Below are 232,956 nucleotides of genomic sequence, written 5' to 3'. Positions count from 1 at the left end.
CGTGCTTCTAAAACATTCATGTCAAAAGGATGCCTCTCTATATTCATTTTCCTTGGATTCAATATAAAGCATTATTTTGCAAACAAGCCAAATGACAGAGATTATACATAGTCCATAGATTAACTTTCTCTCTAAATAATGTGTATACATATACACATGCATCAACGTGTTGGCACATATAAGGCATTTTACTCAAATATTTGAACATTTATTTTTATTTTTGTCTGTCCTGGTGATGGTTTTTGGGATTTTCTCAAGTGAAAAGATATTTGCAAATTGATAGAAGTAAATCATCACATTTACATTCAATACAAGTTGTTACCGTGTCAGCCTCAAAGTTCAAAAATCACTCATTGCCACCTCATTTTGACAATATGCGAGTTTATATATGTGCTTGAGGCTCACATTTTCAAGTAAGTTGATGCCATTCTTACCACGTTTTGAGCACTCTAATTTATTTAGAAGATAATCACAGAAATCAATATACATTTTGAAGTACTATACTACAATAGCTACATGACCTCAGTACTGTTTTTCTTCTACAACATGCTACACTTGTCAAATATTGAAGAAAACACCTCCTAATATGTAGCTCCAGAAAAATTGTGTAAACATATATATATATATATATATATATATATATATATATATATATATATATATATATATATACACACCATATGCCTGTCAATTATACATGCTTGAACATTGAAACTCAAGGTTGCATGTATGCTATTTCGTCGCTAGGTGGTGCAGCTTTTACACATTTGAGCAAATTCTTTTCCAGTGGCCTTCTACAACATGTATGGATATGATGAACACTACACAATTTGGAAGCAAAAATGAACGTGTTTTTAATATACCAGTACTCTAATATATTTCTTTGCCTAAGTAAGTAACCCACCACCAAACTAACCATCTAACTCACTAACTTTCTTGTGTCTAATTGTGGTGCTTCATTGTGTTGATTGCTCGTCAACCCTTTAAAGCTGAAGAAATAATATTTATTTGTAGTCATTCGCCATATAACATTTTTTGCTATATATATTAAGGTTAATGGATTAGAATATAACATCTCACATCCATGCAGCACCAATATTGATGTTGTAATAAGATCTTTAGACTTAACTATATATGAGCGCTTTGATAATTCCTATTTATTTCTGTAATTGCTAAAAATGTATCTGCACATTTTATGTAGTTATTGTGCTGAAATGTCAAGATCTGAACTTTTGTATTGCTATATTGCTACACCAGGCTGCCTTCATGAATTTTAGCCCAATGCTAGTCTTAGTTCACAGTTTTAGTAAGATTAATAGCTCTTTTTCTATGAGTATATGATAAATGTTGTAATCTTTCATCGTTTTTAATCAATATTTAGATTATCTTTATTTTTGTTCTTGTTCTACTTTCTACTTTTAAATATATAGAATTACTTTGTGATTTTAACTTCCTACCCCTTTTCATATATTAGTATGGTGGGATAGTTGGTTTGATTCATTTACAACTGTGTGAGTGCATTCCTCAATAAATCATCAAATGAATACAAGAAAGACTACTTTTGGACATAATGCTCAATTTGACATTAAAACTTGATCTCTACAGTACTTAAACACATAATTTTTTTTAGGTTGGTTAAATCCGCTGACCCAATTAACCATATCAGAAAAAAATAGCATTTAAAAATATAGGCAAATCCTTTGTCAATTGAAAGTCTGTACAAACTTGAAGCGGGGTGTTGCGTGGAATATTTTACTGGCATACATGGGGGGGGGTTCAGACAATGCAGTCATTTTGCACAGCACCTGTCCTCATTTGGGTCACGGATGACTGTTGACGTTGGACCTGAAGGGCATTTATTTATTGTTTTAACCCCTTAGATAGTTTTGTATGACAGCAAAAGATGACTTCAGTGCATTTCTTAAGTGGACCGGGTTTAAAACTGACTACGCAAAACCATATGAGCGAACGCTTTAAGAAATGAGAAGGAAAAAAACTCTATTGTCTGAACTAAGCCATGATGATGGAGAGATAAGCTTCTTAGATCTTGTTTCCTACGGCTTGTGCCCAGAAAAAACTCAACTACCAAAATATCATGAATCATTATAAATGGAGGGCAGTATCCTTGAGGAGGGTAGTGTGCTGTTAATCCGTCACTTAGTTGTCAATAAAAATGCCACAACTACTTTAGGGGACAGCATTTAAAATAAAATGGAGTCAGAGAGTGTGATGATGCTGAGCTATGATGAATGCAGACCAGAGTCAAAAGGTCATGAAGAGTTGGATAACTGAGTTTGATTGACATCTGAGGAATGACTAATAAGCACACAAACTGCTCTTTGAGCTTGCATTTGGAATTCATCATCAAATTTTCATTTTTTAACAGATTTTGGCGGTTTCAAACTCATTTATTTGTCATCACTGTCACATTAACATATGGGCAGAGATATGCAATTTTAAAAACAGCTAAACTCCAACTTTGCTAACTGCTGCTTTTGTCTTTTACAGTTATTTTCAGGCTTCCCTGTTCATAAAGTCCATCTTTATGAACAAGCAAGGGGGTGAGATAAGGAGAAGGAGGGGAGAGAGGGAAAGAGTAGGGAGGGAGAAAAGAGAGAGAGAGCGAGAGAGAGAGAGACTGAGGGATGTGGCATCTCTTCTTCTCTTGCATTTGGTTTACGGACAGCGGAGAAGCAGCGACCATGCTGTGGAAACTAGTTGAGAATGTCAAGTATGAAGACATTTACGAGGTAAACTTATCAACTTGTAAATTTGCTTATGAATTCCAAAGGGTGAAACTTGTCATTTTGAAGGTGCATTATTTTAATATGGATTACATGCATGTGTTATAATATTAACTGGACAAAAAGGTGGGCAAGGTTAGGATTTGATTAATATATATTACAAAGACTCTTATATAAACCAACAGAAATTGCTGCATAATGCTATCGTTCAGGCGAGCGAGAAGTATGTAAATCGTTTTGGCTTTTATCCCAGAAGTATAATGGAAGAAAATGCAGCCGAATTGCTGCAGACGTGTGGGGGGGAAAGGGCCCCTCGCCCGAGCCCAGTGGGAGAGCCTTGTCTCGTGCCGCACATGGCCTCTCTCCCACGGCCACCCGAGTGTAAGGGAGCGCCTAATGTCATTAAACAAGTCTCCGTGGAGGGCATTGTGGACTTTATTGCGCCTTTTGACTCATGACATGGTTCACACGAGCCCCGCACGTGCACGACTATACTTTCTTTTGGCTAATAAACCAAACTTCCGCTTCATTGGCTTATCTGGAAGAGTAAGGAGAGTGAACTTTATTTGTCAACATGGAAATTTAAGGCATATTGTATGTATTTGTAGTTGCACCATGGTTTGAATGCTTTTCTGTTTTTTTATGTGGGGCCATACAACATTGTATGAATGTTTTTTTTGTTTTAATTATTTTTCAAACAATGTTTCATATGCAGTATTAAAATGATAAATGTTAAAATGTGGTATATATACATGTGTTATAGAAAGTATGAGAAATATAAGCAGCTGGTTTCAGAATTTCCTATGGGTAATCACAGCCAAAAATGTACTTAACAGTATTTTCCGTAAAAGTTTTGTACATTTGAATGTTTTTCATAAAATATACGATGTACTCTACATATGTTTGTAGATATATCTTGTCAAAGGTAAAGCTTGAATCTGCCATTAATAGTAATAATCCATTTTAACTTGCAATGTTTTTTTCCAGATGAAATATATTTAAATTGTATTTCAAAGTATGTTTTGAAAAAGTTGAGACTTTAACTTAATGTTTCGCTGATAGTAATATACGAATAGATTTGGGTATTTGTGTTCAAAAATGTGTGTTTTGACAGATGTGGGTTTTTTTTAGTGATGGAGGAGTTAAATTGTATTGGAATAAAAAAAGACAGCCTCCTTTAAGATGGTGTATTTTCACCTTTTGTGGGTGTGTCTTTACCTGTGATAAATGGGGTGTATTTGTGATAAATGGTTCAAAACCAAGGACTGAGACTTTATTAGATTGTTTAAAAAGACATTTACAGATGTTTAGGATGCTTCATTCATGTCAGCGTGTCGCCTTTTCACGCGCATTAATAAAAGTATGCATCTCAGTTATGAATAACAATTACACAGGGAAGGGTGGGGGTCAGAGAGAGAGAGAGAGAGAGAGAGAGAGAGATGGGATGAGGGAAAGGGAGAGAGAGAGGGGGGGGGGGGGCGAGGGGGTGTGGAGGGAGAGAGAGAGATAGAGAAAGAGAGAGAAGAGTGAGCAGCCCCTGGAGGTGTTTGGAGCGGCATATGCCCGGGATCTTCGGGACTAAAAAGTTGCCGTTTCGGTCCGTTTTGTTGTTTTAGTGAGGCTGGTTGTCCAGATGTTGGTACATTCTTATTGCACGGCGGTGAGTGCGGTTTTTTTTTGCTCATGGTAATTGATTTCGCTGCGCTATACATTTTTGTCCTTCAGGGGCCATTTGGTTTTTTTTTCCATTTTTTTTTAAGTTACTAATTTTTTCTTTCTTTTTCTCCTCCCTCAAGGACCGTCATGACGGCGTCTCGAGCCACAGCTCGCGCCTATCTCAGCTGGGCTCGGTTTCCCACGGGGGGCCCTACTCCAGCGCGCCGCCCCTCTCCCACGCGCCCGCGTCGGACTTCCAGCCGCCCTACTTCCCGCCGCCGTACCAGCCGCTGGCCCACTACCAGAGCCAGGACCCTTACTCTCACGTCAGCGACCCGTACTCGCTCAACTCGCTGCACCAGAGTCAACAAGGCGCGTGGGGGGCGCGGCAGCGGCAGGACGCCGCCGGGGAGCGGATGGACGGCTCGTCTTTGCTGGCCCAGCCGAGAGCCTCGCTGCCGCAACTGCCTGGATTGGACCCCCGGCGGGACTACGGTGGGATGAGGCGGCCAGACGTGCTCTTGCACGCCGCTCATCCGGGGCTGGAGCCCGGGATGGGCGACGGACTCTTGCACGGACTACACGGCCTGGAGGATGTGCAGGTGAGTCGGGGAAATTCATCCATACTAGTAAATCATTTTAATCCGTTATCATTAGTATTATAATTATTATTTTTAATGTGAATTATTATTATTATTTTTATTTATTGTGCATTATTTGTGGCGTTTTTAATGGTCGAAAAGACATGTCCTTCAAACCGAACAATAGAAACTTGGATATTGACTGAGGTTATACATTATATATTTTTTTACTTGTGAGGATATATTTTTTTAGAAAGATCAGAGGTCAGTGAATTGAGGTGGGCCCTCAGAGTTGACCCCTGAAATTATACAGCTGTGGTCTGAAGAAAAAGGCCCCCAGGCTGAGAACAGGGAGTCAGCCTTTAAATTACTTACTGTTTAATTGACTATGGCTGTTTCATAATATAGAAAATATATCAACAGTATCGGAAGAAAGAAACATTAAAAATATGTAATGTATTACATATTATTTTATACGCAACATCGATCGATACGCATGAATGAAATTGAAGGCATTTCTCGAATTTTCTCTTGTGCTGTAAACTTAAATGATTTAGAATTTCAAGATTATCCATTATTATATTTTATTACTATAGAATATGTTTTTTTTCTCATGGTGTGAAATGAAGCGGGGTTGTTGGCTGTTGGACAACGATTGAATTTACCTAAAACACCCAAGGCTTAATTAAGTATGACGTTAAGTGGGCTATTACAGTGTAAACTATCAGTACACAACGAGTTCATAACATGGTCTGTATCTGTCTTGGCACTGACAGACCATTGAAGACAGCAACGGAACCAGCATACTGGATCAATCTGTTATTAAGAAAGGTAAACTATATGCATGTGACTAATGTGTGCATGTGAATAATTCATATCTATCAGCAAAATCATTAAGAACTGAAATATAAATTTGAATCTCATTTTATTTGTTTATATGCATAGTCGCATTCCAACAGTTCTATTTATATATATATATATATATATATATATATATATATATATATATACTATATATATATATATATATATATATATATATATATATATATATATATATATATATATATATATATATATTTGTGTGTACCGTATATGCGGGCAGCCCGGCGGATGAGTGGTTAGCCCGTCGGCCTCACAGTGGGGGACCTGGGTTCAAATCCAGGTCAGTTCACCTGTGTGGAGTTTGCATGTTCTCCCCGGGCCTGCGTGGGTTTTCTCCGGGGACTCCGGTTTCTTCCCACATTCCAAAGACATGCATGGTAGGCTGATTGGACACTCTAAATTGCCCCTAGGAATGAGTGTGAGCGTGAATGGTTGTTTGTCTCCTTGTGCCCTGTGATTGGCTGGCCATGAATTCATGATGTCCCCCGCCTCTGGCCCAGAAACAACTGGGATTGGCTCCAGCACCCCCTGCGACCCTAATGAGGATAATGTGGTTAAAAAATGAGATTATATATATATATATATATATATATATATATATATATATATGTACTCCTAATTTATTTGTTTTTTAGTTTAGTCATGTCAAATCATATTTTCAAACACATTATGAAGTGACCAGTGAGTGTTTTATTATACGGTGGCGACGATTGATACTGATTCAGGCAATGCATGATTCCAAAGCATTAAAGTGGATTTCCAGCTGTAAAAATGGCCAGTTGTTCCTGCTCAGTGGCTCCACGAAGGGGGTGCTGTAAAGCGGGGATAACGACCCCTTCTACCCCCCCGCAGAACGCCGCTGACAGGCCGCCACGCGTGCAGGCGAGCCGCTGATGATGTGCAATGATTCACTTGCGGGATGTTGAGTGACTGAGATCCCCGCGGGGCATTTAAGCCGCTGATGTAATAAATGGCACCGCTCACGGAGATCTCGTGAGCTCGTTTAGAGCTAATCTGCTGTATTATCCCCCGTGGAGCGATCAAAAAAAATAATCACACCGGCCCCGTGCAAGCATGCGTGCGTGGGCTTGGCAGCAGCGGCGGTTTGGACGCCTCGAACGGGCATTTCAATGGAAATAAGATGAAGGATGTCCGTAAAAATGGCCGTGCTTGGTGGGGAAAAAAACCTATGTGGTAAAGTGTAACAACCCGGTGAACAATATACGCTCGATTGGATTGCAGAGTGGAGAGTATTAACGTTTGAAAAATAAAAATAAAAAGCAGAATATATTCACTGGCACAGCATAAAATATAATCACGTGCAATATTTGGGAAAAAAACTGATGAAAATGCTGCAAATTGTTATTTTTTATTGACACTGCAGAATGCACTCACTGGCACAGCATAAAATATAATCCAATATTTTGCAAATATGTGATGAAAATGCTGCTAATGATGATTTTCATTGACACTGGTATAATTCAAGTGTTTAAAATAGATGCAAAGTGATTGAAGTGGATTATATATATATATATATATATATATATATATATATATATATATATATATATATATATATATCACATATGTCCATTTAAAATATAAATTTTACTATACACTTCATTTTATGCCTTAAGGCATTTGTTCATATATATATATATATATATATATATATATATATACGTATATATATATATATATATATATATATATATATATATATATATATATATATAGATATAGATAGATATAGATATAGATACGTATATATACGTATATATATATATATATATATATATATATATATATATATATATATATATATATATGAAGAAATGCCTTAAGGCATAAAATAAAGTGTATAGTAAAAATTATATTTTAAATGGACATATGTGATTACATACTGAAAAATAATTTGAGTCGAAAAATAAGATTAAAATTTGCCCTTGTTTCAGTACCCATGCCACACAAGAACTTTGGTTCATTGATGCTGGGCAAAGATGGCTTGATCGGTGGAGTCAGCGTCAACATCAACGAACTTTTCTGTTCCGTACCGGGTCGGCTGTCCCTGCTCAGCTCCACCTCCAAATACAAAGTGACGGTTGGGGAGGTGCAGAGGAGACTTTCCCCACCTGAGTGCCTCAATGCATCCTTATTGGGGGGCGTGCTGAGAAGGTACACACACACACAGATCACTTGAAGCGTCCCTGGTGGCATCAGCTAAAAGAAATCATTTACGCATGCGTGGTATGTAGGTATGCAAATGTTGACGTTTCTCCATTTTGACAGAGCAAAGTCCAAAAACGGTGGGAAATGCCTGAGAGAAAAACTAGAGAAGATTGGATTGAATTTACCTGCTGGGAGACGCAAGGCTGCAAATGTCACGTTACTGACGTCACTCGTGGAAGGTGATTATGAGAATCATTTGTTTTAACTTGATTTAAAGGTGTGGCTGTTCAATTTCATTGCCAGTTATTTTTGGATAGAGAGAGATAACTGGGATTAATGTAAAATACTTATTTTTCATCACCTTGATCTAGGACATGTGTCAAAGTGGCGGCCCGGGGGCCAAATCTGGCCCGCTGCATCATTTTGTGTGGCCCGGGAAAGTAAATCATGAGTGCCGACTTTCTGTTTTAGGATCAAATTAAAATGAAGAGTATAGATGTATATTATATTTCCTGATTTTCCCCCTTTTAAATCAATAATTGTAATTTTTTAATCCATTTTTTCTGTGTTTTTAGTTCAAAAATCATTTTGTAAAATCTAAAAATATATATAAAAAAGCTAAAAATGAACATAGTTTTAGATCTATAAAATACTGAATATTCAGGGCTTCTAATCCAGTTCTTTTAATCCATTTATAATAAAAAAAATCTAAATATTATATCTAAAATGGTCCGGCCCACGTGAAATCAAATTGACGTTAAAGCGGCCCGCGAACCAACCCGAGTCTGACACCCTTAATCCAGGATTTACTCAATATTAACTCACATTTTTGAGGGGGTCATCTCTGCACATTTAAAAAGGCAGACATTATTTAACTATCTGAAAAGTAACCTTTGGGTGTAACCATGACTCCATACAAAATTATTATAAGTTATATGTCTGTATATACTGTCATATTGGAAGCTATCAAACAATTTGTCTGGCCACCAATTCAGGGCATCTCCTGCCTTGCCTGGTAACCTTGGTTAGGTTCCAGCACCCCCAATGACCCTTGAGAGGATCTGCAGTTCAGAAAATGAATGAATTGAAGAAGAAAAAAATACAATTTGTCTCTGACTCCCATTGCTTTTCTGCAGGCGAGGCCGTGCATCTGGCCAGGGACTTCGGCTACATCTGCGAGACGGAGTTCCCCACCAAAGCCGTGAGCGAATACCTTAATCGGCAGCACGCCGATCCCAACGAGCTGCACACGCGGAAAAATATGCTGCTGGCCACCAAGTGAGTTTGACGAACCGTTTGATTGGATTCTCCCTCGTTGTCTTTTATGGACACTGCTGTTTGCTTTCGACTGATGATAACAGCATTTTTCTAAAGCAATTTCAAATGGAGAATTTGTATACATGACTATTTTTAAGTGAGGGAATAATGAACATTTGTACTTAATTCAGACAGTGTCACAGCCTGAGAAACATATTGCCCCTGTTTCATTTAAATGACATAACTGGACACATTCTCAGGTGGAAAATAGGCCATTCATCACATCCAAATGGGGGGGTTTCTGGTTTCAGGAATTAGTGGGAAATTAAATCCTCCCTTCATATTCCAGGGCCCTCCATGGTCCTCCTCTTAAAAGATGGCCTGAGGGAGCAAAGCCTGCTGTGTTATATATATATGCCTAGTCCATTCTGGAGCAGTGAGCATGCAGGCAATGACATTTGGATATGGGATTTCATTCATAGTTTGATATGGTTTTAACCTGGAATAAAATATAATGTTTGATGTTAAAAAATATCACCAGTTAATGCAAAAAAAAAATCCATTGCATTAAATAGCTCCTATATTAACACATTTTATTTCAGGCAAATGTCAACCCTGCAGGATGAGCACTTTTGCACATTTTTAGTGTCTTTAAAAGATTCATTTACATGAAACTTATTATATTTTACGTTGAACAATTTGATAAGCCAGGTGGAGATCACTGACATTTAAAAATACAAGCTCAGAGGTTGTTAATGTAAGTGTGACCCCACTTTTTGTCTTAGAAACAATTTATTGGACTGATATCCATGTAAACTCACCAATAATAATCCATTTTATTGATGTTAAATAGAAGAAATAATTCCCATGCTTTTACCTTTAGCAACTGAGCAGCAATAGCTGTGAAAATGTCAAATAAAATAAAAATAATAATAACAAGTCTGGTGTTAAAACGGAAAATACACCTGATCTCGACATGCATAGTCATTCTGTTTCCAGGATGATGTCTAAATATTTTGCATCTTAAATCTGTTCCTTTTTAAGGTGAAAATAAGTATCATTATAAAACATTTTAGAATGTTTAACATAATTAAGAAGCTGTATTTGTTAATGATAATCAACATCTGTTGAACCCAAAAAATGTTTCCACAAATATGTCTACAAATAACTTTGTATTGACAAAAAACACAGGCGAATATCTAAATAATCCATAGTAGGCGTCTAACAAAAAATAAATATGATCAAATTAGACCCCTCCCCCAAAAGAACAATAAAATAAATTGGGTTTCATGAGCGCAATTTTTCTACTACTTCTGTCTACTAGATGCTTAGTATGGCCGTTCTGTTCGCTGGTGGTTGTTTGATGCTCAGATGTGAACCTGCTCCACTATACAGTGTGTTGGGGTGCCTCTTAGAAATTCATTATTTATCAGTGAAGTGTTTCAAGTCATCAGAAAACAACAGCGAGGGCCTAAAGTGTAGCCCGGGGTGGAGACTTTTTCTCTCTACCCAACTAACCCCAGCTGGGCTTGGCCTGCACCGCCTGTCACTCATTTGCTCTAGTGCTGCCCTTAGGCCTCTTCAGTGTGTGTGTGTGTGTGTGTGTGTGTGTGTGTGTGTGTGCGTGTGTGTGTGTGTGTGTGTGTGTGTGTGTGTGTGTGTGTGTGTGTGTGTGTGTGTGTGTGTGTGAGTGTGTGTGTGTGTGTGTAAGAGGGGGCGGGGCTGCAAAGATCCCTTGAATATAAATTATACCCTAAACCAAAGATTTTTTTTTTAAGTTTAATGCAGTGCCCAAAATTTGACGTCAATAGAAAAAAGCTATTCTTACATATAAATGCATTGAAATAGAGGAAACCTTTTTATTGTGCCAATTTTCAACATTAACTGCTTTTAAAATTATTTTTAAGAGGAATCTAAAATAAATGTTTTGTAGTTAACAACATTGAGACACATGCAATTGTTAAATATTTGTATATGTGTACAAATGGGCTTGGATGAAAATATATAAAAAAGATGTGTCCTATTAGAACACAAATATGGCTGTTGGAAAATATTCATGTATATTCTTTTCTACCAAATTACTGCAATGTAATGTCAGTACATTTTTCAGTTCCTTGTGACTTTGACAATAAATGAATAAATATGTAAAAACTCTCCAGAGAACTCATCTTGCACAGGAAGAAGGAACACAGGGATTTACAAAGTGCCTTCAAGTACAAAGTCAGCTTCTATATTTAAACATGCAATAAAGCACAAGGAATGTCACATTAACAATGCAGCATGTGAGGGAAAACGCTCTGCATGTTTTTGTAAACAAATCAGCATTATATTAAGTGAACAAAAGCTAAACATCTCCAATGACATTTTTTCAAGGATAGCTTATGTACATGTAACCAATGTGCATGGCACTGTGTATTTAACTGGTACATTTTAAATATTAACATTTTCTTTCTCCCACACTGTGATATAAGATCAACTGCAAAACAATTCATGAGCTTTCATCACCAGAAAACACTTGATAGAATCTTTTCTCAAGTCAATGCATTCATGTTTAGAGAATTATTCTACTAATTCCTACATATTTCAAATGCATGTATTATCCACGATCCTGTTGAATAGTAATGAAATGAAATACCTCTTTTTCCAGACTATAAGTCACCCTCTTTTCACAGTTTGGGTGGGCCTACGACTAAAACTCAAGTGTGATTTATGTTTTTTTTATAGGTTGTAGTTATCTGACAAACTGTTATGTGAGAGATGCCTATTTAGCATGTTGATCTTTTTATTTTTTGGGATAATGGAAACATTCCAAGACATTCTATTGACGCTAGCATCCGTCTTTTTTTCTGTTCTTCCCTCCAGACAGCTGTGTAAGGAGTTCACAGACCTGCTGGCCCAGGACAGAACTCCCCTGGGCAACTCAAGGCCCAGCCCCATCCTGGAACCCGGAATCCAGAGCTGCCTCTCCCACTTTTCCTTCATCACGCACGGCTTCGGTTCCCCCGCCATCTGCGCCGCGCTCACGGCCCTCCAAAACTACCTCACTGAGGCCCTCAAAGGACTCGACAAGATGTTCCTCAACAACCCTCCGAACCGACATGGGGACAACAAGGCCGATAAAGAGGAAAAACAGCGGAAATGAACCCTGTTTTTGCTTTATGCCAGCGAGACTAAGTTGCCAAACGCGGCCTGCATGAGAAAGAAGGCGAATGGAGAACTTCAGAGACAAAGAGGGATTGTTCATCTGCGTTACCTTCTTCCACTCCCCCGAGGATATGCTGGTTGCGGCGTTTCATCCATTTTACCAGTATGCAGACTGAAGTGCTGTGTGCAGCAACAGACATTGTGTACGCTTGTGTTTGTCTCCACGCAACAAAAGCATTGTGAGTATGAAGATAGGTGATGAGCTATCTATCTGTGAAACAGATTTGTTGGGTCACTAAGTAGAAGGGAGGGCGGGGTAATTTATGCGTGTACATATTTATTTATATTCATTTAAACGGTTGATTTTGTAAATAGGTGCCCGCTTTTTTGGAGTAGGCCTATTTAACTGTAATTTGATCTTTGTGAGTCGCCAGTGGATCGGGATAGGAGGGAATAGGGACTCATCCAGTGTTTTTCTCTTCTTATAGAGCTGTTGTCATGGTGCTGATGATGGGTAGACATGCTTTGAATTGTCCTGTGTTTTCATTTCTATCACACTGATAATAAATCATGTGTTTTATTATGAGAGGTATGCTGTTGTTTTGTCAGTGTTTTAGACTTAAAGCAAACTGTAGTCGTCCTCATGATGTTTTAGACTTGACAAACTAAAAATTGTGACTTGATTTGATGAAACAGGCCCAAATAAGGAGGAAGTATAAATAAGATGGGAGATTTTAACTCATTTTTGGGAAAAATAAGGGAAAAAACCAACAATGCCCCTTTTATTGGGATCACTGTAACATTTATTTGTTAAAACTGAAAGCAGAGTTGAATCGTTGTTTTTACATGATGGGCCCTAAACGCACCGCTTGGCTGATTGGTCGTAAGTTTGGACGCCTTTACACGTCATTTACAAGCGTCATTTTTGGAAGAATTTCAGCCAGCGAATTTCCAGGTGCTCCCCGGAACACGTTCTTTTCTCGGCGTGACGTGAGGACACGCTGCTGATGGCCAAGCGGATCCAAGGTAGGACACCTTTCCACGTCATTTACAAACATTATTTTCGGGAGAATTTCCATCAGCGAGTTTCCAGGTGCACACACACGCACATCCATCCATAAATCACGCTTTACAAGGATTATAGAATAGATAAAGCTTGATTTAAGGATGGGTGGATGGTTTATGTTAACATTCTCATGCTATGTTTGTCCAAACTGAGCATCGTAGACAGTTGAACTTGTAATGGTGGCTAGAAACGTCTAATAAACCAGTGATTTAACTTCTTTACCTTCTCTAAGTGGGTAAACTCAAGCTTTGGGCATTTGCAAGGGTTATCGATGAGTATGCCTGACTAGAAATATTTTAACTTGGTACTCTCTTGTGGCAGTTTTAAGCATTACACTCTGCAGATTTTCTGCTTGTTAGTTGCATAAACTACGCAACAGAACTACTTTTGTGTCATATTTTCACTTTGGTTTACAATTTTTAACAAAAATAACACCCAAACATTGCTTAAATAGGTCAAATTCGTCATCCTCTCTTTTGAAATTGACCATCAGTTTTCCTTACCTTTTCCTAAAAGGCATACTGCTGCTTCTGTATACCTAATTTGACAGAAAATTAGTCAATTATGCATTGTTTCTAACCTATACATTAAAAAAAAACATCAGATGCATGATGGAATTGGAGAAGGTGATGTAGACAGTGAACCTTCACATGAAACTGCTTCTAAACATTTCATTTAGTACCATTTATAATGCTCTTGTTCATCCATGCATTGCTTATGTACAAAATCGTTCTAATTGGATTTAAGGAGAGAGCAATATAACTATTCGCTGCAACAACTGAGACTCATTCATTAAAATGGAAACTATACACTATATAGTCCATATCAATTCCCTGACTGTAAAACATTACAACCCTTAATGTCTGAGCAATCAGTTTGGACACTTCAGTAGTGCAGTTAAATTTCAAAACATGATGCAATTTTTCATGACGCCATCATTCTAGGAGGTGATCCTAGTACAATTCCAATACTTAAACGTACTAGACAAATTAATATCTTGTTAATAACAATCAAATGCACTATTCAATAGGAGTTCTACAACACTCCCATCAAGAAACATCAATGGGGTGTTATCCCATTTGACTAAATCTGGATAGAATCGAGGATTCTTTAATTGTTTAATACACAGGTGTCAAAGTGGCGGCCCGGGGGCCAAATCTGGCCCGCCACATATTTTTGTGTGGCCCGAGAAAGTAAATCATGAGTGCCGACTTTCTGTTTTAGGATCAAATTAAAATGAAGAGTATAGATGTATATTACATTTCCTGATTTTCCCCCTTTTAAATCAATAATTGTAATTTTTTAATCATTTTTTCGGTGTTTTTAGTTCAAAAATCATTTTGTAAAATCTAAAAATATATAAAAATATTTTCTGTTTTCCACTTTAATATGGAACATACTGATTAAAAGAGATTTTCCTTTACTAACAAAAAAAAGATCAAATAATCTAGCATCTAGTACACATGTCAAAGTGGCAACCCTGGGGCCAAATCTGGCCCGCCGCATCATTTTGTGTGGCCCTGGAAAGTAAATCATGAGTGCCAACTTTCTGTTTTAGGATCAAATTAAAATGAAGAGTATAGATGTATATTACATTTCCTGATTTTCCCCCTTTTAAATCAATAATTGTAATTTTTTAATCATTTTTTTCTGTGTTTTTTAGTTCAAAAATCATTTTGTAAAATCTAAAAATATATAAAAAAAGCTCAAATAAACATTGTTTTAGATCTATAAAAATGGAATAGTTAGAACGTTTGATCCAGTTCTTTTAATCCATTTATAAAAAAATAATTCTAAATATTATATCTAAAATGGTCCGGCCCACATCAAATCGAGTTGAGGTTAATGCGGCCCGCGAACCAACCCGAGTCTGACATCCTTGGTTTAATACATGAATGTTTAGATTATCTTGCAAGAGGATCTGAAATGATTATCCTATAGTGCGTCTTGGTACCAGATTTAATACCCAGGCTATTTTCTAGTGCAAGGTCCACCCTTACATTGTTGTGTTACAGCAGAAAGCGACTGTTTTTTGCCTCACACTGATGATTACAAGGTTTTGTTGTTGTTGTTGTTATTGTTGTTTTTTTGCAAACAATAAGGCTTTGGACCAAGACAACACCAATACAGCTACTGGTAATAATCTACAAGATACTGATATTTTCATCATGCAAGAAGTCTGCAATGTATTCCAGGGCAAGCCCACAGTAGAATGGATTCCGGGGAGATAATTGGCTGCATTCTAGAGGCCTCTCACTCGCACGTGCGCAAGGGGAAAGGAATTGTGCCTTGGGGGTCTTCTTCTGTGTTGGCTATATTCTCCTGTGGTGGCTATCTCGCAATGTGCTAATGATGAGAGAGCACATAACACGGGCTGCAGCAGAAAAAGAGAGAGAGCGAAAGCAAGAGAAAACTGATTTAGATTTGGAAAGCAACATTATTGGGATTTTTTTTAACTGTAGAAATTAGTACAATCGTATCACGTTATAAATTATCGGAAAAATAGAGCGATAGACAGAGAGAGGGGGAGAGTGAGGGGGAAAAGAGAGAGGGAGAGAAGGGGCCTGGGGCTGAGTGTGACCCATGGAGTGGAACTCTGCGTGACGCAGGTGCAGGAGTTCAGTACCCGCACGTCCGCAAGCGATTCCTGTTCAACAAAAGGAGAAGCTACTGAGGATCAGTGGCTACACAACAAAGACAGGTTGGCTGGCTGCAACAATGATTGTGCATAGGGCCAGCATGACCTTATGATAAATTAGATCTCAAGACTGTATAGTGAATGCATATTTTGAAAAGAAACTTTTTTTTTTTTTTACATTTTGTCACGGTCTAACTTAATGCATCTGTTTGGATTTTTAGGGGTTCATGAGATTTACCGATATATTAGATGCATTAAGGGCAGTGTGCAAAAGTATTCCGCATCCGTTGATTTAATATGTGCATGACCACACCTGAACACACCCTTTGCCGCTAATTAAAGCATATATTTGCATTCCTTTTAAATATGGTACCTTCACTTAATGCCTTCTTGTTGGGAAGCAGATAGATGCAACAAGCACACTTCAGGCCAAAGGCTGTGCCCTCTCCCAGTTTACTTGTAATCTATATCAACAACTCTGCATTAATTAAATAACCCTGATAAAAATAAAAAATAAAAATAATTGGGCTCCAAGGATCAATCGATATTGACCTATGGTACGTTGCAACCAAGTTTCAAGACAATCAATTTACGAATAACAGCAGAATAGAACGTTTATGTTATTGCTTACAAGAAGAAGATCAAGAAAAACTACTAAGAATTGAGAGTTTCAGCAAGCCCATCGCCACCTTTTTTTTTAAAAACCATTCCATTCATGCTCTGTGTTAAGAATATCATCATGATAGAAGGTAAGCTCATCTGTAACAACTTCAATGTCCCTGCTGTAAAAAGCATCCACACAGCATGAGCTCTTTTTGATAGATTGAACCATGCTTGTGAGATAGGAAAAGGTTTGGATATTTTTTTTCTTTTTGACCTGACTCCGCTTTAAACTCCTTCAAACGTTGACGTGTATATTGTTTTAGTTAGCTATATGCAGAGGTTTGTTCACAAATACATGCTAAAGTAAGCTCTTTTGTAAAATCTAAAAATATATAAAAAAGCTGAAATAAACATTGTTTTAGATCTATAAAAACTGAATATTCAGGGCTTTTAATCCAGTTCTTTTAATCCATTTATAAAAATAAAAAAATCTAAATATTATATCTAAAATGGTCCGGCCCACGTGAAATCAAGTTGACGTTAAAGCGGCCCGCGAACCAACCCGAGTCTGACACCCTTGATCTAGTAGATATATAACACAACCCCTACTATTATTATATTACTACTACTACTACAGCTCTATCTAGTGGATGATTAACACAATCCCTTACTACTACTGAATCGTATTATCCGATGCGCCTTATATATGAAACAAATTTTAAATTAAGCCATTTATTCAATGTGCACCTGAAGCTTAAAGTGATTCTCATGCATCTGATTTCGTTTGTTTGTTTTCAGTAAACATGACACAAAGTGTTACTTTACGAGATAAACTGGTTGACAGATCCAGCTGTGAGAAACTGAGGCCATAAAAACTCCGCACATGTGGAAGTTAAGTCTCGCATCCTGTGTCGGCCTGTCATTTTGCCAAAAAAAAAGAGTGAGAAAGCACGTTGCCATCAGCAAAGCCTCTCAGCACTCTGTCACCCAATGGGCTGTAAAAATGCTTATCCTACACACACACATACATGCAGACAGCCGAGTGCAGGTCGGGAGTAATTCCCGCTCGCAGCACTGTGCTCCAGGCAATGAAGGCGCTGGATATTTCATTATTCATTAATTTACTGTTTAACAAATCCTGTCATTACTGAGCCGGAGCGGCGTTCTCTGTCTGCGCACACACACAGACGCACAAAGACACAAACACACACGCACTAAGGCATAGTAGCGGGTGTCAGGCGTGGCAAATGGGCCTGTTTGATCCTGGCCTTCTCAACAAACGTGTAGAGACCCATGAATAATAAGAAACGCAGAGCTTTGGCGGAACAAGTAAGCGTGACACCACCTCACAAAAAAAGCCCTTTAGCGTGCAGCAAATGTCCGCTGGGGCCTGCAATAGACGCCTGAGGTTCTTTATATGAAAAGACAAAACAAACAGTTGGCATAAGTGTGATCGATATGAAAGGCAGAGCCCCAACCACACCGAGGTGAGAGCCACACTGGGCCATTTCATTTTTTTTGTTTTTTTTTGTTGCAAATGTGAAGGTTAGCCCAGCTGCTGTTTACTACCGATGTTTGTCTTTGGCTGCTTGCCATAAGAAAGGAAAGGCGTTGTTACTGCTATTATTACAGAATGTCTGCCTCTGAAGTTTTGATGGTCGTATGAATCTGGCTTGCACCTGCGTTCCTCAAAAAGCATGTAATAAATATATATAGGAACAAGACAAGACAAATGTATAGTCAAATTGATTTGCTTTTTGTTACCATATTTAGCAGCGGCATAATTCCAATATAGTAATCTATTTGTGGTACTTTGATTATGTTACTGACTACATTGTGTGACAGAAAACTAGTAAATGTATCTGAATACATTTCTAAATCATGGCAAGACATGATGGAGTAATAATACATTGGAATGAAATATTTGTACTGTTTTCCTCTCTAAATGTGCTATGAAGAGAATTCATTACAAAGGTGTTTGTTTGTTTCAAATGTGACAACACATCATTTTGTTTTGGGGGAAATAGAGTACTATAAAATAAAATAAAATGTGCATTTGCTGCCAGAATCTTGTCGTTAAAATGTGAACCCGAACGTTCTTTTGGGGGTCAGCCGTGGTAACTATTGAGCTAGTGCAGATAAGTTTGAGGAAGTATTGTGCATCTACGTAGATGCAACTGAAGCTTCTGTATGATACATGTGGAAAGCTTTTAAAACAGCATGTGAGACAATTTTTGTGGGAATGCCTTGACAAAGTCAAAGTATCCCATATGTTATTGCCCGTTTTTTTTAAAAAACCTTGGCAACATAACCACTCCCACATTTCAGACCTGATTCACACCAGACCCACCACGAAAACGCCATTGATGGTTATTTTTTTTCTACCAAAAGAATCATCAGGAAGAGACCTAGACTTGCTTAAAGGATTAGTGAAACCAACAGGAAAATGGACCTGAACTGACTGCAAAAATCAACAGAAAGTGAATCAGAATCACTGGGGAATTGACGTAGAATCCATGGTAGCATATCAACAACCATGACGGCATTCCCACTTAATTTCTCCAGAAAAGTCTAGTCAAAGAAAAAATACAATGTAGTCGACAAACCCCACCCACGTTTAGTCAAAGCTTAAAAATAGTAATAATCCAAAAAGAAAACAAGTAACATTCCAAGAGGAACGCACTGCGTATCTTTTTGCGTTGCCCCCCCAAGTACACCGTGACCTGTGGGTGGTCACCGGCTTGATGTCATTAACATGTGACATATGTAGAGCTGACGAGGAGTGGCTGGAGGCCCGTGTGCGCCTTCACGGACGGTCTTGTGTCTGCGGGGTCTGGCTGAGTGTGGTCTTTGTCAACAGTCGAGCAGCGAGTCAGTGTCTGATGTTACGAGTCAACGTGGGGATCAGTATGCATGACAGACAATGTGCATGGATGGTAGCTCAGGGTGTGAGTCGTGGCTGCTTGTTGTATTGGGAGGAGGGTGTCGGGGGCGGAGGGCTTCAAGGAATGCTGGCAGTCAGAGTCCCTTAAGGACAATTTGAAGATATTAAGTCAATGTGACACAGTTGCTGAGCCAAGGAAGCTTCCCAGACGGCTCAAGGTCACATAGAGGAGGACGCGCTCATGTCACGACGCCACAAATGCTCATTTGGAGAAAAACGCCATGCTACACCATCATACTATCATGTGGGTGTTAAAAAGAACTGTACAGGTGATATTATTCATACTGCAGAAGAGTGAACAGCATTTTTTTCATATTATCTTTATTATATACACAACAGTAGAATGTGTTGATCTGGTCATGTGACAGGTTTTGCTGAGGAATGCATCTATTGTCGTTTTATTTTTAAATCGTAACATTGCAAGCAATGTTCCCTCTAATTTTTTGTTTGTCTGGGCAGAAAGACAACCTCCCTGAGCATTCCGAGTACCGGTGTGAGCAACATCATCATTGCTCGCTATGGACACACACCAGTATCACACCTGTCATAAGCAGGTGTATGTCTACTACACATAAATGATTTAGTAATAATAAAACGTAATGATTAATATCTATGAATGGGTGGCCAGGCGGATGAGTGGTTCGCGCGTCGGCCTCACCGCTAAAAAATAAAATAATAAAATAAAAAAAATATTGGATTTTATTTTGTGCGCTCCATATGATTTGCTGTGCGCAGAGAAGACGAGAGTAGTGCACAATTGCGCACGCACGCAGCTTAGAGGGAACATTGATTGCAAGGATAATAAAAGGACTTGAATATGGAAAGTCCAATTTTGGCATTTGACGAATATTTATTAGTAAAATATTAGTATTCGAATATGTGGTATTGTACTATTTCGGGGTGTCCAATGTGGGGGTCCAATCCTGTCTGCGGGTTGTTCTGCCTGATAGGCACCTGTAGCTCATTCACCCGCACATTGAGAATCTTGCTTTTATTTTGACATTGGTGCTGTAAAACTTGATATTCGCAAGTTGTGTGACCGATGTAGCGCACTTGTTTTGCCCATATTCATGTTTGCAGAAACATTTTCCAGTCAAAATGGCGCCATCGATGGCAGCCAATGAGTTAACAAGAGAGTTATGATTTGCTTTACTAATGACCCTTAAATGCATGATTCCTTCATAATATTGTCACTTTTCTGGAGCGATAGCAATTGATTTGCACTATTTTAATTGCAACATTGATTATCATGAATTATCTTTTATTGGACATTTATATTTACATGTTTTTTTTGTTTTGTTTCCTAGCTGCTGCTCTTAGCTGACTGGGTTAGGTTCCAGTGCCCCCCAAGACCCTTGTGAGGATAAGTGGTAAGGAAAATGAATGAATGAAGATTTCATATGATCTATTTAGTTCTTACAAATGTTGGTGAAAAATTGTATAAAAGAATGATGAGATGTTTCTGTATGATAAACAATCAACTTTCAATCATTTTACATAACCCTTCACAACTTGTCAAACTATTTTGATAAATATAAGTAAATATTATAATAAATATTTTTGTTTTGTGTTTAACCTGCGTGCAGCTGAGATCGAGCATCCCCCACGCAATTCAATACGCATGTATTCCAGAATCCCTTGAGAATTTGTTATTATTAGATCTTTATTGTTTGAAGCCTGCGTGGGTCAGAGCAATTACAAACTAATGAACACAAATGCTAAAAATTCATTACAGGCCAGATATAAGACAACCAGACTTTTAAAACAAAACCCCCAAAAATGAAAAAAGCAGTCTAGAGAGGGGACCAAAGTCTCTTAATCCTGCCAAAGGCTGAATAGAAATACTATAAGAAGGGATATCGCCAACAGTTACGACTCAATGCGTGTGAATGACAAACATTTAGATGTAATAAAGTAGTCACTATATGAGAAATGTGGATTCACTATAGTCTGCTAATCTGAAGACATTTAAATGAGTCTATCATTTTTGTAAAAATGTATAGTATATGTATATTTATATATATATGTATATGTGTATATATATACATATATATGTATATATATGTATATGTATGTGTATATATATGTATGTGTATATATGTGTATATATGTATATATGTATGTGTATATATACGTATGTATATATATGTGTATATATATGTATATATAAGTATATAAATATATATATATATATGTATATAAGTATATAAATATATATATATATATATATATATATATATATATATATATATATATATATATATATATATATATGTATATATATATATATATATATATATTTCTGCAAAAGCTATTAGAGTGCTATAATTATTATTATTTTTCTCTCATAACAAGCGGACCAAGTAAAAAATTGTGCATTATTGGACTATTTTCTTGTGTCAAAAATTTGAAATAAAAACATTTATTTTTTTAAAAATGAGAGCAAAATTAATGCATATATATAATATTAAAAATGTCATATACAATAAAGGCTTTTGATTTGATATACACCATCATGACAAGGCTCAGAACATTATGAGTAGTTAAAACAGTTTCTCAATTTTCAGTCTTAGCATGGAAATATTTGAAGCCCCATTTAATTGATTGACCTTGTTAAGTACCCCTCCAAGCCTGCTGGCATTATGAATTGATTTACTTTCAAAAGAAACATTTGCACGGTTCCTCTTAATCCCTCCTTTTAAATAAACACAGCTCTTGTGCACTGAGGCGTGTCACTGAGAATGGAAGAGCAAACACAAGCACTCATTGGCCTTTAGTTTATCTTTTGGGCTAACGAGTTGGTTGATGATGTGAATTTTCCACTAGAGTTTGGTTTGTTCAGTCTTCCTTTTGGTTATTTACACTGCTTCGGCTACGTTACTCAATTGTTTTTTTAAATACATGAAGTGCTGCATACGTATGAGTTATGAGCAGTTTAAGAAACATTCACAATTGAACAGCATTCATCATTTGATCATGCATTAAACAAAGTCCATGTCAGATCAATTTAACCTACAAAATCAAATCGCCATATCTTTCAGTCTCTTGTGTCCTTCCAAATTATAATGTAAATGCCTTGCAAACAGGTAAGGCGTGACTGCAGATTTGGTAACAACAATTCTGGCGAGATAGGAAGAGGGGAGCGCGTCTGATCATTTGTTATCGGAAAAGATGATGAGGGGGAGAAGAGACAGTGTATTATCTGCTGTGTTTCAGATATAATAGAAATTCATCTTTGGCTCACAGACTGTGTGAAAGAGAGAGAGAGAGAGAGAGAGTTTGCCTGGGGGCAATGGAGGTCTCTGCTCGGTGTCTGAACAAAATGCCTAGTCTGATCGAGTGTGCAAGGCCATGAACCAACCATCTGCCCCTATAGCATCAAGCGCACCCTCATAACACTTCTAATACTCTTTATATATGTGTGTGTGTGTGTGTGTGTGTACATGGGAGTGTGCGTGCCTATTAAGGCTAGACAGAGATATAGCCACAAGTCCAATTCAGTTGGAATGCACAAGAAACAAAAGCACTGTCGAAAAGGACTGCAATTAAGAGGAAATATTTCAGAAAGACTTTTTATTTGTAGCAATAATTGTCTTGAGCAATAGAGAAAATGGATGAATGGATGGATAGGTTCAACACTTGGATGCACTATTTATGTAAACTGTATAGAATTTTTCAGAACACTAGGGAAATAATTACCGTATATACCATAAGTCTTAAATTTTTTCATAGTTTTGTTGGACCTGTGACTGATACTCAAGTATTTTTTCTCTCTCTGACCACTGATTGCTTCTTATTTTTAGTTTTTTAGGCTATAGTAATAAAAAAAAAACATGTAACAGATGCCCATTTAGCTTGTTGTTCTCTATTTTACAATCGTTTTAGTGACATATCTTGGCTCTTGGTTTCTCATCTCATCTCGTTTTCTGAACCGCTTTATTCTCACTAGGGTCGCGGGGGGTGCTGGAGCCTATCCCAGCTGACTTCGTGCCATGACACCCTGAATTGGTGGCTAGCTAATGATAAAATAAAAAAGAGGCCTCCCAAAAATGGAATTTATACTCCAGACTTAGATATTTTTTCCCTCTTCAATTGTGCATTGTTTGGGACTTATACTTAGGGGAGACTTATAATTTAAAAAAAAAGATACCTCTGTTTTTTTTGCCAATTGGGCAACAATTTAAAATAGATCTTTTTTTCTTTTCTGGGAGATATTTTAAACTTATTTTTGGGTGTGGATAGTTTTTCTCTATTAGGTCAAGTTTTTTTCTTCGCCTTATACCTATTTACTGTTGTTCCTACATACTCCCAAATAGTAAAACCTAATAGTATTGGAAAAATAGACATTGCAATCACACCCGTTTCGCTCTTTTTTTTTTTGACTATTTGAAAAATATTATATAGCAACTTACATGATAAGCACAACTTCTGTTCTATTTTTTAAGAAAGCAGTGATCTATAGTCCCAAAAGTTGACTTGATAAAGAAGAAAGACCAATTTTGGATTCCGTTTCAGTTCTTCAGGGCTAAAACAACAATACTTGTGTTACCCAGTGTAAGAATTTATGGGTAGTATATTGGGTAATCCAGCCAATGAAACTATGATATCCACTTTGGCTGAGTGTGAGACAAGGAGACAAAAGGGACCATGGTGTGGCCAAAGGGCTGCTTGGGTTACCTTGGACATCGTCACAAGGGCTTTTCTTGACGTCTACCGGAGAGGACAGGAGGAGGCCCGGCTGTGACACTCATCCCATCTGAAGCCTCCATCTGTACTGGTGTCTCCCCACCAGTCAAGTAGCCAAACACACACGTATAGCCAGCAATGCGTATGGTTCTAATTGATTCTGACAGTGCTCACATTCTGTTAGGCCCCACAGTGTTAGTGCATGTCACTGACCATAACCAAAACATACACTCCTCTAAAGGAGCTACACCACAGGACACAAACGCGGACACCCGAGGAACAGCACAAGACAAGGGTGTGGGGAGGGTGTCCGAGGGAAGGAGAACAGATGCCTGCGGGTCATGTCATGTCTCTGACATTAGGGCAAAGTCAGGGGCAATGTAGCCAGTGGAAACAAAGTAAGTAGCCATGCTTTATGATGCACTAGGCCAAAATATGTTGGATCCAGCATGACTGCTTTGCCAAAAAAAACAACGATAAGAAAAGACTGTTCAACTAAGAATGGGCATTAAGAGGAGAACAGTGGTCATTCTTGGGCATCTTTCAATTTTCTCTAATGGTATAGTCATAATCATAAAGAGTTTTCTTTTGAAAAAATATTAGGAATTTTGGTGGATTATTCCTCGTTTCTTTTTCACTCTCTAAATATTTGTTGATCAGTCACAAATCAAAATGTATAGTAACTGGTTAGTGACAAAGTATTTAGCAAAACTTTATAACCATATACATTCAGAATAAGCTCAGAATTATGCAGTTTTTCTTGTCAAAATGCTTTATTTTCTTCACTTTGTGAATGTTGCACAAGTTGTTGAAAAATGAATGGGTACAATGATAACTAAAATGTGCTAAATCTACACTCAGTGCATAATAATAGAGAATAATAGAAATTTTGTCAGAAAATGCCTAAATTCCCTACACAATTCAAATCGATGATTGTACTGATGCTAAGTTTAGCACTTGTGTATTTTATATTCATAGTTTTTTTTATCTTGTCTTATTGATCTCCTCCCCATCTCTTTTTCGTTTTACAAACTAAGTAAATTCAAAAATATGAATTGGATCTGTGTTTATTCTTACCAGTGAGTATGAAATCCAAAATAAAGATGGCAAGAAAAAGACCCATCTATGATTACAAAAACTACCTCATTGGCTGTCAGTACGGTAATACTCGTGAATTATTATAATAGTCCAGTTTGAAAGCAAATAATATTCGCCATGTTGAAATACAAGTAACAAATGCAAACTGAAATCCCCTCTTTACCTTCTTTAACTCTTTCTATCAGATTTCAGAATTTTATTTTGAAACTGTGCCAACACATTTAGAACTACAGCCTCCTGAAAATTGAAAGACAATGGCACTAATAGAGCGAAAACGTTTCCTGTGCGGCAGTTACTCTTCTGAGTCGTTGCACATAGACACAAACACACATGCACGCAAGGAACAGATTGGGTTTGATTGACAGCTCTGACCTCAATGTGCATTTTTCTCCTATCCCGCAAGGCACAAACACACAATCACGCAGACAAACAGATAAACACACCTTACATGTGTGTACAAATGTCAACTGACAAAAACTTTTTTTATCAGTTCATGTGGTGAACGTGCATGTATATTAGTGCATGTACCATTACTGGAGAAGAAACATTTAATCTCAAGTCTAGTTCAGGTTTGTGTGTTTGTGTTCGGTGCAGCATAAAACGAGAAATGCATCAACATGACTTTAGTTTTTGTCACTCTGGGTTAAGGGTGCTCAAGGATTTTCAAGGACATCTTTAATCCAGTTAAAGGTAAATTAATAAAGCTAAGGGTTCATTCATTCATTCATTTTTTGAACCACTTATCCTCACAAGGGTCATGGGGGGTGCTGGAGCCTATCCCAGCTGACAGCAGGCGGTGGCCAGCCAATCGCAAGGCACTAGGAGACGGACAACCATTCATGCTCACACTCATACCTAAAGGCAATTTAGAGAATTCAATTCGCCCATCAGGCATGTTTTTGGAATCTGGGAGGAAACCAGAGCACCTGAAGAAAACCCATGCAAGCCAGGGGAGAGCATGCAAACTGCACCCAGGAGGACCGAACTGGGATTGAACCCAGTACCTCAGAACTGTGAGGCGCTAGCCACTCATATCCCGGGCCTAAGAATATAGGAGTAAGTTCATTTTAGACCACATGTGTCAAAGTTGCGGCCTGGGGGCCAAATCTGGCCCGCCGCATCATTTTGTGTGGCCCGGGAAAGTAAATCATGAGTGTGAACTTTCTGTTTTATGATCAAATTCAAATGAAGAGTATAGATGTATAGGGAATATTTCCTGTGTTTGCTCATTTTAAATCAACAATTGCAGACGATTTGTACAAATTTGAATGTCCAAAAATGATCTATCGATCAGCATGATTTGAAAAAGCTGTCAATTTATTAATCAATTAATTTTGACAGCCTAGTTGGAAGACATACTGGGCCTCCGGATGAAATCGAAACTACAACGTGGCCCGCAACAAAAAATGAGTTTGACACCCGTGTTTTAGACCGTCCAGAATGGGGGAGGTCTCAAAATGTTGCTTGCTTTGTTACTGCATTTTACTCTTGGACAATAGTAACTAAAATTGCCATTCCATTATTTGTGGATGGTTAACAATTATATTTAGTCGGCATACACATCGATGTTAGGAGCCTTATTTTCTCTTCTTTTTGTCAGGGTAGATCATTTGCATTCATTAATTAGGGATTTACAGTAGAGAGCATGCGTGGTTTATAATTATGCCTCTGGGCTGATGAGATGTTTTGCGAATGAGCCAGGTGGTTGTAAATCATTTTGAACTTGTTTTAGACACATCTAGGATGTCAAAGATAAAGCTTTCATTTAATATCCAGAAATTAAACTTTAAAACGGTTACAATAGAAAGTTTGACTTTTACCATTTAACATTGACAGCAGTATTATTTTTAAACTAAACCTTCAGTTTGGGTTTGGGTTTTTTTCATCTTCATATGTGGCTTGAAATGCAGCAAGCTAACTGATTTACAAATAGTGACTAATAGATAAGTTGTACATTTATGTGATAGATCACAGTTCAATTAGAGTCTTGAATCAGCCAAAAGCTACGGATAGGGACAAGTGGTTCATATACTGTGTACAGACCACTTACAAAGGACATTGAAATATTGTTCATATTAAAAAAACTAAAGATCGTCATCAATTGTAGATCTTTTTTTTTATTATTGCCGTGTACAGGCAAAACAATCTGGCCGCAGTGAGTCAGGTCCGTAGGTTGCTGCACATTGTTTGCTCTCAGATGTTGGCTAAGAACGGCCAAAGGCAAGACAAAATGAGTGTTAACAAGAGGGGATACCAGCCGCTTCCAGCACTGAGTCTCCACTCGCTTGCCGAAGCCCACAGTGGGTGAATATTCATCCCCAGCTCTTGTAATCGCGTTGACTTAGGTGCGAGTGAAAGCGAGGATTCGTATTTAAAGCCTGCAGGGCTTCACAGAATGAACACTGCATTGTTTGTATTGAGCGAACTAGAATATTACTGATTTGGAATATTGTTGCTTCTAATACAGTTTTATTTTCATTATATTCACAAGGCAAATACATCAGAGTAGGTTGTGTTTTTTATGGTTTAGTAATAAAAAGCCAAAGAGTAAATAAATAATATTATAGAAGATTTATAATAACTTCCTCAGCCATTCCCAGTCAAAATGCTTACAGGTTTATTGCCTTCAATGGCAGCCTGAGAGTTAATCTTTAAACTTTCTATTTGAGTTTTCCAAGAAAATGCCTCTGAAGTTCTGCAATTGATTCATTTTACGTTAAGGCATCGGAAGAGAACAGATGGCAGCAGCAGTGATTCAAATTGTTCTTGTTATTTCAGGCAAAATCGAGAATATTCCAGTCCTGTTATCTTGGAATCACATTTAATTTGAATGAGTTGACTTAGTCGTTAATATACTTCATGCTGTGATGTGACTGACATGAAAAATGGTGACAAAGAGAAGCAAAGCATTTGTGCTCTTTTTGTAACTTAAAAAAGAAAACTTCATTATAGCTCGACACACTCAAACAAACAAACAAACAAGCAGATAACGAAGGCGGTTCGGGAGATGGGGGTGTCAAAGTAGAAAGCGAGAGGGGGCTCACCATCTTCTCTATTAAATCAGGCTGACAAATTCTCGCTGTTAATTTGCGTTTGGTTAATTAACTAATTACTGAGGATGTCTGAGGGCGAGGCTGTCTGTCAGACTGTATCAGTAATTATTTTCATCGTTTTAATTAGACTCACACATTTCTACTCTCAATTTCTCATCCCCTCCAAATGTTTAATTTGTGGGAGCCCACGCTTTATGACAGCAATGCGGGTCCTCTTGAACTTCCATATATATAGATTATTTGTGGTAACCTATGAAATCGATCAGAAATGTGCCAAACAGTTGAAAAATAAGTTATACTATTGTATTTGAACGCCACATAATGAACAATGTAACACATCGAAAATGTGAGTAGAACTGGACCATCATCTGTCAAAGTTTTAGTCAGGCTCTATTGCATGAAGACTCTGTTAAAATTACTTTTGCCAAAGCAAAGAATGTGATTTATTGTTTATACAATGTATTATGAAGTTCCTAATGTGTATTCATTCATATCTATGGACAATTTTGAGAGGTCAAATTAGCCTACCAAGTTCCTAATGTGTATTCATTCATACCTATGGACAATTTTGAGAGGTCAAATTAGCCTACCATGCATATTTTTTTTAGATGTAGTAGGAAACCAGAGCACCTGGAGAAAACTCACACATGAAAGTCTGAACCCACCCACCAGTGATTGAAGCCTCAATCTCAGAACTGTGAAGCTGACATACTCTTCCATGATGCCCTCCTTATGTGTATGAAATGATCCATTCATTCATTTTTCTGAACTGCTTATCCTCACAAAGGTTAAGGGGGTGCTGGACCCTTTCACAGCTAACACTGGGGACTCGCTGAATTGTCTGCCAGCCAATCACAGGGCACAACGAAATGGACAACCATTCATGCCCTCACTCATACATAGGGGCAATTTAGAGTGTCCAACTAGCCTACCCTGCATGTTTTGGGGATGTGGGAGGAAACCGGAGTACCCGGAAAAAACCCACGCAATCCCGGGGGGAATATGCAAACTCCACACAGTGAGGACTGACCTGGGCTCGAACCCACAGCCCCAAAACTGTGAGGCAAACACGCTAACCACTTTCTGCCGGGCCACTGTGTATGAAATTATGAATTTTAAATGTAGTTTACGTTTTTTTGGTCTGGTAATTTATGAATGGTTACCAGCAGCCCTCCCAGTTAAAATGAATTTGACATCTAATCATCTATAGCCAATGAGTTAAAATCGCAAATTTGTCATGAGCCCTCTTTTCATCTCATTAACAACATTTTTGATTGGTCACTCTCAGACCTCCCAGTCAAAGACTTGAATGTCTGTCTCCATCAGTGGCAGCCACTGACTAGTTCATTTTAGTTTGGCTCCATTTTTTTCCTTCTTTCCAAACCTAGCTACAAATCCTGATGATCTCAGTACTGTTACTAAAGGCCTGTAATATAACAGTTTGATTTAAACACCCATCCATTATTCCCTAATAAATACTCATCACCATTGTGGCTTACATTGTATAGTCAAAGATAAAGTCTAATGTACAGCATATATGTACATTCCATACAAAACTCAGACCAAAATCTCCACGGCTGAAGTTGGAGCACTCAGCAAGAACACTAACAACTACTACTTGTAGAACAAGTATTGGTTTAATGTTAATTATCCACAGCAGATCCTCTGAAATCACCATTGTAACCACAAGAGTGATCAATAAGCCATTTCATAAGAAACATTGAAAGTTTTGCAATGGAATGTTAGAATGCCTGCAAAAAAAAGTTATTTATGAGTGATATATTGAGGGGAAAAGCAGCTTCATCTGTTGTCCAAAGTCATTATCTCCAAACAATATTTGTTAGATGTCTGCCTTTAACTCCTCAGCAAAAATAATCGAGGTTTGTTTGCCTCAAAGACATAAAACAAAAAAAGATCAGTCACAGTAATCAATAAGAGATGTATGATTTCCCCCGTGAAAGCTAGAAAGTGCTATTCTTATAGATTGGTGGATCTAGAAAAGGTTTTCTGTCTTTTAGATGCGTATCTCAGCAAACATTTATTAAATATGTGTTTATCAATTAGGTTATTTAATTAGGACCACAGTCTTCAATCACCATAGGAAACAGGATTCATTGTTGCAGTTCAGAAATTGGGTTTCTTTTTGGGTTATTTTGTATTTACTTTAACTTCATTTTCATTTAACTGTCTAACCAAAGAATCTCAAGAAGATTTTTTGATTTTTTTATGTTATAGTACGGCACAAATCTTCTTTAACATTACCAGTAAAAGCAACTAACATCGTCTTCATGTTTAGTTCTTAAAATGCCCTAACCAGCGTTCCTCAAGATTTTATCAAGGTTAATGTAAGAGTTTCAAATACATTATAAAGCCACCTTAGACTAGAATTTAATGCTAACACAGGGTCAAATATCATAAACAACAAAAATCAGTCTCTCTTAAAAGGTCTGAAAATTTCTCAGCTACACTTTAAAACCACAAAGATGTCCAAAACTTTGTTACTTTTGACTTGCCTTGTCTTTTAATGGCTTAAATATTTCATGCCGGGAATTGGTTGCCTGATCAGCAGTTTTACGCCAGGTCAGATGGAGGCAGAACGGAGGCTGTAAACAGCAAGCAGATCTCTGGCAGAGCGGCCAAACGGCAGATTTCATCCCAGGAAGCCAACTTTAGAAAACGGGCAGAACTAATGAGGACGCTGAGCGAACACACGCACACACATACATAAAACAGGCATACCATCCACACCCACATCCACACACAGCGTCTGAGCATTTGGAGGCCCCAGGGCCCCGGGGCCAGAGCAGCCCAGATACCTGATGGGAGCAGGGACATCAAAGCTGCAGGATTAAAGAGAGGAGAGGAGAGAGTGCCTTAGGCAGGAAATGCTAACTTATTATCCGCTTCCCAGCTAATCCTGTTATCTACAGAATATAGCTGTGTTTAACCCCCCTACACACCTCCCTCTGACAACACACACATATGGCATACACACAGAATGCAGTGTTTTTTTGGGTTCAACAGTCTCCCAGAGCACCCTCTGGTACCACTTGGAACCCCTAAAAACCATCTGCTTGTGAATCTTTGTTCGAAATAATGTAAACGTACCAAAGCATCTTTGGCCGTAGAAGTTAACCCAACAGACTGCTTCCTCAATGCGCTTCACTTTTTACCAGTGACGTAATATACCCCCTGGCAAACATGCTGTGGGTCTGTCGATTGTGATCGCCTCGGGCCAAAAGAGGAACCAAAGCATTTTTTATTTGTGTCTCAACATTTTCCAATCATAGACACTGCTATATTTGGAAAATAGCTATTTAAAACAATGTAATGATTCACATCTGACTTTCTCAATGCTGGCATTTGATCAATTTACCGTAATTCCTCTGCAATTACAAAAGTATAAAAATTAAGCAGTGGACTTTCGTCAGCTTCTAAGTTAAAAACCAAGTTTCTGTTATTATCATGGTGATCCTAACTCAGGGGTGGGCAAACTATTCCACCATTCCAACCCATAAAGAGGACACTTTTTCGCCAATCTGGTGTCCTACATGTGGAATCATTGGATTGCAGTCAGATGCATCATGTTTTCTGCAGAAATCTCATTGGTCAAAGTGTCTGTGCTGGATCGGTTGGATCTCACTTCAGTGTTTGGACAAAAATGGAAAAACAGTACATGAGAAGAAAGTCAGAATTCTATCAATCCATTTTCGATAACCTTTATCCTGACTAGTGAAGTTAAGAGCCTATTCCAGATGCTTTCAGGTGAAAGGTTTGACATCTGACACCCATTCAGACTCAAATTCAAACAATTCTATCTCAGAGTAGGAATAGAACCCACTATATAACTCTAACGGACAAGCCATAGGTTTAACAGACTGTACGGTAGATTGACTTTATGGAAAACCAGTTCTGTTTTATTCAGGAATAAAATCACAAGAGGTTTTGCAAACTAGTTGAATGGTGATGGTGGAAATTTACTTTGACTGGAATCATATATTTTGTTTTTAATCAACTCAAAGTTGCAGTTGCTGTTTTTTCTTTTACAGATATACTAAAATGGTGTCCTCGGTTGATGTATATTATGCATTGTATGGTTTCTAGAGAATAAGGCTACTGTGGCCAACAGTTTTCCTGTAATATTTTATCATTATTCCTATTTCATTCCTGTTTATAACCTTGAAATTTCTGATTATATTGTAAAGCATTTTCAGATTTTGTCTTTTTAGGACTTATTTTTGCCAAGATTGTACTCTAAAACATTTAAAAACTTCATTCCCCTCAAATGTGACCATTAGTTGACCTTGACCTGTTGTGAATAGAAAATGTCCTAATATCCCATACACCCATGAAATTACATTGACACAGCCAGCGTATGAATAATTTAATCCACAATGTATTCAGTAAGTTTACAGTCACTTTGACCTGTGACCTTAAAATTCAAATCAGTTCATATTTCTGTCCAATCACATTCCAGAGCCAGATACACTAAAATTCCCCTGTGGTGGATATTCATAACAATACGGAAGAATGTGAGGCCACGGTGTCCTTGTCTTTTCACCTTTGACCACTAAAATCTATTTAGTTCATCAGAAGGTCACAAGAGTGAGTTGGTGTCAAAATTTGGCAAAAATCCCTCAAGGTGCTTTCGTAGATGTACATGCACTAGAATGGGGCGGGCAGGCAGACGAATGGCTGGACAACCCGATAACGTTAAGCCTGCAGCCTCAGCTTGTGTACAGAGGCGCTAAAGTGCAGAAAGGGAGAAGCTGAAAGGAAAGGGAAGTCCTACCATATACTGTTTATATGAATGGGCTACTCTTAAAAAAAAGGATGAAAAAAAGTATACACTTAGCTAATGCATGTTGATGAAGTGAAATTGTCATTAGGCTAATCAGCGCTAAACTAATTGGGAGTCATGGACCCTCCTATCTACTAATTCTAACCCTAAACCCCAGCCCATATCTGCCAGCAAATAGAAGAAAAGCTGGCGAGAAAAAGTGAGGGAAAGAGTAGAAAACCGGAGTGAGGTAAAGAGAGGAAGAGAGAGATGAAGCCTAATTAAGAGTGCTGGGATTTATGCAAATGAGACTGTGCTGATATGGTAATCGGAGCCTGCAGGGCCGTAACAGGCTGTGTGTGTGTGTGCTTGCAGGGGTGTGTGTGTTGTGTGTATCTACGAGGCTGACAGCTGGCTGTGAGGAAGGTCAGAGCCAATCAGGCTCTTACTCTAATGCACACTGCCCTCTGGCCACTGAGCCTTCTTTCTCGCTCGTGTGCTCTTCTTCACGCTCTCTCTCTCTTTTTCTCGGTGTCTCTCTGCCCAGCGCCATCATCCCAACCACTCCCTCTAACTTGTCTTTCAGAAGGCATCTTGACTGCGGACAATCTCAAACTTGCACTTGTAGTAATTGACCATTTATCCGATACAAGGTGTTGAGTTGAGAAAGTTTCTTCCCTGCCATCGTAACGGCGTTAAAGCACAGTCGAATTTGCTGTTTGTTGGATGCCCTACTTCATCATGGGGTTAGTTAATTGTCAAGCTTCACTTAATATCATGTCCAATTGGCTATTTGATCATAATGACTCTCAAATGTAATGGAGGGAATTTAGATAGTTCTTTATAAACACTATACAGGTGTTGAAAGCACTTTACAAAGCCTAACATTCACCTGTTTGAATACTATCTATTCAACTGGCTCAAATTAGCCAGATGTACTGATCAGGAGGTAATTTACTGGCAACCGAATTAGACCACGGGCCAAACCAGAGTTATGTTAAGGATACTGAGTTAGACTGTCATTTAACATATCATGAATAGGACAATTAATTAAAAATCTTAACACTGATGCCATGGACACTAGAGAAGTTTGCAGGATTAAGATACTTAGCCTTGGAGAGTCTGATTTTTCATGCAGTATCATCTTGACAATGGCCAAACAGGTCTCCACCTGTTTGGCCATTGGAAAACAGTTGAATTTGCTACTCTTTGTTAGAAATACTCAATTTCCTCATTAAAAGAAGAGCAAAGAAGAAGTATTTCATACTGTGAATTACTGTGAATTGGTTGGTGATGAGTGTGAAGAGCCATCATCCAATATGCAGCCGTATCATTTTTTAAGGTTCCTCCCATGAAAATGGTCTCAATTGGATCTTTCCCAGATGGATATTTCCATGGTGGATATATGGAACAGTCCATCTGGTGTCCTACCCCCCATCAGTTGTGAATAGAAAGTCAGTTTGTTAGTGGTTAGATAGCAGTTTTACAAAAGTTGCATTATTAAAATCCATAGTACTTTTTACTTTATTTTCACATGAATACTTCCTGTGCTTTTCCTTTATGTGATATTTTTGATTAACCAAAAATTTGTGTACCCAGTGTCAGTCATGCAGATTTGACAATTTTAGTGGCACTTTTTGGTTAATAGTAGAACTTGGGACGCATTTTCTTATGGTCAATACATGGAGTAGGTCAATTTTATTGTTTTTTGACATTTATTGTTTTAAATCTAATAGGCATTTTCCTTTCCTTCCATCAGGCATATCCCCCAACTCTGCAAATTCACAACTTTCTGGACTTCTGCTCGTATATCCTGCTGTCTTGGTACGTTCTACCTTCTATGAAATACTTAATGTTCATTTATTTTGCTCTTTCATAATGTTTCTCCTTACTCCAAAGCATTTTACGTATTTTTCTCCATGTGTTAAACAGTAACAAATATAATGAGGATTCATTGCAAATGAAACATGATGGGTAGAAGCTCCTCTCCAATGTAATATTCTGATAGTAGTGCCTTTACATGGCCTGGTACTGAGAAAAAGGTTATCTCGCAGGATTATGCAAAACTCTGCATAATAATTGCTCCAAAATAATTAAACTAATATCATTTTCATTGGGCCAGTGAAAAATATCAAGACAAGAGACTGTTTCTTCTCAATTGGTTATTTCATCACATCTACATTTGGATTTTTTTTGTGACTGTTTTTCTTTTGGCAAAGAAAATTCATTTATATTGTGGTGCGGCTTTTTAACGTCCTGCTATTTTCCCTTCAATTAAATACTGCAGCCAGTCCGGTTGCCCTAGTTATGTAATCCTCCATTAAAACAGGTAGTTTGCCAACTGTTATCTGGATAAACACCTTTATTTGGCAAGATGTAATAACTTTGTTAACACATTTGTGGGCATCCATCATTTTACTACAAGCCAATTTTTATTAGATTTATCTTAAGTGAGTGTATGAGCATTATAAAAAAAAAATAGGAAAAAAAACACGCACCACTTGTTAACATTTTTTTGCACAATCCAACTCACTTACACAGCATACATTAAAACAAACATACCATGTTTCATGTCAAAGCTAATGACAGAACAACATTCAACAAATTTGCCATCACTCTTAACAGCAAAGTGCCCAACTCCTCCCTTAGTTTGTAGACCTCACAGGAGGATATTTTACAGCGAGGTTTTCCATAATTATTAAATGTACACACATACACACACACAGAACCCAAGGCCATGTGGTCATATCAACACATCTGAATGTAATCCAGTTAACACAGTGTCCCAAATGACTAAATTAATCAGAGAAATACTATCTGCCTCATCTCTTTGCACTGCTTTGATGTGCACACACAAACACACACACACGCACGCACACATTCGCGTACATTTTGAGTAGAACAGTGATCGAGCTGAGAAATGACTTTACCTTCGCACATAATAAGACCCCAATCCCGTGGAGGGGGCCTGTGAGATACTAGCGATGCTCCAACAGCCCCAAGGCCTCGGAAACACACAAACACACACTTCCGAGTGCAACGGATCAAAAAGATGCATAGTTTCAGGGCTGCAGATAGATAGGAGGAAAAAAAGAAAGCATAGCACAAAAGAAGAATCAATCCTTGCTTTCCGTCCAAATGACGCTATTCTTAATTGGTGACATTACTTTGTAGGCACAACAAAGGCAATAGTGCTTTTAACTCTTCTTATCTGTTAGGCGGATGTTAAATCAGTGCAACAAAGGTGCAGTGTTTCGAACTGTTGAAGTAGGAATTTTACAATATTCTTTAATAACAACTCGTATTCGCAGCGAATGTATTTTTTAGGTAGAGTTGAAGGAAGAAGGCAGCGTGACAACAAGCCAAGCTTCAACTTTCTCATCGAAGCAAGTTGGAACATACACTGCTTAAGGCTAGCCAAAAAAACGCAATTGTCTCGCACATATTTTTCAGGCTGGTTATTTAAGGTCATACTATGTGTAGATTTACATTGAACATTAAATACAGTGAAACATTCAAACCCAAACAATTGGGTCCTGGGTTTGATCCTAAGTCGGTCGTCCTGTGTGGAGTTTACATGATCAACCCAGGCTTGGGTTTTCTCCGGGTAGTCCGGTTTTCACCCACATTCCAAATAATGCATGGTAGGCTGGTTGAACACTCTAAATTGCCCCTAGGTATGAGCATGTGTGCGTGCTTGTGTATATATATATATACATGTGTGTATGTATGTAAATATATACATACACATATACATACACATATATACATACACATATACATATATATACATGCATATATATATACATACACATATATACATACACATACATACACATATATATACATACACATATATGCATATATATACATACGCATATACATATATATATACATACATACACACATATATACATACTCATATACATATATATACATACACATATATACATATACATACATACACATATACATATATACATATATATATACATACACCTATATACATATAAATACATACACATATAAACATATATATACATACACATATATACATATATATATATATACATACACACACACACATATATATACATACATACACATATATACATACACATATATATACACATACATATATACATACACATATATACATACACATATATACATATATATATACATACACATACATTTACATATCCTCATTAAGAATATGTTAGTTCTTTTTGTATATCTTGATTCTCACATTGTTGACACTGAAGCCAACCTATAGAATGACAATGTTGCTCCAGGTTGTTAGCATTGTCACACGGTCCAACATCTCACGAGTGCTTTGCGTTGATTAAAAAGGAGCATATTAGCAAGACTCGGTGGCTTAGAGCTAAACCGGTACTCAGAGGCTGGAACCGCCATTAAAATAATGAAAGCAATAAAAGCAACAACAATTTCAAAACCTTTGGAAAACATTTCATAAACCATCAGGAGCCAATTAGAGAAGCCAGCGCAGGCTTGCTTGTGCTTTGTGTACGGATGTGTGTGTTGGGTAATAGAGCGTTGCAGCGCCCGGCCCGGTTGTGCCCCGCAGGCCCGACCTTCTAATCATTATCTGTCTGTCTTATTACGCTCCAAACCGGGCCACTCTTAAATAAAATATGCAAAGGTTTCTTAAATGATGACCCGAGGCTGCGCGCGCCGCCGCTGCTCTACATGCTGTTAATCTGAGAAATGCAAATTCCCTTCGTCTCACACTCGCCTTTATTAACTTTTTTGAATTTAAAATTCCACGAACAATGAGTTCTGTCAGCTTCTGAAATTATATTTTCTCTGCTCTTTTTATGTGCGCACGGAAGCGAGTTTAGAGCATGAAATTACCAGGGGAAATATGAGTGGTTTCATCTCACCCGCACAATTTAATTGGCTGCTTTGCAATTATTAGTTTTTGCTGCTAAACTTTTTTTTTCTTTTATTGTTGCTGTTTCCTTAAAGGGGACGCTCACAACAGGAGATAGGGGGGTGAGGGGACTACGTCTGGCTGGCTTCTGTCTGGGTGTGCGTGTTTGTGTGTCGGCAATTTCAGAACCAACGATTAACCCCCGACTCTGATTGGACATCTACTACCATGTGATTCATACAATTCGATAACAGGATTTGTATTACTGATGCGGAGAGATCAGAGAGAACTACAAATGATTGGATCTTCTTTTCATGGACTGAATTTACCTCATATTTGAAGTTCATGAACTCCAGATTGCCCACGCAGTCAGGGTCAGTTCGTATTTCTTTTTTTAATCAGTATTTCAATATTATTTGCTCCGGCAAAAGAATCCAAACTTTTTCCTTCCCTCTAGTGTAGAGGATAAAATCCCTCTCATTTCACTTCTTTGGTCTAGCAGATTCATAATCAATGTAATTCTTTCATTTTCCTTACCGCTTATCCTCACAAGGGTTGCAGAGGGTGCTGGAGCCTATCCCATATGGGAACAAGGTGACCTGAATTGGTGGCCAGTCAATCACAGGGCAATAGGAGGCAAACGACCGTTCATATAATTTATTCTTATAATTATGTAAACAAGGGCTTTTAACATTTATCAGACGATCAGGACGTCAGACACCATTGAAATGTACTTAATGCTACTGCAGCCTTTCTATGTAAATCCATTGCAATTACGTTGATTGATTGGTCATGTAAGTGCAGTGTCGAAAAAGTACCATAAGTACCGGACCAGAATTTCATGCCAGCGATTCGAAAAATACCAATGCAGTGTCATTCCACCGTATTTCAAGAAAGGCTGATGTCAGGACTGTTAAGGGCGAAGTTAATGAAAGGCATTTGTCCAAGACAGTAACAATAACTTTAAGCATCTTGTCCTTGAAGTCAGTTGTTGATTTCTTTTGTCCCTTGGGTCATTGTCCTGTCACATCATCCACCTTCTCTTAAGATTCAATTGGCAGAAAAATAGACAGACAAGGCCAAAAAGTAGTTCCAATCCATATTGCCTAGTCTACCACATTTCAAAGTCTGCATAGGACTTAACTCATTTACTGCCAGTCCCACTGTGTAAAGTATTTGTACAGTATTGCTGTGGTACTGGAAAAACTTAGATTACGAACTCTAATTTACTCTTTGATACGCATTAGGGATATTCTGTATTAGGGCAATGCTTTTTGGAAATCATAGTATATATTTACATCGTATTGATAAGGCTTTAGTTCACGTGTCAAAGTGGCAGCCCGGGGGCCAAATCTGGCCCGCCGCATCATTTTGTGTGGCCCGGTAAAGTTAATCATGAGTGCCGACTTTCTGTTTTAGGATCAAATTAAAATGAAGAGTATATCATTTTGTAAAATCTAAAAATATATTTTAAAAAAAGCTAAAATAAACATTGTTTTAGATCTATAAAAAATGAATATTCAGGGTTTTTAATCCAGTTCTTTTAATCAATTTATTAAAAAAATATCTAAATATTATACCTAAAATTGTCCGGCCCACGTGAAATCAAGTTGACGTTAATTTTGTTATTTTATTGCGTAATTAAAAATAACTTTAACAACATGGTTTTACTTGAAAGCAAAAACTCAAATGAAACGTATCTAAATCTTAATTTTTCTTTGTTTTGGTATAAATAAATAAAAAGTTAACAAGCAGCAAACTTTTGTGAGATTCTGCGTCTTTCACAAAACGTCATCGAGACTTATCATGAATCTTATTGAACAAATGAAAAAAAAAGTTCACCTCAGGCTTGCGTGGGTTTTCTCTGGGTACCTCCCAAAAACATGCAAGGTAGGCTGGTTGATCACTCTAAATTGCCCATAGGTATGCGTGCTAGCATCAATAGTTATCCGTCTCCTTGTGCCCTGCCACCGATTCAGTGAGTTAGCTGGGATAGGCCACAGCTCACCATGTGAGGATAAATGAAAATGAATGAATGAATACGCGGATAATTGTTGTACTGAGTTGTTCTCAGGCGCATATATCAAGTCTCCTTAAGTTTCATGAATGATGTTGTCACTTCATGTATTTTCAGGTCAAATATTATTTCAACTGATTGAACATTTATTCATGTTTAATTGATAATTGCGTGGTGACAGATTGATATGGATGATGTGCGGTAAACTATTCAGTAGTGAAGTGAAGGCGAGCACAGAAGGGTTTATCTATGCTGCGATATTGTTGGTATTGAATAATTCAATGATTTTATCATGCGCAACCACAACAAATGACTTAATTATGCTAATATGAGCCGGAAACTCTCAGAGAGTGTGAGTGTCAGTGTCAGTGTATGTGTGTGTCAGCAGGATTGACAGAGGCCTACGGGCTTCAGCACTGAAACGCTGATCTGGAATTTCACATCCTTATCCCCAAAGCCTTAGGACTCACACACATAGATGAAGGTTTTCACACATACTCACTTTAACACTCACACTCATACATATACACCTAAAACCCATGTGTGTTCATTTCCCAGGTAAAATAATGTTTTTATGACCACAACATGACAATAGCCTGATAACACCTGAAACTTGCTGTTCTAATAATGTAAATAAGAAATAGTTCACCTTGTCAAACACTGGACAACAGTATTTTCTATGATATGATCAATTAAAAATATATGAATCCATGCTTTTCTCTATAAATCATCAAGTGTTGGAGCTTACCTGGAAATGTACCAAACCTCATTTAATGCAGGCAATCACAGATTATATCGTTCACTAATTATCGACTGGTGAATCGATGCCCGAAAGTGAGTAGTAGCAGAACCATTTAGGGTGGCGAACAGGTAGTAAAAAAAACTTGCACCTGGTCCTCACTGAAATATGGCATAAATAGGTGTTTACTGATTTTTATTGACGTGTTCTATATGCATGCCTGAGATACATTATTCATACAAATATAACTGACAACCTGGCCATTTTTCCTTTCATTGACGATGCCCATCAGGTTAAATTCTGTTTAAACTTGAATGCTATGCATGACTTTTAAAACAATTTAAAATAACTTTTTGGGGAAAAATGCACACAACAAATGAATGATGTTGCACTTTCCCTAAAACTTGGAGTGGAAAATATATTATGTAGATCCAATCAATAAATTCGGTTTTACTTTAAAATGTTACAGAACCAAAAGACAATTGTTCTGCTATTAAAAAAATCTATTTTGAAAAATGGGTGTTTAACAAATAAAAGATTGAGTTTACAAAAAGTTTCTAATCTATTAGGATCCGACAGTTGTTTCTGGCCACCACAAAAAAATTCAACTCACTACATTGCACGGTTTGGACAAACATAGGGATAAAATCTTAACATACACACACACACACACACACCAATCCATAAATCACGCTTTATAAGGATTATAGATAACCACTTTGGAATGCTATGAAAAGGCTCTTTTCACATGTAAGGATGTTTAAGAAGATTTACACTACAATACATTTGAGTTAAAAAGCTATTTTTGAACAATACATTTCCTTTTGTTTCTCACTTCAAAAATATAAAGCTTATTGTTAATTAATTTGTTGATTCATTATCCGTACCGCTTACCCTCACAAGGGTTGTGGGGGTGCTGGAGCTTATCCCGGCCACCCTGAATTGGTGTCCAGCCAATCGCAAAGCACACTGAGACGACGCTTGAATTTGAAGACTCGAAAATATATATATATATTTTTTAAAAAGCTTAAAAATGCTTTTAAAGCATTTTTTTTTCATCCATTGCAATTTCAAATGTTAAGCAGCACCTAAATTACTTGCCATGAAGATAGCAATGTTAATACACACTCATCCCTAAAAGCCTGTGGGCAATGTGCACAATCTTCCCGCTAGTCTTTGGATTTGCATACCAAGTCATGCAGAGCTCATAACAGTGAGCAACACACACATACTGACTGACTAAACAATTGTTCAAATGTCACCATCACCCATTTATACGCTTTCTACATAATAATGGATTTTTGTTTGTGAGAAAGTAAACACCAAGAGTTCTAGAAATGGCTAAAGTTCATTTTTGTCAACCTAACTTTTAATGAGACTGCCCAGCCCAAAATTTGAACCCAACACGCTAAAATACTTTAAGAAAACCTACTACTTTTTTAATATGAGGGAATGTTTGTCTGTCTGATCAGGTTGTTTGCAGGTTAAACTTTGACTAGGACGAACATGGTTGGACAATCCATGTGAAAAGTTTACTTGATCGCTTGTTATCATCCCAATAACTTAGAAAGTAGATGCAGGGCAAAGAAAAAGGGTAAAAACAAGAACCATTGATCACCTCACTGACATGGGAAAAAAACTTTTTATTCTCTCTTCTCTTGTTGTCCAACTCATGAGGATAAAAGGCAGCCATTCAGAACCAATGGTCGGAAAGCATAAAGTCTCTTTAGTTCATGAAAAACACAACGTGATGAACTTCTTTGAAGTAAATATTAAAAATGACTAATTCAACTGTTGTGTGAAGATCTAGACAGTTTGAAACATTAGTACACAAGGGCCAAATGGCTAGCTACATTATGAATAGTCACTTTTTAGGGTCCAATGATATTTCTTGGTTCTTAATAACCACAAAATTGCAATAACGAATGACACGATTTACAATGTTTTCAAATGTTTAATGAAGTCTATATGATACTTAAGACTGGGCAAATAGAATACTATACTTGCGTCATGCATTAACATCTGAAACACTAAAAAAAGTTTGTATCATTTGACATTTTATTATGAACAAGTTTAGTTTAAAACAGCATGTTTCAATGAAGCATAGAACACACAGCATCAGTTCAGACAAAGTAATAATTGGATATGCTACTATGACAATTTCACTGTATATAATACCTCACTGTTAAACACAATAATCTTGTCCTAGTTATTATGATTATATTTTTAAATAAAAGCCCAGCGCTAATCATAGTAATCCATTTCTTCCTAGACTTGAATGACAAATATTCATGTTGAAACTTAGATTCCATTTTAAAAAATGCTTGTAAAAGTTTAATAATCAAATATTATATTTGATTTTAAAAACGTTCACTTGCTGGTGCATTTGGTGCATGGTGCATATTACAGGTTCTTAATTTTGTGTTGGGAAGGACTATTTTAAGACAGGCTATCTTTTATCTGAAGTCCTTCTCTTTCATGTTTTAAGTACATGAAATAGACTCCTCACAGTAAAAAAAAAAACAAAGAAAAAAGCTACGCCGTGTTGATTAAAACGCTTTCTGTTTGCATTGTTCCCTGGGTGCCCTCATTAGTATTTACAGAGTATACACCACCAGCAAAGCCGAGACAGACAGTCTATTTGATGGAGGCCATGAACATTTTTATGGAAAACAGCTGTATTGAATCTGTTCCAGGCCTTTTTTCTACCTCATGAATGCAATTTCCCATGCTGCACCGCTCCAGGCTCCTGGCACATCTCGGAGGTAGCACGCTCCCTTTTCTCTCTTTGTGTCTTTCTTTATTGCCTTCACACACCTTATTGCCATTCGCCAATTACCGACACACATTTTGGCAACAAACGCACCATTAATTGAAACATTTAATTAGCATTAAAACCAGCAGTAATTAACAGCTTTTCTGCTGCGCTCTCTGAGCCAGGCTCAAATTCTATTAGACGGCTCCCGACTTTGCCCGAGTAACACCGAATTTTTGCAGAATCCACAGATGTGACTGTGTGTGTGTGTGTGTGTTTGTGTGTTGTGTGTGAGTGTGTGTATTCAGGCACACTCACGGCCTCAGGTAAGGGACCTCCGTGAGGAGTCAAGCACCAAGGCCAGGCCTGCTGGGTGCCCAGGGGAAACGAAGAAGAAAGACGTTTGAGGAGAGATGAGAAGATGAAGAGATGTAGGGGGGTTGGGGGGGGGTCTGGCCGAGATGGAAGGGAAAGCTTGAAAGAGGGAGAATAAGGTGGGAGGTGAAGGATGGACGAGAGGGGAGGAGAGAAAGAGTGACAGAGGGATTAAAAGCGAACGCAAAAGAAGAGGTGGTGTGTGTCAACCAAGGCACACACTCACTTGCAAATACCGTGTGTGTTTGCACAAGCTCGGTGTGCGTGTGTGTGATTGTGTGAGGCCTACTTGGAGTCGAAGCAGGGGCCTGGATTAGTGGCGTTTGCCAGGGCTGGGGGGCAGGATTAGCAGGCTGAGCTGCTGTCTGATGCCGCTCTGCCACCACTAATGGCATTATTAATAGGCAGCTAAAAAATTCATTAAAAAATCCATTAAAAATAAATGTGTTTTACATAAGACTTTGCCCCAGGTAGAAGAAGAAGAGGGGGGGGGGGAGAAAAAGGGACAGTAGACGTGGAAGGGGGAGATTGTTAGCTCGGAGGTCAGCTGAATATCAGAGCCACACTAAACACACAAACACTTGTCTGACTCGGAAGATTTGGTCGACTGGGAGAAAAATGGGGATAAACCAACAAAATGCACAGTTTGTGTGTGTTTAACCCACACATGCATTCTCATGTGTTTCCATCATAGATTTGGTAATGACTTCAATCAATGACAAATGTAAATAGTCCAATTAAAATCACATTTTGTTTCTAGTTTTGTTCGTTTAATATAGTGATGAATGTTAATAAAATTGTTTCTTTTGAAAGAGAAAAAATGCACATTAATAAATGACAGCTCTAGGTATGTAGCAAAAAGCAGCAAAAAGACAACAAAACCAAAATAGAAAAGTACATTGAATTACAAATAAAAGTAAGCAGTTTAAAAGTTGAATTTGTTTAAAGTGTTGATAAAGTTATCATTCTTGTTTTTCTTTCACCTACAGTTATTTACTTTTTAAAATAAAAGTATGTAATGGGCACAATAAAACTAAATATGCAAACATGTTATGTCTTAAAATTAACATTGAAGTGAAACGTATGATAGATGTTTGGCTCATATTTATTATGAAACATTAACGTTCGATTTACTATCCTAAAACCTAATATTCCAGTTTTTCCTTCGTTTAGAATATGTTTTGTGCAAAAAAAGGATAATAGTAATCATTTTAAAAGGAAAAGAAAAGAAAAATGCACAAAGAGAATTAAATTTGTCGAAAGTCACTTAAGCTAAAAATGTTGTGCAATATGAATGTTTATTTATTTATTTATTTATTTTAAATCCAAACTCTAAATTGTGAGTGTGAGCGTGAATGTTAGTGTCCCCCGTCTGGTGCCCGTAGTTGGCTGGGTTAGGCTCCAGCACCCCCTGTGAATCTTTTTAGGATAAGTGGTTCAGAAAATAATCAATAAAAATAATGTAAATAATTATGTTACCACTAAAGGGCAAATTATATAGATTTTTGTATTAAAGAAAGCCCTGCTAATTTATACCTTTCTTTTAGACGAAAGCAGTATGCACGGGGCTAACTTGGAAAAAAAAATGTCTGAACAATCAAATCGCAGGGATTGAAAAATTGACTATTTCAAGCTTCTTCATATCTGAAGTCAAACATTGGATTTTCAGGAGAGCACACAAATAGTTTCATCTCAGAACATGTATTTGAACTTCTCGTGTATCAGTCCTCAGCCATGGAGCATTTGCTAGGTAGGGGGGAAAGGATTAAGAATATGTCAGCAGTAGGAATCTATATTTACGCCAGGGAGAAAAAAAAGTTATTTGTCGGATTTGGAGGGGGAGGAAGGGTGTAACGTGAAAAGCGGGGGAAAAAGCAGCGCCCACTGTGCAGAGAGACAGAACCACAAGTCAGCAACATTCACACTCAACGCAAACATCAAACATCAGGCAACACAGGCAACGAGACACTTTGATCTCGCCATGCTCCGCAGGAAGCCGGCATCTTTGGAAAATCCTCCAAATGTAAATTAATTTACGCGAGAAAAGGCCCCCAAAGCGCTGGTGTGCATCCCAACAGCACGGAGGGTCCAACCCAAACTCTGCAGCTTAGCCTCCGGAGACACATCAACCCTGGTGAGAGAATCTAAACTTTGCACGCTATGCCCCGTGATCCAATAGCAGGCAGAGTTTCACTTAGCTCTTGAGCAGATGAGCAAACACTTGAGTTTTCCGTCTGCGTACTCAGCATTGCTGTCAACTCTTTGAATTCAAAGGCCGTTTGTAGTACGCCAGGATAGGGCCGGTAAATATAAGCCACTAACTAGGTGTAGAAAGAACAGTGTAATATCTAATGAAATTCTCCTCTCTTTAATTCCAGAACAGTCCATCCAGTAAAAAATTAAAAAAAAATTCAATTACCTCAAAAATATATATTTAGCTAAGGTTTAGACATTCATAATAAAAACATATATCATTATTGTTTCGTAACTGATTGTAAATTTAAATGTATTTGTTCTACTTTTGTATAACTATAACTATTGTTATTATCCACGGCTGTATAGTAGGTAGGTAGAAACAAAAAGTTAAAGTAAAGGATATTAAAAATACTAGAAGATTTGGAAATGATTGGTTATGGTTTTATTAACCACAGACACAAATAGAAATGTATAGTTTAAGAAGATTGGAATCTATTCAAGCTGGCATTCTCCATGTGTATTATACCTTCACGTGGAAAAAAAATCTATGAGCATTATAGGTGAAAAAAAGAACATTTTAGAGTCTTGTAAAGGCTAATAAAACTGGAACCTTTGCCCAAATTACAGGTTTCAACTAAAAGAAACCCAGTAAAAAATCATGTGATTTGTCACAACTGAAAAACAATACAAATCTCTAGCTTGAACATTACTTCAGGTTTTATTTAATGTTTCACAAATGCTTAAATGTGGCCACGAACCCACAGAACGGACAATATCAAGTCATTATGAAAATTCCCGTCAAACAGGCATTAAAAGACTATTGTAATGCACATTTTTCACCACTAAATACTCTATTCCAAGCGGTAGGAGTACACTTTTCACTGACTTGCTCTGGCTCATCAAGCAGTGGACACAATGCCAAACATCCACATAAAATGCCTGGTGCAACATAAAAATATCTCATTAAAACACACATGGTAGCTCATTAAACCAAATCATACATCGTTAAACGGGTATTCCCAAAATGATTACCCTTGTTGTTGTCATTGCAAGTCTTAGACAAAATATATTATTAAATTTTTATCATTTTTTTTTCTATCTCTCCTATCTGCTGGTTCAGATAACAGTAATCAAAAGATGATCAAACTACTCCCTACTTTGCGTAGAGTTGAATCATAATAAATCTCTTTACGAGGGGCCACATTTTGACCTCATAAAAATGACTATGATCAAAATCACGTACGTCTAAAGGCCTATTTCCCGCGGGAAGCGAAACTTCAGCAACGTCATGACGTTAAAGTGTTGGAAACCCGGCCTCGGGTCACATGACAAGTGGCAAGTGTGCTCGGCGAACTGTCTAAACATCCTTGGGGTTACAGCCGAGCACGTGTGTGTCCTCGCCCCGGTGACACGCTTGTCTTTACCCTGTCAGTGTAGACTATGTGGAATATACGAGTCCACCACTCTTTCCTCCCCCTTCTCCCTGAAAGACGCGCCACATACGTCCCTTGTCCCTCCAACCTGCCTCAAGGTCCTATAATCTTTTTACAATGTGTTGAAACAGAGCAATAAATCTGTTAGCTTACAATCTAATTTCCCTGGCCTTTTCCAGGAATCCTCATAAACTTTTGGCGCCCCCATTAACAGCCCTATTGAATCAGAGTGCTTAATCTGCTTCCAGGTGAGGGGTCAGAAAATGAATGCTTTGATATCCATCAGACTGACGGGAGCAGAGAAAACTGGGTGAGGGAGAGCATTGCAGAAAAGGGCAGCGTCTCTTCCTCATAGGTCAATCGCAGCCAAGAGAGTCAGTCATCCACTTTTTTCCTGAGCGCAGCGCTCATTTTCCATTTAATATGGACATCCAATTAATGTGACCACGTCTGAGGCAGCCTGCGTTGCCTTGAATTATTGCCCATCATACCCCCCAACAATGGCCCGATGAGAGAGAAAGGAGAGGAGATAGAAGAAGATGACAATGACAGGAATATGCGTGCATGGATGTATGAACTTGGCTGTACTTGGTGCAGCGACGTGAATGTTTCGGATTCTTTCATATTTTAGAAGGCACACTTAAGAGAAGCCTGAAAAGAAAAAAAACTAAAGAGAAGAGAGGGAAAGAAAAGGAAAGAAGTGTTTTTCCAATGGAGTTCATTTTGTTGCTAAAATCATGCATTGCCCGAAAATTGAGAAGTCAAACAAACTCTTCTGATTTGTTAATGTTGACTAAATCATTAATCGTCTTAGTCTGGGGGTACACAGTCGATTGGTCGCCGGTCTTTTGGTCGCCCGGAAGGTAAGTGATAATTACCATTTAAATCGTTGCTCAAATTCCCTAAATACAAACTGCAAATTACTATTTAGTCATACTTAATGCCCTATTAAGACCAGCGACCAATCGTTCGCACACGTAGTCTCACAGACCTAATGTCTAACACATACTTTCAAAAAGATTGAAACTACCAGTGTAAAAACAAAGATTCCTATGCATTTGAATTTCCTTAATAATTCAATGATCTGTAATGTACGACCCCTGACTTGCGCAAAAAATGCCGATCACAGCCATATTTAATTCCCCAATACAGCAACACCTGAGCCATGTGTTCCAGGTGTTCTATATGTTGTTAGGACAGAAATATATTCCCTCTATTGTATTATGATGTCCCATCTCCAGACCCCATAATCTAAATGATTGCATTAGCGAACCAATACTTACCACGAGGTGAGATAAGGTTGCGTTCAATATTCCTGGTGTGTGTGTCCATCTGACCAAACCGTATTAGGCTAAGGTGTGTGATATTAAACCTGGAAAGTAGTGTCTTATTGGTCACAGCACTGGGAATTTGTCATTGTCATTTGTAGCTCATTATCCAGTTAACACCGAGTGGGCACATATCCAAAGGACGTCCCCTTGTGTTCTTTGCGGAAATGAAACTTGGTCCAGGAAACTTTTTGCTGTCTCTTATTAATCCTGACTCACTTTAATGTTTGGGATCCATGCCTTGAAGTTCCTAGCTACTGGGGATGCATCAATATTTTAATCAAATTTAATCATTTATAAGCCAAACAGGGTGAACCGGTGGTTGAGTGGTCAGCTCGTCGGGCTCACAGTTCTGGGGTCCTGGGTCTGAATCCAGGTCAGTGCTTCTGTGTTGTCTCGGGGTACTCCGGTTTCTTCCCACATTCAAAAACATGCATAATAGGTTGGTTGGACACTCTAAATTTCCTCTAGGTATGAGTGTGAGCGTAAATGGTTGTCTCTTCGTGCCCTGTGATTGGCTGGCCACCAATGCAGGGTGTCCTGAAGTCAGCTGGGATAGGCTCCAGCACTCTTCGCGATCCTTGTGAGGATAAAGAGGTTCAGAAAATGAATGAAGCCAAAGAGAAAGGTGCATCTGCTACTAAATTAACTATTATATTCATCCATAACTTTTTTTAACCAATAGGTGTGCAGTCAGAGACTTCTTATGGTACAACTGGGTTTTTGCGAAATTGGGCAGGACAAGTGAAAAATACTCAAATTCGACTGTATTATTGGTCACATGATGTACAACACACAGTACAGAGAGTTATTCCTGAGAAAATATGAAAATCTAATAGACCTTGTGGCAAAACTCATTTAGTTATTTTTAAGGAAGGGGAAATGTGCAAATGATTAAAAACAAATATCTCTGAAGAGCTTTGCAAATTCTCTTTCCCTGCTCTCATGTGGCTCTCCTTCACAAATAAGGGACTTACTACAAAGATTCAGGAAATACTTCTTTTCTGAGCCTCTAAATCCTGATGTTTGATGCTTTATTATTACAAGTCTGAAACTTTTTACATGCATTTTGCAGAAACTTCAGAATGGAGAAGTCAAATATACCAAGTAGTCATGTCAATGGATTAGAAACCTTGCAGAGAATGTGAACAAAGTCAACCCAAGAAGTCACTTAAACATATTTTTTTAATTGTATTTCTCTTTTTTTTCCTAGAGTCCAGACATGGAAAAAATCCAAGGGGAGGGAGAGTGGTATGGATTTCCTGCTGGATGTATGTCAGCAACTTGGTATGCTTCCCCTGTTTTCAATTTCACTCTCTTCACTTCTGACTTTTCAAGACTACTAAAAAAAAAACATCCACTGATTTAAATCACTGTGTCATATTTCCTCAATGCTAAAACCTTGTTTATCCAAATGTCCTGTTATCAATCTTCATTTCTGGCCATGTAACAATAGATTTTTAAAATCTTAAGCTACCTTGTCTGAAAGGTTACGCAAATTTACACGAGTCAGTCTGTTTTTGTACAACTGTGTCAGTGGAGATGGGTTTTAAAAGAACTAATGTTCCCTGACATCCCACGGTTAAAGTATCATAGAAGCAGCATGATCGCCTTTGGCTAGTGGGAAAGAGACTGCCTGGGGGCTTTTTCTCTGGGCAAAATTGTGGGGGTGTTTATGTGTGCATGGTGCCTTTCCACATGCAATATTCTCTGTCATCATCTTAAACAGCTAAATAAGATGTTCGGAGGGGTACTCGGACGATTCGCCGAAAGACATTTCGCCGACGGACGTTTGGCCGACGGACAGTTCGCCGAAACGGGATTCGCGCAGACTAGAGGGCTTAGAAAACAATACCTGAAAATGCCATGGAGCACACTTTTACTTCTAGTTTAATTTTAAATAATTTCCCATTATTTTAGGAAATATATATTCAAATTGATTTGCTGAGAACCTTAATTCAAAGATTAATCTCAACGTTTTCTATGCTGGTGTGAGTTTTCTGGAGTAGGATTTCTGGATTTACAATTTCATTACAGTAGTACTTACTGTTACTACTACTTTATTTTCTCTTTCTTCTGTCACGTACTGTTCTGCGTGCTCTCTAAATGGCTACTACTTTAAACGCAAGGATAAAATAAAAAATATAAAAAATTGACAGCACATTGTAGTACGTACTTGTATTTAGAAATATGTCCAGCGGGGGGCAGTACATGCCCTTGTTATTTCTAAATGAATGTTATCTGTAACGGGCCGTATATGGCCCGCGGGCCGTATATGGCCCGCGGGCCGAGGTTGAAAAACATGTACACACACGATCCGGGGGCGGGGCGAGCGCGCGACTCACGTTTCGGTGAAATGTCCGTTCGGCGAACTGTCCGTCGGCCAAACGTCCGTCGGCGAAACGTCTTTCGGCGAATCGTCCGGTCACGGTTCGGAGGAGGACAAATCAGACATTTCTCGGTCGCCAAACGGCATTACGTCCTGGTTCTGTGTCCAACTCCTTCTTTAATGAAGGGGGAAATTAAGAGCAGGGATGAAAGGAGATGAAGAAATCCTTGCGATAAGTCGACTCTGGTTATCTCGTTATGCTTCCCTTTCCCTTTTTCTTCCCCCCTCTCGCGTACTCGCTTTGGCGAGGTCTCCGTGTGCCCGGGAAGTGCGCTGCGATCTCCATTAGTAGCGATGCCGCAAAGCTCGGCGATGTAGAAAGTGGTTTGTTATTGCTGAAATAATCGAGATGATTTCTGATATTCTCTGCTAAATTATTCAAGTGTTTCGGGCTCAGAAATTTGAGCAAGTTGCGTTTTTTTTGTCGTTTTACACTTTGTCGTAGCAAGCGTTGAAAAGCAATTGGTAGTAACAATGTCCCTCTATACTGGAGGCCTGTGCTTAAGGACTGCGCTTGTCTAATTAGCATAGAAATTTTCATCCTATGCAGAAAAAGGCAATTAAGTGCAGACCACAACATTGCTGCATGCATGCTTCTAAGATGTCGGTTTTATTTTTCCTTAGTTTGTTTGGAATTCACTAGCTTTTTAGCCGCATAACCCAAAAATGTTTTTGACTATAATTGGATGAGTAGCTTTAATATGGCCCAAGGACAAATGAATTGTTGGAGGGTTTTTTATATTTTATTTTTTAGCAGAAGCTGTTTCAAGAAAGAATGCCAATCATTTTTTTGCAACACAATCTCCCAAAATGATTTTGTTTTAAACTGATTTGTTGGTTTGGTTTGACCTACAGATGACTAATCTCCCACTCTGCATTAATAAGTATGTTTTGATTGCCTGAGGTGAGCAAACAAAAAATGGCTTGCCCTATTTCCATAAATCTAGAGGACCGGCACATCTGCTGAGGAAGAAACATCATTTGGTGCAAATCCGCTTGCAACAGGCAGTCCTGGTCCAAATGAAGAATTGTCCTTTTGTCAATGAAAACATTGTGAAGTGAAACAGCCGAAACTTCCTTGGAGCAGGTGTGTATATAATATAATGTATATATCAAGGACAATATTCCAAAATTGCATATTGTAATGTGTTTTTGCAGCTAGTTAAAAGGAGAAATCTGCCTTTACTGTGTAGATCATATGTGTCAAAGTGGCGGCCCGGGGGCCAAATCTGGCCCGCCGCATCATTTTGTGTGGCCCGGGAAAGTAAATCATGAGTGCCGAATTTCTGTTTTAGGATCAAATTAAAATGAAGGGTATAGATGTATATTACATTTCCTGATTTGCCCCCTTTTAAATCACTAATTGTAATTTTTTTATCCATTTTTTCAGTTTTTAGTTCAAAAATCATTTTGTAAAATCTAAAAAAATATATAAAAAAGCTAAAATAAACATTGTTTTAGAGCTATAAAAAAACCTGAATATACAGGGCTTTTAATCCAGTTCTTTTAATCCATTTATTAAAAAAATCTAAATATTATATCTAAAATGGTCCGGCCCACGTGAAATTAAGTTGACGTTAAAGCGGCCCGCGAACCAACCCGAGTCTGACACCCTTGGTGTAGATGATAATAAATAAATATGTTTGTAAGCATTTTACATTTTTCTTAAAAAATAAGCTTTCGCTCCTGTCATTGTAAATTTTTGTATTATAACCATCAAGTGCCCTGCGATTGGCTGGCAATCAATTCGGGGTGTCCCCCGTTTGCTGCCCATTGTTGGCTTGCATAATCTCCAGTGACCCCCGCGACCTCTGTGAGGATAAGCGGTATGGAAAATGAATGGATGAATAATCATTACTTTATATTACAATTATTGGCATTGTCACACAAACAGGCTTGCAGGTAACAATGTTGCTAATTTGTGGTATTTTTAGCTTTATCTCAGGGGTTGAAATTAACAGTTGATGCAACTGGTATTCCTGAGCAAGTTGGATATTTGTTTTATTCTGTTCATATCCAAACAGGATTGCGTGAGGAAGATTGAGATATTTAATTAAGCGTAATTATTTTGTACAAATATGAAAAGGGAGGAACGACATAAATTGCTCAATCCATCCTGTGATTTCATGTCTAGTATATAATGTGGTTACCACGATAACATTGTAACAGGTTTGCATGAATGTTGTGGGTCACTTATATATTTAATATTTGAAATATTTTTTTTTTATTGAATCAAAGAGATAGGAATGAAACCGATAATACCACCCTACCAAAATTAAATTGTAAATGTAATTTCTAATTACATTTGAGATGTAATTTCATCATTGGGGCCCTAACAAAAGAGAAATTGCATTTTTAATATGATTATGGAATATTTCCAATAAAAAGCTACTCTTATTTTAGTTATGTATTTATTTTTATTTGGTTCTGATATGGTCTCAGGACATAAATAGATTAGATTAAATTAGATTAGATAACTTTATTCGTCCCGTATTCAGGAAATTTTATTGTCACAGTAGCAAGAGGGTGAGAGTAGATTCATAAACTGCATGTTTTAGTATTGTTTAATTGGTTATTCAAAATTAAAAGGCTGTGATGTAACATGTCCTCAAATTGTGGAATGACCTTGTGACCAATTCTTGTATTGTGAGTAAAAAAGAAGAGCTATAGCATGTTTCTGCCAATGTACAGTGAAAAGTGAGAGGACAGAAGGGTCAGCATACACTCCAGTAACATGGTGTCTTATGAGAGCCCAGTCAGCAGATGAAGTCATTTCACACTCGTCTATGAGTAAAATGAGAGCTCGATGATAGTGTCCAACTTACTGCCAGTGGAGCTTTTGATCTTCCCAAGTGGTGCAGAACCGATCTTCTGTCCAAGTTTTTTTTTTACAGCAAATCAGTGACGGACCATTGGAATTATTTTGTGTGTATTTCAGAAAAGCTGCAGAGCAAAGAGTTCAAAGCTCCAGAACCCAGTTTTGATGAGCTACTACTCGGAAGGGAGCACATTAACGCTTGAGTGTCCCATGCTTCAGTAAGTTACATCAAATCACACACAGAGAATAGATGTTTTTATGTTGGGAAGATGACCATGTAAAGGTGTAACAGACTGAGAGAGGAGCTTTGCAAATGTTACCTACAGGTGATATTAACCTGCACGCTCGCTTACATACGTTGATGCTGATCTGGTCTTTCCAAAGACACTGGAAACAAATCTGGAATTTGCAACTAAAAATGACATTAACCACAATTGCCACACTTTACTAATGCGTCTACAGCAGGGGTGTCAGACTCTGGTTGGTTCGCGGGCCGCTTTAAAGTCAACTTGATTTTGCGTGGGCCGTACCATTTTAGATATAATATTTAGATATTTTTTTAATAAATGGATTAAAAGAACTGGATTAAAAGCCCTGAATATTCAGTTTTTTTATAGATCTAAAACAATGTTTTTTTAAATATATTTTTAGATTTTACAAAATGATTTTTGAACTAAAAACACAGAAAAAATGCATTAAAAAATTACAATTATTGATTTAAAAGGGGGAAAATCAGGAAATTTAATATACCTCTATACTCTTCATTTTAATTTGATCCTAAAACAGAAAGTCGGCACTGATGATTTACTTTCCCGGGCCACACAAAATGATGCGGCGGGCCAGATTTGGCCCCCGGGCCGCCACTTTGACACGTCTGGTCGACAGAGTCTAACTCAATTAAATGCTCCAGCATTTCTTCTATCCCCGAAATACATTCGAAACATTAATAGCTGGAATCCACTTTCTCGTTTTTTAATTGTCTGAAAGAATATGACAACACACAATTCCCAAGAAACAAAGAAGACACAACTAACAATAATAAATTAAAAACAGGAAAAAAAAGTTTCAAGTTAAATGAACACAAAAAAAAGAATTCCTTTAGAAATTTGACTTAAGTAAGAGTAATTGAAAACACAAGCAATAAATTCTAGAGTTCTAATGTTTACAGAAAAGGGAACAGCCACGTTTGTGTATAAGATTGAACACTCTTAAAAGCAATAAAAAATTATGTATAAATACATGTGAATGAATGGAAATATATTCCTACGTCAAGTCTTAGTCTTGCACAAAATAACGTTAATGAAGCAAACGCTTTCTTCTAAGCTTGCCACAGTAGATCAGATATGTTTTTAATACACCAAATATTCATTTTACGGGTAAAGCATTGTCTAAAGATGTACTCCATGATCAGGACTTATTTATTAAACTAAAGTTAATGAGTCAAAGTAGAAACTCAACCCCTCCACCTCACAAATGTGTTTATGTGGTGTGCAGAAACATGCAAGCAGGAGAGTTGAGCCATGAATCATAACTATTATCATTAGGTTAAGCATCAGCTGAGCCCGAAGGCGCTTTGAGATCTATGTGGAAAAATAGCACTTTAAATGAGCATGATTGTTATTATTGTCCTCCAAATGAGCGTGATTAGTATTGATGTCTAAATGAGCGCTGGGGTTATTATGGCTGCGCCGATTATTGTTATTGTTCTGGCGGCTTTATGAAGGGAAGGCTTGTCCTCGCTTCGTTCACTTTTAATTCCACAGGCTGTCTCTTTAACTAACCGTAGAGCCACATGGTGCCCTTGACACGCGTGCACTCATCCACACGAAAAGAGTAGAGACAGAACATTTGAGCAAAAAAACAAAACAAAAAAACACAGGTAAGAAGAAGAAAAGTGTGCAAATGTTGTATTTTAAAATAGACAACATTTATTCAAATGGGCCTAAATCACCAAAGGATTTCGAGGGGCTTGAAATATTCATACATTCATTCATTTACGGAACCGCTTATCCTCACAAAGGTCGCGGGGGGTGCTTGAACCTATCCCAGCCAACTATAGGCACCAAATGGGGGACACCCTGAATGGGTGGTCAGCCAATCGCAGGGCACAATAGACGGACAGCCATTCATGCTCACAATGCATGTTTTGGAAACCCGAGTACCTGGCGAAAACCCACACAAGCCAGAGGAGAACATGCAACCACCAAACAGTGAGGAACCACCAAGGATCGAGCCCGTAACCCTTTAATCCGCCCCCCCATTAAAATATAAAATTATTAATAATATATGAAAGTTAGGATGATAACAAAAAAAGTTAAGTTAGTGTAGTAAAACATTTTTCTCAATTTTCTTTATTCCAGTTGAAGTCACCAAGAAAGGCATGACTAACAAGATAATGAATAATGAAAATTGATTGACAAATGGATGGCGTACATACAATACATGATACACATATGTACATCTCACACAGGTAAGAATTTTATACTCATTAATTTGTTTGTTATCATACCAGTTTCTGTCTTGACTGTCTTTTTTTAAAAGCCAAATAACAACATACAAAAGCTCAAATGGATCAAAATGATACTGTGATATAATTAACCGAGATAAAATAACAGTGAAGTGTTTTTACTAACTTTAAAATCTTACATTTTTTCTTGCTTGCAATGAAAATTTCAAATTCAATTAATGCAGCTTCACGTTAAAAAAAGTATTTTATATCCAAATGTTTTTTGTTGTTGTTTTTTTAAGGCCACAGGGGCATTTGACTTGAAAGGTTCCTATTATATCACAAACAACATGTTCAATGTTGTATGGGGGGGTTCATACATGGCTGTGTGTTGGTATGTAAGGGCAGCTGTCAGATCCATTCGCTGATTGGCGAAAATGACAGACATCACCAAGTGCCGTGGGTAACTTGGAAAAGAGGGGGTGGGATGCCTGCCTATCATTCACTGCCAATCAGGAGTCCAGTCAAATCAACTACTAGACCACACAGAAACACATAAACAAATAAGGGCAAAACATGTAAACAGCATCCATACATGCAGAGTTAATGCACAAATCATAGCGTTTTTAACCTGAAACAGAGTTGTCATTTTTTATATAAGATTTAGAAAGCCACAATTGCCCATGCATACGGAATTATTCAAAAATATCTTCAAAATAATGCATTCTTATTTATTTCCTGATAAAATTCCCCTTTTTTAATTCAAAACTTGTTTTTTTAAGTCCTTGGACTCATATTTCTATATTGTGTTGAAAAAGCACATGTTGCTTTATATACACATGCACTTTGACTTTCTCACAAACACACACACGGCCACCACAGAAGGACATTCAGTCTGACAGAGTAATTATGACGTCCCACTGGAGGACGCCCTGGGCTGAGAGGTGAGAGTTATTGATCCCTCACAGAAGGAAATTTATCAATGTCCAAACATTCAACTCTGACAGGAACCCAATCCAAATAGAGACCAATGTTCAGTATAGAAATGTAAAAAAAAAACTTTGGAAGAAGAACACCTATTACAAAAAAATGCCCGCTAATTAACTTTAAGGGAGAAACTGTATATATGATATATGATATAATGTTAAATTCAAACTTAACTGACTTAACAATTAGTAGCATCTTTTTGCGCCTGAATACAGCCCTAATAATTCCCCTGTGATCAGAGTGACATTTCATCACTAGTTGTGGGTCAACAAAGTAAACAGTGCTGACAGACTGATAACTTGGTACACGGTCGATTGGTCGCCGGTCTTTTGGTCGCCCGGAATGTAAGTGATAATTACCATTTAAATCGTTGCTCAAATTCCCTAAATTCAAACTGCGAATTACTATTTAGTCATACTTAATGCCCTATTAATTATTAGGCTAAAGAAAAGCTCCAAATTTCCTGGACTTTTATTCTTTTTTGTTGGAGAACTTGTTAAGACCCTGACTGACGTAGCTTCTTAAAGGGACAACGCATGTACATACAAACTCTTATACACTCACACGTCGGCTCAGTGAAACTGCTCATGTCCATTGTTGGCTTTTATTGATGCGTAGACCGTGTTGTTTTACCTTGTTTTGTCGCCGGTCTTTTGGTCGCCGGACTTTTGGTCGCCGGACGTTTGGTCGCCGGTCTTTTGGTAGCCCGTTGTTGCGGTCGGGGCGACCAAAAGACCGCGACCAAATGACCGGCGACCAAAAGACCGGCAACCAATCGACCGCACACGGATAACTTTATCAAGATGTGTTCTTCCATAAACCAAAGTTACATCATTTAGCGTCATTCGTATAAAATGTCAGAAGCGACAACATAGTTCAACTCAAGTGGAAACACAGACAGTGTGTGTTTCTTATTAAAAGCCCTCCCACTGTTCTGTTTGTGGGCGCGTGTGAATACTACATTATCAGTCTTGTCTCTCATCGACTCAGTCGTCATACAAACACCTGTGGACATCTTCCTGCACCCCCGAGGTGATCTCCTCGCCTTCATTTTTCTCAGACAATGAGTGGAATCATTTCCCCTCGCTTGCATGCCTCTCCATCATTATCGGCACACAATTATTGATCGGGACCTCGACCGCTAAATTACAACCTATTTATCAAACTCTTTCTTAAAAGATGTTGATGGAGGGTGTTTACACTGTATGATCTATTCTGGAATTTTTTTTCCTGTTAAGTCCATTCATTAGCTGAATGCAGATGAGCCGGCCAATCGCTTACGGGGATTCTACCGCTGCATCGACATTAGTTCAAGGAAGCATCCAGGTGAAATCTACAATGGCGAAGTTAGAGAGCAACAACAACGGTCTCACTTTTTTTATTTTATTTTAGTGTTTGTCCCCGAGGCCTATCCCACTAAAGAGAAGTAATTTGGCTTATCTTATCCCAGAGACCTAGCAGCTGCTTTTTATTCTTTTTTGTGAGGTCTTTTTTCTCATTTAGTCCAACAAAGATTGTCCTCATAGATTGACCTTCTCTTGTGCCTGCAGGCCGTTGCCCTCATGCCAGTAACTAGATAACACACTCTATCAGAGATTTGAGAAAATCATTGGGAAAGCAGTGGGGCTGATAGTGGCATCAATCCTAACCTGACACTAGGCTGGGTCAACCATTTATCTCTGCACACTGCCTCTGGTCACAACAGCGGCCATCTTGCGCCGCAACATCCTTCTTTAATAACCTTGGCAGCGTCTCTTTGCAGATTGAGAGGCGCGACGCCACTCATCACTGCGGCTTTTCTACGCATTTTGACCGCAATCTTACACGGGCCTTCTCTGCACACAAGCCCAATAAGGGTCCGAAACTGAAAAACTCGTTAGCTTTGGAGTTAATGGTGGCTACACTGTCATTGATTCCCCTCAGTGAGTGACTTAAATGCTTCTATATTGGTGGAGGGAGAGATTCCCAGAGGCCTCCTAGAGCTCAGATCATTGTTTTTCACTTACTAACAATGAACTTATGATCAGATTGCTGCAAGGCGTTTTGAAAAAATGCCCTGTAGGATCATTAAAAAAAGTGTGTGTGTGTGTGTGTGTTTGTGTTTGAGGCCGGCGAAGCGGCAGCAGCAGCGTGTCCGAAGCTCATCTCGATGCTCGGTGGCGCAGATTGCGATGAGTGGGGAGGTTAAATGGGGCGTCATCAATCTCAATGAAGTGCAATTATTTTCTCACTTATTAATCATTGCGGGCTAATAGCTAGTGGCAAAGCAACGTCTGCCATTTGTCAAACTTAGCAGATTTCTGTAATTTTGTTTCCCCGACAATGTTTGTGTGGATGTTGGCAGATATCTATGGAGGGATGCAATAATTCTGTGCCTCAAAGTGTCTATCGCTTACCTGCAATGCCCAACTAACTTAACTTCTTTGGCCATGTGAGTGATTCACTCCATTTCAGAGCTGAGCGACCATTTCATGGTTGGTGGCTTTATTTGCAGGTTGCAGTACAGACTGACTGTGGATACTTAACCACAACGAAATTCACAGATAGACCCAATTCTGTATTAAATACATGGTTAGCATTTCATCTTTGCAGGAAGATGTGGAAAATCACTTCAAAATAATAAGGGACAATGGAAATTATTGTAAGACAGTAATACCTATGAATTTGGTTTGCTTTTCTTTAAATCATATCTAGTTTAAACAGGATTATGACTAAATATAAAGCAGTCAAATGATTTTAAAGCTAACCCGTAAGACTTCCACTTGGTTGACTTTGAAAGGATGAACTCTACAAGTGGGGGCTTTCATTGTGATATCAATACAGAAGGAAGGGTATGATAGAATGGAAGAAAAACATGGTGAAGGCCACATAATTAAATAACTGCCTTATAATGCTGGGAAAATTTTATTGGCCCGTGCGAAAGTTGTGAACACGAAAAAAGGAATACCAAAACAATATGCTACCTGATTAGAAGTAGGGTTACAAAATCATCACTCATTTCCGTGTGCGGTCGATTGGTCGCCGTCTTTTGATCGCCGGTCTATTGGTCGCGGTCTTTTGGTCACCCGGACCGTGACAACGGGCGACCAAAAGACTGGCGACCAAAAGACCGACGACCAAAAGACCGGCGACAAAACAAGGTAAAACAACATGGTCTACGCATCAATAAAAGCCAACAATGGCCATGAGCAGTTTCACTGAGCCGACGTATGAGTGTATAAGAGTTTGTATGTACATGCGTTGTCCCTTTAAGAAGCTACGTCAGTCAGGGTCTTAACAAGTTCTCCAACAAAAAACAATACAAGTCCGGGAAATTTGGAGCTTTTCTTTAGCCTAATAATTAATAGGGCATTAAGTATGACTAAATAGTAATTCGAAGTTTGTATTTAGGGAATTTGAGCAACGATTTAAATGGTAATTATCAATAACCTTCCGGTCGACCAAAAGACCGGCGACCAAAAGACCGGCGACCAAAAGATCGGCGACCAAAAGACCGGCGACCAATCGACCGTGTACCCTCATTTCCCACCACTAACTAACAAACAGGACAGAAAGATAAGGGTTAAAATTAGGAAAATTAGGGTATGGCGGGGCAGCATGAAATTGATGTGCACCGTTAACACACTAAGATAAATAACCTGTGAATATTTGATGGATTTTGTCAAAGTTAACATCCTAATATTCACTGTTATTGTGATTACCAGCACAAAAAGGCATAACCTAAAATATGTCTAAGTGCATGTTAGTCCTGCAGTGTACAGAATATAATACAGAATAGAATATAATAGAGGGAAAAAAAACCCGGCTGTCCTTGAGCTAGCTGAGCCGGCGCACCCACTCCGTAGGGGACCTCGCTGAGGGGGTATCATACGCGCCCCAGTACCTAGGGCAGTACCCCAGTCACACTGTGACGCCTTTACCGGTCCCCCAGAGTATGAAGAGTGGATCAGACTCTCCCCCAGCAGCCCCTCACACACCCACGCAATCACAAATGAAGCCATAGTATAGTATACACTTAACAATTATGGTAGAAAATGGATTTGAACCAACCAACGGTTTAAAGGGTCTGTGGACTACTTTGATGGATATGACATGAATGAGCATTCTCTGAACAATTTAAAACATCATTAGTTTTGCTTTTTACTCACATTAAGAGTGTACTGTTGTCATTAACCTCAGTGAGCTTTTCTTCACCAAAGGCAGATTAACACTGTTCGGGAGTAGCTTTTTAAATAAATGAGAGCATTTAGCTGTCAGAGAATCACAAATGAAACCTTTGAATGTTCATTCATTAAAATTCCAAAAATTCAAACCGTGACAAATGAAATTGTTGGGTAGCCTTCTCTAGACCCACAGGACATTCACTGCAAAAAAACATATAAATTCAACTCTACTACTTAATTTATGAATACTGCATTTCAACAATATATGATATTTTACTAGGTAAAGAGGGTCATATGTTAATGACTCAGATATTGTAGGATTTTACATCACAAATAAAAATCAACTATAATTTAGCTCCATAGTATTTGTGTGAGTGAAATGGTGAAAAGGTTAACCAATATTATTAAAAGCAATAATTTAAAAAATATACATTCATAATAATAATAGTTGTGTTTTATTTCTTTTTTTAAGTATGATTACTGAACAGTCCCCTAACAAGCTATTGTTTATGTTCCATTAACTAAGCTCATTGGAGGTCTTTTTTTTCCCTCTCCTTCTTTCTCATTTTCTGAACCGCATTATCCTCACTAGGGTCGCGGGGGGTGCTAGAGCCTATCCCAGCTGACTTCGAGCCAGAGGAATTGGTGGCCAGCCAATTGCAGGACACAACCATTCACACTCATACCTAGGGGCAATTTAGAGTGTCCAATCAGCCTACCATGCATGTTTTTGTAATGTGGGAGGAAACCGGAGTACCCGGAAAAAACCCACGAGAACATGCAAAGTCCACACAGGTGGACAGACCTGGATTTGATCCCTGGACTCCTACTGTGAGTCCGACGCGGTAACCACTCATCCGCCAGGCCGCCCCTATTTGAAAATGGGTTTTATTTATTTATTTTTTGTATCTTGACCTCAATCATAAAGAATATGCTTTCACCTGAAATATATTGTGGCATTTGAGTGTAAATGAAACGATAATGTGATCGATAGTATCATAGTGATGGGGTGCAAGTTCAGTATGAGCGCATTTTCACACTCTGTCTTGAGTGCAGCATTTTATTTTAAAAATTGCAAAAAAATATAATAATCTATGTGCTGTTTTTGAGTGACACCTAGTGGCCATATTGATCACACACCATTTCGATGACAAGCAATTTTCAACCAGTTCACACACCTTTTGACCTTATGCATGAAACAATGGAAATGAAACATCCGAAGTTCATTTTAAAACCCCTTTAAAGAATAATATTGTGTCATTTACAATAATACACTGGGCACGTGCATCCAAAAACTTTTTTGTCACTCAGTAATAAAAGACCCACTTATCTTTTTTACTCCTAATTTTAATCATGTTGTTTAGAAAGAAACAATGCTGCATCTGTGGAATTTATTGCCGTTATGAAATAATCACAGCTTCCTGTAATGTTATAGTTTTACCGCTAGAGGTCCACCTGCATCAAGAATAAGAAACAAACACATAATTACTATACTACAGTATATGTAGTAATATATAGATGTATATATGTAGAATTATATATTATTGTATCTAATTTTCTGAACCGCTTTACCCTCACTAGGGTCGCGGGGGTGCTGGAGCCTATCCCATCTGACTTCAGGCCAAAGGCAGGGGACCACCTGAACTGGTGGCCAGCCAATCGCAGGGCCCAAGGAGACAAACAACCATTCATTAGGTAAGTTTTACAGTGTATATTTAACTAATAAGTCTGAGATAATAATTGGCGAAATTAATCATACCTAAATAAAACATGAGTTGAAATTGCAATACATACACCTTAAATAGACCGAAGAACAATATTTTATCTCTAGTGGGACAAGTGTCTATTTTGGTATAAAAAACTATTAAAGGTTTCTTTTTTAAATGTATATATTTTATCCAAATATTACTTTTACTTTATTTTATGGTTCGAAAATGGCTCCTGAGGAAAAAAATCTCCACACCTTGCTACTCATATAATAGTCAAATAGTTCACTTTGGGACATTACAAAAAATCATTTAAAGTTGATACTTCCAACAATTATAGGCTTTGTAAACATATTAAAAATGATTGCCACGTTCTGTACAGATGTGGTCAATATAAATATTTAAAAAAATATAAATAAAAGTGATCAAATCTAAAAAATAAAATAAAAATCTCAGTACAACATGTAAACATACTGTTAGTATCACTTCTCGACATCCAGCTTGACCAGACTATATTTTGACAAGCGTTGCCATGGCAACCGATCCCTTTCAGAGCCTCACACGTGGTCCACATAACTCCGCCCACTTACACGAGGATTCCAGGCGTTGACTCCGCCCACCGAGCTGCAAGTAGACGGAACAGAAGATAAACTGTAGAAAACTGGGCAGGGTTGGACTACTGTACGTGACGGACTTCCTTCAGGAGTGAATGCACGACTTTTAACGTCGTGTCGCGTCGCCATTCTGCAAGCTTTGCCCAACTTGCCCGGATCTGTCCTAAAAAAAAAAGTCGAAAGGAATGCACGAAGATTGTTGTTTTCCCACTTCGCGTGCAATGTTTTTGGACGTCGCCGTGACGCGCAGAGTGCAACTTTTGCAGCATGATTTCGCCTTGCAGCCTCCGGTCGTGTGTTGAACCCACGCGAGACTTGCACATCGTGCCCGAGCAGGTGTGAGGCGCCGGGCGTAAACCGCCGTGGGAAACCGCAAGGTCTCCATGGAGCTTTTACGGCCTCGCTGGTTTTCACCATCCGCCTTTTGAAGAAAAAAAAAGAAGAAGAAGAAAAAACGAGACATTCGAGATGAGCCAAGAGCAAGAGGGCATTTCCTTGCATGTTCCTTGCTTCGGGGTTTGTCCCGTCAGGGCAGGTGATGTCGCCGGGGAGAGTACCGGCACCACCCGGGGAAGAACCACGGCAGCCTCCCCGGGTGCTGCGGTTCCTGCAGCCGGGACTTTCTGGCAGGATTCCTCGGTGGTGGCAAGCGGGGTGCACGGCCACACTTCCGGGAGCTGTGCGCCGGATGGCGGCGGTCTGTTGTCCACGGGCAAGTCGTGCAAAAGCAGGCCAGTAAGTGTCGCCTATGTTTTCAACAATGAGCCGAACCAGCAGAACAACGCCGAGTGCATGGCCCTGCAATGCCTCAAAGACGCGTGCGAGGCGGTGGGCAGCAAACTGGAGACGGTCCACTTCGGAAAGCTGGACTTTGGGGAGACCACAGTGCTGGATCGCTTCTATAATGCAGGTAAAGAGTGTTTTTTGACTTCAGAGTTCAATGCATTGTCCTGTCATAATGGAATTATTCATGCACAAGTGTCAAACATAAGGCCCCCAAACTTTATCTGACACTACTATGGGCACCATTTGGGGGACACCCTGAATGAGTGGCCAGCCAATCGTAGGGCACAAGGAGACAAACAACCATTCACGCCCACACTCATATCTAGGGGCAATTTAGAGTGTCCAGTCAGCCTACCATGCATGTCTTTGGAATGTGGGAGGAAACCGGAGTACCCGGAAAAAACCCACGCAGGCCCAGGGGAGAACATGCAAACTCCACACAGGTGGACCGACCTGGATTTGAACCCGGGTACCTCACTGTGAGGCTGACGCGCCCTATTTGGTACCAGGGATTTTAATTGTAACATGACTACATATGCTGGAATGCTCTTGTGTCAAAGGTCATATACCTGGGGAAGTGGATGCCTGCAGGACAGGTTACTTGGGGCTTATAAATTAGATTGTCATGCCACTATTTGAGATTGCACAATTCACAAAGCTGTAGTTTACTCTCGTTTGAGTGCACGTGTTCATCAAAAAAGTGCATATTGTTTTGGATCTGCATATATTTAAACTTTTGATGTAGCTTTGTTTAGTGAACCTCAAAAAGGTCAAGCGTTTCAAACCTCAGTGTAGCTTCGGTCATATTAAAATAAGGCAAGAAACATTTGTCCCAGTGTAATAAAATCAATACATGACTGTGCTTAAAGTAAAAGTCAAAGTAATATATCACAGGTAAGTCATATTTCATAATAATAACACTGACTGCACAACTTAGACTGGTAAACATTACTTTCCTGGCAATTCAGTCACTATAGGTTCCCCTTTTTTCCTTTTGTTTATCTTGTTCTGAACTTCAGTGGAAATATTTCATGGTTCACGTGGGAGGGCTGAGGCATTTTTTCCCAGAAACACACAGTATCTGCCCGTACACACTATGTTACCTCTTCCTGCACAAGCGCGTCCCAGTGAGTAATGAAGGCTGGGCACACAAATGATACAGCGGGTTCCTTGCCAGACAACCTGCACCTGCCTGTGAATAGTAAGAGACAGTTTGTCTTTGTCAAATTGAACAAGAAGGTGTTGGCCTTTAAATATCTTGTCACGCGGTGTTGACGACAAGAATAATTTAGGCTAGAAGATGAAAGCAGGAAGGGGGCATCATCCTTGAGTGTATATTCACAAGAAAGTGAAAGTTGCAGAGCTTTCAAAAATGAAAAACCTGAGGCTGCCGCGTTATGTTTTTATCTGTTTTTGAACTGATAATGCATTTAAACACTGGTTTACAGTAAGCAAATGTGCGGTAGTTTAGTTAAATTTGTATCCTCTTTCTTGCTTAACAAAGACAATCTGATATTTTGGGCTTGATGGACAAGTAGAGCATGTCTTATTTTAAGTAACAGCTACTTTTATGATGACAATCACTGTAGTACGTATTGTACTTGTAGTTAATGGAGTATGCCCATCATAGAAAACAAGAATAACTCAATTTAACAATAGGACTGGTTCATCTTGGCTCACGCTCTGAACTGTAGGGAAAAATGTGTTTCACTGAAGAGTTATAGTCTCTAGTGTAGGTACGTATGAGTAATATTTAAAACAAGTGCTGTAGAAAACATTCATCCATTCATTTTCTGAACTGCTTATCCTCACAATGGTCATGGAAGGTGCTGGAGTCCGTGACCGGACGTTTGGTCGCCTGGACCCAAACAACCGGCGACCAAACGTCCGGCGACCAAAAGTCCGGCGACCAAAAGTCCGGCGACAAAACAAGGTAAAACAACACGGTCCACGCATCAATAAAAGCCAACAATGGCCATGAGCAGTTTCACTGAGCCCACGTGTGAGTGTATAAGAGTTTCTATGTACATGCGTTGTCCCTTTAGGAAGGTACGTCAGTCAGGGTCTTAACAAGTTCTCCAACAAAAAAACAATAAAAGTCCGGGAAATTTGGAGCTTTTCTTTAGCCTAATAATTACTAGGGCATTAAGTATGACTAAATAGTAATTCGCAGTTTGTATTTAGGGAATTTGAGCAACGATTTAAATGGTAATTATCAATAACCTTCCGGGCGACCAAAAGACCGGCGACCAATCGACCGTGTACCCTGTTGCTCAAGGTGAAATTACTCCTTGCAATTCATATTCATTCTTCCAATCTCCCTTCCGTCTTTTGTTGTTATGATTCAACAACATACAAACCTTAAGACTCTGCAGCACCAATCTGTCAGTGGATGACCTGGGAGTCTCCGTGCTGCAATCCCATCAGCTGGCCCACCTCTTAGGTTGTTTATCCCCTCTTGTTGACTCTGCATGCTCAGTGGCATGTCAGGTGAGAGAGCGCAAGGTCGTAACGAATTAACCCTCATGTTGCTCAGTGGGAAACTGCCTTTGTGGCAGAAATGCACTCAAGACTTTTTAGCCTCTTCTCTTCAAGAAAAATAATTTCCGTTTCCGATTTAAAAGGAATACATTTTGTGAGGTGGCTCGGGCATCTAATGAGAATGCTTTTTATATTTACCTATCTTACTGATTTATCTATTTATCTATTCTATTTATGGTCTATTTCTTACTTGTGCCTTGCTGATTTGCATCTGCTGTAAAACACTTTGTATTTCCTTGTGTGCAATTGTGCTTTTCAAATTAACTTGCCTTGACTTGAATGTAATACTCCACACCTGTAGCCAAATCTACAAGTCGATTCCAACAGAGCGTTTCAAAAAGGTGCAAGATCAGACCAAATAACACAGTAAGGCTAAAAGTAACAGATCCTGTTCTGACCGGATCCAACACAAATGAACCCTTGCTTTAAAGTCATAAACGTAGACAGATCCTAGTTGGGAGTTAGCTTGTTCCTCCTGGTATGCCGGTCAGCTGGAGATGAATTGGCATTCTGTTCTCAGAAAACCTACCCCAACCCTCCACTCCCTCCCTTCCTTGGAACCAGTGCGAGTTGTTAAAGAAAAATACATCAGTGTGTGCAAATTTAAATGGACGATAGGGGCAAAAAAGGACTAAAAAAGGACTGAAAAAAACTACTAAATTGGTATGACATGCATCATATGCTTAAATTGTATTTTCCATAAGAAAGGAAGCATTTATCTTCCATTGTTGGGACAGCATATAATTGCCTAAATAACTAGTGCATGCTTTGTTTCTATTCGTTTTTCCCCCCCGAAATTGTTTCCTGACTTAGCGTGCCTATCTGGCTTTGCATGTATTTGAATGTGAATAGGAATTGAGTCATGTTCTTTCTTCTCATGTGTGCCAAGTGTACGTTGGATGTCAGCAGCACGTGTTTGTCTAGATTAACAACAACCTTCCTCTACTTGCAAAGTGGTACGGAGTCATATATGAGTCAGGGAAATTCCCTGAGCCTGAGTTTAGCACTGTCTCTTCATACCTGCTGCTTCCTGACCGGCAGTCCATGCAAAACACACTGTACCGTACTATTAGCCTATCTATTGAGAACCCTAGTAAACTGTCTAAACTTATGATAAAACAAAAAGATCAAGTTTCATATTAGCTTCTCATGTTACACATTTTCTATCCGCAACTCACAATGAGCTCTGTTCTTTGAGAAAGTCATGCACTGAAGTGAATACTTATGCACATCTTTTTAGGACAAAATAGATTTTAAAAGGGTCTAAGGTTTACAGCCAACAATCATTTTCAGTGTGACATGTTAAAATGTTCAGATAGGGGGGGAAAGCATTGCTTTAACAATTTGAGTGTTTAATTTACACCCCGTTAACAGTCGCATGTTAGGGATGTCGCAACTAGTTTTGACTGGATGTATGTCGTTATTCGATTATTGATGTCTTGATGCCACCATTGCCCTGTATAGTGTCTATGATGGTTATAGCAAGGAATTTATGTTATCGATATTTCATTGTTTACCTTGTCGAATACTCGAGAAGGACTTCTCGAATTTCTAAAAAGAAAGATAACACATTGTTATGACCGTATACTGAACAAAGTGTAATTGTACATTATGTTTTGTGTTCTAACGTGTTGCTATAATATCAACACAAAAGGTGATCGTGGTTGAGAGCACCACACCTATTATTGCTACTCCTGGAAATTTGGCAGACAACGCAAACGTTACTGTTTCCGAGGTTCCTTTTTTTTCCTGCAAAGAAAACTCCTTTATTTGAGTGTGGGAAACACTTTCCAGTGGAACACAGAGACAGTAAGCCCTCTGTGTATTCAGGGTGGGACTAACTCCAGTGCAATCTTCCCGCTGCTCTCACATCAACATTCATCTCTTTCAGCATTGGCTTTCAGACGAAAAATTCGCCAGCACCTGACTGATTGTTCAATCTTTTACAGCAGTTTTCACGTAGTCCCCATGGTTACAACATTCTCTGCACTGGTCAAGTGCACTTGAGTATAACGAGTTTTATTCAAGCGAAGTCCTAACCACCTATGTGTGTTCACAGTTAGCCCACCTGGGTGACCACTGTAAACTTCATTGGCGATTTTGTAGTTGAAGTGGTTACAACACTTCATGATTCATTAAAAGGAGCAGTGTGCATGACCGCAAACATCATATGAATAAAATTGTGAGAATGATGCAATGAAAACGAACATGAATGCCAAGAAAAAGTTGGTTTTTTTGTTGTTGCATGACAACATTGTTAACTTTGTGAGGTAAAAGAATCGCAAGAGTAAATGAACCATTTTCCACATGGAAAAACTGTGATCCCTTGAGATACAAGTGTTTAAACTTAATTTGGAGTTTCCATTACTTATTCAAGTAGCAGTGAGGACAAGTGAGGTGAACATGTGAGCTGATGTTTCGAGTCTGCTTTTAATGGGCGACACAACGACTCAAGTTACCCTGTTGCCTTCCCTAAACAATTCTCTCTTCATATTGCCATGTCGGCTGATGCAGTGGCATGCATTCAAATGTTTTTCACGTTGCCAAGATGTCCAATGGATTTCCAATGATGTGCTGCTGAACAAGCTTTAGAAATATCTGTTTACAAGCATTGAAATAAGCTGGAGGCTTGACTGCACATCCAAACACATTTTCAATGCAATTTAAAATGATGCTGTGAAACAAAGCAGACATCAAAATCCTTATATGGCCTGAAATGTCACACTTATGAGAAAAACAGTGTAAATGGAAAGCCAAATACAGTAGTCGTTTGGGTGAGAACAGGGGCTTAGTGAGGATAAATCCCATACTGCAAATCTCTGCTTCCTGGTTGAAGGTTCTGGTACTGAGAATTCTTTTAAAAGAAGACTAAATATCTCTCTCCCAAATCGCTCAGAATTCATTTTGATTATCTCTTGATAACTGACTTTGATAAGAAGGTAGGTTACACCCTAGACTGGTTGGTAGTTTACAGACAAACAAACCTAAAGCTATAGTCTTTTTTTACCCTGCTAAAACAATGTATTGACTTATTGTGAACATGTTGAACAAAAGAGGAGAATCTGTACATGGAAAGATCGATTTAATCCTGCGCAGGTCTTCGATTTAACTAATTAATTAGCCATCAAAGTCCGTTAAATATTTGATAAACAGCGATAACTGTTTACAGTGCAGGTAGCATTCAGTGCTTGTTTGGAGTCCGATGTGGAAAAATAAGACACCTAAATTGTTTTTTGTTGTCGTTGTTGCCTATTTCGTTAAAACAAAACAAAGTGGAGAAGAGCTTTGTGCGTACATTGTTGCAAGTGAGGACCGAACAATTAAAAATGATACATTTGAGAGAGAAAATAGCAGGACTTTAAGCACAAATGATTCTATCAGTCAGTATCGGTCGTCGTTATTGCATCAACGGTTGATTCATGTATGTTTTCTGGTTAGTGATTGAGAAAAAAAATCCATTCTTTCTGTGAAAGTAAAACACCCTTAGAAATACCCTGCCTGAACATCTCTTTGCTATATTTTACTATTAAAAGATCCAGTTTCAAGAAAAAGCAGATTACTTTTAACTGTTTTGTACCTCTGCAGAGAAATCCTGCTGCATAATGTGTCCATATATTCTATATTTGAGTACAGACATACAGTCTTCTATCTATGCTCACCTTTGTCATGCTCCAACTTGTTTCAGTTATCAGTATCTCCAGCCTGTAACAGCAACTCAGAATGTTTTTAAGACCCTTTCTGACTGGTGTATACAGTACCGGCATAATCTTGTGCAAGAAAGAATTGCTTAGGAGCTGGTGCTGTTCAGTGATTGTTGGCTACGGTGATAATCTTCCACATTATCTGTTATGGTGCCTCACTTTCAAGGCTGAGCTCTCACCACCATTTCACCACCAGCTTTATTTCCTGCTACCTTGGCTGACACTCATAATATTTCACTCCACTGACCTATTGATCCAGCACTTGGCAATTCAATTGGAGTGTGTGTAGTCCTGGCTTGTGTTCATTGCCAATGTTTAATTGTTGAAGGATTTGTATTGAAAATCCGCTGTGTTATGAAGAGTCTCATTTACCCTTGCTTGACTTCTGGACTCCCGACTCAATATTTAACAATCACATATTTGGCTTCATGTTATTTCTGTGCTGCATTATGAATCCTGACTACTCCCCATTTTGAAACAAAGTCAGTTTTAGATGATGTATTCCCTCTGTGAATTTAGATGCTTACTACATTTGATATACACTGGAAGCTTAAAGGTCAAATAGAATACTTCCCAAGATGTTTTTCACATCCGACATAATGTTAACAAAAATATTTGCTCTGTGGTTAAAATATCAATCCTGTCTTCCTATTGACTTTTATGAAGTGTACAGGCAACGTTTTCTAAACTGCCACACAAGTACCGTATAAAATTGCATCGATACATCATTTTATTAAGATGCATGTGAGACTAAAGTCTATAAAGCAATTAATGCCTGGTGACTAAGTGTTTGTCCTGACGCCTGACAATACAATACTTGTGTGTCCCTTTCAGACATTGCCGTTGTGGAGATGTCGGATGCTTTTCGCCAACCGTCACTCTTCTACCACCTGGGAGTCAGGGAGAGCTTCAGCATGGCCAACAACATCATTTTGTACTGTGACACCAATTCCGAGTCTCTCCAATCTCTGCAGGTCTGTCCAATCATAGCCAGAAACAAATAAAAGTGCAGCCGTTTAATCACGAGCTTGGTGATTATAGGCTATATTTAGGGGCGTCAAGGTAGGTCAATATGGGATTTACAGATTGATGTTTTTTTTGTTCCAATAACCCCAAAATGCCTCAAAAATTGGATTTAAATATTCATTCTCTGGATATTTTCCAAAATAAGTGAACGCAGACTCCCTTGTTTTTAGCTTATAGGCCAAACTACAATACATATTGTACTATTGTCCATGTTTTCTTATTTGGTTGAAAAAACACCATTTTTCATTGGATTGAAGCATTTCAGCATTTATTCTGGTTTATTTGAGATAATATGCAGTTTTTAGCCACTCTAATGAGGAAAATGAATAAGCATGCATTAACGACTCGAACGTTATATAAGGGCAAACCAAACAATTTAGTCCATAAGTGGCTTATTCCAGGTCAAGCTGAATCTTAACACATTACATTTTACAATCTGAAAATTGCTCAAGATTGCATTCTTTCCTTTTCTAATGCTGCTAATTAGGAATCTATTTCCCCTGCTGAAACTGAAAAGAATCTCAGGGTTTATGACTTTTAAAGCCTGCATTTTCTTATATAAGATTTTTTTTACTTTTGTAATAGTCAGTCTACTCGTATCTTAAAGTACTGAACATATCAGTATATTAATTCCCCCCCCAACATAATTTTCATAGCAACACTGTTAGAATCAGTACAGGATACAGAGCTTAATATAAAAGAGGCTTGTGGAAAATCACTGCTCTCATGACAACTGAGTGGACAAATACCAAGTAAATGTGTTGTTTACACTCGGCTCAATGACTTAAACCTCCTCGAGAAAAACATTGTCAATAAGAACTGCACTTCCCCAATTCATTAACGCAAATCCCCAATTAAAAATAAACCACAAACCTTTTTATCAAATGTCGTTTGCCCTCTTTCGCTTCACCGTTTATTGTTTTGGAAGCACTTTCAAGGAAGTGTGAGTGTATTTTCAAAATGAGAAATGCCAAGATTAGATAACAAAAAGATGAGATGAGATATGTATTAACACAGAATGATGCTCATTTTGTTCTATTCATACAATTCTCATTAACTGGTGATGATGTAGAGATGTAAGTCGATAATTATGATTTAGAATCATTTTTGAAGACAAAAAGTTGGAATATATATATATATATATATATATATATATATATATATATATATATATATATATTATTATTTACATTGCATGTTACAATTGAGAAGCATGCATCTTCAAATTGGGTATTTATTATTCCAGGTTTATTATGCTGTTATCTTAAATATCCACTCCTTTGCCAGTGTGAGCAAAGTACTTTCACGTTCAAAGTCATGCACACCATCTTAATGGGTGTTACTTTCACAAACCACAAATTCAATTGTTCAATTTGAAAATCTAATGATGCCTTTTTTTCTTGTCATCCACCAGGAAATTATTTGCCAGAAGAACACTGTAAGTACTGAATCACACATAACAGACTTATGCATCAACATTTTGACTTCATTTACAGAAACTGCTTCATTCTATTACAAGTGTGTGTGTGTGTGTGTGTGTGTGTGTGTATATATATATATATATATATATATATACACACACACACACACACACACACACACACACACATATATATATATATATATATATATATATACATATTTATATATATATGTGTGTGTGTGTGTGTGTATATGTATGTATGAATATATGTGTATATATACATGCATATATATGTATATACATGCATATATATACATATATTCATACATACATATATACACATATACACACATATACACATATATATATGCATGTATATACATATGTATATACATACATATATACATACATATATATACACACACATATACACATATATACACACATATATACATACATATATATATACACACACATATACACATATATACACACATATACACACATATATATATATATGTACACACATACACATATATATATGTACACACATACATATATATATACATATATGTACACACATATACACATATATATGTACACACATACACATATATATATGTACACACATATACACATATATAATATAAACAACATAACAGGCTGTATAATATAAGTTACACTTGACTATTCATCACAGGCCTAGCCAAACTATTAAAAAAAGGTTACTTATAGTTTGTAAATTACGGTGAATGGTTCTTTAGTGATGATGCACCTCCCATGGAAATTATGATGTGATTAGAAACCTGAGTTGGACACTTGATTTACGGGACAAATTCATGCTAGCACCAGTTGTCTTTGGAAATTAAATGAAAAATAATATAACAGTTTACATCCAAGCAAATTTCTGCCTAGTTTTTGTATGTAATGACATACAAGCATGAGATCCTCTACATGGCTTAGATCTCACACACCGCTAAATATAGCGTGGCGACTTCCTGTGTCAGGCGAATAGAAAGCCAACGTCTTTGTTGCATTGCCGTGAGTCTGAGGTGCATCCATGCCTTTCATTCCTTCTCAACCACTCCCACCGTTCACTTCCTGATTTCTCCTGACAATAGCATATTAAAAATCTCAGGAAAACACGCCAGCCCACTCTTATATGCTCATGTACTTTCTTTTAACCAAATATTTGACATTCCATGGGCGTCTTCTTTAAAAGACCTTGCATGTGCCCTAAGAACAAATAGTCCTGCTTCTTTATCTCTTTTTTCCCCATTTGTAAACACCACATGTGCTTGAATTGTCTTTGTTTATTCAGTTGGGTCATGCCATGAAGTTGCAGGCTAGAGAGAAAACTAATAGACACTTCTTCTTTCTGGGGAGACTTTCCTACTGTCTATGTCAGGGGTGTCAGACTCAGGTTGGTTCGCGGGCCGCGTTAACGTTAACTCGATTTCATGTGGGCCGGACCATTTTAGATATAATAGTATTTAGATATTTTTTTATAAATGGATTAAAAGCCCTGAATATTCAGTTTTTTATAGCTCTAAAACAATGTTTATTTTATCTTTTTTATATATATTTTTAGATTTTACAACATGATTTTTGAACTAAAAACACAGAAAAAATGGATTAAAAAATTACAATTATTGATTTAAAAGGGGGAAAATCAGGAAATTTAATATACATCTATACTCTTCATTTTAATTTGATCCTAAAACAGAAAGTCGGCACTCATGATTTACTTTCCCGGACCACACAAAATGATGTGGCGGGCCAGATTTGGCCCCCGGGCTGCCACTTTGACACATGTGGTCTATGTATTAAACTGCAGTACACAAACGGTCATGCACACAAATATATATGCACATGCGTTGTTGCTGACGACTACGTGCAGAACAAAATGGAAAAAAGGATTTTCATCAGGTGAGCAGGAAGAACTGTTTCTGTGTGTGTGTGTTTATTGCTTTTGGAGGAAAGTTCTGCAATTTAGGAAGTTCTGCTATGTCTGGCTCAAAGTCCTCCACCCTGTTCTGCTACTGTCTGTTTAGACTGCACCTTATAAATGCTTAATTGTTTGTGGAGATCTGAGCCCAAGCATCACTTCATTTCTTAGAAGTCACGTTCAGTGGGGAAATAGCTCAGTCAACCTCTAGTAAGGCAATTTTCAAAGAACACAATGTAATGGTAGACTTTATTTTGCTTTTGGTTTTCTTTTTAATTTGGACTTTTCTGGTTTTAGGCTCATTCTAGCTAAAATGGTTACGATCACGCCGAGACGTCGTGGCGCGATCGGAGGGATTTGGACACAGTAGCGGGGAAGCAGGAGGGGACGAGACAAACTGTGCTCATGATAGTAACTTTAATGACTCAAAACGCCTTACAAAATAACAAGGACTTGTACATCCCAAAACGAAACAAAACCGGAGCATGGAGAACAGCACCTTTGCAGCGATGTATACAGTATCACGCAGTACAATCCGACAATGAATACCACTTCCGTGGTGCTTAAATACACACATCCGGAAGTTATCATGAATCACTCGCAGCTGCTCTAACCTAACGGCAAGCCAGGAGGGACAAACAAGCTGCTCCTGACAAAAATTTTGAATCCTTTTGTTTTTGTTGATGGCGATACACCCCATACATATTCTGCATAACAGTTTTTTAAAAGCTCTACCTTAAATATCTAGGATGTAGAAGGTATGCCAGAAACAGTACTGTTCCATGGCGGTCTGATGAAAGAGTGGTTGCCTCACAGTTCTAAGATCAAGGGTTCAATCTCAGGTCTGCACTTTCCTGTGTGGAGTTTGCCCCTAGGTATAAGTCTGAGCTAAAATGGTTGTTCGTTTCCTTGTGCCCTGCGATTGGCTGGCCACCAATTTGGGGTGTCCCCTGCCTGGTGCCCATTGTTGCCTGGGATAGGCTCCAGCACCACCCACGAGCCTTGTAAGGATAAACGGCTGAGAAAATGAATGAATGATTGTTTTGGTATTCATGTCTAATGAATGTTGGTATCACGGTGACATAAATTCTGTAATACAAACTCCACATTTACAGCATTTTAATCATGATCTACAGATAACGCATGAGGTACAGTAGTTCATAAAACATTCAATTTCACAATACTGTTTGTTCTGTCCCGACAGACATCCTCAGCCAACTATACTTTCATCCCGTACATGGTGACACCACACAACAAAGTGTACTGTTGTGAGGGCAGCCTCATGAAGGGCCTTACCGAACTGATGCAGCCCAGTTTTGAGATGCTGCTGGGGCCAATTTGCATGCCCCTTCTGGACCGTTTCATCCAGCTTCTCAAAGTCTCGCAGGCTAGTTCTCAGTAAGTACTGCAAAGATGCTGTTTCACTTGCTGGTACATTTCTGCCCAAAGCATTCTTGTTGATTTTGCTGCGTCACTGTGATGAAAGCTTGTGAAGTGAAGCATTCAAGCCTGCAGGTTTGTGAGCTTAGTCGTCGTTCCAAACTGAAACTAGCAAGGTCATCTTAACCTTTAGTTTTCAGGTGAGACCTGCATGGGAATTTCAGTTAGAGGAAGCAAATAGACGGAAAAAGCTTTTATCTCAAGCAGGAAGTTCTTGATGGGTAATATGACCTCACTGTGTTAATCACAGAGGCACATACCTTACCATGGTACATTTTACTGGACAAAATGGAAGCACCTGTGTTTTTATTTCATTTCTTTAAAGTTAATAGCTTAGGGGTGTGTCTTATACAAATATTTACTGTAATCATAGCATTTCCAGGTTAGACGTTTGTGCAGTAGAGTAATACATATATAATATGGTTGCACAGTATAAGAAGACACCTATCACAATACCACAGTATTTTTCATTTAATTTTGTTCATCCCATTGAAGATTTTGTTATAAAAGTATGTATACTGTTATTATGACTTAACTACAACAGAAACAAATTCCATCTTGCATAAACTTCTTATATCATCTAGTTTTATCATGCATTGGAAATGCAAACCACAAATAAAACTTATTTTAGTATTGTCCTTTTTGTCCTCTTGGTTAAAGGCACCATTGCTCAAACAAAGTAAAAGTTAATTAAATTATTAATTGTGAAGCTGGTTTGGGACAGTAAAAAAGATTATTAAACAAAACAAAACTGTAAACGTTGTGTTAGTGAAGAATCTGAATTTCTTGAATGTCAAACCATTACAAAACATTTAGATAGACTTCACTGACATGATATAAACTCGTTTAGTATATTGCTTTGCATAGTGGCAAAAGTAATGAGTTCATGTCTGTACACCACAAAAACGTCAAGTGCAGGCCATTCAGTGCAATCACAAAAGCAGTGTAAGATAAAAATTATGATGAAAAAAAATATATATATATATACACATCACATTTCTTTTTCACTCTCCCCTGACAGCCAGTATTTTCGTGAAACTATCCTGAGCGAGATTCGTAAAGCTCGGGAGCTCTTCACCGGAGCAGAGCTGGCTGCCGAGCTGGGACGAATACAGCAGCGACTGGACAATGTAGAGTGCCTCTCAGTGGACATCGTCATTAACCTACTACTGACCTACAGAGACATCCAGGTAATTTTCACCAACAAGCAAAATATAACCACAGTTAACAACGTTATACATGGAAAGCGGTACATTCTGTTGCATCTTTCCAAGCAAGCTACATAAAAGCTCCTGGATAAACTTGTCTCAATACAGTCTTTTGGTTTAATTTTTCATTTTTTAATTCGGTGTCTCCGCATTCCAAAGACACTCCTTGTGGTGTTCGCACAACTTCATGAATCATTCATGGTGAGAGCACGCATTGAGATTCCCCTGAATTATTGAGCACTCTTTGGTAAGAGTCAATGTGGGAGCAATAAAAAAAAATGTGATCGCCGGTACGCAAAAGTTGGAGTGGTGAGACAGATGATGTCTTCAGTGTCCTTAAATGTCAAGGGGCTCACGATGTGTTCCGCATTTCTTGTGTAGGACTATGAATCAGTGGTGAAGCTGGTGGAGACTTTGGAGAAGCTTCCCACCTTTGACCTTGTGTCGCATCCACATGTGAAGTTTCATTATGCCTTTGCACTGAATAGGTGAGTGAGCAAGTGTTGGTCGTTTTATGTGGAGTTGATTTGCTTTTTTACAGTAAAAAAATTGGTTCTCCCATTAACTTCTTGTATTAAAAGTTTCAAGACTTTATTTATGGTACTATGGCTGGTATAAGAAAAATATATTTTTTAAATCTTTAAGGCATCCTCTATTGTGCTAACATTAATAAATGCACAATTAGTATTGTTGTTGTTTTTAGCACAGTGCCTCTGTAAAGTAAATTACACCTAATGTTCAGTAGCAAAACCTATTTGTTGTACTTAAATGCACGAAAGAACTGAAACGTCTGGCATAATGTCTTTAAACGTTAACGTTACCTCAATTCATTTTTAAAGCAGATTTTAAATAGTCTGACAGTTGTTTCCTCTATTTTCTTTGTTATTTTAAATGTGAACAAGCACATTCTTCATTTAGATGCATTGCTCAAACATGTGACTTCCTTAAATAGTAAAATAATGTAACAGGGAAAACAGCTTCACACACATTCATCTGCCTGTTGCGTGTTGCGTAAGTTCAGTATGCATTTCAAATTTGTAGTTACTTTATTCAAATTATATTTGAATTTCGTGCAGGGTTTTTTGTCATTTTTCTGATTAAAGCAACGTAGTATTTTTTAGATGGTTGTCCTCTTGCAGACGATATCACATCATCTTTGTGGTTGCACTAGCCGCCTTAAACAGCAGTGACGCATGCGAGTACAATTTAGCAACATTTTGGAAATATTCCAAGTTAAACTCTGTTTTGGCTTTCGCTGACTTGCCCTTAACAAGTGGGTGAAGTTGTGTTTGCGAGCTCAAAGTGGAGCAAGTAGACACTGTGTGACAAATTCCAGACCCTAATAAAGGTCCAACAACACAAAACTTGGCATAACTATAGAACAATAGGCAGTTTATTTATTGGGGTGTTCTCTAGTTAAAATCCTACACAGCAAGCAATGTGACTTGAAAGATACTTTTAAAAAGCAATATATAACACTGATGGCTGAGAATGGTATTGCTGTCATAATAATATTGAGGGCTCACCATGTTCTACCTGTTCAGATTCCCAGATTCCATGTCATGTCAGCTTTAATTATATATTTCAAATGACACTTCACCATATTAACACAGTACAATGAACCGAGTTACGTTTTTCCCCCTATGACGGGAAGGAATTACAGTACTGTTCTCGACAATGTATCACCACACTGGCAAATAACAAAGAACTGGTCTCCTATTGGCTGATGGTGGAGAGTCTGCCAACCATTGTAAACACAGAAACAAAACAACAACTTTCCAGGTCACATATTATCTTTTCAAATGGTAAAATCTCTTCTTAACCATTGAACGTGTAAGAACTATTACCAAAAATATATTTTGTCAATATCTATTGAAATACTACGGCCATTTAAAGAATAATTGAAGTGCACATCTTACATGATGCTCCTTTACAGGTACAGTTTGAGATATATAAAGTTGTGATCCATGCTGCTCAACATGATCAAAGTTTAGATTTGGTTTATACTGCTGCCTTAATCACTATTAACAGTGATAAAAAAAACATATTTTCCGCATTATTAGGTGCACCTTTAAAAGCCTATCTTAAAATTAGTTTCATATTAGTTGCACTGATTTATAAGATGCCGTAGTAGTAGTAATGGTGGTAGTAGGTGGTGGTAGTGGTAGTAGTGATGGTAGTTGTAGTGGTGGTGGTAGTAGGTGGTGGTAGTAGTAGTGATGCTAGTTGTAGTGGTGGTGGTAGTAGTGACGCTAGTTGTAGTGGTGGTGGTGGTGGTAGTAGGTGGTGGTAGTAGTGATGGTAGTTGTAGTGGTGGTGGTAGTAGTAGTAGTAGGGGATTGTATTATACATCCACTGTAGTAGTAGTAGTAGGGGATTGTATTATAGATCCACTAGATGGAGCTGTAGAAGTAGTAGTAGGGGATTGTATTATACATCCACTAGATGGAGCTGTAGTAGTAGTAGGGTATTGTATTATACATCCACTAGATGGAGCTGTAGTAGTAGTAGTAGAGTATTGTATTATACATCCACTAGATCGAGCTGTAGTAGTAGTAGGGGGTACTAGCTGTAGTAGTAATAGTAGTAGTAGGGGGTACTACAGCTCCATCCACTAGGTGGAGCTGTAGTAGTAGGGGATTGTATTATACATCCACTAGATGGAGCTGTAGTAGTAGTAATAGTAGTTGTGCTGAAGGGAATTTGAAACAATGATTAACCAATATTGATCCATATATATCCATATATAAGGCGCACGGCCGGCTTTTGAGAAAAACGTTTTTTAGTTGCACCATATGGTGTGTATAAAACAGTATATCTTCTGTTTTGGCATGAAAAAAAGCCTGATACATATTCTATGAATTCCAGCTATAGTTTAAATGTGACTCTAATCCATTTTAGCTAACTTTGCATGTGATTTTACCTGGTGTTTGTGCTCAGGAGGAACCAGCCAGGTGACCGTCATAAGGCCCTGGACATCATGCTGCCCCTAGTGGAGGCCGAAGAACAGGTGGCTTCGGACATCTACTGCTTGGTAGGGCGCATCTACAAGGATGTTTTCCTGGAATCACATTTCGCTGACACTGAAAGCAGAGACAGAGGCACACACTGGTGAGTGAGTTAAAGTCTGTGTGTGCATCCGTGCATTGCATCATCAAACAGTTACTCACAATTGAGCTAGATTATCACATTTGGGTAGCTTTGTTCTTGGGAAAATTGCAAGGAAATCACAATGCTTTAAATGAATTATTTTGATTAGAAACCGTTATTAAAATCACACTGCAGAGTTCTGAGGTTTTTTTGCTCTGAGGTAGTACAATAGTGCTTTTGATTAGCTTTCTACAACTGAATATGATTACTATTCATGGTGTAAGCACCTTTTGCTCTTTAAATTTGAGAAAATTTACAATGATAGAATATGAATAAAGGTTCAAGAAGCCTTAAGGTTCCTTGACCTTCAAATATTCCTAGCGTCTATCCTTTATTTACTGTATTTTTCGGACTATAAGTCGCACCGGAATATAAGTCGCTTTAAAGAATTTTTTTATCATAAAGAACACACTTCTATTGAAGTAATAATCGAGAACAACGGGCCAAAAAGGCATCTGTTATCATAGGTTTTTGACATACCAATAGCCCAAAAATACATAAATAAGTTTCACTTGACCTTGACTTGGACCCTCATTTAAATAATTTCTGGAGCTGGAGCCTTAAGTTTGCTTTACTTACAAAAGCATGCTGAAACACAACTTTGGGAAGCCAAGCTTTAAGTGACTCTATGGAGTTTATTCATAAATTGTTCAAGAAAAAAAACACCTTTCAACGATAAAATATTGGCATTGCATCTTAAGGTTTTGGTTTTGGCAGTACACCTCATAAATATGGATAAAAATCCAATAAAAGCTAACTCACTACGGAGCTAGAGGCAAAAAAACTCAACATGAGAGTGATCTCATATATCTCTTGAACTATTACGTTGAGTACCATTTTATGGCCCTGTCATACTGAGACAGCAGATCCTAATAACATTCTTTCCCTCAGATGAACATATTACTCATTAGATATAAATGCTGCTGTCATTTTGAACCCCCAAGATCAATATCGCTCTAATTGCAATCTCCAAGTGAAGTGCTTCACTAAGATGCAGGCGCCACGCAAAGTCGTCTGTTACTTAAGCGTTGAGATGCTTGGGAATTTAGATGATGCATTTCTTAGACAACGCATATTTATTAAAGTTATTTGTCCTCGTCCATCGAGGTTTAAAATGGGCTTTGAGTCGGAGCCAACACTGCACTCTGGTATTAACTACGCTGTTCTGCTCCTGGCGGCTGGACACCAATTTGAAACGTCTTTCGAGCTTCGGAAAGTGGGTGAGTGGATTTTTGTTGTTTTTAGGTTTTACAGTATTTCAGCATTTTCAGCTGACCTAACAATATTTTGCATGTCTGTCTCACTAACAAGTAAATCATTTAAAAACAGCTGTTTTTGAACTAAATCCTATTAACAGGGCCTCCTCATGGATAGGTTTCTCAGGGATGCTGCTGAGGTCATCATTTTTCTAAGAAATTTAAGTATAAGGACAGATATGCTCCCAAATGAGTTAGAAAAAATTAAAATAAATAGAGTGGTTCGCCCATAAGCAAATAAACAGGATGCAAACAATTATAGTTACATTTTATATGCCTTCTCTAAAATATTAAAAGACAAGAGCAGGTAATGGATTATATTTAAAACAAATAATCCTTTTTATTGAATTTCAATTTGCTTTTATGAAAGCTCATTGAATTTAAACCACTTTCATGTTGTTAAAGTGGTGTATTGCATATTTTTCTGCCATATAGTATAATTCTAAAGCACATTCAAGTAAAAAAATCCTTTAGTTGATTTGTTCATGCGATATGTATTTTTTGACTTAATAAAAATTGCAGTAGCATCCCGGCTGTCTCAAACTGCTGCAAATTAGCGTTTCTGTTTACGAATGTTCTCCCCTATGCCGACATCCCACCTTGACTAGGTCATCTCGCTTAACCTCAATTTTGGAGGTTTGTTTTTCAGCAAATTAGAGACTATTCTTTTTTAGTTTTTTGATTTTCTTATGAGCAGCCTCTCGCGTCCGCTGTCTGCTCGTATATCAAAGTTTGTCTCGTATCTCAAGATAAATATTTGCTCGAAAATTGTACTCGTATCTCAAATTGCTCGTATGTTGGGCCACTCGTATGTCGAGGTACCACTGTATATTAATGGCTTCATCTCAATATTTGTATTCCCAGTTATCATGTTATTTTGTAACAGTAGTGGCAGTCCATGGCTAATGATGGTCGCAGTGGGAAACTTAATTTGTGGACATTTTGGGAACCTTTGCACTGTAAATACAGTCTTTGTTTATTGAGGTGCATTGGTTTACTTTCATTGCTGTGATCCGCCTCGGTGTCAAGTGAAGCAGATGGGCGCCATTGGACTGGAAAGCTCAGAGGAGCTGAGGAATGCAAAGAATCAGCTTGCGGCTCCTTACATTTCGCCCAGCCCCTCGGCCTTCCTCAAACCTGCTTATGATTTCCCCCTGACTGCAGATTTGTTTTGTTCTGCTGCCCATGAAACTGAAACTTTCCTAGGCACCAATTCCTTTTCTTTTCTTTTTTTTTTCCAGGGGTGAAACTGAGCAGCCTTTTGGGTAAGAAGGGCAGCTTGGATAAATTGCAGAGTTACTGGGATGTCGGCTTCTTCCTGGGTGCCAGCATCTTGGCTTGTGATAATACTAGGGTCATCCAAGCCTCTGAGAAGCTCTTCAAACTCAAAGCACCCATCTGGTGAGGAGACACATAAGACCTTCTAGGATGAGGCCAGGAAACCAAACAAAAAAAGCAAAACGATTTTTTGGGCCTCAGCCGTTACCAGCAGGAGTCCATTATCTAAAATGTGCGCCGTTTTTTTTATTTAAAGACTTTACTTGCCATCTGTAGACTCTGCGTGAGCATTTGGCTTATTTAGGAAGGGGAAAAATATCACGAGGAGCTCAATTCACTGTTTGAACAGCACCTCTTTTGTTTACACAAATACAGAAGCCTTTTACTGTGTGTTTTAAATAGTGTACTTATTGATTGATGATGTATTGGAAGTTTCGCCCACCAATTCCAGGGCATACAATGCTTTTATTTATTCTCATATCTAGGCGGATATTTTAATCATTTCAAGTTTACGGAAAGCCTGAGCCCAAATTGAATTGAGAACCTCTCAACTTTGAGAAATTCATCATTAATGCACCCTACTGCCCAATTTAGAATATTTAATATATGCCAAAATGTCCTCGCTAACCTATTATAATTTATTCTGCTTGACTTCAGGTATCTTCGCTCATTGGTAGAGACCATATTGATTTATCAGCATTTTAAGAAGCCATCAGTTGAACAACCAGCTCCCAAACTGGAAGTGATGGACTTTTGGATGGATTTTTTAGTGGAGGCAACCAAAAAAGACGTATCTTCTGTGCGATTTCCTGTGAGTTAGCCATTTAGAGTAATCCTTCACCTTGGACACCATGAATATGTTCACCTAAAGAAGCATTGTTTTACAATAAGTGTTTTCGTCTCTTGCGCAGGTGTTAATACTGGAGCCTACTAAAGTCTACCAACCTTCATATTTGTCTATAAACAAGGATGTGGATGACAACACAGTGTCCATTTGGCATGTGGCTCCTGATGACAAGGTCTCATTGATTACTACAGTATTTCGTATTCTTTCTTTTTATTTTTTTAGTTTTATTCAGTTGCCTTTTTTCTGGATGTTTCAGTTTTCGCATTGTATCAATTTCCTGCCCCAAATCATGTAAAATGAAGTGTATTGTCAGTAGTAGTTTATTGTCAATCAGCTTTTTGGGATAAGGTTATCAATGTTTAATCAAAATCAAAACAGTGCATGGAATTCAGGGCAAGGAGCACAATGTTACTTTTAACCTTTAGTTTTTAGCTAATCGATGTTGCTGATAAATCGCAACACACCACACAGAAAAAGAAACTGCATTTAATTGCATAACTTAATGATCTGGACTTTAGTTTAGTTATTTTTCTCCTCAAGGCTGCAAATGGCTCATGTTTACAATTTCCAGATCGAGTGGATAGCTTGCACTTTCTTTAAATCTTTCCTTCAATATCACTTCTGTCTCTAAACAATAGTTTTATTATGTTTTGCACTTATAGATGATGTAAATCAATCTGCTTAAGAGTGAGAATGACAATATCTACGGTTATTATTACAGTATCGATGTTTAATGTCTAACCACAATGCTTGGCTGTGTCTCAGTACGTATTGCAAATAATTTTACAAGAGAATTTTTCCATCATTATTCTATTAATTTGCTACATAACAGGACAGTTTAGGTTGTTGTTGTTGTTGTTTTTTTATCCCTGCAGAAAAACAATTTTCAAGCCTCATTTAGAAATTGCTCACTGCAGAATCAGGATGTGTTTTTGCTACTATAGTTATTATTTCACCACAAGACAATTTGTGTGTCTTTTCTAATCGCCACAACATTATGTGCTATATCTTGCAGAACAAGGGGATTCATGAGTGGAACTTCAGCGCCAAATCTGTGCGAGGTGTCAGGTCAGTGGTTTAGTTGCATCATTGTAGAATACCCCGAGAAGTAATTTACTGGTTAAAACACATATTAGTAATAAGCATCATCTAATTTGACTCATTAAATTGTAGACCATATAAAAGTCAGCCCTACTTACCAGCTGATGTGTTTAATTTCAATTCTTCTCATTTATATTTGCCGGCTAATTTGATAGGCATGTCTGTAAGTAATAAGATCAATGAAGAAATATTTAAAAACTACCACTCCAATTTTAATTTTCCATTTTTACTGGAAAATTAAGTGCAGGAAATGTACATACTGTAATTTATTTCTTGCAACAACAAAAAACAAAGCAGGAGAACTAAACAACTAAATGTGGTTTCACTAGCTAAGAAATCATTTGTTTTGATAGAATAAGAAGGAAAAACATAGTTAATCACCATATATATATATACATATATATGCATATATATATATATACATATATATACATATATATAGATATATATGCATATATATATATATAATGCTAATGCTTGAAAGTGCTTGTTAAAAACACCAGACGTATATATATATATATATATATATATATATATATATATATATATATATATATATATATATATATATATATATGCAATTCATATACTGCCTCAGCTACACTGCAAGAAGCATTAGGCAGTTGCATTAATGCACAGGCGTGTACATTATTAGCACTTAACCTTCCCAAGGGCTTCATTGATATCGTGCTCTGCTTTGGTGAGTTAGTAAAATTCTGTTCTCTGCATCTCGCTTTTTCACAATTCTCAGAGGAATTCAGTGTCAGCACAGAGAAATGGAGAGCTCACATGTTGCTAGGGAACGACTCCTTTTCGGAGCCCACTCAGCCAGCACGCAGCCACTGAGACACAATGACAGGCTATCTAAATACTTGCACTGTATGTAACTCTGTATGCCAGCCAATGAAAGGGTTTTTTTTTATATTTGGACGTCTTCTTCAGAAATCAAAAATGTTCATGGAATACAGGTCAAGATGCAGAATATTACATTTTTACATTTTATTATAGGGGATGTTGTTATTCCTAACATATGATTCATATTTGCTCACAACGAAACATATTGTTTGTCTCTCCTTAGCATCTCCAAGTTTGACGAACGAAGTGCTTTCCTTTATGTCCTTCACAACGCAGAAGACTTTCAGATCTACTTTTGCACTGAGATGCATTGTAAAAGGTGAGCTTGCAAACTTAATGTTTGTCTGGAACTTTTCATTTTTAAGGGATATAGACATACGTATGTTATATAAACATATATATATGGTTGCCACGGTGGCACGATGGTTAGCATTTTTTTTTAAAGTTCACTAAAACTTAATCCAGTGGTTTCCAAGTGTATGGCCAAACTTTTTAACTCAATTAACGGCAATCCACTACATTCATTAATCTAACATTAATCCCGTCCAGTCACTCCCAAAATAGCTACACAATTTTAAAAAATGGAAATATTACAGCACTCAAAAGTCAAGGTACCAGAGTATTGCTCAGAAAAAATAGGACGTCACTAATGGCACTAAAAAGATATAAATTACATTGATTGTTAAATAAATGTTTCTCTTAATAATAAAGAAAACTGGTGGCTGTAAATGTCATACAGTATATTAAATATTCTTGATTATGATGGATTAAATGTGTTGCAAATAAACAGATATTAATACACATTTGTGTAATCACACTAAAATTAAAATACACACACTAAAACATCGAACATATTTGAATGAATCATTATTTTTAGCATCATTCAGACATCAATTTCCGCTTGAAAAGCATGTACCAGTTGCATTAATAAAAGTTAGAACACATGTAAAATGTCGTAATGCTGAAAACACTATGCAATAACACTAAAATGACATTTGGATACAGTGAAAACAAATTAGTAGAAGTTGGAAATCCCCTCAAAAGGTTGACCACCAACCTGAAATCTCTATCAATCATCATTTTGTAACAGTAGGGTGGGAAAGATGTAAACGTTTATTTACTAAGGATGGATTATCCCTTTTAAGCAGGATCCACACTTGAGTCACGCATGTCAGCTCAAACCTCAGGTGCTCGATTTCACACATCCTCCCAAGACGCCCTACTTCATTTTCTTGCCGTTTGTGATCCCCTCTGGCCTAATGCTAGGCGTTCATCCTCATCCGAGTACCGTCATGTGGCACGCGAACGTCCGTGAGTCACGTCTGCCGTTGTCATGGCGCTCCTTTTTTGCATAATAGAGCGTAAAGAAGAGACTGTGGGATGAGATTGTGAGGAGGAAACAAGTGGAGCGAGTCCACTGGTGCATGCGTGCAGGCACACGTGCAGCACCTACAATTCACAATGTGCGCGACAGCATGACAAAGTGCTAAATCTCAGATCGTGTGCGGTAAGAGTGTTAAAGGTCGTTATCTTGTAGCTGTATGTGTGGGAGGTTGCTTGTAAACATACGGTAAGAGCGTCTGCGTGAAAGCACTTGCCAAATACTTAATATTAGCTGTTTCATCATATGTTAAATGGGGACAGTTAAAACAACATTGTGAATCATTTGGTGTGTATTATTATTAGGTGTGTATGTGTGTTTGTGTGTATGTGAGCGTGGGTTGCACATTGCCATTACATTCAAAGGTTCTGTAAGGCCTTTTTGTCTGGATTTTGTGTGATTTTTCTAGTCATATAATTGGTTTGTTTCCACATTCCAAAAACAAATATGGTAAGTTCTTTGTAGACTAAACCAGGTGTGGGAAACATATGGCTCGTGGGCCGCTTCCAGTCATTCTGACTGACAGGCACTTTGTTGCTTATTCATACTGTAGATATAGAATCAAATGTTTTTATTTATTTTTTGACACGGTGGCCCTAAAACCAAAATTTTGTGATTTGGGTGCACTTCTGCACTTTTCTCAAGTTCTTATTTGCAATCACATTCATTCTTTCCCACTTTCAGTCAAAACAGCGCAGTCAATGGCAGCTAATGAGTTAAAAAGCAACCTTAAAATGCCCCAAACCCAACTGGTACTACGCTAGAAATGCCCAAAAGCCGTCAAAAGTAACCAATGAACAGCAAGCAGCCCAAAGCCAATAGAAGATAATCCAACATTTACAGGCCTGTAAATGTCCTAAAATGGCAAGAAGTAACACAAAGTTATTAATAGGCCGCCATTGAGAACGATAAATGTCCAATTAACTTAAACTGGTTGTGGATTCCGTCAATGGTGGCCAGTACGTTCATTTATTTTCCCTAAAACTAAATGGATCCAAATGAGATTTAGTTGACATGGATGTGGTCCGCATATCCAACTGAGTTGGAAACCCTGGCTCTAAACTGAAGTTTTAATAAAATATTACAAGCAAGAAGAGTGACACTCACAGATGTAATTATTGTAAGGTTTGGATTAATCAAGCATTTCTTTGCCAGGTTCTGCGATTTGGTCAACAGCATAACTGAGGAGGCATGGAGGGGTCCTGATGAAGGAGACTGTGACACCGATGCTTTAGAAGTGAGTCACTTACAATTAACACACATAAAACAAAAACAACATTTGAAAAAACATTTCCACAGTGTTGGTATTTTAAATAACAATCAATTTGGTGTTTCCCATTAAAAGTCACAGTTTTATTTATCAAATGAATTTAAAAAAAAATAGTCAAAGCTTTTGCAAGCTTACCAATAATGATTTTTATCTGAAATAATAATTTTCCCATTGCTCTCAAAACAGCTCGACGGAGTTAAAATAAGGTGATTATTATTTAAGAAATTAAAATCATTATTTAAAACTTTCTATCTAGGCAGAAGAGAGGCCCAAACGACCCAAAACACATTTTGATTCACACAAAACGATCTAAAAATGTGTATATCAAGATGTGATTATTTATTAATTAACTTATTTATAGCTATTTATTTATGTCTGAAATGCATTTTCCTGTGTCTGTATTCTCACCCTCTTGCTACAGTGACAGAGAAATTTCCCAAATATAGGATGAATAAAGTTATCTAATCTAATCTAATGAAATGGGTCTCTCTTTTGTGTTTTAACAAGTAAACCGATTGGCGAAATACCTTTTTATTTGCTTGTTTGTGGCTCCTGATTTGTATTTTTACTCTGACAAAATGGGAATCATTCAATTCCGACAGTAGTTCAGGAGCAAATCAGACAACATTTAGCAAATTTTAATTGTCTGGAATATGTTTTTTAATGTCTCAACAGTACGACTACGAATATGACGAGCACGGTGAGAGAGTGATTCTTGGAAAAGGCACATTTGGGGTCGTGTATGCGGGCCGTGACCTTAGCAACCAGGTCCGACTGGCCATCAAGGAGATACCAGAGAGAGACAGCAGGTAAAGCATTGAGACTATAATGAATTTATCAAAATGAAACTTTCTTTAACCTCCTATGACCTGGCATCCACATTTTTGGTTGTCAAAGACTACAATGTTAAATTTTGGACTACAAGGGCCTGGCGTCCACTTATGATAAGTGTGGACATCATTTTTCTCAGAAACTACATCGTGTAAAAAGATAATTCTTTGTTTTTACAATCATCAGGTCCCAATTAGCCTAAATATCAAAGAGAAAATAAAAATGCATGCCTTAGAAGGGTCTTAGAAGGTTAATTAGTCACCTGGCTGTGTCATTAGTTTGTCTTACGTACTTGAAAATCTATCTGTAATTTGACGACGGATGAATTGCCCCCCCTTCCTGTGTGTGGCTCCAGTTTTTTTACCTAGGTCTACAATGTCTTGTGTGTCTTGTGTCTGTCTTGCTACTGCAACCAAGAAATTTCCCGAATACGGGATAAAATAAAGTTCTAATCTAACCCTTGTGAGGACAAGCGGTTTGGAAAATGAATGGATAATAAGAGACAGTACTATCTATCAGTGTACTTTTGACATAGACTACCAAAGTCGATGGTGTTTGACTGATTTATTCTCATCAAAAGAAGCTGCCGTACCTGTCAGTCTTTGACACAAGCTTTAGGTTTAGCCCTTTTTCATGAAATACATGTCGGAGGACTCTGTTTTCATCACAGACGAGTCTCTTCTTGTTCAGATCCCTTCTTAGGGCTGTTGGTCATTTGCGAGAGTTCCCTGTGAAGTGAAAGTGCGAGGAACGCATCAAAAAGCTGTCGGTTGCTTTGTGGCTTCCATTGAGCTCACATGAGAGGCCGCTTTGAGCGGAGAAGTGCAGCAGGCAAACTCCCAGACTGAATGATGCCACTGGCACGCTGATCACTCGACAGACAGCATTTCTTGGCTGGACAGAGCGGTGAAAATGTGGGTGAATAATTCAGAAAAGGTGCAACTTGACAGAACTTTGCTGTGGTAAAAAAAAAATGGCGCACTGCAGTTTAAGTCGCCTTTTTAGGAGGGCAATTTACATGGAAATACATTTTTAAAATGATCAGAAACCAGGAAAAAACATACATCAAAGAGACAAAAGTAAAAGTGAGGAAAAACTTGTATAATGACAATAAAAGTATTCAATTCAAAAAAAAATACTGTGGGTGGTCAGAGAGCAAAAAAATACATATGTAAGTCATACTTGAGTATTAGTCACAGGTGCAGCCACACTATGAAAAAAGTGTGACTTATAATCCGGAAAATACGGTAGATATTTGTTTTTTTTTTTTTTTTTTAGATGAACCTAAAGTCTTCTGACAAAGAACGTCACCAATATGTTATGTATGGGAACTGCATAAAGAATTCTGCTCCTAAAATTGTAGCAATATTCCAATCTGACATATTTACACGCATCAGCAAATTTTATGAAATTATTTCACACCGCTCAATTACAATGCATGATCATTTTTTTGTTTACAGATATTCTCAACCCCTCCACGAGGAGATTGCCCTCCACAAACATCTCAAGCATAAAAACATAGTCCAATACCTCGGGTCCATCAGTGAGAACGGCTTCATCAAGATCTTTATGGAACAGGTCCCTGGAGGTAAGTAGGCATTCATCAATATAATAGCATTAGCACAGCTATTGTTGATCATAATAACTTTTAAAATTTTCGAAAGCAATGTCAACATTTCAAATAGCCATTACACTGTCCATTATAACTGATAGTCAGCCTGCAGAAGCAAACACAACTTTTCCATTCAATTTTTACAGTCCTCATAAGCAAACCAACTGTAAAATAATCATTTCACATCATGCATTTTCGCTATTTATTTTTAGCACCAAAGTTTATTGGGTTGTCTGCTACTAGATTCCATTACAGCCGAGTAATTTACTCTTAGATCACTGGGTCAAATTATATATATGATAATATTGATTACTTTGTGTATGCCCTTTGTTGACAAATGTTCAAAACCATTCTTTTTTTTTTTTGTAACTCTAGGGAGTCTTTCAGCACTACTCAGATCTAAGTGGGGCCCCCTGAAAAACAATGAGTCCACCATAGGCTTCTACACACGGCAGATCCTGGAGGGACTCAAATACTTGCACGACAATCAAATCGCACATCGAGATATAAAGGTAAAATGTCTATTTTTTCTCAAATGTGATGTAAAGACCCATCGTCCAATCAGCAGGTGTAAAAAATGTTTTTTAAGTTCCTCCCTTGAAAAAGGTCTCCATTGGATCTTGCCCAGATTGATATGAGTAATATATTCATAACAGATGTTTGGATCAATGTATCTGGCCTGGAAGTTTAAAAAACTTTAAATTGCTCTTCTGACTGTGTGTATTTTCAATTGGCAGGGTGATAACGTGTTAATCAACACCTACAGCGGGGTGCTTAAGATATCTGATTTTGGCACATCAAAGCGCTTGGCTGGGATTAACCCCTGCACTGAGACCTTCACAGGTACACACTTGACTCATTCTGTCCTCTCCATTATCCAAAAAATGAACATTTCATGTGTATGGACAAACTGCTAAACAGTTATACAGTGCACTTCGAGATATGAGCTTAATTCGTTCCGGGACTGAGCTCGTATGTCGATTTACTCGTAACTCAAATGAACGTTTCCCATAGAAATGAACTAAAAACTAATTAATTCGTTCCAACCCTCTGAAAAACACCCAAAACATGATACATTGGATTGGAAAAACATTTTTATTTGTTCTAATTCGCCATCTATTAACAAAGTAACAAATAACTAGTGGTTTAATAGTACTGAAATGTGTTTAATAGTACTAAAATTAGACAAATTTCACGGAGGGGAGTGGGGGGGACTTTTTACACGGCAACACGCTCGTAACATAACAAACAAATTTAAATGAACTTGGATTATGATGCAGACACACTCAAAAATAAATTACATCTAACCTTACACTAAACTTAATTCTAATTTTGTTTTACATTTTTATTCCTTTCTTTTCCCGGGTTGGCTCTATTTGCCCCGCCTCCACCCTGACTTTTAGATGCATTTGTTTGCGTTTGTCTTCCCTTCAAAATATTCCCAAAATGATGCACACAAATGCCCTCACAATAGGTTAACGCAAGACCACTTGCTAACTTGCCCGGGAAGTAGTACTCCTCTCGTATTAGCGAACAAGCTCCACCATTTGCACTGACTACCGGGGGGAAAAAACACTGAAAAAAAAATGCAGCGCTCCGCCCAGTGCTCGTAGAGATATTACACGAGGGAGTTGCGACGGGAAAGACAGTGGCCATGATGTTCTAATGAGCATCCTCTTGTGTCCGCTGTATGCTTGTATTTGAAATTTGTCTCGTATCTCAAGATAAATATTTGTTCGAAATTTTACTCGTATCTCAAATTGCTCGTATGTCGAGGTATTACTGTATATGAAAAAACAAGTGTAATCATCCATTTCAACAGGAAATCTTCATGGTGACTTTCTTAAACCATGTTCTAACATGACCATTTTTCATGGAAATTGGTTAAATATTTTTGGCATAAGGCTGGGCACAAATAAAATAAAAAACGCTTACTTAGAACTTTATATGAAACTACTATTTTTGGATGGGGGGGCGCAAAACATTTAATTCTTCCTTTGCGGGGGCGCAACAGAAAATCATTGAGAAACACTGCACTAGAGTGAGTTCTGCATCACAGTTCAGGAAGTAGTCCCCACCCCTTTTTATAGGTGAGGTCTGCTTTAAACGAGTCGCCGCCTGTCTTTAACACCACGCACACTCGTCAACACAGTGAATAGTCAGTAAGCTATTATTAGCACAAAGTAGTTTGCTCAGTGAACTTGCGTGTTATTTCTGGATGTATCCATTTGTTCCGTCGGCTACAATAAAAGCCCCTCTCAAGTTTACAGTGTCATAACATAAGGGATTTCAAGAAAATAGTTTACAACATGATGTCATTCATGGGGAACTCTAACAAGTAAAACAAATATTTCTTTTATACTCATTTTTTTTAGGTACACTACAGTATATGGCTCCTGAGATCATAGACAAGGGTCCTCGTGGCTACGGCAAGCCAGCAGACATCTGGTCTCTGGGATGCACCATTATTGAAATGGCCACTGGAAAACCTCCCTTTTATGAACTGGGAGAACCACAAGCTGCAATGTTTAAAGTAAGTATGTTTTACAAAAGAGATTTTTCACATTTTGAATGAATTCGTTTTTTTATTCATTATTCTATACGCTACCATTGATATTGTCAAGACCTTGTATGTGCGCTGAGATTGATCATTTTTTAACTTATTTCAGATTCATGGTGTTTATATGAAGCTGGTAATTGACAGCAAATTATAATACGGAACCAATAACTAAAATGAGCTAAATTAGCAAAACAGATATTTTCAGAACATCATTTACTTTGCCATTCGTTTCAATTTTCAATTCAAAACATATCTTTGAAAAAATAATTGGTTGCTATGCCGCGTTTCACCTGTTCGTTTATCTATTTTATACATACTATACTAATAGCTACTACTACATACTATACATACTTATACATACTATACTCTAGCCGTATGCCACACATGTCAGAGTTTTAGTTTGATTGTATTTTCATGTTATAATGTTCAACATCAATTTGATTATAACGCACCAAGTCTGAAGGCCCCTAATCTTAACTTCAAGAAAAATACACTTTCCCTTTTTTATTGATGTTTCAAAAATGAAAACTCCTGAAATTAAATGTACATTGCTTTTGTTTTTTTTTAAAAAAGACTTTATACCCAAAAGAAAATTCTTGTTCTTGACATAAAGTACATATAACATTTCTTTTTTGATGAAGCCCATAATTCTTTAAATAGTTGATTGAAAACTGTTTTTTTTTTCTGTTATTTTTCAGCTCACATTTTAGATTTTTTTTCCACAAAGTCATAAAAAAAATCAGTTTTCATTGTCTTTGTGGAAAAAGTTCATGTGAATATGCCTGTCCATGTCTATAGCAGTATGTCGTAATGTGATCTTACCAAGTAGCAACCCTAAATATTGGCCTTTCATGAACTATTGTTTAAATACAAAATAGACATGACGCATCAATGTTTTCCACTCCCTGCTTTTGTGCTTTGTTTTGAGCTCACCGTCATTATGCCATCTTCTTTCTCTCTGCTTGTGACATGTCCAAGACGATAAAAGCCATTCTATTCTAATAACACGCCACTTTCCAACTGCATGACTTTCTACCCCAGCATCAACTTTCAGAACAGTGCAGCTCTTTAGAGATGTCTGGAAAGCATTACAGCCCACCCATCTCCGACTGAATCATGGAATATTCCATACGATATTCACTTCTCAAAGGCATGTGAATTTATCTTAGGTTACTCAGTCAACCCGGATTTCTCCCAGTGTTGGAATGGATTGGATTGGGACTTTATTTCATCCAGTATTTGGGAAATTTCCTTGCAGTAGCAAAAGTAAAAGGCAAAGTATATAGGAAGCATTAAGAAATATCAAAATGCAATTAAAAAAAGATAGAAAAGCAGCAAAAAACATAAAACGTGCAAGAGCGGACGGAGCTACCGCTACCGGCTGCCACTTGAGCGGCGGCATCTTGGTTGCAGTAGCAAAAATGGATACAGACACAAGAAAAAGACATTGTAGAGTTAGATAAAACTGGAACCACACACAGGATTTCTTCCACAAGGTGGGGAACTTCTGCAGACTGAGACCGAGGTTGAAAATATGCAGAATCCCTCTTACAAGCTTATCCGCTGTGACCGGACAATTCGCCGAAAGACGTTTCGCCGACGGACGTTTGGCCGACAGACAGTTCGCGGAACGGACGTTCCGCCGAAGCGGGATTCGCGCGCTCGCCCCGCCCCTGGATCGTGTGTTCACATGTTTTTCAACCTCGGCCCACGGGCCATATACGACCCGTTACAGATAACATTCATTTAGGAATAACAAGGGCATGTACTGCCCCCCGCTGGACATATTTCCAAATACAAGTACGTACTACAATGTGCTGCCAATTTTTTATATTTTTTATTTTATCCTTGCGTTTAAAGTAGTAGCCATTTGGAGATCACGCAGAACAGTACGTGACAGAAGAAATAGAGAAAATAAAGTAGTAGTAACAGTAAGTACTACTGTAATGAAATTGTAAATCCAGAAATCCTACTCCAGAAAATTTACACCAGCATAGAAAACGTTGAGATTAATCTTTGAATTAAGCAAATCTTTTTGAATATATATTTCCTAAAATAATGGGAAATTATTTCTAATTAAACTAGAAGTAAAAGTGTGTTCCATGGCATTTTCAGGTATTGTTCTCTAAGCCCTCTAGTCTGTCCAAGGCACTTACAATTTCACATAAGTGTTGTTTTTTCTCAGTGTCAGACATCAATACCCAGCTTTGATAAATTACATTGCGTGTCCAAATGGCTACTACTTTCGGCGAATCGTCCGAGTACCCTTATCCGCACAGTCCCTCAGTAGTCTAGAGCTGTAGAATCAACAGCAACAGAGTACAACACTTCAGATACTCCACTTCCGGCCTGATAAGCGCCGACGTCGGGGAGGGATCTCACTTTCCCCATAATAATAGATGGAATAATTAGTCTGAAGGGAAGATTTTCAAATTTAATTAGCCATTGACGCAAATCCAATCCATCACAAAAGCACGATAGCATTTAAGTCACGTCACTTTCGTCTTCTCTCATCGCTGTGGAATGTCTTTGGGAATCACAGGTCAACATTCCTCAGCAGCATTATAGCACGTGCGTTGCCAAGAGGGTGTCGTGCTTAAACTTTGACAGTTATTTCTCTTCCACGTTTCACTGTTAAATACCTCAGGCACATTTTTTCTTAGAAAGAGTTTGACGTTCTGAACATAGTGTTTTACTTATGTGCAGGTCGGGATGTTCAAGATCCACCCAGAGATCCCAGAGTCCATGTCAGGAGAGGCTAAGGCCTTCATCGTGCGTTGCTTCGAGCCCGACCCAGATCGCCGAGCCACCGCCTTCGACCTGCTCACAGATGAGTTCCTCACCGTCACTAGCCGCAAGAAAAAGAACAAAAGTAGTTTTGCAGGTGAGGGCACATTAGGTACTCAGGTGTGACGGGTGTGTTATTGTTTTTTTTCCCACAACAATAGGACACTCGAGGTGTGTTCTATACTTTAATCGGTGGCGAGTGATTCATAAGTGATACTGAAAATTACAGTTTTGGGATTTGGACATGATTTAGCGTGAGATCAGGTTCATACATTGCAATGCTTAGGTTATAGATACCTGAATCACTGTTAATGTTATGTTAACAGACACCAAATTAGTCTGTTGTGACTATATTGATACTATAATGTATGCCATATTTTTTGGACTATAAGTTGCACTAGAAAAAGAATGCACAATAAAAGGGGAAAGAAATCATATAACTAATATATATTGCCTTTTTGGGGTCAGTATTTTAATTTATTAGAAACCAAGAATAAACATACCGTATTTTCACGACTATAAGGCGCACTGCATTATAAGGCGCACCCTCAATGAATGACACTTTTTTTTTTTCCATATATAAAGCACACTGGATTATAAGGCGCACTGTCTATTTTGGAGAAAATTTAAGACTTATGTGCACCTTATAGTCGTGAAAATACGGTACGTTAAAGTAATAGTAAAATGGTAATGTGTAAAATGTTAATTTAACATATTAGCACTGTTTGGATAACTAAAACACAACATAAGAATCTGTTGGCGGTCAGAGGTCAAATAAATAAGATATAAATCACAGGCCTAGCCAAACTATGAAAAAAAAAAGCGTGGATTATAGTCCGTACAGTAATATTTTCTGAGTTCTGAGTGTTTGATTAAAAAAAATTCATGTCAAAAATGTGACTTGAACTACAGACATTTTTTTTTGGCTGGTTCCACTTATTCTCAGCATAATTTATAGTCCAAAAAATCCTATATTCCCCACAAACATCAGTCACATGATCCTTTAGATCAAAAAGTGGCCAGTGTCTTGGTGCACCTGCAAATATTTTTGGTCACTTGACTCTTGTACAACATCACTTACACACTGTATTCCTTTCACAGCACTGTCACCAGGCACCGGTGAGTGGCTTTGCTTTTCATACTATCCTCCAGACCCCCTTTAATGAACAAAAGGAGATATAATACACTACTATATCTGTTTTTTTTTGGTATCAGACTGAAGAACATTAAGATGCATAAGTAACTTTGAACGTGTTTATTCCCTACTTAGAATACCTGCGTAGTATTTCGCTGCCTGTACCTGTTGTGGTAGAGGACACCAGCAGCAGCAGTGAATATGGCTCTGTCTCCCCTGACAACGACCTCCACACCAACCCCTTTATCTTCAAGCCCAGCGTCAAGTGCTACAGCGAGCGGGATGTCAAGGGGCCCCGATCACTCTTCCTTAGGTACACGATTCACCTCACCAAGAGCTTAAAGAAGTAGTTTAACTAGTGTTTTTCACAAGTGTGGTACGTTGGCTCCATCTAGTGGCGCGCGAAAGATTGTCTCCATTAATGCATGTAACAGTTCATAAATACCGTTTTATTTAATATTGAATTGCAGCTTTGCATTTAATAGTTTACAACTGGTTCTCTTAAACATATTTTTTTAAGTTAGTAGAATCCTTATTTAGGTAAAGTTCTTTCTCAAGAGCAGTATTAATGTTAAACTTGACTTGAGATATTATGAACATGTTGGCCCAGTATTTTAATGTTGGTCATAGTATTGGGCTTTGTGTTACATGGTGGTAGTGAACACACGAAAACACTTTATTTAAGCATAAAACTCTATTGAATTACATAAAATCAAAAGTTTTTATTGTCATTATACAACAGCTGCGTATAACTGTTGTATAATGACAATAAAGGCTTTTGATTTAATGTAATTCAATAGAGTTTTATGCTTAAATAACGTGTTTTTGTGTGTTCACTACCACCATTATATTATATTATGATACTGCTTCGAACAATTGGAAGTATCGTCTCTTTTAAAACCTTGATTCAGTTTTTCCAATCACTGGAAATTGAACGACTACCTGAAAATAAATGATTAAATCACCCATTTTCCATTTCATACATTATTGGCAAGACTCTACAAATATTCGAGTTTAATGAACAACAATAATAGTCTCATTCAAATTAACTTGTTACCTGTTCAGCTATAATACAACATTTTATTAACATGTTGAATACAATTAGGATACATGTGAATAAGCAAAAAGGAACATGAATGACTCAATTAACGTATTTAACGATAAACCAATTTTCCAATGCTTTTTCAGTTTGTGTATTAATAATAAGAACATGTTTGGTCTTCCAGCATCCCCGTCGAAAACTTTGAAGACCACAGTGCTCCTCCATCTCCCGAAGAAAAGGATTCAGGATTTTTTCTGCTGAAGAAAGACAGCGAGAGGAGAGCCACCTTGCACAAAATCCTGACCGAGGACCTGGATAAGGTGGTGGCCAATCTGATGGAGGCCCTCACGCAGGTACTTTAGATTCTGAAAGTCAACCCACTTCTGTAGTAATTCCTTCAAATAAGTTTCATTGAACTGGCAGGGATCGGAGGAAATGAAGATGAAACCTCAGCACATCTCCACTCTGGTCGTCAGCCTTGCAGACTTTGTTCGCGGAGCCGACAGGAAAATCATCGCCCGAACGCTGTCACAACTCAAGCTGGAGCTGGACTTTGACAGCACGGCCATAAGCCAGCTGCAGGTCGTACTTTTCGGCTTCCAGGATGCTGTAAGTAGCAAAGAAATGGATTTTCATATGTTTTGGGAGACAGTACTATTCTGTTTTAATTGCCATTTAATATGAGGAGTCATCCTTAATGTCAGTGCAAGATAATGACTATAAAACCTTCAGAAAATGCATTAAAAAGGCACATTTTGCTATTAATAATGCCAAATCTTTCCAAAAGTAAGGTCAGTGTGCTTTGGCTTGTACTACCAATTATATGACTTCTTGTTAATCGATTTTTTAAACATTTTTTCCAGGGATACGTTAGATATATTTTTGTTCCGTCACCATCGACAAACCTTGATAACCATAAAATTCAATAACGACTAGAAGTAATGACCATCTCCCATTTAAAATTTCACGTTAAGTGCCTTTGAGTATAAAGAAAAGTTAATTTATTTATAGTAAAGAATATTAGGGTGGCCCTTTTCAGTCTATTATTTATACTTTGTTTTTTTAAATAATAATAGTATGAAAAAGGAATTCATAGCCTGGAAAATACAGTCTTAAATTAGATGAAATTGCTTCAAAGACAAACACCAGAGGAAGGAGTAGTACTTCAGAAAGAAATACAATGAAGTACTGTATTATTCATGGAATAATATTCTGAATAATTTTCTGGACTGCTTATCCTCCCTCACAAGGGTTGCGGGTTTGCTGTAGCCTATCTCAGCCAATCATGGGCACCACCCTAAATTAGTGGTTAGCTAATCGCAGGGCAATGAAGTCATATATTAAGTACATTTAAGATAAATGTGGGTGTGAATTGTTTGTCAAAACGTGTCCAACTCATCTATGTTGTCCATAAAAGGAGGATGTTAAAATAGAGATGTATGATAATGGATATTTTGGGTTCAATGTTGGTCCTAAATGAAAGAATGATGAAGATTAAGTAGCCAATATTTATGTTTTTAGGTGAACAAAGTGTTGAGAAACCACAACATCAAGCCTCACTGGATGTTTGCGCTGGACAACATCATCCGAAAAGCAGTTCAGACCGCCATCACTACTTTGGTGCCAGGTAACAACATTAACAACATTACAGTGCACACTCCAAACAGAATTATCATGTGTTCTTCCAGGATTTAAAACTCACCTTTCACACAGAATCTTAGCTCGTTTTAACGTTTAGGTTCAAATCATTACATTTTACAATAAGGTAGCTTATAGTTAGTTAGGGGTGTGCAATAACAATGTGCAATATCTTAGATTGTGCAATATTTTGGAATTTACCTTGCCAGGATGCGACTTTTTATATTTTTATATTACTTATTTATGTTTTTTTTAAGTTTGTGGAGTAGCACCACCAATTTCGTTATACGCAGCTGTGTATGATGACAATAAAGGCTTTTGATGTGATGTGATTTGATTTGATTGGATTTGATATTTTAGGAAGCCATTGTGGAGCCACTTATATTCTTTCTATTTTTTCTAAAAGATAACTCTAATTAAAATTACTGCTTTTCCATTGAGACAAAACCCTTCCATTACATTTTTTGTATTTAAAATAAATTTTAACTCTACAGACACCATTTATTCTGTTGAATAGTGAAATACTAAAAATAATAATCATGAATATTTGTTTAGATTGTATTACTATGTATTTCCCTTAATACCCATCTATTTTCAGTTAATGTTTATATTTTTTGCCATCTTGTTGTTCTTCATTTATTTTTCATAATTCTCACTTATCATAAAAATCACACTTAGCTTCTACGTAGCACAAAACAAATGTAAGAAAAAGACTTGTTTTTTTTTTTTCTTTAGAACTTAGGCCTCACTTCAGCTTGGCCTCAGAGAGTGACGCGCCCGAACAGGAGGACGACTACGATGCCGAGAGAAATCCGGCACACCAAAGACGGCCGCCGCCCGTCTCCAGCCACGACGACACAGTAGTAACTTCAGGAGTCAGTACTCTCAGTTCCACTGTATCGCACGAGTCCCACAATGTGCAGCATTCTGTGAGCATGGAGCTGGGCAGGATGAAACTAGAAACCAACAGGTTGCCATTTGCTGCCATTAGAAACATTTAACTCTTATTCATCTTTACTTTTCACTTAAACTTGCTCTCATCTGTGCTACATCAGGCTGCTGGAACAGCTACTAGAGAAGGAGAAAGAATACCAAGACATCCTTCAACAAGTTCTAGAGGAGCGAGAACAAGAGATCCGACTACTACGACTGCGATCTCAGACGTCAGGTAGATGACAAGTACAGTGGTACCTCGACATACGATCGTAATCCATTCCGAGACTGAGATCGTATGTCGAGCTTTTCGTAACTCGAGCGAACGTTTCCCATTGAAATGAACTGAAAACAAATTAATTCGTTCCAACCCTCTGAAAAAACACCAAAAACAGGATATTGGATTGGAAAAAATGTTTTATTTCTTCTAATTCGCCATCTATTAACAAAGTAACACATAACTAGTGGTTTAATAGTAATAAAATGTGTTTAACAGAAGTAAAATTTCGCGGAGGGTAGAGACAGCGACACACACGAAGGCGGGGGGGTTCGGGGGGACTTTATCCACAGCAACAACGCACTCACAAACAAACAAATTTAAATTAACTTGGATTAATATATACAGACACACTCATACATACGTTTAATGTAACTACACAAAACTGAATTCTAGTTTTGTCTTAATCTTTTGTTACCTTCGTTTTCCGGGTTAGCGGTTTGCCACGCCTCCACCCTCACGTTCGCTATCGATGGGCTGTTTGCTGTTGTATTACCGTCAAAATACTCCGAAAATGATGCACACAAATGTCCTCACAATAGGATAACGCACGACCACTTGCCAACGAGAAGTAGTCTTGAATGAGCGATCGCGGGAGCTAAAGGAAGGAATAACAGCCTACCCACGTATTGATTGTGGGTAATGAAGTTTTATTCTGAGAAAGGGTGCCATTGGCTATCGATGTTGTGTGAACGAGTATACTTCATTACCCAGAAAGCCCTCTTTTTGCCCGCGCATGCGCGTTGTGCGTTTCCTGGTCCATGTGTCAGCGAAAGAAACCGTTCAGTGCTCGTAGATATCTGTTAAACACGAAAGAGATGCGGCAAAAAAAGACAGTGCGCTACAATGATAAACATCCTCTCATGTCATGGCCACCTGGCTTGGTCGCATCTCGAAATTTTGATTGTATCGCGGGCGAATTATCCGATCGAAATTTTCGTCGTACCACGAACTGATCGTAGGTCGAGGTACCACTGTAAAAGGCTCAAGTGACTGATTAATTGTTTGACATTTTCATTTCAACTTGCAGTAGACATCTCCACAACGCCCTTTGGTCCAGAAAAGAATATAGATCAACCCGGCAAAAATCACGATGAGACCGAGCTGAGCAGTTGGTTGAGGCTATACGGAGCAGATCAAGACTCCATAGATGTGGTGTGAATCCGCTTTCACATTTGGCTGGATAAATCATTTTTGGCTCTCATGTTCTCATCCTTGTAACTCTGTTTCTTCATGCTAGATACTCAGTGAGGAGTACACTTTAAAGGACCTCCTCCATGATGTCACCAGAGATGATCTGAAAAGTCTCAGACTGAGGTAATGCATCAAAGTCTATTATTTAAATTTCACTGAAAAACACTCTTCAAAATGCTGTAAGCTGTGCTTCCACCAAAAAGTGTTTAAGTTGAGTTCGATATGCACTTTTTTCTTAAAGCAAGGATTATTACTGCTTTTTAAGGCCCTTGAACGATTTATAAAGCACAGCATTTTCAAAATCCTTTTCCCACTTTGACATGAAAAGCAATGTCATTCATCTATTCCAGCATCCACAAAAAAAAAAAAAATAATATCTCTGATTACAGTTTACCGTATTTTTCCCAGGTACAAGTACACAATGAAGAGAAAAAAAATTCTATCCTTTATTTACTGTATTTTTCAGACTATAAATCACATTTTTGGGAGTGCATTTTTTTATTTGATCAGAAACCAAGAACAAACATACATTAAAGTAACAATAGTTTAAAGACATTACAGAAAAAAAATACATACCGTATTTTCACGACTATAAGGCGCACCGCATTATAAGGCGCACCCTCAATGAATGACACATTTTAATTTGTTTTCCATATATAAAGCACACTGGATTATAAGGCGCCCTGTCTATTTTGGAGAAAATTTAAGACTTAAGTGCGCTTTATAGTCATGAAAATACATAAACCGCAGGTCCAGCCAAACTATTAAAAAAATGTTTGATTTCTAATCTGCAAAATATTGCACTAGATTTTAAAGAATGAATCTTTTTTTTTGCTTTAACTCCATTGACATTGTTCTTCTCCTTCTAATGTGCACACCTTGACCACATGAGACAATTTTTACATGGAGCTGTTTAACATTTCTACGGAAATTGTGCTAATATTAGTCATTTTCATGCAACACTTAACAAAACTTAGCGTTTTTTAACCCCAATCTTCCACTCATGCAAGTGGAAAATATTATAAATTATTTCAGAATAGAAAAAATGAAAAAAAAAGTAAATAACATGTAAACATGACCATGTAAATAACAAGTTTTTCCACTTTTTCAATTCTGAAAGAATTTATGATATTTTCCAAGCTTGTTTTCTGCTCACTGTTGATGTTTTTCCTCCTGTTTTTTTGTCTGCGGTGCAGAGGTGGAATTTTGTGTAAACTTTGGAAAGCCATCATGGACCACCGGCACAAGCCCACCTGAGGCCTTAAGTGAACAGTAACCACTCTGAGAAGCCAGGACACCTCAGTATTCTCCTTAATACCTCAGTATTTATTTTTCGAACAAGAGCCTGTGTTTGGAGCGCCTGCCTATCCATGTTAACGTCTATTTCGTTGGTCAGGTGCAGTGATCATTTGGAAGATGTTATTTTGTCAAGTGCCAATGTCGCGTCGATCTTATTTAGGTAATAAGAGGCATGCCGCAACAGCGTAGTTTTATTCGTAAACCCACAACAATTGTTCTCGTCTTTACGTGCTGAAATGTTTACATATCTAGAGACTGACTGTTTGTGATGTAAGCGTGGGATACAAAAATATTACGTTTTGTTCATCTACATCTTTGATGTTTTATTATGGACGCCATATACCATCTTATTTGTTTTTATTATTTAATTGTTTTGCAAATTTGAAGGATGTCAATGCGTGTTTTTTCTTGGTTACACATCGCTAAGACTAATTTAAATGGCATTCATTTACATTTCACAAATATGTTAATATTATATGTAATATTTTGTGTAGGTGAACTTGCATCCATGTGGATATTCTTTAATGTCAAAAATCATAGGAGATACTAATGAATACTATCTATATTAAATGTGATCTGTTTTCTATTTTATTTTTACTTTTTTCACCTTGCTTGAGATGATCACTCAACCTGCTGTTTGTTTGAAGGATAATATAATAGTTAAACAAAGTTTATACTTGCATACATGACTCTTGGCATTTGTTTTAAAACAGTGTCTGAAACAGGAGTTGTGTGTCTGTGTCGTTTTGTTTGTAATGTTATATTGTTAGAATAAATATTTTCATTATGGATTCGAATTGAATTTGAAATGCTCTTGTTCTCATAGTATTTACTATTGTTAGGAATATGGTTATAGCAAAATGAGCATAAACATGACAAAACATGTTTTGTTGTGAATCAAAAACTAATCCGTTTTTCCTGTCACTTGAATGTTCTAATCTATAGAGTACATGTTTTCTTAAAAATATTAGCATCACGACCATGCTACGTCATCTTCAAAACATAGACATTGATTGAGTTGGGAGGACAAACCCCCTCGTAAAGCACGGTAAGCAAACCGCCATCTTTTCCACATTCAATATGGCGGGATGATATGGGCGTGGTTACGCCTATTGCCGAACAAGGTGTGTAAATTAAGCACATGCGCAGTCGCTCGCCCTCTAGAACAGCCATTTGTATGCTGACGGTCCAACGACGAGCACGCGAACGAGGTAAGGCCGAGGGCGATTTACTGGCATAAGTGTATTTTATCACGCTACCGTGAGACTTTTTAGGAATCAATTGAGTCCAAAACGCCGACGAATCTGTTAGTCTAATGCCAGGTTGAACACAACGTCGACAGTTTAAGTTTGAGCCCCCCCCCAGCTGTGTGCTGCATGTGACTAGTTAGCTTAGCATTAGCGCCACAACGACGCTTGCCATATGACTTCAAGCGTATTATTGTCCGATTTCTCTCCATTATTGAGTCGTGTAGTAAGGCTTTTAATCTAATTAAACAAAGCCGATATATCAACGAATAGTTTGATGGGTAAATGCTCGCACCAAATTGCCATCCAAAGGCATGACTTAGTTCTTGGGTGTTTTGTATGTAAAGATAGATTTCACTGAGTGGTAAACGCCCGTTTCGAATTTGTAATTGTTCTGATTTCACACAAAAAATCATTGATACAAAAATTGTTAAGCCAACTTTCTCCTAACATCAGTCTGTATATTTAATCGCCTTGTCTGGAAAAGGGAAACGAATAGCACGGAGCACTTACTAACTTATCTTGATCCTATATTAAATTTCTTGTAAGATTTCCCTATCATGTAATAATTGTTTGGTTAAATCAAGTTTTCCCTGTTTACCATCCAGATGCAGCTCTTCCTGCGTGCCCATTACGCTCACACCGGGCCAAATGAAGGTAAAACTACTTCCCAAAAAAACACGTTAGCCTCTCTGTTGAACCTCTAGTCTCTCTATATATATAAGTTTTGCCTTTTTTTGCAAGTTTTCCCTGTTTAGCATCAACGTCCCCAGAACGCCCATGCTCTTGAAGTCACAGATCAAGGTAAAACTAGTCCCCCCCAAAAAAACAGGCCTATCTGTTGAATCTCCAGTCTCTATATATGTTAACATTTGCTTTCTTTGCAGGTTGCCCCCTTGAAGATCATGTGGCATATCTACACTTGAGACTACTGGCAGGCTTCTCAAAGGTTAATGCAGAACATCCAAACTAAATAAATGCTCAAAACATTATAATCTTGTGAAATCTGATCAATATTGAGTAATGTGATTTCCACAGCTCTCTGGCTTGTGTTGGCAAAGTGAGATGCTAAACCTTTAGGATATATCACTCACGCATGTTATAAAAGTTTGGAAACTTTACCTAGTCTTCTTAAAAGTATATCATTTATTCCTAAGGAAAAAAAAGTACTTAAAAATTGCACTATCAGTAGGAAAGTATTTAAACATTGCACCAAGTGTTTATCCTTCAGAAAAGCATTTAAAAATTGCACCAAGTGTTTATCCCCATCAGTCGAAAAGTACACAGCGCAATTTTTAATATTTATCCCCATCAGTCTAGAGTACTTAAGTGTTTTTTCCCAGATTTAATTTAAGTGCAATATTTGTTAATCAATTGTGACTTTCTTGTGTCTACAGGTGGACAAACAGGAGAAAAGACTTGCCACACTAATCAACACTTCAATGTAAGGCCAAGTATGTTACAGTTGAAATGTTTACCTGTAAATAAATTTTTTTAACTTGGATTGTTGCTTGCATTTTTTGTAAGATAAAGACAAACACATGTATACATTTAAAAACTTTTATTTTGAAAAACTTCAGAGAATGGATGAAGACACTCCCCTTGGCACCAGGAAAAAAAAAAAAGGGGTCAATACAAAGTAAAACACCATTCACAAGGTCTTACCTTTTATTTTGAAAAACTCCACTGATAGGTTTTCGCGTAACCACCAGCACCGCGTAAAGGGGGGTGCCTGAGCCTATCTGTACATAGGCAGGAAACCTGGTCCCCCTAGTGGAATTCTGGAAAACAAAAAAAAGGGGTCAATACACAAAGTTAAGTAAAATACCATTCGCAAGGTCTTACCTTTTATTTTGAAAAACTTCACTGATAGGTTTTCGCGTAACCACCAGCACCGAGAAAAGGGGGGTGCCTGAGCCTATCTGTACATAGGCAGGAAACCTGGTCCCCCATGGGTGGAACTCTGGAAAACAAAAAGGGGTCAAGGCACAATAGATTAAATTACATAAAAATACAGACGAGCCTAATTAAGTCAAATTTAATTTAAAAAATACTACATTTTGCTTTTTTTCTATAAAACATCAAAAGGGTGGCAATATAAGACATACTCCGGTTTTCTTTTTGTCTGCTGCAGAGAGACCAAAAAATGATCCGAGTCTTTAAAGGCCCCTATCCAGTCTATTTTTCATGTTTTCCTCCACAAACAAATAATCAGGATCTTGATGTGGTGGGAAATATAGAGGACAGGGGCCCACGAATTACATGAAAATAATTAATCCTACTTCTGCCTGGAGTTTTTCAGTCCATTTCAAATCCATTCATTCTTATAAAAATAAATATCCAAAAGGCTTCTGTTTTTCTCTTCTTATGCCGAGTCAAAAATGACACCTGCACTATTGTTGAATAAATGTCTCACTTAGGTTTTGTCAAAACCACATTTAAAACTAAAAATGAAACGGTCCTGAGGTCTTTAAGAAAGTTAACGGGGTAAAAGTATATAATCTATTTAAGTGCAGAATTTTTGTAAGAGTTACCAATTTCGTTATACAGTTATCTGGGTATGATGATGACAAAGCCTATGTTCGCTTATTATTTGTAAGTTCAGAAAGATGTGAAACTCACAAGCGGAAGCTACTCCTACACTTGCCACTATAGTATTTTTTTAATTAAATTCAATAAGGATGACCCTACTTTACAGTTTTTCATTTATCGCAGCCATGTCTGGTCTACATTAACCGCGATAATCGAGGGATTACTGTTTATTCCCTTACACGTCCACTAATGGCATTTGTGTGGGTGACTTATCCACAGGTTTTTGCTATTAAAAAAAACACCAACCTAGTTGGTGTTTTCATTCAAAAGTTGAATGTATCATGATGAAAAACGAGCCAATTGCGCAAAGCCTTGAATACTGAACGCTGACGTTTAAATATTACACGGATAGAGAAAATCGGAACTATTTCTAAATGACTCACTTTGTTATGGCGTCGACAAGAAGCCCCTTTCTGGTCGTTTTGGCCACATTCTTGATGTTTCCCAGTAGTCTGTGCTCGTTGAGGGACTGAAACACACAATGGAATGATTTCTTTTTAAACAAAGAGCGATCGGTAACGCAATGTAGCCAATTTGTTTGCAAACATTTTGCTGTCTGCACACACGTGGGGCTACATCACGCCAACGAATATTATCACTCTTAAGACGAGAACTGGGGCTTCGAAATCCCCAAATGACAACGTACCGAATGTGCTGCATCGTCCTGTGAGAAGTTTGTCAGGATTTCTTCGGTAAATCGTCACTTTTGAGCTGCTCTGCAACGCACGCCCGTGCTGCCTCCTGGCTCATCAGCCATTTTGGGGTTTGACGTCGGCTATTTGAACTCTGACATCAGGCCACGCCTATTAAAAATAGACACACAAAAAATATAAATTGTTTTCATAATATCGTGTAATAGACGAATACACGTTATTATTATGAAAACTATGTATTTTTTCTGTCTATTTTTTTGTGCATTTCACAACTACGCCTTCAGTATTGACTGTGGTCAAATGAGCGAACGCTCAAAATAGTCCGCCCGCTTAGTCCAAGCATTACGGTAATTCTATTCAAAACAGGGGCGTGGCGAAGCGCGAAGACACGGAAGTGACCACTGCTTCGCCACTCTTGTTTTGAATAGAATTACCGTAATGCTTGGACTAAGCGGGTCGACTATTTTGAGCGTCCGCTTATTTGAACAAGCGAACGTCCACTGTCTTGTCCACAATCTCGATGACTTATTTATTTTATTAATGATACCTTACTTCCAAAAAAACGTAGTTATTTTTTAGCCAATAAACTAAAGTAAACTAATAGAAAATATAAATAATTTAACTGACAACTTGCATTCCCCTTCCTCAGAAACTTCATTGAAATATGATGATTTCAAGTATTACATGTATTGCCTTCAATATAATCAACTTTAAAGTAAATTTATTATAATTAATAATTATTTACGTGAGGATTAAGCGGTTCAGAAAATGGATGAATGAATGATTTTCAGTTGAATCACTTCAGTAAAGGATGTATATATACAATTCTCTGAAAAAATAATGTAATATTCGATTTTTCTAATTTCTAAATTGTTATTTAATCAATAATTTAGGAAGTATAATAATATAGGTATGAGTGCAATCATTAAGAATATAACGATGGAGTTAAAGGGCATAGTAGGGATAGGCAAATAAAATGTTATTCTCTGGTATGTGAGGAGATTCAGAATGAAATTTAGTTGCTGCATTGAAGTCTAGGAACTAATATATGCAAAATTCTTGCAAACAGGATCTTTTGTCTCGGTCTGATTAATTAGAAATTGACATTGGCCACCTAAGTGGACAGTTATGCATTATTTTGAATCATCCCAACAGATTTGTAACAACAATCGAGAAAAGAACACGTATTTAGAATACCATCATTTGATCAGAAAAATCTTAATTCCGGTGATACTTCCTTGATGAGGCTGAGGCTTGAAAGCTGAGCTGGGTCAGATGTTATGAGTACTCAGATGAAAGACAAATGCAGGTTGTGCAAATGCATCGTGATTAGCAGGCAACCAAATCTGGGTACTCCACTTCTACTGCCCACAGTCGCCAAGGATGGACTCCAGAGACCCCTGTGTCAAAAATATTGATTAACAAAAAACTCAACGGGAAGTGCAACCATGACGAAGTACCCATTTAGCAACTTTAATTTCAATTTTGTCCAAATTTAATCTGTCAGATTGCATAATTTTGAGTAGGTGAGTAGTGAGAGAGGTCACCAACTAGGATTGACCAACCTTACCTGGGAAATATGGAAAAATGTTGATTCACAGTACCACAAAAATGGGAAGTGCAACCATAGGGAAGTATGGATGCAGCAACTTTAATTTCAAATTTCTCAAAATTTAATCTGTGTAACTGCATAATTTTAAATAGGTGAGTAGTGAGAGAGGTCCTCTACTAGGATTGATCCACCTTGCCAGGGAACTACGGAAAAATCCTGATTTACAGTACCACAAATATGGGAATGCAACCATAACAAAGTACTCATTTGAAACTTTAATTTTCTCAAAATTCAATCTGTAAAATTCTATCATTCTGACCAGGTGAGTAGTGAGAGAAGTCACCTCATAGGATTGACCCACCAGGCCTTGGAACTATGGAAAAACCTTTATTTACATTATCACAAAAATGGGAAGCGCAACCATGACAAAGTACCTCATGTAGCAACTTCAATTTCAATTTTCTCCATTTTTTACTATGTGAAATTGCATATTTTTGAGTATGTGTACTGCTAGGGTTGACATACCTTGTCTTGAAATTATGAAAAAAAACTTTATTTACAGTTACAGTGTCAAAAAAAAGGGGGGATTAACATAATATTGTACTTGTGAAGTGTGTTTTTAATGGAGCTACTTTATTTCATTTTTAAATTATGAACTATATGCCGCTGTTTTATTTGTCTGTTGAGAGTATTTTTGAGGGTTTAAAAGCGCTAAGAACACACGGAAGTGACCACTGCTTCGCCACTTTTCTGCTTTGAATGGAATTACCGTAATGCCTGGACTAAGTAGGCGGACTATTTTGGGCGTCCGCTCACGAAAACGCGAACGTCCGCTGGCTTGACCGCAGTCAGTCTTGCCCCGTCTGAAAAAAAATCCTACCCTCAATAACTATTTTATAGCTATGAAACATTTACTGCAGCTACAGCTGTAAAAAGCATCAATCATAACCACATGCAATTGAAATGTTAATTAGGAATACCATAGCCACATTTTACTCACCAAAAATTATTATTTTTTGAACACAAAATCTCTTTCATCCTTCTTTTCTATCGCCATCGAGGCTAATGCTAAAAGTCAAGCCTTTTCTTCTCCTCCTTCAGCCATTGTGGGTTTACAAAAACGCTATTAAATAAACACAACAATGTTTGCTTGTGTAGCTCGCTACCGTTTGGTAGCTCTGGCTAAGCTATGCTATCACTAGCCAATCATAGTGTGTGAAAGCAATGACGTGTCCATACGGCTGCGAATCCTTGGGGTCGCCAACTCGAAATCTGATTGGTTAAAGCAACAGTTTTATCGACGCCTATTTTACATCTGCAGAAGTGAAGGCCTCCAGGTAGATATCTGAACCTGGCAACGAAAAAAGGCTCAAATGTGATTGGTTAAATGCTTAAATATGAAAACACACATCTGGAAGAAGCGCAACCAGGGGAAAAGCAATGAAAGGAAACTGACTGACAATTTGGAATTATTTAATAAGTATTCATGGACAAAATATAATTAACATTAGTCTGTGATTCAGATATTTTTAGGCCAGCAGAGAAGGCCTTGCAGGCCCTGACGGTCCACCACTGGTGCCACCTGATGATGTAGTGGTTCACTGGCCCGACTTCGGTGTGGGCAGGCGTGGGCTCAATTCCCGCTCGGTGGAGGTATGATTGTGAGTGTTAATGGTTGTCTGTCTCAATATGTGCCCTATGGCTGACTGGCGACCAGTCAAGGGTGTAGCCTCCCTTTTCCCCAAAGTCAGCTGGGATAGGCTCCTGCAAAGTGTGTAAGATGATCCTTTCATTCATTTTCTGAACCGCGTATCCTCCCAAGGGTCGCGAGGGGTGCTGGAGCCTATCCCAGCTAACTACGAGCACCAGGCGGGGGACACCCTGAATCATGGCCAGCCAATGGCATGGCACAAGGATATGGACAACCATTCACACTCACACTCATCCCATTTAGAGTGTTCAACCAGCCTACTCTGCATGTTTTTTCCAATGTGGGAGAAAACCGGAGTACCCGGAGAAAACCCACGCAAGGCCGTGGAGAACATCCAAACTCTACACAGTGAGTACCAACCTGAGATGGAACCCACGACCCCAGAACTGTGAGTCCAACGCGCTAACCACTTTCTTCCGCCGAGCCGCCATCCGTAAAATGAATGAATATATCACCATGACAACGAGAAATCGCCGTCACAGTATAGCCCCGCCCCCTTATGCAATAGGATTCAACGTTCAGCCACGATGGATGACGTAGACGCGGCTAGATGCTTGTTGTCCTTTATCAGGCGGGCTAGTCCTCCTCCTCATCGCCTAGTTCGGCCATCCCCATGTGTCTCACCGCGGCGGGGGGCTCAAGGAGTGGTCTTTTGGAAGTAAACACCATGGCCGTGATGGAGCATCCCTGCCCACGGCGGCTCGCCTTCACCGCGACGCTGCTCCTGCTCCTCGTCCTATGCGTGGTGCCGACTATTGACACTCGGATGTCGGCCATATCAGACTTAAAATCCCGAATATCGGGCGTGGAGGAGCTCCTGGAAGAGTTCCGCAAACAGCTCCAACAGGATCAGACGTACCGGCCGACGGAGGTAGCAGACTCCTGCGTGAGCGACTTCAGTTCGGCTCGGGAGAGCATCATCCGGGCCAAGGCCTCCATCGAGCAGGGGGCCACTTTCCTCATGGCTCCGGATCGAGTGTACACCTGGAGGGACTGCGTTCACGCATGCTGCGGGCAGCCGCACTGCACCGTGGCGGTGGTCCAGGAAGAGCCGAGGCAGGCCGGGGAAAGCCTCAACTGTTACCTGTTCAATTGCACCTACCGGAAGCAAAATGTCTGCTCCTTTGCGCCGCAGCCGGGATTCGCCTCGCATAGCCGCCCGACGAACGTGACGCTGGGACGGGGTCCGTCCGACTCCCCCGGAGGAGGCGCAGAGACCCAAGGTAGGCCCACCCGACCGGGGGGGAAGAAGCTGATGAGATAGATACAAGGTGGGATAAACACAACTCATTAAATAACCTGAAGTGTTAAAAAAAAGACAAATAAAGACTCGAACCTAGTCAGTTTCTGCTTCTTTTTTACTGGATTAAAAAACATACAAATGAATCTCTCAAGTGAGGTTGGAATTTTTTTAATCCTCATTTTTTCTTGTTTCTTATGATTTTTAAAGTTGTCGACCTTTTATCCCTTTCGTACATGAATTATTTGTTCATTCATTTTCTGGGTTATCCTCACAAGGGTCGTGGGGGGTGCTGGAGACTATCCCAATTGACTTTCGGGCCAGAGGCATGTTTTTGGAATGTGGGAGGAAACCGGAGTACCTGGGGAAAACCCACACAGGCCCAGGGAGAACATGCAAACTCCTCACAGGAGGACTGAACTCGATTTGAACCCAGATACCGAGATACGTACATTTTAGTGTATAGATTCTTCAAATAGAATATAATACCCAGAAATTAACCATTTACAACCCAGATTATAGAGCTGTAACAACTATTTACTGCACTGGATTGCACTGATTTGTGGGTTTAATGATTGGAGTTTCCGGGTTTGGTTTTGCAGCAATAAACAATGTAAGTACGTCTATCAGGGTTTTCAAAAAGAATGCTCCACTATTGATAAATTTGTAACGTATAATTTACTTTAATTTATGAAATATAGATTCACAAAATGTGGTATGTCATTTTAAAATTCCATCCATACTGCTTTGTCAGTGGGTTAAAACCTCTTTGTTTTGCAGAGGTTGATGAGCCCCCTCGCTGTGATGCAGGACAGGATGTGATGATCCAGTTGCCCACCGATTGGGCAGTTTTAGACGGCCGTGACAGTGTGGATGACCATGGGATTAGTCGCTATGACTGGACTCTCGTTAAGGGAGACACAGCCATCACTATGAAGGTTAGCAGATGGAGTTGGGATTATTCATACTTTGGGAAAATTGAATAGAATACAAAAAGAGAGACAAACATCAGAATAAACATGCATTGTTTGCACTGGGCGTGTGAAAAGAATCGGTCACCGCCGGGTAATATTTGTGTTTGCTTCTGTAAAGTCAACAGAAACGCTTGTGGCAAAAGTTGGTGAAAAAAGATAAAGAATTTATCTCATACATGCCCTCTTTAACGGGCAACCTCAAGGACAACATGTGCTTTTTATGAACATTAAAACTGGAGGTTAACATGCTCTGTTTGTAATAAAAATGGAGGGTAAGGTGTAGGAATAAACTATTAATGAGAAAATGTATGCTGCTAATTAGCTGGGATGGCGCAAATAAACCATTTTCCTAGGTTGAGTGCCAAAACAATGAAAAAAAACAGCTCTGCAATAATGTGTAGGTCCACTGTATTTTTTCTATCGCGCAAATATTTTTAATAATTTTCACATAGAGGAACCACCTGGAATCAAACCCTCAACCGCAGAACTGTGAGTCCAATGCGCTAATCACTCATCCACCAGGCCCCGCACACATTAATATTCACTAAATACATTATCAAAATGCATTTAACTTTTCCACAATATATTCTTTTTTTCATATTATTAATCCATCCATTTTCTTCTGCTAGCTTGGACTGATTCGACTCCTGCTAAATTTGAAAAATAGATGAATTCGAAAGTACAACACACACAATAGTGACGTAGTAGCGAGATTAGGGGGTGGCATAGTAAATTTATTTTGTATTGAATTTTGCCGGGACCGAACAAAAGAGGCATAATAGCGAGAGTGGCATAGTAATGAGATTTAACTGTATACATAAGAACAAATATAAAACATAAAGGTTAGATTCATTTGCATGTGTGTCTATGTATTGCAGGCAACTCACCCAGGGCTACTGAAGATCAGTGGTCTGCAGGAAGGTGTCTACACGTTCCAGATGACTGTTTCCGACACATCTGGTCAGAAGACATCGGACAATGTGTCTGTTACAGTGTTGGCACCTAAGCACCAAGCAGAAGGTAACTATACTACCGTATTTTTCGGACTATAAGTCACACCGGCCAAATAATGCACAATGAAGAGGTTAAACTATTCTTGCAACTACTAAAAAAATATCGCTGATGACAATTTTGCGTATTTTTTGGACTATAAGTCACACATGATTATAAGTCGCACCAGCCAAAGGAAGCACAATGAAGAGGAAAAAAACATATATACCACATGTGTCAAAGTGGCGGCCCGGGGGCCAAATCTGGCCCGCTGCATCATTTTGTGCGGCCCGGGAAAGTAAATCATGAGTGCCGACTTTCTGTTTTAGGATCAAATTAAAATGGAGTATAGATGTATATTACATTTCCTGATTTTCCCCCTTTTAAATCAATAATTGTAATTTTTTCATCCATTTTTTTGTGTTTTTAGTTCAAAAATCATTTTGTAAAATCTAAATATATTTAAAAAAAGCTCTAATAAACATTGTTTTAGATCTATAAAAAACTGAATATTCAGGGATTTTAATCCAGTTCTTTTAATCCATTTATTTAAAAAAAAATCTAAATAATATATCTAAAATGGTCCGGCCCACGTGAAATCAAGTTGACGTTGAAGCGGCCCGCGAACCAACCCGAGTCTGACACCCCTGATATATACGGTGCACTGGAAAATAAGTTGTATTTTGGGGAGGGCAATTTATTTCATCAGACACCAGAAACAAACAATTTAAAGTAACAGTAAAATGGAGAAAATCATGCTTAATGGGCATCTGTCAACATTTTTTCAGACAACTCCAACCTGAAAAAAAACCCAAAAAAACAATATATCAGCCTGTCATGGTCAAAAAGAAAAAAAATACGTAAGTTGGACTTGAGTATTAGTCGCAGGCCCGGCCGAACTATGAATAAAGTGCGCCTTATAGTCCGGGAAATATGGTATATTGCATTATCACCAAAGTATTTTCACATAAAGTTTTTAAAGAACACTTTAAAGTTCAAGGATAACATTTTTTTTGTATATTTTATTGACAGTGTGCACTGGCCATTGCTCGAATTACCAGTTCAAATGTGATGATGGCTGCTGTATTGACATCATGTTTGCCTGTGATGGGAAGCAACATTGCCCTGATCGATCTGATGAAGATTTCTGTCCAAACTGTAGGAAAACCTCATATTTCCACCTGGAAATGTTTTTTCCCTGCATTAAAAATTCCATCTCCCGTTTCAAATCTATCCTTAGTCGACACAAGAAGGAAGTCAGTGACTCATGCTGAGGGTCTATCCATACCTCAGTTTCCAGCGACGGACACCGATGAGTCTATGAACAGTTTTGTGCATCAGGCTCCGCCCAGAAAGACAGAGGACAACAGTAGACCTTCTCTGCAGAGGAGCAAAGCCACACCTACAACCAATGGACAGCAAGATTCAAACAGTCAAGGTAGTTTTGGTGCTTTTTTTTTGTTTGTTTTTAGATTAGATAACTTTATTCATCCCATATTCGGGAAATTTCATTGTCACAGTAGCAACAGGGTGAGAATACAGACACAGTTTGATAAACTATGAGTGATAAACAGGCAACATTAGTTACCAGTTAACTGCAGGACAACCTAGCATTATTATAGGGATATTATACACTTATTGGGTATATGATTGACACTTTCGCATGTATACAGTAGCTCTGAAAAACAAGTGACCAGAAAAGAATGGTGCATTTTTGCATATCTTGACCAAGTTTTATTTTCTAGCAAGGAGCGCTCAAGTCACAATATTTTGGATTATGGAATACAACAAAAATGTTGATTCCATTGTTAATATTAGCACCAGTAGCTGAATCTTTTTCACAGCTGTATAAAAATGATATATAAAAAGAATGAATTGGAATTGGTTATTTTCTTTTATTCACATATGTTTCTAATAGTAATTTGATTGAAATATTTAACATGTGAGAATTAAATGTATTATTTTCTGAATACTTGATAGAACTCTACTGGTTCTCATTACAAATTCATGATTCTCAATCCATTGTTTCTTTACAATCGCCATTGGTTTTTTTGTACCTAATGTGTTCCATTTTATGATAGAGTGAGTGTCACATTCAGGGTTTTTGTGTTTTTTCTGCAAATGGAGGCAGATGGCGCCCCGGTAGGCAGCCATCGAGGCATGGCAGGGCACTTCAATTCTGGCAGAACTCTAAACCCTTTTGAACATTCCATGAAAAAACAGCTCTGTGCTTGCAGACTCACCGAACAAAGTGTTTCTGTCCTTGCTGCCATCCGATCCCTTTATTTGGCTGAGATAATCAAAAATGGTATCCTTAGCACTCGGGAGTGACTTCACAAACCTGCACTAGAGTCGATTTTGTATTTTGAAGACATTTTAACATGCTAAGTATTTATTATTTCTGTACAGAAAATGAAGAATGTGTCTTAAAGTGTCTATATTTGTATATTTTAAAAATACATTTGTGAGCAAAAAGCATTAAAGTACACTAATTAAATTAAAGTGTAATGTTTTAGTGCCAAAGCTACTTTATTTTTTTGAAAACATTTGATAGTAAAATTTTTAAAAATACATTTGTGAGCAAAAAGCATTAAAGTACACTTATTAAATTAAAGTGTAATGTTTTAGTGCCAAAGCTACTTTATCTTTTTGAAAACATTTGATAGTACAATTGTGCAAAAAAATTTGGGCACAAATATTGCACGTTTGTTTAAAAAAAATAGGGTTGCATGTGAAGTCATATTAGGAGGAAAATGATTTTTTAACAGCGGGCAATTTTTGGGTTTTTGCACACTAATTAAATGATAGAATCTTGTCAAAGAATATTTTAAAAATGGTCAAGACTCACAGATCCATAACTATTGAAATTGTGCAATAAGAATAAATTATGTAACAGTTTAGCCTCTGCATAGATGAAACTGATTAGGTTATCAAAGGGGGTATGAGTTAAAAGAAAACAGTAGATTAGACTCGTCTTTATCGTGCAATGAGTCGGGGTAAGAAATTTAAATTAGGTCAAAGAAACTAAGTCCCAAAGAATGTGATTTTGGGGGATATTTGGGGATAAACGCTAATATTGGCAGTGTTTATGTTGGGGCATTTTTCAAATCTCCTTTGACTATATATACTCTGTTTCCATAGACCCATGTACCGCTGCTCCAGTTGTTGGACCTTGTAAAGGCACCTTTCCACGCTGGTACTACGACCACAGCGCGGGGGAATGCAAAAGCTTCCTATACGGTGGTTGTCAGGGCAACCATAACAATTTCCTCCAAGAATCGGATTGTGTCAGTGAATGTATACAGACAAGTGAGAAGATTCTATTTTTGAAGATAGCATTTGACTATGTTGCTGATTTGCTGAGTTGTGATTTGTTTGTGCAGGTCCAGGTTTTAAGCCAGCTACTGTAGCTCCTCCTATCACCAAGCAGAGTGAAACAGGTACTGGAAAATTGAGTTTCCTGACCAAGTTGTTTTGGAATCTAATTTGCGATTGTCTTAAAGCTGCTTCCGGAGTCTCACAGAACCAAGAAAGTGAAATCGCCGACTCCAAACAATTCATCGTGAAAGGAGGACATCCAATTCCTGAGTCAGGTCAGAACCGTCGCAACTAACAGATGGCTTCACGTGTCGTGTTCATATGTAACGTTTGTCCTACCCGTTTCTCTCAGGTGCGATCCTTCCACTTGCCCTGGGCCTGATCATAACCACCCTGCTGCTGCTCATGATTGCCTGCCGTCTAAGACTCGTTCGCCGGCAGTTGAAGAAAGCGCGGCCCCTCACCACAGAGGAGTCCGACTACCTCATCAACGGCATGTACCTGTAGACACAAACGTACAGTGGTAATCTGTTGACAGTTCAAACCTGGGAAATAGACAGGACAAATCTGGACCTTTTGAATTTGCATTTTTTTTCTCCATAGCGTGACGTCTGTATTGTATTAAGTTTCATGGCCAATGACATTTTCTGAAGTGTATGAGTTGGGAAAATGGATTAAAGTATTGGGAAACCAGAAGAAAAGCGTGACCGGACGTTTGGTCGCCCGGACGTTTGGTCGCCGGACGTTTGGTCGCCCGGGTGAATATAATTTTGAGAGCTGGTTTCAACAGTAGATATTTAGATATTAAACTCTCTCATGAATATAATTTTGAGCGCTGGTTTCAACAGTAAACTCTCTGTCATGTCAAACGTCCGGCGACCAAACGTCCGGGCGACCAAACGTCCGGCGACCAAACGTCCGAGTACCGAAGAAAAGTATAATGTCGGTCCCAATTTTAAAGGTCTGCTTCGCTATTGACACTCCAGCCCCGCCCATAAGTGTTTGGTTGAGGTCTTTGCTTAACCCCACGAACACCAAACTAGCTTAATCATGACTCAAGATTTGTTTTTTGGTATAATAATGTCGTCATTCTGAAAAAAAGTGCAATGATTATATCAGAACTTCTCATCAAATACAGTATGTCTGCATTGCATTTCATTAACTTTGCAGATCTCCCACTGTCTGACGCCACTGTGGAAGAATGTGGGTTTTATTCATTATTAATTCCCAGTGTTTTTTGACTTCACAAAAATGTACAGTGCCATATTACTGCTCAGTAAATGAAACGTAACTGGAGATAATGTAAATACACTGAGTTGACTAACTATAAGCCATGGTAACTCATTATTTTTTTCTGTAATGTATCTTTGTAAATATTCATGTATATTAGACAGAGCCAATGTATTCATTTAAATTCCTGTATAACATCCGAGATTAAAGTTGACTACATAAAAGGTAAAAGGATAATTATGATGCACATTGCTGCTATTTTTGTAAGTTTTTTTTAGTCATACATCTTAAATTTTACCTTCCATATAAATATACATGTTAACAGTATTACATGGCACAATATAGGTCAAAATGTGTGACCCTTCGTAATCAAACTAGACTATTTTCAGGAGCATAAATGGCCTATAAGTTTTTTTTTAATCCTACAGCATCTCAAAACCAGGTTTTTACCATATTCAGGTCCATTCCACTCAAATGACCATAAACAAATAGATTTTTTTTAGTTCTGAACAAAAGGATGCTGACATCATACAATTATTTTTTCTAAAAATATATAAGAACAAGATGTGAAGACAAAACATAAGCAACTTTATTGTCATATGCCATTCCAGGAATCATAACAAAAATCGCTCCGTTCAGTCCAAATTAAATGTGCTTAAAGATTCCATGTGTTTTACTTTTCTCCCTCAAAACAAGACATTCATTTGCTTAATGAAAACTTTTGGCAAAGCACTGAAAGTGGGAGTCACGAAAGGGGCCTGCATTTGCTGTTTCTGGAAAGCGTGTCTTTGCACGTGCACATGTTGAAGTTGCTCTATTCTTTGGATGAGAAGCATTGCCAGTCTGTATGCTAACTGCATCACTAGGCGGTAGTATATCATATAGTCTTAAGTGCTGCACATTAAATGGGATATGTGAATTACATCAGCATGTTGCTAATACTGCAATCAGGGCAGGTTGTGATGCTAGGGAGTGCTTTCAACTTAACTATTTGCAGCAACACACTGCAGTTGTAGAAAAGCCCATCAATCTTAGGCTTTCATCATGTAAGTGCAAGGTGTTCTGCAAAAAAAAAAAGCAATACTATGTATATATCACTGACTGCATTCAAAATAATAACACAACAGAAATGTACATGTATCTTGTATTTTGAAAAGGCTCCAGTTTAAAACTGGCCTTTTTCTCAATTTCTTGAAATGTATAAAGTCAATCAAGTTTTTTTTTTTCAAATATTGTTGAATTTAGAATTTTTGTTATGTTTTGGCATGAAAAAAAATTTAAGGACTGCATGACACCACCCCCTCCCCACACCAGTCTGTGTTTCGGTCCAGGTTTGAAATTAAAAAGGTGGAATACTGACTGTCTTCCTGTTCAGAGTTCATCCCTGCAGGAAACAGAATTTATGTTAGAGAAGTAAAAAAAAAAAAAAAAGTAAAAGTCAACTACAAAAATAAAATGTACATACACGCACAGTCAACCTGACACATCAGCATTGACTACATCTCACAGAGCAGAAGATCAAATCAAAAATAGTTGCCACGTTCCAGGTTATCATTCGTGTGCTCATGCTAAAAAAAAATCCCAAACTCAAACTTTCACAGTGTTGTTGCTTTTTCAAGTTTCGTTAGTTTAGCACATCTGATTTACTCACCGATGTGATATTACAGTGTTAAAAAAAGGAGGAAGGAAACGTGCAGCTACTTGGCATGGTATGGAAGAAGCAAAATTTGTCAACAAGCAGCAAAATACAGCCCCTTTGTGATCCGTTGCCTGATCCAAGCCACGCCCATTTCACCTTTTCCACTGTGAGAAGGAGAAAATGGGAAGGAGGGAAGAAGGAAGTCACTTCCACCTGGACCACTGCTTGTCTTTGTCTGTTAAAGGCACATATAGCACCCCCATCAGGGGCTTCATTTTGGTGCTGCCGTCCTCCATCTTGTCATATTGTTCCAACATTTGGTTCCCCCCAGCTGGACCCACGGGCAAAATGAGACGACCGCCGGGTTTCAACTGGTCCAAGAGCTATGAGACATGGGGAGAAAAGGGGATTAGTAACATTGTTTTCTTTTCAGTTAGCAGGATTAAAATAAAAAAAGATTTCTGATGAGTCTTTAAAGTGGAATGCTCCAATGGTGTGTACATTAATTACATGTGGTTGGATGTCAGTATATTTCTGTAATATGATTTTTTCAAAATTTTAGTTTCCTTGGGTTTCTAGAAGGTAAAGCTAATGTGATAGCCAAGCAAATTAACCAATTTTCATATTATAACAGGATTGTTTTAATTTAATTGATTTAACAGTTACAGTATACCGTATTTAACGGATTCTAAGACTCAGATTTTTAAATAGTTTGGCCAGGGGTGGGACTTATGTAGAAAAATATTCACACATTTTAACAGTAATCCCTCAAATTTCTAGGACAATGTAGACCAGACATGGCTGCAAAAATTAAAAAACGCGAAGTAGGATCATCCTTATTAATGCTACCATACTACGTTTTTGCGCCTATAGAAAACAAGTACACAGGTACAATTATCAAGAATTGTATTGACAAAATATTACAGTAAATATTATAGGCATATCACATAATTTCCCCAAAATGCACTTTATAATTTAATGTACATCTGTTTTTTCCTTTTCATTGTGCATTTTTTAGCTAGTAATACGGTACTAGAGATTTAAAACTCAAAGACTCACAGCTTGGGGGACTGTTGACGCCGCTGCACCAACATGAATGGCGTCGTAAGGAGCCTCATCCACACAGCCCAGTCGTCCATCTCCCACTGAAAAACATGTATAGGACATTTTATATACAAGTCCTTTGCAATCAATGACACGTGACAAACCATTTGATATCCCATACCTGAAATAAATGGTATGTAATGTTATATTTAAAAGACTTTCACTCACGATACTCCACTGCAACACATGTCACAAATACCCCTAGAAATAACTGAAAAATAACCTTTTAGAGTAACTCTTCCCGACGTGATCAAACTGGGGTCGTCTTTCTTCACATTGGTTATGGAATCGTCCACCAGCTCTTTGATGTGGTCAATGCCAATAACTTTCCCTTCTGGTCCTACCTATGAGAAACAATGAAATGCTACTCATGCTTGACATAGTAACAGGACTACTGTATTTTTAAAAATGGTGACCCCATAGAAAGATTTTACCCAATCCCGTTTGGCTTACCATTCGTGCAAAACAAACTGAAAGGATTCCACTGCCTGAGCCCACGTCCAGGGCCTTGGCACCCTCGTATAGTTGGTCATGTAGTAGCTCCAGGGCATAAGCGTGCTGCGTGGGTGCACAAAAAATACATCTCTGAATGTGTCTTTGATGTCTTTGAGCATTTGTTTAACGGTAGGTGAAATGAGATAGGGGTTTTAGATTAAAATTCCATAAGAAAGCAATGGGAAAACATTATAAAGGACTTCTTAAACAAGTTGGTTGTTTAAATGTTAGGTTTTTGTAAGTTATTTTTTCTCAATAATGTTCTTCATTGGGTTTAGTAAATGTACCTTACTATGATTTAATACAATTTTGTTCCCTTCTAACATATTTGGATTTGGGAACACACACCAAAATAAATGTTATCATCTACTGTTAGTGTTATTTTGGGACAGATATTTCTGATTGAGTGAAGGCATACCATATGTGGGGCACTGATGGTTGCTTGGAAGCCTTTTGGTTAAAAGAGAAACATGGATATGATTAACTGAATACTCTCACTCATTTGAATTTCAATGTATTTATGTTATGGCAGACATACCTATTGATTGTGGCGAGTCCATGTAAGGGTTACACCTAGAGAAATTAGCTCGGTCCGTGGACAGCATAACTTCATAGACCTTGTCGGACTTGATGATGCCATTTTCTGAAGAAAAAGAGCAAAAACACAATGTATAAGATTGCGTAATATTATAGCAGAAGAATGACAATGCAGTGTTGAAGGCAATGCAATTTTGCAAATGTTACTTCAATAAACAAAGACAGTGAGGGTAAACCTTTGTGCTAAGCAACCACATTTGACTTTAGAAATACACTGTCAATGGCCAACAATCTTAAAAAATTAAAAATGTTATGGGGAGTTGTGTTTTTTAAACCATACAATATACACAATTTAAAGTGTTCACCTTTTTTCAATAAGATTTACAAGAATCAACTTATTTAATAATGGAAGGGATATAAAAAAAAAACAGTACCAAAGTAAAGCAACTATTATAAAAAAAATAGCCTCATGATGACTGGAACTCCATTTTTGTGATTGCAGTTTGCAATAAAATATAACGGAGTAATTCATTTAGGCACATGATTGCGATATATCAAAACACTTTTTAATATATAATATATTTAATATATAATTGACCGGCTGCCCTTGACGTTGACGCATACAATAGAAGCATTATGATCCATATGTGATTCAAGCAGTAACAGCTGCATTAGAGTAAAAATATCATCTAAAGAGCAATCAAGTCCTACAACACTCTAAATGCTACCCTCTACTGGCTAACTCACAACCTACAAAGCAATACAGGCACCAATAAATTCATAATCCTGCAATTAATTACTGATTAAGACAGTTACAAAAAAAATCATGGCCAAGAAAATGTAAAAACAACTAGACTTGACAGGTCTTCAGCCTGTTAAAATAATTAAAACTGTTCACCACAAGTGAATGGCCAACATTAATACTGTGATTGTTCCCAAAACCAAAGAATGCATGATCATAATCAAGTAACATTTTTGGAAAAGATGAGTTTAAATTGCAAATTGTTTATAATCTTTGCACATTCAAGAACCAAGACTTTGACAGTTGTAGATTTGTGTTCCACAAATCCTTGGTGAGTGAATAGAGGCCATATGCATGATAGTTTTTCTAAAATTGAGTTGTTGTTTTTTAAGAAGCGTATGGGCGTTTGTGGTTTGCACAATTTTTGTCTTGCATATTAATAAATCCATAAATGGAAAGTATAAAGTGTTGTCATCCTCGATGCATTAGACTTCAGCTGTCAGTGTCATTCTGGATGCTCCACTGATAGCAAGAACGAAATGTGGGCAAAGTGCCCACCTGCCTGGCAATACTGCTTTCTCCAATGTCCTTAAACGTCGCACGTACAGCTAAACAAGCTAAGCTAACCCAATGAATAACACTCGAGAGAACGATGAGTGACCTTCAACGGCCGTTTTTTGGGGTGTGTCACCGTGCGGACTGGGGCGCGTGAAACGGAACGAGCGTAGTTCGTGGAAATGCGTGGAGAGCGTAAAGGACAACATGGCACTCATTTTAGCAACTAGCTAACTCCCGCTGGTGGGCTCAACCTCCAAACTCACGCGGCTACAGGCGACACTTGGATTCAGACTTACTGCGCAGGTTGTTGACGAGCTCCGCGTGGGTTGCTCCTCCGGATTTCCACGCCATTATTAGGCAGACTTTGCGGGCTAAGTAGACAGCAGCCGTCAGTGCCGCGCCTGCGCCAAGTGTTTTGCCGAGGAAGCTGGCAACCTCCAAAGCAGACGGAGCAGCGGATACGTCACCAGACATCCACGGTCGAAACTACACTGGGACGGATCGTATTTCACGGGGTCTGCTGCACAGCGGGATCATTTCACGTGGATAGAAATATGTTCAAATATTTGCCTTCCTCGAGAGTTTAATTAAACATCGCACGCTTATTGGATTGAGATTTCTACTTGTAGTTGCGATTATGACCGCTAAAGAGAGTTGGCGCTGTTTCGAATGGTGGAAGTTTATCCCACGAGGAAGCAAACGCGGGCTATTTGGTACCAGAAGCTAAAGCTAGCACGTAAACGTGTGTTTTGTTTGTTTTTAAATAAAAAAAAAACAAACGATCCGCTCAAATGGCAAGTGTTAATGCGAAATATGTATCTCAGAAGATTAGTAAAGTACGATGGCGGCCGGTATCACTTTCGTCTTTGCAGCAGCCCGAAATCTTCGCCACTGGTTCTTGGGATAACGAGGTTAGTCATTCATTTGGAATATCATTTGCGTTTATTCATTGCGCTTTTTACTATAAACTACGTTTTGTCAGTATCACAGGCGTGTGATTTCAACGTGTGTTTTCGTATTTACATCACTCACCAAAAATTGACAGTTGCAAAAGATGATAAAAGTAACGCACATAACTCATTGGCTGCCATTGACGGTGGCATACGTCTATTATATTTAAACTTGGTGGATTGCTCATGTTTTAGTGTCATTGATGAAGCTGCACGAATTGCAGCCCTCCCAATCAAAAAGGATCGGACGTTTTACGCTATAAATGACACAGAAATAACTAGGAAAAATATCCAATATAAAATGCAAGCTGAAAGATATTGATTGGGGATTTTTAAGGAAGCAGCATCACATATTTAGGTTGGAAGAGTTCTCCAGTTCTCTCATATGATATTGTCTAACTGGAATTACACATTTCTTGCAGGACAACAGAGTTACTTTTTGGTCTATTGGAAGTCATGAAAATTCTTCCCTGGGGGAGGGGATTGATGAAGATCCGCAGTTATTGTGTGAACACAAACATGAGGGAGATGTTCTTGATTTTCAAGTAAGTAGCTCATTAAGCATGACATTACTAAGCCATTTCAGTATATTCTGGTTTTATGATTAGACATGCACCAATACCAGTATCAATTTCAATACTGGGTGTCTGCACTGTACTCCTGGTAATTAAAAACCTATCACATTGATAGCACTTATTGAATTTGATAAATACCTTCCTAGCTGCTTTAAACTCCCATTTTTTCTGCATTGCAATGTACAAATATTTGAATACTTACTGATTTGGTGTATTTATAGTTCCTGGATCAAGACCGAGTCATCACAGCATCATCAAATGGAGGCGTTACCATATTCCGCTACAACCAAAACAAACAGGTAAATCATTCAGAAACAATTTTAAAGTTTCTCCAGTTTCACCCAGTTTTTCTCATCTCATGCTTTTTTTAATGAACTCAAGGCGCTGTCCGTCGCCCACCAGTGGCCAAGAGCGCATCATTACCCATGTGAGAATGCCCCCTGTACTAGTGTGGTGTGCAGCAGCCCTGAAATTGTTACCGCTGGTGAAGACGGCAGGATTATCGTCTACCGAGCTGACCAGGAAGGAATTGTTCGAATCATAGGTTTGCTCAGTCTAAATGACACTTTCTGCTCTGTATTGATTTGAGTTTTAGACTGGGATTAAGTTTTAGATGGACTATTTTATCCCCATTTTTGTTATTTTTTAGATAATGCTGATAGCAGCACAATTCATGCCATCACCTACCTCAAGACAACTGAGATCCTGACGGTGAATTCCATTGGTCAACTCAAAATTTGGGACTTCAGGGAAAAGAGGAACACCCCATCTCAGATACTTTCCCTGTAAGATCCCAACAAGCAAACATCAGTTAATCTTTCGAGATAATATCAACCCGAACATTGTCATTTCAGGTCGGGTGATCGAGTACCACTGCATTGCGTGGACAGGCATCCAAACCAGCAGCACATCGTGGCCACGGGGGGCCAGGATGGAATGCTCTGTGTTTGGGATATAAGACAAAGCAACACACCTTTCTCTCTTATGGAGGCGCACTCTGCTGAAAGTATAAATTCAGTGTTATTTTCACACATGCGACAAACATTTTGCTTTCAAATGTACATATCATTTTATTGTATTGTATCCGCAGTGTGGGAAGTCCACTTCCACCCTACAAACCCAGATCATCTGTTCACATGCTCAGAGGACGGATCCCTGCTGCATTGGGAGACGTCCTCGCCTTCAGACATGCCTTCTTTCCTGCAAGGCAAGTGTGGGATAGAATAGATAGCATTTTTTGGGTTAGCTCAACTCACTTTGTGATATAAACAAGATGGGAAAACTCTTATAAAAAAAAATTCTAAACTGAGTCATGTTTTTGTTTTTTTCCCCCAGGTGGTAGAAACAACAGCATGGTATCCCGCAGTGCTATGGCTCCCGCTGGAGGAAACCAGTCCCTCATTAACGCCTGGCTCAGCGGAGACTCTAGTAAAGGTCGTTTGGAGACAACTCACATGCTGCCCAGCCAAACATTAGCCGTAAACAGTTTGGATGTACTTGGACAGTGTCTCGTGTGCGGGACTGATGGGGAGGCTATTTTTGTTAACAGACAAGTCCCAGTTTAGGCACTTTATAAATGTTCTTTACAGATTAAGTTGCAATCATATAAATGCAATTGAACCTGATGGACTTCCATGGATCAAGTCTTTGTGCTAATTATTACTAGCTGGAGATTTCACTTTTGTATAAATGTCAATTAAAGAATTTTGGAATTAAATCACTGATTTTCTATGATTGGGTAAAGTTTAATTAAGTGTGTAAGTCAACATCTTGATGTTATAAAGATAAGTTAATAATACAGACTTTTTTCCAAGTTATGAAGGAGTATAGTAAAATATATAGCGTTATATATAATATAATAATATATTCTCACCACTTTATAACCCTATTGACATTATTCACAGTAACCATCTATTCTTTTCCTTTATCATTCAAGTCTTTTACACATTTTTTTGACCCTACGCTTATCTTGAAAGTCTACTCACTACTACACTCTAGTGGTGTAAATAGGTAAGTGAAACACCCACTTACATTCAAAACTAACGCCTACTTTGGACTGAGTGAGGGGACCTTTATAAGGGAGTCAGAACATGAAAGTCTTTGTCTATTCTCGCTTGTAAATAAACGATATACTGAGAACTGACCTGGGACCTCAATTCTGTTTTCCGTGTCTTTATCAAATAAATCTCCCAGGACAAAACATGGCGTTATAAGTACGAGGTCGAAAAGATACAAACGGCAATAATAGGTACTGTGTTTATATCACGGCATTTTGTTCTCTTACCATTAGTCAGTAGGTTTCTTTATAACAAAGTTTAATAAGTTAGAAAATGTAATGTTATAAAGCTTTTAAAAAGCAAGTATATTGGCACTCCGGCGACTTTTGACACCTGTAATTCTTTCTGGAACTCAAAATGCGCCTCACAATGGCGAAAAACAAACAACATCCGGGTACTGATTGGAATGTTTTTCTGGTATCCTCGTCCCTTAGGATTCCAGCTGAACCTTCAAAAGAAAACATTGCGTCCTAACAATCCAAGGTCGATAAAATTTATTCAGCTTTTTAAAAAAAACAATTCAATTGGTTTTTAGCAACATGTACGAAAACAATTATTGAGTGTGTCACTTATTGGACTGCTCGGGCAATATCTATTCGATATTAAATATTACTTTGACAAAACACCGGATGTGTGTTTCCACCCACTTCACATAACATGTTGGCGGTAGTTGTCAATCGGCTATCCCAGGAATTCAACTCTACATGCTAACAGCTAGTTCGCCATAATAAGGACATTTTGTACAGATCGCATTATTCTTTGCCGATATAGTTTTGTAAGTTGTCGTCAGCCGTCAACTGTTAGGAAAAGCTCAATTTGAAACACTGGTGAGTTCCTAAACGCTCTCGGCCAAGCGATCGTTGTTGCGAGTTCACTCCTCCGCAAGATGTTGTTGCGTTAGCTTACTAGCAACCTCAAAATAGGCCGCGGTGCTAAAATTACTGTTTCCACAGTTAAACGATGTAATTTTACATATTTTCTATGTTTTTTTTCCTTTAACAAAGTTATCGATGGAGAACTCCCGATGTATTCTATATTAAAACTCTTTGATCGTTAAATAATGCAGGAATGTTAATGACGCCAACACACGGGACATGTTTTGTGATAACACATGTCAGCTTTTCTACTGATTTTAACCTTGACGCAAACATCGTATAATCTAAATCGACTGTGAATTGATTTAAAAATAAACTTGCATCGCCCATCTAAGGAGCGATGTTAATGTTTTCTCTGCATCCCCTTTGCCTAACCAGTTGGACCACTTGACAGATGCTCTGAATGCCACACCACGGACAGTGCCTCCATGTCAGCAACATCCAAACGTGAGATTGGTCTTTAGGAAGACCCCTCACCCTCCCAAGAACCTCATCTACTCCATCGACCCGTGTCACATCCTCTTCATTCCTCCTCGTCGTCTTTGTACATGTACTTACATGAAGAGAGGCGAGAAACCAGAGGGTTACAGGCAGATGAGACCCAAAACCTTCCCCGCCAGCAACTACAGCGGCAACAGCCAACACATGCTGCAGGAAATCCGGAACAGTTTGCGAAATCTGTCCAAACCCTCGGACCCACCTAAGGTGGACTTAAGTGGGAAGATGCTCCCAGAGGAGCTACGGCAACAGGGTCGTTGCTTCAACCCCAAGAATCCTCATCATAAGGCGTTGAGGTCCATCCGCGAGTCCCTGATGCCCTTTGCCAATGAGCCAGGCACTTCAGCCGAGCTCAACAAGCATATGTCACTGGAGCCCCCATTTGCTGGATTTGAGGAGGTATGGAAATGGAAAGCATGTTTGTATATAGTCAATACGAATGGAAAAAAATGTGCGGCATTCTGCGCATGGGTGATTCATAATCACGAGATGCTTCTCCTTTGTGGAATTGCTATTTGAAAAATGTTGGCGTGCAAAGTGGAATGACACGTGATGATGAAATGTGGTTTTTTTCCGTTGGCTCCTCCTTTCAAAATTGACAGTCATAATAAGCAGCAATGCAAGAAAGAAAATTTTGAACTTAAAATATCAAAATGTAGTATTTGTTTTGATGACTTCTCCAAACACAAAGAATTAAAATTATAGTGATTATAAATAAGCACTCCAGTTCACTAATGCAATTTTTCCATACTATTGTATAATTCCATACAAAATAACAGTTTTGTTATGACATCAGCATTTAGGTTTTTTTTTAAAGGCATTTTTATATATTTTTTCTTTCTGTCAGACAGATCTATAATTAAAATCACGTTTCCAACAAATGGACTGAAAACAAGTTTAATAATTACTGTTTATTGTGGAACATTTAAATCAAGTGATGTTCTTTTCTTCCTATGCCCGTGCAGACTTCTGGTCGTAGTGTGGGTTCAGCTGTCGACTACATGACAAAGGTGAACTACCAAGACTCGCTGAGGGAGCAGATGGTTGCGACCAATCCAAACACTGCATGCCTCAAAGCCCCAGGTAGGTGGATGGTCAAAACGGGAAGAACACTTCTTTACGCTTACTTATATACAATAAATGAGTACCGTATTTTCACGACTATAAGGCGCATCACATTATAAGGCGCACCACATTATAAGGCGCACCACATTATAAGGCGCACCCTGAATGAATGACACATTTTTTTCCATATATAAAGCACACTGGATTATAAGGCGCCCTGTCTATTTTGGAGAAAATTTAAGACTTTTAAGTGCGCCTTATAGTCGTGAAAATACGGAATGTAAGGAATCTGTGTAGAAAGGAAATTCTTCCCTAATCAGGAATGTTCCTGTACCTGTCCCGTGACATTTTTTTTAAATTGCCCGGCTCAATTGGGAAGTGGTTATGAGTGAGCCTGGGATTATTATATTCAGTTTTTAATTTTCTATGTCAAGGAAAAGAAAATACTGTTAGAATCCTTTCTTGCATGTTGAATTTTTGCATCATGTTTTCAATGGTAGTGGTTTGATTTTTGACTTTTGGAGCTGTAATGTGTTGGAACTGTTAGTGTAAATCAGCGATGCCTTGTTGTAACTTGATCTGTCTTTAGATATCTTACATTTTCAGATCCTTTGTTTGCAGGTGGAGCTCACATGCAGCAGCCTTTACTGAGGAGACCCAGCTGGAAGGGGTCAAAAGAATCCCTAGCACCTCGACACGCGATGATGTACCGCTCAGATAGTCCCGGGCCCCCTCCCGCCTTCCCGCAGACTCACCCCGGCAACAACCAGAGACTCAACCCTCCCCTGCCGCCGCAAGTGCGTAGCGTCACGCCTCCCCCCAACCGCGGACCGATGCCCTCGGCGTCTTCCTGGGACAGCAATCCGTCGACCAAGCGCTACTCCGGCAACATGGATTATCTCGTGCCTCGCATTTCCCCGGTGCCCCAGGGGGCCTGGGCCGACGCTTATCCCTCGGCGTCATCTCAGAACCCCCGTGGGATCAGCCCGGTGCCAATGGGTCAAATGCCCATCATCATGCAGAGCGCCGGAGGAAGTAAGTTTAACTTCCCGTCAGGTTGGTCTCAGAATGGCGCATCTCAGTCAGACTACATGTCAGGAGGCAGCAGGCAGCCCCCTCCCCCTTACCCGGTCAACCAAAGCAGTCGACACAGTCCCATTGACCAGCAGACGCAGGGCGGCGGGCTCGCTTCTTCCCCGTCGTACGTTAACGGTGGCAGCATCCCTCAATCCATGATGGTCCCCAATCGAAACAGTCACAACCTTGATATGTATAACTTGGGACCTCCCCATTCCTGGTCTCAAGGTCCCTTGAGCTCCAACCAAGGCCAGTCTTCTTCCGGCAGTAGCGGCAACCAGGATCTGTCTCCGTCGTGGCAGCACAACCTGCTAGTGCGCTCCAATTCCTTTAACAGCAGAGCAGCCCACCCCGCCAGCTCCCAGCCATCCGCTACTACGGTCACCGCCATCACGCAAGCCCCCATCTTGCAGCCGGTTAAAAGCATGAGGGTCCAAAAACCCGAGCTGCACACCGCCGTCGCGCCCACGCACCCGCCATGGATGCAACAGCCTCCCCCCGCCACTCCTGCTTACCCAGAACCCCCCGCGACACTTCCTCAGATTCCCGTCGTAGCAGAGGTACCCAGTTACCAAGGCCCGCCACCACCTTACCCCAAGCACCTCCTACAACAGCAAGCTGCCCCGTCACCCCCCGCGTACGACCAAGGGGCCGGTAAGCATGGGGGAAACAGGGAGGAGCCCGCCGACGACACTTTGGGAGACAACGGTACACGGGAGAAGGTCGCCGAAAGTCCGGAAAGCGGCGCGGCGGCGGAAAAGGAGAACAAGCAGATCACGACGTCGCCCGTTCCCGTGCGCCGCAACAAAAAGGACGAGGAGCGAAGGGGCGAGTCAGGCCGTGTGGCTCTGTACTCGCCACAGGCTTTTAAGTTCTTCATGGAACAACACGTGGAGAACATCCTGAAGAACCATCAGCAACGTATCCGCAGGAGGAAACAGCTAGAGAGTGAAATGCAAAGGGTGAGGATCCGAGGCCTGATACTACACGGCCGATATTTTTCAAATCCTTCTTTTTTTTTTTCTCTCGCTGCTGTTCAAATCTTTTCAGTCTTTGACCTCCTTTGTGGCTTCTCTGTGGTTTTTCATGCTCTCTTTTTTTTTCTCCTTGCTGTCACTAACAGCTGAGCTGAGAGGTAAAAGTATCTGATTGTGCTGCACGCCTACATAATTCTCAAAGTCACATTATTTATGCACGCCTCTACATGTCCTTCATTCTATTCATCACGGCATTTCGTTGTTGATTGAAATACAGTGAACCCCCGTTGAGTTGGCAGACCTACCTGTGAAAATGAGAACTATTGCACATGCAGAAAAAAGACAGGAAAAAAATGGATGGAAACATTATTGGTTTAAAAGACTCCAGATTTGATATTTCACATTTATGACAGAAGAGGTTTGCAAATCTGTACTAATTTTACCTTTAATCAACTTCTATACAAATAAGTCCTGGTTCATTCCGGAACTGCATGTTTTAGTCTCTTCCAATTCTGGAATAACCATTAAAGTATTCTGTAAGACCATGCAACTTTGAATTTGAACTCTCGTATAAATGAATTGAAATGTCAGTGGGGGAGAAACTGTATTGAGTGTATTTTGTTTCCATTTATGACATTTCTAACACGCATGTGTGTTGACATACGCTCATTGTGATGATTTTCTAACTGATGATCGTGTCGGCCACTCAGGTGGGGTTGTCGTCCGACGCCCAGGAGCAGATGCGTATGATGCTCTGCCAAAAGGAGTCCAACTACATCCGACTGAAGCGGGCCAAGATGGACAAGTGCATGTTCAAACGAATCAAGACCCTCGGCATCGGGGCCTTCGGCGAAGTGTGCCTGGCCCGGAAAGAGGACACGGGCGCCCTGTACGCCATGAAGACCCTCCGTAAGAAGGACGTGCTGCTTAGGAACCAGGTGGCCCACGTCAAAGCTGAGCGGGACATCTTGGCCGAGGCCGACAACGAGTGGGTGGTGCGTCTCTACTATTCTTTCCAGGACCGGGACAACCTGTACTTTGTCATGGAGTACATCCCCGGGGGCGACATGATGAGCCTCCTCATCCGGCTGGGCATCTTTAAGGAGGAACTGGCTCAGTTCTATATCGCCGAGCTCACGTGCGCCGTGGAGAGCGTCCACAAAATGGGCTTCATTCACCGTGACATAAAGCCGGACAACATCCTTATTGACAGGGATGGACACATTAAGCTCACCGACTTTGGCCTGTGCACTGGATTCCGCTGGACTCACGACTCGAAATATTACCAGAGTGGTGAGTAGGACTTTCTCTTCATTTACAGGGAGGGTAATCAGCAACTAATTGATTAGCAAATGTGATTTTAGCCACCGATTTTATCATTTCTCAGATCGAAATTGTCCAAATCCTGTTTCCTGAGCCTCTCAATAGCAAATAATTGTTATTTTTTTTATAGGAACTTTAAGTTCTTTATCATAGCATATCTTAGATTGTGCAATATTTTAGAATTTACCTTAACAGGATTTGACTCTTTATATTTTTATATTACTTATTTATGTTCTTTTACTGGGGAAACGCACTTTGTGGAGTAGCACCACAAATTTGGTTATACGCAGCTGTGTATGATGACAATAAAGGCTTTTGATTGATTGATATAGTTTTACATTTTGTAAAAAAAAACATTACTACATTAATATTAATTGATAATATTATAGCTACACTGTTATGTTTTTTTTGTTTTTTAATCAAAAACTGGGAAAAGGGTTAATAGTCATTATTTTTCCTTTCTTTTTAAAAAAAAGAATTTAAAATCTTTTTTTAATCATAAAACAGAGCATTTGTTGAGAAGGTCACAGTGGAACTCATTTACAAAAATATGAATTGTCATTTACTGGTGACATTTTTTTTTGCATTATTTTTACTGGTATTGGACAAGAATCGAATAGAAATGTATGACCATTAGTCATGAATTTGGGTTTGGATTACAGGGGACCACGTGAGGCAAGACAGCATGGACTTCAGTAAAGAATGGGAGGATCCCACCAACTGCCGTTGCACGGATCGCCTTAAACCTCTGGAGAGGAGAAAGGCCAGACAGCACCAGCGCTGCCTTGCCCACTCTTTGGTCGGGACGCCCAATTACATCGCACCCGAGGTCCTGCTCAGAACAGGTACAATGCCATTGTACTTATGGCACTTATTTAACTACTAACAGAAAAGCATTGTCGGCAAATTCATGTGAACATGCCAAAAGTGAAACATGTGGCGTACAGTGGTTTATATCTCTACTTACAAATGAATTTGGCTCCATAGGTAGTTTCCTAACTTGACTTTTTCGTAAGTAGAGATGCATTTTACATGTAAAAGTATGCCATTATGTATGAAAGGGCGGATGATAGCCAATGGGATAGCAATTATAATGCTGAGTTCAAAATAAATTAGAAGATAGAAGTGTATTTTGGGGATGTTTGTTTTTTGGGAGGAGATAACTTGAATTTATTTCTTGTCCTTGGACATATTTTTCCCATTAATACTTTTTGTAACCTGAATATTTTGTGTTTAGAGATGTTCGTAAGTAGAGGTAGTGCTGTCTTATTTGGACTATAAAAATTCTGGGAGGGTAAAGACTCTTGCAAATATACATTATGGTAGTAAATGTTTATGTTGTTGTGCAGGATACACTCAGTTGTGCGATTGGTGGAGCGTGGGTGTCATTCTGTATGAGATGGTGGTCGGACAGCCTCCCTTCTTAGCGACCACACCTCTGGAAACGCAGCTAAAGGTATTGATCAATACGAGATGGTATATTGAGACGGTATATAAAAAAACAATCTTCGTTAACCGCCCAGGTGATCGACTGGAAGAGCACCCTTCACATCCCGGCGCCGGCCAAACTCAGCCCCGAGGCATCCGACCTCATCGTCAACTTGTGCCGCAGCCCCGAGGACCGCCTGGGCAGGAACGGCGCCGACGAAATCAAAGCCCACCCCTTCTTCGGGACCATCGACTTCTCCAGCGACTTGCGGCAGCAGGCCGCGCCCTACGTGCCCACCATCGCACACTCCACGGACACGTCCAACTTCGACCCCGTGGATCCCGAGAAGCTGTGGAGCGGCGACAGCGACGGCGAGGACGAGCGTGGCGACACGGGCTGCTGGTTTCGAAATGGCAAGCACCCCGAGCACGCCTTCTACGAGTTCACCTTTCGACGCTTCTTCGACGATAACGGCCACCCGTACAGCTGCCCAAAGCCCATCGCGTACGAGGAGGGCCTCGACGAAGACGAGGCCGACTCGGAGGGCCCCGAGCGAGAGACCCCGGGCGGTCCGCCGGCTCCGAGCCGCGACCTCGTCTACGTGTAACGTTCTGGACGTTTTATGTTTGGCAGGTACTGTGGCGAGTGTGCGTAAAGTAGTGTTCGTTCCCGGGATTTTCGCAGGTTCTATTAACCTTGTACCAACTTTTTAATTTTAATTTTTATTTTTTTTACCTGACTTGGTAGTTGTGCAATGGGAGCTTTGATTACTAAACTAAAAGTTTGGGATATTGGGCCTGAAAGTGGCATTTTAAAATTTTGCCTGTTATTTTTGCATTATGTTAATCTAACTCTTTAATTCGTTTAGTTTTTTTGGGGGGTGAGATATCACAAAATGGTGGAAAAGTTAAAGCGTTTCATTTTAAAACTTTTGGGTTCCAAAATAAATAGTTACACAATAGTTGAAAATGGGGAAAATATTGTATGTGGGCTTCACATTACAACCTGGGAATTTGCAATTTTACAAAACCACTAGTTATTCCTTTATAAACTACACACTGCACTACAGGTATATATAATCAAACAACAGGTGTCAGTGTTAAAGGAAAAGAAGGGATGCTCATTAGCCTGTAAAAATCTATGAAAAAGCCCTACCAGACCATTTATAGTGCAAAAAGGCATTTTAGGTTCCTTTAAAATTCCACTGGAAAGCCCAATATCCCAACTTTTTTGGCGAGTCGCCTTGAGTAAAGATTTTAAAGGTTATTTCCACATTTAATTATAGTCATTTTATGACTGTCACCTATATGACCTAATCTGTAATAAATTGCCCTATTTTTTTTTTTCATTGGCTCATGTAGTTATTAATTTATTTTTTAAAAATCCATCTGACACTTGACTTTTAGTGTTGGTGCTTTGATTGAAATTTTATTAATTTATATTTTGACTGTTGCAACCGGAACTGTAGTAAGACGACTTTGTAGATCTTTATCGATTGTTCCATTCATTGTGGTGCCTTTTTTTTTTAATTTTCACCAAATATAGATTTAATTATCAGACTGGCATTAAATGTATATGTAGAGTAGACCATTGATTGAACTACAGTAGTATTTTTGTTCTATTTTTCTAATTTATATCCATATTTATAAATAAACTTTGACACAGTTTATGTAAATATTCTTTTTCTTCACTGATTTTTTTTTTGGCTTAAGGGCAGGCCCTCTTCAATGTCCACTGTTGCTGCCCTCATTTGTGTTGATAGTAGTATTACTTTATGCTCACCTCTCATCCAAAGCACTAAATACAAGCATTTAGTTGTTTTTTGTCATCTTTTCAAAGCTTAGCAATGAAATCTGAATGTAGATTTTTATCATAATGGTGACCACTGGCTGTCTTTTTTTGCATGTACACTGTTGCTCTTAAAGGCTACGTATTGGGGAAAGACGGTGATCAATAAAGAATGTCAAATCTCTGAAGGGCTGCATTAATGTCAACTCGATTTTATGTGGGCCAGACCATATAGATATATTTAGATATTTTTTAATAAATTAAGAGCCCTGAATATTCTGTTTTTTTATAGATCTAAAACAATGTTTATTTTAGCTTTTTTTAAATATATTTTTAGATTTTACAAAATGATTTTTGAACTAAAAACACAGAAAAAATCAATTAAAAAATTACAATTATTGATTTATAAGGGGGAAAATCAGGAAATGTAATAAAAATCTATACTCTTCATTTTAATTTGATCCTAAAACAGAAAGTCAGAACTCATGATTTACTTTCCCGGGCCACACAAAATGATGCAGTGGGCCATATTTGGCCCCCAGGCCACCGCTTTGACACATGCCCTAAATGGCATGTGTGCTTGAGTGGTGTTCTAAAAACTGGAAGCAGTTTCATGGTACCCAAAGTGCATGCATAGTATTATTCAAAAAGTATGTGTTGTGGTAGTTAAACTTAGATAATTATATTGAAAATATGCATTAACTCTTTATAAAATGTACTCAATTTAACTAATTAGCTGTAATTGGCAGCAATAGCCATCCATTTTTTTGTTGGTCAGAGGGTGAAAGACATGAAAAAAAGAGCATTCAGTCACTTTCAGTCTAAATGAATCTATGAAATTTAAATATGCCAACCAATGAGGTATTAGCTGTCGTAATCAGACTGCATTCATGTTTTTATTAAAATGTAATCAATTTTGTTACCATTAGTTTTTAGAATTTTCATTCAAAAATTATAATACCTAACGTTTTTTACGGTGTTTAGTCACTTTCCATATAGTGGTAAGCAGCTTCTAAAAGTTGAATGAATTTTAGTTAGACAGTTTTTGTTTTATTAATTAAAAAAATGTAGTCAAGATTAGTTCTGGATTTGTAGAATAAAAATTCATAGATTTATCAATTTTAGGGGCTGGCATGTTGTACACGATCCAAATTAATGCCCCAAAAACATCCGGTTGAATGTTGTGACCAAACCAAGATGCAAAAGTACATATTGCACACCTTTAAAGAGAAACAAGTTAACTTAAACAAGCTTATTTTTAATGGATCTGCAAAACTGTTTGAATTTCCAAAGAGAACCTGTGAACCTCCCGCCCAAAGTTACCCAGTGGCATACCTTACATAACGTTACAGAAACGCATCCAACCCAAAGAAATCTGCATGCAGGAAACAAAAAAACAAAAACAAAAAGTCAAAAAAAAAAATCAAAGAGGTAAAAATGAGACATTAATAAACAGGACATTTAATGCCATTCTTTTGGCTGAAGAAGAAATTCAAACGCTTCTGCGTCAGTTTGAGCCGACATGGGAAGCGCCGACAGACAACGATTTAGTAAAGTGTAATTTCAACGGGTGGACGTGGCTCCGCCCACGACACAGCCCCGCCCCTGTCTTCCATATAAGGCACAGGACAAAAAGAAAACCCCGCATTACAAAAAAAGGAGCTTGCCACACCTGTCACTTGGTAACAAATTGTTATGGAGCAAACACTTGGGACCATGAGTGTCCAAAAAGGGGGCCAGGTGGACATCATGGTCACCGTGGAAAGGAAAGGGGATGTCGGAAGGGGAGGGGGAGGGTTTGAGCTCAGGCAAAGGAAATATTACAAATGTGAGCTTGTCTACTTTTTTTTGTGTGAATTTTCTTGTTTGGAACAACCTTTAAAACAAAAACGACAAGGGAGGAGCTCATCAGGGGGGAGAGTGGATGAAGGTGTTGGATTTTAGATGAACGAACAACGTGGTTTATTGTTTTATTCTGATAAAAGAGTGTCAGTGTGCAAGAAAAAATTATGAGACGGGTTAGAGGGTGAGAGAGTTAGACGTTAGCGAAAAGAGAGAGAGAGAGAGAAAGAGGGAGAAAGGGTGTTGTGCGTGCACGTGCATGTGTGTGTGTGTGTTTGTGTGTGTTTTTGTGTTGGCGCGAGTTGTTCAACTGCAGCACTTGCTCTTCCATCCCGTGACGCCGCTGCCGCTGGTGATGTCCACGTTTTCACTGTTGGGCTCCTTTACCGGCGTCTGGACGACAGTGCGAGGGGAATCACGCATTAAAGACCGTGAACGCCGATGGTGACGCATCTAACGGGAGCGCGCGTACCTTTCTGAGGATGTCTTCTGCTAACGTGAGGAAGGCCTTTTCAATGCTGATGTTGGCCTTGGCGCTGGTCTCGAAAAACCTAATGCCGTGCTCCCTTGCGATCTGTGGGGAGAGCCGACAAGTTCAAAGGCGAGCTTGTCCTAAAATAAAATGGCTGACCGTCGGCGTCGAGCGGAGATCAGGTTGCAAGCGCTCCCGAAAGCGATGATGGCACAGCAGCGCCCGATATTGTTATTGTAACCATTGCAATTAACACAGACATTGATCAAATAAAATCATCATCTGTCATGGTCGCTTATCATTAGCCTTAGTGCTAATATTACTGCCAAGACTTGCTTTTACAAGCTTAGCTGCGCACTTGTGTGATTTATTTTCAGACATGACAAGGGTATACATTAGCTAGCTTCAAGTTCTCAGTGTCCTTCTACTGAGAAGCATAATGTTATGTTAGTATGACTTTGGTTTAAAGAGTTGTTTTGGTTAAACATTTTGGTGTTCAAGTGCATAATTAAAAAAAATGTACGTGCACATTTAGGGAGAAACCACTGAGAGCTGAATGAGAAGTGGCAGAAGAATTACCCCAAAAAATGAAATCAGATTCAATAAGGAAAAATTATAGACTGTATGGTCTTACCTGTTCTCCCTTGGCTTTTGGTACAACCCTCTTGTCCTCCATATCACACTTATTGCCTAGTAGCATTCTCTCAACGTCCTCATTCGCATGCTACAAATAAAAAAAAGACATTAATTTACGCTCTGATTCAGATAGCGTTAACTAGCTAAAGATAGCGCAATAATACACCGTCATTTGAATTAAATGCATTTCAGCATTACTGGAAAAATACAGGCCACTCTACTAGAACGTTAATGTCTAAAATGTGATGTCCTCAGCACTTGGTGGTTTGTAAACTGAGATGGACCACAGAATCAATCAAGCAAACATTCCCATTGCTTCCAAGAACCATAAATGCAAAACAAGTGCCTTTCTTTGACAGTTGTCTAGACAAAAACAAATTATAATTTTAACAAGAAGAGCACAGTTATTGACGATCACATCCCAGAGTGACAATCATGCTACTAGCTTATGCTATGCTAACTGTTGACATTTTCTGACACATTTTTCTAGGTCCTGGTCTAAATAATTCGTAAAGGGTGAGATCATATACCATTCGGTATAGGATGTACGTTGAAGACTTACTTCATCAATGTTGCGCAGCCATTTGCTGATGTTCTCAAAGCTTTTGGCGTTGGTGATGTCATACACCAGCATGATGCCCATGGCGCCTCTGTAGTAGGAGGTGGTAATGGTGTGGAACCGTTCCTGGCCCGCTGTGTCCCTGCAGACAAATGATACATTTCCATTTCCGTTCTTGCAAAGGTCTTTGAAGGATTCACTTTGTAAAACCCCTTTTAAAATTAAAACACTGAATTTAAGGAGGTAAATGGCAAAAGATGAAAGTTTTGTTGCATATTCTGCCAGCCAATCCCTGCCATGTCAAATTGATTGGTCCATATAGCCAACTATAAATATATTACACGGCGCAAGATGCAATTGAAAGCACTTTTATGGGAGGAACCTTGAAAAATGTGTCAACGGCTACTGATTGGACGATGGCTTTGCTCATCACATTAGCAAAAATATTGTTTTTAGTCAAAAAAGCTTTCAGTTACATTCCTTGATCCTCTTTTAATAAGGGAATTTATAGTATTTTAGAGAAACTGACATATTTACAAGGACCATTCTTCATTAACTTCACAACTTAAGAATTTGACCCATCTACAAGAATCGCTTAGTTACTTATAGTCCAGATAATACGGTAACTAAACCTCGATGGTCCAGCTCATGTGCTGCTCATTATCCTGTTCAATAAATTCAATAAAAATGTAAAAAAAAATCTTCCATTTTTAATAGTTAGTTTGAATTAAAAAACAGAATTGAAGGCAGAGACAGGTGATTAAGCCCAAAAACATGTTTGAAAAGTGTAATGTAATAATAATAAACCAGTCGTGACCGAGGCAAAAATGTATTGCCGTTGTGTTCAATGGTTACTGCGAACCGCTATAAAACACACATTATAAATAAGAGAAAATATGTAACAAGCTTTTAGCACCACTCTGTTTGATTTAAGTGGTGATTCCCAAAATATAGGGCTGTAAAAAAATGTAATCCATGAAAGTGCATTTTCTCCACCCATATGAATATTTTGTTTTGTTTCTTTAAGAATGACATCTGGCATAAATCTCCAGATGTGAGCGAAACAGACAATTACAAATCAATGAAGTACGATGTCATTATTTGACAATAGGGGCAATCTGGGGAACTGAAACAACATTCTAAAATGTAATGTTAAAGTTCAAGCTAAGTAAATATATCTAAATTTCCAGGAGTTCTTCTTTTCACTTCCTCACGAAAATGTATACTACAACAGTTAAAAATGACACCGTGCACAATACTTTGCTACCATCTATTAAAGTGGTGCTTTGAAATATTTGTAACCCAACGCATGAATTTTTAGAGATACACGCCATAATTTGACTGATTTATTCATTTGTTTATTGAAACTCTGGTTTGTGAGCAGAAATTGGCTGATTGATGTCAACTTATGTTTGGCAAATACAGAATCATTTTTAGAAAACAAGGGATCAAGGTGTTAAAAAACATCTATAGTTGAAATTTAATGTTATGATAAAATAAAATAAATGACGTTTACACAAAATGACCTCATACTTGCCCAATATTGATAAACATGTCAAAATGAGACACGTGTGTTTTGAAACACGATGATGGTAAAGGAACAAATTTGAGTCCTACCGCAAAGTACCACTGGAAACCATTTTTTTATTAATATTAGAATGGCAACAGCTTCCTCTTATTTCTGACGAGAGCAATAGCTGGTCTTTAAAATAACTTTGCCAAGGAAGGAGGGGCTATAAATTGTACTCAACCAATCAATATTCAGCTTTAAGTTGAACTTAACTGTTAAAACAACATACTTTAGGTGTTATTTAGCACTCTCGTGAGATCCATTTGGAGGGAGAAGTGGCAGAGATGGAATGAAATTAAAATACTGCATTTAAATCTCTGGTGCACTGATAACCATTTCCTGGAGCAGAATATTTTCAGGTTTAACAGAGGAATGTCAAACAGATGTCTGGCTTAGAATAGAAAAGTATAGTTCTTTATTCATGCCCCTTGAGAGAAATTCACTTTCCACCTCAGTATAGACAAATACAGTAATATAAATAAATAACAGTGAATAGAGCATAGAAAAACAAATACAGGACAACTAAATGGTGAGACCAATTTAGTTAGATAATTTACAGATTTATCTGAGAACCTATTTTATTTTGTATCCTTCAGAACAAAATAACTGTTTATCTTCATTGTGCTCAGGAGTAATCCGTCAATCATTTGTGGCTGTTTTATGGCATTTATGGAAATCAAACTAAAAAAGTTTTTAAAAAGTCAATTAAATTTGAATTAATTCAATTCAAATTCTCATTGATTCTTTAAAAGAATATGTTTAAGTTGTGACTGTTGAGGTTTAATGTAAAGAAATTTTAAGTTTAAACAACAAACAGTTCAAACAAATAAAATATTTTTATTTTTTAACTACAGTGAACTTAATGCTATCAATGCATTTTGAAATGCAATCTTACATGTTCCGGTGTTTATAATTTACAGTTGCTACTTTGACACAAAATTGGAGCACTAACACAAAACGACACATAAGACATGCTACTAGCATAAGTTTGTATTTAACTAACTGCATTTAAAAAATATGCGGTATGGTGGGGGCGAAAGCAATTAATGGGGGAAAACTATCTATACAACAGGTGTGGCGGGCAAGTCCGATCCTCGAGAGCCCCTATCCAGTCTGTTTTCCATATCTCCCTCCTCTTGCACACCTGAATCAAATGATAACCTAATCCGCGGGCTGTCCAGAAGCTTGATACCAATCCCGACGATATGATTCAGGTGTGTTGGTGGAGGGAGACATGGAAAAACAGGTTTTCGAGGACTGGACTTGGCAACCCCTGTTATACAACATAGAAAGGCACATAACTGTTAACAGTGAAAATTAACAAAAATCAGTGACTCACCAGATCTGTAGTTTGATCTTCTTTCCTTGTAGTTCCACAGTTTTGATCTTGAAGTCTATTCCTAAAAAATAAAAATAAAAAAAATACATGAATATACATTTTTGAAACTAATACACATACATTTAGGCAAAAAATTGATTTCAGAAGTGGTGGGCGACAAGTTTTTCGTTTTTTCTTGTTTTTTTGTGTTACTTTTAAGTTTAATGCTTTTTTTTTGTTCCAAGCTTGTAAAGCATGAAATGAAATATTTCACCCAATTGTGTTAAATTGTTAAAAATCACTCCAACTTGCTGCCTGATTGAGCATTCACTGACGCCTGGCTGTCGGCAGTTAAAATAAGCATAACAAAAAGGTGAAATGTCTCATTTATAATTTAATGACAGCCGAATGAATAATGGTAGAAACATTGCCTAATAAACTAGTTCATGTCTCTCTTTCCCTATCTAATGAGTCAAAAATTCAACCTTATCTATAATTCGCAGGCTGCGAGCATCCAATCTCTCCATCTCTCCTCCTCCGCAACTATCTTAGCAAGCCATGGTGTAGAGAAAATTGGAAATCATAAGAGAGCAAATAAAATTAAGCTTGGGTACAGATCCATAGCGACATGCACCCAGAAAGCTTTTGGATTTGGACACGTGTTCATCATTATTGTACGTATTGCCCTCCCTCCATCCATGACCGCAATATTTAGCCAAATAACTCAATTTTGGCTCATTGTTTTTCTTCTAGATGGGTCATAAATCCACAGGAGGGACAACGGATGACTTTTGGCCCAGAAGTGTTGTTTTCCTGTTTAAATAACTGAGCTGTCAGTTCAGTTATAAGAAAAAAAAGGACTGCTCAGTTTACATGTTGAAGAAACAGCTGTATGCTCTTTGTGAGGGAGGGCCACAATGAACCAAATGGCTGCCAAAGACTGACTCACTGATTATGGAAGGGGATATTTAAGTTTAAAAAAAAAAAAAATGAAAGAGCGGAAGAGACAAAAGATTACACAAACAAAAAGGAAACTATAATATTTTACATTTTTTCCCCAAAAGGGCAATATGGGCCTGCTAAATAAAATGATAATTTAGAAACAGCATGTTAAATTTCATTCTGTTGACTGTGATATTAATGTTGGTCTGAGATGAATATGCACACACACAATAAAAAAAACAGAATTAAAGGAGGGAAATAATTGAAGAAAACAGCACACCAAATAGGGCCCGAAATGTGACGAATGTGATGAAAAAGGCAAAATCTATTCAAGGATATTCAACTCAAATTTGCACAGTAGATGGGAGAGAAGGGTCAAACATCATAGAAGTCAGGTATTTGGCAATGCTTTGAATATTCCACTTAACCAGAGGTCTCCTCTCTAAAATTCCCCTGTAGTTCCTTAAATCTAAATTTCGGACTGGCTCCATATCCGCCAATTCAGGAGGAAAGCACCACAGGAAAAAAACATCTATTACTATGCTAGCTAGTTATTTAATTTAATTTGTAGGGACAGATTTACACTCAATTTGAATTACTTTCAACAGCAAGAACCATTTAATAATATTGAGCTTTAAAACATTGTTTGACCTTTAAGGAAGCACTCGTCTGTATGAAGAGAATGTTCAAAATAAGCTTAACCCCCACTAAGTAAAGCCAAAATCTATTCAGAGGCATGGAAATGAGGGACGAGTAACTGAAGAGATGGGGGGTTTCCAGTGAGAGTATTTTGAGAAGTGACTTTGTATCTGTGTCCAAACATAGGACTGCTCCGCCGCTAAACATTACCTTCCAATTTCTGCATATATACTAGAGGTTAACCCTGATACTTATTTTTATGTAAGTGACACATAGTTGTATAAGTAACCATGTAATTTAATATGGAAAAATCCCATTGCTAATACAGTTGTGATCTGTTGTATAATCTAAATACAAACAATGGACTAATTTCCAAATCATTTTCAACACATGGTAAATTGAATACAATTTGAAGAGAAAATATATGATATTCACACTTCTGAATTCTTCTTTATATTTTATTTTTTATCTTCACTAATTTTGAATTTGGCGATAGAGCGGTTAGCATGTTCCCCTAACAGTTCTGAGATCGAGGGTTCAATACCCGGTGGGTTCCAACTGGATCTGTGTGATAAAACGATAATGATAATAATCATCAAATAACAACAATAAAAACTTTCAATAAATTAAAACTGCAATTACACTGCCCCAACACCACGAATAACGGGGACGCTGATGCGACATGAACACTAGTTCCAGACCAACGCTCAGTAAGATGACGAAAGAAACAAATGGCTATTTTTAACATGGTTAGTAATAGAGCAGCTAACGCAGAGCATGAAAGCAAAGGGACTATAACACAGCCAGTATGAGGGATTATGAAATGCAGGACAACACCGAGCCAACCCACTAAAAGATCCAAGTGAAGTCCCCCAGTGGTTTCCTTTTTTTTAGTTTTTAAAATGCCTCTAAATAACCTGTGAACAAACAGCAGCCTTTTGGAAATTTCCTTAACCCATTTTACCAAATCTCCTTGTGCCCTGTGATTGGCTAGCTACCATTTTCAAAACAAAGCACTAACAACCAGCCTATTTGGGAAGGTACCGTCTACAAATTATATGATTGACGGTCGTTTGGGAAATAACCTTCATTGATGTTCATTTTAATCCCCAGTAAAAATGAAATGTAAAAGAAACAAATGATGTTTACACCTTGTTGTCTGTGCCCTCTTATTGCCTAGCAACCAGAGCAGGATGTGTCATGTCTATTGGCAATACATAGTTTTAAGGTTAGTGAAAAATGTCGCAACAAAATACCTAAGAATTTATCTCAAACCAATTTATTTTCTTACTCATCTCTTAATAACTAATGTCAAGTCACATGTTGCCTTTCATGCCAGAACGCGTTAGGTTACACGTTATGTTTTGAAAGCAAATATGCAACAAAGAAAATGTGGCGGTAAAGAATGACACATGATTTGTTACTTGCACCGCTAACTTGAATAAACAGTGCTTGTTTTAGTATTGAGAAAAACATGTCTATAACAAACGAGAACTAACTTTACACACATTGTATGCGAGTTAGTTCATCATTTCCTACATTTAATGAGGCTTTGTCACCAAGTGTATGGGGTACTCACCATGGAAGAATGGCCAATTTTTATGGAGTGCCTTTGCACATTGCTTATAAAACCTTGCAATATGTAATAACTTTGCTGATGACAAAAAAAGGTTTATGGCCTGAGATGTTAAAAATCAATCCAAACAGATACATTGAGAAATATATCACGAGATACTTGATGATCATATACTCAGTTTATTTGCTGTCTCCCATAAATGGAATCCAATGCGGGCGATTTGTTATGCCAGTTGCCTGAAACAATTATGACCGTACAGATAAAGCATAAACCATATCTCATTGCTGCTTATATAACACAATGACAGCTCTGTGGAAATACAGCAAGAATGTTTTGTCATATTAGGAGCTACAAGTACTTTTTATCTGACGTTTTAATAGCTTCAATATTTAGTAGTTAACGGGAAACAATAAAATAAATGCAGTGTAAGGGGAGAAAGTGGCACGGCCAAGTTGCCACCATTAGCATAGTTAGCTTCCGATGTCAAAAATGACAGCAAACAAGGAGCGGTTTAACTAGTTTAAACATTGCCCAACAGTCAGATGTTATCCAAATCTGTTAGATCGGTGGTAATTGTCACGGTTACTTGAGTTTAATAGTGCAACAATTGTACAGCTTGCCGACCAGCTAACCCGTGCAGGCCTGAAAGTGAATGCTAAGTTAGGGTGGGTGGCTAACCGATTGGCGAACACGCAATCTACATGGAGGACGCCAGATGTCGGTGTGAAAATAGGCAAAATGATGTGACACTAAATTCTACACGTGTTGCTTATGCTTACCTATGGTGGAGATGAAGGTTGTGTTGAAGGCATCGTCAGAGAAGCGGAACAGCACACAGGTCTTCCCCACGCCCGAATCTCCGATGAGAAGCAGTTTGAATAGCAAGTCGTACGTCTTCTTAGCCATTGGAAACAGTGAGTGTGCACTCGCGAGGTTACAAATAAACAAAATTATTTCCTAACACGCCTATGTGAAGTCTGAAGCCAGTTCCTACGGCCAACCTGACTGACCAAGTGCCCAGATTTTGACAGTTTACAACCTGGTATTTGTTGTTTAGCTTCGGCAAGCTAGTCGGCTAAATACCGCCACCAAATAAAACACGCCAGTGAAGTTATATTCCAAAGGCCCGACTGTCTCCCCTTGAAATCGCGAGAAAAAAAGTGGTGACAACGCGAGGTCCTCCAAAATCGATTCCTCTCTTTTCCACTCTTTCTTTTCTCCTACACAGTCGGGACAAAATGGCTCCTGTCTCCCCGACTCACTCTTTCTTCATACTAACGGCGAGCTAATTCAAATTCTCGGCACACCCCGTCATTCCAGTGCCCGACTACAAGCTCAACCGATAACCCTTCGACCAGAAACTGGAGGTGAAATTGAAGCGATTTCACCGACTCTGCAAAGTTCGTGAGCTTCTTTTTTTCCGAAGAGATTAGGAACTTAAAGACGACCGCCGTCGTCTCTGGAATAGGAGTCAACGCGGCGACACCCTACTAAAACTCGCAAAATAGCCCGCCCATTTCTGTCAAAACTCAGCTTTTCAATTGGATAGCGTTGCTGTCATTCAACTAAGACCTTAAATATTATTGGTCCTTATCTCCAACAAGCTACAAGGGGAGCTTCTGTCACTGACAGAAAGGGCAAACGACACTGGGCCAGGGGTCTGGACATTGAGGCTCAGCCCCTCGTTAACTTCAATGGGCATTGCGATGTCCGTAGATCCAAAATGGCTGCTAGTTTCCGCAACGCGTTGCGTTAGAGGGTGTGTTTCACGTTCCATGGCAAGTTGGAAACTGATGCGGTGACTCTCCCAGCTGTGAGTCAGGCGAAGTGATGTCATAATTAAGTACGTCTGTCTTTACGGGCGTTTCCCACATCCTATGTCCGTGGATTTGAAATATTATTTATCCGTTTTAACTTTGCACGGACTAATAATGCAAGCGCAGTTAGTTTGACTCCAATATATCGTCACGAATTGGCTTTGTGTCTAACTTTACCCCTCTTCCACGTCACTCCTCCAAGAATGTGGAGCATGTTCTACAGACCAAGTACAGACTTGACAACTAAAGAGTATAGTCATCCAAAAAAGTCAATGTTATGCTGCTGTGGTGATAAAAAATAAAATAAAAAAAGCCCGTTGAAGTGGCCTTTGAGTTAATGCTACATATTTTTATTTTTAAAATGAGCTCAGCGCTTTTGATATTTTTTATAAACTTATGATGAATAATAATATTATTTGTCATCCAACATTTACACAGAGTTGGACTTGTATATAAGAAAAAGTAACAAATGTAATGTGCTTGAATTCCACAAGCAATAAAACGCAAAATGACACCTTGATCTTTCTTTGTATGAATAATAAAAAAGAGTAAAATAGTAACAGTCAATTATTTTAATTAATTAATTTTACTTAAATCTTAGCGCTATTTTCTAACATTCGCAATTAACTATTAACTATTTTTGCTTTAACAAATAATGCATAATGCAAACGTGAAATACCTCAAGGGCTTGGGGTCTTTCATTCTGTAGTGAATCAGTTTAAAATAAAAGTCGAGATGTGTAAATACATTATTATTTTTTCCAATGGTAAAAATCCCTTAAATATACCCCCGTAATTTATACCAGGAAGAAGCTATATATTCACACCACATTCTTTCTTGACATTAGCTGATTGTATGTCAACATGTGTTCTGCTTTTTTCTCGCTAGACGGCAGTGTTATGCTGTATTTTTAACTATACAGATTGGTTTAGTAATCGCAGTAATAATTTATATTCCATGTATGTCCCCATTCCGTGATGCATTTAGGAAAAAAACGTGTGTAAGAAATACTGAAAGTGTGGTCAAAACGTAATTCTGAGTTAATGTAATTTTTTTTGTTATTATGTATAACCTCAACACTTCGGCTTTTCTACTCCCATTTATTTTAACCTATGTCAATTATTCAAAATATGTCAAAAAATGTATGTCTTAGTATGATTTTTTAAAAATTCTTAAAGCGGACTTCCAATAGCGTGTTTTTTATTAAAACTACATTTCCCATCATGCTTTGCCCGACTCCGCAGTGATATGGGGCGTGGAGCTCGAATGACTGTGTGCGTGTGCGCGCGTGTGTGTACGAGAGCTGTCTCTCGGAGACCTACACTCGAGAACCGGACCGAGCATCACTGAATCGAGAACAGAAGGATGTGGATCCAATCAATGTGTAAGAAGACGATATGAACGACATTCCTGATTTTTTATCTTTGGTATCCTGGTATCCTTTTTTTGCTTCATATCTGGAGACGGAGGAGAATTGGAGCCTCGAGGCAGCGCGTGAGAGCTGATTCCATTTATGCTAATTTACCAGACATCCAGGGCAATTGAGCCATGAGCGTGGCATGTTATGATTTCCACCCAAAAAACACTATGATCTAATATTCTTGAGGAAATGATCATGAAGTCGTGCTAAATGATTTATTGATGAAAGAAAAAAAAACCTATGACACAAAGCAAGTGCCAGTAAGGGGGTATTTTTCTGTTTCAATTTGTCATTGTGTTACTGGCAACAAGAAGTCCGCGATGTCAAAGAACAAGAACAGCGAGTCAGTTAAGGTTGTTGTCCGATGCCGACCTCCCAACCGGAAAGAGGAGTCCAATGGTCCTTCTGGGGTAATCGTGCAAATGGACCTCCGATTGGGACAGGTGATCCTCAGGAATCCTCGAGCTTCCCACTGCGAACCCCAGAAAACGTTTACATTCGACGCTGTTTACGACGCCAATTCCAAACAACGAGATCTGTACGACGAAAGCGTCAGGCCTCTGATAGATTCAGTCTTAGCCGGCTTCAACGGTACAATTTTCGCTTATGGGCAGACCGGGACCGGCAAGACGTACACCATGCAAGGGATGTGGTTGGACCCCGAGAAACGGGGAGTGATACCCAACGCCTTTGACCACATCTTTATGCACATCTCCCGCTCGCAGTCCGATAAGCAGTACCTGGTAAGGGCGTCCTATCTGGAGATCTATCGTGAGGAGATCCGGGATCTCCTGGATCCCAACCACGCCAATGCCCGGGGTCTCGAGCTCAGAGAGAGTCCAGAGACCGGAGTCTACGTGCCGGACCTCACCTCTTGCGTCTGTAAGAGCATCAAAGAGATCGAGGAGGTGATGAACGTCGGCAACCAGGCGAGGGCGGTTGCGTGCACAGAAATGAATGAATATTCGTCCAGGTCCCATGCCTTATTCCTGATCACCGTTGAGTGTGGCCAACCCGGTCCAGACGGGAGAAAGCACATCCGGGTCGGTCGACTCAACCTCGTGGATCTAGCCGGCAGCGAGCGGCAGGCCAAGACGGGCGTCCAAGGAGAACGCCTTAAGGAAGCAGCTAAGATAAACCTTTCTCTGTCCGCGCTAGGCAATGTGATATCTTCACTGGCGGATGGACGCAGCGCCCATGTGCCGTACAGGGACTCAAAGCTGACCCGCCTTTTGCAGGACTCACTAGGCGGGAACGCCAAGACCGTCATGGTAGCCACTTTAGGACCTGCGCCTCAGCATTACGACGAAACCCTCACCACCCTCCGTTACGCCAACCGAGCGAAGAACATCCAAAACCGGCCACGAGTCAACGAGGACCCCAAAGACGCTCTCCTCCGAGAGTTTCAGAGCGAGATCGCTCGGCTCAGGGCTCAGCTCAACCACAGGAAGTGGAGGAGCAAGCAGAAGAAGGAGCGCCAGGAAGGCGATGGGTCGGATCAAGATGGGGGTGAAGATACTGAATGTGAGGATGGGGAGGAAGAAGTGGAAAAGGAGGCTGAGGAATACATGAAGCGAGAGGAGCAGCGTCTTGAGAGGGAGAAGGAAGCCATCAGAGGGGATCGATCACTCTTGGCTGATGAGAAGCAGAGACTTCTTGGGGAGAAAGAGAGGATGATGGGGGATCTTCGGAAGGAACAGGAAGCCACGGAGGAACTGACGGCCAAGTACAAGGTGAGCAACTGAATCTCCAGCATTGGGTGTATTGTCATCCATTATAGTAAAATGTCTATATAATAGCAAACATGGGGCATCTCAAATTATTACAATTGATGTTGAGTAGGTTCAACAGATAATAGAAATATTTTTAAATTCACATAAATGTTGACATCCCCCAGAAAAACCTTCAACTAACTCATCACACAATACAACACAATCATCTGGATTATTGTTTTCGACATAAACCACTAAAATACTATAACAAAGCCAATATGAGGGATTATGAAATGCAGGACAACACCGAGCCAACCCACTAAAAGATCCAAGTGAAGTCCCCCAGTGGTTTCCTTTAAAAAAAAAATGCCTCTTAATAACCTGTGAACAAACAGCACCCTTTTGGAAATTTCCTTAACCCATTTTACTAAACCTCCTTGTGTCCTGTGATTGGCTAGCTACCATTTTCAACACAATCATCTGGATTATTGTTTTCAACATGAACCACTAAAATCCCATTAATTGCATCTAGCTCACTTTGATCTGCACATTTAAATCATGAAACAAAAAAATATGTTACACACATGTGCAAATTAAATACATCAGTTTATAGATATATTTCTATATCTAACAAATAACCAATACATGACTCACCACCAGATCAACTCTTGGGCCTCCAAATTTTACACCCCTAATCTAATGTGTAATCTTCTTAGAACTTCTTACTTTCTTAGAATTTCTTCATAAAATGATTGAATACAGTCATGTATTCAGTATAATTTGTATTTTATATTTTTAAATTTAGCCGCCCATTGAAAAGTGGTTAGTGCGTTATCCTCACAGTTCTGGGGTCAAAGGTTCGATCCCAGGCTGGGATTTATATGCTCTTGTTCATTTGTTCATTAGTTATATTTTGAAGTTATTTCCTAATGCGCAGTAAAAAAAATCTGTAAAATGGTTATACATAATGCTGCAGTACTTAAATATCATCACAACATACTATCGCTATACTATCTATGTAAAGTTTTAGACCAACAATCATTTTTCACAGTGAGACACAAACAGTAAATACAACAACGCTTTCAGTCTTTCTTCATATAATTTAAGCCAAACTTTAACATTTGAGACGAATAAATAAATGAATGAATTTATGTAACATTTCATAGAAAAAAAAATCGATACTCTTCGTTGGTAGATGGTAGAAATGTGGGAACGGGATGGAGCAAAAATTCGATTTCTTCTCCATAACTCTCACTATTTTCGTGTCCAATTTCTACATCAGAACTCTCATATTTCTTCCCACCATGTTGTCCTTCAAAGCACTGTGAGCCTTGATACTGCTGAACCGTATCAAATCTTGTGTGATCTCGCTGCCCAGTGCAAGGTCTCATGTTTGATGCTGACTGGGCGGCTGCTGATTGGTGTCAGCTACAGGAAACAGCGAAATTCTCCATTGCCTTGCCTTGGGGGAGAAGATGATTGGGGTCAACTATTTCCTGTCGTTGCATCACTGTCCATCAAAGGATGCAGATAAAGATTTACTTGTTTATCCCAGGACACTAAAACCGAAACTTCAGGCAATATTCTATTTTTTTGTTTTCGTAGTTCGGAATTTCACCTCTATTCTCATCCATAAAAAAAAACACATTTCTTAAATGGCGATAATTGCTTTTGAAGGCAATGTCATATTCTGTATATATGCGTAGTAATCACTATACCAAATCAATGACTAAAAATACTTCTCATGACGCTGTCACTGTTTAAAAGAACTAAAATCTGTGGTGTTATGCTCATTAACATGTTCTTTATACACTTTATTAGGGGGGAAAAGGCAACATTTCTGTGATTACGTTTCGGGATGGCGATTTTAGTTATTTACTTCTTTGAGTATGGAGTTAAATTGCAAGGGCTGGGTGAATGTAGCTCAGCTTTCCATCAGTGACATCATGTTTTTCTTATTTGGACTGCAAATTGATTTAGACTTTTTTTAACATCATCCCAGCTGGTTGGAGTCCAGTAGCTCAGCCCTTTATGACTCATTTCCTGTAAGTCAGTGTAACGCTACAATAAATATGTTGCAGGCCACACCTACATAAAGCACAGTTGACCATTGTGTCATCTATCCACAAAATAGCCACCATTGAGGAGAACATTTTGATTTATTGTTGCTATTTCACGTCTTCTGTTTGTCGTAATTCTGTATTTTGGCAAACCAATACGATGAGGTTTTTTTTAATCATCTACAGTGCGTTAATTCAATACAGTTCAGTTGTATTTGTCTTAAGATTCAAAAGATTCATGTTTAATGCATTACAACTGTTAGTACTTTTCAAATATTTCGGAACAAATTAAGTACTGTACATTTTCCATTTTATTATTAGCGTTTTGAAAACGTGTTAATGCTTAATGATTGATTTGTTATTTCGACCCCTCACGGGATCAGCCAAAAGTGCACTCTAGTAGTAGTAGTTTTAATCCTTATACGTAGTTGTAAAAATAATAATAATAAAAAAAAAAAATTAAAATGTTTTTATCACATATAGCCGCACACTCCAATATGATATTGTATTGTAGAGTGAATTTACGTCCTAAATAAAAAAAACAAGCATCCACATATATATACTTTAAAGAAACAGTATTGGACTTTATGTACATATTGTTTTAGGACATTGCAGAAAGGCAAAGAAAAGGAGCAACAAAAATGACTAAAAAAATGACATTCTGGGTACTTTCAATGCACTTTTTGCAACCCCAGTAAAATGGCATCCAAGGTTATGAAAAATTATGTTAAGAACACTCGTTTTAAGGCATATGCTCGCAAATTATCAATAGGTTTAGCGGGACTGTTGTTTTAAGAAGCTGGCCAGGAAGCAGATGAGTCTATAAATAACCTTTTAAATTTAAGGTCAAATTAAAAATGCAATTAAGTGCTTCTTTGAATTGAACATAACAAATATTAGAGTAAAGTAGGTCAGAAACATGCTGTGGTTGTGTCACATTTGGTGTTTCTGCAGGGTGCTGTCAGATGGCTGAGCTGCAACATGCAGTGCAATGTCTGTTTCTGTGTGTGTTTCTGTGTGTGTGTGTTTGTGTATCTACGGATGGCAGTGTTGGTTCTGCAGGTTGACATTGACAGCCGACCGGCTAACGCATTCACAACCTCTCAGGTTGAGATCTGGTTTACAACCTCATGTTTCCTGTTTGCGCCATTTTGTGTCAAAGCTGCCCGAACAGAACTCTGTATTGTTGCAGGCCAACAGAGGTGCACTTATCACTTTAACATACATTGGAGACAATATTTAATATAATATGCAGTTTTATGTATTTATGTATGGTAGTTTATTTTTATTTGACATGTTAGGCAAAAGTGAGGAACATTGCCTAATGTAGAAGTACCAACACTTCTGCCAATAATGGGAATTAGTTCCATCAATATGTGCCTGTTTTTTTTCCACATTTGCACATCAACTACATAATTAGAAATTCAAAAAGCTCCAAACCACTGTTCATTTTGTGTGGCCCTGCGATACCCAGTAATATTTCTTCTTTGTTGAAAGCACTCCAAAACAGAATTTTTTATTATTATTTAATTAAATTTTCAGCTGATGGCTCTCATTTAAAACACGCTTATTAAATCATCTTTACACATGGATGTTTGATCAAGTATTTATTTTAGCTCTTGTTGACCCAATGAATTATCTAGAACATATTTTCCTGTATCAATATGAACTAAATCATTAACAATTTTTTAGGTCAAGTGACCAAAGTACCATATTTTCACTACTATAGGGCGCACTTAAAAGTCTTAAATTTTCTCCAAAATGGACAGGGCGCCTTAGAATGCAAGCGCCTTATATATGGAAAAAAACTTAAAATGCGTCATTCATTGGGGGTGCGCCTTATAATGCAGTGCGCCTTATAGTCGTGAAAATACGGTAAGTCTCTTCTGAAAGATGTAGAGAAATAAGGCAAGTTGGTAAAAGTACTGTTGATCAGTTACTCACAAAAAGATTACATATATTGTTTTTACCTTCTTAATAGTGATAACACAAGAATACAAGCACACTGTTGCTCAAAATTGACAGACAAACTGTCAAATAGTAAAATAAGGATTTTTTCCCACATTTCTAAAACAACATACGTACAGTATTAATGTTTGACCCGTTTGCCTTCTGCTCAGTGCCCATTTCTTTCACTGGGAAATATTCCGTCCTCGTATTTCAGTGAACATGATACGTTAGATAGAAAATGGATCTGGATGGAAGGAATCTATCAGGTGTGAGGGCATTAAGCCTCCCCTGGAATTGCCTGAGGACTATTCTTAGAGTCACTTTTCCAGGTCGAAACAGTGAGATCATCCTTTGTCCTATACTCATTCTAACATTTCTTATTCCTTTGTCATGATGGCTTCAGGATTTTTAGCAAGATCCATTCCATTTGTTGACATCCTCAGCCCTACAGTTGCTATGAAGAGTTGCCTTATCTTAAACATGGAATAAAAATCCAATCCCTGTATACCAAGGGTGTCAGACTCGGGTTGGTTGGCGGGCCGCTTTAACGTCAACTTGATTTCACGTGGGCCGGACCATTTTAGATATAATATTTAGATTTTTCTTTTAATAAATGGATTAAAAGAACTGGATTAAAAGCCCAGAATATTCAGTTTTTTAATAGATCTAAAACTATTTTTATTTTAGTTTTTTTTTATATATTTTTAGATTTTACAAAATTATTTTTGAACTAAAAACACAGAAAAAAAAGATTAGAAAATTACAATTATTGATTTAAAAGGGGGAAAATCAGGAAATTTAATATACATCTATCCTCTTCATTTTAATTTGATTCTAAAACAGAAAGTCGGCACTCATGATTTACTTTCCCGGGCCACACAAAATGATGCGACGGGCCAGATTTGGCCCCCGGGCCGCCACTTTGACACATGTGCTGTATACAGTAGCGGCTCCACTGTGATTAAAATTGTGTACAAATGAAGGAAATAGCTATTTCTTGTAAAGTCAGTCATTTACCGTCTCCTAATTACTGCACTTTAAATTATGAGGAGCAGAATTGTTAACCAGCAAAGATCATTTTTGAGGCTCCACTTATGTGAAGTTTAGCCAACAATAAAATACACCCTTTCGCCCCACTGGTCCTCAACTCAATACAATATGTACATTCTTTTATATTGACCGCTTCCTGTTTTGCTTTTTTCCTTCTTCCGGCTTCCATGGTGCGTCTGCGTGCTTGTGTGTGTGGAAGCTGATGATGAAAACATCTCATTACTGCTCTCTTTCAGCAGTGAAGACCTCGCTGAAATATTAATGTGGTGCATGTCTCTGTATGTACCACAATATGAATTTGGGAGTGCTGTGGAGCAAGTGGTGAATCGGTCGGTGGTGCTGCTAATGTAAAGGGAGAAAAGGGTTTTACATACTTTAGGAAAAATATTAACATGTGCTCATGTACAATCAAGTTTACATAAAAGCACAAAAAATATAAATGTAATTGCTTATGAACATTTTCTGAGTATATATATATATATAGGATTAAAAAAAACAAATACAATATTAAATAGAATAATACTGAACATAAAAACGCTGTCCCTATATCACGGTAATTCACTTATTACCCGCAATAAACGAGGCATTACTGTATTTTCAACTACATCTACTCAACTCAGTCTTTTGCCAGATAAATATTGATTAAAAAATAAATAAATAAATTAAAAAAATATATATATATATATTATATGTATAACTATATATATATATATATATATATATATATATATATATATATACACATACGTATATATATACACATACATGTATATATATATATATGTTTCTATATAGATTATTTTAAAATAAAATACAATATTAAATAGAATAACATTGAACATAAAAACGTTGTCCCTATATCACGGTAATTCACTAATTACCCACAATAAACGAGGCATTACTATATTTTCAACTACATCTACCCAACTCAGTCTCTTGCCAGATATTTTTGCAATTTACGGCTAAAACATGACTAAAAATGCTTAATCTCTCAATATAGTTTGAGTAGGAATAACCATTTATGCTGCTGATGAATTATCTTGAACAAAAAAAAATCTTAAGATAGTTACGTATTTAATACGAGCCCTGACCTTAAGGCTACATGTATCGCATTGTCCTCGCTAACAATAACCAGCCTATCAGGAGAAAGAAACCAGCCCGAGAGAGAAACCCCCTAACTTGAATCAGCCCTTTAATGGAGCACAATGAATATGACTGAATACAAAGGGCACACATACGCACACACGTCTTTTTTTATAGCTTTTGACATGATATAGATGTACAGCACTTTTAATTCAGTTCTTAATACATCCTTGCAAAGTCTGCAGCCTGATTTATGTGCTACTATAAAAGTTCTGATTGAAGCGTTAACCTTCAAACAGCCCATTTAAAGTAGGTCCTTCTGACACACGTGTCCCCCTGTTGGTTTTAAAATATTGTTTGTCCTCAGAGAGATGCAAACGCGCGTGCACACATACACACAGAGAACACAAAAGCACCCCCCTGAACAAAGAAGCTTTCTGTAAAAGCTTTGCTGCTTTCTCTCTGAAGGACCCCACTGTACCCATTACACAAGTGAGTGTGTGTTTTTTTGTTTTCTCATGTAATTAAGTGGACAGTAGCATAGTATGGTATGTGCAATTCAAAGAATGTATAGGTTGCTTGTAATTTAAACACACATTTTATTGTCTCTGAGACTAGACTTCCCGTCATTAGGGTCCCTTTTCATTTTTGTCCAAACCTTTGTCTAATTTCTGTTCACACTGTAATGCAGGTGTGGGTTATTTAAATACAAAGCAGAGCTGCCAACCTCCGTTGACCCCATTTCAGGAGGACCCCTGTCCCATGCGATTCATGCAAAATCCATATAAAATGTAAAAAAAAAAATAAGCGAAGGACAATTTAAATCAAACTTTTATTATCATATTTTTACATTAATTGTAATATTTTTTGCAAACTAGTGAAAAAGTACAAAATAATGAAAATACGTTTATCTTTGTGTTTGGGTCCTTCTATGTGCATTTTACAGTCAGTAATTCCAACATGTGTCACGCTGAAGTCGCAATTGCATGTTCTGCAATGCGTAAATGTCTGTCCTTTTGGAGACGGCTTCAACATAGGATATTTCGTCGAATACGAAATAATAAACTTCTGCGAGTGTCTGGGTTTCTCATTAGAAGTTTCATCCAAATTGCCATCCAAGACTTACCAGTGCTGTGTACTCCTACTTCCTTTAGAACAGGGGTGTCAGATTCGAGTTGGTTCGCGGGCCGCTTTAACATCAACTTGATTTCACGTGGGCCGGACCATTTTAGATATAATATTTAGATTTTTTTTAAATAAATGGATTAAAAGAACTGGATTAAAAACCCTGAATATTCAGTTTTTATAGATCTAAAACAGTGTTTATTTTAGCTTTTTTTAAAATATATTTTTAGATTTTACAAAAGGATTTTTGAACTAAAAACACAGAAAAAAATGATTACAAAATTACAATTATTGATTTAAAAGGGGGAAAATCAGGAAATGTAATATACATCTATACTCTTCATTTTAATTTGATCCTAAAACAGAAAGTTGCCACCCATGATTTTCTTTCTAGGGCCACACAAAATGATGCGGCGGGCCAGATTTGGCCCCCGGGCCGCCACTTTGACACATGTGGTATAGAGGTTCATTCACCTGTGACTGGCTGACCAACCAGTTTATATAGTGTAGTCCAGCCTTCACCTGAAGTCAGCTGCCATAGGCTCCGGCACCCTGTGACCGTGACCAGGATAAGCAAATGAAAATGAATAAAAGATCTATCTGTATGTGTGTTGTTTGTATGTAGAACCAAACATTATGCGGACAGAATAACGAGTAAAACCTGATTAAATGTTGCTGTAATGAAGCATTTGTTGTCACCATGGTTCTTGAAGAAGAGGTTCAGTTGGTGTTTTTGTAGAATTGTGGTTTGTGTATGGGTGTATGTGGTTTATACGTGTAAGAAGGTGCACTGAAAATTGACGTTAAGTATCAGTTATGATCTGACTAAGCAAGAAACAAATGTTTGCAATGTGTTCATAAAGTGGGTTTTAATCATTTTCAATGTGATGGAAGTATTAAATCTTACGTATTTAAGATACACCCCAAACATGACGTTTTTAGTGAAATGTGGACATTATGTTAAGCAAATGAGGAATGATACTCTGTCTTGATGAGTTATTGACTTTACAGTCTGCATATCAGTTGTGATGCAAGATTAATTAGGTTTTTATTGATGTGCCCAGTCGACGTTTATAATTCATCACGCTGGAGAACAGCTCAGCTTGATGTAGCTTAGTGTCATCATGGGGATGTTCAGGATTTAGCCTCTGCAGCACTGCAGTGGCCTGCATCAGCCTGACAAACATGGAGCAAGGATGCAGTATTTATGAGTAACTACAGTGTTGTAGTACTTACGGGCAAAGTCAAGGTTAAAAAAATAAATTAAATAAAAAAATCCACCCCTTCAAACATCTATTCAGTATATCTTCCGACTTTATGTGCTAGATAAAGGGTGTCAGACTCGGGTTAGTTCGCGGGCCGCGTTAACGTGAACTCGATTTCACGTGGGCCGGACCATTTTAAATATAATATTTTTTTAAATAAATGGATTAAAAGCCCTGAATATTAAGTTTTTTATAGATCTAAAACAATGTTTATTTGAGCTTTTTTAATATATTGTTTTTAGATTTTACAAAATAATTTTTGAACTAAAAACACAGAAAAAATGGATTAAAAATTACAATTATTGATTTAAAAGGTGGAAAATCAGGAAATTTAATATACATCTTGATGGAATAATCATTATTATAAATGTGTTTGCAATGAATATAAAGCCTTATAATATACATGCTTACTATATTAATCAATATATTTGCTCATCCTAAATGTGTAACTATATATATGTGTTGATCGCTTTCAACGAAGACAAACGCTTACGCCAAGGTCGCTCTCCAGGACAGCTGGGATCAGCGAGAGATACAAGTACACAGAGACATAAAACAATACACTGAGTTCTTGCTCCGAGGACTGAGTACTGGATACACCTCAACCGTGTTTTTATAACCTTCATGCAGAGACAGTTGTTTTTGCGTATGCAATTGTTTAAATCAGATTGCCTTTGAATGTTTTGGTTATGTGCCGCTAAATGGAACGAAGAGTATTCCGCTCGTCAGAATGCACTGGGGACTAAGACGGCGTCACATGGCATTTTCCTTGCAAGTTGTAAGCAGAGTTTGTTGAAAGATGTTTTTCCTTTTTTAATTAAATATTACTAATAATGATTTAAAAGGTTTGAATCATTATTCCAACACATCTATACTCTTCATTTTAAACAGAAAAGTCTAAAACAGAAAGTCAGCACTCATGATTTACTTTCCCGGGCCACACAAAATGATGCGGCGGGCCAGATTTGGCCCCCGGGCCGCCACTTTGACACATGTGTACTAAATAATATAGAGTCCTATTAGTATTAACGGCTCGAGAGTTAGTCTTATTTTCCAGGGTCATTACGCGGATTTTAAAGCTGCATTTTATGTACTCTAAGTATTAATTTCAGGCTCGTATTTCACTATTCCAGGCAATGGAGAGCAAGCTGCTGGTTGGTGGGAAGAACATAACAGATCACACCAATGAGCAGCAGAAGATGCTGGAGTTGAAAAGACAGGAAATTGCAGAGCAGGTTTGTGTCATTGAAGAAACATATTGCATGACAGCATGTTGGTATGAATGTCTTTCTATAAATGATTCCAGACATGCAATGAGAGGGAAATCCAGCAGCAGATGTTGATCCAAGATGATGAGACGCTGGAGCTGAGGGAGACTTTTACTTCTCTGCAGCAAGAAGTCGAGGCCAAGACCAAGAAACTCAAGAAGGTAAGCTTTGCAAAAATGTTCGTGACACTTTGTAGACAGATATTACAGGTTCTAATGAAAAAAAATGTATTCCCCAATGCATTTTCCTGTGCCTGTTTGTCTCCGATTAGTTGTACGCCAAGCTTCAGTGCATCAAGGCGGAGATCCAGGACGTAAATGACGAGCACGTCAGGAGTCGTCAGGAGCTGGAGCAAACGCAGAATGAGCTCACCAGAGAGCTCAAGTTCAAGTAAGTAAATCGCGTGTGATGAATGAAGAAATTTAATGTCGAATACGGTAATGTATGCTTTTAGTTCTAAAATACAGCAACTAGTGTTAAAACATTAGATTAGATAACTTTATTCATCCCGTATTCGGGAAATTTCATTGTCACAGTAGCAAGAGGGTAAGAATACAGAAAGTAAAAGACATTTTAGACATAAATAAATAGGTAATAATTAAGTAAATAAATAAAAAATAAATATGTACATATATAAATATATTAAAAAAATAAAATAAAGGAAAAATATAAAAAATAAATAAATGGATGAATAAATAAATAAGCGTGTTGCTGGAATATATATATATATATATGTATATGTATATGTATATGTATATATATATATATATATATATATATATATATATATATAAATAAATAAATAAAATAAAGAAAAAATATAAAAAATAAATAAATGGATGAATAAATAAATAAGCGTGTTGCTGGAATATATATACGTATATACATACATATATATACATACATATATAAATATACATATACATACATATATATAAATATACATACACATAGATGGACATGTATACATACGGTTGGTCTTAACATTCATTTTTGTTAAAGAGCCTGATAGACATGAACATAAATAAGAGAAAATTCATATGATTATTATTCTTCTGTAGGTACTTAATCATCGAGAACTTCATTCCTCCAGAGGAGAAGAATAAGATCATGAGCAGGATGACTTTTGACCCTGAAGAGGATCAGTGGAAGTTCCAGCCTCTCGTTCCCAGTGAGAGGTCAGTTTGGAATGGATAGTTTGACATTCCAGAATGTGAATTGGGACCATTGATGTCTGATTGATGTCTTCTTTCCTTCCTCTTCTCTTCAGTAAACCCTTACAGATGAAGAAAAGGCCATTATCTGCTGTGGGATATAAACGACCAATCAGTCAATACGCAAGAGTTGCCATAACAATGGGGGCTAATAACAGATTTAGGGTAAGGGATTGCTGCCCATAAAGTGACGTTATCTTTTTTCCCTGTCCTCTCATGGAGTAACTCATAATGTTAAAGGCTGTGGTATGTGCAGTTTAAAAAGCTAATCCACCAAGGATTTACAATGCCTGCTTCTCATGAAGCTATTAAGATGTTTTCTTCTGATTTGGCATTAGTATGCGTTATAACAGGGTTAAAAAAAAAGACTAATTCTCAATGTGAATGAGGCTTAAAATGCTTAAAAGTGTTTTTTTTTAAATATATACAACAACAACAACAACAATGTCATTCAAATATAATAATTGGTGACATAAAAACACTCGTAAATATTACAACTTTCATGTTAATGTAAACCAAGACAAAAGTATAGAAAATTAAATATGGTTCACTATGTATATCAGTCATTTAATATTGTAATAAATGTTTCTGTCATAAATGCACTATGCTAAGAGCAAGTCAAAAATACATACATTTAACATTTTTGCAGAAAGTTGGCCAAATAATACTAAATCAGTAATTGTTATATACTATAATATAGTAACATTTATTCATTCACTCATTTTCTAAGCACCTGAATTGGTTGACAGCCAATCATATTAGTATTGTAACAGAAATTTTAAATAGGATACAAATGACATGCAAGTGCATTTTCCTTTCAAATTAAATAAAAATGAACTGGAGTTGTTCATTGCTTAATTCACGTACCAACATATTATAAGTCACAGGTGTCAAAGTGGCGGCCCGGGGGCCAAATCTGGCCCGCTGCATCCTTTTGTGTGGCCCGGGAAAGTGAATCATGAGTGCCGACTCTCAAATTAAAATGATAGATATAGATGTATATTATATTTCCTGATTTTCCCCCTTTAAAATCAATAATTGTAATTTTTTCATCAATTTTTCCTGTGTTTTTAGTTCAAAAATCATTTTGTAAAATCTAAAAATATATAAAAAAAGCTAAAATAAACATTGTTTTAGATCTATAAAAACCTGAATATTCAGGGCTTTTAATCCAGTTCTTTTAATCCATTTATTAAAAAGAAATCTAAATATCATATCTAAAGTGAAATCAAGTTGACGTTAAAGCGGCCCGCGAACCAACCCGAGTCTGACACCCTTGCTATAAGTATTACTTATAACACTTTGAGTATATCTGGAATTTACAAATTTTAAAAAAATGTACTTAACATATTGCGTTAACGCATGTCACGTTATTTAATCATTTTAATATGCAGTTAAATAAAGATTTCACGTTTGTGTGTTAAGGCTGAGAACATCATGTTTCTGGAGTTGGACATGACCCCCCCAAACACTGCCTCATTGGGTCGTTTAAGGTATATAGAGCTAAACCAAAGCTCTTCTGTGGACAACTCTCCCACCACCGACAGAGGCGTTCACAAGTCTCCCTCGTGGTAAGACGAATAATCAAGTGCAAAATTATAATTTAATATGTACGTCATCTTGCTCAGATGGCGAAACACCCAACATTCAATCGGTAACATCTGCTATTATTATATGAAAGAATAATTTGCATTTAAGTTCATATCATGACTTAGCCCTTTTTTCCTGCTGTCTTTATCTGATAAGTGTCAATGGCTTTTGTGTAATATATCAAAATGGGGTTATTAAAGATTAGCCACCCCCACTACGCTCTCGGTTAGCCAGTAATTGTGTAATTCTTGAATAATCTTGTTAACCTGAGATTTAATTTTTGAAATAAATCATACCTTTTTTTTTGCAGGTGTCAAAGCCAAAAGTCTCTCTCATCCTCGTCTTCTAATGTTTCCCTTTCGGCTTGTTCTCCAGCTGTGCCTGCGTCGGCACAGTGAAACACTAAAGCTTTAGCAATGTGTGTTTATATTCTTATTTATTGTGCTGGAAAATTTGGTGCTGCAACGCCTCTTTACAAGACAAAACAAATTGTTGGCGGAAAAGGACCTTAAAAAAGCTCATTAAAAGGAACAAACTAAACTTTTTTTTGCATGGGAGAAAATATTTGAAATGTTTGTGAGGCTGTGTGTGTGGATGTCTCACCAAAGTGGCTTTTATCCTGTGTATTATACCATTGTACATATTTAATATATACGGTAAATGTGTCTTCAGTGGTTAAATGAAATGTCATTACATTCCCCTAAAAAATATTTCACAGTAGAAAATCTTTACGGGTGTCGTGGTTTATTTAAGGCAGTCACGTGTAATTCTAAAGGAGCCTAAAATCACATTTAAAATAGTTCTGGAAGCTTTTATGTGACCAAAATTTTAATTCAAAATATTCATTCAGGATCATGTCATTGAAAACAAGTAGAGCTATAAATATGAAATAAGTGTGTTTCAAAGCATTTGTCCTTTTGTTTTGTTCTCTTAATGTAACTGATGCAAAATTATGTGTTACTGGGCTACAAAGAGGATGTTGAGGTAGTTTGCAGTCTGGAAAAATAGAAACAATAGTATTATATTACTCTCTCAGACACCAAAGTCAGTGTAATACTGGCAGGAATTAAAAAAAACATTCAGGGATTCTTATTCATATACAAATAATGGGGAAAATGAATATCTGGCTACTAATTTTTTTAGTAATTCTCAATATTAATGCGTGACCGGACGTTTGGTCGCCCGGACGTTTGGTCCCCCGGACGTTTGGTCGCCCGGGTGAATATAATTTTGAGAGCTGGTTTCAACAGTAGATATTTAGATATTAAACTCTCTCTCTCATGAATATAATTTTGAGAGCTGGTTTCAACAGTAAACTCTCTGTCATGTTGTCATACGTCTGGCGACCAAATGTCCGGTGACCAAACGTCCGGGCGACCAAACGTCCGGCGACCAAACGTCCGGCGACCAAACGTCTGGCAACCAAACGTCCGGGCGACCAAACGTCCGGCGACCAAACGTCCGGGCGACCAAACGTCCGGGCGACCAAACGTCCGGCGACCAAACGTCCGGGCGACCAAACGTCCGGGCGACCAAACGTCCGGCCGACCAAACGTCCGAGTACCCATTAATGCCTCAAGAATGGACAAGAGAACGTAATTAAAATGTTATTATATTGTTCGGTATAGGAATTATTGTACTTTCTCGGGCTGAAATATTTCATTTCCAATTGTGGGTCCCTAATAACATTCCCAGAAAGTCTAGAAGACACCACGGATAAAAATCCCCTTTTAAATACGGTGAAATGCCGTTTCTAACTGTTTCAGCTATTTGCAGATGTGTGTGGTAATCACATTGGGGGCATTTAATTGACCCACTTTTGTTCCACTAGGAAATGCTTAGAGGCTTCACCCAAATGTCCACATTTGTGTCACTCAATGAAGGTTACATGCAATTCACCTTTAATAATAGATGCATAGGAATAAGTAATGTTGCTATAAATTAATTGTGAGCAATGCAAGCAGATTTATCACACAATTAAATGAATGACAGTTGATTTTTAATTATCAGAGGTTTTATTGTGCAAGTAAATCTATAGGTCACGGTAGATTTTCATTGTCTTCAACATTGTTCTTTCTGATATTCATTTTTTTCCAATTCATGCTACAGCCAGTAAAGAAAAAATATTTACATTATAGCGCTGAGTGTAACGGCAGGGTGAATGTGATTTTTTTTGAATTTTTTTTATACAAAAAGATTGTTGATAAATGTCTTTGTACATTGTTTCTGTACAAATGTTGTTATGCGTGTCAATTAAGTCACTGTTTTGTGTCGGCCTCGTCAAATATTGTACAACTGGGTTGGAGGGTTGTGGGGCTGTGGGGGAGGAAGGAAGTGAAATGCCGATGGAAAAAAAGAGGTGGGGGGAGGGAGGGATGGAAGCAGTGAGCCAAAGACAATCAGGAAGTGAGGAGAGACTGTGGAGGAGGTGGAAAACGGAGCCAGTCTCCATGGCAACCAGCCTGTTGAGGAATGGCTCATGGAGTAGGGGGAGTGGTATCATATTATAATGGTTGTAAAATAGCAAAAGCCAGTATTGCTGAGCTCATCTGTCGGGTTAAAAATCAAAATAAAAACACTAACGCAAGAATTCTCAAGTTGTATTTATGTTACTATTCAATTAAAAGTGTGTGTTGATGATAGTGTGTTTGTTGTAATTTGATATATTGGGCCTGAGGTTTAATGAAGGGATGGAAGATCCTTCAAATTTTTAAATAAAGGATTATAGTATATTAGAGACAATATTGTGTTTTTGGGATTCAAGACTATGGAATATTAAAGATTAAGTGAAGATGCATATATATAAAATACATATATGTCTGTACACAAGAGGTAATTTGATTTCCATTTTGCAATGAGTCTAATTGACAAATGAGAGGCCTCCACCTTACCCACCTGCTTTGCAATTAAATATTTTATGACCAGCATTCTGCTTATTAGGACAGCATGAGTGTATATTTACAGAACATTTAGTTCACTAGTTAACCAATGTTTTAAACTCATACATGTTCATCTTCTGAAAAAACAAAAAAAAACATGATTGATGAAATGTTCTACATACCATATCCATAACAAAAACATTCATTGGACTTTTGTGACTCTAAAATGTATAAACATTTAAAATTCATAAACATTTAGAGTCTAAATGTTTACACTATTCATACCTTTAATATAATATAAAAACAAACTAGTTGGTAGAAGGTTGGCACCCTCAAGGTTCATAGTTATTAGCTCTTTGCTGCTCTCTGGTGTACAAATACAATAAAGTTGCAGCCTCCACTTTCCCATTCTTAGATGCAAGAAAATATTATATAATTTTGTACAATTGTAAATTTGACTAAAGTGATGCAGAGGGGAAAACAAGGTTGATACTCAAAGGGCATTCTGGGGTTGAACTTTCGCAAAAGTACTTCATTAATCTTTCATTCATTGATTTTACGTATTGCTCATCCTCACAAGGGTCGCGGGGGGTGCTGAAGCCTATCCTAGTCAAGCATCAGGCAGGGGACACCCTTAATTGGGGGCCAGCCAATCGCAGGGCACAAGGAAATGGGACACGACCATACCTATGGGCAATTTAGAGTGTTTAATCAGCCAATCAAGGGTGTTCTTGGGATGTGGGAGAAAACTGGAGTACCCGGAGAAAACCCACATAAACCCGGGAGAACATGCAAGATCCAGACCTGGGATTGAACCCTCGATTTCAGAACCGTGATGCCGATAAATCCCATAAATCTAGTTATACAAAATATAAAGCTAATAAATGCGAATCTAGTGGGGAGTAAAAACTTTATTAGGTACATTTGCAATTCAATACAGGAGTGAAAATATAAAAATGTCATTTATTAGTCACTTTTGAGGTAAAATGTTGGTAAATGTGTAAGAATTTATTTATTCAATGTTCTTAAGTATTGGATTATAATCCATTTTAAGTGCTTCCATTTCCAAGAAGTTGAATGGAGTAATTGCCCAGAGGAATTTTATAAAGAGAAAAAGGAAATTCGCATCTAAATTCCTCAGCAGGACTGGAAAATGTAACATTTGTGTCTTGAATCCACATCAAAAAGATTTTCAAGTCTGAGTTACAGTGGAATCGGTTATTCATGAAATTAAGAACGTTAAGCGTGCGAAAGGGTGCCGGGTCAGGAGACGCGATGAAGTTGTTAGCGAGGTTAAGTATTTTGAGGTTTTGGGGAAAGGTATCATTTTGGAGGTACGTTAGCGTGTTGGATGAGAGGTCCATCTCGAGAAGTGACGTTAGACCTTTAAAAATGCCTTTAGGGAGGGAATTTAAGTTGTTAGAATTTAAACTCAGAGTGACCAAATGATGGAGCCCTTGAAATATGTCCAGGCATTTGCCTTGAGACCAAATGGACTGCAGGTTGCTGCTATGAAAATCTAACACTTTAATACCACTCTGCTTCTTTTTAGAAGAGTTTTCATTCAATGTGCACCATCTGATGGGGTTTCCTCCAAAGAAAAGATACTGGAGTTTCTCTAGTTGAGTTATGAAAGTGTGAGCAGCATGAAGGTTTTCTATTCTGTTGTTTTGAATGTTTAAATACGTCACATTCGGTGCAAATTCCGTGATACGTTCCACTGAAGAGAAGGTCAATTTATTGTCGTACAAATTGAGATAAGTTAATTTAAACGCGGCACTGGGGAATCCGAACTTCCTAAGAGAATTTCCTTTCAAATTTAATACTTCTAGACTGAAAAGTCCACTAAATGCCATATAGCCCAAAATCCCAATGTGATTATAAGAAAGGTCCAACACTTGTAAGTTCTTTAATGGAGTGAAACTGTGAGTATGAATCTCTCCAAGCAAATTATTGGATAGATTGAGTTTTGTTAAATTTTCCTGACCGGCAAAGGCCCCATTGTGAATTTGGTTGATCTGGTTTTGAGAGAGGTCGAGGTCTTTAGCTTCTGTTAGTGGATCAAACGCTCCCTGATGTAATGCAAATAACATGTTTTTAGATAGATCTAATGTTCTGATTGAGCTGGTCCTGAGACCCTCAAATGTGCTTCTGTTCACATCCTGGAAATTGTTAAACGAAAAGCCTTTACCGATGTGTCCTGATAGTTTGAGATGCGAGATCTTAGTACCTGCTATAGCTTTAAAAAATAGCGTTAATTTTTCTATGCTAAGCCCATTATTAGACAAGTCAAGGGTTCCAAAAGATATCCCACGGAACGGGTTTCCATGAGCATTCTGATCCAAATGTTGATCATACATTGCCTGAAGGTTGTTAGAATCTAAATTCAAAAATTCAATTCGCTTACCCTGCAAGGCAGAAAGATCAGGGTCACCTATTTTGTTGATTCTATTCAGTTTTAGATTCAAATCCTTCAGATGAGTCAGATTGGAAAAGAATACGGAAAGCCGGAGTGTCTTTATCTGGTTACCAAATAGGTTAAGAGTTTTTAACAAAGAAAGAGGCTTCAGATAGTCATCCTTTAGAATGGAGTCCTGAAGATCACAGTGATCTAGTTGGAGATTTTCCAGATTGGACAATCCAAAAAAAGCCTGTGGTTCCAGAGTAAGCCTCGTATTGAAGCCCAGTACCAACTTCTTGAGGTGTCTTTGTCTGCGGAATGCATAGTTTCGGATCACTAAAGATGAATACTGATGACCCAAATCCAGTTCTTGCAGCATTTCCAGGCCAGATAAAGAGGTGGGGTTAATCTCACTGATTCGGTTCGACTCCAAGTACAGGTGGGTGATGTTGGGGGGCAATGAGGGAATCCGGTACAGTTTCCGAAAGGAGCAATCAGCTACAGAACCAAATAGGGAGCAAGATGAGAGACAGTCTGGCACCTGTGAATGGTTTTTGGTCATTTGTTTATAAAAGGCAAACATTGGCAAATGGATGATCAAATAACTTTACACATTAATAACACAATTATCCATATTTTGAAAAATCCTTGTCCTCATTCGGCTCTCAATTCAATGATAGTCAATGATTTACTGACAGCATCAAATATTACTCTTTAATAATGTTGCACTTTTCTTATGACAGTTAAAAAAATCCTTACTAGAAATTGAATCGCATTCAAGAAATATGAGCAAATCGAGTTCTTGTTTCGTCTAATCTTCAAACTTTTGATTGAAACTAGAATCACGTTTTTTTAAAGAAAAATTGTCATATCCTCATGCCATTAGATTAATAGATAAATAAGGCTAATTTTCATAACAAGCTAAAACTACATAGAATGCATTTTTGCTCCTTTTTGACAAAGATTCGGGTGCAATCATATTTCCTTTAATTAGTATGCATATTTTTTACCTGGAAGATTAATATGAGGACCACCAAAAAGGTAAAGATCTTCACCATGTTGCTTTTCAAATGAAAACTAGCTCCAATCTCAGTAGCTGCGTATCTGCAAATTGAATATCAGAGCCGTGCTTTTATCTCATTGGTGGACATTGGATTGACCCACAAATGTAAACATTACACTGAACTGGACTGTCCATTTCATTTAACTCCAGGATTGCAAAAGAAGGGAAAATCATGGATTATTGATCTACTTTTCCGTTGTTTCCAAAATGCTTTCTGTCCCATATTGCAATTCTTATATAAACTGGTTTAGAAAATTGATTCATCCGTCAATTAAAACTCTCCAGTTGCCATATTTGTGTTGCACCCAAAATGAAGATATTTCAAGCAACTTTACATTTTATGCTATGAATGCTCCAAAATCATTGCAAAGTGAGTTTCTGGTCAGTTTGTGTACCGTTTGATCACACATTGCTGGTGAATTTCACAACAATGGGACATTGGCAGATAGTCAAAATGGCACTTGCAGGGTCCAGTAAGCCCCCAAGTCCCACAGCAACAAGGCTCAAGAGCACCCCCCAATGAAGAACTTGTGTCTGTAACCCGAGTACTGCTTCCATTGCAGAGGTCAAGTATCCTTAAATTCTCTAAATCAGGGGTGTCAGACTCCGGTTGGTTCTCAGGCCGCGTTAACTTCAACTCGATTTCATGTGGGCCGGACTATTTTAGATATAATATTTATATTATATTTTTTATAAATGGGTTAAAAGAACTGGATTAAAAGCCCTGAATATTCTGTTTTTTTATAGATCTAAAACAATGTTTATTTGAGCTTTTTTAAATATATTTTTAGATTTTACAAAATGATTTTTGAACTAAAAACACAGAAAAAAATGATTAAAAATTACAATTATTGTTTTAAAAGGGGGAAAATCAGGAAATTTAATATACATCTGTACTCTTCATTTTAATTTGATCCTAAAACAGAAAGTCGGCACTCATGATTTACTTTACCGGGCCACACAAAATGATGCGGCCGGACAGATTTGGCCCCCGGGCCGCCACTTTGACACATGTGCTCTAAATACTCTATTTAGCCACTCAATTTCAATTCTCAGATAAGTATCATGTACAGTAATATCTTATGCATAATATTCATTCATTCATTTTCTGAACTATACTTATCCTCACAAGGTTCACGAGTGGTGCTGGAGCATATCCCCACCAACTACTACAGGCACCAGGCAGGGACACTCTGAATCGGTGGCCAGCCAATCGCAGGGCGCATAACAATACAGATTTATTAAAAAATAATATCTTACTGCTTTAAATATCAGGAAGCTACCAGAGTTGAAAACAAGGTAAAACAAGCGAGGTCAAATGCTTAAAAGTGTTTTGAGAAGCCAAAACAGTTCAAAGCTGAACTGATATTCTTTTGAAGCATCTCAAATATTGATGTTAAAGAATAACTTATGGTGTTTGTGTTTATCCATCTTAAAACTGAATAAAACATGTTAAGAATACTTTGCGAACAATCAGATAGCAGAATGTGTGTCGAGTTCCTGAAGTCAGTGGGGGTAGGCTACAGCACCCCCTGGGACCCTTGTGAGGATAAAGTAGTGCGGAAAATGAATGATTGAACAATCATATGAAGGTCAATGTCTTGACCTATTCACTTTGTATTATTAGATTGGAGACTATTTTCCGTTGTGACATTTTAGTCTCTGCGATTGACTGATGACTAATTCAGGGTATGTCTGAAGTCAGCTGGGATAGGCTCCAGCACCCCCTTCGAGCCTTGTGAGGAAAAGCGGTTCAGAAGATGAACAATCATACTAAGGTCAATGTCTTGACCTACTTACTTTTGATTATTAGATTGGAGACTATTTTCAGTTTTGAGATTTTAGTCTCTCCGATTGACTGATCACTAATTCAGGGTGTGTCTGAAGTCAGATGGGATAGGCTCCAGCACCCCCTGCGAGCCTTGTGAGGATAAACGGTTCAGAAAATGAATAAATGAACAATCATACGGAGGTCAATGTCTTGACCTACTTCTCTTTTGATTATTAGATTGGAGACTATTTTCAGTTGTGACATTTTAGTCTCTGTGATTGATTGATGACTAATTCAATCTGAAGTCAGCGGGGATAGGCTCCAGCACCCCCTGCGAGCCTTGTGAGGAAAAGAGGTTCAGAAAAGGAATGAATGAACAGTCATACTATGGTCAATGTCTTGACCTACTCACTTTTGATTATTAGATTGGAGACTATTTTCAGTTTTGAGATTTTAGTCTCTCCGATTGACTGATCACCAAATCAGGGAGTGTCCGTCAGCTGGGATAGGCTCCAGCACCCCCTGCGAGCCTTGTGAGGAAAAGCGGTTCAGAAGATGAACAATCATACAAAGGTCAATGTCTTGACCTACTCACTTTCCAGTATTAGTTTAAAGACTATTTTCAGTTTGGACAGTTTAGTCTCTGCGATTGACTGATGACTAATTCAGGGTGTGTCCGAAGTCAGCTGGGATAGGCTCCAGCACCCCCGCGAGCCTTGTGAGGAAAAGTGGTTCAGAAAATGAATGAATAAACAGTCATACTAAAGTCAATGTCTTGACCTACTCACTTTCCATTATTAGATCAAAGACTATTTTCAGTTTTGACATTTTAGTCTCTCCGATTGACTGTTCACTAATTCAGGGTGTGTCCGAAGTCAGCTGGGATTGGCTCCAGCACCCCCTGCGAGGAAAAAACCGTTCAGAAAATGAATGAATGAATGATTGTCTCTTTTAACAGTACCACCGTCACACTAAAAGTTATTCGACTATGAAAATAAGTGTGAAAATTACTGTGATAGACAGTCGATCATAAGGGGAGGGAGCAGAACTCCGAAAAGAGGAGTGACCTTCTTTCAAAATATGCCTCGGTACAGTCAGCGGTCACCGGTACGGGCTGGCTGGTTGGCAGCAGCAGCCACGGAGCCTCATCAAACATGGCTCTCCACGACGGAAACATCAAGCTGAACGCTTACCACATGTTTTAAACGTAATTCGAAGCGAGAGGAGACGACGAGGGGGAAAGCGGATGGTGGAAACGAGAGGAAAAGCTGCGTAGAAGTTTAGTCAGGGGTACATGTTTGTGTCGGTAGTCCACCGCGTGTACCTGTCGGTGAGTAGAAGAGCTCATTTAGTTTGTTTATTTGGGATTTTTATCGTTTAATTATTATGGAATTTGCATACTTGGCGTTTTTATTTGGGCGTTGTGGATGTGCTTGATTTTGGGTGGGCAACTTTCGTCAACATGGCCGCTCAAGTCACAGTTGCAACAGTCACTAAATAAAAATGAAGTCTTTTTTTTAATGTTTGGTGGTTCAGATTGACTTGAAGAGTTTTGGATTTGAATGAAGTTTTTTTTCTTCTGTTGTCCACACGGCGTTCCTCCCTTCCTTGTGTGTAATATTACACTAGAGTCGTGCCCACTTTTCTTTTCTTTTTTCTTTTAAACGTCAAGACTACTGTTTGGTTTGAATGGTCCCAGTTTTTTTCTTTCTTCTTTTCCTTTTTTAAAATACACTTTTTTAGGTTTTAACAATAATCATCCATGCTCATGCATCAGTTCTTTTATATCTTCTTAAAATAAGGTCCAAATGTTAAGACGACACGAAGTTACTTACTCAGAAGCAAGGTTTTTAAGGGTTAAAAGTGTTTATCAGTGGAATCAAAGTTTGGGGATTTTACAGTCTTGGATTCACAGTTAAACAGCAAAAAAACCATTTCATAATGTTGTTTATCATCAAATATAAGTGTGATTTTAAAAAAAATACATAGAAAACAGACTAGGGCCCCCTAGTTTGACCCCCGTGCTTTAACCGACGAAAACTTTACTTTTCTGAGCATCTAACAATTAAACATTTACAATGAAACACGCCATGCATATCCTTTATTCACTTAATCTCTCCCGCATCGTCCTCAGATGACACTGACAGCAGACCTGCTGTTACAGGCACGATTGGTTGGCTTTATATTTTTGGTTATGCTGCTCCCGATCAACCAAATGCAGGTTTTGCACGTGTTTTAAATGTGTGAAATGAAACATGGATGATAATAATTGCTTTACGTCGAAGAAAACATTTTAAGGTAAGTACAGCTCTGTTTACCGACGGCTGTGACACTGTGACCTTTGGGGGTCAGGAGGAATGCTAAAATGTGTTATCAGGGCCATTTTGGAGTCTGGTATATAGTTGCCATATGCCCCAGAGACATTTGTCAAAATAAAACAGCAATGCTGCAGTAAACAGTTTATTATCAGTACAGGCTTTTGTTTCGGTAATGTATGTGTTTTGTGAGATAAAATCAGTTGGCTGAAAGTTAATTTCGCCAATGTGCTATTGTAAATAGGAAAGGTTGAACGCAACTGAACGCTGTTTATTTAGTAATTGTCCAACAATGCAACATTTAAGTTAATATCATAAGGGAATAAACATTGTCTCAGGAAGGGCAGGTTGAACATAATCACTAAATATTCTGGATTTTAAGAGTGTCATTTATATTTTCATATACCTAAGATTATATAATTTTGAATGAAGACAGTACATCCATGAAGTGAAGAAGAAAAACACAATTGGGGAAATTTACTTTAATCTGTTTCATAAAGCCATCTTTCTGTTTTCCTGAAAATTGTATATTGTGTTTTTAACAGTAAACTTGTTGATGAATTGTTTTGGTTCACTCTAGTGTTAACCCTTATAAATTAGCAGAACTCAGTAATATTTAAGGCAATACATTTTCCTCTCAAATTTTTACCTTTATAAACTTAAATATGTTAAGTTTGGATACCGGCTTCTTGTGTCATCTCATTTTAGTTCAGAAAAGTAGATAAATATTCATCAGTAGTCAATCTGCTATTGAATTATATAATTGTCTCCACTGTGACAGAGCAAGATTAAGAATGTTTGTGAAATCTTTCATTAGATAAACAGTTGTTCATATCTAGTTTACAGTCTCATCCAGAATTAAATTAAAAATAAGTGCATGCATTCCACTCATTTTCATGAAAGAGAAGTTGTAATGCTCCATCAAATAGGCTGCTGTATTTAATACCCATATATTTCAGTAAATGCTTGATGTCTCAATTGTGGACTGCAGGCTAATAATTATAGCCTAGCAACAGGAGTAGCACACAATATTAAAAAAAAAAAAAATATATATATATATATATATATATATATATATATATATATATATATATATATATATATATATATATATATATATATATATTTAAAAAAAATCCAAGTGTATATACGACTATTTAACGTGCATGTAAGCAACAAAACTATCAAAATAAGGTAGAGAAATGTGGATATAGCTGACATCACAAGCAATAATGTACTATCTAAAGTACTCACATTTAATTAGCTATAAGAGCTGTGGCATTTAACAATTTATGCTCACAGCAATTTTGATGACATTCAAGAAATATTGGCTTTATTAACGCTCATTTCTACTATTACACATCATAAAAATAAAATTAGCCACCCCCAGATTAGTCAAAAATATTTTTCCTTAAAAATGAATTATTACACTCCAAATTGGGTATTAACATAGTGAGATTTGCAGAATCAGTGGAGTATTATCAACTCATTTTCCCCATTATGTTTCTTCAGGGCAAATAGCACACATTCAGTTCCTGTTTCTTGGTGTTCGCTTTCACTCTTGTCACTTTTAACATCTGATGTTCTCGCACTCTCCTTCCTTCCGGCTTGTAAAAAGTATCTCATAGCCTGTATTTGCGGCTTCTCATTCTGCACTCTGCTCTCCTTATTAACTTGACCATCCTTAGTATTTTCTTTTTATACTTATTTGGGCTTCATTTTACGAGCTTCTTATGCCCTAAACCTCAAACAAATATGGTGGGTGAAATTTGGTCTGGGGTAAAGAAAGTAGATCTTGAAGTAATGGTAAAAGTGGTCTGGTTCCCTCCTCTGGGAAAGCAAAATTGTTTTAGGTAAACATGTGACAAGTTGAAATATGAACTAGAACAGTATATATAAGCTCCACTATTGTTAACATTGTACACAGTCCATGTGAGTAAATTACACAGTATACAGAAACCAGAAACGCATGGGCTTTTGCTTGACTCTGAGAGATATGGGGTTAAGTTGTAATACGAAAATGGCTTTAATTGTGCATCGTAAAAAGATGAGCTCGTGAAAGACAGTTAAAATGGTTGTTATCGTAGTGATTATGCTCATTGATCTGTACAAATTTAACAGACCTTTTAAAAACTGGAGATTTAGCTAAGTAGTGTTATTTAAAACTTGTTCTAGTCTGTCTGACGTTTTAGTCTCTGGGCTTGTTAAACACCTTTCCTGATTAGTCTTTCAAGAACATTTGCGGGTTAATGTTTGTAAGTAACCAGACTTGTAATAAGAAACCATGTTGAAAACCTCCACCAAAAATGATCTATGTTAATACTTTTCCCACTAGACTCAGATAGAAGACGTAATTTACTACTAGAGACTGTCCTATGACATACTAGTTCTACAGCCTATTGGAGCACATGTACCCCATGATTCACGACCAATCCTCGAAATAAAATGTCATGCTAGCTGTTTCAAATATGTAACCGGAGATTGTGTTGCTGTTTTTACCTGCCCGGTGATGCGCCACGGACCACACTGGGCGAGTCTCGAATCTTATGATAGCAGAATAGAGGTCAAAGTTCAGGAGACAGACATAGTTGGAGAGAGACAGAAGTCTTGACTCAATCAAGGTATGAATGGGTGAAAACAGACGCAAACCTGATTATGCCTATCATCTACTAACCCACCGCACCATGGGTTCTATCGGCTAAAAAATGCTGCATACTTTCTTTTGCTTGCCCTGTGAGGATTACATGAAATAAATTAAGTATACACACTCTAATTTATTAATCCTGAGACAAATTACAATAACTGATCTGACATTGTTTTACCATGTCTGAAAGGTAGGTGTCCACTTTTTTGATACATACCAACGGTTGGGTAATAATGTTCACATTCTACATTCATACATATAAATTACATCAATCACACTAGAAGTACTTTTAACCGAACCTAACATTACAACTCTGAACACAGTTTAAAGCGCGTGTCAAAGTGGCGGCCCGGGGGCCAAATCTGGCCCGCCGCATCATTTTGTGTGGCCCGGGAAAGTAAATCATGAGTGCCGACTTTCTGTTTTAGGATCAAATTAAAATGAAGAGTGTAAATGTATATTAAATTTACTGATTTTCCCCCTTTTAAATCAATAATTGTAATTTTTTTATCCATTTTTTCTGTGTTTTTAGTTCAAAAATCATTTTGTAAAATCTAAAAATATTTAAAAAAAACCTAAAGTAAACATTGTTTTAGATCTATAAAAAAACGGAATATTCGGGGCCTTTAATCCAGTTCATTTAATCCATTTATAAAAAAAAAAATCTAAATATTCTATCTAAAATGGTCCGGCCCACGTGAAATCAAGTTGTCGTTAAAGCGGCCCGCGAAACAACCCGAGTCTGACACCCTTGGTTTAAAGTATCCATTGAAAGCACCTAAGTGTACATGGGGCCCCCCAGGTTTCCCGCTTCACTCGAACCTCAACATTTTGTTCAGAGTGTGGCAATAAAAGGCAATAGTGTACTTATTACGGATATTTTTGTAATGTCTGCATCTAATGTTCTATGCATAAGGCAAGCACATACCCGCACAGACATTGCTGGAGACCTGTCAGGGTAGACATGAGAATACAGAACAGCTGGGAATGGCGATGTGGTCATGTGGTATGCCATGCCTGTGTGTGTGTCTGTGTGGCGTCCAGAGGGTGGTAAACACCCCTTTACCCCTCTTTAGTAAGCCTTCGCCTGCCTGACGCCTCTTTCTTGATCAGCGTCGTATTCGTAACGCTTTTTGAGTCTTCTGACATTTTATCTTGTGGGATTCATCTTCAACCAGTAGAGAACAACTTTTGGGCTGCCAGTTCAGTAGCTCGTCTGTCTGTTTTTGGTTGAGCACCACTGCAAACAGGTGTGTATGTGTCTGTATTTGTAAAAGTGAGAATGGTGTTATATGCGGGACTGTCAGGTATGTACAAGTGAGGTTCTGTTTGAAAAGAATTTGAGCACTGTATTGTGCTTGCACAGGTATGCAGCTTGGGTGGGCTGCCTTAATGAAAGGATATATAGCTACAACACTCAACAAAAAATAAGAACTAACTTTTGGATGTAGCTACTTTACATACTATAATGTCTACAATATATCTATACTAAATGTCTCAGAAAAATGTGTTTCTAAGATGACCATTTAGGAGATTTTTCATCATGTTCCCCTGGTTGACATTTTCCCCTACTCAAAATTTGAAAGAAAAAATGTCACGTAACCTTACCTTACATATTACAGTTAAATCGCCCAGATTTTTAAAGCTGTTTGGTGTTAATGGCAGGTGTAAATTTAATATCTGCAACTGTGTGAGGTAGAATTATTGTAACCTTGATGGTTTTGCTCACGAGTGTGTTCACACATGTCTAAAAGACTTCAGGAACGTTTTTCATTTGCCCTTTCCGTGCCCATGAATATGTAATTTCTGGGTCTTAGGTCACACTAGCAAATTTTAAAATCATCCTCTATTTGTTTATCATCTGCACTGGACTATAAACCACAGGTGTCCACATTGTATTATAGGATGTATTGCCAAAAAATCCATAATTAAGACACTGCGCTATAAACTACAGGATTAAAAACGTGTGGGGGTAAAAGTAGAAGTTTATTATATGAACATTACAGTAGTTGGAATTATTTTAGCATTTGTCTGCCTTTTGTGTTTATTTCTGATTCAGGGACGGAGGGTCGATGTAGTTCCTAGCCGGCATTGTGTTTCAATTCACTCAAGAATACATAGTTGCAACTGTCCAAACTATTTTTGCTGCATCAGTGTAAAGCAGATATCTTAAACACCTAGGGCTAACCTATATAAATATAGATATAAGATGAATGTATTTTGGGGAAATGTTTAGCTTTTGCACTATTATGGAATTGCTGACTGCAATTAGAGCTTTTTGCAGTATCAGGATAAATTAATGCTTAAGTTCATGAACTACTACAGTCCGTATATTACTAGCTTGGGTTACAATCAGAAACAGGAATATGATTGGCAGACAGTAAGGTATTATGGGCGTGTGTGTGAAGGTGTCTTATTCTCTGGTGGCAGAAAACATTGTTTTTTATATTGCCTTTCTTTTCTGTGTCTCTCTAATAGACATCCTTCATTGAAGCGCCACTTATCCAGCGTGACCCCCTGACACAGAGAGGTATGATCAAAAACCCACTCCACACACTATTTCCAAAGGTTTCTTTCAATTTCGACAGTGTTTTCACATCAAGATAGCATGAAAGTGACAGTCAGATAAACAATGTAACACCATACCACAGTCACTGTAAACAACACCTTGTCTTCTCTTGCTTGAAGTCCACACTACAAATGAAAAAATATATATTAATGGTACAAGTTTTTTTGTTCCAATCCTGTTCAGAAAAAAAAACAGTTGGCCAATCATGGACAGTAATAATGTGAATTCCTGGCCTTCAAACAAGTATATCTATTTGCTTTAAAGTTGGCTTTCATAGTATTCTAAAACCACCAAAATGTCTACCATGCTGAATTCAACTACACATTCTTTGTAGGGTTTTGGTTTGGATAAGTATTCACCAAACACCAGTTATCTCATGTTCACATATTCAGAGCTCAGCAAATGTCGACCATAATAAAACACTATTGAGCAACAAAAATATCTACTGCACATGCAGCTCTGAATCAAAATTTCTATTTATTTTTTATTATCTATATGTCATTTCTATAGGAATCAGTCCTATTACATTTTAGATGTTCTTCTCAGAACACATGCGACTCACTTTACCTCTACTCCAACCTTATCTACAACTTGTTTTTATTGCTCATGAACCAGAAATGTATTTATTTAATGTAGTGGCATAACCATTAGATGTTTTATTGAGCATAACATTTCTGAGGCTTACTTTGAAAAATCATTTCGGTCTGAATAGTGATTGAGAAACATGCACCACATTTTATAAACTCACGATACAGGAAAATTCTTCTGAAGAGATGAAAATCCCATGGAGACAACAAATACGTAGCAGCTGTCATAAATGGAACATTATTTCTTTTCTTTTTAAGTCATGTGAGTATTAACATGTATTTAAGATGGATTTGACCTTAGAAAGTAGCAACTAATCTATTCCTGCTTGATGTACAAGGGGAGTAATGGCAAGAAGGGCAAATATATAAAAAAATGTTTTAAGCTTCCAAATTTTGAATGAGAAGCAGACTTAATGCTACAAAGAGCCCAAATGTTGGCGTGACAGACACTGATGTTAGATCGTACTTGCACTCTAACTGCAGCTAAAACGTCGCTGATAATGATAGTTGACTTACCATGGGAGCCGGATGAGTGGCGAGCTAGTCATCATTTCTCAGTGAGAGATAATACCTCACAGATGGTGCAGTGACTCCACGATGAGGTTTATATAACTACAACTGCATTCAACTTTACAACCAAATCTTGCACTTTGTAGAATATTTTTAGATATTTATTTATTTGGAACAAATTGCTCAACTCCATGGCATACAGGTAGTAGAGGTCCCTTTTTTGCCACCGAATTCATTACCTGACCAACTAAAATTATGAAGTACAGATTGAATATGTCTGTGTGTTTGTGAGTGACTGAAAGGAGGAATACTTTTTTGTCTGACTGAAGCATGAGGTCTCCTGGGATGTGTTCAAATCCTCTCTGGAATGTGTACAGGGGCTCGCGGGTAAATGGTGGGGTGTGGCTTCTTCGCTTGTCACCATATTTACACAAGGAATGCCAATACGCCTGAGTATTTCAGGTTCATGGGATGTTGCATCCTTTTTTCCACATTTCTTCTGTTGATTTCCACATTTCCTTCCTTCCGTTTGGTTTTCCTGTAAATGCTCATTTCAAATTCGATCACTAACTCTGAGTAATGAGTTGAGCACTTGCTTCTTCCTTCTTTTTGTAACACTGTCTGAAGCTGTATATCTTAAGACAACATTCTATATTACTTTTGTTGAAACTTGATTTACCGATCACCAAGTTCAGCACAATCACTATCTGGGATAACAATTTGCAAGGTTTTCTGTAACTTTAGCATCAGGTGACAAGTTCATTGGCCGAGGCAGTACATGCGTATCTTGGTGCTCCTGTTTGTCATATGCAAAAATTAAAGTTCAATCTTAAAATGTAGATTTACTTCTGAGGTTTAAGACTACTTGGCCAATTTTCCAATTCAAACCGTGTCACTCCTTTGCACTAGATTTTAACTATTGTAAATAAAAATGCTGTTCATCCAGATTAGAAAGTACAAACCTATTTTTCAGCATTTTTGTTCCCACATCGTCAGAAATACCATGACAGCAAATTTTCTTCAAATATGTTGACATTCATTTTAAGGCCATATCACCCACTCCTAATTCAAGGTTAGCTGCCAGTAAGAACAATGAAACCTCAAGAGTCAACTTCAAATGAATGTCAAACTAGGTATAGCAGCACCTTTCACACATTATACTTTGGTGGAGTTTTTCCCATGAATTTTGTGGCAGCTGTCAATAAAGTTGGCACACTTTGAATGCAGTTCAGCATGTGGTACTCACTGGCATTTAAGTATTACTGCTTCAAAGCTATGCCAAATATGACTTTGCATTAAACGTGTCTTTGGTGTTAAAAAAGACTATTTGTTTAAAAGAGTCGGCTACTTTGTTCAAATTCAATCGTGAGTAAAGTTGAGAAAGTGTCTATTTTTTTAAAATCTACCACAGATTGTGTTTTTGATTGGGTGCCAATGGTCATGTTTCTTTTTTTCGTGTTTCAAGCAGGATGGTGATGGCAGAGCGGGGTTTGACAGACAGAAGGAGGGCAGATCCACTGACTACAGGAGCAGCCAGAAGACAAATCATGGTGGAACTTGGTGAGTCAATTGATCTTATTCGGCCCCGTCAACAGGTAACTAAAGTTTAGTTCCTTAAAAATCTTCTTGTGTACAGCGGACCAGAACCTTGATAGCATCTGCCTTTCTACTTATCGAACAGCCTGCAAACTGCGATTCATACAGAAGAGATGTAACTGTAAGTCTTAGGTTAAAATATGACGTAACTGTTACCTACGTATATTACGTCCTTTAAGTCCTTTTCTTTTGGCCTTCATTTTCCTTGCAGTGCATCTCATCGATATATACAACGTGATCGAAGCAGTGCGGGACGCCGGCCTGAATGCTGTAGACTTCAATGCTGGTATATCTGTAACCAGGCTGGAGAACCTGGTAGCTTCCCTGTTCAACCAGCTTAGTAAGCGTCTGCCCACTACTCATCCAATTAAGCCAAGGGAGAGTACTGTCCTGTTTGTTGACTTCATCTTGACTGCCATCGAGAGGTAAATGGCGAAAATCATTTTATTCTTTGCATCCCATGTCCTGTTGTTTCATCCAAAAAAAATAACAGAGGCTAGTAAAAATATGTTGTTTTTCAGTGAACCGGAGAGCCGATTGACAGTGTTCTCAGTAAAGGCCATGCTGGCTGTACTGTGTGGAGGAAAACTAGTTGACAAACTACGCTGTAAGTATCGCACACACTGTCCTGACCGAAGCGAGATTAAAGTGGTCAGGATCCCTTAGGCCAAGGGTGTCAGACTCGGGTTGGTTCGCGGGCCGCTTTAACGTCAACTTGATTTCACGTGGGCCGGACCATTTTAGATATAATATTTAGATTTTTTTAAATAAATGGATTAAAATAACTGGATTAAAAGACCTGAATATTCAGTTTTTTATAGCTCTAAAACAATGTTTATTTTAGCTTTTTTTAAATATATTTTTAGATTTTACAAAATGATTTTTGAACTAAAAACAGAAAAAAATGATTAAAAAGATTACAATTATTGATTTAAAAGGGGGAAAATCAGGAAATTTAATATACATCTATACTCCTCATTTTAATTTGATCCTAAAACAGAAAGTCGGCACTCATGATTTACTTTCTCGGGCCACACAAAATGATGCGGTGGGCCAGATTTGTCCCCGGGCCGCCACTTTGACACATGTGCCTTAGGCCAGATTGTCTCTTTGAAAAAGAATCATGTAGAACCTGGGCATTTCAGGAAAGAAGTGGTGCTGACTTTTGGTCGCCATGAGATTAGAATTATGTTGAGTTACCTCAATGATGTACACCCTCTAAAATCACTTCTGTCATCATTCATTCTGGACGCAATCAACGAACCCTTGGCCTATTTAATACACTGTTACTCACAATTGCAGTGTACTTTCAGTGACACAAATGCACAGCTTAATTTGTGACATACTCAACTCTTGACATTGTTATAGAGCACTAATTCCCTGCAGTAATAAAATTGGGGGCCCAGCAGGATATCTAGGAACTGATCTTGGTACAAAATGTCTCGTGGCCTTGTATTTCTTTATAATTATGGCCCAGGAGCAAAGAGGGCTTTAACTTTACTTTTTAAATGAGGTCCACTGTGATGTTTACAGAAGCATCATCACCTTTCTGCTTTCAATTTTTGAAAAAGTTGTACTCCAGTAATGTTTTCTTATCTGGAAATCCAGTGTACATTTTATACAAATTTGCCACCTTGTGGGAAATGTTTGTTACTGCTGTTGTTTTTTGATGCCATTTCATCTGTTGGTGTGTAGATGTGTTTTCTCAGGTCTCAGACTCCAGCGGTGTGATGGTCCTGTCCAAATTTGACAATTTCCTGATGGAGGCTCTCAAGCTGCCATCAGCTGTCCACGAACGCCCGTCGTTTGGCTACACAAACAACATGGCCCGCTCGTGTTTCCCACAACAGGTAACGTATAGTCAAATCTGATCAATATCAATTTATTGATTTTTTTCATTGCAGATTAAACAGTGTTATTTTTTTTTTTTTGTAGAAGCGGGTGATGCTCAACATGTTCCTGGACATTGTATCTGACCCTCCCCCATGTCTCGTCTGGCTTCCCCTCATGCATCGCCTCGCCAATGTAGAAAACGGTATTAACATTTTTACATGCTAATTTATCTTGTATTCAAACAATTGTTGTGTTGTTCTATTAATGCCTTTCTTAGGAGGTGATGTTTTTTCACCTTGCAATATTATTCATTTCTGAACCGCTTATCCTCACAAGGGTCGCGGGGTTGCTGGAGCCTATCCCAGGTGACATTGGGCACCAGGTGGGGGACACCCTGAATCAGTGGCCAGCCAATCACAGGGCACAAGGAGACCATTCGCGCTCAGACTCATACCTAGGGGCAATTTAGAATGTTAGCCTATGTTGGGCAGAAACCCACACAGTGTGTACAACTTTTCTTTTTTTGTTTCTTTTTTCAGTGTACCATCCCGTCTCATGTTCTTACTGTCATAGCAACGGTATAACAGGCTTCCGTTATCGCTGTCTCCGTTGCCGAGGATACCAGCTCTGCCAGAATTGCTTTTGGCGTGGCAATGCAAATGGCTCTCATAGCAACCAACACCAGATGAAGGAGCACTCATCCTGGGTGAGATGGAGTAGATTTAAATCAGTTTACATGACGGTGAAACAAATAAAATGCTATTGTTTAGGTTGATGTTTTAAATCATTTGAGTTTTTTGGTTTCTTAAAAGGCAGCTGAAAGGGGAAACAAATTGCGGGAAAAAAGGCCACCACAAAACAACATTTAAAAAAAAATAATAAAACAATTATTACTTTTTTTTTTTAGATCTAAATGGTTTTAAATATTTATTATAATTCGTTTCAGCTTTGTTTTTGCCCAAGATTTTCAGTTTCACCGAAGAATTTTCATTTCTTTGCATTTCTAATATCCCTTTATCCTTTATGGCAACGTATCTAGTACATACACCTTCACATTGTAGTTATTGTGTGATAAAATGCATCTTAAAATTTGGTGTGGTCTAAAAACAAGAAAAAAAAACAGAATTTTAAATAATTAAATACAACGGCATGGTAGTTTTTATTCATACATTTGTTTTGTCTTTATCTAGAAGTCGCCTGCGACCAAGCTGGGCCGAGCCCTGGGAAAAACTCTGGGTTGTGTATCATCCCGGGAACCCCAACACCCAGTTTACCCAGAGGAACCCGAGAGGACCCTAAATCTCGCTAACATAGTGTAAGATTCAAGAGCTTTTTTTGTCATTTTTTAAAGTGTTCTGTCAAAGTTACATGCTGTAAACATTTTTCACGCTACTAACTATCGGCCGAAATTTGTATGGAGCACATCCACATATCACCAATAAATTCCACATAATAATACACATTCACTTCTGCTACAGAATCTGTCTTAAAGTGATACTAATGGCACTTCTATTGCATTTGTACTGTCTACCCACTATGGAAACACAGAAAAATATTGCCTCCAATCTGGCTTTCAGCTGTCAATACCTTCCAGTATAAAGTTAGGTTTTCATTGACTGTTGTAAAGTTTTCCTCATGGACAGACAGACTTTTAAAATTTTCCAATTTTCTATTCATTTATTATCACCCTGATTTTTACACATTCATGGACGCATGCACGCAGGGAGCTTTCGGGACAAAACAAATCCAACCAACCCTTTTGGTAGCTCCACCCCCATGGTTGTATTCAGTCTTTGAGTTTCCGAACATCAGCAGATGGGTTCATTGCATGCCTCCCAGGATTGAGCTTTTATTTGGGCCAGCAAAGAGCAATCGAAGCTAGCCGTGAGTATGCAAGATAGTATGACAACACCAGGTCATTTTCCTTCTTAGTGTTCATATTTGCAGCTTTTTGCTTGCGTTGCTTATCTTTTTCCGGCTTTCTGTGATCTTTGTTCTGTCTGTGTTTACTCTGACCAGAAGGATTCATCAATGCGTGACTAAGGCACGTGAATGTGTGTGAGAATGTGGGCTTCAAATGTGTGATTATGAGTAGCTATGCCTTTATATTTAATGAGCCGATGATATAAACTTACGTCCGTGTGCTACACATAGTTGACAGAAGTCTTTGTTGTGTTTGTTTAACGTACATGCAGCCCTTCTCAACCAGTTGGAAACCCAAGTCCGGCCATGTTGCTGTCTTCTTCAGCACCAAACTCATCTACTAAGAGGTAAAGTTTGACAAAATACTAGTTTAGTGTTTGCAGTCGGTGAATGATTCTCAATGTTATTCTATCTTTTAACACAAGGAATACACCACAATAAATGGGCTTTGTTTGATTGATTTGCTCAGCACCTGTCATCACCTTATTTACGATCTCACATTTTGACGTCATCCATCCTCACTTGAAATTTTTTTTATCATGCATTGCTATTGTGACAAACAAGCCTGAATTGAAAATTCAACCTGAAGTGAAAATAACATCATTAGTAAATTTTGTGCTACATTTTGGAGTGTGATTGGCAGGAATGTCACACTAAAATCCTCATGGAATTTGATTTATGCCCTGAGCGCAGTCACAACAGAAAAAAGCGTTTTCCAAAGTAGCAAACTGAGTGCCCAAGACCTTTTGTTTATGTTCTATAGTGTATGGGATACTTACTTTGCTGTGTATGACTTCTGTCAGCAGTTTGGCAGCAGCTCAGCGCATGAATGAGGAACACGCTTTGATCGCCGCTTATGTGAATCGCCTCCAGAGCAGCCCGTGGTAAGAGGCTGCAGGACAGGACTTTAGGACTGATTCACAATCGCAAAAGCTAAAAATATCGCCAAGAACCAATGATAATGTTCAAACCAAAAAGACAATAATTCAATTTGGATGGAGTTTTGTTACAGTTTGAAGCAGGACAATTATAACAGCGTTGTATTGCTTCAAACTACTGCAACAAAAGGCCTTTTTGGACAAAGTTGGTGTGTCATGTGTTAGTTTAAGTCATCTGCTACTCAAAATAGGAATAGAAAACAATATTTTTTTCCAATTGGATTTCCCCCACCCTATTCGAATGTTATTTCACTTTTATGATTCTGTAATAAATGCAAATTGGCAGCAGTAAATTTCATCAAACCCTATTTGTATTTGTTAAAAAAAAAGTAAAAAATAAGCTCATTAATATGCACTAATAGACCTTGGCTAGTTTTTTTAGCATGTTTGTCTTAAGATTTTTTATGGATAACAGCCACTAACATTTCTATGTATTTAGGAATAGAATATTCAATTTCAGTTCTGTCTCAGCAGCGTACAAAGCCCTAGCAGGCAAGATGACGAACACAAACTTATCGCCCGCTACACGTCTCGACTGGCAGAAACCGAAAGCTCAGGGGTAAGGACATATTTAATTATTGAACAGAAAATTCACAAAGCACTGTAAAACAATGTGGGATCATCTCATGTGTTTAGGTGATACCCACTCGAAGCATTAACTTTGATGTAAACAAACAGAAGAGGGAGCTCATCGCTCAGCTGGAATCCAAAAACAGGTAGAAAGTGTGAACAAGGAACCAGTCCTTACATTCAAACACTGTTTAAGTTTATTTGTTTTTGTATAGAATATTTTAAACATTTTTCGGGGGGAAACCAGGTTTACTCCATTAAAAATATGTATTATTATTATTTGAAACTTCCTTGCTACGCTACGTGCTCTTGCTTTAAACTATAAACGTAGGTGTATAGAACTAAAGTGGTGTATATATAAATCTATTTTCTACTTAGTTTAATCACTGTCAATTAACTTGAGGAATCATCATCATCATGACCAGTCTTAATAACAATAAAGATAGTTATAGACTATATGTACAAGCGCAATAAATTTTAGTACACTTATTTCAGATGTAGAAAGATAGTGTGTGTGTATATATATATATATATATATATATATATATATATATATATATATATATATATATATATATATAATATATATATACATACATATATATATATATATATATATATATATACATATATATATATACATATATATATATATATATACATATATATATATATATACATATATATATATATATATATATATATACATATATATATATATATATATATATATATACATATATATATATATATATATATATATATATATATATATGTGTGTGTATATATATATATATATATATATGTGTATATACATATATATATACATATATATTCATATCTATATTTCAAAAATGTTGAAAATCTTGATAGTCACTCCTTTGGTTACTTACATTGGTCTGACCAGTCCACACTTTCCTATTCAGGGATGTAGTCCAATTCAAATTTCATCATTTATTATTATTATTTCATTACTTATTCCTCTATGCCCTCAAGCCTCTGTGGGGTTTTCACCCCAAAAGTTATACTTGCATTCGACCTACATATTTTCTTGAAAGCCTGTACTTCAAATTTGATAACTGGAGGTTACACTCACTTTCCCTATTTTTTACATACTGCTTATTTTCCTGGACTGTACATTCACCTCTGCCTGCCTACCTTACATCACATTGAGCTTACCCCCGACCTTGATGGTTGTGCTTTTCATTACCCAGAGAGATTTTGGCAGAGATCAAGCGTCTCCGTTCGGAGCACGATGCCGTGTGTCAGCCCAGTCCGGACAAGGGTAGCACCAACCCAACTCTTCTGGCTGAGCTTCGCCTGCTCAGGTGAACACATTGCCGGAGCATATGTTACATATACATACACACAAGGATTCTCATATGTTTATATTTTTACCCTTCCAAGAACTACAGACGTATCTAAAGAAATAATGCTGCCATTGAAGCCTAACCATTCTGACAATGCATTGTCAATATTGTTTGCCAGTGTGTGACTCAGCCCAGAAATGTTCAGTGAGACTTTACAGCACAGAGCGGGAGGCTTCATAGCAGATGGCAATAACAGATGGATGTTTAGAAAAATCAGCGCAAAAAAAATAATAAATAAATAATAATCATCCAACATGTTTATGCTTTTCAGTAACCACAACAACAAACCTAACAGATGGGATTTTTTCTGTAAAACGATGTTCTTGGAATGCAATTTTTCTGCAATATTGTAATTACTATCTTAAGTTCAAATCACCAGTCACTTCAATTACACATTTAAATACATCCTTAAAATGTAACTTGATGAATCCACTTTTTGAGTTACCCAATTGTGTAACAGAAGTAATATCTTGTGTGGCAGGCAGAGGAAAGATGAGTTGGAACAGAGGATGTCATCTCTGCAAGAAAGCAGGAGGGAACTGATGGTCCAGCTTGAAGGACTGATGAAACTGCTCAAGGTTGCACAAACTGATTTCAACGATGACCTTCGTTCAGTGTGACATTTTTTATTCCCAAGCTTGCGCAACACACACAAAAAAAGACCCCTGTGTTTCCTAAACCGCTCTGCTTTCTCTACTATCAGTTACCGCTATAACTAAACCTCACTTTACCCTAAACTGGATTCCCCTTTAAGAGTCTTTCTTGTTCTCACTTGTGTCTGACTTCCTCTTTTCTATCTTTTCTCCACTTGTTTCCACCTGCCCATGCTCTGACCCTGTAGGATGAGGAACAACGACAGGCAGTAAGTTTAACCCTTTTTTTTTGGATAGACAGTCATTTTTGAGAAAAATGAAATCGAAAAACAACTTAATATAGTAAGTGTTTTGAAACAACAGTTGTATTTATTCATTTAAAAAAATCCAATTACCGTATTTTCACGACTATAAGGCGCACCGCATTATAAGGCGCACCCTCAATGAATGACACTTTTTTTTTTCCATATATAAAGCACACTGGATTATAAGGCGCCCTGTCTATTTTGGACAAAATTTAAGACTTTTAAGTGTGCCTTTAGTCGTGAAAATACGGTATTCTCAGAGATCACAAGATTTTTTTTTTTTAATTTCAGGCACAGGCTGCCGGTTCCTCTCATGCCTATCCTTCCCGACCGAGCCCCTCGCCTGCCCGCTCAGCTGGTACCGCTTCTCCACAGATGTATTCACCCCAAGACTCCCTTGCTGGTGTGGGCGGAGATGTACAAGAGGCTTTTGCACAAGGTAAGATTTTTAACAGTGGTTACCAGCCATCACAGTTGGAATTAAATACCGATATTAAGGCAGGCAATAGAACTATATTGATGGAAAACTGGTCTGATCTTGTGACTATATTCGAAACTCCAAAAATAGCAGGCTGACTGGCGACCAGTCTGGGATGTAGCACATCTTTTGTAATAAAGTCAGCTGAAATAGTCTCCAGCACCCTCACAAGGAGAAGCGGTGTTTAAAATGAATGAATAAACGGACTGAATGCTTTCTCTTTATGACATTTTAATGACTCTTTCGGTATTATGCATAACATGCCCATCTGTAATGAAAGTTTGTGGGCCATAAAGATTTTTATTTGATCCAATTTCCTTGGGAGATCTCACACTAACAATGATTGTGATAATCTACATTACATTTAGATTAAATGAAACGTGTAATTGAGCAGCAAACCTTCAGAATTGGAATCGTTAGATTTGTGTTTTTCCATGATTTTCTCTAGAAACTTGGTAGTACATCCTCAGCACAATGTGAAAGTTTGTTTTTTAAAAAGCTCAAGACCCAAGCAGCCCAGCATTCTTAAGCACACTACTCCATGTTTTGATAAGACTTCAAAAGCTGCATAATACTTAGATGAATGAACCATACAAAACAATAAATGTTTTTTTTTCCATTGATCATTCCCATGCAGATGTCATTGCAAGATACTAAAAAGCAAGAAATAAATATTTTAGAGGTATTTGTATTATTATTTACTATTATTTTGTTATTTTAAATGTCTTCAGGCTCACGAAGAAACTTGAGGAATGACCTTCTAGTAGCAGCTGATTCCATTACCAACACTGTGTCCTCATTGGTCAAAGAGCTTCATTCTGGTACACACACTTAATATAGTAATTATTTTTCCTTTCTGTGTTGGTTGCATCTGTAGCAACAGGAACTTATTCATTCATTTTTTGAACCGCTTATCCTCACAAGGGTGGTGGGGGTGCTGGAGTCTATCCCAGTTGACTTCGGGCACAAGGCGGGGGACACCCTGAATTGGTGGTCAGCCAATCACAGGGCATGAGAAGACAGACAACGATTCACGCTCACACTCATATGTTGGGACAATTTATAATGTCCAACCGACCAATTTTCTATGAATAATAACAGTGATTGTGCGATCTGAATTGGTAAATTTCTCACGAGAAATGCAGAAAATTTTCATTACTTTGAATGATAACTAATGGAGCACAGCATAGTGAGGAAATCCGTTATTGACATATATTAGGGGCGGATAGATGTAATTTACAATTATTTTGAAGGATCACAAATCAGTCGTCTCTGGTTCAATAATAAATCTTGTGATGAAAACAAAATGTTCATGCAAAACCCACTGAGGTGCTGAAATCTGACCTTTTTCTGAACAGATGAAGGTCGGGAGGAAGAAGAGAGATTGCTGAATGGAAAGGACAGAGGTAACATTGTATACTTCTTGCAAATGACTTTTTTTATTCCTCCCAAACTGACATTAGTTCAAATAATTAGAGCTTTTGCCACTTTTCATTTATTACTAACAGCAAATAGTTTTGTTCATGACTCATCTTGTACTAAAGTTGTATTTCTTTCTGCCTCTCTGTAAGCATGTGCGACTACGTTCAAGGATAAAACTCCACACACAAAACATTGCTTATTACTTGGCCTTGTGCTTTATTATATTTATTTATAACATGCTTTCCTCTCAATAGCCGATTTTCTTTGAGGAAGCAGCCTGCAAAGACAAAGCATTCATCTGCATCTACTTTTACCAGCTTGAGAATCATGTTGTTCTTTTGCAGCTTTTTTGTACTCACAACATTTTTCACACTCAAATTGTGTCCACGTCTGCTGATTTCTCATGAGATGTTCGTTTGTATCCAGCAGGTTAAATTTCATCGCAGGATAAATTGGGACAGTAAGTATGGCTCTCTTATTTAACTTAACATTTTTTTTAAATACATTTGAAGGCAAACAAAGCTAATTTTTAAAGTTTTTAGGAATGATGATAGAAGACAATTCTAGCACATTTAATGGATTTAGTTTTTAATTGAAGCAAAATTTGGTGCTCACAAGTATTTTATTAACCAGAATATTTTAAATTACACATTTTAATAGCATCCTCATGTACTCTTGATAATCTGCATCACATGTGTCAAAGTGGCGGCCCGGGGGCCAAATCTGGCCCGCCGCATCATTTTGTGTGGCCCGGGAAAGTAAATCATGAGTGCCGACTTTCTGTTTTAGGATCAAATTAAAACGAAGAGTATAGATGTATATTATTTTTTTGGATTTTCCCCCTTTTAAATCAATAATTGTAATTTTTTAATCATTTTTTGTGTTTTTAGTTCAAAAATCATAAAATCTAAAAATATATTAAAAAGGCTAAAATAAACATTGTTTTAGATCTATAAAAAAAACTGAATATTCAGGGATTTTAATCCAGTTCATAAAAAAAAATCTAAATATTATATCTAAAATGGTCCGGCCCACGTGAAATCAAGTTGACGTTAAAGCGGCCCGCGAACCAACCCGAGTCTGACAGCCCTGATCTACATATATTATTTGTAAACTTGTATCTCTGTATAGATTTTTTAACAGTTGAATTTTGAAGTTCCGCTAATGAAAACCAAATATTATCAACAATAGTCGGGCGTATTTGGAAGTAACAAAACTCTCTCAACACTCTCCCTAGGCAGCATGGTGTTTCATCCGAGCCAAAGAAGAAGCTAAACTGGACCCAAATCTTTCTCATTAGCCACTGGTCATTAGAAGACAAGTGCTAATCAAGAGCTCACAATTTTGGATGCAAACTGAAGTCCAGCTCTGACTCAAGTGTTTGTCTTGTCACTGTGATTTTTGCATTTGTATTATCGTAATCGAGCACAGCTAAACAAAGAACCTGAAGCCTACTGATTAGTACCCGAGTGTGTGTGTGTGTGTGCGTGCTTTAGCAGGTGATTTGTTTTTATTTGTCGCTTAAGGCAAAAGAGGAGGAACGAGTACGTGAAAAAGGACGTTTTTCAGAGGCAGATGTGTTAGGGAGCTTTAATTATCAGGATGAAGATACAGGAAGTTGAAAGAAGGTTATTTGTTCAAAAGATGAGAAGAGTACATTTCAGCACTGTGTGCTTGGTATTAATTTATTTTTGCTTGCATTTGTTTTAGGCAGTTCTTCATTTCTCCAAAGGGTCAATATGTATATGACAGTGGTCTGGTCCTGCTGAGAAAAAAAAAATCTTGAATGCTGCTGTGTTTAGACCATGTGAATAACTCCACAGGTGCTCATATTTTTAACAGCTCAAGCTGTCTATCCTGGTACTGAACTAAGAGATGATGGCGTTTTTATCTGTGTTTGTGTGTGCAAGGTTTAACTAGATACTCAAATATTTTATGCAACAGCAAAGTGAGAGGAGACACGAACCCAGACGATAAGCAATTAATGCATGTTTTATGAAGAGCCCTCAAACAGATGAAATGTAATCTTTATGAATACATTATTGGAAAACAGAGACCATGTCCATGTCTCTATTGTAAAACTGATTACACTCATTCAGTGCTAACCTAAAAGAGTTGTTCTGATTAATATAATTTAACTCTGCAGTCCAATATGACTCCTTACACTTTGTTGGTTACTGCCTTTTTTATTTTAAGCTTTCTGAATGAATGAATAATGTGGTGGATTTGTGGGATTGATTCAGTTCACTGTGGATTTTAAGCTACCGCAACAACAGCAGCTCAAGCGCTTGATGTATCTGTAAACATCGAACCAAAGAACCCAGGTTTTAATGCAATTTGAAGCAGAAGTCTTGTAAATCTTTAATATAACTTGACTGATAGACCCCCGCTATTGTTGCCATTTTTCGCTATGCATGCCAATGATGTATAGTAACCGTCTTCACAGCAGCCATTTGCTCATGTCATTGTAGCCAAAGTTATTGTATAAACATGTATGATAGTACTGTTTGGATGGACCAGATCTTTCATTTAAGGATTTTCTGTAAACCCTAAATAGAAAAGGAGTGCTACTCTTAATGATCTCTTTTACATGTGTGTCCTATGACATAAGCAAATGGTCCCTATTAAAGGTGAAACGCTGACAAAGTAGATACATTTTTACTTGAAACTGTAATCAGTGTCAGCGCTGAAGATGTGTGAGTGATGTTTGATCTGCAATAAATTTTATTTATCACTATGCTGGATCAGTTGTATGACTAGTGCATACAACTATTTATTTAATTAACACAGACAACATAGATAATGTCTGGTTCATATGAGGTCAGTTTGGAGGCCAACCTATTTTTTGGTCGACTTTCAACTATTCTAGATTTAATGCCCTCATTGTCATAAACGAGCTTTTCTCACTTTTCCCAGAGCTCCCGGAGGTCATGACTGCAATTGACAAAGACAAAGAAGTAAGACCCTTAAGCTATAAACTGAATGCATGTCATTGTTATCGTCTGCAACCTCGACGACAGACTATAAATAACCCATCGCAACCTTTGAAGTCAGTCAAGGTATGACCTCGGATGCACTGCCTAATGAGTGTTTAACTTCCCATAGGTCAACCTGAGTTTAGCATTCCCTTTCTAGGTGTCAACAAACCGCAAAGTATCTGATAAAAATGTATTGAATGTAGGTATTTTTTTAAATTACTAAATGCTGATTAATATTTGAAATGACATGATAAATGAGAACATAAACTCATTACATTAGGTCAACTAATTCACTTTTATTTTTGGGGTATCACAATTACTGTTGTATGGACACAGTCATTCAGACTTAACCAGAATTTATTATACAATGATAGGTTTATTATCAATACACTTTAATCAAAACAGGGAGACATCATTAACATACACGCTACAACTTGCAAGGAAAATCACTCCCAACTCGCCCTCGTCCAGGATGATTGTAAAGAAACGGCATCTTCCCCTGTTAATTTAGTCGGCGCATAATCAAAACATTTGAGGTAATTTGATTCAAACAATTGCATAAGCTAACCGAATAACACCATTAAGGTAAAAAAAACAACTACCACATCAATCTCATTAGATCGGAACCCAAAACACCTGCGTAAGAAATTGCACAAGTAAGCATACAAGGTGACCCGAGCGGATCGGAAACCAAAACAACTGCGTAAGAATTTTCACAAATAAGCATAATTTCTTTATAAGGTAAACAGAGCGACCATATTTTTTAAACAATAATGCGAGTATTTTCGGAAGTTGATTCGATTATGGCCATCTGCCGGAATCCAAGTCATAGCAATTAAGAGTCCCTTGTAGATCTTCATTGCCAACTCAGATCAACAGTCTCGGCCTGGAACATGGTGTCCTGTTCAGTCAATAGTCCTGAAAACAATTAACTGGCCTCGAAAGCAGCTGTGGGGGGAAAGTGTCCTTGAGCTTACTCGGTCCCAACATAAACTATAGCACAAATTAATTTATGGCTTCATTACCTATTAAAGGCTTAATAAACATAGTAACATCCCAGAATAAACCCAACATATAATTAACTATGTATACGACAAACTGTACATGTTAAATTTGCATTTTATATTGTCTTAGACTCTTAAATGTCCTCTTCAATAGTGAGTCCCTGGCCACCGGCCTAGGCCTGACTACCGCAGTCACTAGCAGGCTCCGCCCCCTGGTACAACTTGCTAATAATTGGCTGACACACTCGCTCCAACTCTTTTTGGCGGTCCTGGAACTCCTCTTTGTCGGCCAGCTGGTTATTCTCCAGCCAGTTGAGGGTCTGTTCACACTTGTCCATCAGCGTCTTCTTGTCGTCCTCGCTCAACTTGGCCGCCACTTTCTCATCCTGCACGCTGCTTTTCACACCAAAGGCGTACGACTCCAGGGCGTTCTTGGCGGCGATCTTGTCCCGCTGCACGTCGTCCTCACCTTTGTACTTTTGGGCGTCGTCCACCATCTTCTCTATTTCCTCTTTGCTCAGACGGCCTTTGTCGTTGGTGATGGTGATCTTGTTCTCCTTGCCGGTGCTTTTGTCCACCGCCGAAACGTTGAGGATGCCGTTGGCGTCCACGTCAAAGGTAACCTCGATTTGAGGCACGCCACGTGGCGCTGGCGGGATTCCGCTCAGCTCAAACCTTCCCAGTAGGTTGTTATCCTTAGTCATGGCTCTCTCACCTTCTAAGACCTGGATGAGGACACCAGGCTGATTATCAGAATAGGTGCTGAAAATCTGGGTCTGCTTGGTGGGGATGGTGGTGTTGCGTTTGATGAGCGGCGTCATAACTCCTCCGGCGGTCTCGATGCCCAGCGACAGAGGCGCCACGTCTAGAAGAAGCACGTCCTGCACGTTGCTCGAGGTGTCTCCGGTCAAGATGGCGGCCTGGACGGCAGCTCCATAAGCCACTGCTTCATCCGGGTTGATGCTCTTGTTCAGCTCCCTGCCGTTGAAGAAATCTTGCAGGAGCTTCTGGATTCTGGGGATTCGCGTGGACCCGCCGACCAAGACAACGTCCTGGATTTGGCCCTTGTCCATCTTGGCATCTTTCAGGGCTTTCTCCACTGGCTCCAGCGTTCCCCTGAACAGGTCCGAGCAAAGCTCCTCAAAGCGAGCTCTGGTGATGTGGGTGTAAAAGTCGATGCCCTCGAAGAGGGAGTCGATCTCGATGTTGGCTTGGGAGCTGGAGGACAGTGTTCTCTTGGCCCTCTCGCAGGCGGTGCGGAGCCTCCTCAAAGCCCTTTTGTTCTGACCAATGTCCTTCTTATGCTTCCTCTTGAATTCAGCCACAAAGTGCTCCACCATGCGGTTGTCAAAGTCTTCTCCGCCAAGATGAGTGTCTCCGGCGGTGGCTTTGACCTCGAAAATGCCACCGTCGATGGCAAGGATGGACACGTCAAACGTGCCGCCGCCCAAGTCAAAGATCAGGACGTTGCGTTCTCCCGAATGGCTTTTGTCAAGACCGTAGGCGATGGCGGCCGCCGTCGGCTCGTTGATGATCCTCAGAATGTTCAGTCCGGCAATGACCCCGGCATCTTTGGTGGCCTGCCGTTGGGAATCGTTGAAGTAAGCGGGAACGGTGACCACGGCGCTAGACACCTGCTGACCTAGGTAAGCTTCGGCCGTCTCCTTCATTTTAACCAGCACCATGGAGGAGATCTCCTCTGGATTGAAAGCCTTTTCCTCCCCTTTGTACTGCACCTGGATTTTGGGTTTGCCTCCATCTTGGACCACCTTGAAAGGCCAGTGCTTACTGTCCGCTTGCACCACCGGATCATCGAACCTCCTTCCGATCAGTCTCTTGGCGTCAAAAACTGTATTGCTGGGGTTCAACGCCACCTGGTTCTTGGCGGCGTCGCCGATGAGCCTTTCGGTGTCGGTGAACGCCACGTAGCTGGGGGTGGTCCTGTTGCCCTGGTCGTTGGCGATGATCTCCACTTTTCCATGCTGGAAAACACCCACGCAGGAGTATGTGGTTCCCAGGTCGATGCCAATTGCGATGCCTTTTGCTGAGACCATTTTGTAAGTTTGACTGTCAAGATGCTCGTCTGTTTGGGGAACAACACATTACACATCAATCATCTATTCAGTCAAACCTTAATTTTAATATTTTTTCCCTTTTCCAATTGACAGTTTTACTTATTCCTTACTTTAAGTAGTATTTTAAATGTGGAAAACTCATCTTTACAAAATAATTACTAAATAATGGCAAACAACATCATAATACTACATAAGATTTTAAGCAGAAAATTCTAGAAACAAATAAGTCAAAATTCAAGGCAAAAAGTTCAACTGAACAGGCTTTAAGATTTCTAGTATGAAATATTTTACAGAAAGAAAGTATCAACTCACATCTGAAAGTTCTCCTTGAAGTCGCTGGATATTATGGCTCCTTAGTTCTTGTGTCTGAAGGGGCCTGAAACTGCTTTTATACTCGCGTAGATGTCACTGGACAAGTCTAGACGTTTCGTTGTGGCTTTCACAATAACAAAAAGAGGTTGTCAAATACGGGCTTCACTAATGTTAAGTGGAAAAAGCCTGACTCTTATTTTGAAAGAATAGATGGATTACCTCACTAGACGTTAACGTAACTTTATCCAGAAGGCTGTGGAATCGTCGAGATAAAGCGAGAATGACGACTACTCTATGCGGGAGTATTTGAGTGGATGACAAAATTTGTTCAAATATGTGGTATTAAAATAATATTATATATATATTTTATAATGTTATATATGCTGGATTTATTTTCAGGGTTGAAGTGACACACTTATTTGCTCTTTCACCTGAACCTAAACATGTTTTTGTTTTAAACAATTTAAGATCATAATATCTTGAAACTGCTGTACACGAAGCTTATGCAATCAGCACAATGCTCAGCAATAACGCATAATGAACATCTTAAAAAGTTCTCTAACAACGTCACTTGTCTTGACAGAGTATATTTTATGTATTGCGCATGATTTCACTTAAAGTCACCTGTAGTTTGGTTTATCACATTATTTATTATATTATATATTATATATATATATATATATATATATATATATATATATATATATATATATATATAACTATATATAATATAATAAATAATGTGCATGATTTCACTTAAAGTCACCTGTAGTTTGGTTTATCACATTATTTATTATATTATATATAGTTATATATATATATATATATAACTATATATAATATAATAAATAATGTGATAAACCTTTATCACATTATTTATTATATATATATATATATATATATATATATATATATATATATATATAACTATATAATATAATAAATAATGTGCATGATTTTACTTAAAGTCACCTGTAGTTTGGTTTATCACATTATTTATTATATCATATATATGTATATATATATATATATATGTATATATATATAAATATATATATATATATATATATATATATGTATATATATATATAAATATATATATATATATATATATATATATATATATATATATATATATAAAACTATATATAATATAATAAATAATGTGCATGATTTCACTTAAAGTCACCTGTAGTTTGGTTTATCACATTATTTATTATATATATATATATATATATATATATATATATATATATATATATATATATATATACGTATTTGTATTTTTTTATTATTATTATTTTTCCCTTTAACTATAGGGTCTTCACTCATCCAAACACACACACACTCGCAGATGTGGGCAGGCTTTAAGACCCCGCGGAGACCATCTAGTAGTACTGCAACGTATGCGGTTGATGAGAAAGAGAGGGAGAGAGAGAACGAGAGAGACGGAAGCAGGCGGGTGTTCGCGAGACATCAGCGGACCGAGAAGACCCCGATAGAGCGCGAGGGAGGGAGAGAGAGAGAGTGAGCGAGAGTGAGAGCGAGAGAGTGTGAGAGAGAGAGAGAGTGAGGGAGAGAGAGGTCGGGAGTGAACGCGAGGAGGGGAAAACGACGGCCGTCAGGGTCGGACCATACGGTAAATACAATGATTACATTTTGGGCTTGCAGCTGTTGGGTTTCGCTTCGAACCACAACCACCCACGATAGCCATTGCAACCAAACGCTTGAGGGTTGGAGCTTCTGCGGGAAACCTATGAGTGAACTTGGGAGATTTTTTTTTAAGGGAGGGTGGGAGGAATGTCAAATCAAACATGGGGCTGGAGGGCGGGGGTCTAATGCTAACATATTACAACGGAGTGTATGTATAAGCCGATCCCGGCCAGGTAACATTCAAAAGGGAAAAGGCTAGCAGTCCCTTTCGGCTGATAGACACATCCGCGAGCCGAACTGTCGACTCCGCGGCGGGCGGTCGAGCGAGCGAGCATACGGGAACGTGCGTCCGGGGTGAACGGGTCCATTCGGTCCAAGTGTGTGTGTGTTTTACCTGACCTAGCCAAGCTTATCGCCTCACAACACACACTCAAATACAACGCACATCAACCTTCGTGATCGGGATTAAACCTTTTTGTTGTTGTTGGGAGTCATCAGCCAAAGGCCGCGTGTGGTTGCTCTTAATATTAATTGTTATAAAGCTGGAGTAGTCTTGCTAGTTTAAGAATTTAACTGCATTTCCGGCATGCGCTTCTAAAATAAAAGTTTGGTCTCGTACGCAGAACTTTTAGCCCCTCCTCTATTTTATAGATTATTGTTGTTTGTGAGCATCATCATTGAGTTTGAGTAAAGTTCATCACATGGGTTCTTTTACATTTGCATTGTTGCATTATTAGAGATGATCCAATAGCAGAAATAACTTGAGAAGTGCCTAAATAAATTGTTTTTCTTATTCTTATGTACTGTTTCTTTAACCAGGTGCTTCTTCTTACTATGTTGACTTATCAATGATGCTTTTTCACCCCCCAGGCAACCATTTTCGCCAACCAGTTCAGGCTTGTATTAAGAACTTTGACAGGAGTATGCATTTAAAAGCCTTTTGGCAAAACAGCTGAAAGAATTTCTGTTACATATATACTTTCTATAGGATTGTGTGGTCTTGTTGTATTTGACCTACATGCACACTTGGAATAAGACCTGCCACTTGAGCTTTGAAGACCCCCAGTTGGGTCTTGGATGGTTATGGTACACCCTTTTTTTTGCAAAGTTTCCACCCATAGTTTTCCACTGGCCTGACTTTCTTTACAGTGGCTGACGTCAGTGTAAGAAGTGACATAAATATATTTAAAATTGAGAGATTTATGAATTAAATCAGTGGTCCAGTTTTTGAGAGGATGGGGGTTGGAAACTATTTTATTTGGTCTAAGTTTGACAACAAAGTATACATCACATGGAAATAATACTTGCACTTGTTAGTTATGATGTGAAATTGGATTTCAATGTGAAGGTTTATGATGTTAACCCAGAAACGTAGTGATTCGCTTGTCTGCATTTCCATTGGAGGAATTTGAATGTCAGTTCAGTCTTGCATGCTTGTGTGGGTTTTCTACAGACACTCGTCTTTCTAAACGTATTCCCAAAACATTCTCGGGTAATTATAGACTTGTTAACGATTGTTCACATTGTGACCCTAATGAGGGCAGGCAGTATAAAAAAATGGGACTGGCCCTTGACTAATTTGTGGTCTTTCTCTTGTCTAAGTTAGTGTGTATTCAGTCCTGATGTTGACAGTGCGATCGTTTTTATTGTCTAGTTTTTGTCTGCAACTTTTAATAAGATAAGCATTATGGAACACTGATCTGAGTTTATTTGTGTCGCGGTTGTTGACTGCTCTTTGAATGGGCATAATAAAGTGGTGAGTGGAAGGTTGTAAAATTAAAATTAACAGTCTCTAACAAATGATCATCCGCTATTTGGTCATCATAGGCCTCAGCTGACCCCCCTCCTAGTGAGGACATTTGTTATAGAAAGTGGAAGGATATCAGGTGAGGTAAAATTCAAGCATAAATTCTAATTATTTTTATAGATTACGTGGAATTTAAACAGTGGTCTGTATTACATGAAAGATGCATAAATCATTGTGTTGTGTAGGGCAGTTTTTCCCAACATTTTTTGAGCTGCGGCACACTGCATTGAAAAAAATCTTGCGACCATCTGAAAATATTTTCATTTAAAAACGATGTCGCCTATATTAATAATAGTCATTCTCATCAAAGTTTTATCATTAGGAATGACAAAAACCTTCAAAATAAAAATGTTCACTGTGACATAATGTCACCAAAAGTTGATGTCTGTGGACCCTGAACAACTTCCAGTTTGAGTGATGCAAAAATTAGTATTGGCATGTTTTTGATCCTACACTTTTATGTATTTTCTCCAAATATTACTTAAATCTTCTAATATTATGCAAAAAAATGTGCTCACACAGCCAAACGTTGAACCCCTGGAAACCAAACTTCTGGTTCATGTTAGAGAAAATAAGCAACAAATGACTGTTTCACCATTTGAATCTTGTATAATCTATAATTTAACATTCATTATATTTTGATTTTAACCTTGTATCAGTTAAATTTTAATCTCGTTATATTACTTCTTTTTTTTTTCAAATCTCTAAATATAACATTGTATGATTTCTTGCAATTTCCCTTGACACACCTGACCATTGCTCAGTGGTTGGGAAACACTGGTTTAAAAAGTATGCAATTTCTGGACACAAATCAATGGTGAATTTCAATTTCAATTGAAACTAAGTTAAAACCTCATTAGTTTAAATTATGTATTGCCATTATCTTCCTGAAATTAAATTGAAGGCTGTGTAAAGTGTAAAAAAACAGTCCATTTGGTTTTTAGGTGCAAATCTCAATTTTCAGGAGAAACCAAGATGTGTCCTTGAAGATACTACTCCCATGATAAATGCATCTGGTCCGTAGACATATTTAGGTCACGAGCTGTTATCACCAGCTCATTAACTGAAGATACCGGCTTAGTAGCCTCTTGCCACATTGGCTAAGCGCTTCGACAATGCTGTGGTCAGGCACGACTGGCTGTGAAATTGTAGCTGTCTTATGTGGAATTGCCGTCCTCTTTAAAACGTGCCAGCCAAATAATGCACTGTGAAGAGGAAAAAAGTAGATATATACATAAGTCACTTTTATGAAGGGCAATTTTTTTTATTAGATCAGAAAACAAGAGCAAACATACTTTAATGTAAAAATAGTTACATGGAGAACAACAGGCTGAATAGGGACCTGTTAATGTAACATTACAGTTTGTTCTAAAAAATGGCTTTTGGTGGTTATTAGTCGCAAGCCGGCCAAACTATGAAAAAAAGGTGTGATGTATTGGAAAATACTGTAAGCTTGCCGTTTTATTCACGTATGTGTTTTGCTTTTTTCTCTTATTTTAGGAGAGGGGAAGGACTACGTGACTGAATGATTGTCAGACAGTTTGAGGGGCATCGGATTGAATGACGACGCACCTGCTTCTTCTGGGGGACTTTGATTTTTTTTCCATTTTTATTTTTGACTTTTTCAATTCGCTTTTGTCATGCCGTCCAACAGTCCTGCAGTCAGCGAACTGCCCCAGACACCAGAAAACAAAACTTCCAACATTTTGGTAAGAAAAACACTTTGAAAAATATTTTGGTGTCTCGAGAAACATTTCAAATGTGACTAAACAATGTACGTGACATTTTGTCAAAATACCCCAAGCATGATGAAATATATTACACTTTGCACAATGACCTGTTGAAACCTGCCTGTTTTGGTGGTCATGCAAATTAAGCACTTTTCACTGTTTTCTACTCCCAACTTTTATCATCATAAAAAAATTCTGATTGTAGTAACATTCAATTTGACATTAACAGTCATTTAAAACTAACCGCTGTGAAATTAAACACGGAAACAATGATTGCTGATCAAATTCATGAACGCATCATAGCTGCACAGTCCTTTTTTAGCAAATTTCCTTGTGAAAATTATGTTAAACTTGCTCTATAAGGCAATGATGAATACTTTTTTTTCTTTTGATTTGAAATGGGAGTGAAAATGTTATTTCCTGTTTCAGATTTCAGTAATTGTTGCTTATCACACTGATTTTTTGAATTGATTCACAGGATTTTGCAACTAAGTAACCTTTAGTCAAATATTTGTCTTGGTTTAGTCTTAAAAAAGTTCTTAAAATTCAGCAACATGATGAATGCTTTATTTTTTCATTTGAAATGGGAGTGAAAATGTTATTTCCCGTTTCAGATTTCAGTAATTGTTGCTTATCACGCTGAGTTCTTATGGATTTTGCAACTAAGTAACTTTTAGTCAAATATTTGTCTTGGTTTAGTCTTCAAAAAGTTCTTAAAATCCTGCAGCAGTTTTGTTATCCAGCTGTTATTAAGCATTCATTTTCAGTTCATTGGGCTGCTATTCATGCAGCTTTCTAATAAATAACAATTCTGGTTAATATCGCCATCCACAAACTCCAGAATTTCAACACAAAACTATAGACTGAAACCCTGTTGCTTTCTGCAAAAGGTGGGTTGGACTGACTGTCAATTTATGAGACACATTTTTTACTACGTTTATCATTCAGCTGTCACTTATTCCTTTGGCTACAGAATTCATCTTTCACCACTTCCATATTATTTTGCCTCTCTCATAACTCTGCCATACCAATCCAATGTAAATACTGGAGATTTTTTTACTATTTTACAAGTCAAATTTACATTCACTGTGCCCATTCAACAGGAGCAGGAATAAGTCTAAGCTGCAAAGTGGAATATATAGTGGATATATAAACACCATCTGACTGGTTCGGATACTGTAATGTTCCACTTGTATAAACAAAACAAGTTAATCTAACACCCTTAATAGATTACTTTGCTTTGATTAAACTCATTTATTTAGGTTACCATGATGTTTGTTGGCACTATCTAAATATTTATGCATTCACACGGCATTAAATTACATACAATGGACATTAATTAACTCCTCAGTTGTTATAGTTGGGTATGACAGCTATTGTTACTAATTTAAGTAAGCACAAACATCAAGTAGTCTTTGCCAGAGAGAGTATTTAAAAAACTTTGACGTAAAGAAAAAAAATATTAATTTTGAATTCTGGACCAGAGAATTAAAAGGAGCAGTCGGACCTAAAACAACAAAAATTGTGTTTCCATAATGTTATAAATAAATCAAGACCTTCAATATTTTTTTTCCACTCAATTTACAGTATTTTGGAGGACTACTTTTTCCTTTTACTTGTGTAATAACAAATTATGACTATAATATAAAACAACCAACAATAATGTACCTTTTTGCCTTAAAACTTCTCATATAGGAAGCAATTTTGGGTTAAATACATGTAAATTTAGATTTTTTTCCCATATTTAACATGTCTCAATTAACTATTCTTACAGCTAATAATATTTCTGCACCAAAGAATTAAAATTAACTGTTGGACCTAAAACTACAAAAATTGTGTTTCCCTTATGTTATTAATAAATCAAGACCTTAACTTACTCTGTGCTTCAATATTTTTTTCCACTCAATTTACAGTATTTTGGAGGACTACTTTTTCCTTTTGTGTAATATCAAATGATGACTATAATATAAAACAAGATACCAACAATAATGTACCTTTGTGCACACTTGTACAAATTAAAACTTCTCATATAAGAAGCAATTTTGGGTTAAATACATGTAAATTTGGACATTTTTACCATATTTAACATATCTCAATTAACTATTCTTACAGTTACTAATGTTTCTGCACCAAATAATTAAAATCAACTGTCGGACCTAAAACAACAAAAATTGTATTTCTCTTATGTTATAAATAAATCAAGACCTTAACTTACTCTGTGCTTAAATATTTTTTTTCACTCAATTTACAGTATTTTGGAGAACTACTTTTCCTTTTACTATAATATAAAATAAGATACCAAAAATAATGTACCTTTGTGCACACTTGTACAAACTAAAACTTCTCATATAGGAAGCAATGTTGGGTTAAATACATGTAAATTTGGACATTTTCACCATATTTAACATGTCTCAATGAACTATTCTTACAACTAATAATGCCCCCCCCCCCCCTTTTGATAAATGTTTGTCCATTGATAACTCAGCAGGGCAGAGTGAGATAGAAAACAGTGCTAGAAAGGAAAATGGAAAGAGGAAGTTAGGTGTGGATGTGGAAAGAGAAAGAAAGAAAGAGGACATGCTGTCTGATGCTGATGGGATCCTCCTCTTCTCAACCTGGTTTGCAGTCTGGTTGCTTAGCAACTGCAGCTGCCCAAAATAACCTGCCATGAGTCAGAAATAGACCAAAGATATAAGAACAGATTGATCTGTCTGTGTGTTTGTGCACTTTGACACTTGCTAACATTGACATGTTTGAATGCTTTTCAATGTATAGCTTTAATGCCTCAACCATGTCCTTTGACTTTCAGGCTTTCAATATTTGATCCACTTAAGAGATGTTACTTTGGCATATTGAAAGGCAACCTAGCAGACAACATGCTGCTTGCTGGACTGAATGATTATCCAGGAAGTGACAGTAGAGCATTTAGTCAGCGCGGCAATCCTGTGAGAGACAGTTGCTAAGCAGTTTATGCACCTTAGCAACCACTCTCCTATCACTGGTCCGGGAGAGGAAGCAGGGGAAGGGATCAAGAATTTTGCAGTGTTAGTCTGGATTAAACCAGGGCTTGAGATTTGACATCACTAGAGTTAACAATCAGATTTAAGGCCAGCAATCCTAAATTATTATTAGTGGAAATTAAATTGATTTTGCATTCAGGACTGAAATCGGATCGGAATCATGCGTATCCTCAAAATATCAGTTGGAATATGTTACCATGAATTTCACTAAGAAAATCCAATGGCAAGGTGTCACTTATGCTGCCAACTTTGAATTTTGGACACATTTTCAAGGAGCATCCGAAAGAGCTATTTAGTACTATTAAGTACATATTTAAAGGAAAGCATTGTACTAAATCTTTACATGCTAGTCAACAAACAGGATATGGAAAATTAGAATATTTCAACATGCATCCTTTTTATCAATAGATAACATTGATCAGGAAACTAATGACTATTTTCCCTAACTATAAGTCACACTTTGTTTTCAAAGGTTGGCTGACTTATACTTAAGAATAGCAACTGTTACTAGTATGATTTAATTTTATTTTTTCCTATTGAGAGTGGCAATAATTCTACTTTTAAAGTTGATGCAGATGTTCAGAAGTTATATTGAAGGTTAAGATTTAATGGATTTGGTAATGAGTTGGTATGAGATTGAGAGTTTGGTAAACAAGTTGTGTTGTTTCAGGTATAGTATAGTAACTGGTAATATGTTACATAACCACAAACCTATTTAGCCTGTTTGTCTTCTATTTAATTTCATTTTTATGTCATTATTGTAATATGTAATGTTTCTCTTTGCTTGCTGAAGAAAATTATATTGAAATGCAGAATAATACATGGGTTTTTCATTTTTACATTGGTTACATTTGACATGGTGAGGAATGTCGATATCAGCTCGTGCGCTCAAAATGTCATCGTTGACTGAAAATATTAAGGAATAACACCAGCAAATGTGCAAGAACTGAATACAGTAATCCCTCGAATATCCCGGTTAATGTAAACCAGACATGGCCGGGAAAAAACGCAAAGTAGGGTCCCCGCTATTACAAATAATAAATAAAGTTTTTATGACCTTTAAAAAATAATAATAATAATAGTAGAAAAAAATTGCCAAGAAGGGAATAAAAGAAGTCGCGATAATCGAGGGAAGACTGTATTCGTTCTATAACATACACAGACTTAGGCAATAATAGGCAATTAATGTTGGCAAATTTAATAAAGAATGAGCTTCAAGAAGAATGGAAAAACTATTTCTAAAACATACTATCACTAGACACAAGTTTTAATATATCTAAAATGGGAGGAAAGAAACTGAAATGACTTTTCACTGGAGGAATAAATGGCTTCAGAGAAAGAGAAATGACTCAGACGCAAACAACACTCAAATGACAAGAGACAAGTATACTTGCAATGTCGCTATTTACTATAGTTTCTTAACCAGCCCATTTATGTTGGCTAGAGTGAAGATGGAGTGGACCAGGACAGCTCAGAGGAGGCGACCTTGGAGAACCCTTCAAACAAGCGGCGAGTCGGTCGTCCAAGCAGGAAACGCAAACAATTTCTTCCTGTGAGTACAATCTGCTTTCATCAGGGTTGCACTGAACTCTTGGTTCATAAAATTCATTACTTTGATCCTTTATTAATGCTTTGCTAAGCTCTGTGCCCTCTTATTTTATTTCATCGAGCTGAGAACGGTCACTTTGTCGCACATAACAACGTGGTGCTGTTTGACAAACTTGTGTGGCTACTTTTTTTGCTTCGGGCCTGTTTTAAATTGTAATTAGCATGGTTGGCTTTCCTGCATTCCTGGAGTTGTTGCACATTGATAAAAGGCTTAGAAAATGCTAGCAATTGTTTGCAACTTCTGGCAGCCTTGATTATCTTATAATGGCAACCTTGCAGGTTTTGTATGCAACAGTGGGGGATGTAATAGGAGCCTGATGAGGGGCTAGCAAGAAAGGGGGCGAGGTACAGTTAGAAACAGATCTGAAGTGAGCAAAGAGCATGTGTTTGCACTTTAATGTGAATGTTACATACTTACTACATGTTTGTCCCAAAGAAATATGTCAAATGAAGCATTTTAACCTTGAATCATGTGTCAAGCTTTCCCAGTGGGTTTCGTCCCCAAGCTTGGAGCAAAGTAATTCTGTTTCATAAACCGCAATGCCAAATGTTATTTGCGTGTCATATTTTATTTAACTACTACTACTGCTGCTCAATGTTCCCTCTAAGCTGTGCGCAATTGCGAACTACTCTCGTCTTCTCTGCGCACAGCAAATCATATGGAGCGCACAAAATAAAATCCCCATTTTTTTTTTTTAGCTGTGAGGTGAACCACTCATCCGCCGGGCCGCCCATTCATAGATATTAATCATTACATTTTATTATTACTAAATCATTTATGTGTAGTAGACATACACCTGCTTATGGCAGGTGTGATACTTGTGTGCGCCCATAGCGAGCAATGATGATGTTGCTCACACCGGTACTCAGTGTGCTCAGGGAGGTTGTCTTTCTGCCCAGACAAACAAAAAAATAGAGGGAACATTGCCAGTGCTGCTATTTATTTATATTATTATTTTTTTCTCTCTCTCTTACTCTCTCTATACTTCTGACTATGCTTGTGCTGCATTAACACTTGAATTTCCCCTATAGGGGATCAATAACAAATTATTCTATTTTTTTTTAATTGCTGGTGGACAATATGATAACAGAGTAAAACATTTTTTTTTCCAGAATGAGTCTCTATTAGAAAATGTCCCTCCGTTGCTAATAAGTGCACTTTTAGTAGTTGAGCCAAATGTTTACCGTCAAATTGTGTTTAAATCTGCACTAGTGAACTGATACTTCACTTTATAGTTTGCTATTCTGAGTATAATATATACCGTTGTTCCATATTATTTTCTCGTGTTTCATAGAATGCAGTCCATTTTGGTGCGTGAGTTTGTGTGTCAGTGGGTCACACAACTGAATGTGTTTTGTGAATAATAAGTGAGTAAAGATGATCAAACAGTCACACTCAAAAAGAAAGTTTAAGTCAACCTGTCCGCATTCATGTGCAGGTTTGATCATGTTGTGCTTTCTAACTATCAGGTGTACTTAGTGTGGGCTTGTCCCTAAAAAACAATGTTGCAGTTTATTGCGCTGTAGCTGATGCTACGTTCCAGTTGTAACTTCTGTCTGTTATATTATATGGCTTCTAGTTGGGTATTGTGGTAAAGAAGGAATATAAAAAGAATATTCCTTCAGTCATTGCTCTTCTTTGCTCATTATTTCATAGTGTACTGCTACAAGTGTTATATGTGGAACATGTGGTGTTTTTGATGCAATTGTTGTCATTTCAAGGGCTGTGCTTATAAATCTTTGTAACAGTTGAAGATTATTCTGGATAGATTGAATTCATATGAAGATGTCGCAGTATTACATCATCTGGCTTGCATTAAGGTTCGCTGTCAACTTTCTTTGAAAGTAGATATTTGATCAGGTCTCGTGTTTTTTTTCCTTGTTCTTTTTGGGGAGAGTAATATTAAATCAAACTTGTATTCACCACATGAAAAAACTTTATCTAGAAATGTGCTCATTTTCTGAAATTATTCATCCATGGTATATTGTTTCACTCTCTTTAGACTAAAACTAAATATCAGTACGCACACCATGTTTCATTTCCGTGGCTATTGTTTTCCCTCAGTTTCTCACGTTTTTAAAGGTTGTCACACAAGCACACACATGACCCCAAAGTATGTTTTTAGATTAGATTAGAAATTTATTTAATCCCGTATTCGGGAGATTTCTTGGTTGCAGTAGCAAGACAGACACAAGACACACAAGACATTGTAGACCTAGTTAAGAAACTGGAGCCACACACAGACTTCTGCAGACTGAGACTGAGGTTACTATACACATTTAGTTCTTAAAGGCAGGTGCTGTTGGAGTAGATGTCAACAAAACTGTCAAATTGTGAGATGTAGCTGAGGTTAAAGTAAAGATATTTATCTTTCAGGATGAAAAGTGCAGAGTTGTTTGTTTTCCCCCCTCTTTGTTTTTATCAAAAGCTATCCCAATTCCAGATAAACAAAAGCACATAAGTATACCAGTCTGTCTGAAAAATAATTGCTAATGTATTTAATTAATTAGGGATATCTCTCTTGGTCAACATGTTGAAATGTGATTGCTCAAGGAAATAACTACTAATCATTATAACAAAGATATATAAAGCGAGCCATTGGTATCAATCATATTTCAACTATTTTTTGTGCAAAGTACTTTTTAACTATCAAATGTATGATGGCTGCTTGTTTTATTCCTTTTCCTAGCATTGTTTTGTTACTTGTGTTGTGTTATGTATTATTTATTCTTTTCATTTTTAGGGTGATCAGACAAAGACACTGTGTGAAATTTTATGAGGATTTTTTCACACTGAATCATTTGAGGTTGTTGCAGTAGTCGTGTAAATTGAATATTTTAAATTGAAGGTTAAAGCTGCATCAAGCAATCCAACAATGCAATGTACAATATAGACAACAACGTGAAAAAGTATGTTACAATATAATACCAGTTTGGGAGTCCAGTATTACTGTGGGTTTAAAAATATTGTTACGAAAATCTGGCTTCCCACGAAGCTAGTTGGAAGACCGTCGGAAAATCTAGAAATCGAAACAAACATCCCGAGATTTTTTCAGGAATTGGGGAACCTTGCCTGCCATGTGCCATGCACTTACATCTCACAGATGACTGCAGTGGAAAGTCCATGTTCCTCTCTTTCTGCTGAATAAGTAAGTAGTCAGTTGTTTGCTACAATATTAGCTATATCAGCTCATGTGCTTCCACAACCTACTACTGTGTTTATGATCCCTAATAAGGGGGAAATTGCTTAATGCAGCTTTAATGCACTCCTGGGATTAAAACAATTCTTGCCGTGTGCTCAGAGCAAAGGCACTTAATGTTATTCAACTCATTTAAAGGCAAACCATTTTACAGTTATTTATCATTTTCCTTGCCTGTTTATTAATCATTTGAGCTAAGTTATTTTAAATTAAGTTATTTTTTCACTTTTTTTCACTTTTGCATAACTAGTTTAACATTTATTTTCACTCTTTTTTTAAATCCTGATGCTGAATTCACCCTGTTAATTGATTTAACCTTGTTACTTTAATTTGGTTTGAATGAATGTACAAATGTTCGTATTTTCATTACACCAACATTTGCGCTCCTCTCTGTCATTTTGTAATCAAATTAAACAGCATTAACATTGATTTATTGGCAAACAATAGTAAGCAACAGCGCCAGAATGCACACTCAGTGTTTAGACTACATTTGGAAAGCAATAACCATTAGCAGAAAAATACAGTATTTTTTGTACGTGTAAACGTTTAATCAACATTAATGCTTTTTTTGGTCTCCTCTTTCAGCTTATCACTTTCCAGTTTTGAAGTACATTCTACCCTTGAAGTTTTGCATTTCCTTGCCCTTTCTTTTCACATTGAAATGAAATTATATGCTTAGACAGACCGACACTGACGCATAAAACAGTTTTATAGCCTTTTTTGAAGGCCACACAATTCCACATAAATCATTGGTTTAAAGATTCTGTTCATTGGTACATTTTTCTTCCATTATGTATTCAATGATTACAATATTAAAATTGTGTAGTATATTACTGTTTCAGTTAAACAACCTTCAGAAAACGTACATTTCCCATACTACTTAAATAGCTAGTTATGGCTTAATGCAAGAATTTCCTACACGTGTTCATCAACGACTACACTACCGTAGTTTCACGACTATAAGGCGCACCGCATTATAAGGCGCACCCTCAATGAATGACACATTTGAATTTTTTTCCATATATAAAGTACACTGGATTATAAGGCGCGGTATATTTAAATTACTCCCTTTCGTATTTCGCCATGCTTGAGTGGGTGGGTGTTTATTACACACATTGTGGGACATTCACGTTCCTACTTTGGTTGTTGTTTTAAAATCTAGAGGCATTTTGTGCAAATATTGCAGCTACTCTATATATTTGTACGATGAACTCTATGTAACGCAATGACTGTACATTTGTGTATGCCTGTGTGCAATTAGGGTGTCTTTTGATGAATTGTGACCTGCAGCTGGTTACTTAGGCAGTTTGCGCCATCTGTTTTTCAGGAGATGGCAATGACGGACCCCTCTTCCCCCTCAACTCTGCCGGAGGAGCTGGAGCCCTCCCCTTCCCCTCGAAAGAAACGTGGGCGTCGGAAACTAGAGCATAACGACAGGAATAAGGGTATCGCTTTTAGTACAAAGTAATCTGGTAACAAAGTGGAAGCCCCAAAAGCAAACAAAGGTAGTCTGCCGGTTCCCCTCAGTATGGACTTGGCCAGACCGCAGTATTGAACCCTTGACTTTAGAACTGTGAGGCAGCGGTGCTAACCACTTCACCACTGCTACGTGTGCTCCCATTTCAAATGATTCTGTGAATAACCATTATACACTCGAAAGTTATTTTTAATACTTAATACAGGACGTTGAAATAAAAAAAAAAAACAGGGGGAAAAAAAATCCACCACACATGCATATATGCTGTAGGTGTACCAAACGTGCATGAGAGTGCACTGTTTTGCATTTTAAAATGTTAGACTGTTGTAGACCAGTATAAAGTATCCAAAGGGAAAAAAGAACAGACACTTTTGGAATTTAGAATTTTGCGGCTTATCTCAGATTTATGCACCTCTTTTTCTCTACACTTAATGAGCAAAACATGTCTTCTTTAATCAGCTAGAGGACTAGCGGCATGTCTAAAAGCACAGTAGATATTTACTTGTTGCTGATTTATACATTCAGCCGAGTGAAGGACTGACGTTATTTGACGTTTGAAGACAAAAGTAAACTGAAAATGAAATCGTTATTATTTTATACTGTCATTTGAGTCTTGATGGGAGAGAGAGGGGAAAAAAAGAACTAAAATAACTTCCAGATAGCAGGCCCCCTTTAAAGGTAGTTTGACTTAAAATACAGAATGGATGCAAGGTAATAAAAACACAGTATATATATATACAGTGGTACCTCGAGATACGAGCTTAATTCGTTCCGGGACTGAGCTCGTATGTCGATTTACTCGTAACTCAAATGAAGGTTTCCCATAGGAATGAACTCAAAACAAATTAATTCGTTCCAACCATATGAAAAAAACACCCAAAACAGGATATTGGATTGGAAAAACATTTTAGTTTGTTCTAATTCGCCATCTATTAACAAAGTAACAAATAACTAGTGGTTTAATAGTACTGAAATGTGTTTAATAGTAATAAAATTAGACATATTTCGCGGAGGGGAGAGAAACGGATAGAGATGGACAGAGAGAGAGGGGGCGGACTTTTTGCATGGCAACGCACTCGTGACATAACATAAACAAATTTAAATGAACTTGGATTACAATGCAGACACACTCAAAAATAAATTTAATCTAACCTTACACTAAAGTTAATTCTTTTAAATTTTGATACCTTTCTTCTCCCGGGTTGGCTCTATTTGCCCCGCCTCCACTGTGACTTTGAGATGCAACCTATCGAGGGTTGTTTGCTTTTGTCTTCCCTTCAAGATATTCCCAAAATGATGCACACAAATATGCTCACAATAGGATAACGCACGACCACTTGCCAACGAGAAGTAGTATATACTCTCTTAACTCTCGTATTAGGAATAACTACGCCATTCGTATTGACTAATGGGGGAAAAAACACTGACAAAAATGCAACTCTCACACAAATGTCCTCACAATAGGATAACGCATGACCACTTGCCAACGAGAAGTAGTATATACTCCTCTCGTATTAGCGATGGATCTGCCATTCGCACTGTCTAAAGGGAAGAAAAAAACACTGAAAAAAATGCAATGCTCCGCCCAGTACTCGTAGAGACATTACATGAGGGAGTTGTGACCAGAAAAACAGTGGCCATGATGTTCTTATGAGCAGCCTCTCGCGTCCGCTGTCTGCTCGTATATCCAAATTTGTCTCGTATCTCAAGATAAATATTTGCCCGAAATTTTACTCGTATCTCAAATTGCTCGTATGTCGGGGCACTCCTATGTCGAGGTATTATGTATATATAGATCCTCATTAAACCTCTTGTTAAATTCGTACAAATTGCTCACTTCCTGTAATTTACCTTCTGTAGATGAAGCAGACGACAGAAACTGTGACTCCCCAAGAGAGGTGAGTGAAGTGGTTACTCCCCATGTCTTTGCGTTGTTTTTTCCCAAATGCCAAATACAAAGTGAAATACTCGCATAGTACAAGCAATTTGTCATCATTAAAGGAAATATAAAGCTTTTTCGGATGTGTGTGCAGGGGGAGACAGGTCGGTTGCGTAGGAAACCGGTCCCCAGAGTGACTTTCCAGGCTGGGGATCCGTACTACATCAGCAGAAGACAGAAAGAAGAATGGCTCAGCCGCTGGAAGATGGAGGTGTGAGCTCCAGTTATATGGAGGCTTATGTTTCCATTTTTCTCAGAAAATTCAAAAAAGGGAAGCTTATCAAGAGAGCTAACTAGTCAACTAGAGAATTAAGACATTGTCAAGATGTTAAATTAGGCTGACATGTCAGACTATATTTGCAGGAAGCTGTGGTTTTGTCTGTAGTGCAGATACTGAATCAAATAAACGGAAGTCACGGCTTAGTTTTCTGTCATAAAAGTATCTTTTGCACGGTATTGCATAGTTTATACATATTTATATATATATTTCTATATATATATATTTTATATATATATATTATATATAAATATATTTATATATATCTATGTATATATTTCTATATATATATTTTATATATATATTATATATAAATATATGTATATATATATTTCTATATATCTATGTATATATTTTATATATATATATATATATATATATATATATATATATATTATATATATAAATATTTATATATATAATATATATAAATATATTTATATATATATAAAAACGTAAAAAATGCAGTTAGTGAAGCATCACACGTTGTGATTTTTTTTAATTCTTTTTTATTTTTTATTTTTGCATTGAGCCAAAAATGTGTGTTGAATACATGCACTAATTTATTTTTAATTAGCAACCTCATAATGAGTTTCCACCTCAAGGGAAAATAACAATCAATGCTTTTGGTGTCTTTATGGGGGCTTTCTTTTTATCCCATACTGTAGTTACATCATTCCTAGTACTGAGATACTTAGTCACAAAAAAATGATGAAACATTTAGGAACTGTTTTGAATTGTCTAAAAAAAAAATAATAATCGTATGACCTTTTCCGTACTTTGCCACTACTACACGACTTTAATTCGTTTTGTGGTTGAACTTGAATTTGTTTGGTTATGTCAAAAACATTTGGATTTCTTTAGACGCTAAGTATTCTTGTGATACATGAATGGCATTGTTCTGTTTTAGGGATTCATCTGTTCTATAATTGAAGTTTTATTTTGGGATCACAGTATTTCATCTGTTCAAATTATGCTGCGGACAAAAAACTTGCCAATAGTTGTTGAGGTGAGGGCTGACTATTGTCATGGTGTCCTTGAGCAAGGAATTCTGTCATTGTACTGCTTTTGGAAAGTATGAAGGTTACAAAATAGCTACATAAACAATCTTCCATCGAGCTTGCTCCCAGACTTTTAACATTTTATTCTGCTATATACATCACGATCATCAATGACCATTTTTCTTCTGTTTGTCTTTTATAGTATGACCTATTTTGAGTGTAAAAGTAGAAGCGCAGTTTCATATTTTTCTTCTTTCATTGCTTATAAATACAGATTTTGTGAGCCCTTTGTGGAGAAAATATCATTTGAATCAATTTAGTGTTCAAGTGGCTCGAAATATTTTGCTCGCCAGGTTTTCACAGTACCATAATCGTGTCAATATGCATCATAGTTGGTGAACAGCGCATCCCACACTACTTTATATAAGCACCGTGCACACTTTACACATGCCCACATTGTGTTGTTTTGTATCCATGGTGTCATCGTCACATGTAAATCCCAGTGGCTTCCGCACATTCGAGCGCAGCAACTAGTCGCTGTGTAGTGGGAGTTTACCTAGTCATGTGTGAGGTGAGGAAGCCTGTAAATCAATCGCTTGGTTCACGGCTGGCCAATCAGCAGTGCACAGGCTTTAAGAATGTTTGAGCATATGAGTCGGGGAGGCAACAAGAGAGGAAACTCTTAGAGGAAGAGAGACACTGAAGAAAATGACAGAGAGAAAGAGAGCCAGAGAAGAACAATGCTATGGCCAATCTGTAAGTTCTATATATTTTTAGATCTTCTAAAGTGTATGTATGCATTGATATTTTTTCATTTTCCTTTTCTTTTGCTTTTTAACCCCTGTTGACATTTGTTGCTCATAGTAGTTCCGTACAGAGTTGGTAATAAGGGTGTTTTTGTTGTAATCTTTGCTAGGTTAAACAGCGTTTTAAGACTACACCATTATTTGGGATTGCAGTGGTTTGTAGAATGCAAAGTTTTGTTTGGCTGGTTTGCAAACTGACGTTTTTTAGCTTGTAGATTTAGATCTATCAGTTTTGCGTTCAATGTTGTTCAAGTTGGACTTTCATTTGGATGTGTCTTTTGGGCCAGCTGGGTTTAAAACTGTATTGATTTTCAATCATAAACTTTATGCTTTCTGACTTTTTCCAGATATGACCATTTTATCAAGGTATGATTCTTTGTTTTTATTCATTTTGAGCGCTGTAGGACACATTTTTTGGAGCTTTTTACGTATATTCAATCACGAGTTGATTAAGAATGAAAGCAGTCTCTTCCTGTAGACATCATGAGGAGGGGTCTTCACCCTTAGTGTTTCTGAGTTTGTGTGTGTCTGAGTTCACTTGGAGGTCAGGGTCAGTCATGGCTGTAAATGGGGGTGTGGTTTCCAAATGGTTCATTGGACTAGGTCACAGGGTGTGGGGGTCACAGATCAAGGGGGTGTCACCTCTGAGTTCAAAGTTGTAACTCATGGCAACTCTTCTTATGTCTTTGTTTGTAATCTGACTGAAAGTACTCCATAACAGTTATGGTTCTCCTAGTCTTTCGTTTAGTAATTTCACCTCACCATTGCTTGAATGTGTGCGTGTGATAAATGCTCAATTTACTGTGTAATAGAAGAAAACATTGGTTGACCTATTTATGTTGGATAAAAAAGGTCTACACGCTCTGTTTAAAATGCCATTGAATTTGGCAGGTAAAAAGATGATGAAGATAAACTATATTTCTACAATACACATGTAGACAAACAACAATTCACACTCACATTCACACCAAAAGGTATTTTGAGATTCAACTAAAATGAAAATTATTTGCAATGTACACACTGGCCAGATTTGAACCAATAACTTCTCCAATTTGAGCTGCATATGATAATCCGCCCTCCATTGTAATGCCCACTCTACAAAATCACAACAACCATTCACTAATGACTATTTTTAGAATAGTCTGGCACATATGTCACAACATTCAAGCGATAAAGGCTCCTGTATTTACTTAAGCATCCAAATATTAAAGAAACTTATGACTATAGGGATGTTCTCGTAACCTATGACCTGCCGTCCACATGTGTGGACATCACATTTTTGGTTGTCAAGACTACAATGTTAAATTTTGGACTACAAGGGCCTGGTGTCCAATTATGATGTGGACATCATTTTTCTCAGAAACTACATGTATAAAGATACTTCTTTGTTTTTACACTCATCAGGTCCCAATTGGCCTAAATATAAATACATGCCTTGCAAGAGTTTGGGTCTTAGAAGGTTAAAGAACACGTGTTTGTGTTAGTGTGTTTTTTGTGTATGGTTTGCCTAAACCCCAAGTAACAGGACGATTAAAAGTTTATGAGGTCAGAAGTCAACATCAGCCAAGAAGAGTTTTTGGGTCAAACTGGGGGGAGAGTGAATAGCTCCTCTCACTTTTACTGTCTCTTTCAGTGAGTAATTTATGCCATCCTTTTACTGCTGCTTGTTTCACACATTCATTCCTTTAGATGTTGTTTACAGGCCGGCTGGAGTAATGAACAATGTGGAATGTAAATCTTTTAGAGCCATTCAGATCAGGAGGATTTTTTTTCATACTCTGGAGATGTTTTGCTGTAATTTCATCAATGAGTTTTGAGATGGCTTAAAGCAGTATTTGAAATTTTTTCTTGTTTTTCTAGTACCATTTTTTTGTCTTTCCAAATGGAATATATGCTGTGAGGCAGACGTGATGATTTGTGACAAGTGGCAGATGCTAATGCCTTTTCATTTTTGTACGTTTGTGATTTTAGAGTTTAGTTTGTGTTAGATTAGTTAGCAACTAATGTGTTTGTCTTCTTCGCAATCATCGCTATCTACTTCAGAACGTACACTGCTGATTGTAGGTTGCCTATCACGACCATTTGGTCAAACAAACACAAACTACAGAGCTGTGCAATATTTACATAGGGTAAACACTCGAGCCCTGATTTGTGCTTACTGATTGTGGCTCCAGTTTGAATCTGATTTCATTCACTGATTTCATTTGCTTCATATGCTGTAACAACCAACACTTACTTCACATACTTGAGCTAAATTGCTCCCATTCAGCATGTTTCATATGTAATCCTACTTTTGGGCATTTAACATCTGGGATGAAAACAACTCAAATATTGACCCTTCACTTATTGTATGTTTCAATGTTACTGTACTGTAGTTCAAAATGCTTTTGTCATAAAGTATACCAGCTGGAATCATTGTGTAAAAACGTTTGAAGGCTAAAATACAACTTCTGTTTGCCTTCTGCTTCACTTTTTTTTTTTGCTCTCCCTCATACTCACCCTTCGCTTTGTATTATTTCTCTTCTTCCTGAGTTGAAACCGGTGAACTGCATCGCCAGTTTGCTCTCCCGCCCTGCTCACTTCCCGTTTCACAGGATCAATTAAGGGATTGTTCTCACAGCCCGGAGCACCGAAACCTTCATCTTGAACTGTTTACAGATAAATTGTATAAGTCCGCAATTGATATCAATGAGAATCTTTCTTGTGGCAGAAGGGTAATGTAACTGTAGCAAAAAAAAAAAGGTGTGAAGAAAATGCATTTCAGCCAACTTTGACCTCTGCCCTCTGAACGAATATTTGGAAACGACCAACTGTCATTGGTAGCGTTGTGGGAATTGAGGTCTCCTCTTGAAACATGTTTTGGTATACTTTTGACCAAAAAATTAACTGTTTTAAAACTAAAGTTTCTCCACTTATCATTCACAGGCAGAAAGACGGGCTTACAGGGAAGCTGAAATGTGCATGATGGACGACCTCACATCGGAAGCTGACTTTCAAAAAGAGGAGGAGCCAGCCAGCCCAGACCCCTTACCTTCCCGTCCAGACCCTCTGCCGTCCCAGCAACAAACAGATCCCGCCTCGCCAACTGTTGCCGTAACACCAGAACCAGTTGCACGGGGGGAGCAGGCAACCCCCAGGGAGATAGAATACCAGGTGAAAGCACGATTTGCTTGGTACATTCTCAAGTACCGTATTTTCACGACTATAAGGCGCACCGCATTAAAAGGCGCACCCTCAATGAATGACACATTTTAATATTTTTTCATATATAAAGCACAATGGATTATAAGTCGCTGTGTCTATTTTGGAGAAAACTTTTAAGTGCACCTTATAGTCGTGAAAATACGGTATTTTCTATTCTGTTTACCCACTGTCATCCCCCCCTCCTGGATGCTTACAGGATGGCAGGGGCTTCGGAATAGGGACTCTAGTCTTCGGGAAGCTGCGAGGTTTCTCCTGGTGGCCTGGCAGGATTGTATCCTGGTGGATGAGCGGACGTAGTCGAGCCGCTGACGGAACGCGTTGGGTCATGTGGTTTGGGGATGGCAAATTCTCTGTGGTGAGTGGTTTGATCCTACATGAGCTATTCTTCCCTTTCAAAGTCATTCCTGACCAGTTAGAGTTATTTGTAAGGCTATTTTGAACCAACTGAAATTCCCTCTTTTGACATCTTTTCTAGGTTTGTGTAGAGAAACTCATGCTTTTGAGCTCTTTCTCATCTGCCTACCACCAGCCCACCTACAACAAACAGCCTATGTACCGTAAAGCCATCTTTGAGGCACTGCAGGTAATGCACCCGAACTTCTAATCACCTCTTTTAATTCTGGATACGCGAACATTTCTTATTGTTATTTAAAAAAAAATCAAATTTCCTCTACATCTTTTATTGGAAACATTTTATGCTAAAATGTTCATGTTTGGCATTGAGAGGCATAAGCCGAAGAGCTCAGTCAAATCAATTTACCTATGCTACCAATTCATTTTGCAATTAATTTTTGACCAGTCAAGGTTGTGGTCAATATTTTTACCAAAGTTTGGGATAGACTCCAGTGTGCCACGACCCAGGATGAGCGATCATAAAAAATGGATGGTTGAAGCACGTGTATTTTTGTTCTACATCCAGGTGGCAAGTGTGCGAGCGGGTCGACCCACTCCGTCCTGTGACCCAACCGACGACACAGACGGTGTAGAACCTCAGACCAGTCAGATGATAGAGTGGGCTATGTCTGGCTTCTTACCAAGCGGCCCACAATCATTGGATCCTCCTGAAGGTAAACACACCCACAACACAAGATGTACTTAGTACAGTGGTACCTCGAGATATTTGCTTAATGCGTTCCGGGACTGAGCTCCTATGTCGATTTTCTCGTAACTCAAACGAACTTTTCCCATAGAAATGAACTAAAAAAAATTAATTGGTTCCAACCCTCTAAAAAAACACCCAAAATAGGATATTGGATTGGAAAAAACATTTTTATTTGTTCTAATTCACCATCTATTAACACATAAACAAATAACTAGTAGTTTAATAGCACTAAAATGTGTTTAATATTATTAAAATTAGACGGATTTTGCGGAGGGGAGAGAGATGGACAGAGAGAGGGGAGGCGGGACTTTTTGCACGGCAACGCGCTTGTAACATAACATAAACAAATTTAAATAAACTTGGATTACGATGCAGACACACTCAAAAATAAGTTTAATCTATCCTTACACTAAAGTTAATTATAATTTTGTTTTAAATTTTTATACCTTTCTTTTCCCAGGTTGGCTCAAGATAAATATTTGCTCAAAATTTTACTCGTATCTCAAATTGCTTGTATGTCGGGGCACTCGTATGTCGAGGTATCACTGTATGTCATTTTTGCTCATTTCAACAGATGAGCAGAATCCGTATAAAGATGTCTACTCTGAGATGTGGGCAGAACCAGAAGCAGCCTATACTCCTCCCCCTGCCAAGAAACCTCGAAAAAATGCGGCAGAGAAGCCCAAAATCAGAGAGGTGATCGACGAAGGAACCAGAGGTGAACTTAAGTTTACTGAGAAATTTAATATTACCCTGTGATTGACAGGTGACCTGCCCATGGGTTACACTCCTTTCAAGTCAGCTCAGCTAGGTATACTGTAGAAAATGGATGGAATAAGATTTTCACAGAAGGTATAGCCTACTTTCATTCCAAAGTAGTGTGTGCTACCTGCTCATACTATAATGGAATTTTACTGTAATTAATTTAGTGTAAGCAACATTTTAGTGATAGAAAAAAACTCAACACAAATTAAAGGGAGCAATATGATACAAGTAAGTGAAGCCAAAATGAAATCCAACAATTTACCAGTGCCTTACGCTTCAGATAAAGGTGTGCTTGCATTCTAATATGATAAGTAGTGTCCAGGGTTTCATTTCGGCCGAGTCCCCGTGCTTTCTAGGATCTTAGTGTCCACAAGAAAAAGAACAACATCCTGAGTAGCGATAAAAGAGGCCTTCAGCCTGTAAAAATCTATGAATGATTATTTTAGATGTATTCTTGTCTTGATTTAATTCATGATTATTTTGTTTTATGTGTTCCGTATAATGTAATTATGTTGTACATTGTGAATATAAACATTATATTCATAACTCGCTGATCTGTTTTTCCAGAGAGACTCATACAGGAGATTAAAAACAAAACCCGGAACATTGAAGGTACTTTGTTTTCCTTTTTTTTTAGTTTTTATTATCCAATATAAGATATAATTACTTTGAACTAAACAAACACTTTTTTCAATTTTGTGTGTGGTGTTGTCTTTTATTTTTTTCAGATATATGTATCTCCTGTGGAAGTCTCAGTGTCTCTCTGGAGCATCCCCTCTTTATGGGTGCCATGTGTGTGGGTTGCAAAGTAAGATACTTTCTCATAATGCATTAATATGTGAAGATAATATCACCCAAATACTGCATGTGACAAATTCAACACCATACTTTAAAATGGGTGTTTATTTATAGTTTAATCTATCAAAAAAACCATCTTGCTTACATTTTCATAGTACATATACAATGCCTTTTTTAATAGAGATAAGGGGCAACAAAAAGATGCTATCAATTAATATGTAAACAACTGAAAAATTTGTATTTTGGAGGGGCTTTCAATCATTTTAGGCTTTTTCAGCCACTTGTTTTTCTCAATGAAAATCCCTTTGCCTGAGTTTTTAAAAAAATGTAGCACACTGCCAATGCTTTTTAGGCAGATTTTGCCTTTCCCTAAAATCGCATTAAACCTGCAGATAAAAGAAAATGTTTAAATTGACCCTAGTCATCTCAGCTATATATATTAAAACTGACTCTAATTATGATGTAGAAACTGTAAAAACAGATGCATGGCAAAAATAGACTAGACCATATTTATAGTTGAAGTGTGTCAACATGCGTTATTGTTTACAGACTATGTTGTAAGACAAGACAGCTTATGTGCTTTCTTTTTAAAGACTTAATGATCGTGTTGTAACATGATTTCTATGTCCAATACAATATAGATTTTTTTTAATGTCTGTAAGAATTATGAAAATGATATATTACCGGTATTCTATTGAGTTTACATTTTGTTTTTCTCCTGGGATCTGACAGAATTCTTTTTTGGAGTGTGCCTACCAGTATGACGACGATGGCTACCAGTCCTACTGCACCATCTGCTGCGGAGGCAGGGAGGTGCTTATGTGTGGGTACAACAACTGCTGTAGGTCAGTAGACTGCTGTTGATTTAGGGATTAGTGTGCACCAATTGTGATTTTACACTAGACTTAAATAGCAGCACTACATCCCCTCTTATGTGAAAAATAGTTCTTTCCAATGCAAATGTAATTGCCTGGAAAAAACAAAGAAAAGGGGCCAATGTATGGAAAGTTTCTTACATTTGTAAATGCAGCACAAGTAAGGGATGTGGAGGATACAGAAACAGTTCTATATTTTATATTTATTATTTTTACTGGAACTCTTTCTGTGTGTGTACTCAGGTGTTTTTGCGTGGAATGTGTTGATCTATTGGTCGGACCTGGCTCAGCAGCAGCAGCCATTAAAGAAGACCCTTGGAATTGTTACATGTGTGGACCCCGAAATACATATGGGTTGCTGCGGCGACGGGACGATTGGCCTTGTCGACTGCAGCATTTTTTCGCCAACAATCATGAACAGGACTTTGTAAGTCTTATTTGTGTTTTTACACACCGTGTTTTCTGGACCATAAGTTGCATTTTTTATAGTTTGTCTAATACTCAAGTGAGACGTAGGTATATCTTTTTTTTTTCTCTGACCACCGACAGCCTGTTATGGTATTTCTTTAGATTATAGTTATCAGAAAAACTGTTATGTTAACAGATGGCTATTTTTTTTTTCAATGTTGCTATTTCTACTTTAAAGTTCAAGTCAATTGTAAGCACTTGAACTACTATTAGGTTATTTCTGCATCCATCAAAATGTGTGAATACAGGTGGTTGCTCATATTTATTCACGAAAAGCAACACCAGTATTTGGCAAAAATATACACATACATTACTTAAGTTCAATTTAACATATTTCAATAAACTCACGACATTGTGATTATCCCTCAGGAGCCTGCCAAATTGTATGCTCCAGTTGCAGCAGACAAAAGGAAGCCAATCAGGGTTTTATCACTGTTTGATGGTATCGCCACAGGTGATCACATGAGCATATGTGCCAGCTGAGATCACGTGTTTAGCACAACATCACAAAAAAATGTATCATTTACCAGGTCTGTTGGTGCTAAAAGACCTGGGCATCCAGATTGATAAGTATATAGCATCCGAAGTCTGTGAGGACTCCATCACTGTCGGTATGGTCAGGCACCAGGGACGCATTATGTACGTTGGAGATGTTCGCAACGTAACCCATAAACATGTAAGTTTGGCTTTTTCTTTATTATTTTTTTAAAGCCACTTTACTCACAATTTTTGACCTTCTCGTTTCGTTTGATATGATATTTCTCCATTAGATTGAAGAGTGGGGACCATTTGACCTCGTGATCGGAGGCAGTCCCTGCAATGACCTCTCCATAGTGAACCCTGCAAGGAAGGGCCTGTTTGGTATGTTTTATAAATACTATAGAATGCATTGAGAAAAAATAATGAATCACCCCATTACTTTGGCAGTACCACATTCACATTCCCTTCTGTTTTATTCCCGCAGAAGGAACTGGACGATTGTTTTTCGAGTTTTACCGTCTTTTGCACGAGGCCCGACCAAAAGAAGGTGACGAGCGACCTTTCTTCTGGCTCTTCGAGAACGTGGTTGCAATGGGAGTCAGTGACAAACGGGACATATCTCGCTTTTTAGAGGTATTGAAGAGCATGAGTCATTTGCAAACAATAAATATACCGTATTTTCACGACTATATGGCGCATCGCATTTAAAGGCGCAGTGTCAGTAACGAGTGCTATTTCTGTATTTGACACACACACAGGACGCACCGCTTTTAAAGGCGCACCGCTCCGCATTACCACTAGATGGTGCTGCACTAAAGGGAATGTCAACAAAACAGTCAGATAGGTCAGCCAAACTTTATTAATAGATTACAAATCAGCTTTCTGACAACTCCATTCACTCCCAACATGAATAAACAACAGTTCTTTTTTATTTTCTCCGAGGTTACAGTATTAGTATTTTCGTGACACAGCAATAGCAAAATAACTCATGTTGAACAGGTGGGCATGTCACCAAAGTCGTCATTAATCGAGTCAGTGATTTCTGCCTTCCTGAAAGCTCGGACCACAGTTGAAACTTCCACTGGGAATGACGACGAACATAGAATTAATGTGCTACATCGAGCTCAACCGAAATGCAACACGGTTTTATATATCTCAGCATTTGCGGTAATTGCCAGAGCTGTTGCGGCTCAATATTTATCCATATTATATATATATATATATATATATATATATATATATATATATATATATATATATATATATATATATATATATATATATATATATATATAGTTCGCAGTCTAGCTTTGAATGCTCTGTTGACGCCAACATCTAGCGGCAGGAGTTCTTTTGTAAATCCAGCCGGAATGATGGCGAGCACCAAATTAGTGCGCTCGCCGTCATACTGGGTGTATTGACAAAAGAACTATATATCCCAGCAGTCACTGCGCAGTACTTTTTCTACGGGAAAAATAGTAGAGTCGGGAGCTGCTTGCCGTAGTTGTGAGAGCTGTAGAGGATGGTGTACCCTATTGACTGATTTATTTTATTTGATTGTGATAACAATTTTAGTATTGGTCCATATATAAGGCGCACTGGATTATAAGGCGCCCTGTCTATTCTGGAGAAAATTTAAGACTTAAGTGCGTCTTATAGTCGTGAAAATACGGTCGTTGCTATAATTAAAACACAACACAAGCTAGCATGTACCAGTAAATATCATTCTGCATTCAGTGCAACCCTGTGATGATCGATGCTAAGGAAGTTTCTGCTGCCCATCGTGCTCGATACTTCTGGGGAAACCTGCCTGGCATGTCAAGGTAATAAAAACATGCTCCATCACAAAACCTGGTCCAAATATCAACTTGGAAATGATTATCATTTTAACGTAGCATCTTGACGATATCTTCAACAAACAGACCATTGAGCGCCATGACGAATGACAAGCTGGACCTGCAAGAGTGTCTTGAGCACGGTCGCACTGCCAAGGTATCAGTATGCACGTGTGTATGTGTTTGCACACTTAGCATGCCCCTAAAATCTTTTTTTGTGAACAAATACTCAGATTTCCATTTATGGACACAATGGACCAAGGCATATATGAAAGTAGAGTACGAAAAACATCCCCTTTTTTGTTTAAGTTGTATCCATTGTTAATTCAATTACTTTTTTGGGAGAGCTAAATAAACTGTGATTTGAAGTTAATTGTTTTCTTTACAAAATAGCCAACCAGGTCCTGTATTGCAGGACGGATTAAGAATTTAAAAAAGAATATTTGTGTGTGTGTGTGTGTGCGTGTGTTTCTGTTTGTCTGTGTGTCTGTGTTTGGTCCTGGATGCAAAAATTCCAGTTTGAGAAGTTGCGTACGATAACGACTCGCTCCAACTCTGTGAAGCAGGGGAAAGACGAGCATTTCCCCGTCTACATGGACAACAAGGAGGACATTCTTTGGTGCACTGAGATGGAAAGGTACATTTATTTTGTGTTCATACAGTTATCATGTCTTTTCTTGTTCACATATTGACAAAGCAAATTCATAGATAAAACCATATTCCACGACTGTTTTTTGTAGAAGTCTGACTGCCACGATCTCTTCCGGATACCTTTGGACCAGTTTTCTGTCCCAGTTATCCTCAGAAGGGTCACAGGGGGTGCTGGAGCCTATCCCAGCCAACTATGGGCTTGTTTGTTTGTGTTTCCAATAAATTTTCCTAAATAGCAAAGATACAATAAATCCATTTCAGTATCAAAAATGGCAACGTGCTCGTAACATAACATAAACAAATTTAAATGAACTTGGATTCCGATGCAGACACACTGAAAAATAAGTTTAATCTAACCTTACACTAAACTTAATTCTAATTTTGTTTTAAATTTTGATACCTTTCTTCTCCCGGCCGGGTTGGCTCTATTTGCCCCACCTACACAATGACTTTCAGGCAACCTATTGAGGGTTGTTTGCTTTTGTATTCCCTTCAAAATATTCCGAAAATGATGCACACAAATGTCTTCACAATAGGATAACGCACGACCACTTGCCAACGAGAAGTAGTAAATACTCCTCTCGTATTAGGGGTCCCTCCGCCATTCGCACTGACTAATGGGAAAAAAACCACTGAAAAAAATGCAACGCTCCGCCCAGTGCTCGTAGAGACATTACACGAGGGAGTTGCGACCAGAAAGACAGTGCCCATGATGTACTCCAATACTCCTCTCGTATTAGGGGTCCCTCCGCCATTCGCACTGACTAATGGGAAAAAAACCACTGAAAAAAATGCAACGCTCCGCCCAGTGCTCGTAGAGACATTACACGAGGGAGTTGCGACCAGAAAGACAGTGCCCATGATGTTCTTATGAGCGTATATCAAAATTTGTGTCGTATTTCAAGATAAATATTTGCCCGAAATTTTACTCGTATCTCAAATTGCTCGTATGTCAAGCTACCACTGTACAGGCCATTTAGATTTTGCAGTACTGGTCAAGCAACAAGACAAATATTCATTCATTTTCTGACTCACTTAGGGTCGTGGGGGCTGCTGGAGCTTATCAATAAGTGAGAATTACTCCGATTTTTTTTCATTCTATAATTATCTTTTTGTTTGCAGGGTGTTTGGCTTCCCCGTCCACTACACTGACGTGTCCAACATGAGTCGTTTGGCAAGGCAACGGCTGCTGGGACGTTCATGGAGCGTGCCTGTCATCAGGCACCTCTTTGCCCCTCTTAAGGAGTACTTTGCCTGCAACTAATCACACAACAACTGTTTCTCTCTCTCTCTTCCTCTCTCTCTCTCTCTCTCTCTCTCTCTCTCTCTCTCTCTCTCTTTCACATTCACTGATGCAAACACACACACACAAAACTTTGTGACAACAGATAACTGTACATAACACACAGCTTGTACATGAAGGTTGGCTGACGCAGATGAACCAGATGACCAGACAGACATAGACATACACCACACAAACTGCTAAGGACCTCATCCTTAGATCCCATATAACCTACTGGATAATCTTGGTCCCCAGGTGCTACCTTGTACACACACACACACCTACAAACATACACTTTTGTGCAGTTACTGTACTGTATATCACACACCAACTTCCTCCCACCTGACCTTAAACCGATATCTTTGGCTGTTTTACATTAGTTGCAGTCTCTGCGAGGTGCACACACATTTTTCTCGAAAACCAAAACGTTACACGTGCAGTGGAAGTGCTTTAATTGTATTTCCAAGGCAGTGAGCGTCAATATCTAACACAAATACACCACACACACCAGCTAGAACTCGCGGTGCTGGCCTGGCTTTTTAGCCAAGGCCCAATGGTGACACTTCATGTGACATTTTTTACTGTTCTTGGTGCTCACAGAGGCTTTTTTTGGGTCTGGATTTTGTTTTCAGTTGCTGCAGTTTTGAGTCTTTAGTCGATTTAAGCCAAATACTTTCAAGCAGGCACTGAGGTTAAACCACCTCTAGAGAGTGTACTCGAGGGCTGAGAAAATAACAAAATAACACAACAAATTCCACGGTAGCCTTGATTCAAATAACTCCTCTTGTATTCCATTTTTGAATGAAACTTGAGGGGTGAGTTTATCGTCACTGAAGTGAGCCAATGTAAGATTATTTATTAAACCGTATCTATAAAGTTATCTGTCTTTCATTGGGATTCAAATGGCTGTCCCAGTGAAGTATACGGGTACTTTTAATTATTTACTACCTAGCAATGTTCCTTTAAAAATATTTCAAATGTACATTCTGAAATAATGTTGATGAGGACAAAAAAACGCACGACATGTAGCAGCGTATTCATTTCTTTTAAAAAGAGATGCCCTATACTGAATTTGTAGTTACTTTGTGTTTTTTAAATTAATGTGAATAATATCCCCCTTTTTATATAAACACTATTAATAGTAGTATACAATCACTCTCTTCAACATGTAGTTGAAACAAAAAGTTTTGAAATACAGCATTTTCCGAGTAGCGGATTCTGTATTTTTCCAATAAGTTGCATGACTAAAACTTAATGCATCATTAGAAAAAAAAATTAAAAGTGACACTGGACTAAAGACTTAGATATAATTTTTTGACTTTTTTTAGGTAGAAATTCATCACTGTGTAATGAATTGCAACGATGCCTTTCCCTATTATTAATTGTAACAAATTAAAACTGAATATACTGTATATTATTTTACTGTAACATGGAGGGAAAACATTTTAATATCATAAAATTAGTAATGTAATCATGACATAATTGCGTGCAGTAAGTATATAAAAGTTACCTAGTTTTATTCAACATTAACTTTACCGAAGTTAATTGTATGATAAAGTTGAACCATTCATTCACTGATATGCGTAACCTGTTCATCATGAAATTACAATCATTTTATATGTTTGCGATTTAGTCTCAGAAATCTGAATATGTCGTTTTAACAGTGCAAATTACTTTACTAGAATCGTGGAAAGTTATACAATCAAACTTACGAGCATTTAATCCACGTGACAATTCTGCCTTTCAACTCATTACAGGTGCGTTTCTTCCAGACCCATCAAATTTAGACTTAATGTCAGACAGAAACTATATAAATACCAGATATCCGTGCATTACTATACAGAGATAATGGCTCTACTCAGTGACGTTTAACTCATCCAACAGGCATATACATGCCTACCAAAAAAATAAAAAATAAAAACAGCATGGTGTAAAAACAAAACAAAAAAAGATATGATGGAAAACAGCCTCTCCGATGCCTCAACCTCTCGTGCCCTGCTGCTGTGTGGTTGGCTGACAAACTGTCAAGCAACCCATTTCGCAGCTCTACCTTCTTGCTTTACTTCATAAAAAAAAAATGGAAATAGTTCCGTTTTGCCATGTCTCAATGTCCGAAAACCGTGTGCGGTCGATTGGTCGCCGGTCTTTTGGTCGCCGTCTTTTGATCGCGGTCTTTTGGTCGCGGTCTTTTGGTCACCGCGACAACGGGCGACCAAAAGACCGACGACCAAAAGACCGGCGACAAAACATGGTAAAACAACACGGTCTACGCATCAATAACAGCCAACAATGGCCATGAGCAGTTTCACTGAGCCGACGTGTGAGTGTATAAGAGTTTGTATGTACATGCGTTGTCCCTTTAAGAAGCTACGTCAGTCAGGGTCTTAACAAGTTCTCCAACAAAAAACAATAAAAGTCCGGGAAATTTGGAGCTTTTCTTCAGCCTAATAATTACTAGGGCATTAAGTATGACTAAATAGTAATTCGCAGTTTGTATTTAGGGAATTTGAGCAACGATTTAAATGGTAATTATCAATAACCTTCCGGGCGACCAAAAGACTGGCGACCAAAAGACTGGCGACCAAAAGACCGGCGACCAATCGACCGTGTACCCCGAAAACTGCTTATTTGATTTCGAAGCACTACATTGTCAGTGCATGGTCTACAGGCCCACTTGAAATTGAACAGAACACAACAGGGACTTTTATTTGTTACCTTGAGAAATCTCTTTCAGTCTGGTGCTTTTGGTCCCATTGACCACTTTTTCTACCGAAAAAAAAGCCTTCCAATCCTCTGACCTTCCTCAGATACCAGCTAATAACTGGACACATACTGTCGACTTACACTTGCACAAACAATCACAAACAGTAAACCAGCAGTTTTACCTGTTCATTTTCTTCCCGCCATCATGTTTACGCTCTGTTTATACAACCAAACTTCAGGTGCTTTTTCAACCAACCTTCAGGTGCTTTTTCCAAATCTGCTCTTTATACAGTTCTCTACAGTGCAGGTTACACACCCACGCATAGAAACACACACTGTTGCTGGAAACATCCTCAGTACGGTCGGTGCTGATTTACTCGAAATGCATCCATTGTTAATGCACAGAACATGCATAGTCACTGTTTTTCTGTAGGACACCTGGTGGGGCTTCTACGCCACTGCCGGGTGTGACATCATAATCTTGTGCCGCAATGGCGCTCCCAAAACACCCCTCCGTTTCCCTCAGATACTGCATGTCGGTCTGTCAGTGTAATCTCATGTTAGATTAGGGAGTAATGATGATGATAATAATAATAATGGTAGTATTAATGACAATAATAATCCGTTATTGTGTGTGCGTGTGTGTATACTGTTCCAGGTCGGTGCTCAGTTCAGTTCAGTCTCAGCCGAGAGGGGAAGGAAACTAGACAAAACATATATTTCAGTTAGTTGTAGTGACTTTGTCTTGTCAGGAAGGAGTTGTGTGGAAGAGAGACACTCTCAAACTAGAAATGTGTATTTTGAGAGCACTAATTTGAGTCACTTGGGCAATGCAATTGAACTTTAACATTTAAACTGGAGAAAATTTTGCCAAAAAAGCATCATGCATCACTCTTTACAGTTTAAGCTGTGCAGAAGCTCCAAAATTGCTCGTTCGGTGATCTCTCTGGTGTTTCACAATGTTAAGATTGAGCACAAAAGGTTTATTCATGAACTCTTACATTCCATAGAAAACTGAAGAATGTCAAATGTTACTTTCATGGAAATAGAATACCTGCAATTAATGACCTACATGTAAAAGAGCTTAAGTATTTAAGACATCTGATAATGGAGAAAATGAGTTAAACACAAAAGTGTCACCACTTACGTCTA

The 232,956-nt window shown here is 38.0% G+C and overlaps 12 protein-coding genes and 2 long non-coding RNA genes across 41 annotated transcripts; 9 read left to right on the top strand and 5 right to left on the bottom strand.

Annotated features, from left to right (window-relative positions):
- Window positions 1-2,626: 2,626 nt before the first annotated feature.
- Window positions 2,627-13,024, top strand: tfap2b (transcription factor AP-2 beta). Of its 2 annotated transcripts, none has more exons than XM_077587839.1 (7): window positions 2,627-2,750; window positions 4,541-5,002; window positions 5,758-5,812; window positions 7,822-8,041; window positions 8,156-8,274; window positions 9,172-9,313; window positions 12,155-13,024. In XM_077587839.1, exons 1-7 carry the CDS (start codon window positions 2,646-2,648, stop codon window positions 12,432-12,434), a joined length of 1,383 nt encoding a protein of 460 aa, XP_077443965.1. In that variant the 5' UTR covers window positions 2,627-2,645; the 3' UTR covers window positions 12,435-13,024. The 2 variants fall into 2 exon arrangements, with proteins under 2 accessions (XP_077443965.1, XP_077443966.1); XM_077587840.1 differs by lacking the exon at window positions 2,627-2,750 and adding an exon at window positions 4,272-4,404.
- A 345-nt stretch (window positions 13,025-13,369) lies between these two features.
- LOC144064944 (uncharacterized) lies at window positions 13,370-56,718 on the top strand. The gene is made up of 8 exons (XR_013296929.1): window positions 13,370-13,462; window positions 20,995-21,057; window positions 35,064-35,128; window positions 43,651-43,719; window positions 50,255-50,328; window positions 52,378-52,517; window positions 54,369-54,466; window positions 56,609-56,718. It is a non-coding gene; the product is annotated as an uncharacterized LOC144064944 (long non-coding RNA).
- Window positions 56,719-63,449: 6,731 nt separating this feature from the next.
- map3k5 (mitogen-activated protein kinase kinase kinase 5) lies at window positions 63,450-107,434 on the top strand. Its single transcript, XM_077587205.1, has 35 exons — window positions 63,450-63,539; window positions 64,104-65,074; window positions 72,027-72,166; window positions 73,633-73,656; window positions 76,794-76,987; window positions 78,051-78,219; window positions 78,619-78,725; window positions 81,178-81,348; window positions 82,495-82,607; window positions 83,885-84,044; window positions 84,579-84,732; window positions 84,833-84,940; window positions 85,784-85,836; window positions 86,948-87,043; window positions 89,261-89,342; window positions 90,051-90,184; window positions 91,667-91,794; window positions 92,194-92,330; window positions 92,556-92,661; window positions 94,194-94,351; window positions 97,085-97,262; window positions 98,267-98,284; window positions 98,436-98,613; window positions 99,527-99,695; window positions 99,766-99,951; window positions 100,864-100,969; window positions 101,716-101,950; window positions 102,036-102,148; window positions 103,221-103,345; window positions 103,431-103,507; window positions 104,581-105,894; window positions 106,539-106,587; window positions 106,675-106,734; window positions 106,818-106,879; window positions 107,328-107,434. The coding sequence occupies exons 2-31, from the start codon at window positions 64,633-64,635 to the stop codon at window positions 104,639-104,641; spliced, it is 4,122 nt and encodes a 1,373-aa protein (XP_077443331.1). The 5' UTR covers window positions 63,450-63,539; window positions 64,104-64,632; the 3' UTR covers window positions 104,642-105,894; window positions 106,539-106,587; window positions 106,675-106,734; window positions 106,818-106,879; window positions 107,328-107,434.
- Window positions 107,435-107,559: 125 nt separating this feature from the next.
- On the bottom strand, window positions 107,560-110,833 carry LOC144064684 (uncharacterized). 2 transcript variants are annotated; one of them, XR_013296869.1, is made up of 5 exons: window positions 110,373-110,833; window positions 109,169-109,325; window positions 108,906-108,991; window positions 107,776-107,893; window positions 107,560-107,711 (listed from the first exon to the last, which is right to left on the bottom strand). It is a non-coding gene; the product is annotated as an uncharacterized LOC144064684 (long non-coding RNA). The 2 variants fall into 2 exon arrangements; XR_013296868.1 differs by lacking the exon at window positions 110,373-110,833 and having other exon boundaries at window positions 109,169-109,517.
- A 2,114-nt stretch (window positions 110,834-112,947) lies between these two features.
- lrp11 (low density lipoprotein receptor-related protein 11) lies at window positions 112,948-119,662 on the top strand. The gene is made up of 9 exons (XM_077587963.1): window positions 112,948-113,661; window positions 114,459-114,616; window positions 115,531-115,672; window positions 116,675-116,800; window positions 116,883-117,080; window positions 118,784-118,951; window positions 119,026-119,082; window positions 119,146-119,235; window positions 119,313-119,662. The coding sequence occupies exons 1-9, from the start codon at window positions 113,052-113,054 to the stop codon at window positions 119,465-119,467; spliced, it is 1,704 nt and encodes a 567-aa protein (XP_077444089.1). The 5' UTR covers window positions 112,948-113,051; the 3' UTR covers window positions 119,468-119,662.
- A 1,095-nt stretch (window positions 119,663-120,757) lies between these two features.
- On the bottom strand, window positions 120,758-125,897 carry pcmt (protein-L-isoaspartate (D-aspartate) O-methyltransferase). 5 transcript variants are annotated; one of them, XR_013296774.1, is made up of 9 exons: window positions 125,562-125,896; window positions 123,967-124,071; window positions 123,847-123,878; window positions 123,387-123,491; window positions 123,157-123,277; window positions 122,889-122,974; window positions 121,842-122,212; window positions 121,656-121,758; window positions 120,758-121,574 (listed from the first exon to the last, which is right to left on the bottom strand). XR_013296774.1 is itself a non-coding variant. In XM_077586811.1 (8 exons), the coding sequence occupies exons 1-7, from the start codon at window positions 125,737-125,739 to the stop codon at window positions 122,033-122,035; spliced, it is 807 nt and encodes a 268-aa protein (XP_077442937.1). In that variant the 5' UTR covers window positions 125,740-125,897; the 3' UTR covers window positions 120,758-121,574; window positions 121,986-122,032. The 5 variants fall into 5 exon arrangements, 2 of the variants coding, with proteins under 2 accessions (XP_077442937.1, XP_077442935.1); XR_013296772.1 differs by having other exon boundaries at window positions 121,656-122,212; XR_013296773.1 differs by having other exon boundaries at window positions 120,758-121,758.
- nup43 (nucleoporin 43) lies at window positions 125,301-128,507 on the top strand. The gene is made up of 8 exons (XM_077586808.1): window positions 125,301-126,176; window positions 126,638-126,760; window positions 127,012-127,089; window positions 127,172-127,334; window positions 127,440-127,575; window positions 127,645-127,796; window positions 127,881-127,997; window positions 128,126-128,507. Exons 1-8 carry the CDS (start codon window positions 126,057-126,059, stop codon window positions 128,353-128,355), a joined length of 1,119 nt encoding a protein of 372 aa, XP_077442934.1. The 5' UTR covers window positions 125,301-126,056; the 3' UTR covers window positions 128,356-128,507.
- Window positions 128,508-129,497: 990 nt separating this feature from the next.
- On the top strand, window positions 129,498-138,063 carry lats1 (large tumor suppressor kinase 1). 2 transcript variants are annotated; one of them, XM_077586807.1, is made up of 8 exons: window positions 129,498-129,674; window positions 130,117-130,619; window positions 131,186-131,303; window positions 131,907-133,324; window positions 134,050-134,632; window positions 135,325-135,507; window positions 136,012-136,118; window positions 136,186-138,063. In XM_077586807.1, the coding sequence occupies exons 2-8, from the start codon at window positions 130,281-130,283 to the stop codon at window positions 136,696-136,698; spliced, it is 3,261 nt and encodes a 1,086-aa protein (XP_077442933.1). In that variant the 5' UTR covers window positions 129,498-129,674; window positions 130,117-130,280; the 3' UTR covers window positions 136,699-138,063. The 2 variants fall into 2 exon arrangements, with proteins under 2 accessions (XP_077442933.1, XP_077442932.1); XM_077586806.1 differs by having other exon boundaries at window positions 130,101-130,619.
- A 1,053-nt stretch (window positions 138,064-139,116) lies between these two features.
- On the bottom strand, window positions 139,117-148,943 carry rab10 (RAB10, member RAS oncogene family). The gene is made up of 6 exons (XM_077587221.1): window positions 148,213-148,943; window positions 144,298-144,358; window positions 141,392-141,530; window positions 140,828-140,917; window positions 140,194-140,295; window positions 139,117-140,114 (listed from the first exon to the last, which is right to left on the bottom strand). The coding sequence occupies exons 1-6, from the start codon at window positions 148,337-148,339 to the stop codon at window positions 140,028-140,030; spliced, it is 606 nt and encodes a 201-aa protein (XP_077443347.1). The 5' UTR covers window positions 148,340-148,943; the 3' UTR covers window positions 139,117-140,027.
- Window positions 148,944-150,527: 1,584 nt separating this feature from the next.
- Window positions 150,528-165,527, top strand: kif3ca (kinesin family member 3Ca). Its single transcript, XM_077587716.1, has 8 exons — window positions 150,528-152,403; window positions 162,049-162,150; window positions 162,222-162,344; window positions 162,455-162,573; window positions 163,245-163,361; window positions 163,454-163,562; window positions 164,823-164,968; window positions 165,298-165,527. Exons 1-8 carry the CDS (start codon window positions 150,892-150,894, stop codon window positions 165,383-165,385), a joined length of 2,316 nt encoding a protein of 771 aa, XP_077443842.1. The 5' UTR covers window positions 150,528-150,891; the 3' UTR covers window positions 165,386-165,527.
- Window positions 165,528-168,762: 3,235 nt separating this feature from the next.
- On the bottom strand, window positions 168,763-171,378 carry LOC144064425 (toll-like receptor 5). Its single transcript, XM_077586970.1, has 2 exons — window positions 171,278-171,378; window positions 168,763-170,808 (listed from the first exon to the last, which is right to left on the bottom strand). Exons 1-2 carry the CDS (start codon window positions 171,323-171,325, stop codon window positions 168,916-168,918), a joined length of 1,941 nt encoding a protein of 646 aa, XP_077443096.1. The 5' UTR covers window positions 171,326-171,378; the 3' UTR covers window positions 168,763-168,915.
- A 2,796-nt stretch (window positions 171,379-174,174) lies between these two features.
- On the top strand, window positions 174,175-195,491 carry dtnba (dystrobrevin, beta a). Of its 11 annotated transcripts, none has more exons than XM_077586976.1 (22): window positions 174,175-174,431; window positions 180,539-180,590; window positions 183,195-183,286; window positions 183,363-183,443; window positions 183,534-183,747; window positions 183,844-183,929; window positions 185,018-185,172; window positions 185,258-185,357; window positions 185,695-185,861; window positions 186,346-186,470; window positions 187,351-187,425; window positions 187,885-187,962; window positions 188,491-188,575; window positions 188,653-188,732; window positions 189,801-189,914; window positions 190,438-190,534; window positions 190,798-190,818; window positions 191,146-191,293; window positions 192,064-192,153; window positions 192,691-192,738; window positions 193,181-193,214; window positions 193,992-195,491. In XM_077586976.1, the coding sequence occupies exons 3-21, from the start codon at window positions 183,196-183,198 to the stop codon at window positions 193,186-193,188; spliced, it is 1,863 nt and encodes a 620-aa protein (XP_077443102.1). In that variant the 5' UTR covers window positions 174,175-174,431; window positions 180,539-180,590; window position 183,195; the 3' UTR covers window positions 193,189-193,214; window positions 193,992-195,491. The 11 variants fall into 11 exon arrangements, with proteins under 11 accessions (XP_077443102.1, XP_077443099.1, XP_077443100.1 ...); XM_077586973.1 differs by having other exon boundaries at window positions 188,488-188,575; XM_077586974.1 differs by having other exon boundaries at window positions 187,882-187,962.
- Window positions 195,492-196,008: 517 nt separating this feature from the next.
- Window positions 196,009-199,247, bottom strand: LOC144064782 (heat shock 70 kDa protein 1). The gene is made up of 2 exons (XM_077587585.1): window positions 199,124-199,247; window positions 196,009-198,819 (listed from the first exon to the last, which is right to left on the bottom strand). The coding sequence occupies exon 2, from the start codon at window positions 198,788-198,790 to the stop codon at window positions 196,910-196,912; it is 1,881 nt and encodes a 626-aa protein (XP_077443711.1). The 5' UTR covers window positions 198,791-198,819; window positions 199,124-199,247; the 3' UTR covers window positions 196,009-196,909.
- Window positions 199,248-200,539: 1,292 nt separating this feature from the next.
- LOC144064577 (DNA (cytosine-5)-methyltransferase 3A-like) lies at window positions 200,540-229,475 on the top strand. Of its 11 annotated transcripts, none has more exons than XM_077587231.1 (23): window positions 200,540-200,762; window positions 204,084-204,292; window positions 208,778-208,885; window positions 213,469-213,586; window positions 215,479-215,516; window positions 215,652-215,768; window positions 220,567-220,794; window positions 221,042-221,200; window positions 221,321-221,428; window positions 221,765-221,912; window positions 222,522-222,665; window positions 223,280-223,324; window positions 223,441-223,520; window positions 224,243-224,355; window positions 224,629-224,812; window positions 225,223-225,307; window positions 225,384-225,529; window positions 225,624-225,714; window positions 225,818-225,966; window positions 227,071-227,156; window positions 227,256-227,325; window positions 227,735-227,805; window positions 228,942-229,475. In XM_077587231.1, the coding sequence occupies exons 2-23, from the start codon at window positions 204,224-204,226 to the stop codon at window positions 229,081-229,083; spliced, it is 2,499 nt and encodes an 832-aa protein (XP_077443357.1). In that variant the 5' UTR covers window positions 200,540-200,762; window positions 204,084-204,223; the 3' UTR covers window positions 229,084-229,475. The 11 variants fall into 11 exon arrangements, with proteins under 11 accessions (XP_077443357.1, XP_077443355.1, XP_077443352.1 ...); XM_077587229.1 differs by having other exon boundaries at window positions 227,732-227,805; XM_077587226.1 differs by having other exon boundaries at window positions 227,687-227,805.
- The last annotated feature ends 3,481 nt before the right edge of the window (window positions 229,476-232,956 follow it).

The sequence above is a fragment of the Stigmatopora argus genome, chromosome 19, assembly GCF_051989625.1.
Source record: "Stigmatopora argus isolate UIUO_Sarg chromosome 19, RoL_Sarg_1.0, whole genome shotgun sequence".
Taxonomy (NCBI): domain Eukaryota; kingdom Metazoa; phylum Chordata; class Actinopteri; order Syngnathiformes; family Syngnathidae; genus Stigmatopora; species Stigmatopora argus.
This window is presented reverse-complemented; position numbering and strand designations above follow the sequence as displayed.

Excerpts from the sequence above, each read along its gene's own strand:
- tfap2b (XM_077587839.1), top strand. The coding sequence starts at position 2,646 with ATGTGGCATCTCTTCTTCTCTTGCATTTGGTTTACGGACAGCGGAGAA. Across the intron at positions 8,275-9,171 it reads ACTGACGTCACTCGTGGAAG|GCGAGGCCGTGCATCTGGCC; the intron begins GTGATTATGAGA and ends GCTTTTCTGCAG. Across the intron at positions 9,314-12,154 it reads AATATGCTGCTGGCCACCAA|ACAGCTGTGTAAGGAGTTCA; the intron begins GTGAGTTTGACG and ends TCTTCCCTCCAG.
- map3k5 (XM_077587205.1), top strand. The coding sequence starts at position 64,633 with ATGAGCCAAGAGCAAGAGGGCATTTCCTTGCATGTTCCTTGCTTCGGG. Across the intron at positions 72,167-73,632 it reads AGTCTCTCCAATCTCTGCAG|GAAATTATTTGCCAGAAGAA; the intron begins GTCTGTCCAATC and ends GTCATCCACCAG. Across the intron at positions 85,837-86,947 it reads AAATCTGTGCGAGGTGTCAG|CATCTCCAAGTTTGACGAAC; the intron begins GTCAGTGGTTTA and ends GTCTCTCCTTAG.
- lrp11 (XM_077587963.1), top strand. The coding sequence starts at position 113,052 with ATGTGTCTCACCGCGGCGGGGGGCTCAAGGAGTGGTCTTTTGGAAGTA. Across the intron at positions 114,617-115,530 it reads ACACAGCCATCACTATGAAG|GCAACTCACCCAGGGCTACT; the intron begins GTTAGCAGATGG and ends TATGTATTGCAG. Across the intron at positions 115,673-116,674 it reads ACCTAAGCACCAAGCAGAAG|TGTGCACTGGCCATTGCTCG; the intron begins GTAACTATACTA and ends TTTTATTGACAG.
- pcmt (XM_077586809.1), bottom strand. The coding sequence starts at position 125,739 with ATGTCTGGTGACGTATCCGCTGCTCCGTCTGCTTTGGAGGTTGCCAGC. Across the intron at positions 124,072-125,561 it reads GCTCGTCAACAACCTGCGCA|AAAATGGCATCATCAAGTCC; the intron begins GTAAGTCTGAAT and ends CTTTTTCTTCAG. Across the intron at positions 123,278-123,386 it reads CAGTTTGTTTTGCACGAATG|GTAGGACCAGAAGGGAAAGT; the intron begins GTAAGCCAAACG and ends TGTTTCTCATAG.
- nup43 (XM_077586808.1), top strand. The coding sequence starts at position 126,057 with ATGGCAAGTGTTAATGCGAAATATGTATCTCAGAAGATTAGTAAAGTA. Across the intron at positions 127,090-127,171 it reads GCTACAACCAAAACAAACAG|GCGCTGTCCGTCGCCCACCA; the intron begins GTAAATCATTCA and ends AATGAACTCAAG. Across the intron at positions 127,998-128,125 it reads CATGCCTTCTTTCCTGCAAG|GTGGTAGAAACAACAGCATG; the intron begins GCAAGTGTGGGA and ends TTTTTCCCCCAG.
- lats1 (XM_077586807.1), top strand. The coding sequence starts at position 130,281 with ATGAAGAGAGGCGAGAAACCAGAGGGTTACAGGCAGATGAGACCCAAA. Across the intron at positions 131,304-131,906 it reads TGCATGCCTCAAAGCCCCAG|GTGGAGCTCACATGCAGCAG; the intron begins GTAGGTGGATGG and ends CTTTGTTTGCAG. Across the intron at positions 135,508-136,011 it reads CGAGGTCCTGCTCAGAACAG|GATACACTCAGTTGTGCGAT; the intron begins GTACAATGCCAT and ends GTTGTTGTGCAG.
- rab10 (XM_077587221.1), bottom strand. The coding sequence starts at position 148,339 with ATGGCTAAGAAGACGTACGACTTGCTATTCAAACTGCTTCTCATCGGA. Across the intron at positions 144,359-148,212 it reads AACCTTCATCTCCACCATAG|GAATAGACTTCAAGATCAAA; the intron begins GTAAGCATAAGC and ends TTTATTTTTTAG. Across the intron at positions 140,115-140,193 it reads CAGAAGACATCCTCAGAAAG|ACGCCGGTAAAGGAGCCCAA; the intron begins GTACGCGCGCTC and ends ACTGTCGTCCAG.
- kif3ca (XM_077587716.1), top strand. The coding sequence starts at position 150,892 with ATGAAAGAAAAAAAAACCTATGACACAAAGCAAGTGCCAGTAAGGGGG. Across the intron at positions 162,345-162,454 it reads AGACCAAGAAACTCAAGAAG|TTGTACGCCAAGCTTCAGTG; the intron begins GTAAGCTTTGCA and ends GTCTCCGATTAG. Across the intron at positions 162,574-163,244 it reads ACCAGAGAGCTCAAGTTCAA|GTACTTAATCATCGAGAACT; the intron begins GTAAGTAAATCG and ends ATTCTTCTGTAG.
- LOC144064425 (XM_077586970.1), bottom strand. The coding sequence starts at position 171,325 with ATGGTGAAGATCTTTACCTTTTTGGTGGTCCTCATATTAATCTTCCAG. Across the intron at positions 170,809-171,277 it reads TCCTCATATTAATCTTCCAG|GTGCCAGACTGTCTCTCATC; the intron begins GTAAAAAATATG and ends AACCATTCACAG.
- dtnba (XM_077586971.1), top strand. The coding sequence starts at position 183,196 with ATGGTGATGGCAGAGCGGGGTTTGACAGACAGAAGGAGGGCAGATCCA. Across the intron at positions 185,358-185,694 it reads CCTCGCCAATGTAGAAAACG|TGTACCATCCCGTCTCATGT; the intron begins GTATTAACATTT and ends TTCTTTTTTCAG. Across the intron at positions 186,471-187,350 it reads CTAAATCTCGCTAACATAGT|CCCTTCTCAACCAGTTGGAA; the intron begins GTAAGATTCAAG and ends ACGTACATGCAG.
- LOC144064782 (XM_077587585.1), bottom strand. The coding sequence starts at position 198,790 with ATGGTCTCAGCAAAAGGCATCGCAATTGGCATCGACCTGGGAACCACA.
- LOC144064577 (XM_077587225.1), top strand. The coding sequence starts at position 204,224 with ATGCCGTCCAACAGTCCTGCAGTCAGCGAACTGCCCCAGACACCAGAA. Across the intron at positions 221,201-221,320 it reads GGGATGGCAAATTCTCTGTG|GTTTGTGTAGAGAAACTCAT; the intron begins GTGAGTGGTTTG and ends CATCTTTTCTAG. Across the intron at positions 227,326-227,686 it reads AGCACGGTCGCACTGCCAAG|TTTGAGAAGTTGCGTACGAT; the intron begins GTATCAGTATGC and ends CAAAAATTCCAG.